The 233,597-nt window shown below is 45.4% G+C and overlaps 3 protein-coding genes, 1 long non-coding RNA gene and 1 other non-coding gene across 6 annotated transcripts; 1 reads left to right on the top strand and 4 right to left on the bottom strand.

Moving 5' to 3' along the window:
- Positions 1–11,593: 11,593 nt before the first annotated feature.
- BSX (brain specific homeobox) lies at positions 11,594–15,488 on the bottom strand. The gene is made up of 3 exons (XM_004750095.3): positions 15,149–15,488; positions 12,883–13,079; positions 11,594–11,833 (listed from the first exon to the last, which is right to left on the bottom strand). The coding sequence occupies exons 1-3, from the start codon at positions 15,408–15,410 to the stop codon at positions 11,594–11,596; spliced, it is 699 nt and encodes a 232-aa protein (XP_004750152.1). The 5' UTR covers positions 15,411–15,488.
- A 62,617-nt stretch (positions 15,489–78,105) lies between these two features.
- Positions 78,106–82,658, bottom strand: HSPA8 (heat shock protein family A (Hsp70) member 8). Its single transcript, XM_004750096.3, has 9 exons — positions 82,526–82,658; positions 81,576–81,785; positions 81,084–81,289; positions 80,741–80,893; positions 80,088–80,643; positions 79,674–79,876; positions 79,251–79,449; positions 78,844–79,076; positions 78,106–78,537 (listed from the first exon to the last, which is right to left on the bottom strand). Exons 2-9 carry the CDS (start codon positions 81,778–81,780, stop codon positions 78,352–78,354), a joined length of 1,941 nt encoding a protein of 646 aa, XP_004750153.2. The 5' UTR covers positions 81,781–81,785; positions 82,526–82,658; the 3' UTR covers positions 78,106–78,351.
- On the bottom strand, positions 79,941–80,029 carry LOC123392202. Its single transcript, XR_006606909.1, has one exon. It is a non-coding gene; the product is annotated as a small nucleolar RNA SNORD14 (small nucleolar RNA).
- A 2,757-nt stretch (positions 82,659–85,415) lies between the features above and the next one.
- On the bottom strand, positions 85,416–185,063 carry LOC101688164 (CXADR like membrane protein). 2 transcript variants are annotated; one of them, XM_004750097.3, is made up of 7 exons: positions 184,669–185,059; positions 111,120–111,277; positions 92,242–92,443; positions 91,458–91,625; positions 90,829–90,951; positions 89,687–89,828; positions 85,416–88,643 (listed from the first exon to the last, which is right to left on the bottom strand). In XM_004750097.3, exons 1-7 carry the CDS (start codon positions 184,697–184,699, stop codon positions 88,379–88,381), a joined length of 1,089 nt encoding a protein of 362 aa, XP_004750154.2. In that variant the 5' UTR covers positions 184,700–185,059; the 3' UTR covers positions 85,416–88,378. The 2 variants fall into 2 exon arrangements, with proteins under 2 accessions (XP_004750154.2, XP_044936356.1); XM_045080421.1 differs by lacking the exon at positions 85,416–88,643 and having other exon boundaries at positions 89,699–89,835; positions 184,669–185,063.
- Positions 91,617–92,281, top strand: LOC123392179. The gene is made up of 3 exons (XR_006606885.1): positions 91,617–91,742; positions 91,932–92,030; positions 92,140–92,281. It is a non-coding gene; the product is annotated as an uncharacterized LOC123392179 (long non-coding RNA).
- Positions 185,064–233,597: the final 48,534 nt, after the last annotated feature.

Below are 233,597 nucleotides of genomic sequence, written 5' to 3'. Positions count from 1 at the left end.
GAAAATTTAAAATTCTTACAGAAAAAAAAAAAGTTACTCATCTAAATATGCCTTAAGATTAACTTTATTAGAGCAAGAATAAATCCTGATGAATAATACACATTTCATCCAACTCTCAAGTATTCATCAGATGATAACCAGACTCTTCCCTAACTCTAAGTGTGCTTTCATAATTTGTATTCCTAAGGTAAAGAGAGAAAAAGATACATGAAGACTCCATTTGCCTCTAGTTGTTTTCCCAGAGAGGTAAGGGTTTCAAACAACACAAATAAAATTATTATTATTGTGGATTTTGTTTATCCAGAGTGTCTCTCCCCGTTTATCCCTGACTCTAAGGAGTTGTCTATATTGTCAGGTGAAATTTGTATACTATAAAGGCAATATAAAAGAGAAATATGAATTATAATAATTTTGTGTAGATATTCCACTCTTAAAAATAGACTGAAGTAGGAATCCGGAGTAGGTAAAATCTAATATTCAAAATCAAATTAAAAAAAAAAATTTTGTGCCCTTGGGGTGCCTGATTGGCTCAGTCAGTAGAACATAGAACTCTTGATCTTGAGGTCATGAGTTCAAGCCCCACATTAGGCCTACAGCTTACTTAATACAGATCCAAACCGTCCCCTCACCCCACTGCCTCCAGGCTAAGTACAATATTTGTTCCTCCTGCTCCTCTAACTTTGTTGAGCAAAACCATACAGCTTTTCACAAGGGTACTAAGAAAACATATCTCCATTTTCTAGCCAAATATCTGGTCAATGAAAGCAAAAGGTTTTAGGTGGCAAAGTTTTTATTCATTGATTAATTTTATTCCCTCATCTTAAAAATTCCATTCTTCATCTTTGGTTACTAAGTTTCAGTTCAGTGAAATAACCGGAATGTTGGACCCTTCCCAAAATGTTGTGGAAACATCACATTTCAAGATGAAGATGCAAAGTAAATAGATTTTTCAGTTGAATCTACCCCTCAATACAGGGAAGGCTCTTTGGGTAATATGAAGGGAGGAAAAAAAGAATTTAGTGGGCAGGACTAATCTCCCTTGCTGCCTCTCCACTGCCTTTTCATTTTCCCTGGCAAACCTGAGCAATCTAAGTAATTAATTTTCAATAAACTGAGAAAACGGTCTTCCATCCTTAAATAACTCTAATAGGTTGAGAGGATTACAATGATATGAACATTTCAGACAAATATATTTAGTGAAGACCTGGAGATATGGGATGATTTCATAAATATTCTTTACTGAGTTGACAGCTTGTCCCTGAGACCAGCCCCAATGCTGGGAATGCTAGACCGGTTTCTCAAGGTCCCATGCTTTAGCAAAAGATATTTAAATAGTAGATATCCATATGATGCAAATTAAATAGTGGGGAAAATAATCTTCAGGTATTTAAAATTCTAAAAGTGTGATCAGTTATTCCTTCAGAAGCTGTCTACATAGACAGAAGTAGATAACAGAATATCCATATATATATGGATATATATATATATATATATTCAATAATATTTATATTCTTGAATATAATCAATAGAGCGCTCTCTGCAGAGAATATAGCTAAATAATTTGGGCCCCAAACATACCCTCTCCTCTGTGACAAATAGGTCTCCTGAATTAATTTTACACTTTCCTTTTTCACCATCTGGACAACTACCAAAGTCACTGCTATGAAGCCTGGGGGGCCTCACCTCATATTTCCAACACATCACCTGGCAGGGAGGTCTCTCCCATTACCCTGCTTCCACACAATGGGGACACTGAAGCAGTGCTGATGAGGTCCCCAAATTTGTTGTCTCTACTTGAAATTGATAATCTCCAATCACACAAACCTCAAGCACCTATTTTTAATGAATCCTTCAGATGAATATCAAAGAACTATTTAGCCATGTCTAATATTTTAATTAGATTATATTCTCAATTTAACCCATTAAACCTCCTTTGATGATCCCGATATTTAGTGTTTAGCCTCAGATGCACGAGGTAATGAATACCGGACCTTTTGATTTAATGAGAATTTCAGCTCTTCCAGCCTGCGCCTCTTTGTGTACCTTTTATTTTGCTGGCTATAGAATTCAGTTAATTGAAGGAGTCTCTTACCATCACACATTAAGGAGGATAAATTAGCATCCCCATTCTGATTGGAAAATGCAAGCAGACAGTTTTGCTTTGATCTGAGGATTGAACTGAGGAAGGCAGCAGTCCTCTGAAAATGAGCTGATGGCCTTGTTATCAGGGCAAAATGCAGATGCGTCCATGTGTCACAAAACACTTAATGTCTTAATTGATCACCTTCCAACTCTCCCTGTCCTGTTTGCCTCATTCTCTTTGGGTGTGTGTGTCTTGCTGTCTGTTTATCCTGGTTTCTCAACTCAGAATTAGGGACCTAGGCTTTCAATTAATCCGAGACCAAGAAAAATGAAACAAATTCCCTCACCTTGAAATTTCTAAGAATATCCTGTAAAACTATTTGGACCTCTCACAGACCAAGATTCTTAAGGACTAACTCTAACTTCCAATGCCCTCAGACTGACAGATCCCATGCCATTGATACTGCATCACTGAATAGGAGGCAAGAAAGAAGGACTATTACACATTTTGGTGAGGAAGTCAGCCTTTCAATCTGTTCTAAAATAATACAATTCAGGGCACCTGGGTGGCTCAGTGGGTTAAAGTCTCTGCCTTCAGCTCAGGTCATGATCCCAGACATGGGATCAACCTGCATCCATCCCAGCTCTCTGCTCAGCAGGGAGCCTGCTTCCTCCTCTCTCTCTCTCTGCCTGCCTCTCTGCCTACTTATGATCTGTCAAATAAAAAAGAAAAAAAAATGCAATTCTCCTGAACCTCAACAAATGCAGTTGCATAAAAGGAAGTGTGGTCAGAGAGTAAGAGATCAACACCTCCATCACTCACTATAAAGGCCAGAATTAAATAACATTAAATTCAGATTACGAGACTTGTGGGTAAATATGTTAGACTAAACACATGAACATACGTATACCGACTTCACTCCCTTGGCAAGCCCACACTAAAAGGGTTTTTAGTAAAGGGTTTTTAGAATACAGGAGAACAGGAGAATGATAATAAAAGTAGGAAAACAGATAAAAGTTGAAAAAAAATTCTAACCTAGCAAACGGGAAACCCGAGCATCAATCTGATTTACGTTCCAGAATATCCAAAATGCTCAGGAATGGATGATGTCAATTACCTTTAAAAGTGGGGATGTAAGGGATTGAGTGGGGCTAGATGAAGGACAACTGCCCCTTTGCTCCCTCGCCAAAGATTGCTCTCCCCTCTGCAAAGAGTAAAGCAGTCTCTCTTGAGTAAGGGGCAAGTACAGAGGCTCAATACAGAAAGCACAGTGAACAGTGAATGTGTGTGTTCTAAACTCAGAGACCTCTGGTTTTCCACATGGCTCCCAGAACATTGGGAACATCTCATCCTACAAGCAGGAGTTTGAAAAAATCCTTCTCTGGAAAATCTGACCAGCCTAAAATAAAAGCCTTGTAAATTCTGACTTTAGAGGTTCTCTAATGGAAGAACTCAACTACATTATCACAGGGGGAACACTCACAGTCTAAAGTATCCCCCCCACACACACAAACACCCCATGTATCACAGTTTCCCATTAGCCTTTTCTCATTAACATGAGCAAACAACAGGGGATATCTACATATCTGAAGAGGTCAGAGGAAACCCACTAGAAAGGGGGAGTAGGACTTAAAAAGAGATCTTGGAAGTTAGAAATAGGATAGCAGAAATTTAAAAAGTTAAAGGTTGGAACATGGAGGAATTTTCCCAGGAAGTAGAGCAAAAAAGATAAAAGGAGAGAAAATGGAAGAGAAAAAGAATTTAGAGGATAAATCTAGGAGGGAAGGGCTACTGGGTGGCTCAGTGGGTTAAGCCTCTGCCTTCGGCTCAGGTCATGATCCCAGGGTTCTGGGATGGAGCCCTGAGTCGGGCTCTCTGCTCAGCAGAGCCTGCTTCCCTTCCTCTCTGCCTACTTGTGATCTCTATCAAATAAATAAAATCTTCTTAAAAATTTTTTCAAAAATCTAGGAGGGGAAAAAATTTCAAATAATAGGAGTTCCTTAAAGAACATAAAGAATAGAAATCCTTGAAGAATTAATTCAAGAAAACTTTCCATAATTGAAAAGACTTTGACTGACAGAGCCTACTGAGTATCCAGAATAACGGAAGCTAAGAGATCAAGGAACATAGCTGTGAAATTTCAGACTGTTGGTTACAAAGAGAACATCCTATAAGCTTCAAAAAAGGAAAACAAATAAATTAATTAAACAGGATACACAAAGAATAAAGAATCAAAATGGCTTTAGGCCCTCACAGCAGCAATACTGGAAGTCAATGAAAATAAATCAAAGGAGGTTTTTTAAAATTTTCAGAAGTATTCCAAAATAATTTCCAACTTAGAATCCTACACTTAGCCAAAATACTAATAAAGCCCATGATTAGAATAAAAAGATCTTTTAGATAAGGATGAAGCCTAAAACATTTACTTTTCACACACCAATCTGGAAACCACAGGAGGCTGTGTTCCCCCAAAATGAGAGGGTAAAGCAAGAAAGAGGAAAATATAGGAAACAAAAGTAAATTGAAAGGAATCCCAGGGGGCATAGTGGGTTGGACCTCTGCCTTCAGTTCAGGTCATGATCTCGGGGTCCTGGTATGGAGCCCCACATCAGGCTCTCTGCTCAGCGGGGAGCCTGCTTCCCCCTCTCCCTGCCTACTTGTGATCTCTGTCGAATAAATAAAATCTTTTAAAATTTTTAAAAAGAAAAAAGAAAGGAATCCCAGGACGAAGGGGAAGAGAGATACAGCAACACAAAATCCAGAGGGCAGCAGACCAGAGGTTCTGAGAGTGATTGGTCCAGGGAAAATGAAACCTTAACAAGAGTATCTTGGGAATCGGCTATAAAGAAATGGTGAAGAGTCTGGAGTTACATTGGTCACAAGTAAATTCAAAATTAAGAAGGCAAATATTAATTCCCAGGAGGGTAAAAAAGGAACTTTTCTTGCAGGGAAAAGTAATCGGAGTTGATTACCTGGCTGAGCTGAGAGTCCGACATGCATACCATAATAACGGTCCAACCAAAACCCTGTCATGGAGGAGGAGATGAAGAGGGTACACATAGGTGGTGGGAACAGGGAAGAAAGAACTAAATTTTCACCTTTTATACCATGAAGTACTTGATAATTCCTAAAACAAAGATACCAAAAACAGCAGTTCAGCAATTATTTAGAAACATGAAGACAAAAAAACTAAACAAAACAATCACCCAGTACTGGAAACCAGTTGCCTCTGTAGTAAAGAGAACAGGGAAGGGGACTGCTTCTTTTTAAAATAATCCTTCTAGAACTGTTCGCCTCTATAAACAATGTACATGGGTAAATGATGAAACTCAAGTCTTTAAAATTAAATGGAGAGAACTCAGAAATTAAAATAGACGGGAAATGAACAGGACAATCATAAAGTATTAGGTTTTTTTTTTCTTTTAGCTTGTAAATTGTTCATTTGAAACGCAGAATAAAGCGCTACCTTTCTATCCTTATTCCTGTTGCTTTCTACAGTTTGTTTCCCAACCCATGTCAAGCACTGAAGAAGAATAAGGACTACTTGGCCATTCTTGAACTTCTGGTTGAAATACTGGCAAGTGTACTTAATCACTTTCATTATTGGTAGCCATGGAAGCTAGAGAGAGAATGGAGGTTACAAATATTCAGATAATCCCTAAGAATTGTGTTAGTCAATATTTTTAAACCACCCTTGCTTATTCTTGTTGCAGAGATACATTCCTAAGGGGTGTCTTTTAAAAAAAAAAAAATTCTTAAAAGCTTCAGGAAAAAAAGCTTGTATCTTGGATTTCCCTCCTAGATCCTTTACTGATAACAGGCAATTCAATCTCTTAATAGGGCTCCCATAGATTTGAATTATACCTTCCTTCCCTACAGAACATTTATGTCTACCAGGAGAACAGAAACCCTGGGGCAGGACAGGGGTGAGACAGGAAAGAGGGAGAGAAAGAACATTCTAAATGAAGTATCCTCAATGCAACTACATGGCCCTATACGGCCCTATTTCATCCCAGACCACCATGCCCTCTCAGTCCACACAATAAGATAATGACGAAGAGAAAAGAAGATGAAGTTATTTTAAAAACTAATTAGAAAGGGACATAATAACCCCTCGTAATGATAGTGATGGAACACTAGGCGTGTTATTCTTGAAGTGTGGGATCAAGAACCAACCTGATATGTTCAGATCTATATTGTAATTCATTACCTTCCTCTAGCATTTTTCATCTAACATCTCACAGTAGATACTTTTTACTTCATATCTCCTCACCATTCTTAAAGAACACTCTCCTCATATTTCTGATACCAAGTAAGAGACATAACATAATCCTGAGCAAAAGGAAGGCTGGAATTTAAGTCTCCAAGTCAAGCCATCTAGCCAGTGGCTATGATGCCAAATCCAGCAGCAACTACACAATTTTGCGAAGAGTGTAAAAAGAGAAGGCTCACAGAAGAAGTAGAAACAAAATCATGGAGGAAAAGTTATCTGGTGTACACACTTGGAATTCTAGGAGGGAGTAAATAAAATAAAGAAAGGTTTCTTTGGGAGTGAGAATTAAAGCCAGAAAATACAATGGAGAGAATCTGGACAGAAAACAGAATCATATCAAATTTTTTTTGTCTCCTAAATATTTATTGGAATGATCACAGATCTCTACAAGTATTAATTTGTAACTCATCAAATTAATCAGTTGTAGGACATTGAGCAAGTCAATCTCTCAGACTCTTAGTGGCCTTATCTATAATAAGATTAGGCAAAATTTTTGGTTTCATTTTTCATTCTACTCAATATGTGAACCTTCTTTAAAACATCCCGGCAAGCAGTTACCCAACTTTGGCTTGAATGAAAAGGGCTAAGGGGCTCAGTACCTCCTTAACAAGAATTAGGATTTCAGATGGTTCTTCATCAGAAGTTTTTCCATAAATTGATCTAAGATTTTACTAGATGATTTCCAGCTAATTTTAAAATTTTATATCCAAAATTACTATGCAAAATCCTTTCCTCTACATGATACAAGAACAATAGCTCCCCCCTGCATATCGCTTTTATCACAACATGAATTAGTGGTAAAGTAGGATCATGAAAACCAGCTTCTAGTCTGAAGTTTGTCACTGTCTCTTTAACACTGACAAGGCATTCATGATACCTGGATCTTAATTTCTTCTCTTATAACAAGAAGGGCTTAGATTTTGTTAAAGTTCTCTAACACTAACCATCCCTTCCTATCTAGTTGTCCGTAACCCAGTGATCCTCACTTTGTTTTCTTACTTTCTCAAATGGGGCATTGGAGACTTCCTTAATGAATAAAAGAATACCCTTTTCATTTTCTGGTTCTCCTAATTCTTATTGTTATAGATACATTTATTTAGAGCACATGAACTGGAATCTTAGTGAGAGGACAACTTTAATAAGTTGGAATTTATAGTTCCTTTCCTACAAAAAGAAGACAGGCTATTAGGATCTTAAGAGTTAGAAAAAACCAAACCAGTTCACCTTCTCACCAATGAAGAACCGTAACAGAGCCTACCAGCCTCTAGTGTTTTGCTTTCCAGCTTCTGCTCAAACTTTTCCAGTGAAAGGTGCTTGGTGTTTTCTGGACTTAGCCTGTTCTACTGATAAACAGCACACTACTGGCCTATAGGAGGTATGCAAATGTTCCAAAATCTGTTTCCCTGGAAACACCCATTGGCTCTGGTTCTGCCTTCTTTAGCAGAGCTGCATAGATACACCCCTTGATACCCCTGTAACCATCAACTACAACTATCATAGCTAATCTCCTCTCCCACCCCTGCCCAATACTCAGCTTCTCAAGCTAAGCAACTCATACTCCCCTATGTTTTCCACACATTTTACTATCCAGGCTTTTGTATACCGGTTTAGCTTGTCAACAGCCTCTATAAACTGTGATGCCAAGAGCACAACATAAATGTCAAATATTTCCTTAATTCATTACTTCTGCATATGGCCTGAGCCCAGCTCACGACTAGGGGGTCACCACTCCAACTCAATACGTTTATTGCCCAATTCTCTTAGCACCAAAAGCATTCTGCTTGTTCTGTGCCTCCACATGTCTTTAGCTCTAGTTACCAAAGGCATGGATGGGAGCCAGTCCTCTACCTTTTGAAGTGGTGTCATGAATTCCAATTGATTATTTCTTAGTGCCGCTATCCACTAATACCGGGGCAGAATGGTATACTGGACATTTCTGTTCTTAGGTCACGTGGGCCAAAATAGAATCAAGAGTCCTTCTCTGAGAATCTGTGAAATGAAGTCTATTGCAAACAGCGTTAAGAACAAATTCAGAACAAATTATTTACTCTATTTGGGATTACATGTAGGATGATGTGCCCACCTTGGCTATTTTAAGATGTTTCTATCCCTTCAGAATGGGCCTATGTCTTTAATATACCATAGTGAGCGTGATTTTGTCAGATCTTTACCACCAAGTCAAAATGAATTGAGGCAAAAGCTGAGGTAATTCAGACAAAATACCTCTTCAGGCTTTGATCAGTGTAGAAGGCCAAAAACAAACACTGCCATCATGCTACATTAAATTGAAACTAAATTGTGTCTATCCTCCATATCATCACTAACCCGCTGTGTATAAGAAAAGGAAAACCAGGAGAACTTTGCTATTGAATTGTTTGCCATCAATTTCAGGGAACACGATCTGATGAGAAAACCGCGCCCTTGTGGCTGGTGCTGCAAGTGCGAGCTGGCCAGGAACAGCCACAAACAGAGGACCATGATATGGCAGAACGAGCATCTTTCCATGTTTAATGCTCATGAATCAAAGATACAGCCATTCCCTGGGCTCCAGGATTCATTGGTTCTGCCTCCAATCAGGCGGAGCTGTGGCCTTGCTGACCATGTATCCCATTTACCTGCCGTTTCAAAAGATCATGAAATGTGCCGAATCTGCTTCTCTCAGAGCCAAAATAAAGCCTGGCTTCTTCTTGTGAAGACAGAAGAAAGACCTAAATGTCTTGAGCTTTTGTGTTTGTGTTAAGTATCTAATTAAAAATTTTTTAAATGTCCTCCAAAAACATAGTATTTTTACTCACTTTAAGGTTCTCCCCAAATCTCTTTTAGTAGCTTTTCTAGTATTACAAGAATGGGAGATTCTCCCCTCATGTAATAGTATCTACTCTCCCTTCCAAGTTGTCACAAATCACTACCCATCCCCATAACCAAGTCTTTTGTCTTATTGCAAAGCACTAGCCCAAAACTCCTGCCTTAAAAAGGTACTGTCATTATTTGAACAGGGAGAGAGGAAAAACTGAAGTGTAGATTTGTTTTTAATAGCACATCTAAGCAATTTAAATCTATGGGAGAGGTGTTCATATAAAGTGATAGAGACAAAATGCTGACCGGTGCATTGTTGGAAGAAAATAGTGTGTTGGACAAAGAAATGAACAAGGAGTCAAAAAAAGAATTTTTTTTTTTTTTTTTTTTTTTTTTTTTTTAGTCTTGCTTTGACTTCAGCTAGTACTAATTTCATAGGTAGATCTTTCAGGCTTGCCAACCCTTGATTTACTTAACTCTGAAAAGGAAAACTAGTCTTTGTTGTCTAGGACTCACTAGGTCTTGATTGATAAAGAGTGCTTTGGAAAATCCAAAGAGCTCTACAATGCTTATGTTTTCAAAGCAATAACTTGATCTCCTAAATGATGCCGGCTGGATAAAGATCTCACCCTGACACTTATCTTTGCCTAAATTAATGTTTCCTGGAACAAACCTGTAGGGGGGGAACACACACACACACACACACACACACACACACACACACAAAAGGAAAGAAAAGAAAATGAAAATTTTCCTCGGGCTATATGCATAGAACTTACACCTAGAGGAATATTTAGGATTCATCCTTTTAGAACAACAAAGAGACAAAAAAAAATTAACTGTAACCCAAGCTCACACAGTCATAGTCTCTATAATTATTATTCATCGTTCGAACCCAAGGGTCGTGATTCTACTTAGCCACACACTCTTCTCCAGCCTTCCAGGGCTCACTTACCTAAATACACAACCAGAGCCAAAGGAAGATCGGAAGCGAAGCTCTCCTCTGGCAGGTTGCTAGACCTTGTATCTGATAAGTATACCGGGTGCGTAGGGTCATCACACAGTTTGTTAGCGTAATTTCGAACTCCAGATATCAAGGGGGCTCTGTCCCTTCGGTATTTGAGAGTCCAAAAAATACCATTTGCGGTGACTTTCCACACAGGTGGAACTCAAGACCATAAAACGATTAAAAACAGAAAAATCGGGACGGGAGGGAGGGATCGGTCAAGGAAAGGTGAGGAGCCCAGTTCGCTCCTTTGGAAAACAGGACACTGCCTGGGGTTGGGGGGGGGGCGTGCGCGGAGGAGGACGCGTTCACAAACGATTCCCGGAAACTCGGCTCGTTCCCAGTTTTGCGCAGCGAGCCCTTTATTATCTAAAGAGACTGCAAGCCCGAGGAAGTGAATAGGAGACCTCCTAGGGGAGAGGGAGAGGGAGAGGGGCGACGCGCTGGGCCAGACTCCTGCCCCACCGCAACAGTCCACACGCTGGGGCACGTCCAGAAGCGGATGCTTGCTTAGTTTTAGTCCCGCTAAAGCGCCGCATTCCCTAAAATGCAACGAAAACGAGCATTTCCGCACACAGCCCAAGGAACACTCACTTTTAAAATAGCAGTAGCCCACAGGCCGTGTAAGAGTTGCGGGACAGATACAGCCAGGTCGGGAGGCAGAAACTGCTCGGTAGGTTTTCCTGTCCAAGTTTCTGGCCGCTCGTGGGCGCCGCTCGGTATTGGGACTGGGGGAGGTGGGGCGTGTAGAGCGGGTGTCCCCGGGGGCCACAAGCTTAAGGGTGCCTGGGTGCCGAACCGGAAGCTCAGGAGGGGAACAGTGAAGGGAGAGGATGGAAGCGCCGCCCGGAGAAGGGGTTGTCGCCATAGTTTTTGAGTTAAGAGATGTGTAGTGCGGGAACCCCAGTAGAAGGTTTGTGGCTAGCAGCCCGCGAGTCTGTCCGGCAAAGACAACTTAAGCATTTGGTTGTCGTTCTACCTGGATCCCCGCAGAGCGGACGGCCCACACTCCGGGTCCCTTACCTGCAGCCAATCGGTCTACCCAAGGAACGGCAAAGGGTCCGGGTGGAGAGGTCTCGAAGCCTGGACAACAGAGCTGGGGGCAGGTGGAGTAGAGGAGAGGACCGAGAGGGTCTGCGATCGCGGCGGATTTAGAGCCCAGGGTCCAGCTTGCGCCACTTAAGACGCGGGGCGCGGGAATGAGCTAACGCAGGTGCACGCTCGCCCGGCAGGGAGCCCGCGGGCGGGAGGGGGAGGAGGGCGTAGGCCGAGCCACGGGGCGCCGCGCGGGTTGGAGGGTTGACAGGTGTGTTTTGTTTTTGTTCCAGGAACGGATCTTCGAGGCCCGCCCCCGACCCGAGTCCGAGCGTTCCTCATCCCGGAGGGAACCGCTCCCTGCCCCGCCGCGTGCTCCCCGCCTCCCCAGCCACGGGGCTCAGAGCACGTGCGGCCCTGGGCCCAGCTCCCCCTCGTCCCCAATGTCCACCTCGTCCTCGGGCTCGGTCAGCACGAAGGGGCCAGCGGGCAGGCCCAAGCGAGCCTCTGCACCTGAGGCCTCGGGGCCGCGGGGGCTGCCCTCAGGGCTCTCGGGCCCATCTGGCGCTTTGGGCTCGTCCTGACTTTTCCTCAGCTGCTTTTTATGCTTCATCCGCCGGTTCTGGAACCACGTTTTCACCTGATTTCAGGGAGGAAAAAAAAAAAAAATACAACCACGTCATTCCTTCAGACTCGTCGTTACTAGGATCTGAGAGATGGCTGGGGGTTAGGAAAACGGACCGCACCCATTCAGAAATTATCCAAGAGCTGTGAGAGTCTCATTCTTGGGTTAAATCACACCTGAACTGCTCACAAGTTACCGTGTTCGGCTGAATGAGAATCAAGCATCCTAAGGCTCCTGGAAGTAATTGTCCAAAATAACGATCAAGGACAGAATGGAGTGCTTAGTTAATACTAATACTGTTATCAATTATAATTACAAATAGTAAGTGCTGCGTGGATGAGTCTCCTTTATGTTTAACTTACACTCCCCTCATTTTGGCCTCTAAACACCTGGTCTTGCTGGACAGGAAGATGAGAATCAATCTTGCTGGTTCTCATCAGAGAGAAAAGTCAGGGGCGCCGGCGTGGCTAACGATTTCCCAGAAAGTTGGGCTCCCAGGTACAGAGAATATAAGAGAGAGGAACTGGAGGAGGGAGTTTGAAGGTTGCAGATGAACAGAATCTGGAAGATGAAAACCGTTCTCCCTCTCAAAACAGAGCGATAAGTTGGGCGCTTACATTACAGTGGGGGAGTGAGGAGGCTGGATTGGAGGATTTGCGCCTGTGAGGGAGATTAAAATAATAAGGAAAAAAAATTCCCTGTGTGGACTTCGCTCAGGACAAGAACCCGTCTAGTCTCTTATTTTACGTCGGACCAGGGTTAAAGCCGGATCGGAAAGGAGAGGCGGGGCGGCAGAGAACTAATCGTTCGCAAACTAGGCGCGCTCATCACGAACGCCGAGGAGTTTCTCGCCCCTGTCCAGAGCTTGCTCGAGCGATGATGCTTCCGGAAGTCTGCCCTGAGGTTGGAGGTGTCGGTACTTTTACTAAGGATCTTTGGGGAAGCCTAGAATAAAGGGGAGGGGGTCACTCCCACTCGAGAGCTCGGCACTGGGTGCAGAGGTGGTAGGACTTAAGGGGAGAGGAAAGAGCGGCGGAGATCAGAACTGCCCCTCTCGGGCCCACCTGCGTCTCGGACAGGCTGAGGGCCGTGGCCAGCTCCACCCGCTCTGGCGTGGACAGGTAGCGCTGGATCTCGAATCTCTTCTCCAGGCCGGAGAGCTGAGAGTCCGAGAAAACCGTGCGAGCCTTGCGGCGGCGGCAATGCTTCCCGGGCAGCTCGGTGTGCTGGGGATGCGGGAACAGCGCCGGCACAGGCACCCCTGCAGAGAGAAAAGCCGCCGAGTGGTTAAAGCGCGATCCCCGGGAGCCACCTCCAGCCGCACTATCCACCCCCCCACCCCCCACCCCCGGTCCCCGGCGCCTCCCTCCGCTTCTTGCCTCCGCGAGTCCCCTCGTCGCCCCAAAGCTTCTCCAGCCCTTCTCCCAGGAACCGCAGGGGAGGGGAAATAAAAAATGACAAGAACAGCGCTTGGAGATCTTTATACGGCAGGTCGTCTAGACCTACAAACAATAAACAGTAAGTCAAATGGAAAAGAAAAATTTTAAACTGGAGGCCTTAGAAAATGTCTTCTTGGAAGGACTCTCGCAGCGTCTGGCAGTCCTCTGTGGCGCGTCCGAAGTTTTCTTGCAAATGTCGGCTGGACCAGTAGCTGCTCTGCCTAGCTATCACCCTGCCTTATCCCTAAGGACACTCTGTGTCGTTCGGGGGCTGGTAGAGGCATGAATGTGGCCCTCCTTCCCAACCTAAAAAACACCGTTCTCTTTCCCGAGCTGCCCCCATTCTCCCGCCTACGGCCAAAGGCAACAGATAAAACTCTCTCATCAGGAGCTTTTCAGAAGCAAGAACCAGGCGCAATTCCCGCCTGGCACGTTCCATTATCAGTTGCAGGGGTCCGCTGGGGACCCCATCTCTAATCTTATCTTCATCCTTTTTCTTATTCTTTCTCTTCTTCGACCCTAAGCAGAAGCACTGAAGCACTTCCCTCCCCGACCAGGTCAAGGGGAGACTTCTCTTGTCTTTCCTGACCTCTGCAGGCATTATGGTGTCTGAGACACACCAAGTAAACTACCACAGACATCAGTTTGTCAGTGGGGTGGAAGGGGGGCAGTGGAGGAAACAAGCAATTCTGGCACCCCAGGCTTTGGCCACTGCTATTTGGGGGGAAGGTGGGTGCAGCCCAGAACAGGCTGTCATGGGCCAGGAAGTGAGGCCAATAAAGATGAACACCAACACGCAGGCTTCCACACAGCTTCTATAAGGACCCTGCCAACCCAGTGCCTCAGAATCTGGGTTTTACTGCTTCAAAAAACTTATAGCTTTTGTCTTAGATTCCAGAGCATGCATTTCACAAACTGTCTCAGGCCCTGGCGGAGACGGAGTTGTTTTCCCACTTGCACTCTGCATCTGGACTCAAGGAATTATTATACTGCAATTGGAATGAAAATATCGTGTCAAAGAAGAAAGCACGAATGTCCTTGCAGAGAGCGGCCGAAAACATCTGGGTATTTCTTCACATCTCCCGGTCCCAACCACTCCCAACCACTTTGCTGGCCCCAGTCTTTGTCATTCACGGAAAATCAAAATCCGTGAAATCAAAATACTTTGGCTGGGGGCTCCAGCTTCACCAGCAACCGGGGCATGGGCAGCTGAGCCCAAGATTGCAGAGTTAGACGGTGGGAGTGCAGAGGGTTAATGAGGAGTGGTGTCCCTCCTCCCCACCACACACACTTTTTTTCTTACCCTTTCCCCCCCCCGCTATTCTGGTCAGGTCAAACCTTCAGTCCTCAGAATATCCCAAAGCCTCATTCACTCTTCTAAGCTGCAGCAGTATATCCGCGAATGCTCGGCGCCCGAGAGGAGAGCGCTGGACCCGCTGGAGCCTTTTGAGTAAATGAGCTAGAAAGTGGAGTTCTGCTTCATGGGGGTGGGGGTGGGGGGTCACGGGTCTCCCCTAGAGCAAGGGGAGGCAGAGAATCAGGATTGAGAGCTGGACCACAGTGACCAAGAAGACCACCAAGAAGGAGACTGAGCGCTATACACCAAGAATATTGTCAAAACCTCCACCTCCACCTCTTGGCTAGGAAGGTTTCCTTCATTATAAAGCCTGTGGAGAGACTGCAACTTATCCCCAATGGGTTGGCAAAGCCTCAAGGGAGCTCTGCATGTTCTCACCCATATATGCCCAATGTTCCACTGTCACTTAGGGAAGGAAGCTGACAAGCCAGGCCAAACCAGCTCTGGCCTTTCCTCAGCTCTACCACAAGCTTAGGGTCTGCACTGGGAGACCTGCTCTCCCGCTCCCCAAACCTGGAGTCCCCTGTTACTTACCCGAGGTGGTGAGGAAATAAGGGTGGTGATGGTCTCCCTTATGCAGAGGGTGATGGGGGTGAGGAGCCAGGAGGGTGGGTGTGGGCATGAGGGGGTAGCCGTAGTCTAGCAGAGGGACCCGGGAGGCCAGAGAGCTGGCGAAGTGGTCAGGGGCCATCTCCCTTAGTGGCTTGGGCTTGTGCAGCAGGATGTCCTCAATGAAGAAGGACGTGGGCCTCTGAGAAGACGCTGGGTGTAGAGGAGCAGTGAAGTTGAGGTTCATCTTGAGCCAAGCGTCTGTCACAGGGTGAAGGCCGGGGACGAACTGTAGGAAGCAATCCGTCTCCGCAAGCCTGGTCGAGCGCCGACAACCAAACTCCGAGGCTGGGAAACCCCGCGGCTCTCTGCCGGGCCTGGGCTACCCCGGGCGCTGGAGAGGCGAGAAGACAAGCTCCTGGGTAGGTTGGGTCTATGTGTAGAATTGGCAGCTTCAAGAGGGGAGCTGGGAGAGCCAATGGCAAGGCTGCCAGCGGCGGAGGGGAGGGTGCGGTGGGCTCGGGGCGGGGCGGGGAGCTGTCCGCCGTGCTGAATACGACCCGCCAGGCCCGGAGAGAGCGGAGCAGACAGGGTCCTTGCTCCTAGGAGGTTGGTTTCACCCCCTCAATTTGAGGGTTTTTTTTTTCTTTTTTTCTTTTTCTTTTCTGGCAGGCATTTTATTTTTTTAAGGCTTTATTTATTTATTTGACAGAGAAAGACACACAGTGAGAGAAGGAACACAAGCAGGGGGAGTGGGAGAGGGAGAAACAGGCTTCTGGCTGAGCAGGGAGCCCGATGTGGGGCTCCATCCCAGGACCCCGGGATCGTGACCTGAGCCGAGGGCAGACGCTTAACGACTGAGACACCCAGGCGCCCCTCTCTCAGGCATTTTAAAAGAAAGCTAAAAAGAAAAATTCTGTCATTCGACAGACTTCCTTTAGAGAGCAAAAAGCACCTAAAGGGTCCCAAAGCAATAGGGATAAGGCATTTAGTTTGGCATTTGGGCCTGGGTTGTCCAAGTTTAGAGACTTGCTAGCAGGATGGAGAAGGGAAAGAGTGACGAGAAGGTCCATATTTGCTACACCCAACTTCAGTTGCTGGCTGAGGCATGGAAAGACTGTTGAGGTAAATAAAAAAATGTTGATGACCATAACACTCTTGCCCTCAGTTATAGAGGGTGGTATGAGGAAAGTTATATCTACATTAGGAAGTAATTTGGTCTGTGTAACTACGTCCAGAGGTAGTTCTTAATGCCAGCCTCCATCTCCTCTCAAATGTCCTTTACTTCCCCATCATCCCGCTCACACAGCTTTCCTATTTGTCACGCTACCACTTTCAACCTTAACCCACCCAAACAGTTGTCCTAGACTTTTGTCTCAGTTCTTTCCCAGCCTTTCTTCTCATTTGCCTCCCTCCCAATCTTTTGGGTTTTTGTTGTTGTTGTTGTTGGTTTTTCCCCCCTTTTCTGTTTGCCTCTTTCTAATCTGTCACATTTATTTCCCTGGAGTCAATTTGCTAAAATTAAGGTGATCATCTACAGCACAGCAGGGGTAATTTCAGCTCGCATCTCTGAAAATTGCTCTAATTATTGATGTTAAACTCAGGGAAATTAAAAGAAGCCACTTCTCTTCCATCTCCCCATTTTTAAGCTCTAATTTGTTGAAATCTAGTCGTCATCACAATTCCAATCACTACTGCTAATAGTAAAAGTGTTTTAATAGAGACTGAGTCCTCACAACCCATGCTATTAGATAATTAGAGGAGGTGTTAGAAAGCCAAGTGCTAATCCTTGGGCGCGAGGGTAGGATTTCCATCTGATCTAGCAGGTAGAACAAATTAATTACCAGAATCAATTAGGCCCAAACTACAGTGCACCAGGAAGTGGGAGACTCGTATTCTGTATGGATGGACTGGTAAATGGTAAACAGATGAGGAGAGTGAGAGGAAGGGGGAAGAAGAAAGGAGATAACTTTAAAGTAAGATCTTGGCAAGAAGCTTTGTCCTGGGATTCTGAACTGTGATTCATTCCTCCCTCCCTCCCTCCCTTCCTTTCTTCCTTTCTTTTTAACTGATGATAATGAGTAAGGACTGAAAACCGGAGAGCAGACAGCCACAGAGAGGGAAAAGAGTAGACTTTCAGGGATCGTTCCTCCCTCTTTAACCCTGGTCTATTGATCTCCCGCAGGGCTAGAGGGAAACCAAGCGGACTTGTGAAGTGGCGCTGGGGGTGAGGATCCACACTTTATTGATGCCCACTTCCCTCTCAATGAGAAGAGCTTACCCAGCAAGTGAAAGCCAAGCTGTCCGGTCCCCTAAGACCCTAAAAGCCAAGTGGCTACTGAGGGCGTGGTGGGTGTACAACCAGCCTTTGGTCTCGGTATACAGCCTAGCTGTGTCTGCGCGTTCCCTACGCTCAGTCCCTACACAGACTGTGGCTACAGATTTGCACCCAGCCTTGGGGATGGGATTTCAATCTCATTCCAGAGCTGAAACTATTTCTGTTTCCCAAGCAGAAGTTGAAGAGATTATTGAATGTCCCTTTGGAAACAGGGGCAGTAAAAAATGTCTTTGTGTGACTATTACTTTGGAACGAAGGCACTGCAAACCCTTTCTCAGAATTCTGCCTAACACAGGTAACCAGAGTGTTCTCGGGATCCAGAGAAGGGGAGGGAAGGGGAAGACCGCCTGTTTGGTCCTTACCCTCGCCACTATTTCACATAGGCTGCACTCAGCTCCCTGCTTGCCCCCAAAGCTAAGGCTGTGTCTTCAGACCCTGTGCCCGGAGGAGACGTTCCCCTTTTTCTAGTTCCGCTCGCACTGGGACCTGCTTTCCAGAGCTGAGAGCTGAGGGCCACCTAGGTAGGGAGACTTAAAGGCATTCCCCTCCGGAATCCAGCTATACTACCTTTGCCACGACCCCAGCAGGAACCTAAGAAGTAAGAGACAGAGGGAGAAAACATGATAGCTAATGGAAAGCCTTGAGAACTGTAGGACTTTTCCTTCCTCTTCCTATTCCCCTTTCTGCAACCAAGGGTAACAAAGCTCAGTCGTTGAGAGTCCCAACCACCTACACCAACGCAGTTCCCTGGAGATGCAGAGGCGGGACCACGGGATCGGAAGTGGAGGCGGAGACAGGGATTCCTACGTTGCCACCGGTTTCCCAGAGGGAAAAATCCCTTCTTCCAGGATGCTCAATAATCACAGCTGGGGGCTGCTTGGGGGGGGGGTGGTTCTGGGACCTGACCCCTGCCAGCAAATGTATAGTTAAGCTGTACGGGCGGGTCTTGTCTTGAAGAAGTGCCTGTTGGGTCCTAGCCTCAGACTCCTCCTAGAGCTATGGCCCACACACTCAGGGAAATGGAAAAGGCAAGAAAGCTGGTAAGGGGGTGCCTGGGTGGTTCAGTGGGTTAAAGTCTCTGCCTTTGGCTCAGGTCATGATCTCAGGGTCCTGGGGTTGAGCTTCACATCAGGCTCTCTGCTCAGCAGTGAGCCTGCTTCTCCCTCCCTCTCTCTCTCTCTCTCTGTCTACTTGTAATCTCTGTCTGCCAAATAAATAAATAAAATCTTTAAAAAAAGCAAGCAAGCAAGCAAGCTGGTAAGTTTCTCTGCTGTGGAGTTACTGCACAGAATGGTGGAGAAACACTAGGATCACCAGAACCCATTCTCTACGCTCCCCTCAAGGCCCCTGTGTGGGCCATCCTACTCCTGCCCTGGAGTCAGAGCCTCCAGACCTTCAGGGCTGCCTGGCTCCACCCCTTTAGGGCCACCTCCTGCAATGGGTACAACTTATATTTTTTCAGAGAGCTTGTAAACCATTTGCTCCTTAAAAGCAGAGATGTTTCATTGCCTAGATTATCTCTAAAGTATAGATCAGCACTCTCCAATAATGTGAGCCACAAAGGTAATTTTCAATTTTCTACTAGTCACATTTATTTTTTATTTTATTTTTTAAAAGACTGTATTTGTTTATTTGACAGGGAGAATCACACCGAGAGAGGGAACACACAAGCAGGGGGAGAGGGAGAGGCAGGCCCCCCCCCTGAGCAGGGAGCCCGATGCAGGGCCATCCTTGGACCCTGGGATCACAACCCTGAGCTGAAGGCAGCCACCTAAGGGCAGTGCCACCCAGGCACCCTTCTACTAGTCACATTTACAGGTGAAATATTAATGTATTTTATTTAGCTCCAGTATAATAAAAATATTCAACATCTAATCAATATAAATATATTGAGATTTCTTCATATTTGTATTCTTTTTTTTTTAAAGATTTTATTTATTTATTTGACAGAGAGAAATCACAAGTAGGCAGAGAGGCAGGCAGAGAGAGAGAGGAGGAAGCAGGCTCCCCGCTGAGCAGAGAGCCCGATGCGGGACTCAATCCCAGGACCCTGAGATCATGACCTGAGCCGAAGGCAGCGGCTTAACCACTGAGCCACCCAGGCGCCCTGTATTCTTTTTAAAAAAAAAAAAAGATTTTATGTATGTATTTGACATAGAGATCACAAGTAGGCAGAGAGGCAGGCAGAGAGAGAGGGGGAAGCAGGCTCCTTGCTGAGCAGAGAGCCTGATGTGGGGCTCAATCCCAGGCCCCTGAGATTATGACCTGAGCCAAAGGCAGAGGCTTAACCCCCTGAGCCACCCAGGCACCCCTTATTTGTATTATTTTTTAATACTAATTTTTCAAAATCCAGTATGTACTTACTGCACATCTCAATTTATACTAGCCATATTCTAAGTGCTCAATAGCCACATATGGCTACTGGTTACCTATGGGACAGCACATGGCTAGTTAAATGCCACAATCCCTTCTACCCCTTTCCAGAGCAGACAGAAAATGGAAAGCAGTTGCTGAAGCTAGCCAGGTACTTTCTTATGCTTGTTTTTTAACTGTGCTTTACATTTGATTATTGTGAGTATTCACTGAGCATCCACTATATGCCAGGCTATTCACTGCACACCTTCCCAAGCCTTCTCCAAGCGTTAGGAGATTAAATAAATGTACTGGAATTACATTAATTATTAATCCTCACTTGACTAAAATCTGTCACCTAGAACCAGCAGGCTGGAGCTGTATGCTAGGCTGACCCATAAAACAAGAACCTGCACATTGCCCTGGGCAAAAAATAAAAATAAAAATAAAATGTTTTTCTCCCTATCTAACCCACAAGATCTGACAGAGTTCCTGCTATGGTCTCAACTGAAGATTTATGAATCCCAAGAGAGAAAAGACCTGCTTTTCAGGGAACGAATAATTAAACAGTCCTTCTCTCCTTCATGTCAGCCGCATTTAAATCTGTCATCTGAGCTGGGACTTGGTTTCCCAAAAAGATGACTCTGTTGATGATCAAAGGAAGAGACTGGTTCCATTAGCCCAGGTGCCTATATAGTGGCCTTCAAAATAAGGGAAGAAATGTATTTTAGAAGGATCTGAGTAACATACTTTACTCATAACATTTTGTATTATATTGCTTGCTGTCTGTTTCAAGTTACTTTCTATCTGAGTACTTTATTTTAAGTACTATCAAAGTGGATGACATGTCTAGAGAAAGAACAGGAGTCGCTGAATGCTTCCTGCAAACGCATCTTCAAATAATGCTTTTACACCAGAAATTAGGATGTGAACTCACATAAGAACACATTCAAGGATAGGATATCCAACTCACAGTATTCCTAACTTAAGAACCACTAAATCCATCCTGTTTACTCATTCGGGATGATGTCAGTGTGTAGGATCAAAACTTTCATTTCTTTCTCAAAGTTGTCTTTTTTTTTCCCAAGATTTTATTTATTTGAGAGAGAGAGAAAGAGAGAACATGAGTGGGGGAAGGGGCAGAAGGAGAGGGAGAAGCAGACCACCCCCCCCCGCCCCCAACCACCTGCCCCTTTTGCTGGGCATGCCAAAACCATGAGCCCAAAATGGGTCTAAGTCCCAGGACCCTGGGATCATGACCTGAGCCAAAGGCAGATGGTCAACCAACTAAGCCACCCAGGTACTTCCCAAAGTTTTCTATGCTGCTTTGGCATCTCTATTTAAAACATGCTTCATAAAGTGATAGGAAGACCCAGAGCAGGGAACTAAAGGTATGAGATATGAGAGATCATATAACCATTTCTTCATCCTCTAAAATGTATATAGTGGAAGGAGAATGATTCCACCATTTTCCTCAACAAGTCCCCAAAAAGCAGCCAAGTACATTACCAGAGAAAAACCAATAGGCTAACAAAAATGTCTTTTAAAAATCCTTTTCTTCCATCCTAAACCATCCAAATTCTATTTTCAGATTTAAAATTTGGCACCTATTGAGATGTCTGGATGGCTCAGTTGGTTAAGTGTCTGCCTTCAGCTCATGTCATGATCCAGGGGTTCTGGGATCAAGTCCCACATCGGGCTCCTTGTCCAGCGGGAAGCCTGCTTCTCCCTCTGCCTGTTATTCCCACTGCTTGTGCAAACCCTCTCTCTGACAAATAAATAAATAAAATATTTTTAAAAAATAAAATTTGCCACCTATTGATACAATGTACTTCAAAGAATAATACCTAATTAGTATGCATAGCTTTGAAAATAATGGGGCATAAAATGCTGCCATTATGAACTATGAATTTCTGATGTTAGAGATTATAAAACCTTTCAAACTCTATTATGAGGTATAGAGATGAGCTTATACACATTTCCCAAGAGGACTTTGTGCATGGAACTAAATATTTGGTATATTTTTGTTAAAATGATGGATCAGTTATATTTTGTTTGAGAATACTGTTTATGAAGCCAAATTGATTTTTGTCCTTCCAACTTTCACTGTTAATGCAATCATGTTAGTGGATCAAAAGAAATGAAGTTATAAATGTTTGCACTGTAAGAGGGTAATATTGAATTCATCTTAACAATAACCAAGATGGTAGATACTGTTAAAAGGAAGGAGTAAAAAATACTGGAGAAGTTTTCTTAAATAAACTAAAAATAAGAAAAGTCCTTATATGTATAACATAAAAGCCTGAGAGCCAAAGAAGAAAATACTGATAAAATTAACTGTATTAAATGTTTTAGGGGCATCTGGGTGGCTCAGTGGGTAGGACCACTGCCTTCGGCTCGGGTCCTGGTCTTGGGGTCCTGGGATTGAGCCCCGCATCAGGCTCTCTGCTCAGCAGGGAGCCTGCCCCCCCCACCTTTCTTTCTGCATACTTGTGATCTCTCTCTCTCTCTCTCTCTCTCTCTGTTTAAATAAAATATTTTTTTAAATTAAAATAAAATAAATGTTTTAAAATTCCACATGCCAAAAATTATCAAAAGCAAAGGAAAATGACAAACAAAAAAAGTGACAGTATTTGTGATTCGTATCCCAAACACAGAGATAGTTTGTTATACATAAAAAGTTCCTAGGGGCACCTGGGTGGCTCCATCAATTAAGCATCTGCCTTCAGCTGAGGTCATGATCCCAGGGTCCTGGGATCAAGTCCTGCATTGGGCTCTCTGCTCAGTGGGGAGTCTGCTTCTCTCTCTTTTCTTCTGCCCCTCTGCTCCCCCATGCTTGGTCTCTCTCTCTCTGTCAAATAAATAAATAAATCTTTTTTAAAAAAATCTATTTTTTAAAGATTTTATTTGACATAAATAAAATCTTTTTAAAAATCTATTTTAAAATAAGTTTTTATTCCTTTAACACAGAGAAAGAGAGATACAGCAAGAGAGGGAACACAAACAGGGAGAGTGGGAGAGGGAGAAGCAGACTTCCTGCCGAGGAGGGAGCCAGATGTGGGGCTCAATCCCAGGGCCCTGGGATCACAACCTGAGCCAAAAGCAGATGCTTAATGACTGAGCTATCCAGATGCCTCAATAAATAAAATCTAAAAAAAAAAAAAAACCCCAAAAAACAAAGTTCCTACAAGTCAGTAAGGAAAAAAACCAAGAACACAATTTAAAAAGTGACAAAAGATGGGAAGAAAGAGTTCACAAAAAAGAAAATATAAATGGCTATTAAACATTTTAAAGAGGCTAATCATAATACTAAAAATAAGCCTAATGAAAGATCAGCTATGGTGAAACAACATCATTAATATATGGAATATTGATATTTTACAGTGCATACTTTAGGCTGTGTTCTTACTTGAACATCCCATCTCTTCTTGTTTACATATATAAAGACACAGAGGATTACTTAGGTAGAATCAGGAGCTCAAGATCACTCAACTTTGTACATCAGGATTTGAACTCAGATTTATCTGACCCCAGAGTCCATAGTCTATTCATTGCATTATCTCTGGAAAATAAACAGGTAGACCAATAATAGACGCTGCTTACTTCTCTTCTAAAACCAAATCTGAAACTACAGCCCTTGATTTAAGAGCCAATCTCCCCAGATCTTCTCCTTGGAGGATTTACAAATTCATAACCATTGCCTGCAAAAACTAGAACCTACAATACCAGAAACAGTGGTTCAAGGTTCTAATTTGGGGAAATGAATACACACACAGACACACACACACACACACACACACACACACCATCATCACTTCAAAGTGAAGAGGGAGGAGATATTATCATTATCAGCGGTAAACAGAACAGGGTTTGGAGTCAAGCAGACTGAGGCTAGAATCTGGTTCCGTGACCACTGTGCGCTCACTGTATGACCTTGGAAACTTCAATTAACCCTTCTAAGCCTTACCTCATAGGATAGTTTGGGGGGTAATTAAGATAATATATAAACCCTAAACCTACACAATGTTGTATGTCAATTATATCTCAATTTTAAAAAGATAATATATGTAAAGCATTCTGCCCAGTGGCTGGCACAAAACTAATCCCAGTAAGTGCTCCTACCACTGGTGCTGGTGCAGCTGGTGATGGTGGCTGCACAAACCAAACCAAACCAGCCCAAATAATCAATACTGGAACCCCAGGGCTACCATGTACATGGATGATTAATAAATCCAACACCATCTTGTTAAATAAAGGCAGGAAGAGTTTCTTGCCAAGAAAAAAAAAGAAGGTATTGGGAAGAAGGTGATGGTACTAGGTAGTGATCTCCTGGGTTCAAATGGGAGCAAGTAGGGAGTATTTACTTAGTTCTAGAAGATACCTTGAAGGTGATCTGAAGAAAGATGACATTATCTAACTTTCCCACAGCCAGAAGTTCAAAAACACTAAACTAGAAAATAAGATCAACACCAAGTCTGGTTCTCCTCGCCCTTGATCAACGAAAACAATCAGACAAAGAGGATTTATTGTTTACCAGGCAGCCTACCTTTGCTAGGCTCTGTAAGAGGCTGTTTGGAGAGATAGGGTAGAGGGGTGCAGGGAACAAAGAAAAGTATAAGCCTTATGTCTGCTTCAGATACACACACACAGCACCCCCACTCTCTCTATGTAACCCCAGACATGCAAAACAGAAAGATCAGCCAAGAGTTTCTCTGTTTATTTTACTTAATTAAGAAAACATCACTAAGATGATACAGGCTTGATTGTAGTTAGGATATAAAATAATATTGGGAGACAGGAAAACCAAGCACTCTGTGATTTCTTCAGTTTTTATCTGTAAACATTTATTGAACATGTACCTTGCAAAAAGGTGGGCATGCCTTTGGAGGCCTTTTCTCAGACGTATATATCTTGCTTCCACTTTTAAGCCAAGGATTTAATTTTATCTACTGTATCTTAATACTTTCCAAAGCACAGTGGACTTTCCCAAAATTGACATGAAGTTACATGTAATTATTTGCAGTATTATTTGACAGTTTCCAGGTAAAAGAATAATTTAGTGCTGGTTACCAGATCCCTTCCTCTTAGCTGAAAGGCAAGCAGCTCCTCCAAATGGTGTAGTGATACGGTATGCTTTTTTATTTCACTATCATTTTTTTTTAGAGAGAGCAAGTACACACGCACATGGTAGTGGGGTGGGGCGTAGGGGCAGAGGGTGAGGGAGAGAGAGAATTTTAAGCAGGCTCCATGCCCAGTGTGGAGTCCGACACAGGGTTCAAACTTGTGACCCTGAGATCATGACCTGAGTCAAAACCAAGAGTCAGATGCTTAACTGAGCCACCAAGAAGCCCCACCCAAACGCTTTTGTAAAAACCACCATGTGTTTTGGTCGGGGGAAGAAATACAAACTGGTGAATTTGAGTAAGTTCCTTCAAACCAAACTAAAACAGAACCTCCACTCGGAGGTCTCAGTTTTACCAAACTCAATTATTGAAAATCACTTTCATCTGTCTTTCTGGAAGGATCATCCCTCTCAGCCCCCATCTACAGAGATAACTTCCCTCCAAATCTAGATCCGGTTCATTCCCGTCTCCCTCAAACAACCACTCCTGTCTGCAGTACTTAATTGGCAGATACCCCTCACTGGGCTTTGGGAATAAGTTAATACCACGCTGACACGTTTTATCTCTGGTCACGGCATGTTCTGTTTTCCAGCTAGACTAGGAATTGCTTTATAGGTGATATATTCAGATAATTCACAAGGCAAAAATTAGAAAAACCATATGATGTAACATGTCTCCCGTTTCCCTCTCTTAGCCAATCCTCCCTTTGGAGCCAATCACTGTTCCTGCTTTCTAAGTATCCTTGCAGAGGTATCTTAAGCATATATAAATGATATATATACACACACACATTATGCACTTATATGTGAATAAATACATCTGTGAATAAATAAATAAATGTATAGGTGAAATAAATATATTTGTGTATATATACACACACATACATCCTTTCTTCCTCTTTTTATAGGAAGGGCAAAAGGCAGCACACTACCTACTCTTTTTATACCTTGATTTTTTTTTTAATTTTTAAAAATTTTTAAAATTTAATTTAATTAAAAAAAATTTTTATATACCTTGATTTTTTTACTTAACTTTTTTTAGTTGCACATTGTTACATATATGGATGTACTGTGGTTATTTAACCAGTTTCCTTCTATGGTATCTAAGATGATTTCCTGGGGCGCCTGGGTGGCTCAGTGGGTTAAAGCCTCTGCCTTCGGCTCAGGTCATGATCCCACATTGGGCTCTCTGCTCAGCAGGGAGCCTGCTTCCTCCTCTCTCTCTGCCTGCCTCTCTGCCTACTTGTGATCTCTGTCTGTCAAGTAATAAGTAAAATCTTTAAAAATAAATAAATAAAGTGGTTGTTCTAGGATGATTTCCTAAGATATTTAGGATGCTTTCAATCTTTTGCTGTTACAAACCATGTTGTACTAAATACACGCGATAAATAACCATATACATATATTATTTTACACATGGACATTCTAGACAATGAATTTCTGGATCAAGTTCGTAGTGTTGATTGGCTTTGCTGCACTATCCTCCAGAAAGGGAGCATGAGTTTACCTTCCTATCCATGGCAGATTAGAGAGCCCCCAAGGATTCTCCTGCAAATGATCTAAGGATAATACTGTTGTTTTTAGGTTACTTAACCCTTGAGAGCCTTAGTTACTCTATCTGCAAAGAGGGGACAATATTGGAGACCTATTGTAGCAACTATTTTGTGAGGAAAATATGCAAAAGAGCTTTAAAAACTGCCCAGCAAGAGGAAATTGTTCATTACTATTAAGGGTAATAGCTTCTAGGAACGCCTGGCTGATTTAGTCAGCTAAGCGTCTGCCTTCAGCTCAAAACATGATCTTGGGGTCCTGGGATCAAGCCCTGAATCAGGCTCCCTGCTCAGTGGGGAGTCTGCTTCTCCCTCTGCCCCTCATCCCTGCTTGTGCGTGCGCTCTCTCTCTCAAATAAATAAATGAAATTTAAAGGGGGGGGGCAATAGCTTCTAGCACTTAATCAGTGACAGGTATCATATTACACATTTTAATATACTCTATCTAATCTACTCTGCAAAGTAAAAATAATTACTTTAGATTAATATTTCAAGAAACTGAAGCTCAGGGGTGCCTGGGTGGTGCAGTGGGGTTAAGTGTCCAACTCTTAATTTCAGCTCAGATCATGATGTCAGGGTTATGAGACTGAGCCCCGCATGGGGCTCCACACTCAGCAGGAATTCTGCTTGGAATTCTCTCTCCCTCTCCTTCTGCCCCTCCTGTTCATGCTCTCTCTCTAAAATAAATAAATAGGTAAGAAAACAACAAAGTTCAGAGAGTGGATTTAGACTTCCCAGGCCACACATCTGGTAAATGGCAGAGAGGAAATGAAACCCAGGTTTGCATACATTCAGTAGATTCAAAGACTGGGCTTTCTCCACTGAATCTTATTTTGAGATTATAATTTATAATTATAATTTTTATATATGTATATGATTATATATATAATTTATAATTTGTTTCACCTTATATATTTAAATATAATTTTTTAAAGATTTTATTTATTTATTTGACACAGAGAGAGATCACAAATAGACAGAGAGGCAGGCAGAGAGAGTGGGGGGAAGCAGGCCCACTGTTGAGCAGAGACCCCCATGTGGGGCTCAACCCCAGATCCTTGAGACCATGACCTGAGGCGAAGTCAGAGGCTTAACCCACTGAGCCACCCAGGCGCCCCTAAATATAATTTTAATTAATTAAATTTAATTTAAAATTTATGTATATGTAATTATATATATAATTTATAATCCTTTTAAATTCAAGTATAATAAGGGACACCTGGGTGGCTCAGTCAGTTAAGCGTCTGCCTTCAGCTCAGGGCATGATTCTGCCAGCATCCTGGGATCGAGTCCCACCTGGGACTCCCTGATCAGTAGGGACTCTGCTTCCCACTCCCCCTGCTCTTATGCTCTCGTGCTCTTGCTCTCTCCCCCTCTCAAATAAATAAATACAATCTTAAATTAATCAATCAATTGATTAATTAAATCAAGAATAATGAACATATAGTGTTATAATAGTTTCCGGTGTACAATATAGTGATCCAACATTTTAACTTATAATTTAAAAAAATAAACTTCACTACTTTAATTTTTATAAAATTACATTTAAATCATCTATCAAGTAGAGTTAATGAGTGAAGGCCTCATGCAAGAGACGACCTGTATGATTAGGGATTGGTAGAATTTGGACAGGTGGAAGGAGATGAAGATACCGTTTCCGCCGAGGAGAATGGCAAATACAAGTATTCACTGGGCAGGGAGAACAAAAATATACTTCAGGACACTGAAATGATCATAACTAGAGTGGAGATCCCGAGTAGTATTGGGAAATGTGGTTTGGGCCTTATTAACAAGTACTTTGAAAGACAGAAGACATTATGCTTAATCTGGAGACAGAGTGCTGAGGGTAGGGACCAATAAAGGTTTTCTGAGCAGAGCTGTAACTGTGGATGATAGTATTTTAGGAAATTTTACATCAAGTCTTTATGCATGAGCAATTAGAGCAAAGTCACTAGAAAGTGCAAGAAGTACTGGTGTTTCCAGATAGAAGCCATTCAGCTATCCAGCCAAAAAGCAACCATTCATTCATTCAAACAAATATGTATTTGTCACTTTTCATGGACATCGGGCATGGTTAAGATTAGCTTAGAAGATATAAATCCAAACACCACACTGGGCTCTGTTCTTAAGACTTTCAAACCTCACGATAATATCATGATCTTAACTGCTTGCAGCTTTTCTGTTCCCTTTTCATCATCTCCTGTAATCCTTTTTTCAGTGGTCAGAGTGCTGACTCAAAAGTGAAAATCTGATTAAGTCAGTCCCTGATTAAAATCCTTTGGTAGCATGTTATAGTACCTTCCCTGCAAGGAGCATGTGTTGGTCTAGCCATCTCTCCCACACTGGCTTACTCCTCTAGGGTTCTGAGAGAGAACAAATCGCTTTCTCCCAGAAGCCTTCCCTGATGCCCCCAGGTGTGCTAGGCGCCCTGTCTGGGTGTGTGCACACACTTATGATATCATCATATTTTTCTCACTGTAATGCGACTGTCTCTTTCATTGTTTGTCTTCTTCTCTAAACTGTAAATGCTACAGAAGGAGGGCCAATTTTATCCCAAGCATCTAGTCCAGTGTCTGGCACACAGTGAAGTATCAAATGCTGACCTACTGATGGAACATGTGAATGAGGAAATAAGTGCATTGGTAACATAACAATGATTGGGCCTGGTAGACTGTACTTTATGTGGGAAAGAAGCAAGTGTTTTCTGTTGTTTATAAAGTGGCATGAAGGCTAATGAATCCCTGGTCATCTTTCCAGTTCAGTATCAAATGGGACAGAGATTGTAGGTAGCAATGGAGTTGGAATGGTTGGTTAGCAGATAACAAGTTGGGAAGGGTGGTTGCCATGACAACCTGTATGCTTCTTAAATACCACAAACCTGTAGTGCACCAGAAGAACCCTGATTTAAGTGGGTTCAGGATCTGCAGGCTCCTGGCCCATAGAGTTCTTTGTATTTTTTAGAATAGAATGCTATGGCTGATAGAAGCTTAGAGATGGTTCCTTTCTGTATTCCTCATAATATATCCCAGAGAAGACGAGTGATGTGTCCAGTCAAACAGCAAATTCCAGGCAAAGCTGAGGTAGAAAACCTGAGTCTTTCCACACCCAGCAAAGAGCTACCATTTCATGACTCCTAAAGATGTTGGGTTCTTTCACTGGTAGATTGGTCACGGGCGGGTTTGCAGAATTTCTCATTAAGTTTTTCGTTTTATTCATTCAAGACTTCCTGCATCCTTCCACTCATTCATTCACCCCTTCAAACAGTCTCTTGGAATATTATCTACCTTGTGCTAAGTGCTGCAGAAAACAGGACACCCTCTAATGTGGGGCCATTGGCACTCATTTGATTCTGCTGTGAAATGGGGGACACTAGATTGTTGTGTGGTACCGAAGCAACCCCCTACAGGCTACTTGCTGTTGACAAACAAGAAAGTGTAACTGGATATGATGTGATCAGTTGTACTGTCCCTAATGCAGGACAACCAGACGTTCATTATAGGTGCCCTGTGGTACTGCTAAGTGAGGTACACTCCACCACTCCAAAGCATTCCTGACAAATGTTTAACCTGAGTCCAGTCAGGTTTGGACCCTACTTCAAGCTACAGACACTACAGAGGATAGAAAACAATCTACAGTGTACTGTATGGAAACAGTCTGACAAATCCCGGAGGTTCGGCATTGAATGGGACAAGTCTCCATTTCCTTCAATAAAGGCAACGCCATGAAGAAAATAAAGTATCCTTTATTTACTTAAGGACACATTGTGCATGGTCCCTTTTTACAAAAGGGTGGCGCTTGAGTGGCTCAGTAAGTTGAGTGTCTGATTGTTGGTTTTGGTTCAGGTCAGGATCTCAGCATCCTGGGATCAAGCCCCACCGTTGGACGCCATGCTCAGTGGAGAGTCTCCTTGGGATTCTTTTCTCTCTCTCCCTCTGCACTTCCCCACTCTCTCTAAATAAATAAATAAAATCTTTAAAACAAACAACAAAGACATGCTATTCATGGTCCTTGACTGGGTGCTGCTCTGAACATACCAACCATTAAAAATACTTTTAGGAAATAGGGACATTGGAATACGGACTAGGTATTGGAATATGAAGGAACCCTTGTTGATTTTGTTCATGGTGATAATGGTATTGTGGTTCTACAGGAAAATGACCTTTTAATTTTTTTTAAGATGATGTATTCTTAATTAATTTGGGTGAAACATCATATTGCCTAAGTTTAAGTAAACCTCAGGGGTGGGGTAGAGATGAAATAAATATGACAAAAGATTAGTAACTGTTAAATTTAGTGGTCCATACATGGAAGTTCGTGATACTATTTTCTTTGTTTTCCTCTTTTGCGGAAAATTTTCATGAAAAGGTAAAAGCAAAAATGTTATTCAACTATTAGAAAAGGTTAAACATGGCATTCGTTAGGGTATATTCAGTACCCAGGGTTCAGGAAGTATCACAGGAACAGACCAACAGCTTTCCAAGAGTCTAAAGGCGTCCTGGCCCCAGAAGGGAATTGGTGAACCGAATGGAAATGCGCACGGCAGGGCCTAGGGTCTGAGCGGAGCCCAGACAATGGCTAATTTAAAGACACGCTCACCTCCATTCTCCTCCCATGTGGATGGCAGGAGAGATGCTGGTGAATCTAACTCTCAGAGACACTCGAGCCTTGCTGCCTAGTGTGATATTAAAAGTCCACTCACAGTTGGTCTACAGAGTGAACCGAGAGCCTGACCTCCCACCGCGCACCGCCTTAAGCTCCCGGCCCCTGAATAATCAAAGCTAATTACAAACACAAAGGGCTGCTCATTTGCACAGAAATGACCTGCAGCTACTTGTTGCGCCTGTCAGAGGTCAACTCCGTCCCACCCCATTACGACTTTCCCGGGAGAGTCCCGATACCCGTGCTCGTCCCCACAGCAGGCTCTAGCGGGAGCCCCAGCCAAAACACCCAGAAGCCTCTAAAAGCCAGAGGGGCTGTGTTTTTCTCTCCAGCTCAACGTTGACTATTTTTTACCTAGCCCTTATCCCTTAAGAACAAATTCAGTTGCGTCCACATCAAACAAAACAACAGCAGAATGGATGATGTTGCCATTTATACGCTCTGACTAATGCAGTTTCTGATTTCCCTTCCAAATTAAATGCATTTCGCTTAGTACATTTTCAACAGACGTTACTCATCTGCTCAATTAATGAGTTTGCTGTGAAAGCGTACTTTGGTAGCAATTTGAAACAAAAGCACCTTAACGTGACTGAGGCTTTGCTTTTCCTTCTCTCTTCATCTTCGCCTCCCTTCCTCCCTCTCCCTCCCCAGGGCAAATGCATCACTGAAGCGGGGACCGGGAAGCTGGAATTGGCTGAGGGTTCTCTTCTGTGTCACTACACTACATTAGGAATAAAACCTTCCACTTAAACACTTAAATGAAAACATCGAGAAACTAATTTACTATTTGCAATCACATGATTTAAGCCGAAGCTGCCTTAATTTCCTCCCCATTTTGCTTCATATTCAATGTGAGCGCACACTAGATTGGTCTATGAAAAGGCTGTCTTCGAATCACAACACTTAAGACCTCTTTCATTTTCTTTTTGATTAAATAATTGAAATTCCTGTCAGGGCCTGCACTTTACTGACGCACAGATTTGGTGTGTGAGGATAAAGACCACTTTTTGTCTGCTGCCTGGGTCTTAAAAGCCAGCGGGCTCTACTTCATTGAGAGGCTGATAAAAATGGACCCGCGCTATTCACCCATTTCGCAGAAATTTTCTGTGCCCATTAAGGGATTGCTCGAGACACATTATGGAAAGCGTCCCCTCTCATTTAACCATCCTCATTCTTCTGGAGGCTTTTGCTGCCTGAGAGCAGGGCTACTCTCCCGCCAACTCCATCCATAGGAAAATAAAAACGCACATGTATATAGACACACAGACGCAAAACACACAAATACCAAAAAGAAGTCACAGAAAACTTCATTTGCTTCCACTAAAGAAACCGGAGATTATTTACATCCCGGGACTGGCTGTGGCCTAACCCAGCATGGCCAAGGGCCTCTGGCATACTTGGGGTTGATGTAAATGGATCATAAAAAAGGGGTGAAAGAGAACCCCACTCAGAAAAGAAACGAGGGGTACCTGAGTGGCTAGGTCAGTTAAGTGCCTACGGCTCAGGATGTGATCCTTGGGTTCTGGCATCAGGTCCCACATCGGGCTCCCTGCTCAGCGGGAAGCCTGCTTCTCCCTGTGCCTGTGCTCTCTCTTTCTCTGACAAATAAATAAAATATTTAAATTTTAAAAAACACACGTATGGCCTTAGCATGTGTGTCTGTGTTTAAATACAAATCACACATTCTCTTCTGTGAGGCTGGTCATCAGTCACACCAGGATGCTCAGCTCAGGTCAACCTCCTAGTGCCCCATGCTGGTCTGCAGAATGGGGCCATAAATCCTGATCTTGGGATGCTGAGGAGCTTTAAAGAGGACGGTGTGGGGAGAGTGGTCAGTGTCTGGCATGTGGTAAGTACTTAATCAAAATCAAGCACTATTGTTATGTTCTTCTGTGTCTTTATATGTAAATCTATGTAGGGTCACATTCACATTCCCTCAAATAGTGTACTTTCAGAGAATGAAGTCATGCTCACATTTTACCCATTAAAAACCAACCAAAACCTGTATCTTAGTACAGGAGGAGAGCGATAGGCTGTCTACACATGCACACACATACGTACAAGAGAGAGTTGAACAATGCGAGGGTTAGGATCACCTACCCTCCCATGCAGTCACAAATCCATGTGAAACTTTTGACTCCCCCCAAAACTCAACTATTAACAGCCTACTGTTGACCCGAAGCCTTGCCAATACCCAAACAGTCGATTACACCTATTTTTTAAAAAAAGATTTTATTTATTCATTTGAGACAGAGATTACAAGTAGGCAGAGAGGCAGGCAGAGAGAGAGGAGGAAGCAGGCTCCCTGCTGAGCAGGGCCCTGGGATCATGACCTGAGCCAAAAGCAGAGGCTTTAACCCACTGAGCCACCCAGGCGCCCCAGATTAACACCTATTTTACATGTTATATGTATTATATATTATAGCACAATAAAGTAAGTTAGAGAAAAGAAAATGTTATTTTTTTCAAGATTTATTTATTTATTTTAGAGAAGTGGGGGGAGGGGCAAAAGGAGAGTGAGAGAGTCTTTTTTTTTTTTTTTATAAACATATATTTTTATCCCCAGGGGTACATGTCTGTGAATCGCCAGGTTTACACACTTCAGAGCAGAGTGAGAGAGTCTTAAGAAGACTCTGAGTTGAGCATGGAACCCAACCTGGGGGCCGATCTCATGACCTTGAGATCCAAAACCGAGAGTTGGACACTTAACTGACTGTGCCACCCAGGCACCCCAGAAAAGAAAATGTTATTAAGATAATCATAAGGAAAATACATTTACAGTACCATACCGTAGTTATCAAAAAACATCTGCAAATGGGTGGCCTTATGCAGTTCAAATCCATGCTGTTCATGGTTGATCTATATAGTATGATTTTATAGCAGGAAAGGGCCCTAAATGATATCTGGTCCAACCTCTACCCAAAGTCAGCCCCTCACCTGAAGCACCTGGGACAGTTCAATGACTCCCCTGGATGAAGCCTCAATTTACTTCTGTGTACCCTCTACCACTGATCCCTGTTCTGACCTCTGGAATCACACGGAAAAGCTACCAAGAAGCTTTTCCAGTATTAAAACACAAGCAGTAACAACAAAAACAAAACATTTTTAAAAGTTCAATGGTTTTTTGGGGGCGCCTGGGTGGCTCAGTGGGTTAAAGCCTCTGCTTTCGGCTCAGGTCATGATCTCAGAGTCCTGGGATCAAGCCCCACATTGGGCTCTCTGCTCAGCAGGGAGCCTGCTTCCTCCTCTCTCTCTGCCTGCCTCTCTGCCTACTTGTAATCTCTGTCTGTCAAATAAATAAATAAAATCTTAAAAAAAATTTTTTTTAAAAAGAAGCTCAATGGTTTTCTTTGAGTATTCTTTCCCAGAACCCGCACAGCCCCTCAAAATACATAATTTTTTTTTAAGATTTTTATTTATTTATTTGACAGAGATCACAGGTAGACAGAGAGGCAGGCAGAGAGAGAGGAGGAAGCAGGCTCCCTGCTGAGCAGAGAGCCCGATGTGGGACTTGATCCCAGGACCCTGGGATCATGACCTGAGCTGAAGGCAGAGGTTTTAACCCACTGAGCCACCCAGGTGCCCCAAAATACATAATTCTTAACCCTCTTACCATTATGGGGCTCTGCACTTTCAAAGATGCCTGCCTCACTTGTACAAAATAGTCCAAATATAGCCTGAATAATGCTGGCTAAAAAAGCATATTGTATTCATCCACTGATCAACGAACTAGTCCAACATTTATTGCCAGCAGAAACTAAGCTAGTTACATATATGGGTGTACAAAGTAAATGTTAAATACCATAATAAATATTATACATAAAAGATTTCCTTTTCAGCATGGTGACTATAGTTAATAATACTGTATTGTACATTTGCAAGTTGCTAAGAGAGTAGATCCTTTTTCTAATTTCACTGATTTTTAAAAATTTTAATTGCAGTGTGTTAACATACAGTGTTATATTAGTTTCAGGTGTACAATACAGTGATTCAATAATTCTCTACGTTACTCAGTGCTCATCAAGATAAGTGTGCTCCTACTCCCCTTCACCTGGTTCACCCATCTCCACACTCACCTCCCCACTAGTAACCATCAGTTTGTTCTCTATAGTTAAGAGTCTATTAGGGTGCCTGGCTGGCTCAGTCAGAAAAACATGCCACTCCTTCTTTCTTCTTCTTTTTTTTTTTTAATTAATTAATTTATTTGTTTGACAGAGAGAGAGAGAGAGATCACAAGTAGGCAGGGGGTGGGGCAGGCTCTCTGAGCACAGAGCCTGATGTGGGGCTCGATCCCAGGACCCTGAGATCATGACCTGAGCTGAAGGCAGAGGCTTAATCCACTGAGCCACCCAGGCGCTCCGAACGTGCCACTCTTGATCAGAGAGTTGTGAGTTCAAGCCCCATGTTGGGTGTAGAGATTATTGAAAATAAATTAATTTTTTTTTAAAGAGTCTCTTTCTTCATTTGTCTTTCTCCCTAAGAGAAAAGATCTTAAAAGTTCTCATCACAAGAAAAAAAGTTTGTAACTAAATTTATTGTGCTGATTATTTTGCAATATATACAAATAGCAAATCATGATGTCATATATCTAAAACTAGCCTATGTCAATTATATCTCAATAAAAAATAATAAATATCCTACCCCCCCAAATTACCTCTTAATTGTGCAATACTGAAGACCCTCCATGACAGAGCATTAATTCCAAGGATGTTGCTCCCATTCCAAGCACGCTTCCTGGGATTCTTCATTTGCTTTTCGTTGTTAGGAGCTCAGAGACCACATATTCATTCTTAGCATTAGCCTAAAGAATCAAAGGAAAAGAGATGCAACTCCCTCAAAAAGTCACTTCATACTTCTCAGCACCAAATAGACCAAATAGAAAGCTCTTGGTATTGGCCACTGTCCTGTACTGTCACCCAGCTCCCCTCCTCCATGGCAACAGCACCGGTGAATGAGAATGAACACACGAATGAAGAAAATGGAATGACTTATCCAAAAAAAGTTATGAGTGCCCCACACTCAAATCAGCTGAGGAAGGCTTCTGCGGGAGGTCAGTTGGGAGCGGCATATTTCTGAGCAGGTGTTCGGATGGAGGGGACCGAGGGTTTGCATTGCTTTGGCAAGAGGGAGAGGCCAGCCTAATGGCAGCTGCTGGAAATGAGGCAAACGCAGCCCTGCTTGGAGACCAAAGGAAAGACATGCTGTCCCTCAAAGATCCTAGCCAGCCGGAATTTCCTTTCTCAAAAACAAATCTAACCACACACATGCCATAGGGGAAGCCTGGAATTATTTTCCAACTGCAAGCTAGGACAAAGATCCTGGGCTTCTCATTTCCACATTCAGGATTTTGGAGGCCCTGGGGAGCCAACTGAACAGGCTTCCAGCCTCAGACCTTTTGGTCTGCTTCTCTCCCCATATCCCTACCTCTTCACTAGGCTCTCTGTCTAGTGTAATTTTCTGTATTTGAATCATTCATTGCCATCTCCAAGCCTGCTGGACATCTCGGCAAGTAAGAGATATTAGCCATGCAAACCTGTCACCCAGAACTTCCAGGTCACTGCCTTGGGCAGAATGGGAAGGGTGATTCTTGGAAAAGTAGAACCCAAACAATCAAGAAGAGAAAACAAACCAAGTTGTTGTTGCAGAGGCCTGGAGAATATGCTCCCAGACTTTTCTACTCTGAACAGAGATCCCTAGATGTCCCGTGAGGAGATTCCTCGATGAAAGAATTACTGGGATTGGTCCTACTGCCATTTCTGCCTTGCTGGATGGCCTCCTCCGGGGGCTCAGTTTCCCCAAGAGTGAAATGAACTTAGCCTTCCGGAGCTGCTAATGAGATACAATGACCCAAAACACAGAAAGGTGCTTAGGATGCTTTGAGAGATTTCCAAAACTTACTAGCAAGGGTGCAAAAAAAGCAGACAAACTAAGGGGATGTGGAAAATGCCACTTTACCAGTTTAACCAAACACCGAGAGCTGTGCTCACAGACATCTGACTCGTACTACCCCATGGCTCCCAATACCACATTCTACTTCTCACCTGAGCCATGAATCCTGGGCCCTATGAGAACCCAGACTACGTCTTAATTTCATTTGGATCTCCTTCCATCTGAGATCATTTAGGGCTCCGTCACCTGGAAGCAGATTCTGGAAGCAGAGTTCCCAAATGCTGGTCTGTGGACCAATGCTGACACATGATGAGGTTTTTATTAAGTAAATGAAATGAATCCAGTAAAGACACTCAAATGAATCCTTTTCTTTTTAAAAATATTTTATTTATTTATTTGACAGAGAGAGATCACAAGTAGGCAGAGGGGCAGGTGGGGGGGATTGGGAAGCAGACTCCCTGCTGAGCAGAGAGCCTGATTAGGGGCTTGATCCCAGGACCCTGGGATCATGACCTGAGCCGAAGGCAGAGGCTTTAACCCACTGAGCCACCCAGGCACCCCTCAAATGAATCTTTCATACAGCTCAACTTACTTCACTTGCTTCACTTGAGGAATTAACTTTTTTTTAAAATAGATTTTATTTATCCATTTGAGAGAAACAGAGTGAAAGAGAGCATGAGAGGGGAGAAGGTCAGAGGGAGAAGCGGACTCCCGGTGGAGCTGGGAGCCTGACGCAGGCTCGATTCCAGGACCCCAGGATCATGACCTAAGCAGAAGGCAATCGCCTGAGGAATTAACTTTTATTCTGAGTTATGTCACTAGAATGTAAGCCCCAAGAGGCAAGGACTCCAGTGTTCTTCTCTGTTTTCATGAACACAAGAAGACTATCTGGTAAGTATTAGCTGAATGAAGGAATGGATTATTTGCTTTCCATAGTCCTGAGGAACATTTCATAGAATATCCTTTATTCTATGAAATAGATATTCCATGAAATAGTACAGATAGAAAGGGCCGGGGTTGTTAAAAATCTATTTTTCTTTGGGAAAAAATCAAAGTATATGATTATCTTTCAAAAGGATTGTTGATGTATTATGTTTAAGTTTGGGAATTTCTGGACCAGATGATTCACTGAAGACCATTTAATCCTGTGATCCAACAGATACTGAGTGAAATGTGTTGGGAGTCCTTTCGCCAAATCAAGGCAGAGATGTTTCTCATCTGAGGTTTTAAAGGCAGCATGATCTAGGCTCAGGTGCTGGAAAACATGGGTTAGCTATATGACCTTGGGCAAATCATGAAAACTTAAAATGGGCGTAATGCTCCTCGTGGTGCTGGTTGTTGCTGCTAAGAGAAACTTACACAATACGTGATTTTCTGGCAGTGTGAAGGAAGGGTCTTGAACGCTGTCCCAGGGGCTACCTGAAGGTTTTTGCAGCTGTCTCTGGGAAAGATGTTTCCCCTTCTAGGCTGGTACCCAGATCCCGTTAAAGACAATAAGAGCAACACTTGCTTCTGAACTGGGCACATTCTTGCCAGTATGAGGGGAAAGTGGAAAAAAACCTAAGGCAATGGGTTGAGAAAAATGAGGATTTGTTTAAAGTTAAACATATTTTACTTATTTATTTTTAAAGATTTTATTTATTTATTTAACAGAGATCACAAGTAGGCAGAGAGGCAGGCAGAGAGAGAGGAGGAAGCAGGCTCCCCGCTGAGCAGAGAGCAGGATGCGGGGCTCGATCCCAGGACCCTGGGATCATGACCTGAGCCAAAGACAGAGGCTTTACCCTATTGAGTCACCCAGGTGCCCCACACATATTTTATTTAAAGGATTGTTCCTGATGCCTTTTTTAGTGCACTGCAGCTTTTTATTCTGTTTTTCGATCATGGTAAGAACAGATCATCGTCGGTTTTTTAAAAGTCTGGAATTCACAAAATTTAAAGTTTCCAAAATAAAAAAGACTGAGAGTCTACACTATTGTTTAAGCTGACCTAAGACAACATGGTCATGCATAGTTACTGGGTTCTTTTTGATAGATACTTGTCACCTCCAATGGTTGACATAGAAAAAAGATCTAGGATTTTTCCTTCATGAACTCCACCATCAGGGTGCATATTACAGAGAGGGACAGACTAAATTTTGTCACACATGTAAATATTAGCCATTAGACATAAAAAGAGTCACATAGCCGGGGCACCTGGGTGGCTCAGTGGGTTGGGCCTCTGCCTTCAGCTTGGGTCACAATCTCAGGGTCCTGGAATCAAGCCCCACATTGGGCTCTCTGCTCCGTGGGGAGCCTGCAACCCCCTCTCTCTCTGCCTGCTGCTCTGCCTACTTGTGATCTCTCTCTCTGTCAAGTAAATAAATAAAATCTTTAAAAAAACAAATAAACAGCCGTAAGCTGTCAAAGCTCTGTTCTTTTCTAGGATTTCTTGCCACTGTTCACATTCAAGGTTGGGTCATTCTTAGGGGAAGGGGCTGTCCTGGGCATTGTAGGATGTTCAGCAGCATCTCTGGCCAATAGTCGCCAGTAACACCCCACCCCAAGACACACACACACACACACACACACACACACACACAAACACACTCTTGTGACAACCAGACATTGCAAATACTTCCTCTCCCTCATCTTCCTCACTCTACCCTGCCAGAATGGAAAAGGGCAAAATTGTCCCCAGCTGAGAACCCTGACTCCAACAAGTATCTTCTAAGCAAGATTCACTCCCAGTAGATTCATACCAATTCTTAATCAGAACCAGGCACTCAGATCCTACATAAGCTTCCTAAAATATGGCCAGGGAAATTTCTAGGCCTAGGCAGTGTTCCAAAGGGTGTTGGCTACTAGGCATGCTTATAGCCCATTCCCTGTACATTCATGAGAGAAAGCAACTGATCGATATTTCTAAGCAAGCCACATATCCCTACTATAACTCATTCCACCAGTAAGAAACTATTCTGACATCAAGTGTGCATATTAACAAAACTCTGGTGTTCAAAGGAGAGGAAGATCACTAAAGTGCCCATAGTAGGCACTTGCCAGGTATGGACTTTTGACTGGAGACTTCCAAATGCTAACTAATCAACTGTGAGAGATGCTCCATATTCTCTATACTAGAGCACTTTTAAATAAAGGCAATATAATAGCTCAATATAACAGGACTTTAGATATCCCAAATATCGTCATCATCACCACCATCATCATCATCATCATCTTAGGGATGTTACTGAGCCACAAAATCCAAAAGGCTAAAAACCACTGCCCCACTTCTTTGTGAAAGGCTATTCAGGTGGAAACTAGTCCCTCCAAAGGGACTCTTGCACTCAGACTATTCCTGAATGTGATTTGTAGCCAAATTTTAATGAAAACCAATGTCCCCAGCCACTTTTCCCAACTGACAGAAAAGACGGTTTCGAACAGAAGTCAGCCTAGGGTCCATCTTAGAGGTGAATTGCATGATTGCCAACCAGAGTTTGTTTCTCAGGGAGTTTGTGTGTATAAGAATGCACAAGTTGCAATTAATTCCCAGCGAAGTCACTCCTCAAGTTAATTAGAAATGCAAAGTGTGAGTCTAAATGTTATGAGATTATAAAATGGCTTAATAATGGGAACAATGAGATTGAAGCATATGCATTCTGGCCATGTAAATATTTCATAACAGTGCCAATCTGATTTCATTTGCCTAATCATGCCATTGATATGCAACCACCAGCCTGCAAATAGAAAGGCTGAATTGCAGCAGATCACCCTTCTAATGTCATAATTATTAATATTGGAGAAAAATGGAGCTGCTCTACTCCCATGTAGACTGCTGGGCCTTTGGAATTGAAATGGGGGTGGTGCCGCAGTAGGAAGAGGAGGAAGGTGATAGGTACACCAGCCCCAACATCCCCATCCCGCCCGTTGGCCAGAAGTATTTAGGGGAGTAGGCAGCAACAAATGAAAGTGAGGGGCATGCTGGAGAGCAGAGCTGCCAGGTGTGAATTACCCAGCCCTTAATTAAAATCACAATGAAACACGTGTGCAACTAGAGAAGAGGAAAAAGAAGCGAGTTTTGTGGGAATACAGGATTCTGTGCTGGAGAGTTTAGCTGGTGCTGGATGGCGAGGGGACTAGGACAGCTGCCTCTCTCTTCTTTGGTTTCCTCTATTGGGTCAGCATCCTCCAAATATTTTGTGCGCAAATCTCTGTGATATGCAGAGAATCTAACTTCCCCCTTGACACTTGAGAACTGCTTTCCCTTTATTTCCAGCTGCACTGCTCTGGGACGTTTCTTCTATCATTAACTCATTGCCCCTGAGACAGGGTGTGTTCTGCCTCTCCACTGAAGCATGAGGGGTGTGTGGATCAGACACTCTCTGATTCCTCTGTGCGGCGGGTCTGGTGGCTTGACTGACTCTGCCGGCAGACACGGGAACTCTTTTAGGCAGCACGGTGTCGGGAAAGGCTGCTGGATGGAAATTAGTGAGATGTATGTAGGTTTGAGTCCTGGCCCTGCATTTAACGTGGGCAAATCACCTAATCCCCTTCCCAGCCAGTTTTCCCATTTGTATAATGGGGATCATAATGCCTAGCTCATAGTTTTGTTGTGGAGGACTGTTCAAGAAAAAGAATGTGACATCACTATCTGTTTAGTTACATAACGTCTTGTTTTAAAAAGAATCTGGAGCAACCAGAAACTTCAAAATAGCGGCCAAAATGCGATGCAGAAGTTTAAAATGTACATTCTCAGGGCACCTGGGTGGCACAGTTGGTTAAGTGTCTGACTTTTGGTTCCGGCTCAGGTCACAATCTCAGGGTTGTGAGATCAAGCCCAACATCCCATCTCCATGCTCAGCAGGGAGTCTGCTTGGGATTCTTTTTCTCCCTCGCCCACTGCTCCTCCTCTCTCTCGCTCTCAAATTAATAAATAAATCTTTTTGTAAAATAAAATAAAATAGAGGACCTGGGTGGCTCTGTTGGTTAAGCAACTGCCTTCGGCTCAGATCATGGTCCTGGGCTCCCTGGGCTCCCTGCTCAGCGGGGAATCTGCTTCTCTCTCTGATCCTCCCCACCCTCCCGCCTCTCACTCTCTCAAATAAATAAATAAATGTAAAATAAATTGCACATTCTCAGCCTTAAGTTTCTCTGCTACCTATTGCTTCAAACAGTGTCTCCGTAGGCAAACAAGTCACTACCTGGAAACAAGCACCAGACGAGTTGCCTTTTAGAGCACAGAACTTGTCCCCAGAACTTCTTGTCCCTAAGATTCACAGACACCGGCGTAGGATTATTTTAAATCTTAAGCAGCACATTTTGAGGGGTGCTTTCTAAAAACTAAGCAAATTATTGAACCCAAAACCTCAGTAATTCATCTGTGAAACGGAGGAGCTGCTGTCACATAGGATTAGTGTGAAGATTGCGGTAACACCTACAGAAACCATTTAGGATGCTAAACTCACAGAAAGCCCTGTGTGTAATCTATTACCATGTTGACTTTTCATTTACTTTGTTATTATTAATACACGGTATTCTATAACAAGTAAGTTTCACAGCGTTACTAATTATTTGTTACTATCGATTTTAGGTAGAGCTATAGTAGTAGACTCGAGGAAACCAGGAAGCTAGCGATACTGCCACAAACCTCCGGATTACCTTCCTTCTGTCAGACTGCGAAAAGAATTTAGATTATCAGTGAACGTGCCGAGCGCCCAGAACGTGTGAAACGTGTAGAAAGAACTGCCAACACTTACAGGATACTAACTGTAGGGACCAGGCACTGTGGTGAGCGCTTTACACCTAACTCAGGTGGTTCACAGAGCGGCTCTCAGGAAGCGGTACTTACCATTCTCCCCGTCTTACAGATGAAGAAACCGAGGCAGAAGAGGCATAAAACTGGTCGGGAGTGACAGAGGCAATGGATAGCAGCGCTGGGGTCAAGACTACGCCATCGGCTTCCGAGTCCACATGCCCTCACAGTGCGCATGCGCCCCTCTGCTGAGTCCTCCCCCAAAGGAATTCGCCGAAGAGACGTTCCAGGTTCACTCCCATCACTCCTTCCCCGCGGGAGCTAAGAGCCTGCAGGGACGGACCCAGAGGGGTTTGAGCGCTCTGCACAGTGCTTTGCTTTACTGTCTTACTCTGAAAGCCTTTAGGCAAAAGCCTTTAGGCGTGCTCCTCGTGCAATCACGACTGGAGTATATGTCTGTCTGTTAATGGTTCGTATGACCCGCGGGCCCTTGTGGACGTGTGAACGTGCCGCCCTGTGCGCTCAGGAACGGAAGGCCCGGCCTCTGACGTCGGGATTTGTACCCAAGCAGAGAAAGGGGGTGTTGGGCTCTGCTGCTAGGGGGTACGTGAGAAGAAGCTGGGTCACAGGGAAACGATTTCTTCTGCCCCGTCTTGGCCTCACCGGGGATGGGGAAGTGGCCAGAAGCCGCAGAGGGAAGGGACTGCGGGCTTCTCTCCAGAGTCTGGACTTTGGGTTAGAGCCATTTGTCCCTCAAGGCAGACGGTGACTTGAGTTTGCTTCTCAGCCTGTGCAGCCTGCTTCCCCATGAGCTCACAGCCACTCCTGTTGCCTTTGAATCTCCCCTCAGCCGCCAGGTCAGCGCTCTGCGCTCAGGGCCCACCCCCTACCGGATGTGCTTCCGCTTCCGGGCTCTCTGGGCAGGCAACCGGAAGACAGGCAACCGGAAGACAGGCAAGTGGAAGACCGCCGAGCTTGAAGTTTGCTGAGCACTCAGCAGCGGCACCTGGGCAGGGGGCTCAGGCCAGCCGGCGGGTGTGAGACGTGGAGCAGCGGCCAGGAAGTCAGGGCCCAGATCTTGATTTCTGTCCCATCTAGTTGCATTGCCAGGGAGGTACTTAACCTCTTAGTGCCTCCATTTTCCTCAGTGTCAAGTGGGAACGAATGAGGACACTTTAGAGAGTTGGGACAATTAAATCGGTTGATCCATATGAAGCTACGACCGCACCTGGTGCATAATAAGTGCTCAAGAAAGATTCTTTGTATTATTCTTCACTGAACGTCAACCAGCCACCCAGGTGTCTAGGTAGCGCTTCGTGGCTGACCTCTGACCCATGGGCCCCATCACCCTCTCTCTTGACTGCAGCCTTCTAGGCTGGGGACAAAGGAAGGACAGAGCCCCGTCCCCTCCTCCTTCCCTCCCTCTCTCCTCTTGAGGCTACAATTAACAAATGATAACCGCACAGGTTCAACTCAATTAGGACAAGACCCCAAAGCAGATGCTGCTTCTGTGCAGAAGACAGAGTAAAAGAATTGACTCCAGAAGGCTTGGGACACACTCCTAGAGGATGCTAATTGGTTTCTTGCTGGTAATTTTTCACCCCTAAGTGAACAAGAAAGAGGACGTCTCAGAGGCTCATCTGCTTTGCAGGTGATCAGGCAAATGAATGTCTGTATCCAGGGAGAGGTGAAGATTGTCTTTTTTCCTCTCTCCAAAGGGAACATAATCTCATTTGTCCCAGGCCATGATTTAATTCCTGGCAGGTCTGCTGAGCCGGCAAGGGGTAAAGGTCACCTCTAAAATGGAGGCTCTGAGTCATGCACATTCTTGGGAAGTCCTAGGGTCCAGAGGCTTGGGTAGAGTTGGTAAGTCATTTTGTCATCAGGGAGTTTAGAGAGAAGTGTCGGGATGAAATGCTAGCCTCAGAGACTATAACAAGCTTGGCTGGCAGTGGGAGGGGTGGGGTTGAACAACAGACAAGTACCCATCTGAATGGCGCTCCTTTAGAACTTTTTCTGTGCCTTGCATATATGTCTTCTTTTGCAGTGTCTTGATGGACTGGATGAACCCAACTACGTGATTGTGACCTTGAGGGGAGTGCCCTTGTCTTATACATAAACATTAGCAAACACCAATCACTTACTATGTACAGGTCGGGCACTGTTCTATTTGCTTAACCTGTATTAACCCATTGAATTCTGAGGCAGGGATTACATACAGATGGAACCAGGAAGCCTCATAGACTCCTGCATATCTGTTCTCCTTGTATCTTCAAGCCTTAACACAGTGTGCCTTAAGGTATTCTATTGACTGGACCCCAAAGTACACAGAAACCACTGTTGCTGATGCCATGGGTGTACAGTACTTAGTGCTCCACGAACATGCTAAGGAACTGACTAGCCACATGCTCTGCCAAGATGACTGGCATAGAGTTGTCATTCTACTATAGAGACCACTACCCACCTGGAGAGAACTCGAGGAAGAGGGAGAAAGCCATCCGTGCTAGCTGCCTCACCCACTGGGGGCTGCAAATTGACCTCGGAGCTTTATCTTGGCTCCCTTACTTGGGACAATTGAGTATCCTCTGACATCATTCCTCTTGTCCATTCTTGTCACTGCCTCCGTTCCGTTACTGGTGACTTCTCCCCCAGTTGACAAATTAATGACACTTGTCATCTCCCATCTTTCTAAAAGCCAAACCACCCTTACATCCTGTTCATCTTTCCAAAATACAATTCCAGTCAAGTGAAACTCTGCATTACCCTATGCCTTCCAGATCTAGTCAAATCCTCAGCCCAGCCCTCTGGACCTTCCACAATAGCCGTAAGAACCCAACCACACAACCCCCCTCCTTGTCTCCTGCTGACCCTCACTCAGAAACTCCCCCCTGCTCAAACAGACTTTTGCATATCCATATCTTATACCAGAGCTGTCCAACCTACTGTCCCTGGCTTTAGGCATCTCTGCATCTCTGGAGGAAGGATGGAACAGAAGAAGCACCTTCAAAGTCAAATAGATCTGATGTAAATCCCTGCCCTGTCACTGAAGGTTGCAGGAATTTGAGGAACTTATCCAGTGTCTCTGAGTGTTAGATTCCTGATCAGGAAGAGAAAACAAATGCAATCACCTTGTAGAGCATTTGAGAGAATAGAGCTAGTTCACTTGGTCCATTCAACTAGTGTTTGTTGAACACGCATATATGGCAGGCATTATCGTAGGCACTGGAGACACAGCTGTCAACAAAACATGGAGCTTGCCTTTTAGGGAAGGTGGAGAGGAGACGCGAACCAATAAAACCAAGTGTATGTAAGTTGCCCACGGCATGCTGAGCACATAGTCATCTCTCAATAAATGGTAATCGTTTTTCATTTCAAATATTTCAAAAGGCCTAAAGACAGATGCACATTTTTCTACCCAACACAACATGGGACACAAATGTCAAGTTTTGTTGGTTTCAAACCATCAAACTCAGAGAGTTCCCTAAAGGATATCTTCCCTATTGATATACCGGGAGTGCATTCCCAGTACCAAGCACAGCACTTCACACAAAAAAAGGTGCTAAATGCTGTCTTGGTGAATTAACTTTGGCTAATATGTGATGATCAGGAACTTTAATCGACAGTTTTACTGTCTTTAATTATAAATAGGAAAATGTATTAATAAATTCACTTTGATGGGCAAAACTGTTCAATTGTGGGACCATTGCCAAAGGAAAGGTGTAGGCCTCACAACCATAGCCCCCAGAAAGCCCTTCTCCTTTATCTAGGTTTGCTGACACCCTCTCCTGCCTTCAAAAGCCTTGGCTCCTCACCAATGACACTTTTTCAGATTCCATCCATCATATGCGTGTCTCCCCACGAAGAACCTTCAAATCTCCTTGCACCTCTCTTCAAGTTGTAAGCTTCAGGGGTGCCTGGGTGACGCAGTTGGTCAAGTGCCCGACTCTTGATCTCAGCTCAGGTCTTGATCTCAGGGTCAAGAGTTCAAGCCCTGCATTTGGTTCCATACTGGGCAAGAAGCCTACTAAAAAGAAACAAACAAACAAACATGTAATTTCATAGCATAATCATTGGAGGGTTAGTTTTGTGCCACCTGAAGGCCACAAACTCTTTGAAGACCTCAAACAGTTTTTACCCCAAAGCAACTAGCAAAATATCTTGCTTCTGTAAGATACGACTGTCATTGTCACATTGTCATGGACTGGCCCAGCATCTCCTCTACCTCCATGGCAGTCCTCCCTCCCACAGCCCCCCAGCCTGGACCTCTCTCTTCTTGTAGAACCAGCTAGCTGGACCCCATAGACCAGTCCTACAGCTTCAACAAAGGGGGCAGCTCTCTGTGCAAAGTAACTGAAAAATATTATATTATTCAGGATATGGGCTCTGAGTTAGACTAATGAGATTCCATTGTTAACCCTACAGTCATCTCACTCTCTTTCTCCCTCTCAAATAAATAAAATCTTTTTAAAAGGTGGGGGGCAGTGTACCTGGGTGGCTCAGTCAGTTAAGCATCTGCCTTAGGCTCAGGTCATGATCCCAAGCTCCTGGGATTGAGCCCCACATCTGGTTCCCTGTGCAGCGGGGAATCTGCTTCTCCCTCTCCCTCTGCCCTCCCCCTGCTTGTTCTCTCTCTCTCATTCTCTCTCTCTCTCTCAAATATATAAATAAAATTTAAAAAAACCCAAACCTCTAGACCCCAGTTTCTCCACCTCCAAAATGGGAAGAAAAAACAGGAGGCCTTATTTTATAGGGTTGTATGAAGGATTCAAGGAGATAAGATGCAAAATTCTTAACAGCCATTGTACCTGGTATATTACAAGCAGTTGAGAAATGTTAGCTATAATTCAAGTGCATCAAAAAGGCCACAAGCCCCAAATGTCACTCACCACCAGCTTGCTGGTGCCTCAACTCCACATGGTTAAGACTGTGGGCTGAGAGGCAGACTCCTTTGGTTCCAAACCTGCTCCCTCGCTTACTAGCAGTGCAGCTTAGGGGATGTCTCTAAAGCTGGGACTTGATTTCCTCCCCTTTAACATGTGGGTGATGCTGATTATGTACCCCTCTTAAGGACGTCATGAGGATCCGGTTAGTAAATACACATAAACCGTTTTGGAGCGTACTGCCACACCGGAAATGCTCAACAAATACCAAAATTCATGGTAAAGACACCACAGCTGCATCCCACTGCTGAAGGGTTTGTCCCTTGGTTTACACCAAGGCCAAGAGAAAGAATCCACGTGTTCTAGTCTCACACTTCACCCTCCGTGAGGATGACTCTTCATCTCCACTCCATTAGATCCATGTAGCAGGAGGCCATGAGCACATGTGACGGAGACATCACTCCTGTCTTCCAGGAGCATGGGACCTGGTCCATGCCGGGTCATAATTATGGAGCGATGCAATTCACTTTCTCTACCATTCTGTGCTTGCTCACAGCTCTGGAAGACAGGTGTTATCCGTCCCCTCTGTAATTGAGGAGAGGGGTTGGAACCAACCCCGTGTAAGTGACTCACAAAGGTCACAGGGCTAGGGAGGGGCCAAGGCAGATTGGGAACATGTGCCCTGCCCACAGCCCCCAGAGAATGGGCTTCTGTGCCTGTGAAGGGACCAAGGAGACAGGATTCCTGTGGAGCAAGGAGACAGCAGGAATCATGTCACAAGTTCCTGCTACTTGTCTGCCAGCCACGAAGGTAAGTGACTGCTTTCATCTGAACAGCCTCCAGGCAGATGCTGGGGTTGGGGTTGGGGTGGGGGTTGCACAAGGGAGAAGCCGGCCTGAGGGACTCCCCTCCTTTGATGAGTGGCTTCTCCTCCTTCCTGTCTCCCCCGTTCCAGTTTTGTCAAAGGGCAATTAAGCCCCTCGCTCCTGTCTGAGGAGGCTGCCTTTGTCATTCAGGTCCTGTGCCCTCCTCCTCCTCCTCTAGTCGTGGCTAATGAGGCCTCCCCTAATTGGAGTTTTACAGTTACCTACAATTAGGCCCCTTTAATGCTTCTGAATAGGATACTTTTAACCTACTTCGCCTTGTAATTGGGGCATCTATCCAGGTGTACACACATAGGAAGCAGGCACTGGTGCAGTGGAGAATAAAGGAGTCAGGTCAAAGCACATATGCAAATGCACTTAAATGCACACAGACACACGTGTATATAACACATGAATATATACACACAGATACATGTATGCACATGCGAGTACGCATAGGCACACAAACCATACACAGGACGGCATCTTTTTGAGTGTGTGCACGGGGCACGGAGCTGCGTGGTTGTCTTTGTGCGCATGCTGGGGCTCCCGGGCGGGGGGGGTGATAAGGGAGCATGTTTGCTGTGTGTTTATAGGGAAGGAAGGTGTGTGGGGGCAGAGAGTTCTCATTGTGTGTGAGCGTGTTAAAGGAAGGGAGCAAGGAAGCAGGAAATTGTCAGTGAGTGCCTCCTATCTCTTTCCAAGAAAGGAATTTATTTTTAATAGATAATACATGTACATAGATTCGAAAGGTACAAAAGATATCAGTGAAAAGAATGAGATCCCCTTCCCCCCTGCCCCCAGTCAGGCAGTTCTCTTCCCAAAAGGGGATCTTTTACCAGAGATGTGCTATTCCGACACAGTATATATTTATAAATATCTTTTTTGTAACTGAGTAATAGTTAAATGTACTCATTGTTCTGAACCTCGCTCTTTCCCATTTAAAAAGATGTTGTCTGTTTCTGTTATTCTGGGCAGTGTTCCACATCTCTATAGAAAGAGCTTTTTTTTTTTTTTAAATACATCTTTTTAATGACTATATCGTATCTTGTTTTCAAACCATTATTAATTAATTAACAATACCCCTGGGAAGTATATATGTTTCTTCCCATTTAAAAAAAAAACAAAAAACATGTTTTTCTCTCATCTTCCTCCTAAGGAAGCTTAGTTTGCCCTTCAGCGGGCTCAGCAGAGCAGTTTGGGCAACTACAGGCCCTGAGAATCCGCGCTGGGACAGGAGGAGGACAGAGGAGCTGGACAAGGGACCCAGAGGATGTGCCCTGGAGCCTCTGCAGTCCGGGATGCTAAAGACTAGCGGGGTCTGGGGTGTCCCTGCTTGGTTCTAACGCCCTAGCGTAGCCTTCCAGCCCCTGGACATTTACTAAGTGCTAATACACTAAGTGTATTAACTAAGAGCCTGTGTTGGGCTCTGCACGGGGCATAAGCTAAGTGACCTGCAGCGACATAACCAACCACCCTGAAACTTACTGGCTTAAAACACTGAAATTCATTTCTTGTCTCTCATGGTTTCTGTGAGGCAGGAATATAGGAGCAGCTTGGTTGGGTGGTTCCGGCTCAGGATTGCTTGCGAGGCTGCAGTGGGTACACTGACTGTGGCTCCCTCATCCGAAGGCTCGGCCGGGGCTGGCAGACATGCTCCTAACAGGGTTCACCCACAGGGCTGGTAACCGGCACTGGCTTCCACATGGAGGCCTTCATTCCTCCCCACCGAGGTGCTCAGTGAGTGGCTACAGTAGGTTTTTATTGCTGCACAACCAATAACCACAAACTTACTAACTCAAAACAACACCCATTTATTATCTCCCCATTCAGGAACCAAAAGTTCAAGCAGGCTCACTGGGTTCTTTGCTTAAGATCGTACAAGGCCAAAATCAAGGTGCCAGTGAGTTTGGGCTCTTCTCTGGAACCTCTGGGAGAGAATCTGCTTCCAAACTTACTCAGGTCATTGGCAGAATTGCTTCTTGAAGTCCTCTAGGGCTGAGTTCCCCGTTTGCTTGCTGGCTATCAGCTGAGGGCAGCATCCAGCTTCCAGAGGCCACTTGTAAGCCCAGCTAAGTTATAATAATGAATCAGTCCTTCTTCTGCTTTGAATCTGATACCCCCATCTGCCCCCAACTGAGAAAACTGCTCTGCTTTTAGAATTTTTTTTTAAGATTTTTTATTTCCTTATTTAACACAGAGAGAGAGATCACAAGTAGGCAGAGAGGCAGGTAGAGAGAGGGGAAAGCAGGCACCCCGCTGAGCAGAGAGCCCGATGTGGGGCTGGATCCCAGGACCCTGGGATCATGACCTGAGCCGAAGGCAGAGGCTTAACCCACTGAACCACCCAGGTGCCCCTGCTCTGCTTTTAAAGGACGTGTATGATTGGGGCCCCCAAGAGGGTTGGTCAGTTAAGTGTTTGCCACTTGATTTTGGTTCAGGTAATGATCTCAGGGTCATAAGATTGAGCCCATGTTGGGCTCTGCACTGGGCATGGAGCCTGCTTAAGATTCTCTGTCTCCCCTGGTCCCTTTGCCTCTCCCCCAAATTGTGCACACTCTCTCTCTAAAAAATATTAATTAATTAATTAATTAAAAAGGACTCATATGATTAAATTGGACCCACTCAGATAATCTCCCTATCTTAAGTTCAGCTGGTCAGTAACCTTAGTTATATCTACAAAATCCCTCTTACCATGCAACGTAAGATAATGATGGGAAAACAGTAGAGCACAAAGGCTGTTGAGGCCAACAGAGCATGAGAGTTGCTCTACATCTTTCCTAACACTTGGTATTATCTGCCTTTTTCTTTTTCATCATTCTGCCCGGCCATTTAATATCATTCATTTAGTAAGCAAATATTGAGTCCCTACTACCGTATACTAAGAGTAGCATCTAAAACCATGTCTAGCACAGAGTAGGCCCTCAGTAAATATTTATTAGCTGATTTTCCAAGTGGTGGAGATAAAAAAAAAACTCAATATAAGACATGGATTCTGCCCACAAGGAGCTCTCTCTATATAAATATTGTTGACCAGCATATAAATAACTATAACAGAGTTTGAAAAAACAAACGAACAAACAATAAGAGCCATGAAGAAAGTTAGAATGCTAGAAGAACTCAAGGGGAGAGAAAACGTTTTCCAATTTAGAGAGAAAAATCTAGGGAAACTTCCTGTAGTAGGTGGCATTTGAATGGGTCTTACAAGAAGGAATGAGGGTTTAGACATGCAGACATGATGGGGAATGACAGTAATGGCTAATAATTCCAAGCAATTACTGAGTGTTTACAGAACCTCGGGTCTAGGAGAAACCATAGTAATAAAGATTCTCTAGTCCATGAGCTGCAGACTGACAGTGTTCTGGACACATTCAATGCCCAGATATATCTTGTTTGGTCTACTGGATGTTTTTTAAAAGTTTAAAGTTGAAGGCCTTTCAGCAGAGTGTGCATTTTCCAAGTCTACCTTAGTCAACCCAACTTCCAGTTGTCTTAAACCACTCTTCAGCCTCTTCATAGATTGACATTATCCCCTGAGCTTCTGAGGGATTTGTGTTTGAGACCATGGAGTTTAATAATTTCTTCATTTACATGAGGACACCAAAGTCCAAGAAAGGCTGAGTGACCCACTCAAGGAGACCCTGATAGTGGTGGCGTTTCCACACAACTTCCAGCTTCTTCTGCTTCTTCTTCTTCTTCTTTTTTTTTTTAAGATTTTATTTATTTGACAGACAGGGATCACAAGCAGGCAGAGAAGCAGGCAGAGAGAGAGGGGGAAGCAGGCTCCCCGCTGAGCAGAGAGCCAGATGCGGGGCTCCATCCCAGGATCCCAGGCGACCTGGGGCGAAGGCAGAGGCTTAACCCACTGAGCCACCCAGGCCACCCAGGCGCCCCCAACTTCCAGCTTCTTGACGCCATGCCTGAGCTTCCTTTGCGGAGAGGCTGACAGACCAAGGAGCTCAGTCATATCTACTGTGAAGTATCCTCTGACAGATAACCACATCATGACTATCCGCAAACCTATGTTTGCTTTTCCTTGGAGCAGGTTTTAAGGAAAGGAAAAGGCAAGGAGCGCAAGGTTTCTAGGCAAAGAAGACACAGCCTAGACTGTCCTTCCTTTGTCATTTTGCTGAAAGCTGAGCTGAAGAACTAAACAGCAAGAAAATTCTTCACTAATTCAAGAGTGCAACCAGAGGGGTGCCTGTGTGGCTCAGTTGGTTAAGGATTGGACTCTGGATCTCCATTCAAGTCTTAATCTCAGGGTTTTTAGTTCAAGCCCCACGTTGGCCTCCACGTTGGGCTTGGAGCCTACTTAAAAAAAAAAAAATGCATCTAGACTGTATCTTCCCTACTCAGGAATGCAATGACTTCCTGAAGCAAACCTAACCACAGGAGAAGCAGACTTTTTTAAAAAAACTTGGATGGCCGTTGACTCTGAGGCGCCACCTGGTGGCCACCTTCAGCCCAAGGAAAAGGAAAAGGGGTTGAATGAAGGTGTTTGATTCGGGTAGAACAGATTCTTGGTGTAGAAAACTCCCCACCGACAAACGTGGTATTGCAGGTATCACTAGGTTTTACTTGGGGGCCAAAGCAGTGGAAAGTTCAGCGGAGATGGGTAGACTGAAATGCGGGACTTTGAAAGCACTTGTAAGAACTTCTTCCCAGAGCCCTGAAGACACAGGTGATACAGGCATGCAGAAAAGTACTGGTGAAAGGAGTAGGGTGGGAAGAGATAGGATTCAAATCTCCCTACAGGCTCTGGAGGACCCAGCTTGAGAACATCTCTCCAGACCTTTTGGGTTATGCAAGGAAGAAAGAAACATTTCCCTATGCATGGTGGTCTTCAAAATAGATTTACAACTATTGTTCATTTTTAAAAACATGAATTGACCTTATTACAAATTAATAACAATTACAAAAAAGGGTGTGAGGAAAAAAAGAATTCACCTAAGTACTTTGAGCAGTAATTTAAACTATATACTGAGACTAAAGAGTATACAGTATTGTGCTCCAATTAATAAATCTGTTTTTCAAATAGGTTATAGGTTAACAATTTTGACACTGCTTTATGTTAAGCAAATAAGTAAATATATTGTTAATAATACATACCATAGTTTTTACGGTCAGAGAAAGGAATTACAAATAAGAAAGGGAAAGGATAGAATCAACCCAGAATATTGTAATGGAATCGGAGGGATCAGTGTAAAGTCATGGTTTTTAATAGATAGCTAGACAGACAAACGGATACGGAAGTAAGCAGAGATGTGTGTGTATTTCACACATACATATATTTCCTAGTTCTGCCCACTGAGTGAAGAAACAATAACACTCCAGTAGCAATGAACATCTAGTGTCCAGACCTTTGTTTCTAAACATTATTCTCCAGGGCACCTGGGTGGTGCAGTCGGTTAAGCATCCAACTCTTGGTTTTGGCTCAGGTCATGATCCTGGGTTCGTGAGACTGAGCCCCAGTTCCAGCTCTGCACTCAGCGTGAGTCTCCTTAGAATTTTCTCTCTCTCTCCCTCGGTCTGTCTCCCCATTCTCTCTTTTCCTCACTCTTTCGCAAATAAATGAATAAATCTTAAAAAACAAAACCAAAAACCATTAACCAAAAAAACAAAAAACAAACAAACAGAAACAACAACATTAACCTCCAATAAAAAGGAACCACGCATACTTAAAGGGATGACTGATTATACAGCAAGGGCAGAGAAAGTACAGAGCAAGCTTGAAACATACCAGCAGATAAGGAATTGTTCAAAAACATGATGAGAACATAGTAACATGATGCAATCTCCCTTGATGGGGCTCCTGAATCTGGGACAATTTGGGCAAGAAAATAAGAAATGATAACCACAAATTAAGATCCAAAGAATAAAAAAAAGATTTAAGAGATTATATTGCTACAGATAGATGGTGGATTGAATAAATAGATAGATAATAAGTGAAGAGAAAAGGGAACATTCTTTCTTATTATACACTCTAATTCAAAAACATAGAAATGATGATAAAAATAGAAAATCATTGACTGCAAACACCACCATAGTAATTGTTTCAAAAAAGTATCATCAATGGATGCTAAAATTTGTGGGTGAAAATACAACTGGAAACAGGATATTTACATCATCTCCTGGTATCACTCCACAAGATGCTTATTAATTACTGGGGAGAAATGTAATAACTTCACAGGGGAAAAACGTGGCAGATAATCTCCTTAACCAAGTGGACAAAATTATTATCACCTGTAAGGAAACCTATAGATATTATGTGCCTCCTGATATGATATGCTAAGAAAGACACAGCATCACTTCTGTGATATCCTTAACAAAAATGCATAACTGAATTTAATGATGAGGAAACTCAGGCAAACCCAAAACTGAGGGAGAGTCTGCAATCCAACTGACCGATGCTCTTCAAAAGTGTCAAGGTCATAAAAGATGAAGAAAAACAGACAGTGTCTCAGTTTTGAAGACTAAGGACACACGGCAGATAAATACAATGTGTAATCCCTGATAGGACCCTGGACCATAAACCAGGACATTAGTGGGATGGTTATCGGTATAGTAGCAATGGCAATTTCCTGATTTTATCATTGCATTGTGATTATGCAACAAATATGTTAACATTATGGGAAGTTAGTTAAAGAGTGTATAGGAATTCTCTGTTCTAATTTTGTAATTTTTTGGCAAATCTTACAACGTCTTTTCATGTATATCTCACATATCTGTATCTTAATGAATTGCTTTGTTCATTCATTGATTTTTTTTTTCATTAAAGGACTGTAGGCTAAGCCCCATACTGGGAACACAACAATAAGTAGGCTCAACATAACCCTTACTTTCTTTTTTATTTTTTAACCCTTACTTTCAATGAACCAAAGGTTCCATAGAGATATAACTAAACAGTCAATGACAGTGTAATATAGTACGTGCAGGGATGTGTTAAGCAATTGCAAGCAGCACAATACAATAACACAAACCCTAGAGCTATACTGTGTGAATCCCATTCCAGGCCCTACCACTAGCTGTGTGACTTTGGGAAAGTTAGGAACCCTCTCTGGTCTCCATTTGCTGATCTGTACAGTGAAGATGATAGCAACAGTATCTACATGCTGTGGCTACTGTGAAAATTAAATGAGTTAATTTAAATTTTTAAAAGATTTTTATTTATTATTTATTTGTCAGATAAAGAGACAGTGAGAGAGGGAACACAAGCAGGGGGACGTGCAGAGGGAGAGGGAGAAGCAGGCTCCCCGCTGAGCAAGGATCCCAATGCCGGACTGGATCCCAGGATACCACCCAGGCATCCCTAAATGAGTTAATTTTATAAAGCACTTAGAAGGATGCCTGGCACACCGTAAGCATTATAAAATAAGTAGGAACACACAAGTAGGGGAGCATCTAACCTCAATGTGTGGAGAAGGGGAGTATTTAAGAAAAAATGTTCCAGAGCAAGGGACATGTAGGCGAGACCCAAAAAAGCAGAGCAATTGACCTTTGCAAAGGCCCAGAAATGAGATAAGGTGAAACCATTCACAAACTGAAAGAAGATGTGGGTGTGTTGAGGGGTGAACCCTGACAGTGAGAGACCAGATTAAGGAGATGGGATAAGCAGGGGCTAGATCACACAGGGCCCTTTAATTATTTATTTATTTATTAAGATTTAATTTACTTATTTGACAGACAGAGAGAACACAAGCAGGCAGAGTGAGAGAGCAAGGAGCCTGATGAAGATCTTGATCCCAGAACCCTGGAACCCAAGCCGAAGGCAGCTGCTTAACCCACTGAGCCACCCAGGTGCCCCCCACACAGATCTTTACACTGACTTAAGGAGTTTGGTCTTGATCTTCACAGGGGTGGGAGCCATGACAAGATTGAGGCAAGAGCTGAGGCAACCCACCTGCCCTTTAGAAAGATCTTCAAAGCTGCAGAGTGAAGACAAGGTGGTCAGTTAGGAGGCCTTCCTGGGGACCCAAATGGAGGGTGGCAGGCTGGACAGGGAGAAGCGTACAGATTTGGAAGCGATTTGGAAGGCTGGGTCAAGTGATTGTCACTAAGGTATGAGCACAATGAGAGGTCAATTTTTTTTAACATCTCTACTGAGATATAATTCACATACATACAATTCACCCTTTTAAAGCATACAATTCAATGACTGTTAGAATATTCACAGATAGGTGGTGACTATCACCACAATCTATTTTATTTATGTATTTTTTAAAGATTTTATTTATTTGACAGGGAGAAAGTGAGAGAGGGAACACAAGCAGGGAGAGTGGGAGAGGGAGAAGCAAGCTTCCTGTTGAGCAGGGAGCCCCATGTGGAGCTCGATCCCAGGACCCCGGGATCATACCTGAGCCAAAGGCAGACACTTAAGGACTGAGCCACCCAGGTGCCCCACCATAATCCATTTTAGAATATTTTTGTCACCTCGAAACAAACCCCGTACCTGTCAGCCGTCACCCCACGTTTCTCCCCAAATCTTTTCCCTACAACTCTATGCCACCACCAGTATGCTTTCTGTCTCTATAGATTTGCCTATTCCAGACATTTCATCTAAATGGAATCGCATAATAACGTGGTCTGTTGTGACTGACTTCTTTTATTTAGGACGATGTGGCCAAGGTTCATCTATGTTTTAACACACACCAGTATTTTGTTCCTTTTAATGGCTGACTAGTCCATCATGTGAATAGAGCATATTTTATTTAACTATTTAGCTGCTGATGGACATTTGGGTTGTTGACACTTTGGAGTTATTATGAATAATGCTACTAGAAACATTCAGGCACAAGTTTTTGTGCAGACATCTACCTTCATTTCTCTCAAGTATGTAAGTAGCAGTGGAATTCCTAAATTATATGGTAACTCTATGTATAACTTTTTTTTAAATTTTATTTATTTATTTACTTACTTACTTATTTGTCAGAGAGAGAGCACAAGCAGGCAGAGCAGCAGGTAGGAGGAGAGGGAGAAGCAGGCTCCCCACTGGATGTGGGGCTCAATCCAGGTCCCTGAGATCATGGCCTGAGCGGAAGGCAGACACTTCACCAACTGAGCAGACGCTTAACCCAGGCGCCCCCCTCCCCAGGTTTAACTTTTAGAAGAACTGACAGACTGTTTTCCAAAGTGGCTGCACCGTTTCATGTAAACACCAGTGGTGTATGAGAGTTCCAATTTTTCAACATCCTACTGAGTATGAAATGGTATCTTGTGGTTTGGAGCTGCATTTTTCTGATACCTAGTGGTGTTGGATATCTTTCCATGTGCTTCTTGGCCATTTGTATGTCTTCTTTAAAGAAATGTCTATTCAGATCATTTCCCCTTATTTAATTTGGGTTATCATTCTTTTTATTGTTAAATTGCAGGAGTTCCTTATCTATTCTTGATACAAATCTCTTACCATATACATGGTTTGCAAAATCTGTCTCCCATTCTTTTGGTTATCTTTCACTATCTTGATAACCTATTTTGCCATGCAAAGGCTTTCATTCTGATGATGTCCTGTTTTGTTTTGTTTTTAAAGATTTTATTTATTTATTTATTTGACAGACAGAGATCACAAGTAGGCAGAGCAGGCTCCCCACTGAGCAGAGAGCACGATGCAGGGCTTTATCCCAGGATCCTGAGATCATGACCTGATCCGAAGGCAGAGGCTTTAACCCACTGAGCCACCCAGGGGCTCCTGATGATGTCCTGTTTACCTTTTATCTTGCTGCTTTTGTTTTTAGTGTTACATCTAAGAAGCTATTCACTAAATCCAAAGTCACAAAGATTTACACCTATGTTTTGTTCTGTTTTAGAATTACATTGAGGCCTTTGATCAATTTTGAGGTAATTTTTGTGTATTGTGTGTGGTAGAGGTCTTAATTCATTATTTTGTCTATGGCTCAAGTTGTCCACCTTAATGAAATTTTGGTAGAAGACATATTGAAATTGCTTACAAGAAGAGTGGGGAATGGGCTCTAGGAAAGAACCATAGGCAACCAGTAGTAGTTGTTGAGAAATGCTGTTAGGCCAAAGAGTTTGGGAAATGGGTGGATAGAATAGCACAAATCCAAGAGAGAGTGTGTCGTTAGAGAATTCAAGGGAAAAAAAGGTTTTGGAGAAAGGGGTGTAGTTAGCAACATCAAAATTCTCCAAAGAGTTCAAGCAGAATAAGGACTGGGAGTATCCGTTGAATGTAGTGACTGGATGGTCACTGGTAATAGGGAGAAAGCAGTGTCGGGGGATAGGTGTGGGTCTCATCAGAGTCAGGAGTGAAGCAGATGAAGTAGTTTGGCTATGGTGGAGATAACGAAAACCTATACTTAACCCTGCATCCACCTCGTACCAAAAGCTTCCATAAACAATCTGTCATTTAGTCCCCTTGACCACCTTACTTCCTGTGCAACACCCTACTAGACTTCCTGTGTCTAGAGCATTTCCTGTTTGACACCCATCTTCTTTCAAAGGCTCACAAAAAAATTTTTTTTCCCATAATTTATTCTAGAACTTTGCTGTGATCGCCTTCAAGATTATTGGTCTATACCTTCCAGAATTTACCTCTCCCCTTCCATATCTGTCTGTGTTTCGCTTTCTGGTGCCAATTTTTTTCGTAGTTCTTTAGCCAGGACTGACCCTGTTTCCATGACTAAGTGGATTCAACTCTACTGTTTCAGAAATACACAAGACCTAGATTAAATACCTGTGTCCTCCTTTCTTTGTTTCCTACCCTCTGGAACGCCCCCGCCCCCACCAGCATCACAAGCACAGAGAACGTAAGTGTCATTTCACAGACAACTTTTGCAGAGATGCCCCAGCTTCTGCCCGCTAACATTAAACACAGCTTGACCGGAAGCCCAAACCAAGAGAAAGTGGGCAAGTGTTGCTACTTGGTTTTATCCACTGCCCACGTTCCCATTTCCTTGAGGTCCACTGCCTGGTTTTTAAAATGGACCAACTCTGATTATTTTTAGGCATAGGGGCCAAGGCTGCTTTTCTGAACTTGTTTTCAGCACAATAAAGCATTCTCATTTCAAACAACAACAACAACAACAAAAAACCCCATCACGCTTTCTTCACCTGCTCAAAGATGCAGCCCCACCATCCCCATCTCCCTAAAAGCTTTCTGCAGCCCACTAAAAATATCCAATGTTGACAGATGCAAGCTATCAATACAGAGACTCAAGATCCCAGGGTGAGAAGTGGCCAGAGGCAAAGTCTTGATAAACAGCTCAAATTGGCTCTTACTCCACAGGTGACGCCTAGTTTATCTGGGTAATTGTAAAGGGCATTTTACAGCAAATCAATTAAATGAAAATCTTTTAAACCCTTTTTAAATGGGGGGGAAAGGGGGAGGGTGGAAAGGGCCAAACCTTTGTAAGCTAACAGGTGATTTTAATTGGAACCAGCAGTGTTATACCATGTTTTTGACCCATTCGGTAAAGGCAGAAAAAGAAATCAATAAATTTCCATCAGCATTTGCCCTCCTGGAGTCTTATAAGTAGAATGGAGACACGAACCCCAGTTAATGGCTTCGTCAAGCACCTCACTGATTCTCTAACAGAATTAAATAGGTTGCAGGTCTCTCACCGTGGTCCTCCACCATTGAGATTCAAAATGTCCCAGTGGGCTGGGCGCTGCTAGGTGACACACGGGGTACCGTCCTCTTCTTTACAAGCACAGTCTCCCCTCCGCTCCCGGGCCACGGCGCGACAGAACCTCCCGAAACAGCCCTGTGTCAGAGACGTGAATCCACCCACTGATCCGCTATTAAGAGCAAAACACAGGAGCTCCCAGTTTCACTCCTGGAAATAGATCCATAGAGACTCCACAGGGCCTAATCAGCCAGCCTGATCTCAGCCACATATTATCTGTGCAACCCTGGGTAAATTACTTGACCTCTCTAATTGGCCGTTTTCTCATCTTTATCAGGAGGAGTAATGATACCAACCCACCGCCTCACTGGGTTGCTGCGAGATTAAATGTTGTCGTATGTCAATATACAGTAGATATATAGACAGATACCCTGCAAAAATTTTAGCAAGCAGAAACAATTTTTTAAAAATATTTTATTTATTTGAGAGAGAGAGTACACAGGGGGCGGGGGAGCTGCAGGCAGAGGGAGAGGTGGAAACAGGCTTCCCCCTGAGTAGGGAGCCCAGCACAGCCCGATCCCAGGACCCCAGGATCATGACCTGAGCCTAAGGCACACACTTAACTGACTGAGCCATGCAGCACCCCAATAAGTCTTTATTGTGAATAACAAACTGAGAGTGGCTTAGAGCACAGAGGTACGGCTCATTCGTCATTGTACCCTCAGAATCTGTTGTGCTGCCTAACATATATTAGGGGTTCAATAAACGTTCACGGAATGAGTCACTGTATCCAGGGCTCAGGGAACGGGAGGACACCCAGCAATAAAGTCATTTGCCCAAGGTCACCCTGCCACCTGCCACTTGAAGGCAGAGCTCGTAAACCTCCGAATGGGTTTCCCTTTAAGTTTCCTGCTTCCTACGTGCTTTGATTGTACCTGACTGAGCATAAGTCTGGTGGAGAAAGATTCAATCAAAGTTCCAAGTCTGATTCTATTCCAGCCTGAGCTGAGTGAGTGTCTGTCTCTCCTTTTCCCTGGGTCTGTCACAATCTCAACAAATAGGCTTTTAAATTAAGTAGTGATTTGGAATGTAAGTGAGTGCATTTAAGATGATAAGAGACAGAGAGATCCTAATGGCTGAAATATTTGTCATATCACAAGTAAACGGAGTGTTTCGGGGAGTCACTAATATAACTAATTTTTTCCAAATCCTCCTCTGCTCTATGTGAGAAGATGAGGTCAGTGCAGGTTGAGCCAGCCCGCCGTGAGCAGCTGTCGGGGGACTGAAGAGAATACTGATGGATGGCTGAGGCGCCCGGACTGTTTTCCTGGGAACCCGGAGCCCAATTGTTCAAATTAAGCCGAGGCTGCCCGACAACCGGCGGCAGGCTGCTGCTAATGAAAAGGTGGGGAACTGAATGCAAGGCCCAGGCTGCCTCTCCCCAGAGCACTCAGATGTGCTGAGTCTGTGCTGGGCGTCTGCAGGGAAGTGGGAAATCATCAAATGCCCCTCCCACTCCCCACTCCTGAATCTCCTCTGCAGCAAACGCAAATGGTGTCAGTCAGATTTCTTCTTGACTGCTCCCAGAGCCTGGGATCTCACTACCTGCAAGGCAGCCCATCTCAGTGGCCTCAGGAGAGCCCGGAGACCTCCTCTACTGCTGCCATGTTCACATCCTTCTTTGTGGCAGCGGTGAGCTGAGAGATGGACGGCTGGGCTTGGTGCTTGGACTGTTAGGCTTTCTGCCAAGCACCTGAGTTCAAATCTTGACACCCCGCCCCACCCCCCAAATTTGCTGTTGTGTCTTCAGCTAGGAATAATATTTGTGGAGATTCTTTTGGTTTGTAAAAATGGGGATGATGTCTACCCTTTCTTAAGTGGAAGAGCTGGTGGAGAGGGAAAAATGGGCATTTTACCTGAACCTCACATTAACGAAGGGCCTCACATTAGATCTTGACATTATCTCAGAATGAATATATGTTCAGCCACAGAGAAATACAGGATTGGAAGGAAATATTCACCTTTTTTTTTTTAAAGATTTTATTTATTTATTTGAGAGAGTGAACAAAAGAGAACATAAGTCGGGGGTAAGGGCAGAGGGAGAGGGAGAAGCAGGCTCCTCGCTGAGCTGGGAGCCCAATGTGGGCTCGATCCCAGGACCTCAGGATGATGACCTGAGCTGAAGGCAGATGCTTACCTGACTGAGCCACCCAGGCATCCCCACCATCCAGTTTGAAACTTATGTAACCCTTTTGGGCCATACCCACAGTACGTTCTAAGGAATTTTTAACGTGAATTTTTTTCTGGGACAAGTACATGGCATTGCTTTCTTTTTGTTTTTTAATTTTTTTTTTTTTTTTTTTTGACAGGCAGAGATCACAAGTAGGCAGAGAGGCAGGCAGAGGGAGAGGAGGAAGCAGGCTCCCTGCCAAGTAGAGAGCCCGATGCGGGACTTGATTCCAGGACCCTGAGATCATGACATGAGCCGAAGGTAGAGGCTTAACCCACTGAGCCACTCAGGTGCCCAGGCACTGCATTTTTTAAAGCATTTATTCATTCAATGTTGTAAAGCAAATTGATATTTCATTGTATTTGGAGAGCCTAAAAAAATGGAAATGGTCTAGGCCTTTAGGAGACTCTGACCTGCCTCCTTATGACTATTTTTGTAATCATAGGCACCTGGCTGGCTCAGTGTGCATGCTCAGGCATGCAACTCTTGATCTGGGGATTGTGAGTTCGAGTTCCATGATAGGTATAGAGATTACTTAAAAAAAATATTGTTGAAGGGGTGCCTGGGTGGCTCCATCAGTAAAATGTCTGCCTTCGGCTCAGGTCATGATCCCAGGGTCCTGGGATTGAGCCCCACACCGGGTTCTCTGCTCAGTGGGGAGCCTGCCTTTCCCTCTGTGGGACACCATGCCTGCTTGTGCTCTCTCGCTCTCTCTGTCAAGTAAATAAATAAAATCTTTGAAAAAACAAATCGTTGCAATCAAATAATATTAAGAGTATAAAATTGGCTTATTATGAAAAGGTTTATTATATAAGGTATCTAGAGTAGTCAAAATCCCAGAAACCACAAGTAGAATGGTAAGTTGCCAGGGGCTGTGGGGGGGCGATGGGGTGACAAGGTGGGGGGAATGGGGAGTGTTTGTTTCATGGATACAGAATGTCAATTTTGTTCTGGGGATTTGTGGCATAACAATATAAATATACTTTATATTGTACACTTAAAACTATTCAAGGGATGCCTGGATGGCTCAGTTGGTTAAGACCCTGACTTCAGTTCAGGTCATGATCCCAGGGTTCTGGGATGGAGTCCTGCATCAGGGTCTGTGCTCAGCAGACAGCCTGCCTCTCTCTCTGCCTCTACGGCTCCCCCTCCTCTTCTCCGTGCTTGTGTACGCTCTCTCTCTCACAAATAAAATCTTAAAAAATTAATGAGAAAATAAAAATGGTTACGATGGCAAACTGAGGGCTGTTGGAGAGGAGAGGAGTGGAGGGTTGGAGTAACTGGGTGATGGACATTAAGAAGGGCATGTGATATAATGAGCACTGGGTATTATATAAGACTGATGAATCAGGGACACCTGGGTGGCTCAGTTGGTTGAACATCCGCCATTGGCTTGGGTGGTGATCCTGGGGTCCTGGGATCGAGCCCCACATTGGGCTCCCTATTAAGTGGGGGACCTTCTCAACAGACTGGGTTGAGAGAAAGGGACTAGGGGGATAGTTTGCGTGCCCTCTGCACTTTTCCCTTGCTCTTGGATAGCTGGTCTTTCCTCTTCAGCATTCTAGAGCATCAGCCCGTGGAGATCCTTTGTAAAAGCAGTGGGCTGTCAGGAGAGGTTAACCCTGGGCAAGCTACAGGGTTAGTGTTGCTAGTACCATTCACGACAAGGTCAGTATAGGGTGGAGAGTAACCAGACAGGTTCAGGGTCAGACTGCCTGTGTTCAAATTTCTGCCCATGTCACTTTCTACGTGACCTTGGGCAAGTAACTCGGGCCTCACTTACCCAGATGAAAAGTACAGTTACAAATGGATTGTTGCTATTCATGACAAATAATAAATGCTCGATGACTTAGCTACTTCTGAGGGCTAGGTACTACACCTACACCTACACCAAGTGTAACCTACACCAAATGTAATTTATTACCCTGTCATTTACACCTTTACACACCTTGGTACTGGACATCACACACATCCCTTTTATACATGAAGAAACTGAAAGTCAAGTGGCCACATTGCCAAAAGAGACAGTGCCAGGGTTCTTGAACCTAAGAATCAGGGCTCGGGGTGACACTGCCCCCTGAAGGTCACTTAGGAAATTTGTGGGAACGTTTTTGGTTGTTGGTCCAATTGGGGGCACCTCGGGCCTTTAGCAGGCAGGAGAGAGGGATGCCTGGTATTCTGCAATGTTCAGGTCAGTCCCGTATATCGAGGAAATTTCTACATCCCAAGTGATTTCTGAGTATCTTCCAAATATTCCTATAGGTGAAAAAGCTTTTCATAATTAACTATGTTGTACAATAACATGAAATATTTCTTACAGTTTTAAAATATACTGAATTTTCCCTAAGTGTAAATATCATATAAAATGAGAGATGAGGGGTGCCTGGGTGGCTCAGTGGGTTAAGCCTCTGCCTTCGGCTCAGGGTCCTGGGATGGAGCCCCACATCGCGCTCTCTGCTCAGTGGGGAGCCTGATTCCCTTCCTCTCTCTCTGCCTGCCTCTCTGCCTACTTGTGATCTCTGTCTGTCAAATAAATAAATAATCTAAAAAAAAAAAAAGAGAGAGAGATAGAGAGAGATGAATGCCCTTTGTTTTCGCTGGGACGATACAAAGATTTGCTTACCATTTCAGAAAAGCATGTCTTGGTGGCAATGTCACTCACATTGGAGCCACCAAAGTATTGGCCTGAATCAGTCCGAATTAGTACCTGGCTTTCGCAAAGTTTCTGCAGGAGTGATCACCTCACTTAGTTCTTTGTGTCTTCTGATTATCTGAACTTGAGCATTTATCTACCGAATCACGGTATTTTATTGCAGGTTGTTTTTCTTTACTTCTCCTTCAGATTTATAATTACAAATGGAATATTTTGGTTATCTATGAATTTCACTCTGTGATAGGAAAGAGGATATTCTAAAATATTTCTTATAAAAAAAGAGGTCTGAGCAAGTTGGGAACCCCACTGCATTACAGAATACACTTTCTAATGGTTGGCAGGATTTAATCAATCAGGTTCCCATTCAAACTGGGGATCATGCACGATTGTCCCTTGGTTCATCTCTGGGCCACACCTCTGTTGCAATACAAAACTGTGTACCTTCAGTCAACAAATATCCACAACTACTAAAAGAACAGGTAGTACCTACCTCTGAGACAGGTATTATTACTCCCTTTTTTATAGATGAGAAAACCGAGTGTCTAAGAAGTTTTAATCTTGGTGCAAGTTCTTAGAAGGGAATTATATTTTAAAGAAAAGTATTTTCAGAGGGACACTTGCTTGAGGTTTTCACAGGTGGGGAAATATGGTATGCAAACCCCAGAGCTCAGGCTCTGTCCCATGATTCCCAGAGAGGCAGGGCCTACAAGAAGGGGATATATGAAAATGAAGAAGCCACAGTCCCCACCTCAGAGGATCTCCCTGTCCATAGAGAAGACAACCAGGCATGTAAATATCATGCGTGAAAAAGACTATACTAAAGGTGCAAACATAGAAGGAATGTTGAATGGAGAAGTCACCAAACTTGTTTAGGAGAACTCCAGAAAGGGAATATTTCAGCTCGCTTTTAAAAAATGAATAGGGCGCCTGGTGGCTCAGTTGGTTAAGTGTCTGCTTTTGGCTCAGGACGTGATCCCAGAGTCCTGGGATCAAGCTCTGCATTGGGCTCCCTGCTTGGCAGGGAGTGTGCTTCTCCCTCTCCTTCTGCCCCTTCCCCCTGCTGGTGTGCTCTCTCTCTAATGAGTAAAATCGAAAAGAAGGAAAGAAAAGGAAGGGAGAAAAAAAGGAGGTAGGGAGGGAGGCATCACCAAGTAGAGCGGAAGAAAGAAGCCCTTCTAAGCCCACAAGCCCTGTCCTGAGGATATTATTCTGTCGTGATTCTACCTTTCTCCATTCTTTCCACTTGCGTTAGCCCTCTTTCTCCACACTGCTCTCTGACGGCAGCTTTGTCATGGACAGATCACCATGCTCAACAAATTTACCCTTCATATAAGCATAATACCAAATCCAGTTGATTAAAAATATTTTTGAAAAATCCAAATTTAACATCACACTTAATGGTGAAATGTTGAATGCTTTCTTCCTAAGATCAGAAACAAGGCAAGAATGTCCACTCTCAATGTCATTCTACTCACTATTTTCCTGGAGTCTTAGCCAAAGCAATAAGGAAAGAAAAAGAAGTAAAATGTATACAGACTGGAAAGGAAGAAATAAACCATCTTTCCTCATAGATAACAGGATTGTTTCTGGGAAAAATGTTAAAGAACTCCACCAAACCATCATAGAATTAATAACTGAATCCAGCAAGATCTCACAAAACTTGGTTAATATTTCAGTTCAGTTATTTTCCTACAAAGTAGGAGCAATTAGCTGGGAAATGAAATTTTAGAGCAGTTCTATTACAATAGCATAAAAAATATAATTAGGAAAATTTAACAAAAGATGGAAGGTTTCTTCCTTCTAAACTATAAAACATTGCTGAGAGAAATTTTAAAAGACTTAAATAGGGGCACCTGGGTAGCTCAGTTAAGCTTCTGACTCTTGAACTCAGCTCAGGTCTCAGTCTTACAGTTGTGAGTTCAAGATGCTCACTGGGTTCTGCACTGGGTGTGGAGAAAGAAAAAAAGAAAGAAAGGAAAAGAAAAGAAGAAAAAATAAAAGAAAAGAGGCTGCCTGGGTGGCCCAGTTGTTAAGTGACTGCCTTTGGCTCAGGTCATGATTCCGGGGTCCAGGGATCGAGCCCCACTTCAAGCCTCACATCAGGCTCCCTGCTTGGCAGGAAGTTTGCTTCTCCCTCTCCCAGTCCCCCTGCTTGTGGTCCCTTTCTCGCTGTGTCATTCTGTGTGTCTCTGTCAAATAAATAAATAAAATCTTAAAAAAGAAGGAAAGAAAGAGAAAGAAAGAAAGAAATGGAGATCTATACTGTATTCTTGGAATGGTGCTCAATATTAAGATGTCAAGTTTACCCAATTTAATCTATAGAGTCATTAAAATCCCAATTACAATTCGAGCAGGTTTTATTTATGTTAGAAGCTGAGTTGATTTTTAAAATGTACACAGAAAGGGAAAAGATCTAGAAGAGTCTAAACAAACTTGAAAAAGAACAGAGTTGGGGGGTGCCTGGGTGGCTCAGTGGGTTAAAGCCTCTGCCTTCAGCTCAGGTCATGATCCCAGGGTCCTGGGATCGAGGCCTGCATTGGGCTCTCTGCTAAGCTGGGAGCCTGCTTCCTCCTCTCTCTCCGCCTGCTTCTCTGCCTACTTGTGATCTCCATCTATCAAATAAATAAATAAAATCTTTAAAAAAAAAAAAAAAAGAAAAAAGAACAGAGTTGGGGGAGTCATAACCTGATTTTAAGACTAACTATAAAGCTATAGTAATCAAACTTACCCCAAGACAAACTTAATAAAATCTAACTGTTCCAGTTATCTATTGCTGTGTAACCACTCACCCTGAAACTGTGGCTTGATAATGACACTCATTTACTTTGGTCATCGCCCCGGGGACGGATGGACTGGACCCAGCTGACTGATTCTCACCAAGTCTCTCTGAATGAAGATACAGTCCGTTGAGGGCTGGGACTAGATCACCTTCAACCTTTGTCACTCCCATGTTCGGGGCACAGAATAAGAATGCACAACAGCTAGGGCTCCTCTTTCTATGTGGCATTTCCACTTATGGGCCTCATAGGGGCAGGGTAGCCAAAGATGCCTATAGCGAATGTCCAGAGAATCAGGTGAAAGCAGCATGGAGGGGCGCCTGAATGACTCAGTGGGTTAAACCTCTGCCTTTGGCTCAAGTCATGATCTCAGGGTCCTAGGATAGAGCCCCGCATCAGGCTCTCTGCTCAGCAGAGACCCTGCTTCCCTCTCTCTCTCTCTCTCTCTGCCTGCCTCTCTGCCTGCTTGTAATCTCTCTCTGTCAAATAAATAAATAAAATCTTAAAAAAAAAAAAAAAGAAAGAAAGAAAGAAAGCAGCATGGATTTAACAATCCAGACTTGGAGATTACCCAGAGGTGCCTTCCCTTCATTCTATCTTTCGGAAGTCAATCAAAGCCAGCCCATACTCAAGGGAAGAGGAATTAGACGCCCTACCCTCATGCTAGGAATGCCCCCCCCAAAATTGCAGACATGTTTTGAAACCACCATACAAACCAGACAAGTGAAGAACCTGAAATAAGACTCACTTTTGGCCTAAAGAAAAGTATGGTAGAAACAAGATAGCCTCTGATAAAATGATGGGAAATGCCACTTGGGACTGCCGAGTTTTCCTTAGGCTCCTGATAAGATTAATCAGCAATGGCAGGTTGGTAAAGACAAGAAGCCAAAATTTCATGTGCCTTCTCTCTTCCACTTCAGGCCTGTTTTTTTTTTTTTTTCTTTTTTAAAAAAAATAGTTTATTTATTTATTTGACAGACAGAGATCACAAGCAGGCAGAGAGGCAGGGATAGAGAGAGGAGGAAGCAGGCTCCCTGCTGAGCAGAGAGTCCAATGCGGGGCTCAATCCCAGGATGCTGGGATCATGACCTGAGCCGAAGGCAGAGGCTTTAACCCACTGAACCACCCAGGCACCCCCACTTCAGGCCTCTTAAACATGCTGTTCCCACTGATTGGTATGACCTTCCGCCTTCCTAGGACTATCCTATTCATTCTTCAGGTTCAGTGTACCATCTGCTCCTCCAGGAAGCCCTCCTTGACCCCCAAGCCAGGGTCAAGGCCTCTTCACTCGGGTGCCATAACTCCCTATACTCTGCCCTTTCTCAACACTCATTAGCGCCTTGCTGTCTGTTTGCTTTTTGATCCCTCTGCTAGATCCTTTACTGGAGTTGAAGCTCCAGGAGGGCCCAAGGCAGGATTTTGTCCACCTCTGTATCCACTGCACCCTAGTAAGGCTGATAATGGACTTTAAGTGAGGGTGTGTTATATTCCTGAGCTATGACAGGACTCAAAGCCACACAGAAAGCAGCTGCAAGATCTCTTACTTTGTCCCGGGGTATTGTTCATTGCCTTCCTGTGCCTGCAAACTAGAAGTGGGCAGCGCAGATCTGACAGCATGAGTAGCTAGTCCTTCCGTGTGAATAGCCAACACGGCCATGTCCTCCACTGTGGCATCCCCTCCGGCCTTCCCAAATCAGCCAACTCTCCTTCCCAGCTCCTCTCTGAGAGTAGATCGACCTGCTTCCCACTAAAACCATAGACGCAATAATAGGAGGGGAAAAAAAGGGTGGAGCGGACGACAATTGGTGGCAACGAGATGAACACAGATTAATGATGTGGACCTCACCCTGGACACCCCAGCCTGGGCTGGGGAAGGTTCATAGTTGATACCCATTAAAGGGCTTAATGAAATAATTATAATTCTCACCCCAGAGCATCAGAGAATCAATACTGGGGAACTTTGGAGCACTCTGGGGGTGGTGTCCCACCGGCTTCACAGTTCAGCCCAGCAGGCAGAGCTGGAGGAAATAAATACAGCTGACACAGAAGTTGCATTAAAAGAGGGCAGTCATAGATTAAAAGCTGCCCGGATCCTGGCGGCTGACCGTCGATATCCTTTATTCCCTACCTCGCCCCAATTCTGCCCCCTCCAGGCACTATTAGCCCAAATCAATGGGCTGTCAATTGACATCACCAGCTCCAGCATTAATGCGAGCTCACAAAAGAAGCCCGGCCCTATATTATCACTTCTCTCGCTTCCAAATTACCACGTAATGCAGGCCACCGGCTGCCTGTGCCGTTAACACTACACACGATTTGTTGGGATTGGACTAAACATTTCATGGCTAAAGATTTCATCAGAGACTTGATGACAGAAATAAACTGCTGCCCACGGGGAAATCACCGGCGATAACAGAATTAGGCATTGTTTGGGAATCTGGAGGGATGATGGGCCGGTAAAGGGAATTCTGCCCACAGCTAGTGACCTACGGTGGGACCTGCTTCAGAGAAGGAGACTCATGAAAATGCCTTTTTGTTGATCCCATGAATGAACAGGTATTTGGATTTTTGTGGAGCGTTTGCTCTTTTTAGGCAAAAGCGGGAAAGAAGTTTCCTTCTCTTTGGTAACAGGGAATGTGACTGCTACAGGTTGAATTGTGTTCCCTGCCCCCCCCCCAATCTAGAGAAGTCTATGGAAAGTAATAAAGGGAAATCTCAATGAAATGGACGTGATGCCAGAAAGGGAGGCTGGAAGGGGGAGCCCGGACCATTCACTGTCAATTGCAAGAAGAATGATCAGTTCCAGACCCCACCAGAGGAAAAGTCCACAGGAAAAAAGGATCAGTTACAGGCCCCAGCAGGGAAGGAGGTATACTGTGTCTCCTAGGAGAGATGGTGGGTCCATGCAACTCAGCCAGGGAGAACTCCTCCCCCACCCCCACCCCCTTCGTGCTTTTCTCCAGTGGACTTTCATTCAAAACAACTCCCCCCAACTTCCTCCTCCTTCCCTGTAAAATAAAGTTCCTGCCCTTTGTTTGTGGGACTTGCCTATGGTTTTGCCTGAGCTTGCTTGTCCTACATTGCCATTCTGTTACTCCCAAATAAACCCGTTTTGCTGGTAAAATCAGCAACAGCTTTATTTTTAAGGCTAGCGGATCCTAATGCCCTCAGAACGTGACCTTATTTGGAAATAAGGTCTTTACAGAGGTGACTGAATTAAAATGAGGTCATTAGGGAGGGTTCTACTCCAGTATGACTGGCGTCCTAGTGGAAAGCAGAAATTTTGACATAAACAGATGTGCACAGAGGGAGGTCGAAGTGGACATAGGCAGGGAGAAGACAGTCACGTGACTGCAATGGTGCTCTACAAGCCCAGGAACATGGGAGGCCCCTGGAAGCTAAGAGAGTGGCCCAGAACAGTTCCTTCGCTGGTGCATTCAGAGAATGTGGCCTGCCAACACCTTGACTTCAGACCACTGGCCTCCAGAACTGTGAAACTATGCATTTCTGGCTTAAGCCATACAGGTTTTGGTCCCTTTTTATGGCAGCCTTAGGAAATGTTAGTAATTATGGCTGCTGTTTAACCAGCGGTCAGTAATAATAGCTCTTACTGAGCACTTATTCTAGGAGCCAGGCAGAGAGCTCCATATTTACTGGCTCATTGAATCTGCATAACGAACCTAATAGCTGACTGTTACAATCCCTGTTTCAGGAGAGACTCCGTTTTAAGAGATAAGAGTTTGCTTAAGGTCACACACCTAGTCAACGGCAGAGCAAGTCTCAGACAGAAACATGACAAACAATCAACAAGCAAATAAAAAGGTTCCTAGTCACTATTTCCAGTTTTCAGATGATTACTTGCCGCCTGCTTTCTTTCCAGACCAATCTAATTTTCTCAACCCCTGGTGTGGAACCTGTATCTACTTGGATTAAGAGTCTACTGTGTCTCCAGCAGAAGTGCAGACGTTTGAAAACAACAGCACGGAGGGAGACAGGTTTGTCCAAGGGTACAAACTTCCAGCTCACAGGATAAAGAAGTCTTGAGCGTCTCATGGAGAGCATGGTGAGTACATAGATTCTGGAAAGTTGCTAAGAGAGCAAATCTCAAGTATCCTCACCAGGAAAAGGAAGTGGTGATTAATGTCAGGGGACGGGGCGTTCCTAAGTGTATCAAACCAACATGTTACGCACCCTAATGTTGCACCAGAGTGTACATCAAGTATGGCAATAAAGCTGGGGTGGGGAATGAAAGGAAAATTGCTGAATAGCCATGATTGCTTGCTTCCTTGAAAGTAAGAATGTTACCTATTATTTCTCTTCATCCATCTTCCCATTTGGCACGGCAGGGGACACACACTCTGTCTCTCCCCTCCTACCCATTCACTGGGGAAGCCAGCTTTCTAGCCTCTTTCCCTCCCCTTTTCGGAATTAAAAAAAAAAATCATAAAACTGCTTTATGGGGACTTACCACACAATTCATCCCTTAAAGTATACAATTCAGTATTTTTCATATATTTGCAAAATTGCGTTTAACCATTATAATTCATTATGATTTCATCATCCTCAGACAAAGCCCTATTACCTATTTAGAGTAACTGCATTTCTTCCAGACCCTCCTTTCCCTCCGCTTCAGGGAACCAATCTACTTTCTGTCCCAAAAGATTGGTCTATCCCGAACATTTCACGTAATTGTATAATATGTGGTCTTTTGTGGCTGCCCCCCTTTTCAGGGATACATTAACATGTATTAGGACCTCATTCCTTTTTATATTTGAATAATATCCCACTGCAACTTTGTACCATTTACCCATTCATCAGGTAATGGTATTGGGGTGATTGACTCTTCTTGGCTCTTATGATTGATACTGCTGTGAACACCTGTGTACAAGTTTTATGTGTATGTATACTGTAATCACTCTTGGACACATAGCTAGAAGTAGAATGCCTAGGTTGTAATGGCAATTCTGCTTAGCTCTTTGAGAACTGCTAACTGTTTTCCATAGTGGCTGTACTGTTTTATCATCACACCAGGATTGTAGGAGGGTTCCAGTTCCTCCAGTTCCTCCACATCCTTGCCAAGTTTTTTTTTTTTTTTTAATGGCCAACATCCTTGCGGGGAATAAAGTTCTGTCTCATTGTGGTTTTGAGCTGAATTTCATTGATGGCTAAGGATCTTTCCATGTGCTTATTGGCTATTTGTACATCTTCTTTGGAGAAATGGCTTTTCAGATATTTTGTCCACTGTAGAAATATTTTTAAAATGTATTTTTAGGAGGCGCACCTGGGTGGCTCAGTGGGTTAAAGCCTCTGCCTTCTGCTCAGGTCATGATCCCGGGGTCCTGGGATCAAGCCCCGAATTGGGCTCTCTGTGAAGCAGGGAGCCTGCTTCCCTCCCTCTTTCTCTGCCTGCCCTTCTGCCTACTTGTGATCTTTGTCAAATAAATAAATAAAATCTTTAAAAAATGTATTTTTAAGATATTTAAGATATTTTATTAATATTTTTAAATATTAAGATATTTAAGATATTTTAAATTAAGATAATTTAAGATATTTTTAAGATATTCTGGATACCAGTCCTTTATTAGATACATGGTTTGCAATGGTTTCTCCAATTCTGTGTCTTGTCTTTCTTCACTTCCTTGATGGCATCCTTTACCTAAGTTCTTAATTTTCAGGAAACCCAATATGTCTTTTTCTTTTGTTGCTTATGCTTTTGGCATCATATCTAAGAAACCCTTGCCTAATCCAAGTCAAGAAGATTTGCAGCCTTTTTTCTTATTGTTCTGGGCCTGACTGCATCCTCTGAACACCCAACTGAGGTGCAGCTTCTGAGGACAGGCTCCATTCTCCCCAAGCCAGGCTGTCTGGCTGTCCTCTCCAACTGCAAAGACTAGCTGCACTGCCTTTGCTCACCCCATTCATTCCACATACTGCCCAGATTTTGGAGGCAGTCTAAAGACATCAAAGTCCATTAGGCAAAAGGTTTTGACAGTTGCCACTGTCAACTTTATTTGGCTAGAGTTATTCCGGGTTTGATCATTTCCTCCTCTCATGCAGCTTTAATCTTGGCTCCCCAATTCTGCAAGGAGCAACTATAGCAAAGGCCTGTGGAGGGTCCTGAGCTCGGCCAGCCAACCTCTCACCACTCCATAACCGTGACCATAACCAGACCCTTACAAAGAGAGTACATTCTACTACTAATCTCTTGGGTGCCTGCTTCACTCCTTTTTATTCTAACACTTGATAAATTATATACTTATCATGTGCCGGACACTGGAAATACAGGAGTGTGTGAATACTCTTGCATTCTTGGGTTTGAGTTTGAGGGGGGAGAAATTCCAGCATTTCATATAAATATGGTTGAATCTCCGAAGTTCAAAGGTGATGAGCGAAATAACATAGGGGCTCAAATTAGACTGTATTAGGAAATTGAGATTTACCTTCTTTCCCCCTCCATGTTTCAAGGCTCTGTATCTCCCCACCATCCCCATGCCCCACATACCCTGAGATCCCTACCCAAAGCCATAACCCCAACCAGAGCACTTGCTCTACCGCCTACTGGGAATGCTTTACCTGGAACATGAATGTGAGTCTTCAGTGTGGACTTCCTTCCTCCACACTTGCTTCCAGGTTAGGCAATTTGTGAAACAAACGAAAGCACAGACTTTAGGGATCAAGTTTCAGGAGCTTTTCTCAGCTGCGTTTGGAGTTGTTTTCTAAATAGCTACTGCCATCTAGTGGAAAAAGAGGTCCTTACATCCAAACGCAGACCCCGAAAATGAAAATTCTCAACTTTTCCCTATTTATGTTCCACCAATCACTCTCTTCTACCTTACCAGAATTCAAAAGGCTGTTTTTCCTATGAAAGTATAGGATACCTGGAAAACTATAGGTACTCCATAAATACTGTTTGAGCAAAGGATTGTTTGCAGGTACTATCATTCCATTTCTTTGTATTACAATTTAAGTAAATATATAGTAATATTGTTGGGAGTAAAGTATTGCTGTGGCTTTGCAGATAAAAACTACTCCCTTACTAGTTTAACAAGTGCAACAATTACTGTGGATTAAACTCAAGGTATTGCTAAATACAGTACCTGAAACTCTTAAAAAGCTGCACACGGAGGTACTTCGCTTTTTTTGCTCCCTCTGCCCAATCCAGTGGAGCCCTGTGCAAAATTATGAGCCAGCAATCAAGCACCACATTTCTGCTTATAACCACAACCTCCTTAAAAATTCGCCATAATTAAAAACTGCCTTTGCCACCCCACATATATTTACACGTGCATAGCTGGGACCATTTGACCATCCAACCTTCCTTCCTGAGGAAGGTCGTTAAAAGAATCAAGAGGGGCACCTGGGTGGCTCAGTGGGTTAAGCCTCTGCCTTTGGCTCAGGTCATGATCTCAGGGTCCTGGGATCAAGCATTGGGGGGGGGGGTCTCTGCTCAGCAGGGGGGCCTTCTTCCTCACTCTCTCCCCGCTTCCCTCTGCCTACTTAGGATCTGTCAAATAAACAAAATCTTTTAAAAAATAAAAGAATCAAGAGAAGTGGAAGCCATCTATTAACTCTAAACAGAACTGTAAGTGTTAAATACTGCCATCCTCTAGGACCACTTCTCTGCATCTTCTTCTAAGGGTGCTCTAACAACTTCTGGTACTTCTAGCTAGAGTCTTCGCACCAAGCATGCCATTTTATACTTTGTAAAAGCATTTCATGGTTACCAGTTGGTCTTGTGTGGGTCAGCCTCCCCTGTTACTCTACATATATAGGCCAGAACACATTTTTACCAGCTTCTTAATCTACCCCCATAAACCAGGTTTATCTCACAGCAGGAACCTCATTAAACACAAAATTAAGTTGGCTTGAGTCACTGAGCTCCTTCAATGCCCATGGTTGCATAGACTGCTACTTGCAAAAGGCAAAAATAAATCACTGGCCATGAACACAAAGAACTACCAGATGAGTACAGACATGAAGTTTACTAAGTACATGATTGCATGTGTTGAGGAGCAAGATACAAAACTCCCTTTAAGAAAATATTCCTTCCAAGGACACCAGGGTCACTTAGTTAAGTATCTGCCTTTGGCTCAGGTCATGAGACCAGGGTCCTGGGATTGAGCCCCTCCTCAGCAGGAGCCTGCTCCTCCCTCCCCCTCTGCTGCTCCCCATGCTTGTGCTCTCAAAATCTTTTTTTACTTTTTTTTTTAAATTTGACAGACAGAGATCACAAGCAGGCAGAGAGGCAGGCAGAGAGAGAGAGAGAGAGAGAGGAGGAAGCAGACTCCCTGCTGAGCAGAGCCCGATGTGGGCCTCAATCCCAGGACCCTGGGACCATGACCTGAGCCGAAGGCAGGTGCTTTAACCCACTGAGCCACTCAGGCGCCCCTCTCAAAATCTTTTTTAGAAAGATATTCCAGTATGTGTGAATCCCAGATGCTGTGCTGAGCTAGTGTTTAATTCAGATATAATGGAGCAAAAATACAGGTTCTGGAGTAAAGCCTGCTAGAATTTGAATCTGGATCCCTCCCCTGAGGCATCTGAGATCAACTCAACTCTGAACCTGTGTCAACTGCAAACATAACCTTGTTCAGATTAGTTATTTAAGAAATCTAGCAAATAGCTAATTTCCACCTTCTTCCCAAAGCCTCGGTATTTCCTAGTATACATGCCAAAATTCTTCCATTTGTATACAGGAAACCACCATTTATCAAAACCCAATTTGTTTCACTAATGGAACTCATGGACAGAACTTTAACTGAAGTTCTTTTTTAACAGTAACAAGAACTTAACTTTGGTTGGGCTTTGTCTTGTGTTTTTCACTAATCACATTTGACCCCCACAATTTTACCAAGACCCCATGATTTCAAAGGAACAACAAAAAACTTACATTTCTTTTGAGCAGAGTACTCTCAAATTGTTTGCTTCAGTTCATAAAGGACATATTAACAAAAATAAGTAAAACCCAGGGCAGATAAACTAAAAAGGTGGGGGGAAAACATGCAAGTTATATACAAGAGGCCTGGGCTTTTCCCAAGAATCATGTATTGCTTTTTTAAAAAACTTGTGACCCTTGAAAAGATAAAGGAAAGCAAACATAAATCATGTATGGTACCATAAATTTCTGGAGATTAAGCATTACGTGGATACACTCCTAAATCACAGGAGTGTATTATCAACCATTATGTTATTACCAACCACTTAGATAATGACCTCTGTATGAATGAGGTTTTAGCTATTTCTTACAGACCTTGCATAATGCTCTTCAATGTTGCAGTTACTGCAAAATCATCATACAAAATCCAAACACGTGTAATACCAGGTTACCCAGGAACCAACAGTTCCTAAGACAGGAAAGTTGAGTAGGGATCAAGGTTTGGGGATTTTTGCAGTTAAAATCTTAGCAAAGGATAGGATTCATTTTTGCCACCAGATGGCAAACGTGGCACAACCAACCCTTGTCAACTTTGTCCATGTATTTATCACCTCTCCCTGGTTTCCTTGCTCTAGGCTTGAGGACTGAGGCCCATCAACCACCAAATGACACACACACGACTTTTATGGGAGTCAAACTCCAAGGCCAAGTACTTTTGGTACATAGTACAACACCAAACATTTACTGTCAAAGCCAAATTCAACCTGTTTAATACACCCACCGTAACAAAAAAAAAAAGCATGTAGAGATTTGCTCTGAAACCACTTACCTAAAGGCAATCCAGTATTTATCAAACAGAACTGTACTCAAATCAGCTTAGCTTTCAAGTCTTTGAGATTTAGCCATTTCTGGCCTTTCCTTCTCACAGCCAGTTCTCTACCAACCAGCCCTTAAGTTGAGAAAAAAACAGAATGCACCCCTACCCCCTGCTGAGAACATGGATGCTTTAGAATATGCTGCCCTATACTTGGGTCAGTTCCACATGCTCAATAAACTGCTTCCATGCTTGTCTGGTTATTCCAGTATTCAGTTGCCTACCCTCGAATTTCACTCACAAAAGGATAGTCTGTTCAGCAAGGCATTAACACTTGTGATTCCTTTTTTCCAGTTGGTTTCTCCTCCACCCCAACAGCTCCCCAAGCACTGGAAAGCCTCTATGCAGTTCACTCCTATTTTACTGCTTAGTATCTATAGTGATCATGAAATCTAGCTTATCATGAACCCAATCCACTTTTTATACTGACTCTTTTGAGTTACTTGTTTGAACTGTTCTATGTGACCATCCAAATACTATTTTTGGGTGATTCACCACTAGGCCAGAAGAGTATCCAGCCCCCCAAATCTAATGCTGCCTGCTGCCCTTGTATAAACACGGAGTCAGACAATTGTATGGTGCCAATTTTAAATACAGTTTTATTTAAGACATTGCATTTTCCACTTAACAATACAGTGCTTATAAAGTGCAATGTTTATTTCCTTTCCCTGTGCACATATTCCATATTCAAGTATCAAGAATGCCCAGTTTTTTTGCTATAGCAGCTCAACATTATAACTGCCATGGAATTTGCTACAAATTTGGGTCCTTTGAATATTGTATGTGGAACAATGCTCAACCTATTTATTCTCATATTGGTTTAGTCAACCTCTTCAATGGTGGGCCCAGAGGAGGCACCACCAGAGGGAGGAGCTCCACCACCAGGGAAGCCTCCAGGCATTCCTCCTGGCATGCCCCCTGCACTCTGGTACAGCTTGGTGATGATGGGGTTGCAGACTTTCTCCAACTCTTTCTGCTGGTGTTCAAATTCTTCCTTCTCTGCAGTCTGAAAAGAAAATAAACTTTTTACTGCAGGTTCCTCAAATAAAAGAAACTTCACAATGTCTGGTGCAATCAATCAGTTGTGAAGACTAGACAAAAGCTTATCATTCAATTCTTCCCCCACCCACGAAATCCTGGGTCACTCAGACATCCAAGGAAGGAAGCTAGTTGCCAACATCTGGATTTCTGGTGGAAACCGCGAATGTTTGGACCATTCATCATTGTGACCTGTGTATAAAACCCATCTCATCTTTTGCTGAAACCCTATAACCACCCCCACCCCCATTCACTCTCAATTTGAATTACAAACCTGGTTCTTATCAAGCCAGTTGATGATTTCATTGCACTTGTCAAGAATCTTCTGTTTGTCTTCATCATTTATCTTGCCCTGAAGTTTTTCATCTTCAACAGTTGCTTTCATGTTGAATGCATAAGACTCCAGTGAATTCTTGGAAGACACCTTGTCCCGCTGTTTCTCATCTTCAGCTTTGTACTTCTCAGCTTCCTGGACCATGCGCTCAATATCTTCCTTGCTCAAGCGGCCTGTGAAAATTAACCGGTCTTTTTGTTGAAACTGAACTGAGTTACCCTGCAATGACTGTAACCCACTGAAGCAGCCAATTCCAGAAAGGGATTCCTTGGCCCAAGTATCCTTGGGCAGTTTAATTATTTGAAAAATGATCCTTATCTAACTCTAAAGTTGTGCTCTTAACTTACCCTTATCATTAGTGATGGTAATCTTGTTCTCTTTTCCTGTGCTCTTATCCACGGCAGAGACATTGAGGATACCATTAGCATCAATATCGAAAGTGACCTCAATCTGAGGGACACCACGAGGAGCAGGAGGTATGCCTGTGAGTTCAAACTTTCCAAGTAGATTGTTGTCCTTGGTCATGGCACGCTCACCTTCATACACCTTGGTAGCAAATAAAAATTACTAAGAAGCTGCAAAGATTACTGCCCCAAGCTCCTAACTTGGTGTAAGGTCAAATAGGAAAGGCTGCGCTCAGACATCCAAGGAAGGAATTGGCCAACACAAGACTTCTGGTGGAAACTACGAATGGTTTAAGTCAAATCATCATAGCGGGCCGTCTTCCCTAAGTTTCATAGGAAAAAGTACCAATACAATACAGAACATACCTGAATAAGCACACCAGGCTGGTTGTCGGAGTAGGTAGTGAAGGTCTGTGTCTGTTTGGTAGGAATGGTAGTATTACGCTTGATAAGAACAGTCATGACTCCTCCAGCAGTTTCAATACCAAGAGAAAGTGGAGTGACATCCAACAGCAGCAAATCTTGAACATTTTCAGATTTGTCTCCAGAAAGGATGGCTGCCTGGACAGCTAAAATAAAAAATATTAGTTAAGAAAAGAAATCCCAACCACCTCATTATCGAACAAATTTCAGTCGCTCAGACATCCAAGGAAGTTGTGCCATCATCAGCTAAGCTTTTGGTGGAAACTACGAATGTTTAAAAAAATCAATCATCACAGCGAGTTAGCATGGGGCCTGACAGGCCATATGTTACAACTGTTTACGGTAAAGAATTATTACCTGCACCATAAGCAACAGCTTCATCAGGGTTGATGCTCTTATTCAGTTCTTTTCCATTGAAGAAATCTTGGAGAAGTTTCTGAATCTTGGGGATACGGGTAGAACCACCCACCAGAACAATATCATGGATCTGAGACTTGTCTAACTTGGCATCCCGAAGAGCTTTCTCTACAGGGTCCAGGGTGCCACGGAACAGGTCAGCATTTAATTCTTCAAACCGGGCACGAGTGATAGAGGTATAGAAGTCGATTCCTTCATACAGAGAATCAATCTCAATACTGGCCTGGGTGCTGGAAGAAAGTGTACGCTTAGCACGTTCACAAGCAGTACGGAGACGACGAACTGCCCTCTTGTTTTCACTGATATCTTTCTTATGTTTGCGCTTGAACTCTGCAATAAAATGGTTGACCATTCGGTTGTCAAAGTCTTCTCCACCTAAGTGGGTGTCTCCAGCTGTGGACTTAACCTCAAAGATCCCATCTTCAATAGTAAGGATTGACACATCAAAAGTGCCACCTCCTAAGTCAAAGATCAGCACATTCCTTTCAGCTCCAACCTGCAATTAAAATACAAAGTAAGTACTCCTCGTCCAAAATTTCCAATGGCTCCAACGTATGGTAAAATGAATCCTACGTTTTACAATTGGTACATACTTTTTTGTCTAAGCCATAAGCAATAGCAGCAGCAGTTGGTTCATTGATGATTCTAAGTACATTGAGACCAGCAATAGTTCCAGCATCTTTGGTAGCCTGACGCTGAGAATCATTGAAGTATGCAGGTACTGTGACAACTGCATTGGTAACAGTCTAGAAAAAAAAAATTGTCGCCATGTCAGTCCCGTAATTACATTGTCTGCCTCTGCATGCACTTGACATTGACCATTAAAAAAAAAGACAAAACACCTCAGTCAAAACCCCATGAATTCCATTTATAGGAAATCTGGTGCATAATGTTCCAACCTCCAGCTACCTCCATTTAGGGTTGCACACTACTCACCTTCCCAAGATAAGCCTCTGCGATTTCCTTCATTTTTGTCAAAACCATAGAAGACACCTCCTCTGGATAAAAGCTTTTTGTCTCTCCCTTGTATTCTACTTGGACCTTGGGCCTGCCAGCATCATTCACCACCATGAAAGGCCAATGCTTCATATCAGACTGGACAACAGCATCATCAAATCTCCGTCCAATCAGGCGTTTGGCATCTGTTAAAGGTCATCAAATGCAAATGTTTTAACACTGCCATCTATCCAGTAAGAATCGTAATCTACCACTACTCAAACACCAAGAGGCCTAGCAACCAAACTCCAGAATAATAAATGGATTTATGTTCTGAGTTATTCAGACTTCCCACTTCAGAATTACCTGTATTTTTTTCAACATGTTATAAAAACTTCCCTGGCTGCCTTATGTTCCAGAAACTTTGGACTCAAATTACACGCAGTCTAAACCACTTGAACTCACGCCCTAGTGCCTTAATTAACGACTTACCAAAAACTGTGTTGGTGGGGTTCATCGCAACTTGGTTCTTGGCAGCATCACCGATCAATCGTTCGGTGTCCGTGAAGGCGACATAACTTGGGGTGGTCCGGTTTCCCTGATCATTGGCAATTATTTCCACTTTCCCGTGCTGGAAGACACCCACGCAGGAGTAGGTGGTGCCAAGATCAATGCCAACTGCAGGTCCCTTAGACATGGTTGCTGAGGAAGGTTAGGGAAAAAAAAAAAAGCCCGGTTTGATAAAGCGATCAGACGCTTAGAACGTTTACCGTGGAACGCAGGCCATCAGATACGAGATACTTCGGCCTCCGTCTCACTCGGCACCTCCCCCAGAAACACTGCCCTTGTGTGAAAACCACGCGGTAACGGCCAGACCAAGAAATACTGCAGTCGTGGTTGCCGTGCCAACCGCAGCTGGGCTCAGCCCAGACTGAAGAAAGCACCTGCCCCGAGGGTCTGCGACAGTACCGAGCACGTGGTCGAGCCCAGAGCTCGACCTTTTCCCCCACCCCCACCCGCCGCGCTCCAAGAAACAACACAATACGATTCCGTGCTCTAGTGCCCCCCCCCGCTCCGCGTTGGGTGCGCGCCAGCGGCCGCTTCCTGCTGAGAATCTAGGGAAGGCCCGCTCCAGGGCGCCGGACTTCCGACCACCCCCCCGCCGACCGCGGATGCGGCCCTTGCCCAGCCCTCCTTGCGGGTGCCGCCCTGACCCCGCGGCGGCCCTCACGGCCTGTAGCTCCCACCCCGGGTTTCCCGATCGGCCGCAACCCAGGGTCCACCGCCTCTCGGGGAGAACAGAGCCGCATCTGGGCAGGGGACTCAGGGCCCCCGGCCAACGTGAACGCTCAGAAACCGCCAAAGCGCCGCAAATTCTTAATACGGGCACGGGGCGCCCATTTCTAGGGAGTCACCACGAGGTCACAGAACAGGGTCCTTACCTTGCGTGTAGGCCTGGCTCGGGTTGAGAAGAAGACAGCAATCCAAAGATCTGGCCCCGCGTTCAATGAGAACGGTTTCCGCCCGCCACCCTGTCTCTTATACCCTGCCTCAGAACCTTCCAGAAGGGGTCCACCCCTATCACCTGCCCATCATGACTTCTTCAGCCAATGGGCGCGCCGCCACCTCTACGAGGCCCAATGACTAAGCCGGCTCTACTCCTCGGGCCTCGCCCACTCCCGCCCCCATCCCTCCCCACCTCTCGATGACGCACTCACCGCAGCGTTCTGGAACTTTCATTCTCGCCCCCGCTCTCCGAACGGCCCCGGGGAAAGGGAGGGTGGAGCCGAGAGAGCCCGCGCGCGGGAGTCCTCAGTCACCCCAGGCGGGGAGTGGCGGGGGGGCAAAGGAACGTCCGCTTCTGCGCAAGCGCTCTCAGTCAGCGCGGGTAGGAGGGGACGGAAGGAGGAGGAGGAAGAGGGGTGGGCAAATTTGGAACCAGCCAATGACAGCAGCATTGGCCGAGATCTGGATCGACGCGGAACCGGGAGAGGACGAGCGCGGGGACTGAAGGGGGGGGTCCGGAGCCGGCAGCCCGGGAGGGAAGACGGAAGTAGAGCGAGGACAAAATGGCCGCGAAGGTTGTTTTGCCCATCCCCCCCCAAGTCCTCATTCTGTTTCCCCCAACCCCCACTTCGGCGTTGTATGGGGTCCTCTAGGCCCTCCCGGATTCCTTGTTCCGATGCTTCTGTCCAGTGTGGCTTTGGGCTAGGTCAGAGCCCAAGGTACCGACCCCTGGGCACTGCCAGGGTGACTTGTTGGCGGAGGGGGGCGGGGTACGCAGATGCGGTGCTGGAGGGAACCGCGCCCAAGCGGGGTAGGAAATGTTAGCCGGGCCGACCCCCAGAATTCTCAGGCACGATGTTGCTGAAGAGGCCGGCAGCCCTCAAGGCAGAAGTTGGAGGGGGTCCGGCCTCTCAGAACCGCCTGGGCCGGATCCTGTGCCGGAACCCCCAGCGAAATAAAGGGCCAAACCTGCTTCCCCGAGTCCAAACAAGTCCGCCACTCCCCCCCTCCCGCCCAAAACAGGTTCGGCTTCTCGACTGTCTCTCTCCCCTCACCCAAATCCCGTGCTTCTCAGTTGTTTGTTAAAAGAAAACCCGAGTTTTCCCCGTGTAGGAGAATCGGGCATTAGGAAACTGGGTTCCGGTAACCCCGTGTCCTTGATTTAGACCTTCTAGAACCTCTCATATTTTTAGAAACATGATGTATTTTTCCTTCCTTGACTTAAAAAAAAACCTAAACGACAGATCGTTCAGGGGCATCTTGAGAACATTAGTAATCGAGTCCGCAAGCAAAACAATAGTACTTTTAAATTGTGGTGCTTGGTGGCAGGTGTATGGGCCTTGTCATTCAAACAGCCTTTTACAGTTCCTTGAAATGTTTCCCAGGGTGTTCTTGGAAACAGGCAGGGCTGCTGCTGACTTGTTTAATAAATAAATGGGCAGATAAATGAAAAAGATTATTTTGAAACTATCTAACAGTGGTGTGGCTGGAATAAGAAAGGCCTTCCAGACAGTGCCTCCAAAATTTGTGAGGACACCTTGTCCTTGTCAAAGCCAGTGAGGCCTAGAGACAGATTAAACCTAAGAAAGAAGAATTTTCTTTTCACATTTGCCTTTTCAGGGGCGGGGGGGGGGGGGGGGTGGCAATGTTGGCTTGAACACGTGGAGATACAAATTTAAAATTTCTACTCATGTCCCAAGAAATTAATTTTATATGATGCTTTTACAACGTACAGAGTGCTTTCATTTGTTGTATCACGCAATCATCAAAATATTTTTCTGAGATCTGTTATTATATGTCCCAGTATTAAGAGAAAAATGAAGTTCAGAGATGTTATTTGTAGAATTTACAGCTGGCTGAGCTAGAACGGAAGCTAGTGCTTTTGATTCAGAATCCTTGGTCAGTTTTTTGTTACATTATAGTATAATTTCCTTTCTAGAAACACATGTAACTATACAACTCAAGAAGTAAGATGTGTGCTGTGGGAGGCTCCTTTCAATTTTCTTTGGTATCTACAATCTTCCTTTTCGTACTCAGCCTACCAAGTACAGTCTCTAAACTGTACCCTGCATTTTGCCCCTTTTAACGTCGGGACTACCTACAACATTTTAATTATTGAACCACTGGAAAGTAAAACAAGGGCCCAAATTCAGTGGCTGGGAGTGAATAAAGAAAGGAGAGTAGGTAACCTGTGTCCATTCACTCAACATACATTGTAGAACATGGACTATGCTCTTATTAAATAGAATGATTCAGACTTTATGTATTTAAAGCTCAATAAGATAAGTGTCCTGTCTCCACCTCTTCAAATACACAAGGTTTCAGACACATTCAGGATGGAAAATTAAAGTTTGGGGGTGCATAGGGGCTGCAGTAAAGAAGTATGAAGCAAAAAAAAAAAAAAAGTCCGAAGCCTAGGGTTTCTGACTGAGGGACAGGGTCAGGATGAACATATCTGAGTCCCTGTCACATACCAAGCACTGTTGTAAGTGCTTTACATGTATTACCTCATTTAATCTTGTGAAGTTTTTTTCCCCCCAGATTTATTTGAATCTCTCAGTGTTTACTTTTGAGATTGTTTGAACCCCTTAATGTGTACTTCTGTTAGCACTTCACCTTGGTGTAAAATATTTGCTTCGTAAATATTTTGATAAAGTCCTTAAGAGCAGGATCTCTGTCGTAAGATCCTGCTGAGCACCTTGCTTTGTGAGAAATAGTACTTGGTATATTTGTCACCAAAATAAATAAGTAGTAGATCATATTCAGATTGAGTTCTGTTGTTCTTTTGGCAGCAAGCTAATGAACAAATTTTCAGGGCACGTTATATGACCTTGAGCTTCCCCTACGGTATCACCTTATTTATTTTTTAATTGCTGATACAGATACATCTGTAATAAATATTTGGTTTTTGTGATCAAATACAGTCTCAATTACAAGGCAACTTAGAAGATAAAATATAAACAGCTTAACACCAGAAATGAAGCAAAATTCTATGTCTTTTTGCAACAGCAACTCTGAAGCTCTTTTTATACAGTGTTAACAACAAGGGCGTCGACTTCATTATTTTCCAAATTTAAGTTTGGTTTATATATTTTATTGAAACAGTTATTCTCCAAATATTCACATCATTCCATCAGTATCTTCTTCCCACAAACATTTCTTCCTTCTACTTTTTAGCTAACTTACCTTTTTTTGTTTGTTTCATATTAAAGGATCAAATTTATTTGACTTAAAGTTAATAGAATATGGTTTGAAGCCAGTAGTGTCTCAAAACTTTATCTTAAGCCGTATCTGAACCCCAAAACCTGACTCTAAGAGAAGTGCACTGTCATTGCTAAAACTTCAGCACCTTATCAGTCAGAATTTTCAATTCCTTAGAATTTCTCAGATTTTAGGTAGTTATCTGCTTTGTGAATTTTTCTGTAGATTTCCAGTGTGAATAGATGTCCAAAATCTGGATATTCAACTGGTATTCTAGCCTTTTAATAACTAACATGTTTAAATAACCTAAATCTCCATATCATGCAAAGGGGACTGATTCCTGCTTTCAAAGGCATATACAGGAAACCTTGGGTTCAATGGTAGTAAATAATGATAAGAGCAAATTGCTTGTGATGGTACAGCCCCAGCCTCCATAGTGTACTTGTTTGGCTCAGGTACTCTAGAAATGAGAATTCTCAGAGTTACATAGCAGAGGTGATAGGTTACCACACTACTAGAAAAATAAAAAAGAGTATGGAAGGGGTTTCTATCTTACAATGAGGCAGTGTTAGTATAAGAAGCATTCCAAATACGCCAGCCTTCTTAAATTAATAGCAGACATTCCTTACATCATTTCCTCAATGTCTCTTATTTCCCAGCTTTTTTTTTTTTTTAAGAGGAAGACAAACCTCAGTTTACAATTTTCACCCAAGCATAAGCCCCCATTTCTTAAAGAACCTTAGAAGGAAATACATTTGCACTATATGAGGACTGTTTAGTGAGAATTAAATGGAGAAATGAAAAACCAGAGAAGTGGGGCCAAATCCCAGATCTCCCTTTTCCGTTCAAGCATCTGATTCCACTTTTTTAAAAAAAAAGGTTTTGTCTCCAGATTCAGCATGGCTTTCTCTTTTCTGTAACTTGCTGCCCTTTTAATCATAAATACTTGCACTACCAATGGTGATCTGTTGACATTTGCCCTAAGGCCCTTGCAGGGCTATTTCAGATCTACGTTCTTGTCGTAGGATGAATTTGACTCACAGAATAGTCACCATTATTAAAAAGGCAAGTTCTTGTATTGGAAGCTGCTGCTTTTCTTTTTTATTTCTCACACACCTTTCTTCCATGAATCAACTCTTTGATGGTAATCCTGGTGAATCACTTTTGTTCATTGTTTCCAAGTTGGTGACAATTTGAACGTTAGCAGTCACTAATCCAGCCCTGTCCTGCCACCCAGGAGTTATCCTCACCATCCCTTCCCTAAATACAATTTCCTTTCCTTCCAGACCTGGACTTCCTCAGATGCTGGGAAATTACTGAATTTCTCTGTCTCTCAGGAGGGAATGACTATGACATACTTATAATGCCATTAGGAAACGTTGACGATCCCTGATCTTTTTGATAATTTAAGGCCTAGAATTATCAAAAGTTCCAGGTTCGCATCCTTCTCCTAAAATGAAAGAAATGGAGGAAGCTCCAAGTTTGATGTAATAGTAAACTGCCTTATACCATTCCTCAACATATTAAGAGAAAACTGATCTAAGCTCCCTTTCTAGTTTAATCAGTCTTAAAATGCTGATTTCCTAAGTTCTCAGAAAAGAATGTAATGATATGTCAGATGACCTTTTAGCAACTCTGAAAGATCTTTTTCTAAATGACTTCTAAGAACATCATCAAATGACACACAGTGAATGTTTTTTTTGCTCCAGAGATCCAGCAGGAAGGTCCTCAGAGACGTCTTATTTGAAGGACAGTCCACAATTGTTCCAGCATGTATATTTCTGATATCTGTCAGTAACCCTCTGAACATCATTAAGACAGAAAGTTTTTCACAGTCCCCTATCACACATTTTGAATTCCTTCTCAGTTCCTTTATAGTTCAATAGAAGTGGGAGGTTAGTAGTGGATAGAGGGGGAGAAACTCCAATCATTCTTCACCTCCCACTAGTTCAACTCCTTGTGAAATTAATATCCAAGCCTTATGGTAAATGAAGTCAGGTCAGAAAAAATGTATTTCCTTTTTAAAATTTCTCAGAAGCAATGTGCCCCGTACATGGTGCAGCTAGGTGAAATATAAGGCTGTGGGTTCCACTTGACTTTGAATAATCACAATAATCCAGTAGGTTTGCAGAAATGCATAGAAAATTTATGAACAACATCTCATTTCTTCTTGACAATGGTGAGTCGAAGTATTGATACAAAACATCTCAGGGGAGAAGTTTTAAGTGTGTTCAGTTCCCCTTTCCCCAACCTTTTCCACCCCAGGTCCTGGTCAACAGATAACACAAATTTGGACCCCCGCTCTTCCCCATTCTGGTCTCCAGGCACCACGAGATGCCTTTTTGGAGAGGATCAGTTTACATCCTTTTTCCTGTCCGGTGTCCTATAAAGAAAGTGCTCATTTGAGTGGGTTTCATGCAATGCTCACTGCTACTGAAATGGCCTTTCATCTGGTTGGAGGGGGTTGTGTGGCTGGTGACTGAGCTTCAACGACTAGAAGCATCCTAAGATCCTGACTCCGAGGAAAGCGTGGGAGTCAAGTCCACTCTTAACTCAGACGGTTCAGAAGGCTCTGCTCTGGCTGGGGATCATGCTGGGTGCGGTTCTGCTTTGGTCAGGGTAGCATGGTGGACTTTCTTTGGTTCAGAACCCCTCCCTTCTGGCCCCACTAGGCTGTATGTGTGGGTGGCCAGCCCCGGCTGGGGTGCTGCTTCGGTGGACAGTGTCCTCTGGCTGCGTGAGGCACTATTTGCTGTGGAGCGCGTGGAGGAGGAACCCGAGCGCGAGCTCTGAGAGCCTGAGGAAGAGGAACTAGGTTTCACGAGGCGGGCTTTGGGGGCTTCCGCATCTTCCCTGAAGAGAAGAAAACAGCAGAGGTCAACTTTAATCCTGACAAGACCGCGATAGCTTCCACTATGGTTGCTTCCTTCTGAGGTTTCCCAATAAATTCCTCAAGCCGTAAACTTCACATGATGCCACTGGAAGGCAGCCATTTAGAGGAATGGGGACGTCCCCTGTCCCCGAGACTTCATGGCTGACTTACACAAATGGATGTTTTCTTAGCCCTGAAGTCAACTCTGTTACTCTGGGAGAGTAGGCACTTACCGCTGAAACTGAGTTGGGGTTTGTCTACAAAACCCCTTATTTATTTATTAGTTTGTTTATTTTTTGGTGGGCAGCAAAGCAAGGTTTACTAAGGACTGCAAAGTGATAGTAGGAAGCTCCCAAGGAGGGAGAGGACCCCAGGGAGTTGCCCAACCCTTTTATTTTTTTATTTTTTATTTTTTTAAGTCAGCTTCAGACCCTGTGTGGAGCCCAACGCGGGACTTGAACTCACAACCCTGAGATCAAAAGTAACTGACTGTGCCCACCCAGGCATCCCTACATAAACCCTTTCAGTGGCCCAGAGATTATGCCCATTCTTTATCATAAGCAATGTAAAAATGGAAGTGAATCAGAAGTAACATAAAGTTGATCTTTTAATTCTCAGCTGAGAATAGAGAGTTTCACAGTAAAGGCAAGATAAACCAGACCTTCTGTCCTTAGGCTGGAACTCCTTACCTAATCAGAATAATCATTTTAACAGATTCATAGTTAAGAGGAAATGGGAGGGGCGCCTGGCTGTCTCAGTTGGTTAAGGTTAAGGGTCTGCTTCAGCTCAGGTCATGATATCAGGGGCCAGGGATTAAGCCTCAAATTGGGCGCCCGGCTGAGCAGGGCGTCTGCCTATCCCTCTGCCTCTGCCCTGTCACTCCCACCCCCACTGCTGCGTCCCTCTCAAATAAATAAAAAAGCTTTAAAAAATATGAGGAAATGGGACATTTATGTTGGCTGTTCACTATAGACCTAGCTCTGGAAAGGAAGTCTAGTAGAAGGGATGTTGAAGGGAGGTTTACCGAATTTCATTAGGTCTCTCTTCTTCCTCGTATCTCTCTTTGTCTTTCCTTCGGATCAACAGCCACACCAAGAGGAAAATCAGCAGAGCTCCAGCCACCATGCCCGTCACTGCTCCTGCTATCATGCCGATGCTCTGTACATCTGTTTTCTCAGAAACAAAAGCAGAGGTAAAACGAAACATAAGCCAAGAAATACATGCACTCGGGGACCTGGGTGTCTCAGTCTTTAAGTATCTGCCTTCAGCTCAGGTCATGATCCCAGAATCCTGGGATCGAGCCCCGCATTAGGTTCCCTGCTCAGTAGGAAGCCTGCTTTTCCCTCTCCCACTGCTTGTGTTCCCTCTCTCCCTGTGTCTCTCTCTGTCAAGTAAATAAATAAAATCTTAAAAAAAAAAAAATATGAATTTAAAAAGCATAAGGCCTGGGACACCTGTCTGGTTTAGTGGGTGAAGCATGCGACTCTTAATCTCAAGGACTCTTGATTTTGAGGTTATGAGTTTGAGCCCCACATTGGGAATAGCATTTACTTAAACAGAAACACAAGCCCCAGACAGGGTATTTCCAGATGTTTCTATCTTCTTACCCTTGCTGTATGACCAACCCCCTCAATACCAAAAGGTAGCAGATCACGCCACCCCAGAATAGGCCTCTTTGACATTAGGACTATTTTAAGCTGTTTTTTTTTTTTTTTTTTTTTTTTTTTTTGAGGTAGGCTCCATACCCAAACTGGGGCTTGAACTCACGACTCTGAGATCAAGAGTCGTGATCAAGAGTCTGTCCACTACTGGCTAAGCCAGCCAGGTGCCCCGCTTAAGCTGATTATCTCTAAGAAACAGCAGACACAGAGGAGAAGTTCTGGAAACAGAGTACAAGTTACCCTTTTATAAGGGAAATTTACATTTATAAAGAAAATCTCCACTTAGTCCCCTCCTGGACATAATGAATTTCTTCAGGGAGCTGACAAATTTGCCCATGTTCCTAAACAGAGAATTAGATACCTCAGTGCAACTACTAGATTTATTTTAGCGCTAGCCATGTCCTTCTGGAAATAAAGGTCTTGACCTTGACTTTCCTCTTCCTTGTGATGAAGTGTTTTACACGGAACCAATGGGAAAGCAGGAGCGAGCCCGTTGGATACTTACACCGTACAGTGACTCGCACCACACAGCTTTCCTTCCCAGCCTCGTTGCCGGCCGTGCACTGGTAGAGTCCAGAGGACGACATGGTAAGATTGTGCAGCAGAACTCGTCCAGGGTTACTGTAGTCTACACACAAGCAGAAGGATAACTGTAATCCTCTTAGTCACAGGATCTCTGTCTACTGCTCACCTTACTGCGTCATTGACCTAAGATTCTCTAATATAGTGTGGAAGGATGAGATGATCGATTTTTTTGGAATGTGGAAAGGAAGGTGAACATTCTTTGAAACTGCACATCCTCCAGACTTAACAAAAGACTGGGAATGTGGGAGGGACAGTAAGCATCGTAATTAGCTATCATGGACACCCAATACATCTCTCCCTCCCTTCTTCTGCCACTTTTACGTGCCATTTGAGGAAAGAAAAGATGGGTGGGGTTTTTTGTTTGTTTTTGTTTTTGTTTTTGTTTGTTTGTTTGTTTTCTGTCCAGGTTGACGGATGCAACATAGAAGCTCAGAGGTTCAGCAGAGCGTTCAAGGTCACATGGTGAGTTGCTGACCAAACAAGACTCCGAGTTCACGGCTAGAGTATACCATTCTGTTGTCTCAGCAGACTGGTGGAGAGATGACTTACCAATCCTGGACTTGGGGGGGAGACGCTCATCCTCTCCCTCCTTTTCCCGGAGTCGCTGCCAGTAATACACGATGGGCTTTGTGCCAGAGGCTGACTCACACTGCAGAGTCACGTCACTTCCTTCTGTCAGCTCTCCTTCCAACTCGCATTTGGGCTTTGATGGTCTCACTGGAAAAAGAAAAAAGCTTCAAAGATCGCCAAACACCCGATTCAGTGGAAAAACCGTGTCCCGTTGAGCTGTTTCTCTAGCTGTCTCTTAAGGTCCACTGCGGAGTGGGTCTTTTGGTACGTAACCATGCTTTACAGCACCCCCAAAATGCACCCTCCTCCACCCCCTACACACATACACCCAATCCCACTGTAATTTTCAGAGGCTGGTGCCACCGTAATTTTCAGAGGCTGCCCCAGAAACTCCCTCATCCCCTCTCAAGACACTTTTCAAAGTTGAGTGTGATTTTATTAATACTGAAACAGGGACAGAAACCCATTCACTTGGATGCAATTAAATAGAGCTTAGTAGCTTCTGCTGCCAGAAACCAGAAATGGAGTTGATTCGGATCGGAGAGATGTAAGGTAAATATAAGAATGCCATTTAAACACGAGAGGATATTTAAACTTTGTAAGTGGGCTCCCATGGAAAATTGTGATTATTCTTTCTTCTTTTATTATGTCTAAAATATAGAACGTACTTCTTCCCAGGAAACTCGACTCTGGGGCATTTGGCTGTTCCTCACAGAGACCGCATTATTGAGATGGAGGGGTTTACCTTGGCACTCTAGCTTACCTAAGACTTTCAAGACGACATGACTCCACACGTAGCGCCCTGAATTCTTCACCTTGCAGCTGTACCGGCCCTCATCACTGGGCTTCAGAGGCTCAATCTGCAGGGAGGCGTCTCCTGCCAGGAAATTGGAAGCAAAGGCCACTCGGCCCTTCTGCTCCTCCGTCAGGTTACTGTAGACATGACGGCTGGAGTAGGTGATCACCTGGGGGACAGACCAAGGCCGGGCGTCAAGCAGTGTGGATCTCGGCCTTCATCTTTTGCTGATGCCAAGATGAGGAAAGGGAACACTCCTAATGGAAGAAAGCAGTCACGCCCAAAGCTGATTTCTAAGGGTCAAGAGACCCTTTGTTCTCAATGAAGTTAGAAGTACCACACGTTGGGGCGCCTGGGTGGCTCAGTGGGTTAAAGCCTCTACTTTCGGCTCAGGTCATGATCCCAGGGTCCTGGGATCGAGCCCCGAGTTGGCATCTCTGCTTAGCAAGGAGCCTCCTTCCTCCTCTCTCTCTCTCTTTGCCTGCCTCTCTGCCTATTTGTGATCTCTGTCTGTCAAATAAATAAATAAAATCTTAAAAAAAAAAAAGATTTTAAAAGTACGACATGTTTGTCTAGGCCTCCTTCTCCTTCCCAAGATAATACCTCTTTTTGTGTGTGTAGCATTTTAATTACAAAGTAGTAATTGTTTCATTAAATGCTCAGAGCCATTTCATTTAATAGGTAAGGGATTTTTGCATTTGAATTACATGTTCAGTGAAGTTCTCACAGCTAAGTCAAGGGAGGAAGGGAATGTATCATAAATGCATATAAGAGTATCAAGACTTGGGGGTGCTTCGGTGGCTCAGCGGGTTAAGCCTCTGCCTTTGGCTCAGGTCATGATCTCAGGGTCCTGGGATCAAGCCCCATCGGGTTCCCTGCTCGGCGGGAAGCCAGGTCCCCACCCCCCACCCCGCCTACTTGTAATCTCTCTCTCTGTGTGAAATAAATAAATAAATCTTTAAAAAATAAAAGTATCAAGAGTTGACTGTGAGGAGATTTGGCAGAAAAGGATGGAGAGGAGGTCTACCTTCCCCCTGCAAACCCCCCCCCCTTTTTTTCTTTTTGAGAGAGTGAGCATGCACGCTCTACACCCAGCCCAGTGCAGAGCCCAACACAGAGCTTGATCCCACCACCTTGAGATCATGACCTCAGCCGGAATCAAGAGTCAGAAGCTCAACAGACGGAGCCACCCAGGTGTCCCTCCCCTGCATACCCTTTCTGACTTTTTAATTCCCCACCACCTGCATGTGAGCTATTCAAAATACGCTACACTCCTTTTGCTCAGCAATTTTACACCTGGTTTATTTTTCACATAGTGTTTTTGCAAGTTAAGTAGTTTCTCCCCTTCTCTGTGGTTTCACTTCCCGTGGTTTCAGTACCCAAGGTCCAGAAGCAGATGATCCTCCTTCTGTCATATTGTCAGAAGGCAGCTGTGTGATAACACCGTGCACAATGCCTGTGTCGTCTCCCCACGCTCTGTCTCATCACAGAGGCACTGTATCATCTCACATCACAAGGCAAAGGGTGGGTATAGTACGATAAGATTTTGAAGGAGGGAGAGAAAAACCACATGCTCATAATTTTAAAATTATTCTATTAATTATTCTTAATTTCTTACTGTGCTTAATTAATTAATTTATTTTTTAAAAGATTTTATTTACTTGACAGACAGAGATCATAAGTAGGCAGAGAGGCAGGCAGAGAGAAAGGGGAAGCAGGCTCCCCACCAACCAGAAAGCCTGATGCGGGGCTCCATCCCAGGACCCTGGGACCATGATCTGAGCCGAAGGCAGAGGCTTTAACCCACTGAGCCACCCAGGCGCCCCTGTGCCTAATTTATAAATTAAACAGTACCATAGGTATATACGTATAAAAGAAACATAGTATATATAGGATTTGGTACTATTCATGGTTTCAGGCATCCAGGGGGGATTTTGGAACATATCCCGCACAGATAAGAGGGTAATACTGTAGGCATTATCCCCATTTCACAGACAAGTAGCAGAACCGGGATTTGAAAATAACCATCTAAGGCCATTTATGGTCTTGGTATACCAGTTAACTCCCACTTCCTGTGGCCATCTGCATTCATTATACGGCTCATTAAGTCCTCTTCCAGAAAGTTTAGAAATGAAGGCGGAAAAGTGACACTATAAAATCAATCTATTTTGGGGGCGCCTGGGTGGCTCAGTGGGTTAAGGCCTCTGCCTTCGGCTCGGGTCGTGATCCCAGGGTCCTGGGATTGAGCCCTGCATCGGGTTGTCTGCTCCACAGAGAGCCTGCTTCCTCCTCTCTCTCTCTGCCTGCCTCTCTGCCTACTTGTGATCTCTGTTTGTCAAATAAATAAATAAAATCTTTAAAAAAAAAAATCAATCTATTTTGTTCTTGTTGGGCTGGCAGAAAGAAAGGGCTACTTAAGATGGCGAAAGTCCCTGCCACAAAACCTGAGCACAGACAGGAGAACAAAGACCCAAGCAGGAATCTGAAAACCCTCCCGCCCCAGGCTCCAGTGGACCAATGGGACCCCGACAAGCCTGCGAAATATCCAAATAAGGGAAACTTGCCAAAAGACCTCTGAACTCCCCTCGAGGCCCCTTAAAAGCCCCTTTCTCCCTGCCTTGGGCACGACTTCTGCCACTCTGCTTTCCAGAGTCGGGGAACCTTGCCCGAGGGTGCCCACCTCCTCCCGGTGCAACTTTCCTGGCTCCCCTTCTCCTGAGCCCTGAAACCTCCCCGGAGAGTGTTTTCAATAAATCTTGGCTTGCACCCACTTTGCCTGGTGTTGTGTTTATCTCGCCGGAAAAACTTTACAGTTCTCTTATTTTTTTTTTTTTTTAAAGATTCTATTTATTTATTGACAGAGAGAGATCACAAGTAGGCAGAGAGGCGGGCAGAGAGAGAGGAGGAAGCAGGCTCCCTGCTGAGCAGAGAGCCTGATGTGGGGCTCAATCCCAGGACTCTGAGATCATGACCTGAGCCGAAGGCAGAGGCTTAACCCATTGAGCTACCCAGGCACCCCAATCTGTTTTGTTCTTACAAAAGCGTGAAGTCCAGTCAAAGGGACTGGAAGAGTTAAAGAGTAGAAGTCAATACTTAAAATTCAGGTCCGATACCGAGGACTTCATTGTTTGGCTTTCCTTTTGGGGGGCTTCACCGCTGATTAGATAAGATCAGGCGCATTCAGGGTGGTATGGCCGTAGACTTCACCGCTGGTTAGAAAGAGGAAGTCAAGGACGCCTGGGTGGCTCAGTTGGTTAAGCAGCTGCCTTCGGCTCAGGTCATGATCCCAGGGTCCTGGGATCGAGTCCCACATCAGGCTCCTTGCTTGGCAGGGAACCTGCTTCTCCCTCTGCCTCTGCCTGCCTGTGCATGCTCACTCTCTTTCCCTCTGTCTCTGACAAATAAATAAAAGTCTTAAAAAAAAAAAGAAAGAGGAAGTCAGTTGGGAAAAAATTATATCCCTTCCTACCATAAAATACATATGCGATCATGTTTTTGTTTTCCCAGGCAGGGACACCAAAGTTTAGATTACTCTAACAACAACGACAACAACCAAATCCTGGAGCGCTTGGCTGGCTCAAAGGGTACAGCACGCCAGTCTTGATCTTGGGATTGTGTGTTCAAGACCCACATTGGGAATGGAGCCTACTTAAAAAGTAATAATAATAATCTTGAGTATTAGTGAAATTTCATCTGCCTGCCTCATAGCCTATAGGCTTGGAGATTTTTTTTTAGATTTTTAAATTAATTTTTTCAGAGTGACAGATTGAGCAAGTGTGAGTAGGGTGAGGGGCAGAGGGAGAAGCAGACTCCCCACTGACGAGGACCCTGGGATCATGACCTGCGCTGAAGGCAGATGCTTAGCCAACTGAGTCACTCAGGTGCTCTAGACTACATAGTTCTGGAATCTTCCCTGGTTCTGTGTGTCCATCACTCACTCCTATTAGTCACAAAAACTGTGCTGTTCTGGTCCACCAAGACTTCAAGCTATATAACTTCAGCTTTGGCCTTTCTGCCACTCAGCATATTCTTAAACTCATTTGATTTTAAATGTCAGCAAACATTTATGGGACGACTGCTTCCCATCAAGTCACAGGGAAGCTATTCAGATGAGTAAAACCCTCTTCCTGTCTTCAAGTAATTTATAATCTCATGGGATTAGCAAGGAGAGAAGTATAAACATAGAAAACGGATTAATTAATTTGAAATAGTATCAGAGAGAATGTCCCAGAAAAGTTGGAGGCATTTGAGTTAGGCTTTGCAAGACAAGCAGACTAAATGAGAGATGATAAAGTCAGGGAGAAGGCTGCAGGGAGCATTCCAGATACACAGAAGGACACTAAAAACAGGCACACAAGCATTCGGGAATCTCCCAAGCACATTTCTGGCTGCAGCTGTTCAAATTGTTTCCCTCTGCTCAAGTCCTTAACCCCATCCTCAATCACGTGGCACCCTGCCTCACATCAGATGCTTTCCTGAAAAGATTTGAACCCAGCCAATATAATGTCCATCAGATCTCTCTCAATTATATCAAAATTCTTCTGTATCATCCATTTTGCCTTCACTATCTTTCTTTTTTTCTTTCTTTTTAAAGATTTTATTTATTTATTTGACCAAGGGAGATCACAAGTAGGCATAGAGGCAGGCAGGGAGAGAGGAGGAATTAGGCTCCCTAATTGAGCCTAATTGAGCAGAGAACCCGATGTGGGGTCGATCCCAGGACCCTGAGATCATGACCTGAGCTGAAGGCAGAGGTGTAACCCACTGAGCCACCCAGGTGCCCCACCCTCACCATCTTTCTGACAAATGTGTTTTTTCCTTTCTCTCCATGCTCTTTTTCATTGGCAAATTATTTATTGAGCTCACAGGCCAGAGTACTGTGCCAGGTGCTAGAAAACAAGCAGGGATAAGACCCAGCTCTTACCCTGCGGACCTCACAGTCTTCAGGGGGAGAGGGGGAAGGTGAGGTGGGGGAGAAGAAAGTAGGAGAAAAGTAAAGGTAGACACTGTAGCTGATAATCAACTTAAGACATTTTCCGTATCCAGCTTGGCCCACTCCCTTCAACCAGCACTGCTGCTGTGATAATTCTCATATCCTTATCGCTAACCTGACTCCGTTTTGAACTCGGTTTACCACTTCCAGCTGTCTGGCAGTTGTGTATTTCTGCCCACTCCGATCTACCTTACATCACAATCTAAGTGGATGCCAAGTTAACAGTAACCTAAAACTCACATCAGCTCTTTTCCAGCTCAGAACTCTTCAGTGGTTCCCCGCTATCTCTGAATAAGGACAGGGTTCAGTCTATGGTTCTCGGCATTGACTTCTGTGTTACCTTCCCAGTCCCATTTCCTCTTTTGTCCACCTCCCTGGGCACCGTCAGATAACACTGCCTCCCTTTCTTTAATATGATTCATGCCCTCTTGTACTCAATGCCTTTGCCCACTGCATTTTTCCAAAGAGAAACTCCTTTTTCTCCATCTCTTGACATGAAGAACTATTCATTCTTTCTGGGTGCCTGGGTGGCTCAGTCAGTTAAGTGTCTAATTCTTTTTTTTTTTTTTTTAAAGATTTTATTTATTTATTTGACAGAGAGAAATCACAAGTAGATGGAGAGGCAGGCAGAGAGAGAGAGAGGGAAGCAGGCTCCCTGCTGAGCAGAGAGCCCGATGCGGGACTCGATCCCAGGACTCTGAGATCATGACCTGAGCCGAAGGCAATGGCTTAACCCACTGAGCCACCCAGGCGCCCAAGTGTCCAATTCTTGATTTCAGCTCAGGTCATGATCTCGGGGTCATGATATCGAGCCCCATGTTGGGTTCCATGCTCAGCAGGGAGTTTGCTTAGGATTCTCTCCCTCTGCCCCTCTCCCGACTCCTTCTCTCTCTCTCTCTCTCTCCATCTCCCTCTCAAATAAATAAATAAAACTTCAAAAAAAATTTTTTCCTTTCATTCTTCTAAGTCCCAAATCAATGTTAACCTCTTACGACACCTTCCGGGTTATGACACTCAGACTAATGGCCTCTTCCCTCCCCCCTCCCAACTCTTTGCATCTTTGCAGCATTTTCATGAGAGGAGAAATGGTGAAAGACTTGGGCACATAGATTGTTAGATCCCCTTCCTATCATGCTGAGTGTGGACCAGGAGACCCTTGGGACATTCTGGTTATATATATGTCTGTTGCCATTAATCGTCTTTGGCGAGGCTAGAATGCAATTCTGCAAGCCTTTATTGAATACACATTTACTGAAAACATACTCCGTGCTTAGCACTGTGCTAGAGATGATATCAATACAAAGAAAATTGTTTTGGGGCCCCGGGGTGGCTCAGTGGGTTAAAGCCTCTGCCTTTGGCTCAGGTCATGGTCCCAGGGTCCTAGGATGGAACCCCACATCGGGCTCCCCGCTGGGGGAGCCCCCTTCCTCCTTTCTCTGCCTGCCTTTCCCGCCTACTTGTGATCTCTGTCTGTCAGATAAATAAATAAAATTAAAAAAAGAAAAAATTGTTTTATGAAAGTGTTGAGGGCCAGGATGTGCCACCCAGAATAAGCCACTTTGCATGTGCGTAAGAATTTCAAATGCTAAAGGCATTTGAGTTCTTGAAGCTGCTTGACTTCAAAGCAGAGCCTCCTCTAAGAATTTAAGTGTAATAAATCCCCTCCTGAGAACAACTCTAATCTTCTCTTCTAGGAGACCAGAAATCAGCACCACACCCAGACAGACAAGATCACCAGCGAGCATATCTCTAGCATTCTAGCATCTCTAGCATATCTCGGGTTCGTTCTTCTAAGGGCCCGTTTATCTTCCTCAAAAGTTGTTTGTTTTTCCCAAAGTGTCCTTTCTCCTCTTCCCTTTCCCCGACTAAGTTAGGTATGTAGTCCAAATTCTAGCCACCCCTTGGAGTTACTCATCTGTGGGTACTTATTCTCACACGTTACCTACATGGTACACAGAAGTTAATAGACTTCTGTTTGTTTTCCTCCTATTAACTCTTCCCTTGGTTGTATACCTGAAACTAATATAATTGTTCTATGTCAAATATATCTCCGTAAAAAATTTTTATAAAATTTTTAAAGAGAGAAAACAAACCAACTAACAAAAATCTGTCTTTTATTCGTCTAATTTACAGTGCCCCAGCTAGAAAACCTAGGAGGGGAAAGGGGAAAAGATACCCCCCCCACCTACAGTTTTAAAGGAAAACTTAAAAAAAAAAGGGTAAAATTATGATTCTCATATACAAAGAAAATAAGTATGTGTCAAAGATTTTATTTAACTCATTAATAAATGATGGAACCAGAAAGATTTTTACAACAGGTTCAAATAAGAATCAGACAAAGACTTGTAGTCTCCGTTGGACAAAATTCCTTTGCATCTCTATACACAGGACCCACTGCCATGCTGTAGATACGGAAACAGGGCCATCGCTATGGGCATTCCACAAGTTAATTTCTATTTCTGTGGAGATTAACATGTGAGGAAAGTTAGATCGTAATTTATCTGGAAATTTGGAGTCTGAGCATGAAGACGATGTTTAGGAGGGACCTTCCTGTGGTATACTGTATGGGGGGATGGAGGCAAGTGTTCAGCCTTTGGTAGGAAGAGATCCTCTATTGGTATGACAGTAAGGGGAACTAGATTCCTTGAAGGCTGCTCCCCTCTGCCCCCCACTCCCCTACTGCCCTCCCCCTCGGCAGGTGGTTTCACAGTTCAGCTCTCTGGGTCTGTAAATGAGAATTCCTGCTGGAGTACCAAGAAGAGCATTCGTTTCCTTCCTTCGGACTGGAATGAGGGCTGCCAGGGAAACGGGAGCTAGCTTCACTGGGGCAGCACCATCGGCTGCTCTTGAAGGCTCAGATAATTCTTCAAAGACATTTCGCAGCAAATTGGCAAGCCTGACCAGTTACAGAATGTTTAGAACGAGAAGAGACGGTCGGAAGAAGAGGAGTGATCCATCCACCTCCACCCGGAAGTAGAAATGCGGACAAAGGCTGGATTTGAATGGTAAGCTAAAAAGACCCAAGAGCGCAGTCATTTATTCAACAAATTTTGAGCCTCCACAATTTGCCAGCCTCTGTTACAGGTGCCGAGGAAGATCCGTGAACACAGCAGTTGAAAATCCCAGTCCCTGGGGAGGATGCATTCTGGTGGCAGGAAACAGACATGGAAGACCACTGTATGGTACATTTGACAATACTACGAAAATAACAGAGCAGGGAAGGGGGTGGTAGTCACCAGGGGGACAGACTGCAGTTTCAATAAGGTGGTCAAAGTAGACCTGGCTGGAAGGAGACAGGAGGGCGTGTCTTAAAGACGCCAAACTAGCCTTGGGGAAAGAGAGTTCTTTTTTTTAGATTTTATTTATTTATTTGACAGACAGAGATCACAAGCAGGCAAAGAGCCAGGCAGAGGGGCAGGGGAAGCAGGCTCCCTGACAAGCAGAGAGCCCAATGCAGGGCTTGATCCTAGAACCCGGAGATCATGACCCTAACTGAAGGCAGAAACTTTAACCCACTGAGCCACCCAGGCACCCGGGGAAAGAGAGTTCTAAGCAAAGAAAAGAGGCAAAGCAGAAGCCCTTAAGGTAGAAGCATGCCTTAGCGTGTTTGAGGAACCTCAGAGAGGCCTGGGTGCTGGAGTAAGCCAGGCGGATAGCAAATGAGGTCAGGCAGGGGGGCCAGATCCTGCTGGGCCTCCGGGCCATTGTGAAGATGATGGTTTTCACTCTGCGGGAAGTGGGGGCTATTTTAGAGGATTTTGAGCAGAAGAGTGTCATGATATGATTTGTTTTGGGAATAGGCTGTAGGAGACCAAAAATGGAAACAGGAAAACCAGTCAAGAGGCTGTTGGAGTCGGGGCCCCTGGGTGGCTCAGTTGTTAGGCGTCTGCCTTCGACCCAGGTTATGATCCCCACGTCCTGGAAGTGAGCTCTGAGCTGGGCTCCCTGCTCAGCAGGGACCCTGCTTCGCCCTCGCCCCTCCCGCTGCTTGTTCTCTGTCAAATAAATAATGTCTTTTAGACAATTGTGTATTTGTGGTATGAGAGAAAGAGAAGAGTCCAGGGCCACTCTCATGTTGGGGTGGGAGCCTATGAGAAGAGAAAGGAGCTACCAACCCGGAGAGAAGACAGAGCCGAGGAGGCCTGAAGTCGGAGGAAGTGTGCAGGGTGAGGCTGGTTAGGAGCTTAGTTCTGGGCTTCTTACCTGTGAGACTACCTGTCCAACAGCCAGAGGCATGGGGTAAAGCACGTGCATATACATGTGTTGGATATTCAAGAGGGAGGCCTGGAAATACGGGTTTGAGAATTCTAAGCTTGTGGATGGTATTTAAAGGCCTGAGACTAGATAAGATTCCCCGATGGCACGAATATAGAGATTAAGAAAAGGAGGATTAAATGAGACTCTCCAGAGAGTAGCTGTCTAAACAAAGATAGAGCTCATCAAAATACCACCGACAGGGACGCCTGGGTGGCTCAGTGGGTTAAGCCTCTGCCTTGGGCTCAGGTCATGATCTCGGCGTCCTGGGATCAAGCCCTGCATGAGGCCTGCTTCCCCCTCCCCCTCTGCCTGCTTGTGATCTTTCTCTGTCAAATAAATAAATAAAATCTTAAAAAAAAAATACCACCAACCTCAGAGTAAAACTGTTGACTGTCGTCTCTTTAGTGGACTCTTCAAGTCCAGCCTTTGCTCACATTTCCTGCTTTACTCCTGGATGACAACTCCTCTTCCTCCTACCCTCTCTTTCATAAAGACTCTGAAGTGCACCTTGAAACCACCCGCTGAGGGAGGAGACAGTAGGGGGATGGGGGGTCAGGGAAGCAACCTTGAAGAGGTCTGATTACTCATTATCCTACATTAATGAGGATCTATCCCTACCCCAACCTGAACATTTGCACTCCCAACACATACACAATAGGGAGGTCCCTCCCAAGCTTCATCTTTATGCAGAGGAATATTCTGGAAAGTACAGGAAATGCACGATTTCAGTCAAAGGTCCAGTGCTTAATCCTAGACAAAAGTTCTGTCTTGAATTTCTGCATTCTTTTCGAGAGAAGCTGTAAATTCTGCGGGAGGGGGCAGAGGGAAAGAAAGGGATTTAGTTTTAGGAATTTGGAGCTGAGATGCTAGCTCTGAAATCTGTCTTGGGCAACGGACTTCAGAATCTCAAAGGCATAGAGCTCAGGTTTTCTGCAGCCAAGTTTAAGGTCTCATTTATCCTCACATATTAAAAGAAAATGAGGACAACAATTCTTAGCTACCGACCTCACAGGCTCCTAGTAAGAACTGTAAGAGCGGAAATCTGTGAAAGGACGTCATTCCTTTGCTCGCTGACCATCTCATGACTATTCTGGGCCAAGCACAGCCCTTGGCCCTGGACATAGGAAAATATGCATTAGGCCCAGAAATGAAAATCCACCAACACAATGCAATACTTCCAGTTGGAGAGTTCTGTTTTTATTTAACAAACACATATGTGTTATTTATTTTATGTGAGGCACTGTTCTAAATGCTTTATAAGTATTAGCCCCTTGCATTAAAAAGAAAAAAAAAAACCCACGTCAGTGAAAAGTTCATAGCAAGATCAAGGAGATTAAGGAAGTGAGTGTCCCCAGCTTAGACTTGAGGGCATTCTTTTGTTTGATATTCTTTTTTTAAAATCAATTAATTAATTAATTTGGCAGAGAGAGAGAGACAGACGGATGCACACACACACACACAGAAAGAGAGAGAACACAAGCAGGGCGAGCGGGAAAGGGAAGCAGGCTTCCTGCTGAGCACAGAGCCGGATCAGATCATGACCTGAGCCAAAGGCAGCCACATAAGGACTGAGCCACCCAGGTGGCGGTTTGGTTTGATACATTCTTTAGAGAGGGCCTTGTGTGAGGTGGGAACATACATCCTAATCTGAAACTGGATCGGCAACAGTTTATCCTGCTTGACTGGGGGCGTTCTTTTCCAACCTCCGGGGTTCACAGACTCAACGGCATTTCCCATGGAGACTAGACATCCCAGAAAGGAGTCTTCGGGCCTGGGAAAGGTTTCTCTCCTATTCTTATCCCTCAAAGTGCAACCAGCCTCCTGTTCCCCGGTGTGGTCAGGGATCGGGAGCACAAAGGCAAAAGAAATGTAGATAAAATTAAACCTTCTTAACAACTTGCAGGGCGTTGACAAATATTTAAGGAATGCAGAGTACAACCTTCCTCCTGGAACTCCCAGCCATCTTAAGGGTAATAAGGTCTTGCTAGAGGCAAAAGGCAGCCCTAGCTCCACCACAGCCAGACCTCCAGGATCCTGGTTCTGTTCGTTAACATATGAAAATTCCTTTTGGAAACTTGCTTTCCCTCTGCCCTCCCAATGTAAAAGTATACGGGCAATCGCTCCTTACAATCCTGAGGCAGCTGGTTCTTTCTTTTTCAGAATGTTTTGTAAAAGATTTTATTTATTTATTTGAGACAGGGAGAGAGAGCACAACAGGGCAAGCAGTAGGCACAGGGAGAGGGAGAAGCAGGCTCTCCGCTGCTGAGCAGGGAGCAGGGTACAGGGCTCGATCCCCTGACCATGGGGTCATGACCCTCGCTGAAGCCGACTGAGCCAGGCAGGTGTTCCAAGTTAGCTCTTTCTGCCCCTGGGTCCAGTCCCTGTGCCCCCCCCCCCTTTTTAAAGATTTTATTTATTTATTTATTTGACAGAGAAACACAGGGAGAGAGAAGGAACACAAGCCCGGGGAGTGGGAGAGGCAGAAGGAGAAGCTGGTCTCCTGCTGAGCAGGGAGCCCCATTTGGGGCTGGATCCCATCCTGGAACCTGAGCTGAAGGCAGACACCCAACAACTGAGCCACCCAAGTGCACCCAGTCCCTGTGTTTTGATAAAAACCACCTTTTGGCACCAAAAACATCCTAAGAATTCTCTCTCTTTTTTTAAAAGTAGGCTCCCAGCATAACACGGAGCCCCAAGAATTCTTTCTTAACCACTTGCTGCAGACATCAGCCCGTCACCATGTCTGAGGAATTTCCTTGTCCTACCTCACTGCTTTCTGTTTTTCTCCAATAAAACCTATGAACTCTGACCCAGGGAAAAAAAAGTACATTATTATTTTGCAAATAATTTGATAGGGCTCCCAGCATCCCTGAAAGCTCCCCGCTAGAGGAGTCTCAGACCAGGAAAAGCCAGGTCGCAGCCCTTCTGATACCGTATTTGTTTGTTTTACATGTTTGCATGGTGTTCTCGGCCCCACATCCTGTTGTACTGGGTAAAAGGATCGGTTTCTTGGGGCGGTGGAAGCAGCTGCCGTAGAAATGCCAACTCACTGGGACAATAGGGAGAGGAGGAAATATATTAGCAACAGGAAGCAAACTGGAAGCTTTAGAGTTTACCTCCTCTTAAGACTGAAAGGGCAGGGGCTGATATTTGGAGGTAGGACAAGTGAGGTGGGAATGCCTCGCAGGTACTCAATGAATGTTATTTTCTGACTTTTTCATGTTACCTCATAGCTGCATAATCATTATGAGGAAGTGAGTCTGTGCTTCCTAGGAAGAATGAAGAGATTCTAAACCAGAAATAAGTAAAGAGCTCGGAATTGGTTTTTTAATTTGATTAATTTTTATCTTAAGTAAACTCTGTGCCACATACGGGGCTTGAACTCACGACCCCAGAGATCAAGAGTTTCACGTTCTGGGGCACTTGGGTGGCTCAGTGGGTTAAGCCCCTGCCTTCAGCTTAGGTCTTGATCTCAGGGTCCTGGGATGGAGCCCTGCATAGGGCTCTCTGCTCAGCGGGGAGCCTGCTTCCCCCTTCTCTCTCTGCCTGCCTCTCTGCCTGCTTGTGATCTCTGTCTATTAAATAAATAAAATCTTTGAAAAAGAGTCTCACATTCTACCAACTGAACCAACCGGGTACCCCAAGAGCTGGGTAATTTTTAGGAATTTGGGGGGTTTGTGGGATTTGAGAAGTGGGTAAACCTTTTTGCTCTAGGGGATTTCTTTCTTATTCATGTTACTATTTGGATGAATATTTCCTATTTTTGAAAGTCACATTTGACTTCGGAGAGACTGAGTAAGGTGCGGTCCACAGGAGACTCTGGCTGCTTTAAGTCTCCTATAGGATAGGAGCTTTCCAGCTTTGAACAGACTTACACCAAGAAACTTACATCCGTGACCCAGCACGCACATGGAGCGCACTAGACAACTGAAGTGTAAGTTTCAGGAAGTAGTGTATGTGCAATACACTGATATTTTCCAGTCTGTGTTAAACAAACAAACAAACAAACAACCCAGTCTACTCGCTTAGAATCCACTACTGAGTCCCGACTGGAAAAAACACTGCACCAGGGCACAGTGATGAAGAGTGAGCAAGCAGGGAAGTCACTGGGTTGACATTTAAGCAGGAACCCCTCCACTTACAGCTCTGCACTTTGGTCTGTTAATTTACCTTCCTGAACCTTAAGTTCCTCAGTTGTAAAACAGGGGTAAGCGGGGTGCCTGGGTGGCTCAGTGGGTTGGGCCGCTGCCTTCGGCTCGGGTCGTGATCTCAGGGTCCTGGGATCGAGTCCCGCATCGGGCTCTCTGCTCAGCAGGGAGCCCACTTCCCTCTCTCTCTGCCTGCCTCTCCATCTACTTGTGATTTCTCTCTGTCAAATAAATAAATAAAATCTTAAAAAAAATAAAACGGGGGTAAGCGACATCATTGGGTTTTTGCTAGTAAGCCCTCACAATCGCGTTTATTAGGCTGGTTCAGGGAAGTCGCTGAGGTTTCCAAAATTGTCCCACCCAGTACCCAGAGAACATAAGTCATTCCATGCATTTGTAGAGCAAAGCCCCGTAGCTGAAAGCCTCCGTTTCCCACACTTGTGCACACACTGGACTAAAGCTCAGCCCTCTGAAGTTGGCACCTAAGGCCAGGGCAGCCTGGGTTGCCCCTCGTCTTTGGTCCCTGTCCTCGCATCTCTGAATAGCCTTGTTCCCAAGCTTGAGGTCCCTTGATTCTGAACAACACCCTCTGATATGTGTTTGTCTTGGATCATGCAGTCTTCTCTCCTTTTGAAATGCCTCTCTTTTATTTTTGCTTCAACAACACCTACACAGGCCTCAAGATCAAGCTCAAAGGCCACCGTCTGTGTATTAGCCTGTGTATTAGATCCCTTTGTAGAATCACTTCCTCCTGTGAGCCTCAGCCCTTTGGACTTGGCCCCACCACAGCACCTGGTATATCCAGGTAGGGCTGACTCCCGGGTGCTTTTCTCCCCTTCCCTCCAAATCTTTTTTTTTTTTTTTTTAAAGATTTTATTTATTTATTTGTCAGAGAGAATGAGCGAGCACAGGCAGACAGAGTGGAAGGAAGAGTCAGAGGGAGAAGCAGGCTCCCTGCGGAGCAAGGAGCCCAATGTGGGACTCGATCCCAGGATGCTGGGATCATGACCTGAGCTGAAGGCAGCTGCTTAACCAACTGAGCCACCCAGGCGTCCCCCCTTCCCTCCAAATCTTGTCCCATTATTTAATGGGGGAAAAAGGGGCTGGGGGAGACACCTAAGGTAAGTATGTAACATCTTTGGAAAGCAGACCTTGTACAACTCCAAAATAATCTTACTATAATTAAATAACCATTGCCCAATGTGAGCATTTCACACGCATTTAGGACACAGGTTGGGGCTCAGTTCCAGCCTTCCAGTTTGGCTCAGTTTTTTTCAGACGCATATTGAATATCAGGTACAAGTGTGTCCCTTTGTCCTAGCTGTGGTTTTAATTCTAGGAAATGCAGAGCTGAGACTAAGCCCTTGCCCTGGGGTGCGGTGGCGGAGGGGGGTGATGGGAGAACAGTGAATATAAATTTAATCCTTTTGCAAACAAACAAAAAATGAAGTCCATGAAATGCAGCTGTTGTGGGGTTGGGTGTCTTGTGACACGCCTGGTGGGCCTGTTACAGATGCATTTTTTTTTGTTTTTTTTTGTTGTTGTTGTTTGTTTTGTTTTGTTTTTAAAAGATTTTATTTATTTATTTGACAGAGAGAGAGGCATTGAGGGAGGGAACAGGAGCAGGGGTAATGTGAGAGGGAGAAGGACATAGAGGCTCTCCAGCAGACTCTCAGCATGGAGCATGGTGGTGGGGGCGTGGTCCTGGAGGTGGGCTCCAACCCAGGAATCCTGAGATCATGACCTGAGCCAAAATCGAGAGCCAGAAGCTCAAGCCCTTGATCAGGAGTTTTCTTGCTGAAGATCAAGGACTAGGGGGAAAGGAGAAAAGGAGGTGGCCGGAGGGATTTGGCACATAAATGAGAACATCTCTGCCCTAATTTCTCCACCCGAAAAATAGAGGGGAAAGGTCTCTGCTGTGTGTTCATAACTGACCCTGGGGGAGATGGAAAGTAACTGTGTTTCCATCCCTAGAACCAGGAGGAGAGCTCCGGAGTTCTAGAGGCTGCGCTATCTACCTAGGCTGAAATTCAAATATTCGCCAAACTGCTTACCCGCTCCCAAATGGTCTCTGCATTTCTCAGTCTCCTAGACAAAAAGGAGGGAGCCAATTCTGCTCAGATTGAAATGCAAGGTTAACCTTGGGGTCTAGGTTATTGGCTAGCCTACCTTAGGCACCACGTCTGGTCCAGCCCCTCCTGTATTTTCTCTCTCACCCTCACTCATTCCAAAAATGGTGGCAAATTTACCCACTACATTGGTATATTACACCTTGATATCCCAGCTACCCATGACTATAGTGGAAGCCTCTACTGTAGAGTCGGAAATTGTTCAACTGATCTTGCTTCTACTCAAGTCTCTTTTAATAAAAATCAGTGTGCTTCCACACAGGGCCAGGTTGATCGCATTAGGCACATCTATGTCCCTGTGGCTCCTAAAATCCTTCAAGAACTCCACGACAATGTAAGAAAGTATCGGAGCTTCCTAACCTGTTCCACAAGACCTTTTGTGTTCTCATCCTGCAACCTCTGTGAGCTCACATTTTGTACTCCACGTATGCTAGCTGCTCATGATTTCCCAGAACTTTCCAGCCTTTGTGTCTACACTCTTGTGATTCCTCAGTGCAATCAGGAAATTCTATCAGTGCTCAGATCAGCTGCGACTTCTTTACAGGAGCTGCCCTTGACTCCCCCCACCAACTACTCTTGCCTCCTTCATATTCAGCTAGAGCACTCTGCCTATTTCTATCATTATCTCTGTCACTTAGTTCTCAAGTTATGCCTTCACACAACTACCTCCTTCATGTGGATAGTGGGAATCTAGTATTTACTCTGTTTAACCTAAATTTATTTTGAGGGGAACGTGGGTGGCTCAGTTGGTCAAGCATCTGCCTTCGGCTCGGGTCGTGATCCCAAGGTCCTAGGATCCAGCCTCACTTCGGGCTCCCTGCTCAGCGGGGAGCCTGCTTCTCCTGCTGCCTGCCGCTCCCCCTGCTTGTGCTCTCTCACTCTCTCTGACAAATTAATAAATAAATAAAATCCTTACAAAAAACCCCCCACCAAATTAAAAAAAAATTGATTTTCACTCTTTTAGAACTTGCAATAGTACCAAGCTTCTTCCAGCAATGGGGCCTTGGCACAACTGATTCTGTCTGGAATAGTTTTCTTCCCACATTCTCCTTATCTCCTACATAACACAGACTCTAATTTCAAATTATTTATGAAGGTAGCACAGCTGGCAGTTAACAGCCCAGGTGCTGATAACAACAGTGCCTCATTTCTAATGGCACAATGAGTGACCTTAAGTCCTTTTCTCACTTTGTGTGTTGTGTCTGGGCACACGCTGTATGGGGTTCCTTATTTATAAAATGAGACCACTAATCCTAGTTATTCATCCTCCTGGGTTAAGTTAAATGAGACACTACTATGTGCTAAATAGACTGCAACCCAGAGCATAGCTTAATGTTTAAGGGCTCTCTACTTAAAAAAAATTTTTTTGGTGTTTTTTTCTTTTTCTTTCGTTCTTTCTTTTTTTTTAAATTACTGAATGGCTTGGCACTGTAAGCTCCAGGGAGAGGGGGACTTTGCCATCTTTTTCACTATTGTGTCCCAGTGCCTAGCTCGGTGTATATTATTTGCTAAATAAATCCACGTGCTCTGAATGACCAAATAAATCCCGATCCTTACTTTGGAGCATTAATTGGAGACAAGTAGGGAACTGTGGCTGCTTAAAGCCATATCAGTGGCCTGCTTTAATCAGCAATGAACTTCTAAGCCTTATATTTACCTGGCTACACAAAACAGCAACTCTCTTTTTCCTTTAGTTTAAATGAAAGCACTTGGGTCAAAGTTAGACGAGTGTAGGCATTCTTCTTAAATTTCTGTAAGAGGAACATAGCTCTTATTTACTTGATTCAGAACAGAGAGTATCATATCTACAATTGACTGAGAATCTGCTGGAATAAAAACGCTCAGTTTAAGGTGACCTTGCCCTACAGAGAACAGAGTCTTAGGATGATGTACTGAGAACTAGATGACACCAGTATCAAAATGACAAAGTGATGTTGGAGCTGAAATCCAACAATGATCCTGGATTTTATTTTAGTGAAAACTTTAAACTTCTTCCAGCACAAGCCATCATTTGAAATCAGAGGTATAGACAGAGAAGAAATGACAATCTTTCACTTTTTAGTAGGGTGAGAGGTAAAGTTCTGAAAAGGAAGGAAAGTCTAAAGTCAGTTTCCCTGGCTTATTTTATGTGATTTTTTTAAAAATCGCAAAACTTTCCACCTAAATTTTTGTTTTTCTTTTTTCTTTTTTCTTTCTTTTTTTTTTTAAAGATTTTATTTATTTATTTGGCAGACAGAGATCACAAGTAGGCAGAGGGGCAGGCAGAGAGAGAGGAGGAAGCAGGCTCCCTGCTGAGCAGAGAGCCTGATACGGGGCCTGATCCCAGGATCCTGAGTTCATGACTTGAGCCGAAGGCAGAGGCTTAACCCACTGAGCCACCCAGGCGCCCCCCTAAAGTTGGTTTTCTTTTTAGATTTTTTTTTTTTTTTTAAGCAATCTCTACACCCAACGTGGGGCTTGAACTCATAACCCTGAGGTCAAGAGTTGCATGCTCCACCAGCTAAACCAGCCAGACACCCCTCAACCAAAAGCTTTTTAAAAAGTAACTCAGTTGGGTAAATGGAATGAGAAGAGTTATGCTAGAAAACCCTGCTTGAGGAAGGCTGAATACAGCCAAGGCAGACAGGATAATACAGTAGTTACTCACTTCTCTCTCTCAACAGAGACCAGTCCCGTGGATCATTGGGAGCAAAGGGCTACAAGTTCTGTTCACACCACCCGAAAGCTCATAGGCACCAAAGGACCTCCCCATCCTGAGCACACAAGACCCAGGGCCAGCCCCTTCATTTTCCAACTCCAGAACCAGTATCAATTCTTTTGCTGACCGATCGCATATGTGTTAAACATTTTCAGTCATGCCCTGCATTGTATGTTGTTTGTTACATTACATAATCTCAGAGCTTGAAAGTCATGACTTTGTGCAGAACTTCAACATAGGCAGGTGGTAATAGTTTCAGAGGAGAAAGGGGAGCAGGCTTCCTAGTATAGATCTGGGGTCTGGCCACTAGACTAGGGAACCCAGCTAATGCATCTTAGCTCCCTTCTTAGGAAAAGACACTGACAGTGGAGATTCCTTCCCTGGGCAAATGATAGGTGGCTTGCTTGCTTGCCTCAAGAACCCAGAACTTCTTATCTTTAAGACCCAAGTACCTTTCCTTATCGATAATTTTTATCTCTAGAGTCTTCCAACGATAAGCCAGATGAAAGAGCTATTCTAGCCCTTTCCTCCAACAGAAAACCAGAGGACTGAGGAAAGACAGCTGTGGGAGGATGAGTGGGGACGGGGATGGGGGGCCCTCTGGCCAACTGTACCCTTACCACTTTTTGGTTCCCTTCATTGTCGGTGAGCAGCCATTCGATATCCAGGGTGTCTTTTTCTGGAAGCCCCAGCTGATGGTGACAGGGCAAAGTGACCTTCTCTTCTGCCACTCGCTTGATCTCAGTGTGAGTCCCCAAGGTTCCAACATAGGAGGAAACTGGAAGAGGAGAGCGTCCAATGAGTCATGCAGAAATGCATAGCAATGTGTGGGAAGCAAATATTACAACTAATAATTATGGAGTGTTCCTGTGGGCAAGGGCCAAATCAAGGTGTGGGAAGAATCCCGGACTAGAGGTACCAGAAGTCCCGCAATCTCCCACTGGCTCCTCCTTTAACTGAATTCATCATTAGCTTCTGGATTCTCCTGCATTATACTCTTAGCGATCCGTACTCGTCCTCTTTCCTACCTTCTTGGTTTTTATGAATGATGAAATAAATCACTCAGGTCAACAACTTTGTTTTTGAACTTTCTCTCCTTTACCAGCAGAGGCTTGCAAAAGGGTAGAAACCAAAGGAAAGGCAGGGGTTGGCAACCTTCCCAGAACAGGCTCCAGATATCACTGGGCCCCTTGAGCCACCGTTAGAGACAGGCTGCCCCCACAGGCCGACAGGTAAGTGCAGCAGGCCTCAGAAAACGAGTGGAGAGAGAGATCACAAGTAGGCAGAGCAGCAGGCAGAGAGAGAGTGGGAAGCAGGCTCCCTGCTGAGCAGAGAGCCCGATGCAGGGCTTGATCCCAGGACCCTGATATCATGACCTAAGCTGAAGGCAGAGGCTTCACCCACAGAGCACCCAGGCACCCCATGAGTGGAATCTTATAGGCAGTTCCTGCTTCCGTTAGAGACCTCATTCTCTGCCCCTCCAAGTTCTATCTTCCAGTCTCTATAGTCTCATCCCAGGTGGCTTCAAAATACAAAGGAACCCTTCCTGTCCAAAGTGAAATCCCAAGTTACCACATTGGGATCCTGTCCCTCCATGCATCCCGTATCCCCTTGGCCAACAGGATTTCTGTTCCACTTTTGGCTTTCTTTACCCCTAATTTTCATCCTGTTCCAGGAATAGTGTCCGCCAGCAACTCTAGGCTCTAAGTTTGCTCACCTTCTCTCCTTCCTGTTCATTTCAGACCCTGTGGACTCTTAAATCCACAGTGTTAGAGAACGTCACCGGGATGCTAGGTATCACGTGTCGGGCATGAAGGCGAGCTCCAAGATCCTCCTTTGCCTCCTTGCACACAACAAAGGAGCTCAGCGTGAAACCCATTCACAATGCTCCTATGCGAGGTTCACAAGGTCACAGAATCGTACCACCTCCAAGCTGGGACAGCCCCAGGTGCCAGGGTTTCTGGTGAAGTCCCCTCTCCTGGGGAGCACTCATTCTGCCTCTTGGGAGCACTGAAGATCAAGAATCGAGGCTCATAGAAGCACATAAGCTACCTTTCTTATGCCCTGTTCATTGCCCAAGATATCAGCGATCAATCTGTGGGAAGGAAAAGGGCCTGAACGGAGGAAGAAGGAAGCAGGGGCCGTAGCTCCCTCTACGCAGTAGGCAGACTGGGTTGCTATGGCAGGGCTGGGCCCTCAGAGGCACCCGCCCGCCCCGCCAGCAGAAGCAGCAGGCGGATTCCCAAGCTCCAGGGCAGAGAAAGGAGACCACAGAAATCTATGGGGCCTAAGAAACGGCCTTCAGAACCAACAGGATAAGCCCCTCATAGGGTTTTCCTGACATTCCTAATAAGGTTTCTGCTATTTCTGCTTAAAACTTGAAACTGCAAGGGGAGTGGCCAGTTAGGGAGTAGTTGTGTGGTTTGGTTGTACACCAATGACTCAACCCGATGAAGAAAGGGTGATTTTCCAAATCTACAGATGAAGCACGAAGAAGAGTTTAGCAATTTGTTCAAGATCACGCAGCTAGGAAAGGACAGATCAGGGGCTCAAGCCCGGATGTGTCTCACTGCAAAGCTCCTACTGCAACAGCCGTGCTTGGCCTATGTGTTAGGTGGCTTCCTGGACACGTGGTTCTCCCATTAGCCTGCAAGCTCCTTGAGATCAGGTACCAACTGACCACAACCTTCCCAAAGCGCTCAGCTCAGGACCCCTCACTCTGCAGGTGCTCAATAAACAATTGTTGGATTGACTTGAATTCAACCCATGGACTCATCTCACCTGGGAGCAGACTGAGGCCCAGAGGTAAAGGAGTTGCCCTGAAGTCCTACAGCTCCTTTAAGGCATAACCCATATAAAACCTATCCTCCCTGAGGCCCCATTAAGCAGCTATAGAACGGCAAGGAGATTAGCCAGTGTGCATCACACTAAGCTAAATGTGGAAGAAGGAGCTCTGGCTTCTACCCCTGCCCACTTGGCCCTGGATACAATGATCAAATGAAACCAACATCCCATGCCCCTGGTGAAGCTGGAGAACCAAGGACCAATTTAGTGCATATAGTAGGCACTATACCTTAAATAAATAAATAAATAAATAAATAAATGCGAAGAAACAGCTATGAAAGTTGCCAATTTGAGCCACTAGAGGGAATCAAAGGCTCAGGTTTGGTTGATGTCCCAAAAGGAAAGGAACGCGGTGGGGGGTGGCGTGCTTTGCCAGTCTTTGGAGTTCTATTTATACCACAGCCAGAACTAAATATAGCCCTGCAGGGAGGGGGCTGCCCAGGGAATACAAATGACTCTACCACGGCAGGGAAACTCAAGATCAGAGGGCATGCATCTCTAGTCTTCCCTGAACTTCAGCGGCCCAGACTTCGGGGCGGGGGAGCTCACTGGGATCCCTGTGAATTTCTCAAATTTTTTCTTTTGTGCATTCCCCCCAACACACACACACCTGTGTTCTGTAGCCTAAGCAGACAGGGGTTGGGCTCTGTATGGAATTCTCAGGCCTGGGGAAGCCTGGGCGGCTCAGTTGGTTGAGTCTGCCTTTGGCTCAGGTCAGGAATCCAGAGTTCAGGGATTGAGTCCACATTTGACTCCTCGCTCAGTGGGGACCCTGCTTCTCCCTCTGCCCGCCGCTCCCCCTTCTGTGCTCTCCCTCTCTCTAACAAATGAATAAATTAAATCTTTTTAAAAAAAGATTTTATTTATTTATTTGACAGACAGAGATCACAAGTAGGCAGAGAGGCAGGCAGAGAGAGGGGGGAAGCAGGCTCCCTCCTGAGCAGAGAGCCCGATGGGGGGCCCAATTCCAGGACCCTGAGTTCCTGACCTGAGCTGAAGGCAGAGGTTTAACCCACTGAGCTACCCAGGCGCCCCTGAATAAATAAAATCTTAAAAAAAAAAAGAATTCTCGGGTTTGGCAGTGGATAAGCACATATCTCCACTGCCTGGTGGGTGAGTGGGAAGAGCTAGCTCAAGGCTCCCAGGCATTGAAGAGTTCATCTTTATTAAGAAAGACTGTAAGAGATCATCAGAATTTAACTTAGGAGGAAACTACAGCCCAGAGAATTGAAATGTTAAACAGAACTGCAAATAGGGAAATAGAGCCGATCCTCAAACAATGCAGGGGTTGGGCACTGGCGCCCCCTGCAGTCCAAAATCCACATATAACTTTTGACTCCAAAACTTGACTAGGAGCCTACTGTGGACAGGAAACTTTACTAATAACATAAACAGGCAATTAACACATATTCCGTATGCTATGCGCACTGTGTACTGTATTCTTACAATAAACTCAGCTAGAGAAAAGAAAATATTAAGAAAATCATAGGGAAGACACATGTACAGTACTGTACTGTAAGTAATCCACATGTAAGTGCATCCACACAATTCAAGGGTCTCCCCTGGGCGTCTAGGATGCGCCCTGCACTTGACGGTGGCGGGGGAGGCGCTGGGAGGTACCAGTGGTACAAATATTCTCTGTGTGCTCATGTAAGATTTAGTCCTGGAAGCCTCCAGCTTTCCTTAAGGGAAGGCTTCTAATACAACTCGGGCACTTAAAACAGGCCCTTTGAGAGCCTAAGCTTGGGAGAATTACCCTCCCTGAGCTTTACCATTCTCATCTGCAAAATGGGAATTGAAGGAAACACTAAGGCACCCAGCACAGTGCCAGTACATAGGAGTTTTCCCGCTAAAATGTCAGTACCCTCTCTCTGCTTTTCTCTACTACAAGAAGGGTCATTTTATTTTCTCAGATGATGGCTGCCTAGATTCGGCTAAGATGAGTTCAAGATTTTGTTCTCTAAAAGACATTTACATTTATTAAAGATTTTCATGAGCCTGTAAGACTTTCAAAGGGATGGGCAGGGGTAACTTTTTGGTTTTCATTATGTATACTTTTTATGTAACTGAGGGAAGTAAGACATAATTAGAAGATGAAGCCATTGAGAAGAGACTAGTACATTTTATTTATTTATTTTTAAAAGATTTTATTTTTAAATTTATTTTTTAAGATTTTATTTATTAATTGGATACAGAGAGAGGGAGAGCATAGACAGGGGGAGCCGGAGAAGGAGTAGCAGACTCCCCACTGAGCAGGGAGCTCAATGCAGGGCTTGATCCCCAAACCCTGGGATCATGACCTGAGCTGAAGGCAGATGCTGAACCAACTGAGACACCCAGGTGTCCCTGTTGTTAGCCTTTCTAACAGTCCTGCCTGATAGGAGAATGAGCAGGAACAGTTAGTGAACTTTCCATTACTGGAGTCATTCAGGCATGGGATATGTCAGGAGCTGTAAAAGCCATTCTTACATGTGGATGATGAATCAATATTTAAAGTTCTTTCTAATTATAATATTGTATGAAATATTAACTGATAATATTAATATTCAAGGCACTGTCCTCGTTGAATGGGATGCAAAATATAAGACACAAATGTATACTGGGGCACCTGGTGGCTCAGTGGGTTAAAGCCTCTCTGCCTTCGGCTCAGGTCATGGTCCCAGAGTTCTGGGGTCGAGCCCCATGTCGGGCTCTTTGCTCGGTGGGGAGCCTGCTTCCCTCTGTCTCTCTGCCTACTTGTGATCTCTGTCTGTCAAGCAAATAGACGAAATCTTAAAAAAAAAAAAAAGACACAAATGTATACTATTACCTGTCAATGTGTTTTGTCACCATCAATCAGCTCTTACACAGTTGATATAAACGATCTCATTCTGTTTCATTGTTAACATTGTTTTTAAAGATTGTTGAAGTGTTTTTTTTTTTCATTTTTTATTCTATTTATTTTTCTTTTTAAAAGATTTTATTTATTTATTTGACACACTGAGAGAGAAATCACAAGTAGGCAGAGAGAGAGGGGGATGCAGGCTCTCCGCTGAGCAAAGAACCTAATGTGGGACTTGATCCCAGGACCCCAAGACCACGACCCAAGTGAAGGCAGAGGCTTAACCCACTGAGCCACCCAGGCATCCCGTTGGAGTGTTTTTTAGAAGTGAAGGGAACTGACCCAAGCTATTACTGAACTTCTTTCTTATCTATGGATGTTTTAATCCACAAGGGGGCAGAATTTACTTAGAGAGGATTAGCTGTGCCTCATCTTTAATGCAGTTCTATTAGTAAGGATTATTATTGACAAAGAATTATAGATGACCTTGGATTTAAGCTTGATAAGCACTTTGTTGCCATTTGTGATTATATACTAAATTTCAAACAACCCACATTTAATTTTCAAGGGCAACAGAAATCAGGAAAACACATACTTGAGAGGAACTTTTTACCAAGGCAACAGAAATATACACTATTTTAATAGCTTCAGTTCACTGTTTTCACTTTGTCCAACTGAAATGGATGTTTACTCTGTGGCCAAAAACCTTATCTTAATTGCAGAATTTTTTATGAAACAAAGCAATTAGGTGCTGTGAAGACTTGTTTTAGTAGGCAGTCAGTAAGAAAGACAAAGGGAAGGAACAAAAATCCATCACAGATGGCTTAGAAGGACTGAGGAATCAGCACAAGAACCTTCCAGGTCCTTTCAGTCTTGACATTTAGTCTTGGTTCTAGGCCAGTCACTTACAGAATTACAAAATCCTGGGATGTTCCGGTTATATCTACAATCACAATCTCAAGCTTGGGAAAGCCTATTGAAGGTCCTTGTCTTGCCTTTTGAACAGTTTCATATTTAAAACTCATCTGCTGAAACATATCAAATGGTTCCTATTCTCTTTTATCATTGAGAATCTGAAATCACAGCAATGCTGTTCCAAGATATTTAGACTTCTGCTAGTATCAAATATTGTATTATTGTATATCATGAGATATTTAGGGATACCAACTTCTGTATCACAGGATAATCAGGGATATGGTCTTCCATAGAATGTCTTTAATCAAACACCCGTCTTCAATACTTCAGATTCTGGGTGCCACAAAAAGGAACAGTGACAAAATCGTTTGCACTCACAGGGGAGTAACTAGGAGTGCTCTTTTGTTCAATGAGTATGAGGGGCATTCCTGCTACCATACTAGGAGCTGTTGGAAACAACGATCAATGACATTGTCGTTTGTCTATGAAGAGATCACAGTAACAGAGAAACAAATAGCATTCAACAAGCCCAGTTTAAGGCAGCATGCGATCAAGATCAATGTGAGGGTCAGGGAGCCTTAAGGGAATTCAGAAGAGGAAGATCACCAAGGTGGTCAGGGATGGCTTCCTAGAAGAGGAAGTATGTCACCAGGGCCTTGAAAACAGATTGGAATTTGAGCAGTGATAAATGAGGGGGTGGAACTCCAAAGATTAGAAATGGCAGCCTGACTGCTTAGGAAACAAGTTTCTAGACAGACCTTAGTACTTGACAGATTGGAACATCACCTTGGACCCTTGGTCTTGACAAGTTCCCAAAGAATGGTCAGTAATGTGACATGAACGGATGCAAGCTGTGTCACAGCCCTACAGTCCGGGAGCTGACTATGTAACAGTAATGTTTTACTCTGATATCTCCAGTAATAATTGTCAGGGAGAGGATACTGATGTGGTCCAGAGGGATTAATCACCCCGCTACTCAGAAATACACCAGTTATCCCGCAGATTTCTGTTCTCAGGAATGTGCAGGCTCATTTTCCATACATGTGTTCATGTTCACGTAGGCAGGAAAACACACACATACCTGTGCAGAGAACCTACGAGCATGCCAGTGTCCAGACACAAATCAGACAAGAATGTGTGCCTTTGATTCCGAGGCGCTGAGAACCAGTTCCCTCACTAACCTATTTCATTGACATGTCTATATATAGCCTCTGTCTCATTCCAAATGCTAAGTCTCTTTCTAAATCTAAATGTTTTATTACCTTTGGCAGGGAGATTTGAACAGAGTGAGGAAATTAAAAATAGACACAGACTTACTACTGAGAGTGCAATGGTCAGTTTTTAGGGATTCATGGCAATGGAGAACTGAGATCATGCTGATAAAAACCCACTGATGAATTAAAGCACCAGTTCAGGCTTTACCTATCCCATCTACCTTCCTATAAAACTAGGAACAAAGAGAAGTTGACCTTCAAATAGAAGATCTCTTTCTCTCTCTATCACTTCCTCTACTTACAACTGTCATATAGATTTAAAAATGCTTTAACAATTCCCTAATTTTTTGGTAATCACAACATCTCTAAGAGTAGGTTGACGGCATAAGAGAGCCGAGCCATAATACCTCGAAAATGAATAAAGTAAAAATTTCATTCAAAATGGAGTTGGGGGGACACCTGGGTGGCTCAGTCTGTTAAGCGTCTGCCTTCTGCTCAGGTCATCATCCCAGGGTCCTGGGGTCGAGTACTACATTGGGTTCCTTGCTCGGTGGGGAGCCTGCTTCACCCTCTGCCTGCTGTTCCTCCTGCTTGTGCCTTCTTTCTCTCTGACAAACAAATAAATAAAATCTTTAAAAAAAAATGGATTTGAGAAGTTCTAGTGGACATGCTTACACACTTACCACTCCTCGAAGCTTATTTTACCTACCCCAACAGGAAGAAGGAAGTTTTTCTCTTGGCCCAGCAACAACCCAGCCAATGAGAATCACCGCAACTCAGCCAATGGGAAGTCGCTGCGACCTGGAATGCTTGCTCTTGTGTGGGACTTTCCTTTCAAACAGCACCTCCTAACTCCCTTCTTTCCTCTATAAATGAACACTCCTCACCTTGGTCTGTGGACATATCTGTGGTTTGACATGGTTTGCATGTCCCAAATTGTGATTCCTCTGCTATTCCTGAATAAACACATTGTGCTGATAAACTAAATGGTTATTTTATTTTTTAAAGGTTTTCTTTATTTGAGAGAGAGCACACACACAAGAAGGGGAGAGGAGCAGAGGCAGAGGGAGAAAGCAGACTCTCCTCTGAGCAGGGAGCCTGATGTGGGGCTCAATCCCGGGACCCTGGGATCATGACCTGATGTCTTGCCAAAGGCAGACATGTAATGACTGAGCCACCCAGGCACACCCTGGCCATTTTATTTTTACACGTCACAAAACAAAAAGAATCAAGGAAGCTGTATCTTCTATTCACAGGGAAATCACTTCTTATATGAGAAAAATGATAGATAATACACATTTGCCATCCAATATATTTTAGAACTCCTCTATGGAACCATTTATTGACAACAGCTAACAATTTCTGAATGCCTGTTATGTGCAAAGTATTGTGGTACTTCATTTATATTCATTCCCCTCCCACCCTGGCCTTTTTAAAAGTAGGCTCCACACTTAGCATGGAGCCCAACCCAGGGCTTGAACTCACAACTCTGAGATCAAGACCTGAGCTGAGATCAAGAGTTGCATGCTTGGGATGCCTGGGTGGCTCAGTCAGTTAACATCTACCTTTGGCACAGATCATGATCCCAGGGCCCTGGGATTGACTCCCATGTCGGGCTCCTTGCTTGGCGGAGAGTCTACTTCTCCCTCTGCCCAACACTCCCCCTGCTTGTGCTCTCTCTTTCTATCTTTCTATCTCACTCTTTGACCAAAAAAACAAAAAAAGCTTGCACACTTAACTGACTGCTGGGCCACCGGGTGCCCCCATATTGATTTCCATTTTTAATCTTCTCAACAATCCTGTAAAGTAAGCACTATTATAACCCTCTTTCTACAGATAAGACACTGAGACACAAAGAAATTAATTTGCCCAAGATCACCAAATTAGTAAGGAGTGGTACCACAGTTCAAATCTAGGCATTTCAACTCTAACATCCATATCCTTAATGGCATATCATACTGCATCCCAGTACATATATTTAACAGAAATTTCATTGATCTAGTGTTATGCTAGGATTCTTGTGATTTCCCTCAGAGCTTCTCTACTCTTGGTCATATATAGAAATGCTTCTCAATCTTTCTTTACTTATGCTCCCATTTTTTGCATATAAATAAACTCACACTCTTCTTATTTGGAACATACTAAATACTATGACTGAGCAATTACATTTTTTATAAATATTTTATTTATTTATTTGATAGAGAGATCACAAGTAGGCAGGGAGGCAGGCAGAGAGAGAGGAGGAAGCAGGCTCCCTCCGGAGTAGACAGCCCGATGTGGGGCTCCATCCCAGGACTCTGAGATCATGACCTGAGCTGAAGGCAGAGGCCCAACCCACTGAGCCACCCAGGTGCCCCGAGCAATGGCATTTTTGAGCATGCTTTTAAAAAACCTACACGTGAATATAATGCTGATCAAAAGAAGGTACACAAAAGAGTACACACTATTTGATTCTATTTATATAAGTTACAAAAACAAAAAAAAATTAATCTATGTTTTTGGAATTCCAGAGAGTGGTTACTCTCAGAGGAAGAGAAAACGAGTAGAAGGGAACATGGGGAGGCTTCTAATGTGCTGGCTATGTTTTATATCTTGATTTGGGTGCCTGTTTGGACATGTTCATTTTGTGAAATTCATCAAGCTGTACACTTGCGATTGTGCACTTTATGTATTTATATATATATATATATTTTTACTAATTATCTATTGGTGCATAACAAACTTCCAAAAACTTAGGAGCTCAAAACCACCAAATAGCTTATCTCAGAGTTTCTATGAGTCAGGAGTCCAAGCATAGCTCAGCTGGGTAGCTCTGGCACAGGGTCTCTCAGAAGGTGGAATTAAACTGTTGAATGGGGCTGTGGTCTGATCTGAAGTCTCAACTGAGGTACAAAGAATCCACTTGTGAGTTTACAAAGTGGTTGTTAGCAGGTCTCAGTCACCACATGGTCCTCTACACAGGGATGCATCATCACAGGAAAACTGGCTTCCCTCAGGGTGAGTGAAGCAAGAGGGAGCACAAGAATGTGCCTAAAATGGAAACTCAGAGGAGACATCTGTTGCCATATTCTATTTGTTATAAGCAATCACGTAATTCCAGCCCACATTCATGAAGAGGGGTCTACAAGGAGGAATCATTAAGGACAATCTCAGGCTGCCTATCCCATTTTTAAAAAGCTTTAAAAATTACACAATAACTTCCTCTGCTTTTCCACTCACAGTGATAATCACTGTCATATAGATTTAAAAATGCTTTAACAATTCACTAATTTTTTGGTAATCACAACACCCCTCAAGAGTAGGTTGATGGCATGAATTTTTCATTCTATTTTATGGAAATGTAATAATAAGCTTGATATTATCGCTTTTATATTTGCATAACACTTTTGAGATTTCACCATTCTTTCCCATCTGTATTTTGAGTTTTGTTATGCAGAATAAGTGGGAATTATAGTTTAGCATTAGTTTATCTGAAAGTACTCTGAAAATTATAAAAATATTTTATAATATTAATATCTAGCATTTATTGAGTGCTTACTATATGACAGTCACGGGCGGGCACCTGGGTGGCTCAGTCAGTCAAGAAAGAGTTCAAGTCTCGGTTTTGGCTCAGATTGTGTTCTCATGGGTTGTGGGATCAAGCCCTATGTCAGGCTCCAAGCTCAGCAGGGAGTCTGCTTAAAGATTCTCTCCTTCTGTCCCTCCCCCAACTTGCACAAGCTCTTTCTCTCTCTCTTAAACAATCTTTGGGGTGCCTGGGTGGCTCAGTGGATTAAAGCCTCTGCCTTCAGCTCAGGTCAGGATCCCAGGGTCCTGGGATCGAGCCTTGCATCAGGCTCTCTGCTCAGAGGGTGCCTGCTTCCTACTCTTTCTCTGCCTGCCTCTCTGCCTACTTGTGATCTCTGTCTGTCAAATAAATAAATAAAAATCTTTTTAAAAAAATCTTTAAAAAACCCCCTATATGCCAATTACTGTATGCTACAGCAGAATATATATGTATATATATATAATGAATGTGTATACATTCACTTAATCATTTAACCTGATAAGGTAGGGTTTTGCCTCATTTTATAGAGTAAAACCTAATAATTTGCTAAGATTTCAGAGCTAATAATTCATCCAACCAAAATTTCAACTCAAAGACTCTGACATCAGACCTCCTGTGCTCTACAAAGAAGGTAAACTATAATCCTCATTATCACTCTGATAATACATCTTCCTGGAATATGTTATGGGGAAATTTTTATAAAAGCTGTGTCATCCTGATCTTGGTGTTTGCGTGGAGGAAGGAATTGTCTTCTAGATTATGGGAGGTAGAATGTGAAAGACAGTAATTCCCCATACAGTGCTTGTAACCAGCCTTATAGACTATCACAGTCTTTCTCCAAGAGGCCCATGCTACCAACCGGTGATCATTCAGGTCAAGTGCTTGGAATATATTCTTACTAACATGTTCGTAATAGAAAGTTCACCATACTCATCATATTGTTCATTTAACACCAACCCTTTTTAAAGGGCTTAAAAATAACTAGGGTATTAGATAAGCTCTTAAGGGCTGCATGATCTTTAATATGCTTCTTACATCAAGGGCGTGAGCAGAATTATAATCAGGCCTGTGCTTGCTTCGCCGGAAGCATCTCGGGGTTTCTCTTCTTGAGACAGATAATGGCAATTAAAAATGTGGACCTTGATTTGTATGCTACTTAATGATGGTATGCAGATAAATCAGCCAAAGCAGACTTCAGCTTCTCACATTAAGGTGGCAAGAATAGATCCAGAATTGCAATTTGGCTTCCTACACTCAGGATATATCCCTGGAGAACGTGTCAGGTCTCTGCAAGGGAGAATTTGTAATGCCAAGTAATTTCCCCTAACTTTGCTCTCTTCCTGTTACTCACCCACACCCAGATGACTCAAATGGCTGCTTCATGCTCATTTATTCATTCATTCACTCATGTGTTTATTCAAATGGCCTAATGATGAATTTTGGCTTTGGCCTGCCCGAGGACTGTCTTCCAGATGATCTCTGCATCAGCCACACAAACCGGTTCCGGTTGAGCTCCCTCCCTTTCTTCCTGCCCCCACACCAGGTGTACTAGGGCTTGCCGGGGAGGACTAAGGCAGAGCAAGACAGCACCCAAGTGCTTTCTAATTTAAGACGGGTGGCTCCCAAACCCAGTTAATTATTAGCATCACTTAAAGAGCTTTAAAAAACTTATCTGAAGAATGTTAGATAAACAAGGTAAACAAACAGAACAAGAGGGCAATCCGGGCAAACAAAGCTTCTGGCCCACACCCGGCCCTCAGTTTCCCTCCTACAGTTCATGTGTAATCTGTGTCTCGCACTTGACTCCTGGTTCGGCTGGGTATAGAATGTTAGGTTGGACAGACTTAGTTTCCAGAGTTACTGGTGATAAATCGGATGCCATTTTTTAATTCCAGTCTTTTGTAAAGTGACCTCTTCTTTTCTCTCTGGAAGTTTTTAGGGTCTTATCTTCATTCCCAGAGTTGTAATAGTTTGCTAACAAAAACCATGGGCTTTTGTTTGTAAGTCTCTTTTTCTATTCACTTAATTGTTGTCTAGTCAGTCTGAACTCCTATTTCATTTCAGTGTCAGGAAATGTTGTTATACTACTTAAAAATAATTTCTTCCATTTCCTCTTCTTCTTGTTTGTATATATATGTGTGTCAGATGTTGGCCTCCTGGACTGATCTCTAATTTTCTTACTTTCTCTCTCTCTCTCTCTCTTTTTTTTTTTAGATTTCTTATTTATCCATTTGACAGAAATCACAGGTAGGCAGAGAGGCAGGCAGAGAGAAAAGAGGGAAGCAGGCTCCCTGCTTAGCAGAAAGCCCGATGTGCCGGCTGGATCCCAGGACTCTGGGATCATGACCCGAGCTGACGGCAGAGGCTTTAACCCACTGAGCCACCTAGGTGCCCCTGATCTCTAATTTTCTTATCTTTTTCTCATGTTTTTCTTTCTTTTTTTTTTTCCTCATGTTTTTCGATTGAGTGATTCCAAGCATTTTTTTCAAAGGCTCTCTTGCAGGGGAGCATTATAAGGTAGTTGTTAAAATGAGAGAGATTCAACGGATTTGGGAGACACTCCTTTCTAGTTGTATAATCTTTGATAATTTCCTTACCTTGCCTGTGCCTCGGTTGTCTCATGTATAAACTGGGGGGAAATCATCATACCCACGGGCTTTAAATTCAGATTAAGGGATTGCTAGTTTTCATATATGCTTGGTCCAGTCAATACTGCTATTATTGCTAGTAACATGTTCCTTTTGCAAAACATTTTACCATTTCTTCCCTGATGTCTCTGTGGAGATTAATTATAATTGCATAGTCTGTTTCTATTTGTCTTCCTCTTACTTTTCACAAGTGGCTCATGTTGGAGAGAGAGATACCTAATAGCCATTTGTAAGGGCTGTGAGGGAGCACATTTTTTTTTTTGCACCGCAGATTTCACTGTAGGCTTTTTTTTTCCCTCTTCACTGTGGACTTCCCAAATGTCAGTGTCTGTAGGCTTTTTCTCTGAAGCTGTTCTATTTCTCCAGAGAAGAATTCTTAAATCACCCATCTGTCAGTGGGAGGTGGGCAGGGGCTGCCAAGGATCACTGAGCTGCGAGTCCAATCTGAGATGCAAATCCAACAGTTTCAGAGAGAGACACTAATTTGGGGAGTCCCTGGGTTTACAGTTGGCCCTTTGCTCCTTGTTGTGTCTGGGGTCTCTGAATGGGCTTCTCTCAAACTCCCTTCTCCTATGGGATAGGGGAGAGGCCAGGGCTTTCTATGGAAGGTATAGAAAGAGAAATGTAGTTTTTTTTTTTTTTAAGAATTTTATGTATTTATAAGAGAGAGAGAGAACAGGGGGAGGAGCAGAGGGAGAGGGACAAGCAGACTGAGCTGAGCGCAGAGCCCACTATGAAGCTCAATCTCATGACCCTGAGATCATGGCCTGAGCCGAAACCAAGAGTTGGATGCTTGATGACTGAGCCACCCAGGCACCCCAAAACTTAGTTCTTTTTAAAATAAAGTTTGTTTATTTATTTATTTGTTAAAGTAATCTCTACACACAACATGGGGCTCAAACCCACAACCCTGAGATCATATGTTCTTCTGACTGAGCCAGCCTGGCAGCCTGAAACTTAGATTTTTTTTTAAAGAGTTATTTATTTGAGAGAGAGAATGGGGGAGGGGGGTGGGGGAGGAGGAGAGGAGCAGAGGGAGGGAATCTCCAGCAGACTCCCTGCTGAGCAAGGAGGCGGAGGCAAGGCTTGATCCAAGAACTCTGAGATCGCGACCTGAGCCGAAGTCAAGAGCTGGACCCTCAACCCACTAAGCTACCCAGGTGTCCAGAAACTTAGATCTTTTTAAAAGATATTTTCACCTGACTCCCCACTCCCCCAACCCCCCCGGCTTTAAGAACATGCCTTAGCTCCACATTCTGCTGTCTCTCTATAGCTTCTAGTTCTTAGGACTTCCCGTGAACTGGCTCACCTTCTGTAAGCAACAGGGTCTCACCTTTACTAGATTTATATAATACTCTGTCCTTAACCTGGTATAGATCACCCTTTGGGGAAAAAAAAATTCATTTTTTTGAGACGAGATACAAGAACAAGTTCACTCTTGAGGCTTCACCTTGAAAAAAGCAGACAATACACAGCAGCTAGTTAAATATCCCCCCCAACCCCGACTTTCTGCTAGGCTCGCCAGCACACAATGAGCATGCGCACACAGCCACAGCTCCCGACTGTTCTGGGGTTGAGAACGGCTCATAGTTCAAGTCACAGATGCCCCACGTTATGCAAGGAGACAGTGGAATTGCATGGGCACCATGAGAAAAAGAGAATAAACAATGAAACAAATACAGAAAGTCCTACATTAGGCGTTAGGCATAGAGATTGCTTTTTTTTTTTTTTTTTTTTAAGATTTTATTTATTTTTTTGACAGAGCAGCAGATGGAGGAGAGGGAGAAGCAGACTCCCCGCTGAGCAGGGAGCCCTACCTGGGGCTCTATCTCAGGTCTCTGGAATCTGAGCTGAAGGCAGAGAGGCTTAACCGACTGGGCTACCCAGACATCCCAGGTGTAGAGATCACATTAAAATAATTGTTGGGCACCTGGGTGGCTCAGTGGGTTAAAGCCTCTGCCTTTGGCTCTGGTCATGATCCCAGGGTCCTGGGATCGAGCCTCGAATCCTGCTCTCTGCTCAGCAAAGAGCCTGCTTCCCACCCCGCCCCCCAGCTCTTTCTGCTTCCCTCCCTCCTGCTTGTGATCTCTGTCAAATAAATTAAAAACATTTTTAAATGTTAAAAAAAAGTCTTAAGGAAAAAAAGAAGAAAAACATACAACAAATTTAGGCAGTTGGCTTTCAGAACGTGGCCCAAAGCTAACATCCATGAATTGTCATCAAAAGGTTTTCTTTCCTCAAAAAAAAAAAAAAAAGACTTTCTTTGCATATTTTCAACTGGAAAGGTCCCAGAGAATTTGGTAAGTCCGTAGTCTCTCCTCCATCTGCTTCCTTTCATCCAAATATTGGCCAACATTTGTTTCACGTTTATTTCCTCCCCCGTCCTCCTGTCCTTGTGGACGGCCATCCATTTTATTCCTTTACTCTCATCTTAATGGGGTTTGGGGAGCAAACAGAGAAAAACACCAGTGTTCAATCTACCACATTACCTAAAACCGCAGGAAGTGATTTGGGTGGGAGCAGGTAATTTCTTTGATGCTGTAGACATTTTCTCTACACCATTTTTTGGAGAATAAAGACTTGATGATATCTGTAGTTTTTTTTTCCTCCCTTTCCTCTGTTCAACAGATAATCATCTTTGCAGGGTGCTGTCCCTCTGCGGTGACCCCGCTGTCTAGCTCTGTGCCCACTGGGACGGGATTTCTGGAACAGAACTGCTTCTCCTTGTACTTGGGATGTGCATTAGGACACGGTGGTCACCGTCCTGCCAGAAGGCATTTCTGCTGTAAAAGCCTTTGGGCAGCATAATAGAAAAGAGACGCAGAAGCTGCTGTTTCCCAGCAGATTCTGACTGTTCTCCACAGGACCTTACCTGAGAGCAGGGTACAGAAAAATGGGAAAGCAAGTCTCATCTGGAATGAGAAACTGTCCGCCATTTTGCTAATGTTGACAAAGGAAACCCACAAAGAAAACGTGTGTGGGGATTTTGTTGATGTCTTGCCTGCCTACCTGCCCTCTTCTCGCTCCTTCCCTCACTCCCCTCCCTCCTCTGTTCACCAGGCTTGTCGTATTTAAGCTATTTTGGTCAGATTGGGGAACAACGAATAAAGGTTCTCAGAACACACTAAAGAAGTACAGAAATCCTGGGGACAATGCCATCCTGTCTGTCTGGCCTAAATGGAGTCCCGTTCTGCCCAGCAGAGTTCCTCCCTCTACCCTCATCGCTTTTGCTGTGTTTGCAACTTGGAAACCCCACCAGAGACCGAGGCCTTCTTAGGAAAAATATTTGTTGAAATCTTTTGTTTTCTCTGTGGTCTTTAAAAGCCACTGTGGTTTTTAGTTCTGGAATCAGCTTTTCTGGGCATGTCGCATTGGCCTCCTGCTGTGACCTTTCTGGGGGCACAAACTCTACAGAACTCCAGCAGAGATCTGAAGATCCTTGTGAGTGAGAAGTTGGTGGTGAGCCCGTGAGGAGCTGCGTGAGACACATGGGACAAGCAAGCAGACTTCCACGACAGCTCACTCCTGGTTCAGCCACGTGAGCGTGTCCCACGTCCCAGCCGTGCACAGGAGCGCTGGGGAAGACCTGAGGGTAGTATTAACACGGGAGCCCTGGTTTCTGCCCTCGGGAGCACCCAGTACTGTGCTAAGGTCTATGAAAGAATCAAAGGCTATTATAAGACGGCACAAAATTGGCCACCTCAAAAGCCACGGGAGCTCTGAGGAGATGGCAACCCATGCGTGATGAAAACCAGGGCAGGAAATCAGACTGCCAGTCTGAGGGGTCACAGCATTTCCGTAGGTGGGATGGGTGACAGGGTGAGCAGAACTTGGCCAAGCCAGAGAGGCAGGCATGAGGGCTAGATGTCCGAGCAGGAGTGAATTCACCGCTCAGGGGTGGACTGCAAGGGAAAGAAGAGAGGAGCAGAGAGGAAGGCGTGAGTCATCTGAGGTGAGAATGATGACAGGGAAGCTTCTAGAAAAATACTATGTGAACTGGCCCCTAGAGAAGAGCTCCAGTTTTGTTGTTGTTGTTATTGTTATTTTTAGTTTAACAACTGTCCCTGCTCTTTTTTTTCTTTTTTACAATGACTTTATTTGTTTATTTGACAGAGACCACAAGTAGGCAGAGAGGCAGGCAGAGAGAGAGGGGGAAGCAGGCTCCCTGCTGAGCAGCTGAGCCCGATGCGGGGCTCGATCCCAGGACTCTGGGATCATGACCTGAGCTGAAGGCAGAGGCTTTAACCCACTGAGCCACCCAGGCGCCCCCTGTCTTTGTTCTTATGTACCATCTTCCCAGCTCGCTGGTTAGCCATTCTGTGAAATTCATTCAGAGGCAGGTAGACACTTATTTTTGTCACCCCGGCTCCTAACCTTTCTTAAACCTCCATGCTTTTGCTGGGCTGCAGTGTCCCAGGTGAGAGAACAGAGACAGGAAGGGACATGGCTCTGTTTCATTCAGCACATGGGCCTGTGCAGCAGCAGGGGCCTAACGGGCCAATATGCTCGGGTTGTGTCTCTCAAATAATCTAACAGCCATCTGTCCATATCACTTTTTATGTATTTATTATTTTTTTTAAGATTATTTGTTTATTTATGTGAGAGGTGGCAAGGAGGAGGAGAGAGAAGCAGACTCCCTGCTGGGCACAGAGCCTGAGGCAGGACTTGATCCCAGGACCCTGGGATCACGACCTGAGCCAAAGGCAGACGCTTAACCCACTGAGCCACCCAGGCATCCCTCATCCATAATTTTAAGCTAAAGCAAGACTTCAAAGAAATGCCCTTGTGGCAGGTTGTTCTGGGCTGTGTTTCCAAGTCCCCAGAGACACAGGGGCACGCTCCCCTGCCCTTAGGTACGCTTGGAGGGAAAGTTGGAGGGCAAAGCACTGCCCCAACTTAACTGCCTCCAGTGGCCTCACCTTGGCTTACAGGATCAAGTGGAAACTCCTTTGGAAGCACTCAGGGTTCTGCAGGGTGTGGTCCTGGGCCACTTTGCCCTGCTTCCTACACCCTCTGCTACAGCAAGAGTGGGCATGCCCTCACCAGACAATTCCTGAGCACATACTGAGCGCATCAGGCTCTGGGCTGGGGGGTGTGGGAGGAGCTATACAGGACGGAACACATTCCTGTCCTCAAGAATTGCGGGAATTGCCTTGTTCGTGTTCTTTCCCGTCTCACCTTTTCTGCCTGGACAATCCCTCTCTCTCTTTCTAGGAGCCAGCCCAAGTATGTCACTTTTGCTGTGCAGCGTGGATTCCTTCTCTCCGTGTCCCATAGGACTCAGTAGACACTTTCATTATAGTTTTCCTGTTGTCTCGTGCCTACGGACATGTTCATCTTCTTCCCCCACTGGACATTAAGTTCCCCACGCGGGGGCATGTTTCGCTCCATCTTTGTAGTTATACAAGGCTTGTCACCCAACAGACCTTCAGTGAACATGAGCTGAACTAATTAGTTTTTCAGAAAGACATACAAATTCTCTGGGAAGCTCGTGGGAAAGCATTAATGAGTTTATTCATTAGCTATGCATTCATTATTTACCAGCTTTCTATTACTGAGCCAGGTTTATGAAGATCATAGTGAGGAAAACAGAATGAGTCTCTCCTCTAATGAAGCTTACGATTGTGTGAAGCAGACTCACAAGAATACAAGAAAAATACTTAATTGTAAATATTTTTATATTTAATGGGATAAATTAATATGATTAAGTAATCACCTCAAATCTATAAATGTGATGTTATAAAGGAAAAGTATGGGAAGCTATAAACATATAATTCCATCATTAAATATATTTGATTTCTTAATATCCTAGGCAGTTATATAGTTTGATTACAGTAAAATTCTTCCCTTTTAAACTTTTCCTTAACTTACTAAGTTCAAGCCCTTTCTGAACTGTATTGATAGATTCTCCATCTTTTGAGAGAATGTCTTCTTCTCCATAGACTCCTTGGGCAGGGAATTGGGGTTTGAGGAGACTGTCTCTTCCACATTTAAAAACCAGAGATAGGAGCCCCCCGCTGGCTCTGGCAGTGGACTGTGAGACTCCTCACCTTGGGGTTGGTTGTATGTTCGAGCCCCACGTTGGTGTAGAGATTACTTAAAACTAAAATCTTAGGGGCACCTGGGTGGCTCACTGGGTTAAAGCCTCTGCCTTCAGCTCGGGTCATGGTCTCAGGGTCCTGGGATTGAACCCCACATCGGGCTCTCTGCCCAGTGGGGAGCCTGCTTCCCCCCTGCCTGCCTCTCTGCCCACTTGTATCTCCATCTGTCAAATACATAAATAAATTAAGTGAAAAATAACTAAAAACGTAATCATCAATGACCTTTTCAAAAACTGAGTCATATAAAGTATAGATGTGGGAAGAACCCTGTGGAACTACTATGCCAATTGCTAACTTTATTGAGCCCTGGCAAAGGGCTCTGTGAACATTATCTTTTTTTGTTTTTAAGGTTTTATTTATTCAACAAAGACAGCGAGAGAAGGAGCACGAGCAGGGGGAGTGCGAGAGAGAGAAGCAGGCCTCCAGCCGAGCAGAGAGCCTGATGTGGGGTTTGATCCCAGAACTGTGGGATCATGACCTGAGACAAAGGCAGACCTTAACCACTGAGCCACCCAGGCGCCCACATTATCTCTTTCTAATCCTTACAACCACCCTATAAAATAGGTACAATTTTTATTCCAATTTTACAGATGATTAAATTGAGGCTTGGAGAAACCAAGCCTCAGGAAAACACATGCCGAAGGAAATACGAGTAAATGGCACAGGCAGTGCTAAAGACGGAAGGACTTGTGGTCCTCACTGTCCGCACGACTTCTCATCAAGCCCGGTTACCTGACGGACTCCGGCAACTGAGTGTCAAGTCACACGGAAGCAAGTTAATGGCGAAACTGGGACAGGAACTCAGGCCTTCTGACGCCAGGGTCACTGTTTTTTCCCAGAACCTATGTGTCACTTTTACATCTAATCCTCCCACCCCTTCCTTTTTACCAAAACACACATTTTTCCCCCCATGGTAGCTCCAGGCCCAAAATACTAGAGAAAGAAATATAATTTAGAAAGCCAAGGATTGAATTTCATCTTCCCCTCTGTTTCGCATTGGAAACCACGAAGCCACAGAGAGGAGAGGACACTGCCCACACTCAGAAAAGAGTGAGCCGAGGCGGGACAGGGTGGGACACTCCCTTCCTAGGAATGCAGACGGTGAGAAAGCACAAGGATTCAACAGGGAAGCATGGGAAGTTAGAGGTGGGGGCAGAGAACACCACCTTCCAGAAACGTGAAACTCTGGGGCCTGAACAGGGGACCCCGAAGCGGGTAAGTGGCCCCCAGGAGGCCCTTTTGGGACAAAGATCATCAGTTCCCAACCACCAGCATCCCTCGGAACAGCCCCAGGGGAAAGTGGCCCCAGGGCCGCCAGCTCCAGGGAGCTTGGTCCTGTCTTCTGAAAGAAAAGCTTCCTTGCAGTAGTAGAAGAGAGCATTAAGAAGAAAAATGGTGCGGCTGGATGGTGTCTGCCAGATCAGGAGGGAGAAGAACCTGGCCAGCACACTTCCTTCTACACCGGGTGGAGGGCTCTAGTGATGCTCTCAGCCAGACAGAAGCGAGCCCACCTTCCCTGGCAGGCACCCACTGTGACCCGTGACCGGCATCATTCCCGTGTCCTCCGCAAGAGCAGAGAATCAGAGAGCAAGCATTCTGAGTGAGGGGGTTTGAGCTATGGAAAATCTGGGGGGAAAGAAAAGTAGTTCACGGGTCAGAAAACAGTCCACAAATCTAAAACTTGGTTGCAAGTTGCTTCTAGAGTCGCCCAGGGGGCTCCGTTGGTTAAGTGGCTGCTTTTGGCTCAGGTCATGATATCAGGGTCCTGGGATCGAGCCCCACGGAGTCATAGCTGGGCTCAGTGGGGAGTCTGCTTGTCCCTCTTCCTCTGTCCTCCCCTGTCATGCGCTCTCTCTCTCTCTCCCTCTCTCAAATAAATAATAAAATTTTTTTAAAAAAAAAAGGTTGCTTCTAAAACACCATCACGGTATCCAGGTGCATAGGATACTCCTATCCAGGTGAAAAAAACGTGCTAAGACCTCCAAAATCTTTGTTTTTCTCCCTCAAAGGGGTATCAAAAATAATATACTTCCTTCCAAAATAGGATCTAAATGATTGTTTTTCCTCCACGAAAACAGTTCAACCATTCAGTTCTAGTTCTTTGTTCTCCTCCCTCTGATATAAAAGGTATAGAAATTTCACTTGCCCTGTCAGTTGCATTAAGAAATAATTTCCGGTGGGGTGCCTGGGTGGCTCTGGTTAAGGCGCTGCATTTGGATCTGGTCATGATCCCAGGGTCCACTGGGCTCCCTACTTCTTCCCCTTCTGTTCTCTCTCTCTCTCAAATAAATGAATAAAATTTAAAAAAAAAGAAAAAGGAAAGAATTATTTTCTGGTAGCCACAGAGGTTAGACAACAAATATGGAAAAGAACATTTTGAGTCTTGGAGGGAATTTTTAACTCCTATTAGCTTAACTTTATGTACTTAAGATTAGGAGTCAAAACAAAACAAAACAAACAGACAATAACAACAACATAAGCCTCAAACGTACTCCCTCAAACTCTTAAAATAGTAGATTTAAAAACAGTGTGGAGAATGGTCACCAGAATGGCTTGGGTCAGAATGGAGTTCTCGTGCTGCCATTTTATATGGCCTCAGTAAGATCCTTAACTTGACCAAACCTGGTTTAATTATCCGTAAATTGCCTAATAACGGTCCCGATTTCAAAGGGCTATTGTAAGGATCACAGGAAGGCTTTTTTAAAGCACGCTGTTACAATGAGGAGTACCACAGGGGAAGGCAGGCACATAATCCCAGCAAGAAGGAGGACGTGTATACCAGAAACCTCTTCAGGAAGGAGCAAGGAGCAGAGCTAACCGCAAACATGGGGCCAGGGCCTCTGCTGGCCCAAATAGTGCCTTACTGAGTAAACTCAGAAAAACAGGATTTATATCTTCCTCTGGGCTGATTCAGACCTAGATGGGACACAGGCTGGGAAGCCAGCAGCAGCCCTTCTATAGGGACTGAGAAAACGAATGATTACTTCGGGTAACTGTCAAAGACAATTACTGTATGATCCCACTTACATGTGGAACAGGGGAAGCTGTTTGGAGGGTAGGTGTGGAGAAATCAATTTCCTAAATAGATATTACCACAGCGTTCCTATTTCTCTGTGCTAGGACATTATAATCGCACAGGAAGGCATTCCAGAGTTGTTGGGGTGACCTGGGGAAATGTTCAGGGAAAGATGAAACATTTCTAGGGACTTGAGTGGAGAAGCGACAGGACCTAAGGACTGGATATGAGCTGGAAAAGTGGGGTAGGGACAGACCAGGACAAGCGTGCGTGACACTTAAGGAGATCAGAATGTAACCTTGCTGCATGGCAACAGGAAGCCCGAGGAGTCTGTGAGCGAGGGTGTTTTGTGTTCCCAGCCGCACTAGCAGACAGCGCTGTCCGCAGTGTTCGACCACTGACCTGCGAGGAGCAGCTTGGATGGCGGGAGCCAGCTGCGATAAACCTGAGAGCACCAATAAATACAGGAACCATTTTGATGCTGTGAAATTCTCCCTTTTCCTTACTCACCCCAAGAATAACAAATTAGGGGGCCCCTGGCTGGCTCGGCTGGTGGAGCCCAGGACTCTTGATTTCAGAGTCCTGAGTTCAAGCCCCACATGGGGCATGGAGACTACTTAAAAAAAAAAAAAAAAAAATGGGTCGAGGAGTGTCTGCCTTTGGCTTGGGTCATGATCCCAGGGTCCTGGGATTGAGCCCCACATCAGGCTCCCTGCTCCGAGAGTCTGCTTCTCCTCCTCCCTCTGCTGCTCTTCCAGCTATACTCAATCTCTCTCTCTGTAAGAGCCTTAAAAAAAAAATAAGTCAAATAGCAAAATACTCAAGAATGTTGTCAGGCAACGTTGTGATGTTCATGCTGATGGTCTGAAAAAGCAGTTCTGTGAAAATGGCAACCCCGATTTGCACGGTCCACAAGCGATAGGTATGAATGGTCAAGCCAAGGAGAGACAGTCACACCGCAAGCTGACAGAATGGTGGGGAAAAATCCCGAATGTGGTGTCTGTCAGAGATATTTTCCACGAGTATTGGGTTGCCTGAAGTAAGAAGATTGCCCACAGACTTGCATATCCTGTGCAACATTTCGTGGCCGGAACCAAGACTGTTCCTTAGAAGCAATACTTGAGAAATGTGGGGCCCAGAGTGTAACTTTAATAATGACTTCCCCTAAGTGGAATCTTACTTACGGGGCGGGGTGGGGTGGGGAGTAACTCCCCTGGGCTTTACGAGTGGTGAGCTGCCCACACCAACCAACAGCATTTGTCCACCTTCCAAACTGGGGAAGTAGACCTCCCCTGTCCAGTTCCCAGAGTCCCCTAGAAGTTTCCATGCAACCCTTCTTTACCAGAAAATAAAATTCACCTTCCAGGTTGGGAATGTTGACTTTTCCCTTCAAACCCCATTGGGAAAGTCAGCAACTATGGTATCACGTTCAGAGACAACTAGTTCAGAGGCAGGGAGGGCCAGAAGGAGTGAGAAGAGAAAGGGCTGGTGCTGCCTGCGGGGCCCCAGGGGAGAGATGGCCATTGCCCGAAGAATGAACAGCCTCACTAGAGGCTGCACTGGGGACGTGTGCTTACTGTTTGCTTTGGCCAGAGCTGGCCCGGAGGTCTCAGTGTTACTTCTCCCCAGGGACCCGGAGCGGCCCCAGGCAGCCCCTGCTCCCGGAGCACGCTGCCTGCGGGCCCGCAGCCGTCGCCTGGGGCTGCCCCATGATTTCCGGAATTTCATAGAAAGGGGAAGGCCGCCACCACCCCCACAGGGTCCAGCTCCTGGCTAACAAAGAAGTCACAGGGCCGCCCAGGCTGCGGAGCTTCTGCCGGGCGGAAGGGCCTGGCTTAGTGATTGAAACCACATGGGCTGACGGGCTGCAGAGAGAGAGGACAGAGACAGAGAGAGACCGGCAAGACCCCCTAGACCCCCCGGGGCCCAGGCTGTGCAGCCTCTTCCAGCTCCCTTCTCCCTCTGGCTTCCAAATTCAGATCCTCCAAGGACCCTGGACTGGCTGTGTCACTGCAGAAAGAGCACTACCACAGCTGTTTTACTTCTTTTGTTCCCCCAACCCCCCTACTTAATTTAGCGTAAGAGCACTCCTCACTCCCCACCCCAAAATAGCAGAAAATGACCAGAAATCCCAAGGGCTAGGACCTCTCTCTACCTGTGGGAGGGTCCCCAACTCCCTCAGGTAAAACAAGCAGGAAGGGCTGGATTTGGGGAGGAGGTCGGGGGCAATTTATCAAATCAGTGTAAAATACACATTAACCCTAGTGTAAGAGACAGATAAAACTTTTTTAAATTTAAAACTTTAAAGAATCACAGGACAAATACATAAATACACTCTCCTTATTAAAAAAATAAATAGCGGGCCTCTGCCTTCGGCTCAGGTCATGGTCTCAGGGTCCTGGGATCGAGCCCTGCATCGGGCTCCATGCTCAGTGGGGAGCCTGCTTCCCCCCTCTCTCTGCCTACCTCTCTGCCTACTTGTGATCTCTGTCAAATAAATAGATAAAATCATTAAAAAAAACATGGGAAGAATTTAAGGGCTCCCTTGACCCATTCTCAATCTTCTACCCTTCCCCCACATAATTCCTAGTACAGATTACTTGAATATTCTAAAATTTTCTGTGTCATATGTACGTGTATGTGTTCATATAGACCCAGAAAACTTTTGTTTTACCTTGAACAGAGTTGGATTCTACGGCATGTATGGTTTTCAATTTAGGTATGTATGGTTTTCAATTTATTTTCGCTAGGTTTTGGAAGTTTTCCATGCTGGAATACAAAGAGCTACCTTCAGTTCCCAAATGGGATTTACAATTTTAAAAGGTGAAGAAAAAAAAGCAAGATAGAGGGATTAGCTAATAGTCGCTTATCAGCAGTTTTGACCTATGGGCCAAACCTAGCAACACTTTTCCTGTCCCTGCCGGGGCCCCCCTACCCTGCCCCTTCCTTACGGCTGAGAATTATATATTAAGAATGGTTTTTACACTTTAAGTGGTGGAAACACAATAAAAGAATAATGTGATTTGTCCCATGAGAATTACATGAAATTTAAATTCAGTGTCCATAAATCAATTTTATTGGAACACAGAGCTACACTCACTCGGGTTCGTATCGCCCACGGCTGATTGCACACAACAGCAGCAGAACTGACTATCTGCGGCAGAAATCGCATGGCCTACCAAACCTAAACCATTTACTGTCTGATCCTCTGCAGAAATACAAGGGCAAACCTCTAGCCGCACAGCAGTTTTCAGCTCATCCACCTTGGATGAGAGATGTTCAAAGCTGGATTCCTAGACATCAGAAATAAAACACAAGAAAGAGAACTGGGCTGTGCGCTACGGGGTCTGGGTTCCAGAGCTGGTGCAGGACCTCAGTTCCCTCTTTTTATGGCCCAGCGTCCATATCTGGAATCCTGAGGGGTTACCCTGGGTCTCAAAGCACCGTTTCCATGGTAACATTTTTAAAGATTTTAACTTGGTAAGTTTCCTACATTTGTTGTGGCTTGTCAGCCGTAAGTCAGAAGATGGGTCATCATGAGTTGGGAGAGAGAACCCTCAGGATTAGGGTATGGGGGGTGGCTTGGTGTCTCTAGGATTCCACCATCCTCTGCTTTGCTACACTGCCATCCCACCTCACCCAACCTTTGCTAAAAGGCTTCCTCTCTGACCACTTGAGGTCAGAGTTTTTCAACTTTGGTTTGGTTTCAAGTTTTTTCAACTTTTCAGAACAGTTGATATTAGGGCCAGATAATTCTCTGTTGTAGGAGCTGTCCTGGACCTTATAGGATGTACAGCAGGATCCCTGGCCTCTGAGCACTATATGCTAGTGGTACCCACTCCATAACCCCTCTCCCCCCTCAGGTTGCAACAATCAGCAGTGTCTTCAGAGACACTGCCAGATGGTTCCCCCATCTGAGAACCACCATCCTCCAGGGGCTCCTTCTAAGCCTGGCTCAAGGTAACCAGATTCTGGCTCACAATGGCCTCCTCCATCTGTGCACTGCTGAGGAATTTACCCTGTATTGTCATTCATCACTTAGGCATACAAAATTAATTACTGAGTTAATTTAAATAATTTTTCATGAGGTGGCTCATATTGTCTCATATTCATCATTTGCAGTGTGTAGATCTCACCCTTCCCCCAAAGCATAGTAAATGTTGTTTTTAAGATGGGGACTGTGTTGTATCACTTCTTTGATTTTGCATGAGTGCACACAAAGAGTTCAATGGTAGTACTTATTCACACAAATTTCCTCCTCTTTGTTGTGGCCCAGAAGATGGGCTACTGGGCTACTATCTTTGGTAGAGCCAGAAAGAGAGAATTAAGTTGATCTAGTCAAAGTTCTTCAGGTTGGACCTTGGACCTGGGTGCCAGGGGTGGGATAAGGAAGATCTGATTGTCTAGGTACTCCCCTTAGGGGTACTCCTATCATCTTAAAAGTTGAAATGTGACCCTAAAATTAAAGAACAACTCTTCTTTCTTTCTTTCTTTCTTTTTTTTTAGAGAAAGAGAGAGACAGAGCACAAGTAGTGGGGCAACAGGCAGAGAGAGAGAGAGCACCTTGCTCCACTGAGCAAGGAGCCTGATGCAGGTCTCAATCCCAGGACCCTGAGATCATGACCCAAGCCAAAGGCAGACACTTAACAAACAGAGCCACCCAGGCGTCCCAAAGAACAACTCTTTAGGGAAGTTTCCATAGGACCCAGCAGAGGGGACAGAGGAACCTATAGTAAGTGGCTCTGACCTCTGATCCCCACAGTCAAAGCACTAAGTGGGAGAAGGGGTACATGGGGTTTATGGGTTTTCTGTTGTAAAATCACCTAAAAAGTTGTGGTTGAGATTCCTGGCTGGATAGGATTTCTTAAAATAGGCAGTCTGCTGCTGGCCAAGAGCCCACAATTTATTTTCTCCAAGCCAAAGTCCCACATCTCATCTCTAGAGTCTCTTGTGTAGGTCCAGGAAGGAACACAACAAGAACCCAGTGGAGGTTTCTGACAACCTATTTCCTGGGCCAAGCCTCTTCTGTGTGGTGGCACCCCAAAATTCTAGGTCATCTTATTTCTCGTCCTACCCCCCAGTTTTTTAGCAAGCTGCCTAAGGGAAGGATCCATGTCTCATTGTCCTTATGTGGTAGAAGGAACACTGGCCAATGGAATCAGAACCCATGGACCTTAGTTCCCTGAGTGACTATCACTGATCAGTTTCCCTGAACCTCACTGCCCACCTCTGTTTCTGTGTGTGTGTGTGGGTGGGTGGGTGGGTGTGTACTTTAAAGATTTTATTTATTCATTTGAGAACAAGAGAGTGAGAGAGAGAGAACAGCAAAGGGAGAGGGAGAAGCAGGGAGAGGGAGAATTTGTATTAAGCAGGGAGCCTGATGTGGAGCTCAGGACCCTAGGATCATAACCTGAGCTGAAGGCAGATGCTTAACTAACTGAACCACCCAGGTGCTTCCCCCCAACTTCTGTTAAACAGGGATAAGTTCACTGTGGTGGATAGACTCTAAGGGGAGGCCCCATGATCCCCACCCCCTGGTATTCATGCTTTTGTGTTATCACTGGCCCTTGAATGTGGGTGGGACCTGTGGCTTGCTTCTAAGCAGTAGAACATAGCCAAGGAGATGGGCTGCCACTCTCATGATGACATCAAATTACATAAAAGTCCTACCTAGTAGACTGGAGTTAGAAGCACTCCTACTAGAGGCACCTGGGTGGCATAGCTGGTGGGGCATCTGACTCCTGGTTTTGGCTTGGATCATGATCTCAGGGTCGTCGGCTCGAACCCCATGTTGGGTTCCGTGGTCAGCACTCAACTCAGAGTCTGCTCGAGTTTCTCTCTCTCTTTCTCTCTATGCCCTTACCCACCACGCTCCACCCCATGTATGTTCTCTGTCTCTCAAATAAATCTATTTTTTAAAGATTTTATTTATTTATTTTGACAGAGGGTGAAAGGACACAAGCAGGGAAAGGGGCAGAGGCAGAGGGAGATGCAGACTCCCCGATGAGCAGGGAAACCAATGTGGAACTTGATCCCAGGACCCTGGGATCATGACCTGAGCCGAAGGCAGATGCTTAACCGACTGAGCCACCCAGATGTCCCCAAATACATAAACCTTTAAAAAAGAAGAAGAAGAAGAAGAAGAACAACAACAACAACAACAACAACAACAACCAGCTGGCCTTGAAGAAGCATGTTGCCATGTTGTCTGCCATGATGTCTGCTACATGACAGGGAACTATGGGTAGCTATTAGATAGCTAGCAAAACACAGAAACTCTTTGCACTACCATCGCAAAAAACTGAATGCTGCCCACAACCATGTGAAAGGCTCAACCTTCCTCAGTTGAGCCTCCAGATGAGAACCCAGCCCCAGCTGACACCTTGTTTGTAGTCTTAAGAGACTCTAAGCAGAGGATCTAGATAAACCAAGTCTGGACTCTTGGCCCACAGAAATTATGGTAATAAATGTGTGTTCTTTTAAGCTGCTAAATTTGTGGTCATGTGTTAACATAGCAAGAGATAATTAATACACCTGCCCCTTTGGTTTGTGTGAAGGGCTTTGTAACCCACAGTGCACCACATAATCCCAAGGCGATATCAATCCAGCACCCAGCCCACAGTCAGGCAGATCGTACTCACAATAACTGTTGGTGGATGGTGATATTCTTGGTAAAATGAGGTTAAAATGGCCATCAAGGTGAGCATTGTGACAGAAAAGACTGTGACATGACATAGCAAAAAGGCAAAAGATCGTGGGTTTTTTAAAAAGTGCAGGGGAGCCCTTCACCTTGAATATTTATGGGCAGATTGCTCATGAAAATAGGTTACCAGCTAATGAATCCCTTCCTAGCCCATCTCTCTGACTGTGTGGGGTCTGTTCCCATTCCACTGCTTGTGTGCAGGGGCCTGACCATGCCTATTGCCCCTTAGATTACAAGGCTCTAGAACTGGGCTCTGTACTAAGCCACCAGTGTCACTTGAAAACTTGAAATGTGACCAATGGAAACCGAGATGCACCCTGATTTTGAAGATAGTGCCATAAAATACACCCTGATTTTGAAGATAGTGCCATAAAAATGTAAAATGTCTTGTAAACCATTTTTTCGAGTTGAAAATATTTTGTGTATTTAGGGTTAAGTAAAATATATTATAAGAATTAATCTCACCTTTCTCTCTTTGCTTTTTTTTGATGGCTAGAAAATTTTAAATTACAAGTGGGCTTGCATTCTATTAAATTATATTTCTATAATTTCTATTGAACAGTTTTGCTGTAGAATAACATTAGACTTCCTGAGCTTGCAGCCCATACTACTCAATAGCTGTGTGATTTTGAGCATGGTGCTTAACTTCTCTGTGCCTCACTTCCCTCATCTGTAAATGCAGATAAGAAGATTATGTATTTTCTTTAAAAAATGTTCAAGAGTATAATACTGTATTGTTAACTCTAGATATAATGTTGTACAATGGTTCTCCAGAATTTATTCATCTTGCTTATCTGAAATTATGCATTTTGTTTTGTTTTGTTTTTAAGTAATCTCTGTTCCCAACATGGGGCTGGAGCTCACAACCCTGAGATCAAGAATCAGATGCTCTACCGATGAAACCAGCCAACAGCCCCTTATCTATCTATCTATCTACCTATCTATTTAGATGGGGGAGACAGAAAAAGACAGAGAGACAGAGAGAAAATCCTAAGCAGTTTCCATGCCCAGTGCAGAGCCCAACTCGGGGCTTAATCTCACAATCCTAAAATCATCAGCTGAGCCAAAATCGAGAGTTGGATGCTTAACCAACTGAGTCACCCAGGTGCTCCCCTGGATGATTCAGTTTAAAAAATTTAATTTTGAAATTATGCCTGTTGACCCACAGCTCCCATTTCCCCCTCTCCTAGCCCCTGGTAACCACCATTCTGCTCAGATTCTATGAATGTGACTGTTTTAGATGGCTCACGTAAGTAGAATCACGCAGTGTTTGTCCGTCTGTGGCTGGCTTACTTCACTTAGTATAATGTCCTTGAGGTTCATCCATCTGTCCCATATAGCAGAACGTCCTTTCTTTTTAAGGCTGAATAATATTCCATTTTTTAAAAAGGATCATTCCTAAAAGTGTGTTTGTAAGGATTAAATGAGATCCTCCATGCAAAATGTTTAGGGGCCCGAGTGTACACTCAATAAATGCTGGTTCTTATTATTTCCTTAATCCTCTTGTATGACGTGCCTGCTGTTGGGGGAGGACAGAGCTGAATCAGGCACAACCCTGCTCTCAGGTGACCATCTGGTGGGGAGTTAGACGTGTAGACAAGAAGAACTAGGCCCACCCCCTTGGCTCTGTGATGTGTCCGCATTCTTAAAACTGCCCTTAGCTTGTGTGACACCCCTTCTCTAGCATTTCCTCCTTTCCACCCCAAACATTGGTTCTACTTTCTCACAGGTATGTTCTGTGAATACTGGTGCCACCCCAGCTTCCCTTTTATTGCCCTCCAGACCCCTAATCTTTTAATCAACCTCAAGGCTTTCAAGCACCTAAGAGCTGATAATCTCCTAATCTAGCTCTACTACCTAGACCTCTACCCCTAAATCCAGCAGATCCAGCAAAAGTAGGTCTCCTTGGATGTATCACAGGTACCTCAAATTCAGGGGGACCCCAACTCAAAATCATGCCTCCTAGGTTCCTTATCTGATGGAAAAGAGACATCCCCTACCTCCTCAGCCAAAACCAGAGTCACACCGGGTCCCTGTCTACTCTTTGGGTTTATATTCAGCCCACCCCTGTCCTGTGGGTTCTGCCTCCCAAATGCCTGTGACTCCGACCCCTCTCCATCCTGCTGCTCTGCAAGGTACATGGTACTCATGATACGTTCCCACAATATGGGTCTGACATATGAATCTTCACTGTGTCATCTGTAAAATGGACTCCAACCTTTTAGTTTTATACGTTGATTTGCTCACTTCCTACTTTCTAAAATGCCATTTTGGGGGGCATTTTTGGACTGGTTCAGTCTGTGAAGCATCTGCCTTCAGCTCAGGTCACAAACACAGGATCCTGGGATCAAGCCCTGCATGGGGCTCCCTGCTCAGCTCGGGGAGTCTGCTGCTCCCTCTCCTTTTGCACCCCCCCCATCCTCTCTCATTCTCTCTCAAATTAATAAATAAAATCTTTAAAACTCTTAAATGAAATTAAGTTAAATTAAATGCCATTTTTTCAGGTTCAATTTCAAATGCTGCATGGTAGAAAGACCCTTGGAGATCTGACTTCTCTTGGTCCACTAATCTCATTCCTTGTAAGTGTTCCACTCCCATGCTACATTGAACTGCTTCTTACTCTGCACACGAGCTGTTTGCTATACCTCCGTCTTTGCATGCATGGCTTCCTGTACGTAGAGCACCCTTCCCTATCCCTAACCTTTTGTCTTATCTATGGCCCCTGGTCTACCTGCCACCGGTCCCTTGAGACTTAGGGGTCTCCTCCTTCAGCAGCCTCTTTCCCATTCCCCTAGCACTGCCTGCACACCTCCACCCTAGTGCTCTGTGTTACGACATCTCACCTACTGGATTGTCAGTGCCTGAGGGTTAAGGCCATATCCTTCCTCACTGTAGCTTCAGCAGCTTGTGCAGTGCTGGTACACAGAAGGTGTTCAGGAAATGTTTGTTAAAAAAACGAATGGAAGGGAAGATGGCAGAGTAGGAAGACCCTGGGCTCACCTCTTGCCACGTGGCCACCTGGAGAACACCCACATTGGCATAAATAATCTAGAAAGCCTCCCGAAATTGACAGAAGACTCTCGGCAGCCCCAAGTAGGCAAGAGGCCACAGAGAGGCAGATCCAACTCCTCCAATCGCTCTTGGCAAAATCCCATCAAAACAGTGCCACAAGCCCAGTGTACAAGCAGCCCAGTCAAGGGCCAGCACCACTTCAGAGTCAGTCCTGCTCCGGGGAAGGGGAAGAGAACCACACACCAGTCTGACTATGAGCCTAGCAGTGGGCTGAGGGCAGGCAGCTGGCTAACTGCAGGCCCTGCCTACCAATAAATCTTCACAGGGACAACACAGGAACAGTGCCCTGCAGTTTGGTGCTACTTCCTCTCTGGTAAATGCCTGGTCTTACTCAACTCAAGCCAAAAGCAGATCTGGACCTGCCCACTAACAGCACAGGCATCAGACTCTGCCCACAGTGGGCAGAGAGCCATCACAGGCTGGACTGAAGGCAAACACAGCTCCACCACAATGGCAGGATGCCCCTGTAGCAACAGAGAAGATACCCCTGAAGCACCATTTTCTGGTGAAAAGGAGGCACGGCACCACAGGAACTCTTCTTCATAAAGCCATTATTTTCAAGTGCAGGAGGCATAGCTGACTTTCCTAACACAGGGAAATAGACAGAATAATGGACAAAATGAGGAGACAGAGGAATACGTCTCAAATCAAAGAGTAGAACAAAATCAGAGCAAGAGACCTAAACAAAATGGAGATAATATGTCTGATAGTGAATTTAAAGCAATGCTTATAAATATCCTCGTTAGAATTAAGAAGAGTACAGGACATCCATGAGACCCTCCACCAAGAGACAGGAGACATAAAAAAGAGCCAATTAGAGACACTGGACTCACTAAGTGGAAATAAGAATAGACCACCTGGATTAATAGCAAATAAGAGGAAGTAGAAAAACGGATTAGCCACCTGGAGGACAGAGTAATGAGGAGTAATCAAGCTGAGCAGATGAGGGAGGAAATAGACCCAGAGAACTCAGTGACACTGTCAAGCATAATAGTCACCTGATAGGGATCCCAGAAGGGGAAGAGTGAGAAAAGGGGGCAGAAGAACTGTCTGAAGAAATCATAGCTAAAAACTTCTGGAATCTGGGGAAGGAAAGAAAAATCCAGATCCAGGATGCACAGAGAGCCCCCAAGAAAACCAACCCAAAGAGTTCTGCACCAAGACATTAAGTAAATAAGATGGTCAAAAATAGCAATGGAGAATTTTAAAAGCAGCAAGAGAAAGGAAAGCAGCGACATACAAGGGAAACCCCATACGGCTACCGGTGGGTTTTTCAGCAGAAACTTTGCAGGCCAGAAGGGAGCAGCATGATAAATTCCAACTGCTAAAAGGAAAAAAATCTATAGCCAAGAATAATCTATCCAGCAAGGCTTTTATTTAAAATAGAAGGAGAGATAGAGTTTCCCAGAAAAACAAAAGTTAAAAGAAAGCCAGCCACCTCCCTGTCACACACGATGCCATTGGCCTGTGGGTCCCAAATTCATGGTCCAGCCACCCCTCTGCCCAAGTCATCATGCACGATTTGCCACCTGCTCAGTGCCAAGCCATCACACCTTCACCACAGATTGCCAAGGGCTCAAACTGGCACTCTTTCCTGCAAATTTCAGCTGCTGTGTTCAAGTTTGTGCACAAAAGTGGGCATAATTATAAGAGCATAAATAAAGCAACCCAAACAGTGACAGTAATTTGGTAGAATATATATAATGGATAAAAGGAGTGTGCTAGGCTGAGAACATCTCCAACAAGCCAATATCAAAAAACAATTCATACAGCATGATTCTGGTTGATAAAAGAAACCCAGGAAAAATAAAAAGAAAGAGAGACAGAGTATCAGTGGTCTGAATTTCTGGCAGCCTGAAGCTTTGCATGCAAGGATGTGCCTGTCAGTAGCAAGAGAAAGGGGAGAAAAATTTAGCCCCATCGCAGGATCACCCTAAATTTACATGTTCATAAAATACATTGGTTCCTGTTCTAATTCCTACTAGTCACATAACAGACACACTGGCTTGTGAGTGGGAAGGATTTTGATGACTCGGACTTGTTTCCTTGGACAGTGGGGATCCTTACCCCCAGAATTAAGACCTTCTAAGAGACAACACAGATCACGCATTGAAGAACTCCAAGTCTGAATGCCAACCCCCGCCCCCCAACCTTCTGCCCTCATCCTCAGTGGGAAGAGAGCCAACCAGATGCATGGCCCCGGTTCCGGTTAATACTAAAGTTTTTTTTAATTAGCAGAAGACTTCTCCTTCACTGATCTGCTATCACTGTCCTGTTCCATAAGGCTGAGATCTAGGGTGTCTGCTTGATGTCTTGGCTTCTCCCTGAAACATCAGTCACATTAAGGGCTACTTCTGCCCTATCATGGCTGTACCCCCAAAGAGCATTTGTTCACTGCTTTTCCAGGCAAGGGTTATGCTCGATATCCTGTCTAATCAAAGCATTCACTCAAGCAAGGGGAAATGGGTTAAGAGACGGTGAGGGATGGGTCAGATACCAGGGCATGTTCTAGATATGACCAGAAGAGATGGCTGGAAAGGATATGCCACAGCGCGTGGCTCTGAGGAGCCCACTGAGCTGTGGGGAGAAGGTGTTTTTGAACTTCTGGAAATCTTAGTGCTTCCACAGCACGCATGAGAATGGGTATGGGAGAAATTCAACACTAATGAGGAAGACATTGCTCTTCCATGGACAGAATAAATTCCTGGAAGGCGGGGGCTGTCTGGTACCCACCTTGGTGTTTTTCACAAAACATGCTTATTGAAACAAACTGAATTCGGAGCCACCGAGTACAGTTATATCCCAGGATAACAAAAAGACAGCAGATCAAGTGATCCCTAGCCCATGTAGGCTTCTTGATCAACATGGTGAGAAGAGAACAAGTTGCTCTGATGTATTTGGGTCCTTCCATCTTACCTCAACATCTTTCTTCTATGGCCAGACTTGTCCGTTCAAGAGCGAGCCCTTTCATGTGCCAGGCAGAGATGCAGTGTGGAGATGGCAGTGGGACGTAGGATGGGAGAGTATCCAGGAGCTTGGGGAAAGGACCTCTGGAGCATGAACAGGTAAGGCCACAGAGAAGAAACCACTCATTTCTGCCTAGAAACTTATTCTATGGAATAAGTTACTTTATGTCATCAACGTCATTTCCCCAGCAATTTTGTATGATAAAGCCCATAAGCTTTATAAAGTGTGCTATATAATTCTTCTTAATAGAGTTTATTAATTCTGCATAATGAAGTCCACAGCTGCCTGCAGGGACCTGATAGTCAAAGCCACTTATGTGAACTTTCTTTGGCCTTCTAGAGCTCTCATTTAGGTTGGATTTACCTGACTGCCTATGAGGCTGTCCTGGGGACACCTGTGACGTCTCCAACCCTTATCCTCAAAGTTCTTCACCTCTGCTTTTTTTTTTTTTAAGATTTTATTTATTTATCTATTTATTTGACAGAGAGAGAGAGAGAGAGAGATCACAAGTAGGCAGAGAGGCAGGCAGAGAGAGAAGGAAGCGGGCTCCCTGCTGAACAGAGAGCCTGATGCGGGACTCGATCCCAGGACCCTGAGATCATGACCTGAGCCGAAGGCAGCGGCTTAACCCACTGAGCCACCCAGGCGCCCTCACCTCTACTTTTTATGCTCTTTTCTTCCCAGGCGCTGGTGTCCTAACTTGTTCACTCTCTCTCTCTCATTCATTCAAAAGATGCTTATTGACCACTGAAGAATTTTACTAGGTTTTGGCAAAACAGAGATGAAGAAAAGACTGTCACTTTCCTGGGGGACCTCATAGTCTGGGGCAGGGGGAGACAGATACACACATGCACAGTTCCAGTGCAATCTACTGAGCGCTTGTCAAAGGCATAAGGAAACATGGCTGTACTTACGTCCTCCCTATTCCTACTTCCAAAGCCAGGAAAGAATCTGATAAATTACTTCATGCTGAGATACGGGAGTCTGATGGGAACCAAGTGCGGTACCCTTCTGAGAAGCATTTTTGCTTATTTCCTGGCATCTTCATTTTTTGCATGTTTATTGATCAAAACCAATATGGTAAGTGTGCTTAAACTATTCCAGTTCTTTTTTTTTTTTTTTAAGATTTTTTTCATTTGAGAGAGAGAGAGCACGCGTGCGCACAAGCTGGGGGCGGTGGGGGGCGGTGGGGGGCGGTGGGGGGCGGGGCGGGAGGTAAAGGGAGAAGCTGATTCCCCAGCAGAGCAGGAAGCCCAATGCGGGGCTCGATCCCAGGACCTTGAGATCATGACCTGAGCCAAAGGCAGACGCTTAACCAACGGAGCCACCCAGGCGCCCCTAAAATGTTCCAGTTCTAGTACCACTCCTCTAATTCAGGCTTTCACCCCTGCACTTCTTTTCTTCTTCCTAATAACTCCCGGCCCCCTGCTCCTCACTGGCTTGTCGGATTAATTCACCTGGAGTGAATTCTGATCACGGCCCTTACACCTGCTGGCCAAGCAGCTGAACTCCCTCCACCTGGATCCCGAAATTTATAGAATGGTTATGGTGATGTCCTGCTGATTTCGTTATGTATTTGTAGCAAAGAAATGGGATAATGTTCATGAAAAAATCTTAAAGATCGTAAGCAGCGACATGCATGTGATTTTCGTTACCATTTTAGTAGCTGGCTTCAAGGCGCTGGCCGGGAGAGAAAATCGATCTGCAGCCCATTCCCACTCCCCACTTGCTGCCGGCTGTTTCCGGCTCTCCTCTTGGCCTCCAAAATGAGTGCTGCAGTCTTACCAGATTGGTCTAGTCCACATCCCCTGAGTCTGTCTCCTTAGTACCCCATCTGCTCCATCTTCCAGGCTATTCCTTCTGCCCGGATGTGCTCTCCTCCCCTGCTCCCATGCTCTACCCTCTTCCAAATCTTACCTTCTTTTCCTCTTTAGCTAGTTCTATTTCTCCTCCTCAGGACAGACTTCTTCTAACCACACTGGCTCATGGTAATTTCTCCCTCTCCTGAGCTCCTTCCCATGGTACCGCAGACCAGGCAGGTGGGGCCTCAGCCTTAAGAAAAGGTTACAGAGCTTCTCGACGGCTGTGAATTGTTTTCTCCTCTCAACACCCCTGAATTATGTCCACCACCACCACCACCCCCCCCCCCCCGCCCTGCCCAAACACAGATGCTGAAATCCTAACCCTGAGTACCTCTGAAGGTAAAGGTCTTTGGAGATAGTCTTTAAAGAGGAATTGAGTTACAACAAGACCATTAAGATGGGTCCTAATCCAATCTGCTTGATGTCTTTACAGAGGAGATTAAGGCACAAACAGGTGTAGAAGGAAGACTGTGGGAAGACACCTGGAGAAGACAACCATCCACGCCCCGGCTGACACCTTCCTTGATCTTGGAATTCTAACTTCCAGAACCGTGAGAAAGTTTGTTTCTGTTGTTTCAAGAAGTCACTCAATCTGTGGTACTTTCTTATGGAAGGCCCTCAGCAGACTACAATCACCCAGAAAGGCAGCCACTTTTGATCTTCTCCAAAGCTCCACTTGGGAAAATACTTGCCCAGTCCCTTGTCATTTTTTTCTCATTTGGCTCTGTATTTCCCCCATGTCTTTTCACGTGGTGTACCCTACAGCACAAGCCAGCCGTAAATTACTAAAACTCGGGGCCATGACGCCTATCACACGTCCGCAGTAGGGCCCCAAAAGGGGCTGAGCACAGGGGTTGTGTAAGAGATGCCCGGAGGCAAAGCATGTTGGAAAAGTGTTTCAGCCAGTGGGCTCCTTCAGACTGCCCTCAAAGGAAGCTCGCTGAGGACATTTGTTCTTTTTTCGAAATGTTTTTCTCTAGGAAATAAAATCTCTTGCCACGAAACACATCTGGCCAAGAGAGTACAGAGCCATGACATTAAATGTAATTGACATTAGAGCATCTCCCTGGACTTCTGTTGATGGCGCTCCCGGGCTTCAGGGTGCGGGGTGCACTAAGCACTGACATTCAATCAAGCTTGCCCATCGTCTGGAACACTGAGCTCTCCTCCTCTCTGCAGGCACAGAGCAGCCTCCGGGGCTTGAGCAAATAAGAGTTTCAGCTACTTTCTCTTTGTGGAGGAAGGAGCAACTCAAAACTTTTATCTGATCTTTCTCTCTGAAGTTTCTTTTTTCTCCTGCCAGCTTCTCCTTTGAGTCCTTTTGCTTAGATCACAGAAATCCCCAGAGATTCACCTCCCCCACTTAAGACTTTTAGCCCAACTATGGAAAACACGAAACCCGTTTTCATGCGCTTTAATAAAGCAGAGGCAGGCTGGAACACTGAAAAGAAAATTGACTATGGACTAACAGGGAAAGGAGCAACAAAGGCAGACACGGACTTAACATCTAACAACATTTACAAAGCCTTTGTTTTTTAAACAATTGGTCCACTTAACTTGCTCACAGACACTCTTCTTTCCATCTCTAGGCTGAGTAAATTTGTAATTCTTTGGCTTTTCTTCCTTCAAAAAGTGGGTTGATGGCGTTCCCAGGGATGAATATCACACTTCTCAGCTCTCCTCTGTGGCCAGACAGAGCATGGGCTCAACCACGCCCTCTGACGCCCCCCTGCCCTACACAGGTAGTGTCAAAGATGATCTCCTTGCCCCCTATCCTGACCTCTACTCGTCAACGAGAAGCTAGTTCCTCTTTGTAATTGGGGTACAGGCCAGCAAACTTGAAGACACAGAGCTAGGTCCCTATCCTAAAACCCTGACGAAATAGGTCGAGAACTTAGGAGGCATATCGGCTAGTGGGACAGTCCTCCGAGGAAGCCACTGTTCTGCGTTCCTCACCAGCCTCTATTTGAAAGCCCAAGCATCTTACGCATTTGTGCTATCCATGCAGCTGGGGCCTTGCCAACGTGGATATTTTATCCCGGAGTTTAAGTTATTTATTTATTTATTTTAGATTTTATTCATTTACTTGAGAGAGAGAGAGCATAAGCAGGGGGAGGGGCAGAGGGAGAGAGAGAAGCAGACTCCCCACTGAGCAGGGCACCCCATGCAAGGCTCCATCCTTGGACCCTAGAATCGTGACCCGAGCCACAGGCAGATGCTTAACCAACTGAGCCACTCAGTGCCCCTTAAGAGCTGAGGGATACATGTAGTCCTGGGAGAACGGAGGAATCGTGGAGGTAAAATAGCTGGGACCAGCTGATAAGCTGGGTCTGCATTCCAAAACAAAAGGCAGAAGAACTTGGAGAGGTGCTGGTCACAGTTGCGGAATGTTTTAGGTGGGTTTAGGACATCGGGTCTAACCTTAATTAATCCCAGTTCAGGAGAACTTCAGAATGTCAGAGCTAGAATATCTTAGAAATCACCAGGACAACTCTTTTTTTTTTTTTTTTTCCACTTAAAGATGAAATGAAGACGCAGAGGCTCAGTGTCTTGACCAAGGGTTAGCAAGGTGCAGGTAAAGGACGCAGCGGGAACAGGAGGAGCTCTGGCCTTCCGAGTTCAAGTACAGTTTGTTCTAATTGCCTCCAGAGTACCGTCCAGAGGAGAGTGGGGAACCACTGCCTTCTCCTAAGGCACCAGACTTAGGGAGGGACTCAGCACAGACCATGCCCCTTTCTGCAATCATTACCTGAATTTTTTTCCTGCTCCTTCTTTTGTGGTCCCCTCTGCACAAAACACTCAGGTTTGGTCACACAGATCACTTACCACCACCCCCAGCCCCGGAGAAATACTCTGTGCTGCTTTGCTTAAACTCTGACGGCCAGCCAGCCTTCGTCAGGGTAGGAAGATGGGGTAAGTGGAAGCACCCTGGATGGTATGGTTGGGGGGACTGGGGTTCTAAAACCATCTGCCTCCGACCTACCTTGGGATCTTAACCAAGTCACGTGCTGCTGCTCAGCCTCAAAGTGCCCTTCCAATTATAGCCTGCCATCCCATCTATCACAGTGAGCAATCCCTTCTAATGAGTTAGCTAGCTAACTCTCAGCTCACCCAGATAACATACTGCTGTAATCTTGATAAAATGCCTCTGTCCTGGAGAGAGCTATTTAAGAGCAAGAAAACAGTAGAGAATTGAGGCACTGTGGAAGGCTTGAGCGCCAGTCCCCATTGCTAGAAATCAGACTGGGGGACTCTAGGGACAGTGCCGCCACGGTCTGCTGGCTTTGGGTGGGCCCATGAACCCACCGTCTCCCTCATTAAAAAATACTGCTCGTTATTTCTCCATGTGTTGTGCTGTTTGGGTATATTATGTTAGTTTTGCAATAAATCACAAAGCCAGGAGACTACCCAAATATTTATGGTCCCTAAGATCAAGGTTTATTCAACTGTTAACCTTCCATTGCGTGTTGTGAAAATACAGAAGATCTGGAACCAGACAGACCTGGACTTAAAGTCAGCCTTATTGCTTCTGGCTGATGGGCTTGGGCAAGTTACTTCACCCCTCTGAGCCCTGGGTTGTTTTCATTTACCAAGTATGGTGCTGACTAGTACCTGGGTCACAGGTCGTTATGAGGATTAAATAAGATGGTCCCATAAAGGGCTTCTCAGTATGGCCCAGAGAAAATGTTCAGTGAGTATTAGCCATGACTGTTGGGATCCTGTATCTAATTCTAGATTTATTTATTTATTGGGGGGAGGGGCAGAGGAAGAGGGGAGAATCCCAAGCAGACTCCCCGCTGAACATGGAGCCCACTGTGGGGCTTGATCTGGAGACCCTGAGATCATGACCTGAGCTGAAATCAAGGGTCAGATGCTTAATAACCAACTGAGCCACCCAGGGGCCCCTCCTGCATCTAATTCTTCCTCCCCCTTTACGTGCCAGGCATTGTGCTGGGCCGTGGGGGTTTCAAATATAAAAGACAGCTTTCTCAAGAAGTTCGTGAAGTAGTTCCCATCGGGTTTGGTTCGAAGACCTTTAGAAAATGTGGGAAAGACCAAAGGTCTGTCAAAGCATTAAAGACACAAATGGACTTCACTATGGGTGTGTGTGTGTGTTATTTTTGAAAATGATTAAGACAGTGTCTGGAAAGCTCAGCAAAAACCCAGTGTCTCCTGGGAGCTATTTAATAGCTGCTTAGAGTGAGAAGATAAATATCGGGCTATGAACCTTCCAGAACGAGCTCCTGCATGATTACCTGCAGGCCACTGTGAGGATGCAGCTGCCGGCCCCACCCTGGGCGAGCCTGGGCAGGAGAGGAAGAGGGAGGGAGAAACAGACCCGGAGGCTGAGAGGCTCCTAGTGTCTGTCTGGGCTTCCCCTGCTGCGGGCTACAGTGAGGCCCTCCCAGCAGGTGTGGGAATCATCGGAGCGTGTCCAACATGGGAAGGAGAGAGCATGAGGACACACAGCTTGCTGGATGGAGCCAACAAAGGTTGAAAATCTGTGTGCTGCGCTGGTTATAATTTATATTAGCCTTACTGCTTCAATATTAACGACTTCATGCTTAACAAAATAGGAAATGGTCAACGGACTATTGGAAGGCAGTGAGGTTAAGTACTGTTATGTTGGAGGCGCTTTGCTGGGGTGGGTGGGGGCCGGGGCGTGGGTAGGCAGCAGCCTGGGCCGGGCTGAGGTGTGGGAACACCCACAGGATGACGGGGATGCCCTGAGTCTACAAGAATGAGTAAGTGTTTTCCAGAATTCTCCAAAAGGACTTTCAGTTGATTAATAATTGTTGCTTTAAAAAATTCTTTTTGGAGGACCTGGCTGGCCCAGTCTTTTAAGCATCCAACTCTTGGTTTCGGCTCAGGTCATGATCTCAGGGTTGTGGAATCGAGCCCCAAATCAGGCTCCATGCTCAGCAGGGAGTCCACTGGAGATTCTCACTCACCCTCCTTCTGCACCCCTCACCCCCACTCAGGTGCACACTCGCACCAAAAAAAAAAAAAAAGAGGAATTCATCCATTTTCGTATTATATCTACCATGTTTGTTATTAAGACCTCCTGCCTAATGATGATGGAAATCATCTTTTTCTTTTTTTTAAGATCATTTATTTATTTGACTGACAGAGATCACAAGTAGGCAGAGAGGCAGGCAAAGAGAGGGAGGAGGAAGCAGGCTCCCTGCGGAGCAGAGAGCCCAATGAGGGGCTCGATCCCAGGACCCTGGGATCATGACCTGAGCCGAAGGCAGAGGCTTTAACCCACTGAGCCACCCAGACGCCCCTGATCTTATTTTTCTAATAAGCTATTAAACATTCTGCAAAGCACTAAACTAACCCCGGTAAAAAGGATTTATTGCAATAATCCAGGTATACCCTCATAAACGTAATTTTTTTTTTTTCCTGAGAAGGTTAATAAATACATTTGGGGAAGAATGGTCCTTGGGAGCATGGATAGCTGTATGGCTTCTCTGCATGTTTCATTTTTTTAAAAAATACGTTTTTTTTTTTTTTAAGATTTTATTTTTTTATTTGAGAGAGGAAGAGAGTCACAGTGAGAGAGGGGACACAAGCAGGGGGAGTGGGAGAGGGAGAAGCAGGCTTCCTGCTGAGCAGGGAGCCTAACGTGGGGCTGGATCCCAGGACCCCAGGATCATGACCTGAACTGAAGGCAGATGCTTAACTGAAACACCCAGGGTCCCCCTTCCCTGCGTGTTTTAAAAACGTCCTAAATGCTGGCTCATGTGCGCATTGACTGTTGAAGAAATCTGGAGACCACAACAGATACTCAACACAAGAACCTAGGGACCAGGGGCTGATTTATGCTGAAATTTTGGGATGTTCTGGGTGAGAGACAGGTCTTCAATTTACTGATTTCCTGAGATGTACAGAATGAATGGCTTGGGCCTCCTCCCCCATGAACCTTTCAGGCACGAATGTTTCAATGAACTTGACAGAACCTGCCTTGCCACTTTTTGATAGAAACCGGTAATTTTAGGTCTCCTTAGCATTCCTCTCACAGCGACACTGAAAAGAGGTAAGAAAAGCTGTTACTCAACCAAAGGGATGAACTGTGTGCCAACTCAATGCCCAGCCCTGGGTTCTGCCAGATGAAATTTGGCAGAGAAGTCATCTAAGACTTGGTCTCTAACTGCAAGTTACTTATAATCCATTTGGGGAGGTAGAGCTAAGATAGATGAAGCAAGTAATTTAATCTATTAAGTATTTATCAAGCCTCTACCATGCCTGAGCACTCTGTGATTTGTCTTCCTTACATACAGAATCGCTGGACCTTACTTCTAAGGCAATGGTCCTCCAAGAGCCTTTTTCAAACAACATCATCTGGGAACCTGTTACAAATGCAAAATCTTAGTCCCATCCCCAGTCTCTGGAGTGGGCCAGTGCTCTCTGTTTTAACAAGCTCTCTGGTGCTTATGACTTGCACCCATGCTCAAGTTTGAGAACCACCTGATTCAACAGGCCCGGGGTGGGACAGGTGTGTTTGGGCTCCTAAAATGTTCCAAAGCTTCCCAGGGAGAAATACGTGAAGCCAGGCCTGGGGGCCATTGTGCAGCTGCAGCATGAGGGATGCAGGGGGGCAGAGACCCAGGACAGAAAGGGGTTCACAGTCTAGTGGATGACAAGAGCAGTGAATGCTGCTTGAAGCGGAAAACTTGCTTGTCAGTGGTGGGAAGTCTGGAGCCCACCCTGCATCCTGAAGTTGAGCAGGACCCCAAGAGCTGCAGGAGGACCTTTCAGGGGACAGAGGAGCAAAAGGGCCAGAGGCAGGAAGGAGTGAGAAGGGCAGGCAGTAACCTGCTCTTAACTCAGCACTGAAGAAAGCATCCATTTGTTCCTTTAATAAATGTTTCCTGAGTGTCTAATCTTGTGGCTGATTATTTATGATTTATAACTCACTGATTTCCAAAAAGGATTTGAGGTCATTTATGATGTTAAAACACATCTAACATGGGAACATGAATAATGCAAATAGAATAGAGTCCCATTAAAAGAACTAGGAAAGAGAGGCACCCGGCTGAATGAATGGAGAGCTAGCTAGGAGCAAGGCCCTGCAGGAGAAGCTATGGGCTTGTGCAGAGATGAGGGAAGCGGCGCACATGGGAAGATACGCACAGATAACCATATTTGGGCAAAGAGCTATGCAGGTGTGAGATGGTCTCCAGCTGTGGAAGAGGGTGCCCAGGGCTTGAAGGAAGGAGAAGGCTTGGGTGCTGGGATGAGGGCCACAGCTGGGAGCGGGAAGGAGCTTCAGTGGAAGGAAGAATATCCACAAAGTCCCCAAGGCAGGTAGTAATGGCGATTACAGGTAGGATAAATCAGTGGGAATCGTGAGATTTTTCATACCAAAAAAGCAAGGCTAAATCTTAGAGAGAGCGAGGGCATGAGCAGGGAGGAACAGGAGAAGCAGGCTCCCTTGCCGAGCAGGGAGCCCAACAAGGGGCTGGATCCCAGGACCCTACAGTCAGGACCCGAGCTGAAAGAAGACGCTTAACCGACGGAGACACCCAGGTGCCCCATCTTAGACGGTCTTAACTTCACTCCGAGAAATTTGTGTGCAGTTTGTTGGTCAGTGGAAGTCACTGAGGGAGTTACCGCAGGAGAGAAACGTGAAGGAAACGGAATTAAGCAGAAGCATGTAGGATGAGGTGGAAGCAGGGAGTAGAGGCAGGAAGACCACTCGGGAGCTCGGGGCTCATCTGCAGAGGAGTAGGGGTGGCCCAAGCTGGGGGCGGTGGGCAGGGGGGAGCAAAAGGAAGGGAGGTAGTTGAAAGAGAGGCTTTGGAGTTATGACGGACAGCTTGCTACTCAAAGTATGGTCCTGGGACCAGCAGCAGTGGCACCTGGGAGCTTATCAGAAATCAGGACCTGAGCACCCCCCCCCAATACTCCCCTCAAGAGTCAGAATCTGCATTTTAACAAGAACTGGGGAGATCTGTATACAGTAAGTTAGAGAAGCATTGGTTCCTTGGACCTGGAAGCTTGCTGAAGGTGGGGAGCACCGAAAGGAGATTCTAGGATAGCGTCAGATGTTTTGAGGATTAGATCATAAGGGGTTGGGGATAGAGTTAGAATAAGTTTATGTTGAGGTAGAAAAGACCAGACTGATGGCCCATTTGTGGGCTCAGGGGCCCGGAGCAAGAGAGATACGTTGGGAGCCAGAGTATTTGAGCTCATTTTCATATCTTTACTCCAAATCTGAATCATCTGGGTTAGCCACTTAAATCATATTATGTATAATTTTCTCTGAAAAATGGAAAAATGAGAGTATCGCCCAGATTTTAAAAGTTGTATAGGAAAAATAAAATCAAATTGATCCACCACGTTTGCCTACAATAATCATAGGGATGATACTAACAACATAGATGACCATTTACCGAGGGCTTGCTCTGTTCCAGGTAAAGTACTAAATAATTTACTTACCTGAAAATCGGTAATCATGCCTACCAAACACCTGTCTTTACTTTTTGCTAATTTTTATCTCGTTTATACCATATAGTCTAGCTATCTTCCCCAATAGACCCTTCAGAGTTTTCCCAGTACTTAATATTGGGCCTTACAATAAACTCGTGTGGTGTTGTTGTTTTGGTTTTAATGAATGAAAAACCAATAGCGTGAGAGTAACGATCCATATGGGGTTTTAGATATTGTGTTGTTTGGGTTCATATTACATTGTATTTGTTTATGCATCTGGCTCCTCTAGGAAGAGACAAGTTTCATCATTCTCCTGTTCCCAGAAGTGAACCCACCATCAGGCATATATTTAAGTGCTCAATAAATTTGGACGAACAAAATGAGCCTGTAGTTTGCACTAAAAGGTTTTTAAAATGGAGTCATAAACTCCTGAAGTTAGTAAAAGGGGATTAAAACCAAATAATTGTGTAATATAATCAAGTATGGTTTCATTTGGCCAAGGAAGAAAGGGTGTAGTAGTGACTGAAGAGGGGTGAGCTCCACAAAGTTCTAGGAAAACGAAACAGAAACATGAGGTTTTGACAGCGTCATTCCACTCTGTGAGGGGAACAGACTTTTTTCTGATGAAAACAGACACCTCTTCCAGCTGGAGATGGCTTCTCCTGTTATACCAGCCTGCTAGAAGAATCTTTAAGTCTACTCTGATGCCCTCTGGTCTGGAATCTGGCCTCCTGAGGACACACAACGGGCCCTGCCCCCATGGGAGGGGCCTAAACAAGAAACTGATCTTGATACAAGTCGCTGAAAACAGTCTCACAAAGTAGAAAGAAGTTTGAATCCCAGCCACCACTAAGCCTGAAACCTCAGGCAATTTACTTGGCTTCCATGGGCTTCAGATTCTTCAAAAAACAAGAATGAAACTAACCTCCCAAGCTTATGAACATTAAAAACCAAGATAGTGTGTAGAAAGCTCCTAATCCAGTGTCTAGAACCTAATACAATACCATCCATGCTTCTGTCCATCCGTGCCTCTGTCCATCCTGTACCTCCCCGTGCCTACCAGATATCCCTCTCACGGTTAACAGGGACATATTATTATTCTGTATTCCTGTGGGTGTATGCAGGCCCACGTGACCACCTCAAAGTACCATTTTCCTGTGGTCTCAGGGAGCCTTCCTTCAGCTCCTTATTTGCAGATCCTGCTTTCCTAGCAATTCCTCCAGCTGACTTGGGGGGGGCAGTGTTCTTTTTACCCAACCCCAAGTCAGCAGGATGAGTCCAGACCCTCCTTTATGTATTTATTTATTTTTAAGATTTTATTTATTTATTTGACAGAGAGACAGATCAGAAGTAGGCAGAGAGAGAGGGGGAAGCAGGCTCCCACAGAGCAGGGAGCCCGATGCGGGGCTCGATCCCAGGACCCTGATATCATGACCTGCGCCGAAGGCAGAGGCTTAACCCACTTAGCTACCCAGGCACCCCGAGACCCTCCTTTAGTCTTTCCTCCTCCTAGGCACTAAGAGAGCTTAAGGTCTACCTAGGACTCGTGGAATCTAGTGACCTCTCCCTACGCAAAGACCAAGGAAATCACAATGATGCCAAGGGTAGAACTTGGCTGAGGTCAACAGACCAGACTGGACTGTGGATGCTGTCAAGCCATGTTTCCCTTTTCCAAGCTCTGTTAAAGGTCTGCTGCTTCCAATTTGCAGAAAATGGTCTTAAATTAGATCTTAAGGGGAAATAAAAGAAAAATTCAGGGGCGCAGGGATGGAAATCCCTATCACAAAGCCATACGGGCTTGTCTTTAAACTCCTCTAAAAACTCTTGATTTGAGGTCCTGATCTTTCCATTTATTCCACCTTCCAACCTCCCTTTGGTCCTGTCTTGTTCTTACCATGCAAGCCTGAAGGGGGAGCCATTGAGCCCAAGCTCTGGGACATCTGTAGTGTTTGAAGGTATGGACGTTTCTAGTAGTTACTGCCAGCCTCCCTGAGGCCAGGTGCCTCTCCTCCAACTTCATCACTTTTGTCAACCCCAGGGCTACACCCTCTTCAGAGGAATTGACTATAAATGGTCATCAGGGGAAGCAGCCAGAATGCCAAGAGCTATAAGCCTGACAGAGCTTGTGTATCAGCCTGACAGCTTCAATAGCCCGGAGTCTCCATGGAATCCCAAACAGCCCTTGTTTCTTCCTCCCCAACCAAGGGCTGCCTGTCTGCCTCCTTGGCCTTGTGTAAACAAGAGAGAGCATGCTGCATTTGGAAGAGAAGGCTGGTGACCTTCCTCAGTGCTGGAGCACAGGTCAGCACGTCACTGCTCAGCCTGGACGTGGACTCCTTCCCCACCGTTAGGTCTTCCTGACTTCTAGAAACCGGGGCCACGGGAGTTTTATCATCTCAGAAGTCTGCAGCCAAAGGTGAGACATTTCCACGAACAGTATCGAATCCCTGGGTCTGCACGTAGTAATAACCACAGACGACGTGCCCTAGCATCTCCCATGGCCCTGGGCACACAGTCAGTACTCAATAAGTGATAGCTATTGTTATCAATAATCTTCTAGATCTTCAAGAGCCTCCTATGAAGAAATATCTGCTTTTCTTTCTTTCTCTTTTGCCATTGGCAGCTGCAGAAACAGGCGCTCAGAGGAGTTCAAAGACTTATTCAAGGTTTCATGGCCATGGAGCCCGAAAGATGGGAGTGTGGAGCTGGGCTGGTTTGGTCACAGAGATCATTCTGCATCAGTCTTACCCAGGATGACAGTCCTAGCTCTGATTAAGCACCTCCCTCCCCTTCTGGGCTTGTAGTATGAGTTGGCATCAGTGATCTCTAAGGATTCTCCTCATATAACCTGCTGTGACTTGGAAGTGCCAACTCAGGGAGAAGGGGAGCTCTTCTCTGGCTGGGAAATCTACCTCCATCCCCATGGCAGATCGGGGAGGAGGATGATGTTCCTCAAGAAGCAAATGAAGAGCCTGGGCTTTCTTATCAGGTCCCAGGTATGACAGACCATCTGGGGTGAAGGACGCTTCACAGCAGAATGCCTGATCTTCAGCCGACTGAGGACATCAGCCTGCCAATATGGGCAAAGGACGTGGGGCTGGAGAAACTTCTCCCAAACAACCTGAGGTGAACATGTTCTCAGCACTTGGAAATCTACTACCATCAATTCCTCTTTCCATGTCAGCCACCGCCCTCCTCATGTCCTCTAAGTGACACATGGGCTCCCCCCCCCCACAATGAATCTGCACGGGAGGGTCATATATCTGCCCAAGGCAGTGCTGGGGCATCGCACCCCAAAGCTGAGACTGGGGTGTTCCAGCTTCAGCCAGAAACACCAAAGGACAGCCACCCACACCAGGCTCTCCCCATACATCGGGATTCAACTGGTTTCGTTTTGTGGCTTTTCTCTAAAAGTCCTTTCCGTCTAGTCTTGGAAACAACTGTGGTAGTGGGCTAGTTCATAGGATAGGGCTGCTGTTGGGAGTGTGAGGATCCCTGGGGCTGTTTTCCTCCCTGACATTTCAACTGTGCTACAATACCTCTGGGAGAGGGCCAGGGCAGCCACGCAACTGTCCCTGCCCAGCTGTCAGTACCCTTCCTAACGCCACCCTTTCCCGATCAAAATTCACCTCCTCCCAGAAGCCCTCTGAGATTTGATCCAGCAGCACTGCCTTCCGGTCCCGCCCCCTCTGTGGAATTTACAGGGTTCATAGGCTGCTACTTACGTTCTCATTTATATTTCTCTGAGGTTGGTGCTGTCTCAGGGTTCTACTTTTAGTTTTTTCTTCTCTATTTTGTGTATCCCATTAGATAAGGAGGACTTTAGGACCAAAAAGCCGAGTCTCCTCATCTCCCTCAGTTCTGAGTTTTGCAGCGTCCAGTCTGGGCTTTGCAAGGGCTACACTGCATTCATGTAGCGGGTTCCCTCTGCCCCCGAGTCTCCAGGATCGGGGCACATGAGAGGGCAGTGGGGAAATCCCTGCTCTTCAGAGACCTTAGCGCTCCGTAAGGAGGGGAGGGGCAGAACAGAGCTGGTCCCCCAAAGGACCAAGTATCTATTTTTGCACCCTGAAAACGAGCTGTCGGGCCCCTGCTGGGGAATCATCTCATGGCACTGGGCTCCCCGGAGACAGCTGGGCTCAGAAGGCCCAGGAGGAGGCGCAAAGAGGGAGAGATGACGCTTTGCCTGTGAGGGCCTCCGGGACTCCCAGGGGAACCCACAGGCCTCATATATATTTATGCTAATGAGTACTGTGTAGCCAAGAGCCCCGCTGGGTTTGGGGAGCAATTGGCCCTGCTCTGAACACAGTCTGCTTTGTCTGCAGGGCCTTAGGTTCAAATTGCAGATCTGCGTTTGGAAGTACAGCTGACATGGAAACCTGCCCAGGCCTATAGCAGAATCGCAGTGGGCTCTGGGAGAAAGCGGAGCTCCTGACCCTCTTTTCTTGGACAATGCCCTGAAACCCAGGGGTGGCTGCAGTCAGCTTGTCTACCTTCCAGGCTTCAAGAAGGGCCGTGCCCAAGTCCTCTCAGGCAGGGGAGGTTGTTGCCCTATTCTGAAGGCCTCACCTCTCCCCTTTCCCCCACCCTCACCCATTCCAGTAATAACAACCTGTGCGAGTTCCCCCCTTTGGCTAACTAAAATCTGTTTCACTGCAAGGAAGCCTGCTTTTTCTTGCTGCTTCTAGGAAGGTCGGTCCACAGCCATCTTACAGACTACCTCCCTGGCCTGAGAACTCCCCGAGGCCTCCTCTGTCCTGGCTCAGCCACCAGTTTCTTTATCCGTTCATCCCTGGGTACCTACTCTGTGCCAGGCAGCAAGCATCCCAGGAGGCTCTCCATTCTCACAATCCTATGGTCTTACGTGGGGAGAGAGGCAGGGGGAGGGAGCAAGAGACAGAAAGATACATTTATTACAACAAGTGATATTTGCCGGAAGGGAGCTATGGACAAAGTCTTTGGGAGCAGAGCCAAAAGCAACACGCTCACCTCTGAGCCTGGCCACCAAGGCCAAGGAAGCCATTCCCAGGGTGAGAAAGGAAGGCCAAGGGCGTTCTAAGCAGAGGGAAGGCTGAGCATGTGGACCAGAAGATCTGAAGGGGCCTGCCCCCTGGGGAGCAGCAAACCACAGGAAGGACTTGGAACCCTATCATCCAGTCTAGAGACAGCAGGCTGCTGAAGCCCGGGTTAAGCCGGGGTATTAACCCTGGTCAGCTTCGAGTCCCCTCTGGGAGCCCTGGAGACAGTTCAGGCTGGGCTGGGAAGGGGGTGGGATGAGAGAAGGGAGGGCGGCCGGGAGTCTGCTGTGCTGCTCATTCAGCCCAAAGAGAAAACCATTTAAGGAGGGGTGGCACTTCTTTAAGCCATGTTTAAAGTAACATTTAAAAAATAAAACTGATACCTATTGGGGCACCTGTGTGACTCAGTCGATTAAGCATCTGCCTTTAGCTCAGGTTGTGATCCCAGGGTCCTGGGATCAAGCGCGTCCTGCATTGGGCTCCCTGCTAAGTGGGGAGCCTGCTTCTCCGGCTGCCTCTACCCCTGCTCGTGATCTCGCTCTCTCTCTCTCTCTTGCTCGCTTGCTCTAAAAAATAAGAAAATCTTTTAAAAAACAATGTGGCCAATTGTTTCAAAGAAAATAATAAATACACAAATCTTATGCCTACTTATTATACCAAACCTGGGAAATAAGGACAAAAAATAATGAAGAAAAGAACTACCACCAGTAAAATTTCCTTCCAGTGCGTTTTCTGGGCATTTACATGCACCCAAAGTCGTCATCCTACCGTATGTACATTTCTGTAGCACTTTCCTCAGCGTTATTTAAGTTGTGAAAACTCTGTTATGTTTTGCTAACAGCGTTATATTCAACTGTACAGATTCATGAAGCATAATTCACTTAGCCATTATCCTAGTTGGGGACATTTAGTGTGTGTCTGTGTTTCTACTGCAGTAAACATTTTAAATAATTTCTTTCTAAAATTTTTTTTAGAAGATGTTATTTATTTATTTGACAGAGAGAAAGAGAGAGAGAGAGCACAAGCAGGGAAAGCAGCAGAGGGAGAGGGAGAAGCAGGCTCCCCACTAAGCAGGGAGCCCGAACTAAAATCACGACCTGAACCAAAGGCAGATGCTTGACCAACTGAGCCACTCAGGCACCCCTGTAGTAAACATTTTCATACATAAACGTTGTACATTCTGATTATCTCTTTAGCACAGGTTCCCAGTGATGGCATTATTGGACCAAGGCTGTGAGTGTTTTTAATTCCTGAAGCAGACTTCTTAACTGTTCTTTTATTAGAGAGAGATGGGGAGAGAGTGCATGTGCAGAGGGAGAAAGAGAATCTCAAGCAGGCTCCAGGCCCAGGGCAGAGCCTGATAGGATGATCTCACTCACGATCCTGAGACCATGACCTGAGCTGAAATCCAGAGTCTGATCCTTAACCAATGGAGCCACCCAGGCGCCCCTCTAAACTATTCTTTAAAATGGTTTGTGCTGGGCGCCTGGGTGGCTCAGTGGGTTAAAGCCTCTGCCTTCGGCTCTGGTCGTGATCCCAGGGTCCTGGGATCGAGCCCCACATCGGGCTCTCTGCTGGGCAGGGAGCCCACTTCCTCCTCTCTCTCTGCTTGCCTCTCTGCCTACCTGTGATCTCTGTCTGTTAAATAAATAAAATCTTTAAAAAAAAAAAATGGTTTGTGCTGATCGAGCCTCCGCTAATCGCAGATGAGCCTTCCCGAGGGACAAACCAAAAGGGCCACAGTCTTCCTCTTCATCATTTTGATGTCACCTTTCCAGGGGGCAGAACATGTGACCCCTTGAATCCCTGGGCACAGACCTGAAGCCCCTCTCTCCTCTTTCTCATTTCCTCCAAGCCAACACTCCCTTTTCCCGGATTCCCCAGAATTGATCAGTAAAAGCAGATACGGTTTGCCGGAACCTCTTAGAAAGAACTCACTTCTGGGCTAGGATGGCAGGTGCAGGATTGTTCCAAAGCGAGCCACGTGTCACCCATGCTTGAAAGATTGGCGCTGGTGTGAGTCAGAGCACAAGCAACTGTCCCTGGAAAGGACGGCTTTTCCTATGGCTGCAGCCATGGCATAGCCTGGATTTCTGGGAGACTCCCTGGTTCTGTCCTGTTATTGCTGAAGTGTTCTTATGCTAGTCAGACCACAGACTTGCTTACGTTCGTAAAGCAGTCTTACATGAATATATCCAGGGACACATGCAGATGTGAGCTGGCACATCTCTGTGCACACCAGATGGAAGTCTGGGCCTACTACCCACAAGGGAATGACTGCACAGGGCCTGGCTCGCTACAAACATTTTAATGTATATGAGCTCATCTCCAGAGCTGGTGTGGTTAGGGAAAAGAGCACAGGCTTTGCAACAAGATATACACAGGGTTGTGACTTTGGCCAAGTTTCTCTGTCTCTGAGAGCCCTGCCTTCCTCCTCCGTGAGATGGGAGTTGTGTCCTCATTGGGCCCCGATAAGTGACACAGTCGATAGAAAAATGGAGTTCTCCAAAGGCCTCCCAACTCCGCACTGATTTTTAAAATTCCAGCTCTAGAGTCTAAAGCTCTAGGAGTCTTAAGCTGTCTACCGGATGGAGAGACCAGGCCTTACCTCCAGAGGAAGCTCTTCTTATACCTACTTTCAATGCTTCCTCATACGGCCCTCCAAATCCAGCTCTTTGGGAATAGGAAGGAGTTTGAACATTTTTTCCACGTGTAATAGGGAGTTCCAACTATGGTCTCCTTTCCTATTGAGGGAAACAAGATGGTCCAGAGAAACGGGCAGCACAAGCAAAGTTCATCCGGACTTAAATCCCATTCTATCCGGAATCTGGCATTTCTCCCACCTGGATACTAAGGGGCTATGAAATGTACTATTTCTCCTCTAGGCCTGACACTAGATCTCCTGGAGCTGATCTATCAAGCTTTGGAAAAATAAATACCAGAGTCTCCCATCTGCTTCCTTCTTGTGGACATGTGTTCGGTCTCTGGCCGTGGATGACCTCGCTGGTCTATTCATTTTCTGAAGAAGGCCGTTCTGTCTAGGGGCGGAATCCTAACATGGTTTATATTCTTCTTCTGTTTCAGGCTTTCCTTTAATCTAGAAATTAGGAAAGCACTTAGGGTTGGTTTCTTTTCTTTTTCTTCTTCTTTTTTTAATCGTTGTTCAGGGTTATTTAATTCATACCCTGTTACTCAATCCAGCATTCCTTCCCCTGGCCTAAGCCATCTGGTTTGTGTTCGTTGTGAAACATGATAGTGGGATATTAAGATTTTGAAAGTTCAGGCAGGAAAAGGGGGGGTGAGGGGAGAGGCTCTATCTTGCAAAAGTGGTAGCATTTCCTCCATCTTTCATGACCCACAAATGTAGCTGGAAGCACTTTAGCTTTGGCTGAACCGTGATTTACTTGGGCCGTTGCATTTGTTGATAAAGGCTGAAAGCTTGTGAGCCTCCGTGGCAAAAGGAACCAGAACTCAATGGGTCCCACATAGCAAAGAAACTTCAGAGCAAGGTGTTTCTCATCTGGATCCTTCTTCAAGAGTAGCTCTGAAGGACCCCTGTTCCAGCCTCTGCATCAGGCACAAGCTTTCAAGTTCACAGTTTTGACTCCTATGACTGTTGAGTTGTCTCAAGAAGTTTTCTCAGCTGTTTTCCTTTTTTAAAAAAAATTAATTTATTTAAGTAATCTCTGTACCCAATGTGGGGCTTGAACCGCGACTCTGAGATCAAGAGTCGTACACAGCTCTGACTGAGCCAGCTGGAAGCCCCTCTTCTGGTGATTTTTTTTTTTTTTTAAATCTAGGGTATAAACAAGTACCATGGGCCCCTGATGAAATGTTCAGGGCTTCATAGGGAAGAAAAAATATAAATGATGCAATATGTATGGTGTAAGACGAAAATAACAGCAAAATACTTAGAATGGCACCCAGCATATAGTTAGCACTCGGGGCACGTTAGTTGTAGACAGAGTCGTTCTTGTATGGCTGTCATTTTGTCTTTCTGTTTTTCTTGTTGTTGTTGTTGAAATGCCATTTCTTTTTAGGAACAATTTTTAAAAGGATGTTTCGTATTTTTGTTTCATATCTGTAGTCAGCCCTATTTGAAAAGGGGACCCCGATGTCATGCTCAAATTTATTTTGGTCCCTGAAATCTAAAAGTCCAAGAAACACTGATTTAGGCATGTCTATACTTTCAAATCACGTTTTTTCCTACCTACCAATGAATTCCTTTTCAAGTGGCATGAAGGACACTTAACCCCTTTCCACATCTGTCTACAAGGGATGGATATCTCTGGACAAGGAGTTAGACTGGTGACCCATGAGCTCCACAGCTCTGTAGAATTGAGATTGAGCAAATGGGACCCCAGCTGCTGAGACCTATATCCCATTGCTCCAAACTACTGCCTTCCCTCCTACTACCTGTTCCTCTGACTCATTTGCACCTGCTGGAACCACTGGAGGCAGGACCTATGTCTCCCTTGAGAGATTACCTCCCCAGTGACAGCAAATACTTTCTCTCTATAAGCCAAGCCCATCAAGCCAAGCATTACCTTTGCTTAGAATTAACAGAGCATGTAAAGAAGACAGTGCACGTACCTCCGTGGCCCTATTTATATTGCACAAGTGAGAATCACCAAAATTTCGTGTACTATTTCACGTGTGACATCTAGTATAACATACACACAGCTGTGCCCAGAGTTAAGGACAGGTGAATCATTTGTTTGAGAAGTAGGGCTGTGTACCATAGGTGAGACACAGCAGGGGACACAAAGATGGCACAAACCAGGATTGTGCCTTCAGAGATCTTACAGTGAAAGAAGACGTGTGTGAACAACTATATTTCAAAGGGTAGAAGGTGTTGGGGCGCCTGGGTGGCTCAGTGGGTTAAGCCGCTGCCTTCGGCTCAGGTCATGATCTCAGGGTCCTGGGATCGAGTCCCGCATCAGGCTCTCTGCTCGGCAGGGAGCCTGCTTCCCTCTCTCTCTCTCTCTCTCTCTCTCTCTCTGCTGCCTCTCCATCTACTTGTGATTTCTCTCTGTCAAATAAATAAATAAAATCTTTAAAAAAAAAAAACAAAGGGTAGAAGGTGCTTACTGACAAAATGGAAAGTTCATGGCAGTCTAGAGCAGACAGAGATTACTTCAACTGGGGGGAATAAGGACAATCTTGGGGTACAGATAGTATTCAAGCCATTTCAGCCATTCTCTGTCTTGGCCTCCAGAACCCCTCCCTGGAAATCCTCACAACTTTGGGGGATTTGCTCCTTTGATGCAGTGTGAATTGGGGATGATGGTTCAGGAGGCAAGGACAAGGGCAGGGAAGATGGGAGGTGGACCATGACCCTGCGGCTCCTGTCTTCTAGGTCTCATCTTGGAGGTTCTGGTGGGTCATCTCATTTCTGCTGAATTGAGAACCCTGAAATGTAAGGCCTGAGCCACCGGTTTCATTTTAATAAATTTTTCAGCCTCAAGAACTTCATGGTGAATTTTTGCTTGAACCCAAATGGAAGGTTCACGGGAATCTAGAGAAGCCAAACAGGGTTGGAAATATGGGCTCTGGATCAAAGATAAACCAGAAAACTACAAGGTGGCATGGAGGTCTAAGAGGCTGAAGGGTCTGGACCAGCTGGGTCCAGGGATTGCAGATGGATTTTCATCTTGTCCTTGCCCCCTGAACACCCACCCCCAATACACACTGCATCGAAGGGAGTAAAACACCCCCAAAGGAGTGATTTCCAGGGAAGGGCTCTGAATGCAAAGACAGAGGCTTGCTCTAGGATGTCTGAAATGGCTTTCATCTACTGCCCCATCCCATGAAGATCAGAACCTCAAAAATTCATTCCTAGGGCTGCCATCCTTTTGGATTTATACCATATATTTAAAATATCTTGATTACGGTGATGGTTTCATGGGCATATACATACGCCAAGATGTAACAAACTATAGACTGTAAATATGAGCCATTTATTGTACGTTCAGTGTATCTCAATAATTGAGGTTGGGGTTTTTTAAGTACTTAGAGTTCTTGTCAAGTGACCTCCGCAGAGGGGTTGCCTGGGTGGCTCAGTCGGTTGAGTGTCTGACTCTTGATTTTGGCTTGGGTCATGATCTCAGGGTTGTGGGATCAAGGCCCGTGTCAGGCTCTGAACTCAGCGTGGAGTCTGCTTGAGATTCTCCCTCTCCCTCTCCCTCTGTCCCTCCCTGTTCTCTCTTTCCCTCTCAAAAAAATCAATAAAATCTTAAAAAAAAAAAAAAAAACCCTCCCTAGAACAACGCCCTCAGTAACTCCAGACCCTACTCTCTGGCCAGATAGAGCTTCCCTGAAGGGTGCTGTTTAATGCTTAGTCTGTAGGGGAGGCTAAGCGTGCCAGTACAATACAGATAGTTACGATGGGAGAACAGCCAAATTCGCGTCATTTCCTACTCGGATTCCCACTGTCCTCATTCCTTCCCTTCACCCCAGCCTTTTTCCTCCATCATTTTCACAGCCGAGGAGACCCAGGCTCCAATCCTAGCTGGCTGTCACTTAGTAATTGAGTGACATTGAACAAATCACTTCTCCGATTTCATCATCTCATACATCAATAAAATGGAGAGATCTTAGAGCTCTTATGGAGATTAATTCAGTCTACATATTGGGTTCCTGGCATGTGTCACGACTTCCATTAATGATGGTTAGCCCTGCTATTATGATAACTAGGGGGAACAGTTCAAGGAGACTGGAGGGTTTGTTTCAGGAAGACCAGAGCAGGGGCAAGCATATATGAAAAGACCGTCTTCCGCTGCACACAGGGCTTTGGGGTAGGAGGAAGACGTATGGCTGTGATGCAGGAGAAAGGAAACTGCCTCTGCGGCTTATTGGCTGTGTGTCTTGGGACAGTCACTTAAACCTCTTCCTCTGAGCTGCAGTTTCTGTATTTGGTTTTGGGTTTTGGGGTTTTTTTTTTTTAAATTTTACTTATTTATTTGACAGAAAGAGAGAGAGGGAGCACAAGCAAGGGGAAAGACAGGCAGAGGGAGGGAGAGAAGCAGCCTCCCCACTGAGCAAGGAGCCCGAGGCGGGACTCGATCCCAGGACTCCGGGATGGTGATCTGAGCCGAAGGCAGACGCTGAACCCACTGAGTCATCCAGGCTTTCCCACAGTTTCTGTATTTATAAAGTGGGGGTTGCTACTACGTACTTCAGGGTGTGGTTGTGCGTCGTGCGTGAGGTGACACGTATAGGAAAATGTCCAGCACCGTGCCCATCGCAGATGAACGCTTTTATAGCATCACTTTACAAAGTGAAGGGCCCCTGACTTCAAGGCCATTGTGGCCGTTGTTAATCTCTGTAGCCTCGGTTGGGGGCAGTTTCCAGGAAGGCTGCCTCCAGCTCAGAGGAGAAAGTCCTTCCCCCTGCTAAGTGCGATCTCAGAGTGGAAGCATTTCTACATACCAAGCTTCATGGTGTTTGCTCCGGTGAAGGACAGTGGCTCATTTTCCAGAAAGGAATTTCTGTTGGGTGGAAGCTAGAGCAGACAGATATAAAAGTTTTCAACAGGTTTTCATGGAATCCTGTGCGTCAGGAGGAAAGGAGGGAGGAAGGGAGGCCACACAAAGGAGCTGACGTTCCTTCTAAAAGTGACTCTTGTGGCAAACCCTGTAGCAGCCGGAGGAAATACAGTAAACGGGCGCGAAGGGCACTCTTTCCCCTTGGGGCAGAGTGAGGGGTCGTGGGTGTGCTGCAGCTCACACCTCAAGGCTGAGTGTGTTAGGAGGCGGTTTGGAGATTCTGGGGGAGCCACTGTGGTCTCTCAAAGCAAGAGCCGTCACGGTCTGTCACGGGAAGGCCAGCAGCAACTAAGCTGGCCGCGATCACTGGGGCAGCGGCCAGCGTCATGCATGCTCTCTGCGATCTCTAACTCAGGCGGCTCTATTCCTGAAAACCAGTCTTTGAAGATGTGGACACGCTTCCAGATCCCTGCGGCTGGTGAGCTGCTGGACGAGCCTGGGGCTAGCAGCGGGGACACTGGGCTCGAGTCCCAGCTCTGCTATCAACTACCCATATGATCTAAGGAGAGCCGCCTAACCTCTGTAAGCCTCCGTTTCTCTCCCTCCATCTCTCCCTTCCTTCCTGAGCAGTATTTTCCATGGACTAGCAGCGCTGGCTGGGAACCAGGAAATAGAATCTGAGCCCACCACTCCCCCCGCCCCATCACCAGATCTACTAAAGCAAAGCTGCATTTTAACAAGATCCCCAAGTGATTCATAAGCACCTGGAAGTCCGAGAAACACTGGCTTGGAGGACTTGAATAATACTTAATTTATGGCATCAGCATTATAGTCAAACTGCCGGGGGCCAGATCCTAACTTCAAGGCTCCTTAGTCCAGCAGATTAATTAACCCCTGTAGGGTCCCGTGTTCTCCTCTGTAAAGTGGGATCCCGATGGGGGCCCCTGGGTGGCTCATTGGGTTAAACCTCTGCTTTCGGCTCAGGTCATGATCCTAGGGTCCTGGGGTGGAGCTCCACACTGGTCTCTCCTCGGCAGGGAGCCTGCTTCCTCCTCTCTCTCTGTCTGCCTCTCTGCCTACTTGTGATCTCTCTCTGTCAAATAAATAAATAAAATCTTAAAAAAAAAAATGTGATCGGATGGTACCTAGTCAGTGGAGTGGCTGCGAGGATTAAATGCACTAACGTATACGATGATCTTTGCACATAATGGGAGCTCATAAATGACTTCTGGCATCTATAAACTTTCTCCATTGCTAGGCATGCTGTACAGGAAAGGGCACACGTGTCTGTCTGTCACACCGGTACTGAGCATCTAGCTCTGCTCTCAGCACGGAGGATACAGAAGTTAACAACAAAGGCAAAGCCCAGACTCTTGCAGAAACGAACAAAAGGCAAGTGCATGAATGGAGGTGAAAAGGGAATTGGACTGTGATGAACATGAGGGAGAAAATACAACAGGGTAATGTGGGAGTGAGCAGCAGAGCTCTGTTTAGAACAGGGAAAGTGGGTGGGGTTCAGGAAAGGCCTCACTGGGGCAGTATTTGCCCTGAAACCTGGAAGGCGAGGAGCCAGCCTTGCAAAAATCAGGGGAAAGTGCATATCTGGGGGAGGGAAGAACAAATGCAAAGACCTTGAGCCTGCAGCAACTTTGGCAGCTTGGGGACGGGAGGCCTGGGCAGGGTCAGATGTGTGGGGTCCATTCTAGTGCAAGGGAAAGCAGCAGGGGCCCAGCCAGAGCAGCAGCAGGGAGCCTGGGGGTTTCAGGGCTGAAGGATGCAGGTGAGAACACCAGGAATCGCTTGGGGCTTCAGCCTCCCACATAGGAATGCCACAGAGACCTCCATCTGCAGAGCAGGAAGGACCCAGAAACCTCCCCCCTTGCAGGGTGAGAACCGAGGCCCAGAGGGCAGGCTGCTCAAGGTTACTTCTCAGCACCACCCAAGGAAGGCCCCACAAACTAGACTGTAAACTAAGAATGTGTGTTATTTCCAGAGTCAGACAGAACAATTATTTTATGTGGGTTTCTGCCCCCCCATCACGTGTCCTTCCCCCGCTCCATCCTCCTCTGCCCAGGCTCTGCCTGTTGCCCTCCGGCCCCCTCCCCAAAACTCCCTCCCCAAGGACCCCAGAAGCAAAGCCTTCAAGTCGCGGTGTATTCACCTCACATTGTACACATTCTTGTCCTGTGTCAGTCTGCCGCCCCCCATCACAGACTTTGATGAGCCGGGTCTTGGGTCACGTACGGATCCATCTCCGCCCATGGAACCAAGCACACAAGGATTGCTCCATCATGGAAATCTGTATCTTCTTTAAAATCCACCCACAACCAAGCCCTTCGAAATCCCAGGGAAAACAACACACAAAGAAGGAATTGTTACACAACCAACCACCCCGGCTCAGAGACATCTCTCCCTCTTAGAAGAGAAGCAATGGTTTGCTTTCCTGGCCTCACGGTGGGATTGATATTGTGAAAGAAATCAGCTTTGTCGGGAACAGCTCTAACTGAACGACTGCACGCATTCATCTCCAGGCCTTGCTGTCACTCCGTCCGGGGCTGCCCTTATTTCAGAGCCTCTACTGGGCGTGTGACTTGGAATAGAGAGAAAGTTGACAAATGTGGGTTATGCTTCTTTGAGTGTGAGGTTGCTCTGCCAGCCCAGAAAGACGAATGTCTTTTCCTCCCTTGCCCAGTGCCTGGGATTTTATCAGTTGATGGTCATGTTCAAAAGCACAAAAGATCCCAGAAGATAACACGCCACCACCATCATGCAACAGACTTAAACCGTAGCTCGGACTGAGGTTTACTTTGAGAAAAGCCAAGGTCTAGCGAAGCTGTTGGGACACAGCGGGAGGGGGCAGACTCCTCTCCCGGAACACAGACTCAATGGGCTCTTGTTGGCAAAGCTGGGCTCCACTCTGGCGAGGAAGAGCCAGGCACCCAACAGGCAAATAACAATGCAAGTACCAAATACAGCTTTTGCAGCCTCCTTATTCCCTCAGTAACTAAGTTCCAAGAGCCTGCTGTTTGCCATACCTGTTCTAGGCTGTGACCCTGTGTTTTATTTCCCGTATCGGAGTCCCCAGCCCCAGGAGCAGAGCCTGTTGCCGTCTGTGCGGCGTGTGCGTGTGCTGTCTGCTCCTGACAGTGCCGGCCTCTCCCCAGTCCGAGGGAAGGTGAAGCCAGGGACCTTCACAGCCTTTATAAGAACATCATCATCTCATGGACAGAAGAGCTTAAGCAGGGGCGCCTGGGTGGCTCAGTGGATTAAGCCTCTGCCCTGGGCTCAGGTCATGATCTCAGGGTCCTGGGATTGAGCCCTGCATTGGGCTCTCTGCTCAGCGGGGAGTCGGCTTCCTTCTCTCTCTCTCTCTCTCTGCCTGCCTCTCTGCCTACTTGTGATCTCTGTCAAATAAATAAATAAAATCTTTAAAAAAAAGAAGAAGAAGAAGAAGAAGAAGAAAAGCTTGAGCATGAATCCCGTCATGCCCATACATGAGGGAGTCAAGACACGCTCCAACCTTTCAACCCAGTTGTGCCACATGTGGGACCCCAGACTCCTTTCTTTCTCAGGCTATAAAGCCAAAGTTGTGTGTGTGAACGCACATCATGGGAGGTTACGGCCATGCTTTTCCCAGGGCAGATAGTTGAGGTAGGACTCTTCCATTTCCTCAATTCCTGTCAAAGGCAACTTGGGTCCTGCTCTGTAGCTCCTTAGAGGTTTTTACGTTCTGTGGGGATCCTGTATAGGTCATACGGTCTGGTTCAGTGGGCCTGGGGTGGGGCCTGAGATTCTGCCTGTCTCAGCTAGCTCCCTGGGAGGACACAGCCACTTGTCTGAGGGCTACACTCTAGGTAGCAAGACGGCTGACCAGCAGAACAGTCTTCTTGGGACCATCATGGCTTCCGCACTGAAAATCCAGTGTTCTGTGGCTGAGAAACCCCTCAGTCCTGGGCAAATCAGGATGGTCAGTCACTGTACCTCTTAGATCTCAAGGCTTCCCAGAGTAGAGAGCAGCCATAGCTGGCAACAATCTTTCATGGAACGCACACACGCTCAGGGAGCGGCGGTGGCCATGGGGCCACAGAGGACTTCACATGGGGGCAGTGAAGGGTCCGCTGAGTGCCGTGGGATGCTGCGGCCACTCACGAGGGAGCTCCTGGTCCTGCAGAGGAGTGGGATGAGCAATGAATTGGGGGCCAGGAGAACTGGCTTCTTGTTCTGGTTCTGCTACTAACTGGGGAAAATTTCCTCATCTCTGATCCTTTTTTTTTTTTTTTTAAGATTTTACTTATTCATCAGAGAGAGAGCACAGCAAGGGGAGCAGCAGGCAGAGGGAGAAGCAGGCTCCCCACTGAGCAGGGAGCCCAAGGAAAGACTCGATCCCAGGAGCCCCGAATTATGACCTGAGCTAAAGGCAGACCCTTAACCAACTGAGCCACCCAGGTGCCCTGCTCTGATCCTTTTCTATAAAAGAGAGGCTGACAATACCTGCCTCATGATGCTGTCATATATCTAACATACTCATAAGCACTAAGCCTGGAAATAAAATAAAATAAAATGAAAAATACCTTTAAATCTCACCAATGCTTTACTGACAGGTGTCTCTTCTGTGTTTCCTGCCTCAGTGACAGAGCCCTAGGTAGCGATCCGCCAAGACAGAGGAGAAAGGAAAGACAAAGACTTTTAACTCTATGTTCGCGGGAAGGAGCCTTTCATCCCCAGAGGGCCTGCAAAGGGCCAGGGAATGAGTCGGTCAGCATGGCTGGGTTGGCCTTCCCCGCTAATGAAGCTAAAAGTTCAGAGGATGCTGGAAGGAAAAGCTACATGTTCTCCAAATTATTACAGTACATGGAAAATAAATCACCAAAGTGTAAAAGGCCTGAATGACCTCAGGCCCCCCCACCAGCTGTCTCACCACCTCCCACTCACAGACCTGCTCACCACAGAGCTGGGACCACCTGACCTCTCCTTACAAGGAGAGGGTGTAGGTCCCTTCAGGGAGCAGCTAAGTGTGGTCGCCCCGCCAGAGGTGGGAGGTATGCTGGGCAGGCCACTCGCCCTGCAAATTGCTCACCATCTTCTGTTCCATGCCTCAGATGACCCTTTCCTTGCTGGGGTCTTTTTGATGAAAAAGAATCCTCATTAAAGAAACCATAGGAAGAGGTCACTTTTATTTTTTATAAGCTTATATTTTACATTCATTAACTTTCTCATCCTTAAGTTTGCTCACTCATTCATCCACTTTGCAAGTATCGGCTGAGTGTCAGCCACTGGGCTTGGAATCGCAGACAGTACACTCCTGTCCCCGCTCGCAATCCCACAGCATCGACGGAGAACCCCAGACGCCCGCACAACGTGCGCAGCTACTGCAGTGGGAGTACGGGGCTGCCGTGGGAGTGCAGACAGGCGAGCCGAGCTCCCGGCCTGGGACAGTCAGGAGAGCCTTCGCGGGGCAGACGGCGGTGGAGCCTGTGGTCTTGAAAGCGAGGTGGGCGCCGGGGTGGGGGAAGGGTGAAGAGGCAGCCGGGCAAAGGGAAATTTGTGGCCCACAGCATGGAGGTGCTGATGAGCCCGGGGCGCGGCCCACAACAGCTTAGATCCTTCTAGAGCAGAACCTTTTAGGAGGGCTTCTTGGCAGAGGGTGTCGGTGTGAAATGGGAGATGGGGGATGGGGGACAGAAAGGAAAAGAGGTGCACACCAAAGATAAGCTTTACAAAGTTCACACTTGTGCTGTCTTCTTCTATCTTCCTGTTTGTCTCTGTCTTGCCCTCTCTCTGTGTGTTTCTCTCTTCTGTCTTCTATCTGTTCTCTGTCTTCTTTTTGTCTCTACCTTTCTCGCTGTATCTCTGTTTCTCTTTCCTTCTGTTCTTCTCTCAGCGTCTCTCCGTCTCAGTGTGTGTGTGTCTCTGTATCTGTCTCTCCCTCAGTCTCATCTCTCTATAGGTGTCTCTGTCTCTGTCTGCATGTCTCTCTCTCCATGTCTCTCTGTCCTTAAGTGCCAGATCCGAGAGCAGGACATACTGGGCCCAAAGAGAGAGGGAAAGAGCGAGGGGAAGGTCAGGCTAAGGTGGCGGGCATGTGAGGGGCTGTCGCTGGATTCCTCGGGGCTTGGCAAGCTGCGGGTCTCCAGGAACAGGGAGTGAGAGGCAGTGGAGCAGAGAGGATGGCTGTGGAGAGGTGGCCCCGTTTCCACCTCTCCTCCTTTGCAGGGCAGAGAGGGGAAGGGGGGAGCCGGCTGCACTTGGCCATTGGCTGGAGGAGCCCTGGGGATGGAACTCCATCAGAGGGAAGCAGATGGAGAGCAGGCCTCCGCTGGAAACCCAGACTCTACCTGCCTGGCCCAGGGATCATTCTGAGTGGGAATTCTAGGTCTGCAGAAATCTGGGACACTCGGCTTCGCCCTGTTTAATGAAGAGGGATGTCACAGTCTCTGCTGTTCAGGTCAGTGGAAAAAACAGACATTTTCCTTCTCACCTTGAGGTTTTCCTGTCCTCCCAAATTTAAAAAGGAAATATTACTCAACACGTCTTGACTGTGGGTGTTGGGAGAACTGCGGTCTAATTTTGGTCGGGACAAATGACTGCCTGAAAGGGGCTGAATGCAGGGACTTACGCCTCCTTCTCAGGCCACATCCTCAAAGAGTGGGCACACCTTGGTCCCCAGGCGACCTCCCGTCTGTGTGTTGGGACACGGATGCTACCGGTCTGTCTCTTCACCCCCGTCTTCCCCAGACCAGTGCTGAAGCAGGAGGCAGAGGGAACGTACAACAGAACACCTAACCTCTTACGTCTCACCTTTCTGACCTGTAAAATGGGGATAATTCCTGCCTCGCAGGCTGTGGTGAGGATACAAGAAATCACTTGTACGAAAATCCCTCGTACAATGCCAAGGACATAGCAGATGCTCAGTAAAACATGATCTGACGCCAAAAGGAGAAATGAGGCCCACGGCGTCGGCCCAGCCGGGGCAGCCGGAGTAGGCACAGCCAACGGGGAGTGTGCAACAGCAAGGGCAGAGCCTGGCAGAAGGGCTCACGGCGAGATGCCATCCCAGCAGCAGCCCACAGACACCCTGCCCCGTGGGGTGTGGAAGGGCACCTCTTGCCCAGGGCTAAGTGACACAAAACAGTCCTCTCCCAGAGCAGCTGCAGGCAGTCAGCTGGGGTCCCAGAGCTTGGCGGCGTTTCCCCAAAGGACATCTAGGAACTTGTCTGCGGGCTGGAGGAGCAGCCGTGGCTGAAGCTCGAAAGGCTGGCCTGGCTGACCCGGCATTCGCTGACTCCAGGCAGAATATGCCCACGTCGTCCCCACCCCCATAGGCTGACCCTCTCCCAGCAAGGACACTCACGGTCACGACCACAACCGTTTATTCACTCTGGACGAAGCAGGGCGCTGAGATTCCTTACGTGTGTCATCTCACTTAACTGTCACGACAAACCCAAGACGTCGTTATTAGAGGCAGGGACTGGGGAGACAAGCAGGGGCCAGAAGGTGAAGGTCACGCGATCCCGAAGTGGGGGTTCCGAGGACCCCAGGGCCCGGCTCTTCGAGAAGTTGCCGCCCTGTTGGTCTACATGGAAGCCTTCTCTGCCTCCCCCTGTTCTTCCCTTGAAGAGTGATTGGAAATAATAGAACTGTCACTGGAAGTAATGAGAAGTGACAGAGGCTGGGTTATAGAGGCTCATTGCTCCAAGTCTGAACCATCCCGACAGACCCAAGCCTAAATTTAAACAATGAAGTCACAAAGCAATTTCCCCCTCTGAGATTTGATTTCCCCGCCCTGCCACCAAGAAAAGGAAGACTATGGCAGGGGCTGAGTCTCTGTTAGATACAACGGATTCCTTCTGGAACAGAAAAGTCCTTCTTGGCTTGATCTCATTTGCTTTCCATGCAAACAAACACCAGTTCCAACCCTGAATGAGCAGACTACCATTCTTAATTAAGAGATCCAAATTCATAGATATATTTCTTTCTCTTTTTCTTTTCTTAACATCCCCTGAGGGATGTGGGAGTCGAGGTAGCTGCATAGCTGGCAGGTTGTGATGAAGAATGAGACCATAATTCTCAAAAGGCAAGGACATTGGGAGGTTCAATCCCTCTAGGAAGCACCTGGCTGAAGGCCAAGGACACACACTGCTTAAATATCCTTTCTGATGATGAGGTGGGGTGATCTATCAACCCACCCGCTGTTTCTTCAGCACCAACCTCAAGACGTGAAAGTGCTGTGAGGGACAGAGAAACATCAGGCCCGGTCCCTGGAGACCTACAGAGAAGAAATACCCTATTTCCACAAGACAGCTCATAATTAAGTTCCTTCCTCCTTGGGACGCCTAGAAATCTTGGTACTTTCCTCGATGCTGGGAGCACTTTCATATATCTGTAATTCCCTGGTCAGGCCTACGTTGCCCCCAGAGGCCTGGGTTCTCAGATGGTGGAAACCGTGCCCTTCGCGTTAACAGGGTTTCGGAGCCTAGGATGGAGCCTGAACCAGACAAGGCGCTCCCCTTCTACAGCTCTTCTGTGAGAGTTTGTGGATGAAGTAGAAATTGTGCACACGGATAAGGGAGACTGAGGAGCAGTGCCACCATCCGTGAAGACGCATGAGCTCAGAGAAGCTCCTCTGGGAACACCAAGAACCCAGCAGCTTAGCTTAGCTTTTTTTCTGCCTTTTCTACTTCTATGTCTTTCTCTTCCTCCTTCTCCTCTCCTTTTTCCTCCCTTGTCACCTTTCTGACCTGAACTCCCCCCTTGCTGTCTCACTGCAGAAAAGCCCGCCATATTCCCCACTGACTGGGGAACCATTCCAAAGATGGCTGTCGCCCCTTCCGCTCTTCCCAGGAAGGAAATGGCTTTCTCCTGGGCTTTCCACTGAAACGAAGCAGCCTTCAATCTTATCGCCACCAGACTCTGGCTGATGCTAGTCACACAGCGATCCAGCTGCCTGTCACTAGCAAAATAAAGGTTGTTTGATATCAGCATTCCTTCCCACTTTGGTCTATATGGTGCCAAAGGAAATAAACTTGTATTTTTCCAGAATCCAGACAGTTAGGAAGTTCAGATAACTAGATTTTAAAAATATATATATATAGTCTGCATTCTTTTTTGTTGGGGGGAGAGGTGGGAGGCAAAGAAGTGAAAACTGGTGGAAAAAGGAATTTAACTAGAAAAGCAACATATAGGACACCTTCACCACCCATGATCTCAGGACTGTGTGCTAAGAAGAACAGCTCATGAATCTGACCCCACAGAAGGGAAGGTCTCCACAATAACTTTGAGTACTATAAGAGTCTTCTGATTAACCAGAAGAGCTAGTAATCCCTCTAAGATAGATGAAGTAATTCTAAATCGCAAACAATAGTCATTAACCCAAACAAATCGGATTAACCATTTGAATGGGGTAAAGGGAAAGGGGTAGGGGATAAATGTTCTCACTGAGTTTTCCACTGTGGGATTTATCGTTTGGCCCCCTATAAACGAAGACTCTGCTTCTTGGTAACACAGAAGTCTTGATTTCAGAACTGTGTCCCTCCTGGGAAATGAAAAGCAAATGGTGAATTTTGCTTACAAACAGTTTCACACATTGGGCCCCTTATACAGAGATCTACCCAGGCGTCGATGTTTGGGCCTGTTATGTAGGTAACTGCTTAGGATAATGTCCTCTGGGTGAATATTTCAGTTGCTGTCCTTCCAGGGCATAGGTATCTGATCATCCTACCCTGACCTTCAACAATGGATGCTCCCTGGCTAACAGTGCTGCAAACAATACTTCCACTACTGCTCTCTTCACATTAGGGGGCTGACCCTTCTAAATTTATAATCATATGCAACCAGTTGCCATGAGTGGACAGTGCCTGAAAAAAAAATTGGATAGTCATGGCCACACCCATGTGTTCCTAAACACAACCACATCTCCATCAGCTGGCATTAAAAAAAAAAAATCAGAAAATATTAGTGGTATCAGGAAACATAGAGATAACCTTAGTCTAATAATCTCATTTTGCAGAGAAGGAAATTGAGGCTCAGAGGGGTACGACTTTCCCAGAATAACCTAGCAAAGTTATGAAGGCGCTAGAGCTACTAGTTTACCATTCTATCCCTTACGCACACGCGCACACACACACACACACACCCCTCTTTGAAACTTTGAGCATAATCCCCTCTTCTTGAATATACCAAACATTCTACAAGGCACAGTAGACGTTTCCAAAATTTCCACTTTGGATGGCTCAATTGAAATGTTAAGACATCTGCCCTATTTTTCGGACAATTTCTCAATGTAAAAACCACTGCCAATTATTCAGTGTTTAGCTCATTTAACTGGTGCATCTGAAGAGCAATTGTGATCTTAGAGCTCAACTACATGAGCTGAGAAGAAAGGAGAGACCTTTTCTATTTCAAGAATGTGTGAAAGGACAGATTATGGAATTCGGGTTCTAGTCGTGGCCTTTCTACGAAGCTAGCTATTTAACTTAAGCCAAGTCCCTCTGAACTTTGGTTCCTTCTTCATCATAAAAAAGGGGATAGGAAAAAAGGGGAGTACATTTAGATGAAGGATTACTTGCGTAGGAAGGGCATCAGGAGATCAATGAATTCCTAGAAGTTCTAGACAAAGTTCAATGTATATGTGTCTTTTTCTGAGAAGTGGTTTCGTGGTTTTCATTAGATTCTCAGTGGGGTCTGCGATTCTAAATTTTAAGAACCTTTGATTTTTAGATAGTCTCTTAGCTTTGCCCTAGTTCTGACAATCTTTGACTCCATCTTTTAAAAAATGTCTGTCTAGTTCATTACCATTAGGTACATTCATGAAATACACTCCACTCATGTGTACACTGCTCAGCTAAGTATAAGACAAAAATAGGATGAGACAAGACATGAGCCTACTGGGAATGTATCATTATTATGACCATCATCATTAATGTGGGAAGATGAAGGCAAGGCATGGAATCCTACTGAGACCTGTCACTGAACTACAGACCAATGGACTGTGCAATCAAGCCTTCCTCAAACTCATTTTCTTGGAAATAAAGTTCCTTCCCCACCCTGGCAGAAATTTCAATGAAGAAGTTTATTGTGAATAACAAAATAAGTTTGTGTAACAAACACATTTTCTGGCCCCTGTCCATGTAATGTTCTGTGCATAACTTTTTTAATGGTACTGGTCCTATTTGCATTAATGGGCAAGAAAACCCAAAAGCAAGTTCAGTTGAAACTGGGCTCCTCACGGGGCATCTGAGTGGCACAGTCAGTTAAGCCTCCAGTCCTTGGTTTGGGCTCAGGTTGACATCTCAGGGTCATGAGATTGAACCTTGCATCGGGCTCCATGCTCAGCACAGAGTCTGCTTTTGGTTCCCTCTCCTTCCCACTTGTGCTCTCTCTCAAATAAAAAAATTTATCTTAAAAAAAAAAAGACACAATTGTGTCATTCCACAGAGTAATAATCCTCTCTATTTTTCACCTCTCTTGAACTTAAGTGTTCCAGATGTTTCAAAAACCCGATTATCTTAACAAATGGTCCCCAGCTTTGAGTCTCTGCAAGGTACCAAAAGGGGAACATAGTTGAATGGGACAGCACCCAGTCTGCATAGAGCTTAGGCTCTCACTAGAGCCTGAGATGAGCATTTAGATCACCATCATGCAAAAAGCATGTAACAGAAAGGCTACTGTGATTCTAAAGAAGGAGAGCCTATCTTGGTTGGGGGAAATCGTGGATGGGTCCATGAAGGAAGTGGTCTTTGAGAGGAGATCTGGAGGGGGAACAGAATTTTGATCTGCAGGAGCAGAGAGCACGAGTACATCTTTGGTGGAGGGATTATCATAAACAAAAGCATAGAAACAGAAAGAAGCATGGGGCTTGTTTAGGGCACAGGAAAGCAGCCCGATTCCCTGCAGAGCCACCTGGGGTGGGAGGAAAGGAGTTGTGATTGACACCGCGTGTAACATCTTTAACCTGAGAATGAAGTGTTTGTACTCAGTGTTATAAGCAATGGAGATTTCCAAAGGTTTTTGAAAGAAGGGACTAACATCATAGAATTATAGAATTTTTTAATTAAAGATCTCCTTACCTCTGCTTTAGGGACAAGAGAGTCAGAACAAGAACCCAGAAAGTTTGCCTGTTTCCTAAGTCCCAATTGTTTGCATTAATACCAGCTGCCTCACCAGGTCACGCTGCCTCCACCAGTGTGGAGGCTGGAGAAGAGAGCTCAGGCAGGAGACCAATATGGCAGCCATTATGGGAGTCCAAGTGAGAATTTAAGGCGGAATAATGAGGACCTGAGCATGGCGGTGGAGGGATGGTCAGAGGAGAGGCTGGAGCTGGGGGAGCCCATGAAGTATCCCTTCTCTCTCCTCCATGGAGCTCGGAACATTACTTGTACATTCACATTAGAGAGGTGTGGCAGGTCCAGAAAACATGAAGTCCACTGGTCCACCCTTGCTCGGATTACGAATTCTTAGCCCTCCCAACTCCCCTTCAATACTACGTATTCTCTAGAAAAAAAAAAAGAGGCCAGAAATCGTGCCAGCAGTGATCTTAAGCAGTCCTGGAGGTATTCCTTTAAGGGACCAGTAGACAATTTTAGGATTCAGGCAACTCTGAGGGTTTTCTTTCTGGCTTTGCTAGAGGGCAGGCATATGTGGCTCAAAAGCCCTTAGCAAATAAAGTTCATCCAGTCCACAGAGTGACTCCCTAAGGGGCTTCTTGGCCACAAAAGAATTTCAGGCATAGAGGGGTCCCCCTCAGGGCCGGATCTCTGGATCACCAGCATCACATCAGGTCTCCTGCCTTGTCCCTCGTCTGGACCCTTCAGCTCATCAACTCTGACTTTCTACCTGCACTGGGATGTCAGGAGTCTGAGTATGTCTGACAAAGAACACAGACGTGGCAAAAGCTGAACAGTAGGTGTGAATGGCAAACATCCAGTTGTGTAGAACATGAAGTCTGGAGTCTACTTTTTCTCCTTCACACGGCCTTCTGTTGGCACTAATTTTATAAGGACAGAACCAACAAAGGAATCATGAGAGGCCGCCTCTATGATAAAGAGACAATCGGCCCAACAGATTGTTTTCTCACCAAAAGAATGGTCACACATCATCGGCGCTTGGTAAAGAAGGGACCATGAATCAGTAACATCTTTTGATGCCTGTCTTGTCAGTTCCTCTTTCTCATGAACTAAGAGGAGGACTGTGATCAAGGCCAGTCACTTGATTGCAAATGACTGTGCAGGACGAATGTCACTTTTCACTTTCCACTATCAACTGTGCCCTGTTGGGGCTGGTACAGACCCGGGGTTCGAACACACTTAGCTTAGTCTTCCATCCCTTCCGCACATCCTTCCTCCCCCAAACCCCTCCTTGAGGTCAGGTTCACCCTGACATCTCACCCTTCAGGAAGAGGGCTAAACCGGATTTCACAGCAAAGAACAACTTTGGTAAGCCCTTCTCTAGTGACAGAAGGCTGTATAGACAGGGCGGTTTAGCGAGCACTCTCTCAAGGCAAACAACCTACATTCAAATCCCATCTCTGTTAATTACGAGCTAGCCTCGAGCAAGTTATCTGACCTCTTTACACCTTATTTCTTCAGCTGTAAAACAGAGAAAATAACAGCGTGTAGCCCATAGGATTGGCGTGAAGGGTAAATGAGTTAACAAGACAGTTCATATCAAGGGCTCAGCCTAAGTACTTAAAGAATTCCAGCTGTTTTAAATAAAGGGGATCTGATGTTTGAGCCTAGTGAACATCTGGTGATCCACAGCTTAGGGCCAGAGGCTGGTAAGGGTGACAATGGTACCATCCAACTGTGCCAGTTGTGCACAGGAGAAGGATTGCCAATACTTGGCCAGTATCTGAAGGAGCTGGAAGGTACTGGCCTCTCACCTGCCTCACCTGAGCCAACCATATAGGCTAATGCACCTTTTTTACTTCTCTACCTCGGTGATTACCGACCTGAGGCTGGCCTAGAAGGACATGCTTGTGGCAGGTTATAGGTGTAAAAACAAAAAGGAGAGAGAGAGAGGGGCACCTGGGTGGCTCAGTGGGTTAAAGCCTCTGCCTTCCGCTCAGGTCATGATCTCAGGGTCCTGGGATGAAGACCCCGCATCACATCTGACTCTCTGCTCAGTGGGGAGCCTGCTTCCCCCTCCCTCTCTCTGCCTGCCTCTCTGCCTACTTGTGATCTCTGTCTGTCAAATAAATAAATAAAATCTTTTTTTAAAAATGAGAGAGAGAGCGAGCGCGTTCTAGAAATCCACACCAGGGTGGCTTCTTCACTTTGGTGTGGGGGTTTTCTAGACATCAGGCCCAGCCACACCCCCTGGTGTTTCAGGCTGTCAGAGCGACAAGGGATTTAGGAACCGTTTAATTTGCTTGCTTTGGAGCTAAGGAAACCAAAGCCTCCGGTAGTGAGTTGTCCAAGATCACCCAGCTGGTCAGCTCAAAACCAGGACTAGTTCTCAGGAGGTCTGATGTCCTGCATCCTGTTCACCCTACAACACCCAACTGGCTCTTTGGTCTTCTGAACCCTGGCTAACTTTTCATCCTGTCCCCAGGGAGCTCCCCACACATCCCTGGTGCATATCATGGCTTCTCTTCCACTCTCCTGCCTGCCTTCTCTGCCCCTGCCCCCTCAGACGCTACCGGTCTTCCTGCCTGCTCTTGTCCACACACATCCTTGATGCTACTGTCCTGCCCGGTCCTGCAAACCTGCCTGCTTCCAGCCCAAGTGAGAATGTGCCCCAGGGCCTCTGGGCTTTCAGGAGTCCCCCCTGGGTGACACCCAGCTGGACATCCCGAGAGCTCTTCTCTTTGCCCCGAGCCTGCTTCTCTCTGTCCTTCCATTCCACCCCATTTTCCTTCTGTCTTCCTGACACTCCGCTGCTCAATCTCCCTCAGTCTTGCGCTTCTGCTTCATATCCCCCGTTTTCCTCTTTTCTCCCGAGCTCCCAACCCCTTCGGCTTCTCCCTCCTCTTGCCCTCCCTGGGTAGTGTTCCCTGCTCCCGGTCCTGCCTGCGCTCTGGCCTTTCCCCCTCCACCTTTCCGTCTCCTCCGTCTCTTCCTCCATTCCCTCGCGCCTCCCCTCCAACACATCTGTTTCTAATCTGAGCCCTCGAGGCGCCTGTTTGAAACAAAAAACTCCCCCCACCCTCAGGAACCTGGCACAAAAATTCTTGAAGAAACCTTCCTCCCTCCCCCAATTCCCCCCCCCTCCACGCAAGACTCCCGAAACTAAACACCAGCCGCCCGCCCGCCCCCCACCCCCCAACCCTCCACATCGGACGGTTCACGGCCAAACTCCACCAGGAAACACCCCCGGCCCCAGCCCGCTCCCGGGCCCAGATGTGTGAGGCATTTTCGATGGCCGACTGGGCGGGCCTGCGCTGCCAGATGTGCGCCTCCGGAGCGCCGAGCGGGCACCGAGCCGCGCGCTCTCCCCGGGGGCTGCGGGGACCGGCGTTCGGAGCCCGGGGCTGGCGTGCGCGGGGGCCGCCCCGCGGGTCTCCCGCGCTGCCGAGCACTCACCTAGCCAGAGGAGGACGCGGAGGAGGCTCATCCCGATGCCCGGGCGCGGGCGCTTCCCCGCTCAGGCGCTGCAGGGCTCCGGGGCGGCCGGGCGCAGCCGACGGACCTTGGACGAGCTGGGCGCGGCGCCTCGGGGTGCGCGCGGGGCGGCTGCGGCCATGTGCCGGCGCGGGAGCCCGCCCCGCGCCCCGTCCCCGCGCCCGGTCCCCGCAACCCCCCGGCGCAGAGGGGCTTCCAGCGCTCGCCTGGACGGGAGCGGGGACCAGGGTCGCGAAGGGAAGGGCCAGGCGGAAAGACGCTACCGCTTCGCGGAACACTTTTCCCTGTTTGGAAAGAAAAAGAAGTGAAGAAAGAGAGAGGGGGGAAAAGAGAGTGAGCTGGAACCACATGGTCGCCTCCCACCCGCAGCCCCTCCCTCGCCCTCCCCCCGCGCCCCCGCCCGCGCCCGCGCCCGCCCTCGCAGCTCGGGGCCCGCGGGCCGGGAGGGCAGGGGGGCCGGGCCGCACCGGCTAGAGCGGAGGAGCCGCGGCACCGCGGCCACGGGCGGAGGGCCGAGGCCTTGCCGGGCTTCTCCGTCTCGGTTCCCACTTGGTCCGTCTCTCCACTTCTCTCCTGCATCTCCTTTTCCTACCCCCCCCCCGCCTTCTCTCAGGGATCTGCCCTCCTTCCTGCCCCCCTCCTCTCTCTCCCCGTTTCTCTCCCATTTACACTCTCTGGGCTCCCCTCTCTCACCTCGTCCCTCCTCTCCCTTCTTCCCTCGCTCCTTCTCTCCTCTCCTCTGCGCTCCCTGTCTGGTTTTGTCACAGGAAACCACAGGCTGACCAGAAGGACGATGAGGCGTGGAAGGGACAGCGGAGACAGCCTAGCAGCCGTGCGCTTGTTGCTCTTCTGGCTTCCCTGCCCGTTTTGGCATCCCGGCCACCGTGGGCCGGGCCTTCGCTTGGCCTTTCGCACCCGCTCTTTCTCCTTCTGCTGTCAGGAGTTACGGCAGCCCATTCTCGGATCCAGACCCGGGCAGAGCTAAGCTAGCCTTCCCCACCATCGCCCCCCCTCCCCCGCCCGGGAGTGGGGGCCCGGAACTCAGGGGAACCCGTCCGCTAGGAAGCCCTGGAGCGAGCTGCGCTGCGCGAGGTGCTGGCCAAAACATGCATCACTCCCTTTCAGAGAGAAAAGGCAGAAGGCGTGGAATTCCCTCTGCATGAAGGGCCGCGCTCTGGGGCTCCAGGGACCTGGCCTCTAGGCCCTCCAGGGACTTAAGGCCAAGGCAAGGGGGGGCTCCGTGAACTCTGGGTTGGGACTCTCGGGTCAGCCCTTGAGCAGTAGTGACCGTGCGCAGGGCTCCACTGCCCAGGGCTCCTGCGGGGCACACATATCTGAGAAAAGCTGGTCGCCTGCGCTCTCTGGTTCCCAGACTCTGGATGTCCCTGGCGCTGTGGCTTTTCCTTCAGCCACACTGAGGCGGGAGGAATGGCTCGCCTTCAGCCTCACCTGCGTCTATAACCAGTTGGCAGATGGGACCAGTGCTCTGAGAAGTGGGGATGCTATAGGAGAGAGGAACCCTACAAGCCTGGTCAGCTGCCGGATCACAGATTTGCCCCCAATTTTTCCGGTCCTCTTTCTAAGGGTGTTAGATCCCAGGAGCTGTATGGCCCTCTCTAGTCTTTCTGGTTTTAATGAAAACCAACCCATTTCATAGATGGGGAAAACAGAGGTATGGGACACTCACAAAGTCACTCAGAAGGGATGGCAAAAGCAGGGGCTTTTGTAGGAGCTTTGGGATCAGCTGTAAGTTGTTTTAGAATTCTAACATTTATTCATTCCATTCTCCCTTCTTTAATACATATTCATTATGTATCTACTCTTAACCAGATGGTTGATTTGTTTTGTTTTGTTTTGTTTTTAGGTGGTGAACACACAAAGTGAATGGAGCTTGGTTATTGACATGTTTTTGAAATTTGGAACTAATTTGTTGGGGCACCAACTACAGACTAGGAATTATATTAATTATTTAACATTTATCTTTGCTCTTATAATAATGCTAAGATATAGGCATTTCTAATTCCATTTTAAAGATGAGGAAACCATAATCTAAAGAAATTAGTATCTTGTCACGGGTCACAAAATAGTAAACCCCCCCCCCTCCTTGAAAGGCACCCCTGTGGCTCAGTAGGTTAAGCATCTGCTTTCAGGTCAGGTCATGATCCCAGGGTCCTGGGATAGAGCCCCTAGTCTGGCTCCCTGCTCTGTGGGGAGTCTGCTTCTCCCTCTCCCTCAACCAGCTAGTGCTTTCTCTCTTGCCCCCCCTCAAATAAATAAGTAAAATTTAAAAAAACCCTCTCTTCTATTAACATTCTAATTTAATATTCTAAAATATTATTTTATACTATAAAAGATTTTAAAGCTCTGAGTATTTTCATTTTCCATTTTATACTTCTGTAATAACAGACATCGAAATATTCACAACTATAATTCGTATGTGAATGTGTTGAAAAAATGTTTATTCTTCTTCAAGGCTAAGGAAGGTGGGAGGGAAAATGTATAGAGAAGGTGACTTTTTCTTATTTCTGCTCTAAAATTTTATTAAGTACTTTGAGTAATTTCAGACTCACAGAAAAGTTACAAAAAGAGTACAAAGAGTTCTTAGCCCAGGCACCTCCTTTTTATTTCTTTCTAAAGGAGGTGTTTTGCAAAAGTTTTAAAGCCCCATCTTTAATCTCCCAAGCACTGTGGCCTTTCTCCCGAACTGCGTGACACCCTTCATTGCTGGAGGGCTGGTGTGCACAGGAGGGCAGATGTCTGTGGGTGTAAGCAGGCGTGTGTTTAAACCAAATTGCTCAAGCAGAAGGTAACAAGACTTCACTCCAAGTCATTAGTCATCAGCATAGGAAGTGAGTTGACTAGGCTGAGATTAGGTCATACACCCTTGGTTTTCCTGGGTCCAGAGTCTTAGAACCAGTAGATAGTTGGCCTGCGTTCCTTGGAAAGGGTCTTTGCATCCCTGAAGATGACTGTCCCTCTCTCTGAAGCCTCTTTTCTATTATCCTGCATCTGTGGGCCCAAAGAGGAGAGTGCCTCGGGAGGGCTCATAACTCAGCAGCTCGTTGCCTACCTACACTATGTCCCACACTGACCGGGCTGGGTGCCATGGGAATCCAAAGAGGTATGCGGCAATCCTTACCCTAAATGGACCTCTCTGTCCAGTGGGAGAGAAAACGTCAACATGCGAAATGTTTCAACAACAATACAAGAAAGTTATGTAGTTAAGTGCCTGAGTAAATTACCCTGACAGTAAGAAACACTGTGAATTCTCAGGAAGGAGGGAGCACTGTAGGCTGGGTGGTTGTGACGTTTCCTTGAGAGACGAGGCTTCAGTCCAGCCTCGGGGGCTGAATAGAATCTCATTAGGTGAGAGGACCTGGTGGGCATTTCTGGACAATGACGTAGAAGTAGGGATAGTTTGGTGTATTCAGGGGGCATTGAATGAAATGAAAAATTGGTGTTGGGGAAAAATGCCCTGGGATAGTTAGCCTGAGGCAAAAACGGTGGAGTCCTGAATGTGAGATAGAAGATTCTGGAAACTATTCTGCAGCTTCTCCAGAGTCCTAGAAAAAAAATTTTAGCAGAGGAGACTTTGATGAGAACCATATTTTAGGAGATATAACTTGGCAGCTTTTGCCCAGAGATGACCCCAATGTTTGGCCAAGAATGGACGGTTTTAGCACCCCTTTCATATCCATCCAAGGATGGAGGGTTTTAGCACCCCTTTTCATATCCATCAGACTCCCTCCCCCCATGCTTTAATGATGACAGTTAACATTCTCTCAATATTTTCCTTTTTTTTTTTTTAGATTTTATTTATTTATTTGAGAGAGAAAGAGAGTGCACTCGAGCAAGCAAGGAGGGGGTGAGGAGGAAAAAGCAGACTCCCTGCTGAGCAGGGAGCCCGAAGCGGGGCTCCATCCCAGGACCCTGGGATCCTGACCTGTGCTGAGGACAGGTGCTTAACTGACTGAGCCACCCAGGTGCCCCTCAATGTTTTCTAAAATAATATGCACGTGCAGCTTTAAGGCAAGTGCCTTCTCCAGCTCCCCCACTCTATAGGGAGCCAAGATTGCCACCCTACACCTCTTTTTATAGGACTTTTAGAACAACCACAGGGTGCAGGAAACATTAAACAAAAAACGTGAAGCAGAGGAACTGGTTGGAACCTGTTGCACCACATGGGGAGAAGATGTGAGGGCGGTGAAACGAACATGGGAGATATCTGGAAAAAGATTGCAGAGTTCATAGCTGACAGTCATTGCGGGTCATTGCGGGTAGGAGAGGAGGTGGAAGACAAAAGACGCACCAAAGATAACTATAAGTGATGTCATATATTTCTATATATGCTAAATTAATAATATTTGTTCATTGACCTCCTAGTATATTCCAGGGCTTAGAAACATCATCAATAAGCCTCATGATACCACATTACAATGAGGAAACTGAGGTTTAGGGAGAGTAAATCAATTGCTTATTGTTCCATGGTTAGTAAGTGTCGGAGTCAGAGATTGAAAGCCCTTATGCCTCACTATCTTTTGCTTTTAAAGATTTTTATTTATTATTTATTTGAGAGAGAGAGAGCACAGCAGGGGGAGCTGCAGAGAAGCAGACTCCCTGCTGAGCAGGGAGCTAGCTGTGAGGCTCCATCCCGGGACCCTGAGATCATGACCTGACCCCAAGGCAGACACTGAACTCTCTGAGCCACCCAGGTACTCCCTTCACTATCTTTTGATGGCACTACTAACAAACTAGGTAAGTTAACTAAGTTAACTTGTCAGGAAGGGAAAGATACATTTGAGACCTGGTAACTTTAAGGAGTGGGAGACCATCGTTTCTCTATCTACCTATCCACTCATCCATTTGTTTTTTCTATTTTTTCTCTTAATCAATTCAGGAGGCCACCTGGGCGGCTCAGTCGGTTAAGTGGTTGCCTTTGGTTCCAATCATGATCTCTGGGTCCTGGGATGGAGCCCCTGGGTTGGGCTCCCTGCTCATTGGGGAGTCTGCTTCTCTCTGCCTCTGCCCCTTCCCCTGCTCATGCTCACTCCTCTCTCTCTCTCTCTCTCTCTCAAATAAAGAAATAAAAACTTAAAAAAAATTTTCAGTAAATCTTTGTTAGGTACCTACTATGTGCCAAGCACAGGCAAAGATGGCCTCGCCCTCCAGATGTTTATGGTGAGTTAAGGAAGTTGGAGAACAAAGAATCAGTCAGGCAGTGCAGTGGGAAGTACAGGGAATGGGTAAGTTCATGGCGCTGATAGCAGGATTCTGTCCCTAGTGTAGATGATGTCAAGGAAGACCTCCCAGGGGAAGTCCTGTAAGCAGAGGGGAGGGGGGCACCGTGAGGAAGAGGGAGATCTGTGCTGCTGCCTCATCTCACAGGACGACCGGGGACCAGGGACCACACATCTTTCTGTCCCTTCAAGCTCCAGCATCCACTTGTGCCCAGTTGTCTCTGATGAAGATACAGGGTCAGGACAGCGTTTAGAAGAAGGCAGCTGTGGCGTAATTGCTGTGTGCTGGGCTAGGAGGCAGAAAGTTTTGGTTCTTAGTGGCTTTGAGTAGGTCACCTGACTTCAGCAAGCCCCTTCCTTTCCCCTTTTCCTAACACTGTTCTGAGGGAGAAATGAGAGAACGAAGAGAGCGCCTCCCACAAGTGTGGTAAATGTTCCAACAAAATCAGTTGAGTTCGTAGGATTCCATTCCCCGGAGTAAGGAGCCAACTTCTGTCTCATTTCCTTTTTCTACTAAAACAAGGTTATCTTTCTAAGCTCTTTCCTGTCTCACAAGGATACTTCTGGACCTGGCTGTTCAGGGTGCTGTGGCTTTTTATGGTGGGACAGTGCGAGGCCCCAGCTGGCTTTCAGGGTCAGGCCTGAGGCTGTGCCTGGGGAGCCCCGAGAGCTCATGGAGACTAAGGAATAAGGAGCTCCCACTAATGTAGAGAAAGCAGCCTTTCTCCCCCCCGGGGCCCCGAGAGTGAGGGAGAGGTGTTCCCAGGTTCCCCCGAATCCTACTTTCAATTCCTGCTGAAGTCACACCTCAGAGAGGCAGTTCAGACTTTGCAGGAAGACAGGCCAATTTTTTTTTTTTTAAGATTTTATTTTTAAGTCATCTCGACACCCAACATGGGGCTCAAACTTGTAACCCTGGGATCAAGACTCGACACTCTACAGACTGAGCTAGCCGGGGGCCCAAAGACAGGCTGATTTCGAATTCTCGCTACTCTCCTTACAGTGTCCAGCTTGGGCAAGTGTCTTCTAATCTCTCTCAACCTTCCTTATTTCATCTGTAAGGTTTCTCTAGTGGTTGTTCAGAAGATCACATGAGGCACATGAGGGCCCAGCGAAAGTTAGCTCCCTTCTCTGTTCTCCCGTAATGAATACAACAGTAAGTGCCCAAACTCCAGCCTAGACAGTAACGGGGTCTACTGGCGCCCCTTTCCCCTCTCAGCTTTGGGAAGGTAGCATCTCTCTCCTTGAAGGATGAAGTCTTGCATTTCTTTAGAAACACACAGCACAAGGGGGTAATAAACGTATTTGTAGCTTTCTCCCTTCCTCACCTCATTCCCCATGTCTGAGTTGAGGTCAAAATCAAAAGGCTTTTCTGTGGTTAGTAATACTCAGAAGTACCCCCCAAACAAACTGTCATAGAGAAGCCAAGTAGGAGAGGAACACGATGTAGCGCAGAATTTCAGATCCTTGGCTCTAAGGGAGTATGAGAAGCATCCCCTCTAACTTGTTTATTTTATGAAAGGACACAAGCTCAGAGAGGCATAGCAAATCGTCCAGGGCTACACAGCGAGTTGGTGGTGTTCAAGTTAAGAAGGTTCCTAGTCTGATTCCTAGACCACGGTCTCGGGTGGGCTGCTACGATTCCGTGGGTTACCAGACCCATGTCTGGCTTCCTTCTGCAGCCAAAGAGAGCCCCTAGGTGATTTTTCTGAGAACCGGGCAGCCTGTTTCCTTCCGTGACATGTAAGCCCGTAGCAGAGAATGCAAACTGCCAAACCAGAAGACAGAAATAATTCATATCTTTTCCAGCTGGGGAATGGAGACCTGCTGTCCCCAGCTCGCAGGAGCGCTCATGCACTTTTCATTCATTCAGGCTTAAAAGACGTGTTCCAGCCCGAAAGCCTAAATTAGATCTCCGTGCGCCCCCCCTCCACCTCACCCCATGCAGCTGCTGTCTCCACTATGGAGCTGCATGGGTCTGTAGAGTTCCTTCTGGTTGAACTTCCCCATTTTACAGACTGAGCCCCAGCCTGCGGATGTGCTATCTCAGGGTCACACTCAAGTTAGAGGCAGAGCCAAGCTTGAGGCCCGTTGCCTAGCGACCAGACCCGTTCTCTTTCCCGCCCTGTGGAAGATTACCAGACAGCCTCTTCCTAAAAGGTCAGGAATGAGAACAGAAAAACCCATGGTGTTGGCTGGCAGGAACAGGTGTGATAGGACCCAGGAAAGAGCTGGAAAATTTTTTTTCTTTTTTTTTCTAGAAATGGACGAGGCTGTCAAAACCACAGTGTAAAAGGGAGGATGACATATGCAAAACCTGGATATGTCCCCAGGGTCCTGAGGGGAACTCGTATTTTCATGGGCTGAGATGCTGAGGGCTGTCCACAGCTGCGAGCAGCTGCTCATTGGCAAGACTGATGTCTGTGGCGACGAGGAGGAACATCTCCCACCTTCCCAACTACCACACACCCACGAGCACATGACACACGTCACCGTCTTGCAGCCTCTTGCTTTGTCTGGCATCTCTCCTGACTATACTGTTCCAGGGAGCAGGGTTGGGGAATAGGACAGCTGTGGCCGGAAACGGCCCTCCAAGAGGCAGTGGAGAGTAGTGGACAGAGCCAGAGGAGTGACATCAGGAGACCAGGATTGTAGCAGACTTGGCTTTTCTGAAAGTCACCTTGAGCAAGTTATTGAACCTGAGCCTTCATTTTTTTGTCTGAAGAAAATACAGCTGCTGGTGCTTTGTAAACTCTTGAGTTCTTGAGGAATGTGAAGTAAATATTAAGAGTATTAGTGGTAGGAAATGAAATTGACCTAATTTGAGTGGATCATTTTTCTCTGTGCCCCCTTTTCCCAGTTAGGGTAGAGAATCAGTCAGTCAAGGGATGTTTAGTGCATCCCCATGACAGACACGGCGGGGCCCACAGAGAGTGGTCAATAGAGCCCAGTCACGGGACTGAGAGTGAGGCTTCTCCCCTCTGACTTCCCCAAGCATGTGCTGAACACAAAGACAGGTTCGCTGGCTCACCCAGCCCCATTCTCAACGCTCCTCTGCTAACAAAGCTAAGATATCTAAACCCTTCCCCAGCCTTCCCTGCTCCAGGAAAGCCCATGTAACACAGTTCTGGCCACCATGTCAGCCATAAGAGAAGTTTGCTAGGGAGTTTTTGGTAAACATTTACTTTATACTATGTGCAAACCAAAAATGGGTTTTGCCTGTAAGGGGCACCCAGTTTCAAAGAGGGGAGGGAAGGCTCTTTTCTTTTCTTTTCTTCCTAATCTCTACATCCAACGTGGGGTTCAAACTCATAATCTGGAATTCAGGTTGGTGTGCTCTACCAACTGAGCCAGCCAGATGCCCCTAATGTGGTCTTAAATAACCAGGAATCCAGAACAAAATGTAGCCTTCGGCCTGAGACAGCCATAAGTGAAGTGCTTCAGAATTTAGAAGGAGGAGACTATGATTTTGTCCTGTGAGGTCATCAGAGACTGCTTCTTGGAGGAGGTGACATTTAAGGAGGATAAAACTTGTACATCCAAGGTTGGGAGAATCAGACATGGTTCCCAGTCCCAAACTCACCAGCCCGGAGCTTCCCCGCTGTTCTGAACCACATTAGAGAGAATCCAGCAGTTCTTGCCAGGTGGAGAAATTATAACTCTGGACGTAATCGGATATTACATCTTGTACTCACAGAGCGCTCACTTCAAAGCCCTTTAAAGATACGATCTAACTCATCTCTCTGAAGTGGGCAGAGGTAAAGAAACCATAAAGGAAGCTCACAGACGTGAAATAAGGTCTCAAGATTCTAGAGACGTTTGGAAGACGAGCCTGCTGATCCCCTTCTTGGGACTCTCCTCCTCCATCTTTATCCGCAGAGATGCCCCCCTCGCCGGTGTGGGCACTCACACAGACCCTCCGTTATGGAGCAAGGGGCTGATCCACTATAAATGCATCCTGAACGAATTCTCATGCACAGTGAAAGTAAATGAAATCCCTACAAGGAGGCTCTGTGCTTTGAGTTGGTTCCTTATCCCAAGAGCAAGTCAGGTATCTGGAGTGCTCTCTCTGGTGACCAGTGAAAGCTTTTGTGAGATTCCTGGCTGGGCTTAGGGGCTGGTGGGTCAAGTAGAAGCTAACTCGGTTTCCCTGGGACCATTCTTTAATCCCTCTGAAAGAAACTGACCCTGATAACCCCATGTTTAAGAATCATCCATCTAGGGGTGCCTGGATGACTCAGTGGGTTAAAGCCTCTGCCTTCAGCTCAGGCCATGATCCCAGGGTCCTGGGATCGAGCCCCCCATCAGGCTCTCTGCTCAGCAGGGGGCCCGCTTCCTCCTCTCTGTCTGCCTGCCTCTCTCCCTACTTGTGATCTCTGTCAAATAAATACATAAATTAAATCTTAAAAAAAAAAAAAAGAATCATCCATCTACACACTCAATAGGATGGCTCACATAAAACACACAAACAAACCAAAACCAGGACATAACAAGTGATGATGAGAATGTGGAGCTATCCAGACCCTTGGGCACTCTCGGTGGGGATATACAATGGCGTAGCTGCTGAGGAAAACAGTATGATGATTCCTCAAGAAAATTAAACATAGAATTACCATATAGCCCAGGGATTTCACGTCTGGATATAATCTCAGAAGAATTGAAGGCAGGGACCCAAAAAGGTATTTGCCCGCCCATGTTCATCGCAGCATCATTCACCATAGCCAAAACGTGGAAAAGACCCCAAGTGACCCAAATGTTCACCGGCAGACGAATCAGATGAACCCACAAACAGAACGTGGCATATACACACAGTAGAATAGTATTCGGCCTTTAAAAAGGAGATTCTGTCACATGCTACAATATGAAGGAACCTGAAGGACATTATGCTAAGTGACATAAGCCTGGCACGGAAAGACAAATACTGTAGGATTCTACTTATACGGAGGGCAGAGTGTGGTCTTATTCATTTATTTATTTAATATAATTAATTAATTAATTAATCAGAGAGAGGGAGCACAAGAGTGAGGAGCACACACAGGGAGAGAGGTAGGCAGAGGGAGAGACCCTCCCTGCTGAGCAAGGAGCCCAATGCGGGACTGGATCCCAGGACCCTGGTCATGACCTGAGCTGAAGGCAGAGGCTTTTCTGACTGAGCCACCCAGGCCTCCTGTGTGGTTCAATTTAGAAAGACAGAAAATAGAGTGGGAATTTTCAGGGGGTTAGGGGCAGGATGGAATGAGGAGTTGGTGTTTAACGGGTTCAGAGTGTTAGCTTTGCAACATGGAAACATTTCTGGGGACTGGGGGCTGGTGGTGGTTGCCTAACGATTCAAATATACTTTAAAAAATTTATTTATTTATTTGTTTGTCAGAGAGAGAGAGAGAGCACAAGCGTGGGGAGCAGCAGGCAGAGGGAGAAGCAAGCTCCCAGGGAGCCCGATGTGGGGCTGGACCCCAGGACCCAGGGATCATGACCTGAGCCGAAGGCAGACACTTAACCAACTGAGCCACCCAGGTGTCACGATTTAAATATACTTAATGCCACTGAACTATACACTTAAATGTGGCTAAGATGATAAATTTAATGTTACATGTATTTTACCACAATAAGAAAAATTATTCCTACAACATCCCCTACAACATCACTTCCTTAAAAAAAAAAAAAAAATCCTCCCAAACTGTTCAGATCAGGTGTAACCTCATCTATCTTTTGGAGATCATTATAGAATTCAAATTGTTCAATCTTGAATCAGAAAGCCCAGATTCAAATCTCAGTTCTCCCACTTGTTAGCTGTGTGTTCTTTTTCTTACTGAGACTGACTTTCTTTGTCTTTGGTCAAATATAATATCCAATTATTACTTCGCCAGACAGATGTGAAGATCTAAAGACATAATTTTCTTTTAAATGGTCAAAAGTCTCTTTTAGAAAATTAACATATAATGCATTATTTGTTTCAGGGTACAGGTCTCCAATGACATATGTACATGTAGTTAGCAAACCACAGAATGCTAAACAAATATGAGTTTTCCAGAGAACAATGAGGTTCTCCTGGGCCTACTGTAATATTTTCCAGCTTTTCTTGCCAAAAAGCTCCTTCAGTCACACCTACATTCCTTCTAATGCAGCTTCAGCCAGCTTGGAAATAGCCTTTCCATTGGGACATTTCCAAATTCCCAGTTTAGAGATCCTTCCATCTGGCGGGTGTCAAAGGGGACACCAGGAACTGTAAGCAGAACCATTTGGAACCAATAACTCTTCCGGTCTGAGGACAGAATCCTTCTCCAGGTCTCCAGCAAATTCCTGGCTGTCATAGCAACACCAAAAGCAAAGGAGGACTGTTTAGCATCGTCTTTGACTGCATCCTGGGTGAGGAATGCACTCAGGTTGGCCCAAGTAAACAGTGTTCACTGGTAAGCACTCTGTGCCTCTCTCTCTGGGCCTGGGCTGGGTGAGGCAGGGAGCTGGCCAGCCTCGAGCCCACTGACTGCCCTTCTTCCAACCTGTGTCACAACTCTCCATCTGCTGCTCCTCTCCCAGTAGCTTGGCCAGATCCAGAGTGGGGAGGGGTTTCCTAGAAGAGGCCCACTTGGGATTTGAAATGAACTCTACCATGGAAGCAGTGGTCTACACCTTGTATGAAGACGTAAAAAGATGGCTTGGGGAGGAGGTGGCTGATGGCATGTCCGTGGTACTTCAGGGCTCCCGGTTCAGTTTGCAAGCTGACCCTCCTCCAACACGTGCAACCAGGGCTGTTTTTCTCTAGGGTTAGTGGTAGAGACGGAGCGATGCTGAAGATCTAAAAAAATGTAACCAGCTTCACAGTACAAAAAGAAAATGTGAAAATAAAATTAATAGGTCTCATTAACTCTACAAGGAGGTTGTTATGCCCTTTTCTTTAACTGTTATATTTATTACAACATTTTTACCTATTCAAGAACAATTTGCAGGCTAGTTTTTCGTCATTGGCAGAATTCCTGATAGGGAGTGATGATTGCCAAGAAATCATTGTTAGGCCAAATTTTGAGAAGTAAAACTATTTTAAAAACACACACACACAGGATTTTTGTAGTTAAAAAAGTTAAAGATTGGGTTTTTTAATTTTTATTTATTTATTTATTTTTGAGAGAGAAAGCGAGCAGATGGAGGAGAGGGTCAAAGGGGGAAGTAGAGAGAATCTTAGGCAGGCTCCCACGGAGCCAGACTCGGGACTCGATCTCACAACCCTGAAATCATGGCCTAAGTTGAAATCAAGAGTCAGACCCTTAACCAACGGAGCCACCCAGGAGCACCAAGATTGGGCATATTTTAATATGCTTAATAGAATGTGGTATGAAGCCTCCGAAAGGCCTATGGAGGCTTCAAAATGTTCCTGCTTACTCCTTATAAGTTGGGTTCCCCCCACGGTCTCCTTTTCTTTCCTTCTGCCTCCTTCTCTCCCTCCCTTCTTTTCCTCTTTCTCTTACTTTCCCTCCCTCCCTCCACCCCTCTCCATTCTTCCTTTCCTTTCTTTCTCTCCTTTTTCTTTCTTCTTCTCTTTCTTTCTACCCAGGGGCACCATATTGTTGCTGCCTGATACAGAAGCAGCATGAAATGGTGCAGAAGATCTAGGAACTCAGACAGCTTGTGTTCTCACTGTAGGAACCTGGGCACATTGCTGCTTATCTGGTCCTCTGCTACTATCTGTTCCCTTGTAAATGAGATAGAAACAGTTGCTTTCAAGACTTCTTATGAAAATTCTTGTCAAATGTTTTGTCAAATGCTGGTTGTTATTACTACTTACAGAAATACGCACTCTGCTTCACCAGTCATTACACAAACGTTGATGTGTCTTCTAGCCACTGGAACATTCCTATTCTAAAATGTGCAGCAATCATCTCTAGGTTTCTAGTTCCTTCTGTGCCCAGGCAAGTGTAGTATCCCATCTAAAAGTCAATGTTGGGATGCCTGGGTGGCTCAGTTGGTTAGGCAGCTGCCTTCGGCTCAGGTCATGATCCCAGCGTCCTGGGATCGAGTCCCGAATCGGGCTCTCTGCTCAGCGGGGAGCCTGTTTCCTCCTCTCTCTCTGCCTGCCTCTCTGCCTACTTGTGATTTCTGTCTGTCAAATAAATAAACAAACAAATCTTTAAAAAAAAAAAGAAGAAGAAGAAGAAGGTAACTTTTGAGCTGGGGCCCTGAAGGAAGGATAACATTTAATACAGGAGTAAGAAAGACATGGCAAGGGTAGAGGCTCAGGGAGGAAGAAGGGGAGCGATTTTGAAGGATCTGCAGGTGGTGACCGTTTGGGAGTTTAAGAAACTTCTGAGTGGAGATAGACCAGTAGGATGGCATTGGGCCAAATCACTGAAAAAATGTCCAGGTTTCACTCAGTAGGCACAGGAAACTGTTACAGGTTTTTGATCTGGTGAACAATATGGTCTTTAAAAGATGGATCCGATTTACTTGTAACCAACCCCCTAAAAGGGAGGTGGTGGGATAGGAAATGGTTGAAGGAGGTGGGTGGAGTGCCTTGGGACCAGCTGGGGTGGAAATCTCACCTTCACGGCATTCAGCCTTCCAGGTAAGAGGTGAAGAGGGCTGAGCCGGGACAGAAGCTGTGTGCCTAAGGAGGTGATGACAGTGGCAACTTGTGAGTTGAAAGTTGTGAGATGTGGTGACTGAATAGAGGAGCAGGATGTATGGGAAGGGATAGAGGTAAGTTGATTGTAATGTTGATTTCCAGCAGGATGACAGGAAGAATTGCCATTCTAAGACCAGAAAGAAATGTAGAAGCCAGGAGAGAAAGCTGCTTGAGAGGACGACCCAGTGAGTGACTTTATATTGAGTTTGAGGGACCAAAAGATCCCCCTGGTGGGATGCACACTGGTGTTCTAGCTTGGATGGGGATTATTAGTTATCTACACCAGGAGAGACCTCAGCTGCCCCCTGGGGCAAGACTGGTAACGGACAGTGAAAACTAATAAGCACACGGGATGGTTAAGGGCACTGCGATCTCCCAGCATCATCAGGGCAAACAATAGGGCTACGGTGTGTGATGGGGGAAGGAGGTGGTCCATGGTAGAACAACAGGTTAAACCAAAATTTTATGTATTGTTTTTATTTGAGAGAGAGAGAAGGAACATGAGAAGGGGAAGGGACAGGGAGAAGCAGACTCCCTGCTGAGCAGGGAGCTGGATGTGGGACTCCATCCAAGGACCCTGGGATCATGACCTAAGCCAAAAGCAGACGCTTAACCAACTGAGCCACCCAGGTGCCCTTGAACCAAAGTTTAAGAGCTGAAATCTTCTTGGTCAGACTGGCAGGTGCAGCCATTTGACGCTAAGTGCTGGCCCTGTTCAATGGTCTCCTCCTCTGCTCACGCAACAGAGTCACTGGGGGCAATTTGATGTGACATATTCCTATCTTCCTCAAACCAAGGCTGATTCATTCCTCCTGGGATGGGGCCTGGCAATTTGTGTCCTTAAGTTCTACTTCCGACTCCGGTTCTCAGGGGTTAGTCCAGCGGGAAATGATGACTCTCCTCCTTGCCCAGCATGGGTCTCGGTTGCTTGCCACAGAGGGCTGGTCCTGTAGGTGAGAACCTAGTCCTCCTGGTTTCCCTCTTCCTTCCTCCTCCTTCCGAGTGGGGAGAAGGCAGCCACATCGAGAGGCTGGTCCTCAGATGGGCAAGAGTTCTGCAGAAAGGTGAAGGTGAGAGTCCTTCCAGGGAGCTCTCTGCAGAGACATGACAGTGGCACCCTGACTGTGCACCAAGCACCAAAGGCCATCCCCACCTGGCATTCCCTCCCCAACCTCCACCATTTTGACGCAAATGGGGAAAAATACTTTACATGCTCCTCTGCTCTCCCATTTTGCAACCCAGCAGCCCCTGCTGATAAAAACAAGCTCTGAAGATGGCAAGAAGGGATCAAGGAAGAATCATCAGTTTAATTCCTCTTTAAGACGCAGAGGCAGTCATAAACTCTGCTCTTTCAAATCGTCATCGAGTCTCTGAGCAATGTATGCAGACGTGAACAAAAGGAAATACACCAGAAGCTCTTGTTAGATCAGTCGGAAGCGTTGCCATCTGAGTTTTCCAGTGTACTTCATGCATTCAGCAGCCCCGGCCTAATCATAAACAAATGGTAATTCTGCTCCAGCGGCTGAGGCTCTGGAGAGCAGAAATACGCGCACAGTTCAAGGGGCTCAGGGCAGTAGGTGGGAGCTAGTGAGCCTGGGTGGTCTACAACTGGAAGAGTTTAGAGACTGCTTGCTCTCATGGCAAGTGCTCTGTGCTGAGTCTAAGCTCCCCCCTCCCCTCCCCTGCCCCTTCTATAGCTCCATCTCCAAACCTAATTACGCGGCAGAAAAACTAAATTGGGCAAAAGAATTTAGGGAAAACTAAACAACAACAACAACAAAAAGAATTTGGGGAAGACTCAAGTAGTCCTAAATTTCCTTAAACCTGTTAGCGCTCTGGGGATCAGGGAGGGGCGAGGCGGGAGGCTTGTGGGTGGTGGGAGTATGTGCAAAGAAAAAGAAAAGGACTGCAGAGAAGGCTGGGTGTAACCGGGGCTGCGGAGTGAGATTTCTGCAGAAGGCATGTCCTCTTTGGGACCTCATCCAAGGAGTTCTGGTCCAGGAAGTGCCGGAAGGACCCCAGTCAAGCGTGGAAGCTTCTGGGGAGTAGCCTTGCTCATCGAGATGTCATGAACAATATTATGCAGGGGGCTAATATTATAGTGCCTTTTAGATGGATATGCTTAAGCCTCTGGATTAAGGGAACCACAGAATAAATATGGGACATCTTGAAGGAATACAATTTTACCCAAGTTTTGTTTGTTTGTTTGTTTGTTTTTGCTGGGGGGACTATTATTTTTAATATTAAAATAACCTTGGATATATGATGGAATAGCGTGTAAAATTTTCATGAATTTATGAAGATAAACACAAGAATTAAAAGAAGTGTCTCCCCCCTTCCCAATAAATAAATAAAAGAAGTGTCCCAGTTGTAGTGATCTTTTTGGAGAGTTATTTTCTTTCTTCTGCCTTCAGAGGTATTTGGGGGAAATTTTGTTGACAGTCACTGCCCTGATGATATTTTACAGGCTAGGTGAGTTACCATGATTTTTCGGGTGTCAGCTCTCATCTCCTGCCAGCCGGTGAAGCTCACTGTTTTGGGGGTCTCCAGGGATGGGCTCAGTCTTCCCTTTCTCCGAGGCTTTGTCCAAACTGTCACTTATGTCTGGACAACCTCCCACTTCCTGACAGCCACATCTCGTTCTCTTCCTCTCCTTATAATGCAATTCAAGGTCATTTTATCCAGGAGGTCTTTCTCTAAGTTAAGAGAATTGACTCTCAAAAGAGAATCCGTTATGGAATGAATAAATCATGGGGATGAAAAGTACAGCATAAAGACGATAGTCAATGGTATTGTGATAGCGTTGTGTGGGGACAGATGGGAGCTACACTTGCGAGCATGTCATAACGTACAGACTTGTTGAGTCACAATGTCATACACTCGAAACTAGGGTAACATCGTGAGCCGACTATACTTCAATCAATCAATCACTCAAAATTAAAAAAAGAAAACAAAATGAGAAAGAAAATCCAAAGGAATTGTCAGACTGAATTGACAGAACTCCACTCTGATTTTAAATATTTGCATAGTCTCATATAGGACTTTACAGTGTATCCAACTGTCAGATGCATGTCTTATTAAGAAATCATTACAACCCTAAGAAGTATATAGGGCAAGGCCCTTTGTATTAATAATTTTTAACACTGCTTTCATATCACAATAATATTTTTAGTATGTTGGGTTAAATAAAAAATACTAATTTCACTTTTTTACCTTGCTTAATGTGACTACTAGAGAATTTTTTAATTGAGATATAATGGACATACATATTAGTTTTAAGGGTATGACATAATGATTCAATATATGTATATACTGGGAACTGATCACCGCAAGAAGTCTAGTTAATATTCACTGTCACACATAGTTACAAATTCTTTCCCTTGTGATGAGAATTTGGAAGATCTACTCTCTTGGCACCTTTCAAATATACAACACAGGGTTGCTAGCTACAGTCACCATGTTGTACATGACATCCCCAGAAGTCTGTACTTCTTGATTATTTCACGCATTTCACCATCCCCCCAAGCCCCTCTGGCAACCATTACTTTTAATCCTCAGTTACCAGGGAGGCAAGGGAGCTTTACAGACATTAAGTAACTTGCCCAAGATCACGTAACTATGAAGGGGTTCTTTCCACTCTGTAATGAAAAAAAAAAAAAAAATGACCTGAAATAAAGTAAGAGGGTGACTACACGTCCTCTCATGTCATCGTGGGGCATTATTTGAAAGTTCTCCTGGGTTTATCTACTTCTCCTGGCAAGGCTAGCTTGGTGGGTTATAGATCTTTGCAATCACCCAGAACTCTGCACTTAGGAGAGCCCCCTAGCTTGGCTTATTGCTTGACTGTTGCTGTCTTGAAGTTCTGCATAATTTTTGAACAACAATCCTCATTTGCACTGGGCCCAGCAAATTCATTCTCTCTAAGAGAATAAACCCCGATTTCTGTGTCTAGGAGAAGAAACTGATGTTTGATTTTGTTATTTACAACTAAGGCAGGGCTCAGACTCCTTGACGTTACATGTTAACTTGTAGATATGGGTCCAACATGTATCTATTTATAGAGGTACAAACGATTTCTGTCCTTCAGAAAAGACGCTTTTCTTTCCCAGTGGAACACGAATTAGATTTGTCTCTAATTTTAAAAAACTTAATTTGTTGTGCCTGTCCCTGTGGGTTATATCCACCCCACTTCCTCAGCTGTTCTTGGAATCAGTGCTTCCATCTCCCTGATGCCCTTGTGGGTTAATCATTTAAATAAAATCATTGACAGGTGTTCATTCTATTTTGTAAGAGAATCATGGTTTTTAGTATTTTCAGAAATTACACTTCGACAGCTCTATATTCCAAGCGCTTCACATCATATCACACAACCGAAGTCACTCTTTGTTCCTCAGTCTGCTGACCAAGATCACGCTCTGAGTTCTTCTTGTGCATTGATGTTTATGCATTTATTATGAAATTAGCATCTGTTAATTTCTGTCTCATTGCTCCTTCTATACTGTCCAGTCTTTAAACTTGTATTTGGCATTTTTAAAAAATAAATGATATATTGGGGTGCCTGGGTGGCTCAGTGGGTTAAGCCTCTGCCTTCGGCTCATGTCATGATCTCAGAGTCCTGGGATCGAGTCCAGCATTGGGCTCTCTGCTCGGCAGGGAGACTGCTTCCTCCTCTCTCTCTCTCTGCCTGCCTCTCTGCCTACTTGTGGTCTCTCTGTCAAATAAATAAATAAAATCTTTAAAAAAATTAGATGATATATTCACTTGTTTCAAATTCATAAAGTTGTGTATAGGAAAGATCTTACCTCCTACCACTATCTCAGACACCTATTTTTCCTCTCCAACTTCTACAACATCCAGTGATATTTTCTATGTATATTGCCAAGCACGTTTATATATTCTTTTTGTCCGTTTCTCAGTAAGTGGCAGAATGTGCTACACAATGCCCTGCATTTGCTTTTTGTTTTCATCCAATGATATATCTTGAAGATTATTCAATTTTAGTGCATAAAGAGCTCCCTCATTGTTATTTATGGCTATATATTATTCCACTGGATAAATTTATGATCATTTATTTTACCATTCTCTTATTAATAGATATCTAGGTTGTTTCCAATTGTTTGAAAGAGTAGGCAATGTTTGGGGCATCTGGGTGGCTTAGTCAGTGAAGCATCTGCCTTTGGCTCAGGTCATGATCCTGGGGTCCCAGGGTCCAGCCACACATCAGGCTACCTGCTCAGTGGGAAGCCTGCTTCTCCCTCTCCCTTTCCCCCAGCTTGTGTTCCCTCTCTCACTGTCTCTCTCTCTGTCAAATAAATAAAATCTTAAAAAAAAAGAACAGGCAACAATGCATTTAATTACTATGTCCATATACCATTTTATACATCTATAAATTCCCAGAAGTGAAATTGGTTGTTCAAAGGACATACAAATTTATGATTTTTAAAGTTTTTGAGGACTTACTCTGCATGAAAGTTGTATCAGTTTCTACTCCTGCCATCAATATATAAGAGCCCTGAGCAATACTACAGCAGTGCGTTGTGACATTTTTGAACTTTGCAAAGGGGCATATTATCTTAGAGTAATTTTCACTTGTACTTTTTTTATTAATAATGAGATGAAACATTTTGTTCATGTCTTTCTTTTGGGGGGGACTGCCCAATTTTTCTATTGATTTGTTAATCTAACACATACGTTGCAAATATTGTTTCCCCAGGTTGTCTTTTCTTCAAACTCTGTTTGTGGTGATTTTCACGATGTGGACTTTTTGTTTGATATTGTTGGCTTTGTATTTTCTTCTATGGCTTCTAGTTTTGCGTCACAGTTAGGAAGCTCTTTCCCGAACGAGGTTCCAAGAGATCTGTCCTAGATTTCTTTTTTTTTTTTAGCTTTTTTTTTTTTTAAAAGATTTTATTTATTTATTTGACAGAGAGAGATCACAAGTAGGCAGAGAGACAGGCAGAGAGAGAGAGAGAGAGAGGAGGAAACAGGCTCCCTGCTGAGCAGAGAGCCCGATGCGGGACTCGATCCCAGGACCCTGAGATCATGACCTGAGCCGAAGGCAGCAGCTTAACCCACTGAGCCACCCAGGCGCCCGTGTCCTAGATTTCTTTCTCTAAGTTTATGGTTCCATGTTTCACATATAAATCTTTGATTCATTGGGAACTTCTTTTTTTTTTTTTTCCCAAGGTTTTACTTATTTATTTATCAGAGAGAGAGAGAGAGCACACAACCAGAGGGAACAGCAGTGAGAAGGAGAAGCAGGTTCCCTGCTGAGCAGGGAGCCCAGCGTGGGACTCACGATCCCAGGATATTGGGATTATGACCTGAGGCAGATGTTTAACTGAGTGAGCCACCCACGAGTCCTGGGAATTTATTCTGATGTTAGGTATAAAGTATGAATCCAGCTTTATTTCTTCTACAAATGGTTACCTTATTGTTCCTTAGCCATCTATCAAATAATCTATAGATAATCTGCTAATTAGAGATCCCAACTTTATACACAAATTTGCCTCATGTATTTGCATTTATTATTTCCTCGTGTAGTTTATGATCTGTCTATTCATTGTATGAGCACTGCATGATTTATGTTAATGTAGTTTCAAAATGTATTTAATATCTGCCAAGACAGGTGCTCTCCTCATTTTTAAAAAACATTTCCAGGATATTCTTGCGTGTTTCTTTACCCACATCAACTCTGGAGTCAAGTTTGTTTTAAAATATCTTGTTATTTCATTGACGGTGCATTAAATTTACAGATATGGGGAGTGGAAAACTGGTTTCTTAATCGCGATCTCCTGTCTGGCTATCAGAGAACATGGTAAACCTCATCAGGGAAATACAAAACAAAACCACAATGAGATACCACCTCACACCTGTCAGAATGGTTAAAATTAACAACTCAGGAAACAACAGATATTGGTGAAGATGTAGAGAAAGGAGAACCCTTTTACACTGCTGGTAGGAATGCAAGCTGGTGCGGCCACTCTGGAAAACAGTATGGAGGTGCCTCAAAAAGGTAAAAATAGAGTTACCTATGATCCGGCAACGGCACTACTGGGTATTTACCCCAAGGATACAAACATAGTGATTTGAAGGGGCACGTGCACCCCAATCTTTATAGCAGCAACATCCACAATAGCCAAACTATGGAAAGAGCCCAGGTGTCCATTGATGGATGAATGAATAAACAAGATGTGGTATCGATATATAATGGCATAATTACTCAGCCATCAAAAGTATGAAATCTTGGGACGCCTGGGTGGCTCATTTGGTTGGACGACTGCCTTCGGCTCAGGTCATGATCCCGGAGTCCTGGGATCAAGTCCTGCATCGGACTCCCAGCTCTATGGGGAGTCTGCTTCTCTCTCTGACCTTCTCCTCATTCATGCTCTCTCTCACTGTCTCTCTCTCAAGTAAATAAATAAAATCTTAAAAAAAAAAAAAAGAAAGTATGAAATCTTGCCCTTTGCAACGACGTGGATGGAACTAGAGGGTATTATGCTAAGCAAAATAAGTCAGCCAGAAAAAGTCAAATAAGATTTCGCTCATGTGTGGAATTTAAGAAACAAAACAGAAGATCATAGGGGAAGGGAAGGAAAAATAAAATAAGATGAAAACAGAGAGGGAGGCAAACCATAAGAGACATGGAACTCCGGGTAACAAACTGAGGGTTGCTGGAGAGGAGGTAGGTGGGGGATGGGGTAACTAGGGGATGGGCATAAAGAGGGCACGTGGTGGAATGAGCACTGGGTGTTGGAGGTCACTGATGAATCACTAAACTGTAACCCTGAAACAAGCTAACTAACTAAAGCTAAGCAAGAAAAAGAAAGGAAGAAAGACAGAAAGAAAGAAAGAGAAAGATGGTAAGTAAGCCTCTATACTTAGATTTTCCATTCAGTTTAGTTATGGTATTTTAATGTTTTATTCATCTTGCATAATTCTTAAATTTACTTACAGGTATTGCTGTGTTTTTAAAAAATTGCTCGAAAACAGGGTTTTTTTTCCATTATATCTTGTTTGTTACTCATGTGTATGAAAGTTACTGACATCTACATATAACATGGGCTCCAGCCGGATTACTGAATTTCCTTAACCCGATGCCCCACAGAGTTGAGGTAAGGGTTGGGTGCCTGAGTGACCCTCCAAGTGCCTTCTCAGGAGCTGGGGCTTCTTAGGTTAGAGTGATAGTTGGTATCAAAGGAGAAACAGAGAGGGTTGATTTCATTGATCTTTCCGAGATGAAGTAGATGGTTAATAATTTCTTGCCATATCGGTTCATTCTCAGGCAATTTCTTTTTTTTTTTTTTAAGATTTTATTTTTTCCCTTGATGGGCAGAGATCACAAGTAGGCAGAGAGGCAGGCAGAGAAAAAGGAAGGGAAGCAGACTCCCCGCTGAGCAAAGAGCCTGGAGGTGGGGCTCTATACCAGGACCCCAAGATCATGACCTGAGCGAAGGCAGAGGCTTTAACCCACTGAGCCACCCAGGCGCCCCGCAATTTCTTTTTTTAATGATGCTTAAAATATTGAATATCCCCCTTGGACCCCCGACACCACCCCCCATACTATTAACACATACACACACACCCCACATACGTTCTGTCACCTTCCGGCATTCAGCCACTTCCCAGGTAAAATGCTGCTGTGCTTAGTAACATATTTTACTAGACACCATGGGTTCCCCTTGAATCATTCTGCTTTGCGTATTTTAACTACAATTTATTTTATATTTTTAAGATTTTATTTATTTGACAGAGATCACAAGTAGGCAGAGAGGCAAGCAGAGAGAGAGAGAGGAGGAAGCAGGCTCCCCGCTGAGCAGAGAGCCCGATGCAGGACTTGATCCCACGACCCTGAAATCATGACCTGAGCCGAAGGCAGAGGCCTAACCCACTGAGCCACCCAGGTGCCCCTTTTAACTACAATTTAAAGTGATTTCTCAGGGGCAACTTCCTGCTCAGCAGGGAGTCTGCTTCTCCCTCTCCCTCTGCCCGTGTTCCCCTTGCTTGTGCTCACTCCCTCTGTCAAATAAATAAATAAAATCTCAAGAAAAAGAAAATAAAGTGATTTCTCTATACTGAGCACGTCTTGGCAGAAACCTCAGGAGTTATCGTCATCCACTTAGGCTTTGTTTCAATTCTGGTCTTTATGTCTTGGTTTGCTTTATTCTAGCTTTATTGAGAAATTATTGACATATAACAAAATGCTACGTTTAAGGTATACAATGTGATGATTACATGTATATATTGCAAAATGACTGCCACAGTATGGTTAGTTAACACCTCTGTCTCCTCAGAAATTGTGTGTGTGTGTTGACATCTCCCCATTCCCCAGCCCATCCCCCACCCCCACCCCCTGCCCCAGCAACCCGCCCACCTCCTCCAGTTCTTCTGGTTTGACTTCTTTGAAAACCATCTTCCAGTGCCAGACTGAGGGCTTCCAAAGGGCCTGTGGAGACCTGCCTGGGTAAGAAAGCTCCAAAGGGATGATGTTCCCTTTGTCTTAAAACAGAATTCTGAGAAAATAATAATTCTCTGGGGAGTGACCAGGCAAGGCAGTTAACTCGCACCCAGTCAGGGATTCAGCCTCCACTGAACTGCAAGTGGGGTGTAAAGAAGTGGGGAGACAAAGGCCACTGCACATTATTGATGTGATTATTGTGATTATTCACGCAGGGGTTATTTCAAGGGGACAGAAAGAGTTAATGCAGCTCTCTCTGAGATCAGTTTTGTGGTTTTTGTTTTTGTTTTTTTCCTAACAATATTAGTGATGACTCCAAAGTTTCCAGAAAGTTTGCTATGCCAGTTTTATGATCTCAATGTGACATCCTCGGAATTGGGCTCAAATTCTAAAGGAGTAAAAGAAATTCTTTTTGACCTAAATATCCATAGAATGCCCTCTCGCTGGCAATATTTAACACCTCCCCATGAAAACATATGAGCTCACTGGGATTGCTAGAAAAGGCCACAGCAGTTCTTCACACTCCTGCCAGCAAGATAACACTTCAATTTGGGTCTCTGACTTTTTCTCGCCTTGGAGGTGGAGGCGGGGGTACACGTGGGGCTGAGGAGCGTCCTTGCTGCCTGTCTCTCTGGTGGGTACCAGCCAGAGAAAACATCAGGGTTGCTTAACTCCCTGCTTTTTTGTTTTGTTTTTGTTGTTGTTTTTTGTTTTGTTTTGTTTTTGATGCAAAATGGTGGTTTATTAGAGCATGGGTACAGGACCTTGGGCAGAAAGAGCTGGTGCCCTTCCCTGTTTTTTTTTTTTTTTCCCAAGACCTCTTGAGAATCTGGGGTTCACATAGCAGCATCAGGGAGCAAAACTGGACACAGGGTTTCAAGGTAACTTTGCCTGTCACTTTGCCTCATATCTGTTAAAAGTCTAGCAAAGCGGGGGGTGGGGTTATGGACATTGGGGAGGGTATGTGCTTTGGTGAGTGCTGTGAAGTGTGTAAACCTGGCGATTCACAGACCTGTACCCCTGGGGATAAAAATATATGTTTATAAAAAAAAAAGTCTAGCAAAGCAAAGCAAAAACATTCCAAGATTGAAAGCTCAAGGAAAACTCCCATAAGTCAGTGAGCAGATCTTCTCCAGCTTGAATCTTGTTAGGTCCTGGATACGGAGTTTGGGGTTCTTCTTGACGGTTTCTTGCACCCCAGTGCTGTGGGGGAGGGGGCAGGAGCCCGCGGAGGGGGTGCTACCTGTCCATCAGCTGCCCGCTGCAGAGAAACCACGCCCCCCGCTGGCCTGGCCCCGCCCCCATCCCCGAGCTGTGACCACCTTCAACTCCGCTAGCCCACAGAGGATTTCTGGCTCCCTTGTGTTTTCTGGGTTTATTTGCCTCCGTGCTCTGAGACCTCCAAGTCACGCCTTTCTGTTTACCCTCTTCCTGAGCAAAACGTTAGAATCTAAGGAAGGAAGAAAGCCATCTGGAGCCGGGTCGGCTCAGCAGTGCCATTGGCCTTGGTCAAGGGCTCCCCGCTCTTGCTGCCTCTCAAACGCACCCTGGGCGTGGGGCGCTGCGCCTTCCTGGCTGCACCTGGGCATCAGCCTGTTGACCCATTTCCTCCTTGGCCGCCTGCTGGCCCATCCTCTGTCCTCGTTGCCCGCTCTGTCCTCCAGCCCATTCCTGTGTGACTGGACCTGCGGACCTTGGCCCTTAAACCTGGATTCACAACGCTTTTCTGGGCGCCCGGAGGATTCGTGAGGAGAGCCCAGGAGGTGTTGGGTGCCGGCGCACAAGGACCGCAAGGCCCAGAGGCTCTGACCTCGGCTGGGTCAGTCCTTTATTGGAAGGAGCGAACTCAATTTGGGGCTTCCGTCTCTGAAGGAAACTTACGAACACTTTTTAAAGAAAGCCTAAAAGAGGGGAGAAGAATACGACGGAGAGCTTATGGCGCGGCCTCTAGGTCTGAGCGCTAACAAGGGCACATACTTCAGCCAGAAGCAGCCGCCTGAAGAAGAGCTGACGGTTTCCCTCTCCGGCCTTCTCCGCTGGCAGGTGCTTTCAGCTCAGTTCCTGATCCTCATTTGTAGGTATAGGCAGGTGCTCTTGAAATGCACTTGGTCCTCTCTCTGTTCTGGAAAGAACCTGGTCCTAGGAAAAGGGAGCCTTGGGTTCTAACCCAAGCCATCAGGTTTTTTTTTTTAATTAGTTTTTAAAAAAAGTAATCTCTATGCCAAAGGTGGGGCTTGAAATCATGATCCCAAGATCAAATGTTGCATGTTCTACAGGCTGAGCCAGCCAGGCACTCCCCCATCGATTTATTTTTGACCTTGAACAAATGCCTCAACTGTCCTATGGGATTCATTTCTTTTCTTTTAATTTTTTTATTTATTTGACACAGAGAGAGAGAGAGAGATCACAAGTAGGCAGAGCAGCAGGCAGAGAGAGAGAAGGAAGCAAGCTCCCTGCTGCGCAGAGAGCCCGATGTGGGCCTTGATCCCAGAACCCTGAGACCATGACCTGAGCTGAAGGCAGAGGCTTAACCCACTGAGCCCACCCAGGCGCCCGGGATTCATTTCTTTAGGAAATTGCCCTCCCTATCTCTTCAGATACTGTGAAAAATCCCTGTGTCTCTGTATGTCTTTCTGTGGGTATACATATATGTAAATACACACATACAATAAATTTACATACACCTTTTAAACTTCTACAGTATATACTTAGTTACCATTTATTGAATACCTGTACAGACTGGAAAATGTGTTAAGTCTTTTATATATATTACCTGGTCCATCTTCCCAATATTCTGGCAAGGCAAGTGGTAGCCACCATCCCCCTCTCCACCACCATCCTGCAGAGGAGGGACTGGAGGTCTAGGGAGGCAAAACCCTCTACTTGAGCTCACAGACCATGTGACTTATGCATACAGCAAGCACTGTGCCCTGCACTGTAGGTCCTGGGTAGTGACCATGTCAGTGGCAATTGAAACTGGGATCTGTCTTATAACGAGGTGGGTGGTGGAGAAGAATTGGGGTGGGAGAGAGGACCTGGGGGCAGTGTCCTCCCAATGTGCTATGGGAGCTCCTACTAATGTGTTGACTATGTGCCAACTTCATTTATAAATATGATTATGATGTAGGTGATATTTCCAAGTATCTGCTAAGAGGGAACTACATTAAGACAGCAGACAGCAGCCAGCACCATGGGTCAAAGGTCCCATGAGACCTGGAAAGTAGAGGAACTCTTCCAAGGGCGTGGTGTCCTCCTTAGGACTTATTTTTCATCCAGCGTCCACAAATGTTTCCATCTCCGCTCCTCGTCCTGCCTCTTCTTCCACTCCGTGCCCCAGCAAATAAACTTTGCTGTGTTCCAAGTACATGCCCCAGGCTTTCCCACTTTTCTGCTCTTGCTCAAATTCTTTGCTCCATCTGGAATGCCCTTCTGTCTCCTTCTTTGCCAAATGTCTAAGTATTACTGATTCTCAAAGCCTGTGCAAAGTCCTTTTTCTCCATGAAGTCATCTCTAGCTGTTCAGCAGGACATGGTCAGAGCACATTCTCTTATTTCTTTTTGGTGGAACATTCCTTCTTTCTCCTTGTAGACCTATGTTTTCTGAAGGCTAAGCTCCTCTCTGTTTCATCTTTGCATTCTCAGTCTGTAACATGTGACTTTGAATATAGTCGCCATTTATTTATTTACTGAATGAATGAATGATTGAGTGCACAAATCCTGACAGAATGTCTGATTGTGTGTGGCGTTAAGTTGAAGGATGTTCCAGGGGTGTCTGGGTGGCTCTTGGTGAAATGTCAAGTTTTGATTTTGGTTCTGGTCATGATCTCAGGGTCCTGGGGTGACACTCCATTTTGGGTTCTGTGTGGAAGGGGAATTCTGCTCGAATTCTTTCTCCCTTTCCCTCTCTGCCTCCCCCTGCTCGCTTGCTCTGTCTGTCTCTCTCTCTCTTTCAAATAAATAAATAAATAAATCTTTTTAAAAAAACGAAAGAAAGGAAAGAAGGAGAAGGAAAGAAAGATGTTCCAGGAGAAATATGTCTGTTCATTTACTAAGCACCTACTAGGTTCCAGGTCCTCTGCCAAGATTTACTATTAAATCCTTTCTGTTTTTGAATGGACAGTCTCTAACAAACAAATAGGAACAGGAAAGAAAAGAGCTCACAGTCTCCGAGAGAAATACCTTAAACCAAAGTGGAAAATACATACATTTTATGTGTTGGCTGAAGGGGGAAGGAGTACCTATGTAGAGACTGCAATTAGGAAAAAGAGTGCCAAGGCCTGGTGAAGAGGAGGAAAGACGGAATGACTGAAAGAAAGATGGGTTTGGGATATCAGTTGAGAATACAAGTGGGCACCGGTCAGAACGCACACTTCATGGTATGACCCCTCATGGTCATGAAGGATGTGCCTCATGGACCATGCATTCAGCCCAGAACATCTACTGAGAAAGAAGCTTGAGCTGGAGGTCAGGGTTACAAACATTAAAATGGCATATTCTAGGGCGCTTGGGTGGCTCAGTGGGTTAAAGCTTCTGCCTTCGGCTCAGGTCATGATCTCAGGGTCCTGGGATCAAGCCCCGCATCGGGTTCTCTGCTTATTGGGGAGCCTGCTTCCCCTTCTCTCTCTGCCTGCTGCTCTGCCTACTTGTGATCTCTCTCTCTCTCTCTGTCAAATAAATAAAATTTTTAAAAAATAAAATGGCATATTCTCTGTACTTGAGGAGCTCACAGTCCAGTGGAGAGACGAGTGGTAGGTGCTATGATGAGGAGTCTACTGAAGCTACTTGGGATGCTCAAGGAGGAGACGAGAGGAACTTTTAAGGTCTCTTGGTTGTTAGAGATGTTTCCCAGAAGATGTAACCCCCCCCCCAACAAAGTCCGAGGAAGCAGCATGACATGAGGATTTGAAATACAAACTTTAAACTGACAAAATGGGACTGAGGATCCAGGATCCGATTTCTAACTCTGATGTGAGACTGAGCCTCAGTTTCCTCCTCTGTACAATGGGGTAATTGTATTACCTATACCACAGAGTTATTGTGAAAATTCAATAAGAAAATCCACAGGCCCAGACTGATTCTTCATGGAAGATACAAGTGAAAGTGCCTCCTGGTTCACTCACAGTTGATTTTTATTTGTTTCTTAACCTTGTAGCCTCAGAGGCCGGCATCCAATTAAAGGGCTGGCTGGCTAAGCAGATAACTTTTCTCTAAAGAATATCAAAGTTTGAGCTAAGTGATTTTGCAGGCAGCTGATCCCAGATTCCCAAACTGGCATTTACACAAAATGATAGCTTATAGATATATAAAGCAGCTCATACCTTGAAATAAACGGGCTCATTTTCTAGCATGTTATTGGATGAGGGGGGAGGAGGGCAGGAGGGTCTTTATCCAGCTATGGGGACTCTGAATTTGGCAAGCTGGTTCTGTGTGGGGAGGATAAGGGGCTCCTGAGAGCGTGCCTACCCTGTGGCATTGTTACTGGAAAGTGAATGGGTTTTTTTGTGGTTTTTTTGCTTTATTTTTTCCTTTTTAGAGCTCACCAACATCCGATTGCAATGAAGTTGTCTGACAGTTTATTGCCGCTCTGACTCTGGGTTAGTGAACAGTGGGCTATTAAAACTCAGAAGAGCTTGCATACATCTCTAATTTCTTCCCTCAGCAAACATGGCTTCGATAGGGTTTATGAGAGCCACCATGTAAAATTACGTCCATATAAAATAGGATCGAAAGCAGCTAGAGATTAGAGATTATTAAAGTTGCTTCTCAAGCCAGGGAGCATTGTCTTTTCATTTAGTGGTGTTCTCCTGTTGCAAATTGAACATTTCGTATTTCATTGTTATGAGGAAAGAAGGAAAACAGAACAGGAAGATAGGAAGAGAGAAATGACCAGAAAAGAAGGCGTAAGGAGGGGTGGGAGAGAGGGCAGGAAGGGCAGACAGATTGGGAGCGAGTGCTGCGTACAGAGGGAGGGAAAAACAGAAGCGTGGGGCGGGGAGGGGGACCTTTGTAGAAAGTGGGTTTTGACCTCATAGTAGTTGGGATTTCTGAACAATGTTAAGCAGGACCAAGACGTAAGATGTCTGTTCGTATTTCATTTTGGGAAACCATTCTGGGAGAGCATTTAGGCATTGTTTGTAATGAACCCAGTCCATGCCATTGCATACACAGATGGCCCTCAACTTCGGATGGGGTTATACCCCAATAAATCCACTGTAAGTTGAAAATACTGAAAATGCATTTAGTACATTTAACCTACCCTACATCTGGCCCACCCTAGACGTGCTCGAAACATCTACATTAGCCTGCGGCCGGGCAAAATAATCTCACACAAAGCCCCGTTTATAATAAAGTGTTGCATATCTCTTGGAACTGATTGAACTCTGTACTGGAAGTGAGAAACAACGTGGTTGTATGGGTACCGAGTGTTGTCAGGGTATCAAGAGTTAACCCCCCTGATCTCGGGTCACTAAGGGCAGCACCCCTCCAGCTGCCCAGAACCACATGTTGCCAGCCTGGGAGAAGAGCAAAATTCAAAATGCCAAGTGCCGTTTCTACCAAATGAGGATCGCTTTGGCACCGTTGTAGAGTCGAGAAGTCCCAAGTGGGACTGTGGTGAGTCTGGAACCATCTGTACAGCCTGAACCAAACTTTCTCTCAATTTCTTGCAGTGACTAAATCTCAGCTCCCTGGGTAGATTTTGGTGTCCTCAGGCAAGGTCCAGGACCCTAGTTTTCAGTTGTCTTCCTTCTTAAGACCACTCACACACACTCAGAAACCCACACACTCATGTGGGGTGATGGGGGGACACTACCTCAGCTGAAGGTACCTGTGGGGGCACCAGTGGCCCAAGGGGAGGTGGTCTGGGACTTTGCTCTCTGTAACCTCAGGCCACTTCACCCCCCCCACCCCGCCCCTGGGAACTCTGTCCTACAGCACCCAACGTCCCTGGCACAGGGGGTGGGAGTGGGCAGGTGCATTAGACAGATACCTTGCCATGGCTTCTCCTTCTACCATTTCCTGCCAAACTACTGCCCTTATCTTCTTCCATACGGGAAAAGCATTTTCTCTTGGAAGTCCTCCCAGAGGGAAGATCAGGGTATTAATATAGATTATATTATAATAAATCTATCTTAGTAGATTTATTAATATAGAGCATTAATAAATATTCTATAAACTGTAAGTAGTTTACTTTTGATCATACCTGTCTGTTCTTTTTTTAAAAAGATTTTGTTTATTTATTTGACACAGAGAGAGAGAGCGAGCACAAGCAGGGGGAGCGGCAAGCAGAGGGAGAAGCAGGCTCCCCGCTGAGCAGGGAGCCTGACACGGGGCTTGATCCCAGCACCCTGAGATCATGACCCAAACTGAAAGCAGACGCTTAACTGACTGAGCCACACAGGTGTGCTGCTACCTACACATTTTTACTGAATTTGTTTATATATATGTGTACATGTTCCAGTGAAATTTTGAGGGTGGACACTGAAATTTGAATTTCATACAACTTTCATGTCATGAGCTAGTCTCCATTCGATTCTGCATTTCACTTTTTTCAATGGTTTAAAGATATGAAAATCATCTTTAACTATCAGCCATAACAAAAATAGGTGGTAGGCAGAATTTGTCCCACAACCTGAGTTTGCTGAACCTTGAGTTAAATAATCTATTGCATTTATATTTCCTTCAAATGCGCCATAAACATTTAGTTTATCTTCTACTGGAAGATCCAGCATTGGTTATTGCTTTCTTTCCCTTGTTGAGTTAATATTGTTTGAATAGCTCCAAACCCTATGCTACTTGAAAGGTACGAGTTTAAAAGATTGAGACGAATCAACATCATGGCATATCAAGGAATTATCTCAATTTTCTGAATGACAGATGGGTGCTGTTTTGTGCCTATTGGATTTGTATTTGGCACTCTTTATCCATCTGGGAAGAGAGTTCTCCTCTTGTCCGGAGCTCATGCCTCCCCCTCTGCTCCCCGCTGCGGCCCCTTCCGCCATATTGTGCCATCTCTTCTCTCCACCTCTCCTCCATGTTCTACTGCTCTTCCTTCCCTGAATCCTTCCTTCAGCCTAGGTGATGCTTCTGTGTCTCTGAAGGACAAGAAGCCCACCCATCCTGGACCCAACCTTACCACGCCTTCCCCTTCTCCTCATGCCCAAGCTTTGGAAGAGGAAGTCACAACTCACAGTTGGTTCCTCCTCAGTGTTAGGCTTCTCTGCTTTCATAACTGGGGATCCTACTCATCCTTGTTTTTACTTATTTATTCTGAAGTTAAAAACTGGCTTATGGATTTTTCTTCTTCTCGGAAAAGCAGAATTTTCTCATTTAAAAGTTCAGACCCAAGAAAAAGTTCATACAATATATAAGGAAAATTAAAGAAGAAAATAACAATAGCCAATAACCACAGAACTAAGGAACAATTGCCATAGGCATTGTGGGTACTTCACCAACTGCCATTTTCCTACATCTTCTGTCCTGGACAAAGCTTAGGGTCTACCTCACCCTGTATGCAATGCAATGACATAACCAGAATGAGCGAAGTAGGGATTCTCAAACTTTTGGACCCCATCATACTCAAAGATTATTGAAAACCCCAGAGAGCTTTAGTTTTTGTAGGTTCTATTAACCAATATTTACTGTATTTGATGTTAAAAAAAGTTTTCAAAATAGTAATTCCTTTAAAAATAACAAAAATCAATCTGTCACAGGTTAACATATAACATTTTCTATGGCAAAATAATAAATATACTTCCCCAAACTTAAATTATTTGGTGAGAAAATGGCATTGTTCTACTTTTTTTTTTAAGTTTATTTTATTTTAAGTAGACTCCACACCCAACATGGGACTTGAACTCATGGCCCTGAGATTAAGAGTCCCGTGCTCTACCAACTGGGCCAGCCAGGTGCCCCCTTTGTTTTACATTTTTGCAAATCTTTTTATTGTTTGGATTAATAGATAACTGGATTTTTATATCTGTTTGTGCATTCAGTCATTGTGACATGTTATTTTGGTTAAATAATATATGAAGACAATGTGGTCTCACAGATAGGTGTTAGAAAAAGGAAAAAGGGAAAGTGTTTTAATTCCTTTTTTAGATAATTGTTGATATTCTGATTTGATGCTACACCAAAACTCAAAAAAGTGATAGTTTCATATGTAAACTTTTTATACTCTCTGTACACTGGTGAGAGAGTGAGAATTAAAATGGCACAGAAGAATCTTGGCATTATCACAGACATAGTTGGACGTCATAGACCTGACAGGGGCTGGGGTCCCACAGGGTCCCTGGAGCTCACTTTGAGAACCGCTGGTCTGAATTGGGGAGACTATTCTCTCTACCGGTGACTTAGGACAGATGTGTGACCCAATTCAGACAAAAGAGAAATGAAGGGAATTCTTCAATCTATTCGGAAAAGTTTCCTCGAGATAAAAGGGGTCGCATAGGAAGACAGAGCTGGGTTGTCTCTGTGGGTCAGGGTCATGGTTTTGTGTTTGTCTTGGCTTTGCTGCAGGAGCTGCCGGAGGGTGAGTGAGCAGACACCACTGAGCCACGACTGACCACATCTGAGTTACTTTGACCCAGGACTTAGAGTTCTGTGAAATTACTTTTACTTAGGAAGAAAGAAGGAAGGAAAGAAGGGAGGGAGGAGGAACCTACCTTTTGGATAGCCTTCCAGACTTTTTTCTAAATATTTGTACATAGAACTTGATATTAATTTCTGTATTCCTAGCACTTAGCTCGGTGTAACGCGTGTTACATTTCCGTGGTTAATGAATGGTCCTTGAAGGAATGAATAAATGAACAACTGACAATTTCCTCCCATTCTGTTCTTTGGGAGGATGAAGAAAAGCAGGTCGCTCTAAGAATGACAAGTTTCCTGGGTGCTGTGAGACATGTCTAAACAGATACACCTACAATGTGGGCTATTTTCTCTGTTTCTAGGTATGGAACGCCCCACCTTCCTAGCATTTTGTGTCCTGCAGGAAATCAGGTGTTAGCCTCACATAACCGGAAAAATTGGCAGTTTATGTTTCTATGGTTATTTATAGTTTACAAAGTGCTTTTCATGATGATCTCGTTTAGTCCTCAAAAGTCGAGCTGTGATGTAGTGCCTTTATTCCCTTTTTATGGATGCGGAAAGGGGGACACGTGAGGCTGGTGAGTGGTTCCAAGTCACGCAGCTAGACAGCAACAGAACCAGGACTAGAATCCTGGGTTTAGAGTTCTTGGGGGCTGAGCCCCAGGGAGCTCTGTCAAGGGCTTTGTCATCGTGGGAATTTGTCCGACCACCCTGGGGTGCAGAGGGCAGAGGGGCAGGAAAACTGGCTTTTGTCCTTTATCCCAAGCCCACCCCCTGGGGAGCAGACTGACCCATGATCTGTCTCTGTTGAATGGCACTAAAACGACAAGCCCTTGTTCTGAATGACTTTACCTGGAGGTGATCTCTTCCGCTAGACTGACTGTGACATTAGAATGGACGAAACCCAGGACATTTCCCACCCGGAGCTCGATGGGAACTGGCAAGTGTCAGATTTGAAATTTCTCACTGCAACTCACAGGCTTCTGCTGATCTGGACTAGAACACTCCAGCCTGGAAACAGTCCAGAATTAAATGTTGACAACTAGCTCAGGGGATATGCATAAAATAACTATACCTCCAGTATGGGCAAGGGGCAAATCACCCAGCCACACTCCAAGACCTGCCTTCTGATCCTGGCCCTGCCGCGATTTTGTTTTGTGCCTCTAGACAGATGGCATATTCTCTCCAGAACTAAGGTTACATATATTTTTTTAAAGATTTTATTTATTTATTTGAGAGAGAATGAGTGAGAGAGAGCATGAAAGAGGAGAAGGTCAGAGGGAGAAGCAGACTCCCCAAGGAGCTGGGAGCCCAATGCGGAACTTGATCCTGGAAGTTCAGGATCATGACCTGAGTCGAAGGCAGTCTCTCAACCAACTGAGCCACCCAGGCGCCCCAGGTTACATATTTTTTTAAGTTCATTTATTTATTTAAGTTATGTATGTATGTAATCTCTGCATCCAATATGGGGCTCGAACTTGCAACTCTGAGATCAAGAGTCAGGTGCTAAGGCACCTGTGGGGCTCAGTTGGTTAAGTGTCTGACTTCATCTCAGTTCATGATTTCAGGGTCCTGAGATTGAGCCCCATATTGAGTCCTGCATTGGGCTTTGCACTTAGCAGGGAGTCTGCTTCTCCCTCTCCTTCTGCCCCTCCCCCAACTCATGCTCTCTCTCTCTCCCTCAAATAAATGAATAAAATCTTTAAAAAAGGAAAAAAAAGGGGGGGGGTTGTGTGCTTCACCAACTGAGCCAGCCAGGTGCCCCTGAGCTTATGTATTTTTTTAAAAACTTAGTAAAAATTAGATGATCTCGAGGAAAGTAAATTTTGAAAAGCTCAAGGTGTGTCTACATAACTTAAGTCCATTTCTTTAAAGAAAAAAAGCTTATTCACATAACAAAAAAGGAATTGAGGGACACACATATATCAAAAAGTTTATAATCTCATAGATGAAATATAAAGACGTTGCTGAAAACAAGTGATTGATATCTGCTGCCTTGGTTCTTATGTAAGCCCTAGAGGACCTCATGCTTTGAAAGAATGGGTGTGAATAAGCGTGCCCCACCTGCAATCCTTCTGTGAGAGTCTGATGTAATGGAAAGAGGGCTGGAGTCTAACATGCCTGGTTTGAAATCCCAGCCCCATCACGGACCAGCTTTGTGACCTTGGGTGGGATCCCTGTTACTTCATCTGTAAAATGGGTACGTGGTGAGGAGTAGATCATTTCTGTGAGCTCTCTGGAGCGGCCCCGAGCTCACGGCAGGTGCTGGATGTGAGCTACTCTCTGTAACATGGGGCGGTGTAAGGTAAGCATTGCAGCGGAGCTACGAGGAAAGCAGAGAGAAATGTGAATATTTCATGTTTCAGGGCCAGACGCCTGGGGGGGTAGTGTTTAAGTAGGGCCTTCAAAGAGGGTCCCCAAGCTGGATGGGTGGAGGTGGGAAAGGGGAAAAACAAGACAAGGCAAGGAGGCAGGAAAATGCAATGAATATAGTTGAGGCTTTGAAGTGACAGAAAAAAACATCAGAACTTTATCTCATGGAAAATGGGAAGCCTTTGGAGGCGCCGAGCTGAAGAGTGACAGGTTTAATAAGCTACACTTCTATCGGGCAAGTCGTGGAAGAAGTCACTAGTAGCTACAATCCAGGGAAAAGCAGGTACACACTCCAGAGATGGACTTGGAGCAGATGTCACCAAATTCTCCTATACAGATCCCACAGGGGGACGGCTGATGCACTCTGTGACACCAGTCTATGATAGGTCTCAGGAGAGAGAGAACAGGGTCATCTTGGGTAAGGCGGACCTGAAGACGAGATGACTCGGGATAGATCTCGGGAAGGATGATTCATGGAAGGATTTCTAGGTCTCACCGTTATAGAGTTTAAATGGGTTAGTCATGGGCGCCTGGGTGGCTCAGTGGGTTAAGCCGCTGCCTTCAGCTCAGGTCATGATCTCAGGGTCCTGGGATCGAGTCCCCTATCGGACTCTCTGCTCGGCAGGGAGCCTGCTTCCCTCTCTCTCTCTCTCTGCCTGCCTCTCCATCTACTTGTGATTTCTCTCTGTCAAATAAATAAATAAAATCTTAAAAAAAAAAATGGGTTAGTCATGTAAGATCCTGAGTGTGGACCTACAGCTGGAGTCTTCAGGGACCTGGGGTGACAAGGCCACTTTATTTTAATGAAAAAGTAGCGTCTTCGTTAGCCCTGAGTCACACTGATGTCGGATAACTGTCCCTGAGCACAGGAAAAGAAGGATGAGAGAGGAGAGGAAAAGAAAGGAATCGGGAAAGAGGAAAGAGAAGGAGAGAAGAGGGGAAGAGGCTGGAGAGAAGACACAGAAAGGAAGAAAGCAGGTAAGGTCACGGATAGGGAGGTGTTCAGCTTCCGGGGCCATGGACAGCCCTGGCCCTGGCGTCCCGCCCTGGCTCAAGTCAGCCACTTGAGCTGGCTGAGAGGAGGCGGGAGCCTGGAAGACTGTAGAGTCAGCTGCATCTTTTTGGCTGTAAATAATCAAACGGAAAAATGTTGGATGAGACTCCCCTGGCTCAGTCTGGAGGGAGGAGGTCTATTCATCAATCCGAGCTTTTTCACTTCTGGGGATTGTCACCCATGTCAGATCCATCTGGACATTTCTGCCTTTTTTTTTTTTTTTCCAAATGCCTTTGCCAGGAAGAATATTTAACATATTTAGATGTAAGAAACTAGGACATAGAGGCAAGAAATGGGGTATTAGCATCAGTTTCTCCCTTTTTTCACAAAGCCCAAGTGTTCTGATGGGATCATTAGTTCCATTAAATAATTTGTTTTTCATTCATTCATTCATTCAACAACAATTTTTTTTAAAAAATGTATTTATTTTAGAGTGAGATCACAAGTGGGAAGAGGGACAAAGAGAGAGAATGTCGAGCAGATTCCCCCCATCCATGGAGCTAATCCAGGGCTCGACATGGGGCTAGATCCCGGGACCCTGAGATCAAGACCTGAGCCAAAATCGATAGTTGGGTGCTTAAGCGACTGAACCACCCAGGCGCCCCTATTCCACAACTATTTAACAAGAGCTTTGTGCAAACCAGGCAGATTGTTACTGGTTGGGCATCCAGCAGGACCACCTATGCCATTAAGATGAGATCACACACTGATCGAAAGAACAACAGATATTGCAAGATTTTCCCCTAGTTATGCTGCTGGTAACAAAACAAAACAAAACAAAACACAACACAACACAACACAGAGCTCATTCACCCTCATGAGTCCCACTTTGCAGCCTCTCTCTCTACCACCCTGCCTTTCCCCGTTTTCTCCTCCTACTGCTTGTTACTTTCTGCACTTAACAGGACTTCTGCTTGCAAGTAGCTGCTGGGTTAAATAAGCCCACTCCTTTAGCCGTCAGTCGTAAATCACAATGTCCTTTTTGGTTCCGTCCACTTCCTGTCTTTACCACTCGCTCGTTTCTAATGGCTGCCACTGATTAAGTCCTTCCCAGGGGTGGCGCCTTTTCTTTATTCATTTCATTATCTTTGGACCTCACGACAAAATCTTCAAAGAAAGGGAGACTCCTTCCTCGCCTAGAACAGAGCCAAGGTTGGGTTGTGGAACTTCATGGGTCTGACCTTCAAGAGAGGGCTCCTTCCCTGACAGGATGTGGCCTCCCCTGGCCTCCACCTGAGAGTTATTTCCCTCCCCCCTGCTCTTGTCCTTGCCAAGGACCAGAGAATTTCAATCAAGAGACCGTGCCCCTTGAATCTCTCTCTATTAATAAATGTTTGATTGATTCTAAATGAGCTGTCACTAGGCCTTGGAGTTAGGATCACAAGCAGCTCCATAAACAGATTGTAAAGTGACGGCCATGTGACCTGCTGTTACTGTGACAACAGCTGAGGAGGAAGAATATTTAATTATGGGGGGCGGGGAGCCCCGGCTGAGGAGCAGGGCTGGGCAGTTCTGCCCATATCAATACTGCAGGGTCAGGAAGCCAGACTTTATTCTGTTTCTCCAGGTCCTTTTTTATTTTTTAAATAAAATCTTAGCCCCAACTCCTCATGGTATTGAGAAAGAACACTGGTTTCGTTTCCCTGGTTTTCTTCGGAAATGCGAATGGAAAGTGTGAACTCCTATCACCTATGAAAACTTGTTGCCTGAGGATCTTGGCTCAGATCTGTAAGCACAAGGGACTGAAACACTTTTTCTGATGATTATCTTCAGGTTGCTTCCTTGAATTAAATTTCTGAAGCTTACTCACCATGGCATCTTACCTGTGTGGGGGTAGTCTCTACGTGCCACAGGGGAGAGGTCGACTCAGCTTTCCTAAGAAGGCAGCGTGAGAGCATGGTAGCTCCCTTGGGATATGACAGAGGAGTTCTTCTATTTACTAACTTGGTCAAAACATTTAATCTCTTCAAAGCTTTGCTTGCCTCACGTGTAAAGTGATGCTGATAATGTTATCTACCCCACAACCTTCTGGTACGTGTAAGAACATAGCTATAGCACCAAGCGACAGCTAGCCCTCGGGGCACCTCCGTGTGAATCAGGAAAAGGCCTACTCTCTTGGCAGAGACCATCTTTCAGGAACACAGCCCATCAAGGTGAGGAATGAAAAGCAGGTGCCCCTCCCACGAGTGAACACAGCCCTGTGCAAGGGGGGAAGGTGGGTGAGGGACATCACAGGCTGACCTCAGCTCCCACTCGTGCTCTGGGCTGGGCATCCTCTACAGAACCCAACCCCTAACAGCAGCCAGCAGATCTATTTCCTGGCATCTTTTAGTTAGGATATATGAGCTGTGATTAGTATCATTTACCACATTTCATCTCTCAGATTTGTTAACTGTTGTCACTATTATTTACTGTACATTCATCAGTCCCTGGAGAAACAGTGCAGACTAAGAAGACCTAAGACTTCTCAGAAAAGGAACAAGAACCTGTTTGTATTCAGTTTCTGAGATGACTGCTGCCTTGGTGCTAAATACTTTGGGGCTGGTTTGGGGACAAGAGGGACGGGAGGGGGTGTGTTGCTACAAGGAGCTGGGGTCAATGAAACTTCCCTCTGGGACCATGTTCTCGAATACCCCACATCTGCTGGGGCCAGCTGGAAGAACTCGAGGTCTGCGGTCAGAAAAACTGGCTTCCACCTCTAATTCCTCTTTGTGTTTGCCCTGAGATCAAGGGACAGGCCTCCCACATTCTTAGTTTCCCCATTTAAAAATCTGGGCTATGATCTTTCTCCTATGTATGTTACAGGGCTTTGAGGTTCAACCGAGATCATTTATGAAAAGGCGCTGATTTCTGCAAGATACGATAAACGATGGAGATCGTCATTTCTCTTCTCCATGTATTTGTACATTTGCAGAGGCAAGGAAGAGGCTTTTGGCTTGCCTTACCTTTTCTTTCTTTCTTTTTTCTTTTTTTTTTTTTAAATATTTTATTTATTTATTCGACAGACAGAGATCATAAGCGGACAGAGAGGCAGGCAGAGAGAGGAGAGGTAAGCCGGCTCCCCACTGAGTGGAGAGCCCAACTCGGGGCTCGATCCCAGGACCCTGGGACCATGACCTGAGCCGAAGGCAGAGGCCTTAACTCACTGAGCTACCCAGGCACCCCTGCCTTACCTTTTCTTACCCAGTTTAATAGCCTTCTGTACGGATGTGGGCCCAGCTGGGTATCGAGTGCTCTCAAACATCACCAGCTGATTCTAGATGGACCCAGACAGTCAGGGCGCCTTGAGGTTGTCCCTTTAGCTTTGCAGATCATGCTCAGCTGCCTCTGATGGTGTATCCTGGCGCATCCTTTGCCATTGGCTAGTGGAGACCATACTTGCATTTTCTACTCTGCCCAAAGAGTTATAGTTATTGCAACTTATGGTTCATTTGTCATATCGAACATCTAGATTGGATGCGAATTCCCAGAAACAACCTTAGGGGAAACCCTCACCTGAACGCTCAAACCCTCTTCCCGCTTCTGCACCCCAGTATACTCATATGTTCACAAAGCTGAACCATCACTACCAAGCCCTCCAGGAAAAATAACAATTGAATTACAGAGAGTGGGAATGGAATAGCTCATCTCCATAAAGTCTGGCTGCGTCCAACACTGAGACGCCAAGAATCAATGACTTCATCTTTTTTTTTTTTTTTTTTTCCTGAAACAACTCCTCAGCTGTATGACTGGGCATGGCTCCCTTGGGAAAGTAAATAAATCAGGATGACAGCGGTGCCTGGGAGACGCTCAGATTTAGAGAATTCAGGATAGCTTCAACTCGGATTTGTCCTTCTTTTCCTTAATGGATGTTCTCTTTGTTTTTCATGGATTTTGTGCTGAATATTTCAGTTTTCCCAGAACAGCAGGAATAGTAGGAGGTGATTTTGTATTTTTAGAGGAAAATGGAAACCTGGGGAAAGATAGCAATTTGCCTTCGGCTCAGGTCATGATCCCAGGGTCCTGGGATCAAGCCCTGCATCAGGCTCTCTGCTCAGCAGGGAGCCTGCTTCCCCCTCTCTCTCTGCCTGCCTCTCTGCTTACTTGTAATCTCTATCTCCCTGTGTCAAATAAATAAATAAAATCTTGAAAAAAAAAGAGAGAGAGAAAAAGAAAAGACACGTTCAGGACACCTGGGTGGCTTAGTTGGTGAAGTGTCTGCCTTCGGCTCAGGTCATGGTCCCAGAGTGCTGGGATCCAGTCTCGCACTTGCTTAGGGGGTGGGGGGGTGGGCAGGAACCTGCTTCTCCCTCTGCCTGCCCCTCCTCCTGTTCCTGCTGTCTTTCCCTCTGAGAAATAATATAAATAAATAAATAAATAAATAAATCTTCCAAGACCTGGATCTGGCATTTTCTCATGAGTTGGAATTAGCTCCTGGGAAGCACAATGATGATCAGAAATGTTGAGTTAAACTTCAGTTCTGGAATAGGAGAACCAGTAACCATCTTTCTTAGCCCTGCGATAGAAAAGCGTCGCCATCGGAATGCTCATGCTGGATATCCAGATATGTATTAGGAATGTGGTGATGAATTGCTCTTTTTCACAAAAGGCTAGAAAAAAAATATATATATATAAAGAAATATATATATATATATATATTTTACAAGATGGCCTGTGATTCCTGCCTCTTGGCCTGTGTTTTTGTTTCTCTTTTCTTTTGAACGTCACTGTATGGACAACACTCAGCTTGCTGAGCCAGCAGGAGCCCCCCGAGCGAGCTTTACCCTGCCCTGGAGCAGCTCCCAGAAGCTGCCCTGTTGAGCCCCACCTGGCTCCGGACGGTCCAGGACCACACCTTCCCAGGGAAGGAAGGCATTTGTGTGCACAGGGGCTCTGAGCTGGGTTTACCCCTGGAATTCTCCTAGAGAAAAGACTGCTGGGTTGCAGGGGGACTTTGGGTATTGGCTCACTGAACTTCTTTGCATCTGTCTCTGGACCAGTGTTTCTCAAATGGGAGTGATTTTGCCCCCTAGAGGACATTTGGCAGCCAGGAAACATTTTGGTTGTCACGATTGGAATTACTACTGGCCTCTAGTGGGTAGAGACCGTGCACGCTGCTCAATATCCTGTGAGGCCCATAACAGTCAGTTCCCTACCAGAATGATGGGGCCCAAACTGTTAATAGTGTCCAGGTTGAGAAACCCAGTCCCAGACCAAGGGAAAAACCCTATATTCTTTTCTAAAGCAAACAAAGTATAGAAGGATTACAGTACAGTTTGGACCACAATGGCTTTAGTCTTATGAAAGAGGACCTACCTACTTCTATTATATATATTATACATAGAATATTATATATATTATATATCATAATATATCCTATATATTACAATATATCATATATATGATATATCATATATGATATATATCAGATATATCAGATATATATCATATATTATATATATAATATTCTGTTATATTCTGTAATAATACTGCTATATAATAACCACCAAGCCTCAGTAACATACAGCAATGAACTTGGACTTGTCCTCATGAGGTTGGAGTCAACCTGGGCAGCTCGGCTCCCCAGGGCCAGGCTTAGCTGACCTTGACTGAGCTCACTCAGGTCTCTGTAGTCAACTGGTGGTTTGGTGGGAGCTAGCTGGTCTCTGTGGGTTCACTCTTCTGTGTAATGGTTTGCAGGCTGGTGGCTGGGGTGACAAAGGTGACTGGAGATTGGTATGTCAGCTTCTAGGAGGATAGCCCAGGCTTTTCACAGCCTTTGTTGGTGGCACAGTTCAAGAGAGACAGAGAGAGAGAGAGAAACAGGAGAGGTCCTCAAGGCTACGGCTGGGAGCTGACCCATCATTTCCACTGCACGCTATTGGCCAAAGCAAGGTACAGGATTCAAGGTACGGGGAAACAGGCAACATTTTCATGAGAAGAGCTGCAAAGGCAGTTGTAAGGGACAAGGATACGGGGAAGAATGGGGAATGGTGGGTGTTTTTACCACCAATTTACCATATGCTGCTTCTCCAATTCTAATTTACACTAATTTACACTTTGGCTTCAATGTTCGTTTGAACAGTACCTTCTCCAGGAATCCTTACCTACTCCCTCCTTTGTCCTCCCGTGTGAATTCAGGGCTGACAACCCTCATAGCAGTTCCCACTCTCTGCCCCAATCCTGGGCCTCCCCGCTGGCCGGCCCCCTGATGGCAAGCCATTTTGTAACCACCACCTTCCAGGGACCATGAATGAATGTGTAGTTTCCTTTCTCTGTATGTTCCTAAATGGTTTCTACATGTGGCTGCAGAACATTGAGTTAAAGAGCTTAGGGTATGGAGGGAGAGTGTGTCGGTTCAAATCCTACCTCTGCCTCTTATAGGTCAAGTCAAGCAAGCTAGCGCGTCTTCGTATTTCTCTGTACCATTAGGCTAATAAGATAATAATAGCACATTCTCCGGAAGCTGGAGAGGGCAAAATGAGGTAATAGAGGAAAAGTACTGAAAAGAGGGCCTGGCACATAGTCCTCTTCAGAAATGATACCTTTTGTTGTTCGGGGAGCCTCTTCCACCATTTCAACTCAGCCCTTAGTTTACAGAGAGCGATGACTTCATTCATTATTAATTCATTTCTTCCATGGAGACGCGTACTGTTGCGTTTCCCCTCATATAGTAAGAGAACATCACACATCGCGGGCCACCTGACTCCTCAGTGGCTGAATTCCTGTTGCCTCCCTGGCTGGTTCTGCCTGCCTGTCCATCGCTGGAAGAGCTTCTCTTGAGATCCCCCGAGCTGAGAAAGTCAACTCGCCACCAGGGAGACACTGAGCTCCCAGGGGCAAAGGAGCCCAACGCGTCCTGATCCTACAGCCTGACTCATGGAGGAGACGTTGGCTGGGCTGTCAGATTTCTACAGATCGCAGGGAGAATGAAGAGAATTGTGTGGGTGGAGTTTTGAGGCGGCTCAGGAGCTGAATTCGGTGTTGCTGTAACATTTTGGGAACTGTTAAAAGAAGACACATGCACATTTCAGACGGACTTTTAAATGGCAGCCTGAAACAGCTGCTTCTGCCATGGGCTGGGTCCGTGGGTTTTAGAGCCATAAAAAATTAGAAGATGCCTTGTGAATATATACTGACTCAGTTCTGTGAGCCGCAACGGCCCTCACAGGGTGACTGTGTCTATCGCTTTTAATATCCTGCAGGCTGGCTGGGTGTCTCTCACTGGGTGGCTCTCAGAAGAAATGGAAGCCGGTAGGAGAGTGGTGTCATCGGTTTCTCCACTCCGCAAGCTGCCAAGTTGAATGGCTCTTGCCCGGACTTGAAATTGTTCTCCTCCGTGAAGTCTTCAGGTTAAAACTGAACATTTCTGAAACACTCATAAGAGATTCCCAGTGTGAGGTGGAAACTAGATTGTGAAAGTAGATACTGGGGCCCACCCGGCCCAACCTGAAGTTGCATTTCGATGGGGCTGCCTCAAGGGACTTACTGTAACTCTGCCTCTACTAAATACCTGTGTCCATACTAATATTTTTCATCTTTAAAATAAGCTTGTGTGATACAGTCAGAAGAATACAATTTAGCCCTGGATATACAGGTTTTTAAACTCTGTTTAGAGGGGTGCCCGGGTAGCTCAGTGGGTTGAGCATCTGCCTTTGGCTCAGGTCCTGGGATCGAGCCCTGCATCTGGCTCCCTGCTCAGTGGGGAGCCTGCTTCTCCCTCTCCCACCCGCTCTGCCTCTGTTGTGCTCTCTATCTCTCTATCAAATAAATAAATAAAATCTTAAAATCCATTTAGACATTTCCACAGGAGTTTGTCTTGCTCGCAAAGTAGGTATTTAGCTTTCTAAGGCAAGGTCCTTGTGCTTACTCTGCTTTATACATCTACAATCCCCAACACCAAGCTCAACACATACATGACTTGATTCCCACCCATCAGCTGTCACAAGCTGGTAACCTAAATTTGTTTCATTCATTATTTTTATTTTGCCTCAGTGCAGTGGTATAAAAGGCACTGGAATCAGGTAGCCATTACACGGGGCTACCATACCAACAGCAGAGCATGGACGTTCTATGCCAGACCATTTCATATGTTCCCGTGGCCTTCAAGAGGAATGTGAGTCTCCGCCACTCATTGGCTTGGAATTTTCTTCCCATCGCTCATTCCCTGGGTTGTCCTGCTTCTACTCTTAAGGTACGACTCTAGTTCTGTCTTCCCCATAAGTCCTTCCTGATATGACCCCCGCAGAGTCTCTCCCTCCCTGACCCCCACTGGCATGGACCTTCCATGTCCTTCATTATTCGGGAGCTGGTACATTGTCCTGTGTTTTTGCTCTTCTCTGTAGATATTTGTCCTCTTTTGCCAGTTCAGTTGCGGATCGTTTTCAAGCAGACCCTAATACCACGTTGCAGCCTGCCCTGTGATATCTTGTACAGAGCGGGTACTAGATGTTATGTTTGTAGGCAAGTGAGAATGATGCTTTTGGAGACAGTCATTTATCATGGGCGCTTTCCTGGGAGAACTTAGCCAATCGTCCGGCCATATTGCTCTTGTCCTGATCTCCATGTAGCATTTGATTATAATCATGGATCTCTTTTGGCTTTTTATCCTTTATGATCACCCTCAAAGATCCCTTTTATCCTTTTATCCATTTTGATAATCATCAAAGACATTATAAGCCTCTAAGCCACCTCCCAAACCTGATTCTTTCCCTTTCTCCTCTCCAAAAGACTCCGTTTGTTTGTTAAGCATCTGTCTGCTTTCTCTTAAGCTAGCTAGATGTTTTCCTGAATTAGTTCAACTGCAGGAGACAGACTGTAACGAGAATGGTATTAGACACATCTGGTAGTGTCATGTTCCTGAACAGATCATTTTTCAGCACCTACTCTGTGCCTTGCCTGAGTAAACACTACGAGCGACTCGTGACTCCTGCTTTAAGGAGCTTTTGGTCTAGTTGGAGAAATGCTACACATGTGCATGAAACACGTAGGAATTCAGTCCTGGGAAGAAGACTAAAGTATCAGTAAGTGCTATGAATCCCAAGGAGGGTGATGTCTCTGGAGAGTAAGGAGAAGGTGTTAGGAGGAGGCAGAGTTAGTTCCGGGTCCTGAGCATAAGTAGATATTATAGAGGAGAAACTGAGTGGGGCAGAGACACCGAGAGCAAGGGAAGAGTACGCAGTGAGAAGACTAGAAATTCTGGAGCTGCGGATAACCCAAGCCTTACTCTGATGTCACAAGCCTCTGAATTTCCTTCCTTATTTGGAAAAGACTTTGTGGCATCGTCGTGATGGTTAAATGGACAAAGTATGAACGTGTCTGGTGTAGTGTCTGATAGAATACGGGATCAGTAATTACTTGTTCACCTTATAGCAATTGTCAAAAGTGATCAAAACAAGTCAGTGCCACTGGAGATAGGACTAACTGGGACATAAGGGAGTGATGGGACAGGAGGAGGGAGACTCAGGCTCCTCGTGAAGTCACCTGTTGGAGGGCTTCCATGTCTGGATACGGATTTGGGCGTTAAGCAGTGGGTGGGAATGCAGAGGGCGGCCATGATGGTTCTTTAGCAGATTTTGTAAGTTTCTAATTTGGAAAGTACACAGGCTGAGGCACCGGAAGTAGTGGGTGGCAGGAGAGGGCTGAGTCTCCGGCTCTGCTCATTATACTCATGTGAGTGAGGTTTTTGCCTCCGACGGTTTGAGAAATACGTAAAAGCGAGACTTCTAAAATAAGAAACTCCCTGAATACTAAAATTCTGAAAACCAAAATAATCTAAATCTGAAATACTAAATTTAAAACACTGAAAATCCTTGAGGACCCCCACAACACGACTCGGAGCCAATAATTCCAAGCAGTTCCTCCTTGAATCATTCAACTACGTTGTATTCCAGGAACCTGGCATGATAGTGATTCTCTAATCTTGCCAAGTTGGAAATCAACTCTAGGCAAAAAGTACAGATTCACAATGAAACCTTTCTCTGGAACATCAGCTCTTCAGTAAATAATAAATTTATATGTAGCTGTTCTAGGTGAGTGGTGTTTGCAAGGGGGGACCTCCCCAGACTTGTCGCCAGTGCTATTGTTGTTCTCAGAGGAACACTTCATTAGCGGCAAGCATTTTTCCTGAACAGAAGTGAGTGGTTAAGCCACCACTGAGGCGAACGGAAGGGTGGTGAGGAGAGAAGTGAGAAAAGAATTTTGCAACTTACATACATTCTGCTATTTTAATGTATTGCTTCCAATCCCAAATAATAACCAGAAACTCTGTTTGGAGACCAGAGGAAATGAACTCTCTTAGGTTGCCATTTTTCAAGTTAGAAAAAAGTAGCCAAAAAAAGGAAATCAAGAGGAAACGTAAGACTAATAGTCTGATAACCAGGAGGCACATTTGAGTTGAAGTCCCTGATGAAAAACTGCTAATTAGTCTGAGGAATCTAGCAGAGCTGTCAGAAGGCTTTTCACACCCAGTTGGTCAAAGGTCTTTCAGATAATTCTATGGCCAATAAGCATCTGTGATTCCCAGTTTGGCTCTCTTTGTAGAGGGCCATGCCCTCCTAACCTAAGAAGTAAATATGAGCAGACTGAGAGGGTGCTTACCCCGCTGTGATATTGTTGAGTGACACTTGACATTGACTTTGAAAGGAGCCAGGCAGTCATCCTCCTGGGGAGGGGGGGTGGCTGGGGGGGGTGCTGTGCAACAGATATCCACTTGACAAGTCTATAGGTATCTAACTCTTGACTCTAATTTTATGGTACTCCAAGAGATGCTGATACAACTCTGTGCATTGGACTCTGCGTATTAGGGCTTATCTTGGATGGGTTTATCTTGGATGGGCTTAAGTATGGAGGATTGTTAACAAGACCTGGTATCATTAATGAAAGCCTTTGTCAAAGTCAGCGGGATGTATTGAAGGCCTACTGTGTACCCATCCTGCTCTGAGCACTGAAGATTTGAGGACAAGGAGTACACAATTCCTACTCTTGGAAATTGTGACGAGCCATGAGATGGACCCACCAAAGTAGGTAATATCTTGACATAGCGTATGCCAAATATTAAATAGTGTTATAGTCAGTGCTGTTGGGTTTTATGTGGTAAGCTCTATTCAGGGGCAGCGAGGATGCATGGACTTGACCAGAGTTGAGGACTGACAGGGAACAATGTTGTCATGGTGGTTTGCAGCAGAACCTGGGGGCTTTGATAACCAGATCCCTTCAACTTTGGAGGAACTAAGATCCACGGAAAGACTGGGTGGTCACAACCAACTGCCTGGAATTTTGGTGGGTAAGCCCAGGGCGGTGTGTTGAGTAGACTGGAGGCAACAGGTCAGGGGACAACAAGGCCATTAGAAGAGCCTAAATGGTTTGGGTGGCAGTGGACAGAGACAAAGCCCCAATGGGACTAGAGAGACACATGGGAGGAACCACGAAGAAAGAAGCAGTATTGGGTGCTTATTTCCCCCCCTGCTGGATCATGGTCTCTGTCTTTGTCAGATTGGCCGGTTTTAAAAAGACTGGGGGGCTTGACCAGCACTCGTGCCTGGAGGCGGGAAGTCCAGGATCAAGGCACCCACTGTTCTGGTGTCTGGTGAGGGTTCGTTCCTGATTTACAGACGGCCATCTTCTCACTGTATCTTTACGAGGCAAAGAGAAAACCCGGCTCTCCGGGTTCTTCTTAGAAGGGCTCTAATCCAATCCTAGGGCTCCGCCCTCAGGACCAGATGACCTCCCAAAGGCCCCGCCTCCAACTACCCCCCCCCCCCCCCAGGGAGTCAGGATCTCAACTCCTGAATGTCAAGGGACACAAGCATCATTGTGTATCAGTTACCATAATTATTAATATTTCTCTCATACTCTTCTGCCTAACTCACAAGTTTCTTGAAGGTAATGCCTGGTCTGCAGAGGAGGTTCTGAAAGTTGAATTAAATTATGTGTCACCTAACATGTTGAAATTCTATTTTTTTCCACACTGATTATTATTAATGAAAATCTGTTTAACTCTTCTCCAAGACATACCAGCTCGGAGTCTGTTTTGGATATCAACATTATTTTATGCAAAAGGTAGATTTCCTGGCATTGGATTACTTTGAGTAGAAATTCTCCCCTCCACCCCCCAAACTACCCCTCAACCTCGCACCAGAATCAACATGCTAATGTTTGCCTAAAAAAGCCTGAGAAAGAGTGCTTTCAGGAAGCAAACACTTCCATTTTGAGGCAGAAACTTAAAAGTGGTGAGGGGGTGTCAGTCAGTGTCTCAGGCATTGAAACATTGCCTCCCATTTTGTTTTTCCACTTTTGAAATTCATCAGACCTCCAACTTGGGGATTTCTGATCTGCAGAAAGCTTTTTTTTTTTTTTTTTTTTTAAGATTTTATTTATTTATTTGACAGAGAGAGATCACAAGTAGGCAGAGGCAGGCAGAGAGAGGAGGAAGCAGGCTCCCTGCTGAGCAGAGAGTCAGATTCAGCCTCCATCCCAGGACTCTGGGATCATGACCTGAGCTGAAGGCAGAAGTATTAACCCACCAAGCCATGCAGGCACCCCTGTAGAAAGCTTTTTTTTTTTTTTTTTTTAAAGATTTTATTTATTT

Source organism: Mustela putorius, unplaced genomic scaffold (assembly GCF_011764305.1).
Source record: "Mustela putorius furo isolate JIRA1106 unplaced genomic scaffold, ASM1176430v1.1 tig00000460_pilon_pilon_pilon, whole genome shotgun sequence".
Classification (NCBI taxonomy): domain Eukaryota; kingdom Metazoa; phylum Chordata; class Mammalia; order Carnivora; family Mustelidae; genus Mustela; species Mustela putorius.
Note: the sequence above shows the minus strand (reverse complement) of the source record. Positions and strands in the feature narration are given on the sequence as shown.

Bases quoted from the DNA above. Each gene is read 5' to 3' on its own strand.
- BSX (XM_004750095.3), bottom strand. From the start codon at position 15,410: ATGAACCTCAACTTCACTGCTCCTCTACACCCAGCGTCTTCTCAGAGG. The intron at 13,080-15,148 runs GTAAGTAACAGG...TTCTCTCTGCAG, and splicing joins TTATTTCCTCACCACCTCGG to GGGTGCCTGTGCCGGCGCTG. The intron at 11,834-12,882 runs GTGGGCCCGAGA...CCCTGAAATCAG, and splicing joins TCAGCCTGTCCGAGACGCAG to GTGAAAACGTGGTTCCAGAA.
- HSPA8 (XM_004750096.3), bottom strand. From the start codon at position 81,780: ATGTCTAAGGGACCTGCAGTTGGCATTGATCTTGGCACCACCTACTCC. The intron at 80,894-81,083 runs GTGAGTAGTGTG...TTTTTTTTCTAG, and splicing joins CAGAGGCTTATCTTGGGAAG to ACTGTTACCAATGCAGTTGT. The intron at 79,077-79,250 runs GTAAGTTAAGAG...TAATTTTCACAG, and splicing joins TACCATCACTAATGATAAGG to GCCGCTTGAGCAAGGAAGAT.
- LOC101688164 (XM_004750097.3), bottom strand. From the start codon at position 184,699: ATGAGCCTCCTCCGCGTCCTCCTCTGGCTAG. The intron at 91,626-92,241 runs GTAAGCTAGAGT...TTCTTTTTCCAG, and splicing joins TGTCGTCTTGAAAGTCTTAG to TGAGACCATCAAAGCCCAAA. The intron at 90,952-91,457 runs GTAAGTCATCTC...GCTTGTGTGTAG, and splicing joins CCCCCCCAAGTCCAGGATTG to ACTACAGTAACCCTGGACGA.